The following is a 288,358-nucleotide window of genomic DNA, read 5'->3' on the forward strand; positions in this document are numbered from 1 at the left end:
TGAAGGAGCCTCTTTCATGGTTGTAGTTGACCATAGCACCAGTAATTTGAATATGTTAACTCAAAAAGTGCTCAAAGTTTATGTCTGCTCATTCCTCACATGTCTTCCTCTCTCATGAAAATGTTTCTTTTTATTTGTGCAATCTAAACCAGATCTCACTGGAAAGGGAGGATTAGGAGTATAATTTCCATGTGTTCTGCCTCTCTGGTACAGAGAAAAGGAAAGAAAGGCATAGGAGTTTGCAAGATATCAACAGATAATAGTTGTCACAAAAACAAGAAGATCCCATCAAGTCTTTGCATCCATTTCAAAGTCTAAGGTGTTATGGGGATTGATCATGTATTACTCCTCGTTTGGCATTATATAGACTAAAAAGACAAATTATTTTTATTTTTCAACTCCACGACTATGCACCCAATAAATAATGACTTTAAACTCCAGTTTTAAATGAGGAAAAATGGGAAACACACGAAACTATACTGATCCATAGCAATTCTGGAATCCTGCTGGGCTGGAGTATGAAAGCATTCTAATGTTGATGAAAAACTGCTACTACTGTTTTCTAAGCACTCTGTTCATTATCCTCCATGACCTATGGCTCTGTTTGGCTCTTTTAGAAGTAAACCTCGTGAAGTAAACTTTCCAATGGCACTACATTGCATTGACAAGAGAACTTCTCATTGTAGTAAATTCATGGTCCCTATGATTGCTTTTCAGGTTAAAAAATGCTTTATAGACAGGGTCTGTGGTGTTTTAGATAGTACAATGAACTTGAGAACTTCTTATGTTCTGGAATTGTTTCTGATCAGTTCAATAAGGCTGTCATCAGAACTGAAGTTTTTGTTAGTTTGTTTGCTTTTGTTTTTGTTTTCTGTCCCCCAGACTTAATTTTCAAGACTGAGGTATTACTTTGCTTAGCACCCATCTCACCAATCTTTTGTAACTTAAAGGAAATATCTTGAAGTTATCTGATATATCTGGAGACTATCTGGAGGTCATCTAAGATAGGCTTGAGTGAGAAGGCCACATCCTTAATCTAATCTTTGATCCAAAGTTAAATTTTACCAGCTCCTTGTCATTTAAACCATTATCTGTCTTATCACTTACAGCTTAGAATCTATAAGCAATCAGCTTTTCCAGTCCCTCAAGGCCCTATATTTCTGGTCATTTGCTATTCACTTTATGTTTTCCAACTTGTCCGTTCTTTTTTGAACACATCTCTATTTATACTGCATTATACACACCTAGTAACAATCAACACACATTCTAAGCTTCTACTTTCTACCCTCTTCCCTTAGAGTTTCAATGGACACATGGTCTGACATCTATGTTATTGTAGATGATTTTTACAATGTAGTATATGTTTTTGTTTATTTGTAGGTCTCATTTAGTAGCCTGCTTCTGTATTAGTCAAAATATAAAAAATACAATAAATGATTTCACATTGTCAGTGGTTTAACACAATACTATTTTACTTCCAGCCTAGTGTATATGGGTAGCTCTCCAAGAAAGCTCTTTTGCAGTCAATATCCAGAGATCTAAAAGTTTGAATGCAATGGAACCAAGCATTTGGGCTTTCTTTCCTCTCCGGGTCTTCTTTAGTGTAGAGGAGAAATGAGAACAAATCATTGTGCCAGAGATTGTCACACATGGTAGAACACAATATATATATAAAAATTACCACCATGGGAAGATATACATTCATTTTAATATTCCTGTAATTATGCAGTTAATTTTAGATTTCATTTTAATTTTCACCTCTTGAGTAACTTGCAAAACTACACAAAGCATTATTACTTTATGAGGATAATTCAAAACTGAAATTTTCTCTTTGTTATAGTTTGAAAAGACAGGTTTTTTTAACCTAAACAGATTTTTTACACAAACAGATTTTAACAATAGATTATACATTATCCAAATAAAAAGTTGTGTAACAAAAAAAGTTTCCACTAACAATTCTTCATGTATTTTCTAGTGGTTTTCATTTTCAGTAAAAGCCTGCATGCATTGAAAATAACTTTGTAAAAGAAAGAAAGTTTGAAAAAAAAAACTTTACAAAAAAGTTATTTGAGTTTTTACTATTGTCAGTCTATGCTTTGAAAAAATGAAAGTGCTTTGAAATGACAGGTTCCTCGTCTAGCTTGGCAGGGGGGCCGAATCAGATTGATTTTTTTTTTTTTTTTTTTTTTTTGGCTAAAATGACAAGACATACTTAACAGAAAATTTCAAATTTGGTAGCTAAGACTGACTACATTTTGAATAAAACCTTACCTCAAAATTTTCAAAAGAAAAGTTGGTTGGTATTCAAACTTGTCTGTAGTAGTAAAATATATGCAAGTGACTGTATTTTGGAATTCAAAGAAAGCTTAAAAGATTTTTAGATAGCTTAGCTTTGTCATTTCAGCTAAGAATAAAATCAATGTAAAGAGCCATCATTAGTGGCCCTTAATAACACATACATAAAAGAAATAATAACACATACATAAAAGAAAAAGAAAAATTTTATTTTTTTAGAGGAAAAGGCATGGTATTAATGATAGTTCTACCAGGCTAAGATATAGAGTATAAGAATTTGAATCTAAATCCTGTAGCATATTGTTTGATCATAAACACAGTGTAAGAATTCTGAACCCTGGTTGAATCATCTTAACAATGGGAATATCTCTTTTGCTAATGATATTGTTTAGACTTTAGATCCACAGACACAATAAGGCAATATTTTAAATCAAGCACTTTTTAGATGAATAGTGTTTAGAGATGAATTAAGAAGATTTTTATATCTAGGAACCCATAGTCTTGTGTGAGGAAGAAGAAACTCAATAATTATAATGACTCATGGTATTATGATAGTATTTATAGGAGCAGAGAGAAGGAAAATAGAGATAACCTACATTTGCTGGAAGTGAGCGCATGCTCCAAGGAAGGAATGTTGTTGAAGCTTCTTCTCAGTAGAAGGTCAGTGTTTTCAAAGAGAGGAAAGAGAATATTACAACCAATAGAATAATGTAAACAAAGGCACACAAATATAAAAGGGCTGGATACATTTAGAGAAGGACAAACATCTCCTACTTAATTTAACAGCATTAAAGGGAATTCAGGAATTTAATTACATAAGGCCTTGATTATAAATTTGGGGAGTTTTGTTTTATTCTAAAAGCAATTAGAAGTCAAGAAAGGGTTTTAAGACAGACAAGTGGCAGATTTACAGTTGTGAAAAAAAAAAACACTCAGCATCAGTGAGCAGGTTGGAAAAGGGTAGAATGAATACAGATAGTCCAAATTCAAAGCTATTATATCCAGGTAGGAAGATATATAGGCCAGGAATGGAGACTGGATAAAATAGAAAATAGACAATATGAGCTATGTGTAAAATTATGATTCAGTAGACCTTGAGAAGTCTAAGTACTGGAAACAAGAAATCAAGGATGTGTATATCCTTTGCTTGAGCAACTGTACAAAGAGGAATGCTATTTACCGTGATAGAGAAGACAAGATGAAATTGCAAATTTTAGGGAGAATGTAATGATTTATTTGGGGAAACTGCACTTGAATTATATGATTGTGAACATTGGAATGTAGTTGTGATAGACAATAAGGATGCAGAGTCACCTGCGTCTGTGTTTGGATTCCTGTAAAAATCAAAGACTGTGATTAGGTTGCCTAGGCAATAACTCTATGGAGGAAACAGAGGAGCACCAGATATTGTAATTTATAGGAAATCACTGCCATCATTTAAAAAGTGTAGCAGAAAAAGAGGATAACAAAGAAGCAGAATGAGAAGGTGGAAGAAAAGGATGAGATGATCATGTGGAATTCTAGAGAAGAATGTGATTTAGAAACATTTTCAAGATTAAATTCTGCTGAGAAATTCCTTAACATAACATAAGGGTTGAAAAGGGTCTACTGCAGCTGAAAGAAAGTTTATCGTCAGTCTTTTATTTATATGACTATTTGCATAACTAGCCATAAAAGGTGCTTATTTAATGAGAAAGGAAAATAAAACATTTCATTGCTATTTTACACTTACAAAAAAAAACTTTACTTGAATTTAATTTAATGTGAATTTACAAGATTACATCACTATATATTTTGTTAGTATGCCTATCATCGCATTAATCCTTTAATTGTGGATTATTTATAGACTCTTGGTCTCACATATCAGAGAGAGAGAATGAATATCAGGTACGTTAATTTTTTTAAATAAACCCCCCGGGCATGTATGGGCCACAAATTTATTAGCATCACTTTCTTGTTAAAACATTCACATCACTGTGAGTTTTATTAAATCATCATTTATGTTTAAAACAATTCTCCTGCTAAGGGACTTCTTTGTTTTTGCCTTGGAATACTATAGAAGCTTCAATATATCAAGGTTTCAATTTATGTGGGAAAATATAAAATATTCATTTCTAGTTACTACAATTATAGCAATTCCCAAGTTATAAATAGGTTATAGTCTCCAAATTAATTTGTGTTTAATAACCCACTTTTCACACACAAAAGAAACATGATAAATCCATTTTTTTAGCTTCATAAAGTAGCTCACAGAATGCCTAGGAATGACACTGAGTAAATACAAATAATAGTTAACATTTATTGGCTCATAATGTTTTAACTGCTCTACAGACATGAGCTACTTTAATCTTAATAACAATTATGTAGCATGAATACTATCATTTGTATTCCATTGGAGTATAATAAAAATAGACATGCAATCAACTTGTCCAATGGCTCACAGTTTCTGAGATGTTGACCAGATACTTGGATCTTATTTCAAAGCATATTCTTTATGTCATTTAAAAAAATTTATATGAATAAGGACAAATTTCAGTAAGCATAAGTACCCCCTATGTAGCTGTCATTCAGATTCAATAGTTCTCACATCATGACCACAGTTGTTCATCTGTATTTTCACCAGCCCTGTCCCTCAACCTTTTCTGTGTTATCTTAAAGCATCTACACATGACATAGTTTTATTTTAATATTTCACTATGCCTTTAGCATATATTGGTTTTATTTTAACATAGCTGTAATACTAATATGATACCTAAATGAAAATAATTTTTAAATATCTTTATATGTCTAGTAATTATTTAAATTATCTCATAGAAAATTTATAGATGGTTTACTGAAGTCAAAATCTAAACAAGATCCATTTATTGCATGTGGTTGATATATCTTTCAATTTCTATATCTGTAACTCCCTCTTTTATTCTTACCATGTATTTGTTCACTAAACTGGATGATTTAACTTGTAGAGTTTCAGAATTGCAGATTTTGCTGAATCCATCATAGAATTATTTTAACAAGTTCTTCTATCCCCAGTATTTTTTATAAACTGGTAGTTGGCTCCAGAAGCTTCAAAAAATTATATTTGCATTTTATAGTATATTGACTATAAGTTACCTAAACATGTTTTAATACTTAATAGAGGATTAGAAAAAAAGATAAGGTATTATTTATTAGTTGGGGTGTAGATTCAGCCGCATGTGTAACTGTGATCCAAATAACTGAAATTTATATCAAATTTATATCTCTCATAGATCTCAACCTGGAAATAGAACAGGGGGAATAATGACTCCTCCACAAGGTCATAGTTATAGCAATCTTTATTCTCTACCATCTTTAAATTATTATCCTTCTCTGCATGAACCATTATGACTCAATATTATGTACTGATTCTTATTAGAAGGAAGGATGGATATAGAAAGTTAGGTTTCCTCTAAGAAACCAATCAGAATGTTGCTCGTGGCATCAACACACCCAGAATCAGTCGCATTAAATACATAGCTGCAGTGGAAGCAGGGCATGTAGCATTGGCCATTTTCCCAGATAAGCATTTTCTTACTAGATAGAAGAGGAGAGGACATCTATTAGGGGATAAATAACAGTTTACAGCCTGTAAACTAAAGCTCTAAACACTCGAAGTTAATAACAAAGGAACCGAACTATCATGGTTTTATTAACCATAAGAGCCAACCTTTCATGATCTCATAAGTATAATAGAATATTGGAGCAGAGAATCCATTATATGAGCCTAAGTTTAGAAGCTAAGCAAGGTAGTTGTGTAGATCAGGTGGGAATCAAACTTCTCATCTTTGGAATTTACACAAAAATGACAACACAATGTACTAGAGAATGCAGGAACACAAGAATTGTGTGACAGATACCATTTTTTATATATTTTGTGAGTATATTATAAATTTTATATACTCTATGTATGTGAATCTATCATCTACCTATATCTATCTATCATCTATCTGTCTATCTATCTATCTATCTATTATCTATCTATCATCTATCTGTCATCATCTTTCAATCCTTATCTCTAATTTTGCTATTTTTGTGTCATGTTCTTCTTAAAACGCACGGTTTTCCTGCTTATAAGACACTTCAAATGGGTCAGTGGAACATTCCGCATATTGTAGAGATGAATTAACATTTTTTTATTTAATTTTTCTTTTTATTAATTGGGAAGTATTAAAATAACAAGAGCAAACATTCTTTCAAAATTTATTTGGCTCAAGTCATCTCCCCCCACCTCCGCCACCTTTGATCCTTGTAGTTTTCCATTTTATTTATGTCAAAGGAGTCAGAGGTATGTCAGAGGAGTCATGGAGCAAGTTACTGAGGTAAAGAAGTAGGTGGGTATACTTTTTTAAATGACAAATAAATTAACAAGTTACCAGAGGGATAAATGAACTGACTTTTGTCAACACTGCTACCTGCTGTATATTTGGTGCTGACAGAATAGATTATACAAATTTAATAATCACTATCTTTTCCACTATGTATTGTTAAACCCTTTTTCATATTATGAGCACTGTGGTTAGAGATATAATATTCCTTGTTTTTAATATTGCTCGCAGAAGTGATAGTCTAGAATGTTAATTTAGAAGCTTACTATGCCAAAATGTATTTTAAATCTACTTTAAAATACACATAGTCCTGCTGCACCATAGAACATTTTGCTACTTGAAGATAAATTTCATGACTATATAAAAGAGTTTCACAAATTGTATGTATTCTACCTGAAGTCCTGATACAAATATTCGTCATGTACAATACCTTGGTCAATTAAATTTGAAGGATTCTAGGTCCATCTAAATGAAATATATATATATTTTTAAGTTATCTTGTCATCTTTAATATGTTTCTTTAACAGGCCTTCTAAACCACTAAGTAGGATAAATTATACTTAATACTTCAAAAAGTCATTTATTTGTTAAATTTTTCCTGACAAAAGAGATTTCTTTTTGTGAACTTGAAAGAATATAAGTCCATACATATGTGTGTGTTTGTGTTTGCATAGGTATGTATACGTATACATATAAACACATATTTATTTTATAATCACATGCAGGAAACTTACATTTTGTTATATAATATATTAGTTAATTCAGTGCACTTGAGTAGACTTAAGACAATTACCATGAGGTAAAGAAAAGCTTGCAAGTTAAATAAATATGAAAAACAGAATGGAAGGCAAACTTCGTCACAAAATGACTGTTAGCCTGCCATATGAAAGAAATTCTGGTTATTTCTGTTATGCAATGTGTATATCATATGTATATACATACATTGAGCTGGCCCAAAATAGCATTACAACTTTCAAAGCATTTGAAGACAGCATTTCTGAGTGATTCAAGTTTGTATCATCAACTGCGATTAGCACTGTCTTGAACATAGAGTGCCATTAAAATGGTTCATTTGTGAATGTATTCACTATTATTCACAGATTTCCAAGTGCTTTGGAAGAAAAGATAATGTGAATTTTATCTTCATTAAACTTGATTTCATGAAGAGATTGGTGTATAAAATATTCTATTGCTTAGCCAACTCTTCTGGAAGAGACTTCTTGAGAAATTACCTTTTCTCAAGTATATTAGTGCCTCCCTGTGCCTCAGGAGAGGCAATTTACCTTTCAAGTATGAAGAACTTGCTTCGAGAAAGTATTTTACTCATTCTGACTTCCTGGAAGATTGGGCCAGATTTAAGGAAATTATGTTTTATTTTTAGCAGATGAGGGGCAAATGTGACCAACACTATATAACTCTTGCAAAGATTACCTGTTTTATCTAATTCATCCTATGTTGTGTGCAATTCCTATACCTCTGTCATGACATAAAACCCTTAAACGATTCCAGGAATTTACCCCGTTATTTGAATGAATACATTTTGAAAATGAGTTGGAAATTCATTTCCATTTTGTCCAATTACTGACCAGAAAAGTTCAAAATGTATTCCATTTTTATATGTTCCACAGTTATAAAGTTATTTCATAGACATTATCTAGTTTAAAATATAGGATAGTTCTTTGAAATAATACTAGAGAGAAAATAAGGCATTTCTCAAGGTCTTCTGAAGGTCAGAGTCACATTTTGAAATTTGGATTTTAAACCTGAATTTTAAATACAAGCCATTATTTTCAGATGATAGCTACAGACAGGAATGTGGGCTCCAGAGATATCTAATGTTGGATTTTGCCAAGGTTTTGCAGTGCCTCTTCCTATAAATCATCTACTGTGGTATTGAAGGCAAATAAGATAACCGATGGATACTTTCAGGGGTGTTCCACCCTGAATACATCTAACCTTTGCAGTGGTACTGTATGTGTCTAATTATCTTCCTGTGTGTGCTACCCAGAGTTGGCTTATATTTTCATATGGATTCTGAATGACTTATCTCTCCAGGAAGCATTTTTGTTGTGTCCAATCTGAGCCTCTTATTAGGAGCCCCCATAAGAGTATACCAATGAGAATTAGATTACTAAATTCGAGAAGTTGAAGACTAAGACTAGACATGACAGAAATCTAAAAAAAGTAAATTATAACTGGTAATTTCAAGTGAATTTCAGCTTTTTAAAAAATTAAACTTCAAAATATCAGGGCAGGAAAAGCACCTTGCAAGATATGCAAGAGTTAAATTTAGGGTAATTTGTGTACAGATGTATATGGATGTATACTCTGGTTAAGCTCATTACTAAAAGTACTATCACACTGCAAATAAAACTATGTAAAGGTATATAAAATAATAGGACTTCTTGAGACATGACAGAGACATGACAGACATGATAGAGTGAAGAATAAAAGCTGGAATATTTCTAATCTTCAAAGAAAACCCTAGGTAAGTTGTGGTTACCTGACTTTGCCATAAGGAACCAAGATTTAAACAGTATACAGTCTTTCAATAATTTAAGAGATTGTGTCATTTTCATATTTAATTATATCTACATGCCAACATATTACACATTCGCTTCTTCAGCAGTTTAAAAACAATTGAGTTTAGCAGCTACTTAGTAAGCATGATTAGTTTGAGGAGGAATCCCCTTGATGCTCTTAATTATAATATTTCACAACTGTGAAATACTTCATAAATTAAAAAATTCGTTTTAACATTGCCTCTAGCAATACAATTTAACTTCAGAGATGACAGTCACATCATTCCAATGGCCTATCTGTAAGAAACTGAACACCAGGCTAGATGATGATAAATCGATTTAGAATTTAGTAAATATTTGCAAATATTAAGGCTTTTTATATTTTAAAATTTAATTTTTAGGTAACTCTAGCCATTCTTTTCTTTACTTTCCCCCCTGTATTCTTTCTACTCCTTTGGATTCCATTTTATAACTTTCCTTTTTTTTTGTATTTTTTGTCTCTCCTGCCATTCTTAGTGTCTGTCCTTAGTTTCTCTTTTGCTTACCGTGGTAGTTTGGGGCCTACTGGGGTACTGATTTTGGTCCTTTTCTTTTCCTTCTTTATGAACTTTCTCTTTGTAATTTCTTTCACTAAAGTTTCAGTTATCACTACTACAGACAAGATGCCTATAGTAGGTCAAATAATGGCCACACAAAGACACAAAGGTCTAATCCTTGAAATATATGTTACCTTTTTGGAAAAAGGGACTTTGCAAATGCAATTAAATTATGGATTTTAAGATGAAAAGATTACTTTTAATAATCTGGGTGATCTGAAGTGTCATCATTAGAGTTTTCACAAAAGAGAGGCCAGTGGGGATAACACACACTCTACTGTTTGATGAACTTCTACTTTAAGGTTAAGGTCTAACTCTCAGGACACCTCTTCTGTACAGTCTATCCCTGTACTCTGGGAGAGCTCATTTCTCATAAGCCTGCAAAAGTTCTTATGTTCTTATCTGATATTTGTCTCTAAGGAAGACAATGTTTCTTATTTATTCATTTTGGTATTTTTAATACCTGTGTTTATTACAGCAGGCATCAAAAAGCAGAGTTTCATGTAGGTGTGTGCTAGTACACATTTAACAACTGTAGTAAAAAAAAAAAAAAAAGTGGAGTTTTCTGTCCTCTATGATGTAATTATTCCCACCATAGCTGATTTCTAGCTACCAATATGACATCACTGAAACTGAAAGTGAAGTTGGGAAATTTGCAAGTGGAACATCAATATATATTATTTCAACCACACATGTAAACTAGATGTAAACAACCATGGACATATAACAATAAAGCATGGAAAAACAATTTAGGATTAATGAGTTTTGAGGATCTATTTTTTATTATTATACAGTTAATGTAAATTTATGTAATTAAACTTCAATAATGGCGGTGTTTAACAACCAGCAAGTACAATTCATGAAAAATGAATGATTGGCTCTTGTGAGCCAGGAAGAGCTGGCTTCAGCACATCACTGATTAAAAAAAAAAAAAAAAAAAAAAAAAAACCTTACTTTAAAAAAATTCTGAGAATCACATTCAACCTATTTAATTGGTAAGTAAAATTGCAAACTATATTATATTTTTTATGCAGAAAGATAAGTAGAAGCAATAAAATACACAGCACTTTTGGGGGGAGGGAATGAGAATAAATAAAACATACAATAATGCAACAAACATTTTTTTTTCAGTGAAAATGCCTCTTTTGAAATCTAAAAAGAAATCTTTATATTGGTAATAAAATATAAATAAAAATTCAAAAGTATAATTCAAATCACTCTACTAAACCAACCATAGACTAGAGCATTTTCTCTTTTGATATTACATAATTCTTTATTACAAACCACTTTGTTTATATGATTAATGTCAATTCTTTCTGATACATTCATATTTTTAAAGTAGTTACAAACTAAGAATTATCAATTTTTAAGTTAAACAACTAAGTGCAGGTATTTTATCACTGCCAAACTGCTGTTATAACCTGGAATAGTTGTATGACAGAATTGCAAAATAAAAATAGAATAAAATATTTAAGTGTTAGAAGTGCCGATTCGAACTGAGCAGTCTTCATCAAAGGCTAAGGCTAAATTCGATAATTTTCTTAAACCATGTCTGTGAAAGCTTTTTTTCTTGTAAATGTTTTTAAAATATACATATATTTTTAGTTTTCAATTACAGTTGACATATAGTATTACATTTGTTTCAGGTGTATAATATGGTGATTAGACATTTATGTATCTAACAGTGATAACCCTAATAAATCCAGTGGCCATATGACACCCTACATAGTAGTTACAGTATTATTGACTATGTTCCTTATGCGTCACTTTCCATCCCCTAGACTGTTTTGTAACTGCCAATTTGTGCTTCTTCATCCCTTCTCCCTTTTCCCCCACTCCCCTACCCCTTCCCATCTGCCTGCCATCAAAAAGTTCTCTATGTTCCTGTTTTGTTTGTTTGTTTTGTTTTTTAGATTCCACATATAAGTGAAATCATATGGCATTTTTAATTGTGTCTGATACCCTCTAGGTCCATCCATGTCATCACAGATGGCAAAATTACGTTCTTTTTTCTTTATAGCTGGGGAGTATTCCATTTTATATATGTACCACCTTTTCTTTATTCATTTATCTTTTGATGGACACTCATTGCCATCATATCTTGGCTGTAGGAAATAAGGATGTAATGAACATATAGATTCACATGTCCTTTTGAAATAGTGCTTTTGGTTTCTTCAGATAAATACACAAAAGTTGAATTACTGGGTCCTTCTTTGTCTCTTGTTATAGCCTTTATTTTAAAATTTATTTTGTCTCATATAAGTATTGCTTCCCTAGCCTTTTGTTGTTGGTGTGTGTTTGTTTTTGTTTGTTTTTTATTTCCATTTTTATAAGATATCTTTTTCTGTCCCTTTACTTTCAGTCTATGTGTGTCTTTTGATCTGAAGTGAATTTCCAATAGGCAGCATATGTAGGGGTCTTGTTTTCTTATCCGCTCAGCCACCCTTTCTTTTGATTGGAGCATTTAACCCATTTACATTTTAATTATTTGTTAATAGATATGTTATGATTGCCATTTTATAATTCATATTTTTAATCTTTTTTTCTTCTTGAAGAAGTCCCTGTAACATTTCTTGTAATACTGGTTTGGTGGTGATGAACTCCTTAACCTTTTTATTGTCTGGGAAGCTCTTTATCTGTCCTTCGATTCCACTAAATGATAGCTTTCCTGGGTAGAATAATCTTGGATGTAGATCCTTGTTTTTCATCACTTTGAATATTTCGTGCCAGCCCCTTCTGGCCTTCAAAATTTCTGTTGAGAAATCAGTTGTAAGTCTTATGGGAGCTTCCTTGTAAGTAAATAACTGCTTTTCTCTTGCTGCTTTAACGATTTCCTCTTTGTCTTTAACCTTTGGCATTTTAATTATAGTGTGTCTTGGTGCACACCTGTTTAGGTGCACCTTGTTTGGGATTCTCTGCACTTCCTGGGTTTGTACATCTATTTTCTTCATCATATTAGGGAAGTTTTCCATTATTATTTCTTCAAATTGGTTGTCAATTCTTGCTCTCTCTCTTCTTCTGGAACCCCTATGATTCAAATTTTGTTATGCTTGATATTGTCCCAGAGGCCCCTTAAATTATTCTCATTTTTTTGGATCTTTTTTCTTGTTGCTGTTGTGATTAGGTATTTTCTTCTACCTTATCTTCTAAATTACTGATTTGATCTGCTGCTTCATCTAATCTACTCTTGATAACCTGTAATATATTCTTCATTTCAGGTATTGTCTTCTTCATTTCTAATTCTTTTTTTTTTATGTTTCCTATCTCTATTTTTGTTTTCTATCTCTTTGTTAAAGCCCTCACTGATTTCATATGTTCTTCCTCTAAGTTCACTGAGCATCTGTATAACCATTGTTTTGACTCTGTATCTGGTAGATTGCTTGTCTCCGTTTTATTTATTTTTCTAGAGTTTTGTTCTACTTTTTTCATTTAGGACATGATTCTTTGTCTCACCATTTGGGCTGTCTCCCTGTGTTTGTTTCTATGTATTAGGTAGGGTTGCAGTCTTCTCTGGTCACCTGAGCTGTGTGTTCCAAGTGTGTCCCTTGTATGGGTAGCGTGTGTCCTCCTGTTGTAGTTGAGACTTGGTTGCTGTTCACACATCATTGGAAGGGTTTGACCTGCAGGCTGATTGGTTGTGAGGACTGGCCGGTAAGGGGCTGACCATATGGAGCAGAGTTCACTTTAGCAGGGTTCTGGTGTCTTTTCAGTCTGCCCTTTGGATATTTCATTCCTGGGGTGGTGCTCCATTTCAGGCCACAGGATGCAGGCCCTCAGCCTCCTGGGAGGGGCCCCAACCCAGGTAAAGTTCGGCAAAGCTTATACCCTGCCCAGGACCACCTGATAAGAGTCACCAAGCAATCCACAAATATCTTCCACCCATGCTGGGATCAGAAGTGCCTTGAGAGGCCAGACCACAACCTGAGGCCAGTTGCTTCTAGTGCCAGGCTTGCAGCTGCTCAGCGACAGGTATGGGGCATGCTGAAGCCAGATGCTACTTGTCTGGGTTTTGCAAACCCTTGAGAGATTTTAGGAAAGTCCATAACATGAGCCAAGAAAAGCGATTTTTATGGAGAAACCACGGGAAATGGCTTGGGTGGGCCTGCATCTTGGATGGGGCAGGGTCTCTGGCGAAAGATTTTTTTACATGATTAAATATAAGCTATTTTTTTCTAAAACTGAGGCAATAATTTGTTTAGTTTTGTTTCTGCTTGTAAGGTGAATGGTTTCTGTTTTATTTGTCGATAGTTTATATTTATTGGTGCTATCCTCCCTTTCCTCATTTTGTAGAACATTTAATATTTCCAGGCATACACAGGTATTTTATAGACTTTTTTTTATCTGATTTATGCCCTTGCAATTTTGCCCTTTATAGACTATCAAATAAATTGAACATACAGTGTGTAGGAATTTGTATCTGGCTTTTTTTCATTCAGTACAATGTTTTTGAAACTTATACATATTTGTTATGTTTGTTAGCAGTTTTGTCCTCAATTTCTTGATGGTTCATTCATTCATAGTAGATATTCATATGAATTTGGATTTTTTTTTTTTTTTTTTTTTTTGGCGAATATAGATAAAGCTGTTGTAAACATTTGTGTACCAATCTCTGGGAGAGCAAGAATTTTAATTTCTCTTAGGTAATACCTAGGAGTTGGTTTCCTGGGTGGCACGATAAATATACATGTTGGGTTAATAGATGGTATCAATTTTTTTTCCAAAGTAGTTAATTTTGTATTTCCTTATGAAATACCAAAAAGTGAATGTTGTTCTGCATCCTTGACAGCACATAGCAGTGCCAATGCTAGTGCTAGTTTTGTTTTGATTTGTTGTTGGCCATTCTAGTCCAAAGGTAATGATATTGTCTACATAAGAAACGTCCAAACCCATAGAGAATTTTAATGTTTATTTGAACCAAACTGACAATTGCCAGGAAGCTAAACCTGTTCTGGAGAATGGAAGTTTTGCAGTTTATTTTATACATTAGAATCAAAGGAGAAGATGTAAGGAGGGTTACATGAAATCCATTGGCAGTAGATTAAGGGGGCAGGAGAAAACAAAGCAGGGAAATCTCTAAGATTGGATAAAAAGCGAAATAGAGAAACACATATTACTTTTACATGGGTGGGTACATGTACAGCACATAGAGTTGGTGTGTGGGGGACAGGATAACCATGAGGAGTTCTGTGGTCTCCTGCTCTGGTGCAGTGGGCTGTGCTGCCAGTGGTCTGGATAAAAGGAATTACTCTAACATTCCCAGGGGGCGTTATCTTAGATGCAAAAAGACAATAGGCAGGCTTAATTAATAAAGATAGACCTTTGTCAAGAAAGCTACAGGCCCAGGATGTGACTACCTGCCATGATATGCTTTTAGTTAGAAAATTTTATGTTCAGACCATGTATTGTGGTAAATTTCTGTCTCTGAGTTTGTAGGGCCCTCCTTGCTGGCTTCCCCTGAGCTTGTCAGGTTTCGTATGTGGCCTGTTTTTCATCCACAATATCTCATTATGGATTAATGGATTGTATCATTACATTGGTGTAGACTGTATTGCTTCTGCATGGATTTGCATTAATTAATGTGAAAATTGATTTCTATTTTCCTGATTATTAATCATGACAATCATCTGTTTTTGAAACCATTTGCTCTATATATATCTTTAATAAAGTGTCTACTCAAATCTCTTGTCCTTTAAAAGTTTTATTATTATTATTATTATTATTATTATTATTATTATTATTAAATCTAGAGTGCGCATTTTATATTCTGGACACATTTTTTTTTATCAGATATATGTTTTAGAAATAATTTCTGCCAGTCTGTGTCTCGACTTTTCATTCTCTTAATCATCTCTTTTGGACAACAGATTTTAACTTTGACTTAAGTTCATTTGTTGATTCTTTTTTTTTTTTTTTTGTATTATATTATTAGTACTTTTTTATAGTGCAAGAAACATTTTGCTAGCTCAGGATCACAAAGGTTTTCTCCCTATGATTTTTTCTAGAACTTTTATGGTCTTAGGTCTGTGATCTATTTCAAGTTGTTATTGTTGTTGTTGTTATTTGCATGTGGTCTGATACAAAGACTGCTTCAGCTTTTTTTTTTTTTCATATCGATGCCTGACTATATTACTCCAAATGTTGAAAAGATCATTCTTTCTTCATTAACTGATCATAAATTTGTGGTTCTTTTCTTGACTCTCTATTCCATTCATTTATCTCTGTATCTAGTATCTGTTACCCTATGTCAAATATTGTACTTTGTAGAAAGTCTTGAAATCAGATAGTATGAGTACTCCAAATTTATTTCTCATTTGTGAAATTATGCTTTGGCTATTCTAACTTTTTTGCTTGTTTTGTGATATAAATTTTAGAATCCTTTTGGCATAGTCTACAAACAGCTTGCTAGGATATTTATTGAACCTGCATTGAATCTATAGATCAATTTGGGGTAATTGACAATAAGAGGGGATTAAAGAATCTTAAAAATATTGATTTTGATCATCTACAAAAAGATAGATCTCTCCATTTATTTAGATTTTCTTTAATTTCTCACATCACTATTTTATAATTTGCAAAATATAGAGTTTGCATATATTTTGTAAGGTTTATCCCAGAGCATTTCATTTTGATGCTTTTGCAAATGGTTCAATTTTAAATTTTTTACCCACACTATATAGCTGCTGGTCGCCCATCTCCCAAGGGCTCATCACTTGTTGAATTTACTTCTGTCATGTTTCATTATGTCCTCTGTCCACTTATGATCAAAAAAATAAACTAAAAAAGCAAAAACACTATGAACATATAGCTTATCTGGCTTGCTTTAATTCTTAGGATCAGGATAATAGTCTCTTAGTCCTGTCTTTATCATAACTTGACACAAATATATCATTTACATATTATGAGGACTTAAAACATATTGTATTATTGCTAAAATTCAGTATGATGTTCAAGAAAAGGAGAATTCAGGTTAGCAAGTCAATCTCTTAAGTCTGAAGATAATAGTGGTCTATGTCTTGGGACAATGGATAAGAATTTGGAGGTAATATCCTAAAACAAATAATTCCTATTAATATAGTTAGTGAAAAGAAACATTGAAGGAACTTCTATTTTGAATGTAACTAAGTTGTTGATTATTCATTTGTTTTAATTTTTTGCTGAAATTTATCATTTTGCAATTTTTTAAATGTATCATATTCAGAAATTTATGTTAGTATACCATGATATATTTCAGCAAGATTAATTGTAGAATCCCATAATAGATTATCATAGAATCAGTCCCAGAACTATTAAAGAATTATTAATGGTATTGCTAACTTAGGAAGAAAAATGATAAAATACTAATAATGCTAACTTCAGAGTCTTTCTGGATTGCTGCTGTTTTCTGAGATTCAAGTTAAAACGATCAGAAGAAATCACTAGGACATTTTGCTCCTATAGGGCACAATGCGTATAATATAAAACCTAATTTTCTCTTCTAGCCCTGTGATCTAATAATCATGTACAGGAGAATGTATGCAAGGAGAATTGGGGCGAGACATTTTGTTTCCCATTACTTTAGTTATAATGATACAACTGAAGATTGCTACACGGATGATACTCATTTGGGTATAATTTGTACTCAAAATCCCTTTTAGTCTAGTTTTTCTTATTCTTTTATAGTCCACTTCCAGTTTATCAAGAATTCCTTCCAACTTCATCTTTATTTATCATTTAACTAACTTCCAATTGTTCATAATGACCTTGACCTCAGTGGCTAGTCAAAGCCACAATGGGTTCCTTCTAGTATTTCAGCAAAATTATATAACTTCTTGCTTCTGTCCTTGCCCTTTTCAATTTTATTCTATCAGTTTCATGATTTTTACTCAGTCTTTCCAATCTTTTGAAGATAAGTAAAGATTTAGTTTATTTATTAAAACTTCAGTGTATAGAAAGTACATGTCAAGTCATGTGTATTCAATAAATATTTATTGAAAAGAATAAATAAATTGATTATGGTAAAGGCTGAAAAATTTTTACAAAAAGAACATGTGGAATTGAAAACACCAAACACTGCTTCCCACTTATAGTCTGACAAAAAAGAACAGATCCTCAATTATACCAATGATAAAACTAGCTCAGTTTTAGCAACTGCAGTTTTGGGTAAGAGATTTAATAGCTGTGATATTGAAAGATAAATGATACATATTTAAAATATTTTAGAATGACAGTAGATTTTTCCTGCTCATTGGCCAGTTATATTTCTGCATATCTATAGTATTGACTTTGTCATTCACAATTTTATATCAAAAGGAGAAGGGAACATTAATGGTTATGTCTCTTTAAGAATAGAAATCTCAGTCTTTCTCATCTTGTGTTTCTTGAGAGAATTAAGCCTTCATATCTTAAAGCATCCATTATATATAACAAATAGATTCTATGCTGTACATCTAGTGTGATATTAGTTATGAATCAACCTCAGGAGAATTGAGAAAATAGTCACTCAATTCACTATCTCTTTTCTGTGATTCAAATGAGAGACTTCAGTTGAGAAGGTCAGATGAAAGCGATAAACTATCGGGTTAACTTTTATTGAAGCCTACCTTGTCAGGCACACTGGAAGGCAATATAGAGGTCCAACATAGGGTATCAGTTTCAAAGTTTAATTGGCATTTTACTGTAGAAAACCATTAAAACTTTTATAGCTATCTTTCTACATTTCCCTTTTATAGATTATTTTTTTGAGTCAAACACATTGTTATATTGAAAAGATCCTGAGTATTTAAACTTCCTGTAGTCTTGTAGCAGCCTTGAAATTTATACTCACAATGAAATTATTCTCACGTATGAGAATTGCATCAATATAGGTTTTCTAAAACTATATGAAATTTTTTATCACTGTGAAGAGTATTCCTTAATTCACATTTACAAATTTTCCTTTTTGATGAGCCATCTTTAAAAGAGACTCTAGAGAAGGGAAATACTACATTTAGGTAGCTACCAAGATTTCCCCCTGAAACTTTGGTCATATGGAATAAAAATTTCATAGAATGTTTTGTGACAATTTAAAAATAGATAAACTGACTTCCTGCCATAAATTAAATAAGTCATGGGGATATAATGTATAGCATGGTGACTACAGTTAATGATATTATATTGAATATTTGAAAGTTGCTACCAGAGTAGATCTTAAAAGTTCTCACAAGGAAAAAATGTAATTGTGTATGATGTTGAATGTTAACTAGACTTATTGCAGTGACCGTTTCATGATATATGTATATAAATCAAAATTATGTTGTATATCTAAAGCTAATGTGTTATATGTCAACTACACCTTCATTTTTTTAAAAGCAAAAATAAAAAATAGGTACACCAGTAAAATTCATGCTTTTTTTACTTGTGCCAATAAGCATAGTAGAATAAAAGGTTAAAAACTGCATTTATAGATCCTCTGAAAAAATGTTAGAATTTATTTATTAATTAGCAAAGGAAAAAATCTGCAATGTACTTACTCAATGAAATGCTTCCTCACACAAACATACTTAACATTTTCCATTTCTTCAAAATTATTTGGCTTTCAATAATTACACTATTATTAATAATCATAAAACAAAATTTTTCTTTCTCTTACGAATACATGGACAAAGAATAGATCATAAGATGATTCTTTTAAATTTTAATAGACATGAAACATTTTTAATGAATACAAATGCATGAAAACAGAGATCCTTAATCCAGCATTCGACCTAAAATAATTGAATGAAATTTCTTCAAATTACCACGGTACCAGTAGTCACCTAAAAGTGATGCTATTTCAGAAGTTATTTGGTTTATTTTTGTTTTGGTTTATTGCATTCCAACATGTCTTCCCCAGTATATGATATAAAATTTTTGACCTGGAAGCTACATCTTCTGTTTGTTTTCCTGCTCTGATAAAAAGAAAACTTGCTAGTTCTCTTATCCACTACCCACTTGCAAGTTTTTACTTTCAGATACCTCTTCTGCCTTAGCAGCAATGCCTATAAAATTAAAAGCTCAAGTTCACAGGCCAAAGCAATTAGTTAAAAACATAAAAAGAGGAGAACTCAGAGAAAAGCCAGAATTCTACTCTCTGCCCAGGCCTTTTGACACTGAGAATGTGGTATGGTCTTCTAAGTATGGTCATTCTAAGTAGAAAATGAAACCATCATAGAACTCAACAATGTGAAAGTAGGCTGGACACTACTTTCCTTCTAAAGAGTGGCCTGTACCTGTGGATGGTTTTCCAAAGACAACTGGCAAATGACGTGGCTTTGGAAATAGCTATAAATTGAGATTTTGATGGAAAGAAGTGAGATTGTTGTTATTTTTATTTCTTAAAATTTAAAACCTTTTTTTTTTAATTTGTAAATTTAACTTCTACAGAATCCAAGAGGATAGAGGATAGTTTAAATAGAGAAAAATGAAACAAGGAAAATGTTTATTGGTAAAACATAACAAAGGCCTTATCCAGCATGTTGGAAAGGTATAGATATATTAGAGAGATATTTTGTCACCAGAATTGATATTGGTTGCTTTTGTGAATAGCAATGAGTTATTATCTTAATTCTGTTTTCAATCCTGTGAAGCTTAATAGTGAAATGAAAAATTTTAGTGGATTTGGGAAAATCTTTTATTATGCTTTATTCATTACAAATCACTTTGAAATATATAATAAAAGGCCATAGTACTTACCATATATCATTAATGAAAATATATTTAAAAAATTAAAATTATGAAAATTAGAATTTTCGCTCTTCATTGATTAAAAATACTAAATGATGCACCACACATTTTTTGAATCACATTGTTTACTTAATATCCAGCATAGTTATACTTTGGTTTAAAAATAGAAACTACCTAATTTTTTTACAAAATTTATCTCTTTAAGCATTGATGTGATTGCCTTTTCAGTTGCATAAACTACCTGGTCAAACATCATCGAGAAATTATCTTTACATATATTTTGTATCTTAAAAATATCTACTTGTTTTTACTATATTAAAGATGCATTAGCTATTTGTTTTGATAGCTATCCAGATGCCGAAAGTAGTATTTACATACTTGCTTTTATTCAGATCAACCTGAGATTAAACAATATGCTGTTTTATATGTTTACTACTCAAAAAATTGAGATATTTTTTCATTCAAAATGTTTTTTTTCTTATAACTTTGAAAGCCAGGAAATGGAGAGGAAAATAAAATGTCAAAAATACTCCCATTGTTTAAGTCAGTCATTTTCTTGATATGATGGTTGTGCTTCAGTCACAGAATAATAAAATAGATGTTATGTTCCATATGATCTTTCATAGTTATGTAATATTGACTATTCTTTTCTGGAAGAAAATGGTTACATATGCACTGTTTGCTACATATCCCATTAAATCTTTGAACCAAAATATTTTCAAGATTCTGAGTGCTTTTATAACAATTTTAAGTATTAAATGTAACAGCATTGTGACAAATGAACAGTTCCTTTTCTATGGCTCCCAACTTCTGTTTTCTCCTAGAGAAAATTCTTTTAAGTTTGAGATTCCCTAAAGGGCAGTAATCTCTGGGACTTATTAACTATAGGGAGAGACTGTTGCTCTGTAGTGCTCATCTTATTGAGACAACAGGTATACCACTTTTGCCTGCTGCCATTTCTAATGCCACTGTGGTGCGATGGCAGGTGATTACTTCTAAAGATTGTTAGCAACGTAGTCAGCAGAATTTTTCTCATGGGGGACTAAATAAATTAACAGCAGCAGTACCTGGAATTTCTGTAACTGGAAAACAGTGTAGAGACAGCAATTTATCACATTCCATACCTGAGACACTGTTAAGCAAAATTAACTCATCTAAGCAATCTCAGAGTGACTTCCAGAAGGCATCTAGCAAGGCATTCCAGTCTCAGGGTTTTAAACAAGGTTGAAATTAGAAAAAAAGGGGATATAGGCCCTGTAGAAATGAAAAATATACAATTCTCAAAACTATGATCAAAGTTACAAATTGTCATTTCTTTCAATAAATACTTTTTAAACAAAAGCCAAGAATGATTATAAACCTTACTTAAAAATAGAATAAATTTATAAATTTCAAGAGACACTATACTTTATGATATTATTCAAGGAATTTGTAAATTAATTTTAAAGTGGAACATTGTATTGAACCTCACACTCATCCAAAGACTTCAGACTACTTCTAGAAGATGGAAAGGGCCAAAAAACAATTTGCCCCTAGAATCCTCCAGAAAGACCACAAACCTACTAACACTTTGATTTCAGGCAAGTGAGACTCATCCAAGACTTCTGAACTGCACAAATGTAAGATAATATATTTGTGTTGTTTTAATCCACTGATTTTGTGGTAATTTCTTACAGCATTGACAAAATGGTAGCTTGTTACCCACTTTTTCTGTTTTAAATTAATGGCATCTTAGAACTACAGAAAATAGGCTACATATAATATGACTAAAAACAGGTTAATTAATTCGACATACATAAAAGTCAGTAATTAAACAAATTGTATCACATTGGTCATTTTATTTAAAAAATAAATCAATAATATCCTTTTATTTCTGAGTTTATAAAGTTAATTTCATCAGAACATGTGATAATTTTTCAACTTATTCTAATAATTCTCAAATACATTTTCTTAAGAGAATGAACACAATAGCATCTTATTATTTCAAGGCTTGACACTTTTGAGGCTTAATTTAATAATACTAGCTAATAGTGACATACTTTGCTTCTAGTTCTCATGAGAGTGCCTCAGAGTTTTCAAAATGATGCATGGTGTTCAGGTTTAGTTCTTTTAGTGTTCTCTATTTCTACATAATATTTTAAAGTGCTTTTAGTTATATTTCCATTATCCATTAATATGACAATATGGATATTATATTCGAAAATGCTAAAAAGATGAATTATACTGCTAAAGAAAATAATAGTTCAAAAATTCCCTGAATTCAAGGAACGATTTGTTCGATTATCTCTTTTAAGAACTGCTGAATTCAAATTCCTTGTATTTCATTCAACTTTGTTTATGTTTATTTACAAGGAATAGAGAGAATAATATTAGCCAGTACTTTTGCAGCACTGACCATGCGTCAGCATCTCTTCTAATAGTCTTACATATTTTATCTCATTTGCTCTTCACAAAAGCCCTCTAAAAAGGTGTTCTATTAATGTCTGTTTCATACATGAGAAGGGCGAGTGAAATGGACTGACATGTGTCCCTGCAAAATTCCTATAATGAATTCTTAACTTCCACAGTGATGATATTTGGAGATGGGGTCTTTGGGCGATAATTAGAATTAGATGAGGTCATGAAGTTGGGGCACTTGCAATACAATTAGTGTCATCTCAAGAAGAAGAAGAGACATCAGTTCTCTCTCTGCCATGTAAAGACACAATGAGGAAGTAGCCATATACAAGTGAAGATGGAGGGATCTTACCAGAACCTGCTCATGCTGGCACCCTGATCTCAGACTTCTGGCGTCCACACTGGGAGAAAATAAATCTCTGTTGTTTAAACCACCCAGTCTATGGCCTTTCTTCCTTCCTTCTTCCCTTCCTCCCTACCTCCCTCCCTTCCTCTTCCCCCTTTCCTTCCTTGCCTCTCTTCCTTCCTTTCTTTTCCTTTTTATGGCAACCCGAGATGACTAATACAGTGAGAAGCACAGAAGAAAAATAACTTTCCTGTTGTTAGAAAAGCAAATAAATAGTGAAGTCAGATTGACTCCATCAAGTTAGTTACAAGGCAACTAATATTTAACCACTGCTGATGTCAGGATTATGCTTATTTCAGAAAAGAAACTGAAGGTTTCCACAAATTTTAAGGAAATAATTATATTACATGGAATTTAACTGATCTTATGAAAAATCATGGCCGGGCCTTAGTGATTTTTTTTTTTAATTTTAATTTTTATCAACTTTTTTCTTCTGCTTGTGTGTTTTGGTTCAATTGTTTTTTTCCTCAAAATTCAAGCATTTCACTAAGATCCAGTGTGATTTTGTCTGCTTTATTAGTCATGTAAATCCATGCTCTTTTTCTTTTGTCTGCAGAGTCAGTGATTTCTTCAATTCAGAATATATTTTCTCTCTAACAATTTGGATATTTTATTTTGTCTTTTTGTTCTTGACTCTTCATTTCAGTGATTTATCCTAACCCTTGAACTAACTACACCCAATTCTAATTCTAATCCTAAATTTACCCATCCAAGGATTCATCCTCTTTTCTGCTGATCTTTGTCATTTAAAATTCCCAACTTAAACTTTCAACAGAGAATTTAAGAATTTAGGTTTATTCTCTGAATCACTAGATTGAGTTTTGCATAATTGATTCTGGTACTAACAACTTATAAAACATTTGAAATAATTTTTACTGTATTTTTACCTTTATTAAATTATTTTAATAAATAGTGTGTTTTTTAAATCTCTTTTCCAATATTATAATTTCAGTCAAATCTTTGGTCTTACATCTTATCTATAATCTTTTGCTTCATAGATTTTATGTTTTATTTACTGGGAGGACAAGTTTAAAACTCTAGATTTTACATCTAATTCTTGTAATACATCTTTTTCCAAAAGTTTTTTTTTCTTTCTTTCTTTCAAGTGTTTGATTTTGCATTTTTGACTTCAAGGAATCATTTTATAACCTGAACATTTCTTTAATTTTCTTATTATTTTTTTTGAATGATGACATTCTTATTCAAACTTAGTATTTTTTCCCCAAATATAAAACATCTTGATTCTTTGCCCTCTCTAACTATATTTTATTATCATTTTTTTAATATCTTAGGCTACAGTCTGATTGTCAGATAACCAGAGATTCTGTTGCTTAGAAAGTGCTTAAAAAGAACTTGAACTAAGTTAATTCAATGGATAAACCAGGAAACAAACTTTTATTTTACAGTGATTCTCTTTTCACTCTTTTCATCCTTAATTCTGACCATACTGAATAATTTGCTATTTACGTGAAGAAACAGGCTTTTTAGCAATTCAGTCTCTTTGCACTTACTTTTTCTCTCACTAAAAGTGTTCTTTCCATCTTAAAGCAACCATTTAACTCCCACTCATCATTTAAAGGTAATTTTAAGCATTACCTTTTGCTAGAATTGTTCTGCGATGTCTATGTCTGAACCAGATGATTCAAATCTCAAATTCCATGGCAACCTTTGTGTGCTTTTATCATAAACTGTAGGTAAAGGCATTTATCACTATATGTCTCCCTATAGACTAAATTTGGTTTACTGAATCCTTTGAGCTTCTTATTAAGATAAGAGTATTTTCCTGGAAAAAAAAATTCTCTTACGGAAAATACATGACCAAGTTTCATGAATTTTCCAAAATACCTTTGTGTACTGACATTCCATGCACTTAAATGAACATTCCAGGTGGGCTGCTTATTGTTACAAGGCACCATACAGACATCCCCTGTAAAACTGTGATTTATTTAGCCATGAAAACAAAACAAAACAAAACAGACTTCACAAAGAAGAGAAATGTCTTCTGGACATATAGCTCTAGATGACACTCAGAGAGAGAAATATCCTGTTGAATCTTAGAAACAAACATCTTCTTCGTGACTTCTTCTTTTTACAGACTTTCAGCTCTTTTGATGGCTAAATAGAACTTGGCATTTTTGAGTTACAGCCTCCTAGAGAAAGGAAGTGGAGTCAGCCAGCAGGTCAACTCTGATAGCTTTGTAAGGTCCTGCCATCTAGTGTTCTGGAATGAGGGCCCCATGATAGTGATACCTGTAATAAACTACCCTATTTCCTATTTTCATCTTGCCTATTGTCCGCGGAGTTCATAGTTTTCTATTCAAAGCATGTTTTGTTAGAGAATGTCCTTAAAGTTCACTCTGCCTATTTCCCTCAATTGCAAGTTGGAAAAATTGATTCCTTATTAATATGAATTATTTTACATGTTCATAAGCTCTGTGTCATTCATTTTAATTTTATGTAAAATCGAAATAATATCTAATCATCAAGGATACTGTAAGGTTTAGAGATAAAATATGTGAAATGTATTCACTGAACAAAAAATTGTTAGAGTCATTGCCATTGTTATTATTAGAAGCATCATTCCTTTATCCATTCTATCAATATTTATTTGAGTACCAACTATCCACTGGGCACTATGCTAGAGGGTGATTACATGTCTCTCGACTCAGTACATTTACAAGCAGACCTGTTCTTGATGTGATCACACATATGACCTTCTCTATGAGTACAGTCTGTTAGTGTTATGATGAATTTTTGAAATAAGTTAATCAGCCCAGGGTATCCTATGTTTTTAATGTCAAGTCTTATAAAGAGAATGGTTTGTATTTTGAAGAGAACATTTTCAAATGAATTAGGATTGTACCAAACGCAACTTCTTGCTTGGTAGGAAAGAGTTCAATGGCATATAGCTATCATTAACAACTAATGGAGGGAAGGTTTCTTTTTTTTCTCTCCATTTTATCGATAATACATATCACAATCATTGATCTGTAAGTGATGTTAATTAAATATTTTTTATTAGAGAAATAACTGAATAAATGGCAATAGTAATGTTTAAATTTGTTACTTAAATTGTATGACTTCTGTTATAGGTACATGGTATGATATCAGCTTGGTATCTAGGAAACTGGCACTAGGTCTATGAGAAGCCACACAGAAAATATAGAAATATAGAAAAAGTTAATTACAAACTAAATTCGAATACTACCACAGAATTGGCACTCTTAATATTACCAGAACAGATTAGATATAACACTAGAATATTTATTTAATTCATGTTGTGCCTGTACAATTTTCATTCAATTTTCATTCTTTAAATGCCACTCACACCAAATTTTTTTAAAAAGATATATTTTCCTCTACATGATTGAAAAAAAGCAATATTTTTCTGAATTGCTTTATTTAATGTAAAAATTGAACTAAATGGTAATTTTGATTTTGAGTAAAAATTTGGCTTTTTCACTTAAAGTAATAGTAACATATTTATCAATGTTTTACCATGATCCAGAAATTGTTGTATGTGTTCCAACTTGCTTAATTCTTATCACAATTTTATGAGGCAGACTGTAATTTTCCTCATTTTAAAGATGGTGAAAATGAGTCAGAGAGAGAGAATAATTAATTTGCTTGTAGTTAAACTGCTTGAGGTGTAGAACCTGCATTTGGATCCAGACTCCATAACTTCATGTTCTTAAACAGTATCTACAAACTTTTCTCCATTTTTATAGACTAGCTTACTTTGTGTTTAACAATGTGCTGAGGATTTATAAGGGTATTTATATCATACTAGTAGGCTTTGAGATAGGCTCTGTTTTTACTCTTGTTTTATAGAAAACTAAAACTTAGATTTACTATTACTTGTAAAATCACAAAAATAAAATATCAAGGACTAAATACTAAATATGCTTCACGGGCATCAAATTCTTATACATAAACACTATGGTTTGCAGACTTTTTACATCATGAAGTCATGACAGTCATCTGATTAACAAATTTGTTCACTTATTTGGGGGGCACTCATAGGTGTTGATACTTTTTAGACTCATATATAGTTGTTATAGTCATTTGATTATTTTACCCTTTCTGTATGAGCTCATTAATGTACGTTTGGACAGTCCCTCTTATCAAAGGATTGGAAAAAATGAAAGCTACTTTAATTTTAAAATTTACACTAGGATTTTCCAAAAGGACACTTTGCTTAGTCGCATACATTACTGAGAATTCCTTTTCTACGTGTGTCATGTGTAATTCTAGCCACAGACTCCACTGGAACATTTCAAGAGTGTGCTACCACAGCAGGGTCACTTATTCTAGTGCTGGAACAATTTTAAACACCTGCTTCAGGGGTTGCCTGGAAACGACACTTGTCACACATTAAGCATCGGTGTTAAGGCACTTTAAGTTGGGTTTTTTTTTCTCTCTCAGAATAAAGAATTTTGCACCACTCTTGTACAGAAAAAGCTGGCAATTGTTTTCTCAGATTTTTGTTCTGAGTATTATTTTTGGAATTTTATTTTTAAATGCATTTAAATGATGTAAGTTATAGGGATTTCTAAACAATTGTAATTTGCATTCTTTAAATTAATATTTTATGTGGATATATAGCTTCTAGAAGAAAATAATATGAATATCAAAAAATGAGGACAATAATTTAAAAAGCTACAACAACTTCTTTAGCTTAAGTTGCTGTGCTCAAACAAAAGAAGAATGCTACAAAATGTGAAGAAAGAGGTATGAACCTGGTCTCAGTTCATACATTTAATATCGATCTTCACATGTCACTTCCACTCCTGATCTTGAGATTTTCACATTCAGAATAGGGATAAAAATTCTTCCCTATATGCTTCCCAAGATTTATTCGACTCAACATATGACATGCTAAGAAAGCATTTATAAGTCTTATAAATGGAAAGTATTTTTGTTTCTGTGGTCAAAGTCATCCATTCATTCATGAAAGTAGATGGTTAGGTTTCTTGTAACTCTGAAATTACCTGCTCTGAAAAAGGTTGGTTTTAACAAAGTAAGACAAGATGATTGAACTCAGATGAACCAATGTACACCTACCCCTACAAATGGAGAAAAATTAAAGTACTCAATCACAGAGATTTAGCAGTATAATTTTTCGGTATGATGGATGACCATCTACTGAGTTTTCACACAGTGCCTAGCAACTAGGAATTGCTCCAGAAAAGTTAGTTATTATTGCTGTGTGCCAGGTACTGTGGTAAAAATCAATAGATAATAATCTAACTTTTTTCTTTGCACTAAGTCAGTTAGTGTTCACAACAAACCTACACAATTGTTAAGTCCATTTTACAGCTGAGGAAAGTGAGGAGCGAAGAATTTAAGCAAATTGCACATAAGCACCCCAAAACTATTGGCATAAAACAACTCATTTCACTATATCTCACAACTTTATAGTTATGATTATTAGCAGGAATCATATAGTATATTTTATGTTCCATGTGACATAAACTGGGTCACTCAGTAGCATTTAGTTGGTAGGTGGTCTCTCCTTGAGGGTTCAAGATGATGTTGCTTACAGGACTGGTGCCTGATAGAAGCAACTATAACATGGAGCTCAAATGAGTTACCGTTTTCTTCACATAGGTCTGTTCAGCAGGAAATTCAGACTCTATATATGGTGGCTCAGAGCTCCATGAGGACAAGATAGAAACTACTAAAGACCTGGATCTATAATGGCATCATTTCCACTGTGTGCTATTGGTCCAAGCAGTCATGTTTTCAAAGAGTGAAATGTCATACTTTCCCACTTTTAAAGAGATGGAAGAAAAATACTGACCTTCAATGGGAGAATTTGCAGCCACGTTTAATTCACCAGTGTTCAAGCCATTTTGGTCAGAATATTATTTTTCCCAAATGACTCTTTTATATATTTAGCGAGAATCTTTACTTTATCTGAGGGATTTTGTTGGTTGATCCATTAGAATAATATCTTTTTTCAACATTTTGCATCATTTCCAATGTATACCCATGCATTGACCAAAGAGTATGCCCTGATTTTCTTACAAACAAACCTTCCATGAAAACATGAAGTGATCATTCAAGTTTATTGGCCAAAATTTAGTTGTCTTTAGAATTGATTGGTTGGTAAGAAAGATTTCTAAGTTAAATATTCTATACATTTATTTGTAAATATTCCCCTTAAGGCCACAATTTGATAGAATGGTTTTCTCCATGATGCTTTAAAGTAATATATTAGAAACCTAGCAAATTTTTACTTTAAACATGAAATGTACTATAGGAATTCATACAATTTTCAAAATGCTCTCAAAGCTTTTTATCATTTAACATTTTAGTTTCTTTTTTAGTCTCTGAAAGCAAAACTATAGGAAATTTTTAGATAAATTTCTATCAGATAAAATTAAATAAAATTAACATTATGTTCTTTAGTTTTTGTCTCACAAATTGTTTCCTAAACAAATCCATAACTTCACTGCCAATGGTTAGCTATCTGTTATATACTTCTCTCGATGTTAGGATTCTAAATTGTATTCTCTATTTCATTTAATCTTCAACCTTGATACAACCTTGAATTTTCAGAGGACAAACTTAATAGATTTCTTCTTTTCTTCATCGTTCTCTAATATCTTTCATCTCCAGAAAAATATATGATAAACACAAAATCATATATGATGTTGTATATTACCCCTTGCCCAGTTTGAGTTTACAATTGAAGATAAGTTTTAAGTATGGATTAGCAAATATGTAACATAATGGAACCTGAGGAAACTTTTCGATGTCACTTTCTAGACACTCTCTGTACAATTCCTCCAGTATAAGGATGGCTACTGCTTTCAGAACTGCTTGGTAGTCCTTTGGGACTCTGTTTCTGGAGACTGATATTTTCTCCCCAAGTTATGTATTTCTAAGTACTTGTGTTAGCAAGGGAGGCATTATGCAAACCCATATCCTTAGAGTATTTGGATATTCCATTTCTTTCCCGAAGTAAGCAATCTGTTTACAGCACTGTTGCCCCAGCTATGATGCCTCATTTCTATCAGCAACGATCAATTAACGTGACAGTTTAGTTTCTCTATGACGTGGGGCAAATTACTTTGCCTAACTGATTTGCTTTTTCTTTTTTTTTTTTTTTCTTTTTTTTTTGGAAAATAGGTTGGTGATAATAATATCTAACTCATAGAGCTTACAAAAGAATCAGCTAAGGCCATGAATGCAAAGTTCTTAGCACAATATCTGCTGTATTATAAGTGTTTATTATATTTTAAATAACATGATTGATAACTTGGAGCTCTCCCTCTTTTTAGCATGCTGTATCCCTTATGTCAATAAATTCTACCACTATGCTCTCTCTCACAATTTTCTTTTCCTTTGTTTTCTCATTTGCAGAGAATTTTACTAATTATTGCAAAGGCTATCAATCTTTCCTAACTCTAAACTTCCCTCTAATTAAGCCTTCATGCTTAATTCAATTCTGCTTTATAAAATGAGAATTCGGGCACATTTCTCACTTGAATTACAAATGTTTTAATAATGTCCCTTTTCTTTCTAAAGTGCGTGTGTTACTTTCCTGTTTCTGCTATAACAAATTTTCACAAACTTAGCAGCTCAGAACAACACAAATGTAGACTTTTATAGTTTTGGTAGTCAGAAATCTAAAACCAACATATGCCGGAGCTATGTTCCATCCAAAGACTTCAAGGGAAAAGCCATTGCCTTGCCTTCTTCAGATTCTAGAGGCTTCTCAGATTCCTTAGCTCTCGGTCCCTTCCTGGCATCTCTCTGACCTTTCGCTTCTGTTGTCACATTTCCTACTGCTGACTCTGATTCTCCTGTTTCCCTTTTAGCAGGATCCTTGTGATTGCAGCTATTATAATTAATAACATAGGTTAATGTAGTAATGCTACATAAGATAATCTCCCCAGCTCAAGATATTTAATTTAATCACATCTATAAAGTTATTTTTACTATTCCAAGTAACATTTTTATAAATTTTAGAGATTACAGTCTGAACATCTTTGAGGGACCTACTATAATACATGTTGAAATCCTTAGCATATTTTTCAGGTCCTTCATTATCTGGTTTCAAACTGCCTTTCATTGTTTTCCAGTCAGTTCCTGATATCCTGATTGTATCTTATTATTTTTATATTATATGGTTATACATTGAACTGTAAATACATTATCCACTTTTTTTGAGAATATTTTAGAATTTTTTAATTTAAAAATTTTTTCAATTGTAGCTGACAATATTAAATTAGTTTCAGGAGTAAAACATAATGATTAGATATTTAGATAACTTACCAAGTGATCACCCCAATAAATCTAGAAACTATCTGACACCATACATAGGTATTATAGTATTATTGACTATATTCTCTATGCTATGCTTTACATCTCCATGACTATTTTGTAAATACCAATTTGTACTTCTTAATTCTTTTATCATTTTCACCCTCCCGCCAACCACCCTCACATCTGGCAACCATCATAATGTTCTTTGTATCTATGAATTTGTTTCTGTTTTGTTTATTTTATTTTTTTAGATTCCACATATAAGTGAAATCATATGGTATTTGTCTTTCTCTGTCTGACTTATTTCATCCAGCATAAAACCCTCTGGGTTCATTCATGTTGTTACAAATGGCTGAGTAATATTTTTATAGCTGAGTAATATTCCATTATATGTACATATCACTTCCTAACCATTTGTCTATTGGTAGACACTTCCATATCTCAGCTATTCTGGATAATTCTGTAATGAACATATGAATGGTTATGCCTTTTTGAATTAGTGTTTTGGGTTTCTTTGAATAAATCCCAGAAGTGGAATTACTGAGTTTTTCTTTGTCTCTTGTCATGGCCTTTGTTTTAAAGTTTATTTTGTCTGGTATAAATATTGCTACCCCAGCCCTATTTGTTTATTTGTTTGTTTGTTTGTTTCCATTTTCATGAAATTGCTTTTTTCATTTCTTCACTTTCAGTCTATGTGTGTCTTTCGATCTGAAGTGAGTGTCTTATAAGCAGTATATGGAGGGCTCTTGTTTTCTTAGCCATTCAGCCACCCTATATTTTTTCATTGAAGCATTTAATTCATTTACATTTTAAGTAATTGTCGATAGATATGTAATACTGGTTTGGTGGCAATGAACTCTTTTCATCACTTTGAATATTTCTTGCCAATCTCTTCTGGCCCGAAAAGTTTCTATTGAGAAATCAGCAGACAATCTAATGAGAGTTCCCTTACAGGTAACTAACTGCTTTTCTCTTACTACTTTCAAGATTCTCTCTTTGTCTTTAACCTTTGGTATTTTAATTATGATGTGTCTTGGGATGGGCCTCTTTGGGACTTTCTGACTTCTTGTTTGGGGCTCTCTTCACTTCTTAGGATTGTATTTCTACTTCCTTTGCTAGGGTAGGAAAGTTTTTCATATTTTAGAAAATAATTAGGAATATAAGGGAAAAAATTTCCATTATTACTTTAAATAGATTGTCAATTCCTTCCCCTCTCTCTCTCTTCTCCTTCTGGTACCCCTATGATTCAAATGTTGGCACACTTGATATTGTCCCAGAGACCCCTTAAACTATCCTCATTTAATTTTTTTTTTTTTTTTTTTTTTACTTTTTGCTGTTCCGATTGGATGTTTCCTGCTACCTTATCTTTCAAATAGCTACTCCTATCTTCTGATTCATCTAATCTTTGATTCCCTCCAATGTGTTGCTCGTTTGTAATTGTATTCTTCCTTTTTAATTGTTTTTTGTTTTGTTTCCTATCTTCACTTTTATGTTTCCTATCTTTTTGTTGAAGTTCTGGCTGAGATCATTAAGCATCCTTCTAATCAGTGTTTTGAACTCCTCATCTAGTAGATTGTTTGTCTCTATTTTATTGATATTTTATTTAGTTCTTTTTCTGGAGTTTTGTTCTGTTTTTGGGGGGGTGGGGAGTATTTCTTTGTCTCCCCATTTTGGCTGTTTGTTTCTGTGAATTAGGTAGAGTTTCTATATCTCCTGGTTTTGTTAGGATAGCCTTATGTAGTAGGTATCTGGTGGGGCCCAGTGGCACAGTCTCTCTGGTCACCAGAGCTGGGTGCTTTAGTGTGTCTCTTGTGTGGATTGTGTGTACTCTCCTGTTTTAGTTGAGCCTTGATCATTGTAGCATCTCGATGGGAGGAATTGCCCCTCAGGCTGATTGTTTGTGAGTATCTGGCCATAACTACAGCGGAAGAACTGTTGTGCAGGGCCTGACCCTATGCAGCAAAATTTACTTTAGTGGGGCTCTTGTACCTGAAGAGTTTTCCCTTGAGTGTGTCTTTTATGGAAGTGGTTGGGTAGTACTCTGGTGTGGTCTGAAGCTAGCCACCAGATATGTTGGTTCTGGGCTTGGCAGCGGTTCTGGTGGAGGCCAAGCTCAGCCACTGACTATGTTCTCCCTGGGGCCACTTGGTAAGGTTGCAAAGTGATCTGCAGATGGTTACCACTTGTGCTAGGCTTGAAGATGTCTGGGACAGTCTAAGCTGTGAACTGAGGCTGACTTCCACGAGTGCCAGGCTTGAGGCTGCTTAGCAAGAGGTACAAAGCATGCCAAGGCCAGATGTTGCTTGTTTGGAGTTTATGAACCTTTGAAAGATTAGCATGAACTAAGATAGGCAATTTGTATGGAAAAGGTCACTGGAATTGGTTTGGATGGGACTACAAGCTGGAAGGGTCAGGGCCACAGAGGATCACCAGGACAGGACCAATGGTGTTAGCCAGGTTGATGGAGACTCAGATATGGCAGCTGCCAACATCTGCATGCTGGGTAGGGGGAAGGCTCAACAAAGGAACAATGGCTTCTGCCAGCATTTCTGTCTGGGAGAAGGCTGCCCCTCCAGCCCTCTCCCTGAAGCCTAACAATTCAGTTCCTCCTCATACATCCCTGGTGCCTTTCAAGCTGCTTCCCTAGTGCCGGAACTCATAGCAGTTAAGTCCATCAACAGGTAAATTTATGTATGGGCCCTTTAAGAGAAATTCCTGGAACTCTAGCAGCCCTCTGTCTTACTCAGCCACAATCTCTACTGGTTTTCACAGCCAGAAGTTATGAGACTTCCCTTCCTGGCACTGGAACCATGAACTGGGGAGTCCATTTGAGGATGGGACTCCCTCACTCTTCAGGGAACACCTCTGAAGCTGAGATATTGCTCCCAATTTTTAACTGCAACACATGGCTGTGTGACTAGCCCATTCTGCCTCTGCCCCTCCTACCAGTGTTAACGTGGCTGCTTCTTTATATCCTTGGTCGTAAGACTTCTGTTCAGCTAGACTTCAGGTGATTCTTATGATGGTGATTCTGTAGTTTAGCTGTAATTTCATCATGGTTTTGGGAGGAGGTGAGCAGAGCATTTATCTCCTCTGTCATCTTGACCAGAAGCCACATCATTCACTTTCTGTGAGATTTTCCATATGTTCTCTTCTCTTCATAAAATGTGTTTTCTATGTATTTTGCCTCTGGTGAAATACTACTAATTTTCCAAAATCTAGATAAGATTTTTAGTCTTTTGTGCTTTTAGAATACACTCATAATTGCATTATTTTAGGACAGATTATGCTATACAATAATTAAATATGTATATTTGTTTATTTTTGTAGATTTAACAACTTGAAAACTAAGGCTTTTAAAAATTTTCATTGTTTCACATTAAACACAGAATTGGGCCAAAAAATGTTGTTTATGATATTAACAAACCCACTTGCTGCAGCTTGCTTAAAATCTAGATAGGCAGTAACAGCTCTGAAGTCCACAGTTTATTGTTTGGTTACTATTTGCGTCAGCTGGGAGCCTTAGTTGTAAAAACAGTGGAAATCCCCTACAGATGGTTTGTCGAGAAAGTGACTATAATAAAGGATGTTAGATAGCCCACAGGATCTCCCAAAAGACAGAGAAATAGGCTTGGGGGTCATGCAGCCAGGAATAATGGCCAAGTCATACCATTAGATGGCTCCTGTGGGGCCCAGTGAGATGTTATTGCTACATACAGACATCTAAAATCACACACTGCAAATGTTACCACCAGAACTTTGGCCACTGTTCCCTCTAGAAAATACACATTTTCTGTCTCCTTTGCTAGGAAGGTGGTAGAGGGAAGAATTCTTCCAACGTGAGCCTCCGACAGGCAGAACCAACGGTGCATACCTGTATGCCAGCTATATAGAGGATGGAACAACTCTTTTTGGCTATATTTTTTAGATGAGTGAATTCTTTAGGTGAAAAACACCTCCAGTTTGAAAGTATTCTGAAGTGTTAAGTAGTTAAGAGTTTGGTAATTTTAACTATGCCTTTTAGAGAAAAGATATAGAATGAAGTAAGTCCTTTTATAAATTTGCCTTAGAGAGAGAAATTAAAAAACAAAACTATAGCATATAGAATGAAGCTAATTTTCATTTGCGGGGGCAGCAAATATCCAAAGAAATGTTTATATTTTGTGTGTGTATTGTCTAAATGAAATATTCATTTTTATGTAATGGTCCAGTCAACTGGGTAATGCTGTGAGACATACACTTAGCAAAAGTATTGAACAGTGACTCATTTGCATTAAAAGATGATAAAAGTTGTCTGGTGTAGTAATGGATAGTTCATTAGATTAGTAATAGAACTGTGGTCCATTCTCCCTTAAGTTACCAATCAAAATCCATCACTATGCTTTAGACTTGAAAGCAACTCTCTTTCTGATGAGGTTAATCGTTTAGTCCTGTCTGAGCATAAAGAACTTCCTTTGTGAAAGGACTAAAATGCAGTGGGGGAATAAGATTGAAAACACTAGGCTTGGAGTCAGGAAACCCATCTTCTATTGCTAGTGGGACACTGACTAGCTGGGGGAAAAAAAAAAAAAACAGAGAAATCAAAAATCTCTTGCCTCTATGTTGTCAAATGTAGAATTCAAAGGGTAGATTAAATCTCTTATGCCCCTGTTAGATTTAATATTCTGTGACTAATTGGGAAGATAAATTTCTAAGCATACATGTATAGAATGAAAAATAAAACATCTAATCCACTGTGAATAAAATGTAAATTTTACATGAGATATTTTCTATTTCTGGCGCTTGGTAAAGCTGTTCCCTTTGTATTTCTAGACTATGTAGTTGTAGGGTACAAAAAAAAAGTTTAGTTCTTTGTCCTGATGCTTCTGACCTTATGCAAGAAACTTATTTCTCCCCTGCTCAGTGTCCTCTACTGTAAGGTGGACATCATTGGGTAGTTTTCTCTATGGCACAAGTTTCTGGTGAAAGCCAACTAAGTAATACAAAATGAAAGTTATTTTGTAACCAAAAATTCTCTATTAGCATTAGAATTCTTTCTGTACATAATACTTTCATAGATCAGCTAATGCAGAGCTTCAAAGTCAAAGTCATACTCAAAAGGTTTTTAAGAATTTTTACTGCAAAAGCCAATGTATGAAGGTAGATTGTTACAAATAGTCCTCAAACACTTTTGGTTGACAGGGATGTAGGAAAAGGGATGTGGGGAAATTGCTAATGGAATGATGTGAATGTTTTATAATTTGACATTTTACAACAGAAAAATATAGTGAAATAACAAGACACAAAATTAAAAAAAAATAGCACCTTCGAGTAACATATACACATGTGTATGTATATAAGTGTGTGTGTATAGATATAGATATAGATAATATAGATATAGATGATATAGATATAGAAAAATAGAAAAAGTTTTAGCTATATATGCACACATATAAACAATTGATGTTTTTTCAGATTTGCAAATACTAGAAACAAAACAAATGCTCACCAATATGGAAATAATTGACCACATAATGGTATGTAAGAATTTTGAATATTATGTGGCAATTAAAAAATGATTTAAACTGTATCAATCAGTTATACTCATGTGGGGTGGGGCAAGAGGGAGTCATTCACTAATAATTGAGGTTTTTTGTTAGGAAAAAAGATGCAGAAAGAAACTGTCAAAGAAACAATGATTTTTTTTTTTTAAATGTGTATAGATATGTATGTGCAGGAGGCATACTGGGAAATCCTGAAGAGATAAAGTGGTAAAGTGATAGGGGACCCAATTTTAATGATACATGACTAAACTTTAGGAAAAAAAAATGAAACACAATCAAGTGGGAGGATATAGCCCCATCAATCAGGTAGGGTTATGAGAGGTAAGTCTAAGTATTCTGTCAAGGACCATTCCAGTCCAGGTTGGAGGCAACAAGGTATCTGATTGATAGATGAGTGGTACAGATTATTTTCATGATAGTTATAAAAAAATTCAAAGATGGGTTACAGAGTAGTTTTTAGTTCGTAAGATTCTCACCCTGGAATTATTAAGTGGGTCAGGTTTCCCATTCTGTGAACTGAAGTTTAGGTTTGAGCTTTATATGCTGATATTAAAATATTGCCTTCTAACATAAGGTCAAAATTTTGTATCCACATCACACAAACATATCTTGATGTTTTTAAAAATAATTTCTTCTAGTTTTGTAATTTAATCAGTACAAGCAAATCTACTTTTTCCAGAATGCAAGTGAGCTTCAGATAGTGAATTCATTTATACTTAAGATTAGGTTGGCTCCCTAGTTGATTGCCACTTTTTGTAAATGTTTAAAATTTTTTATTAAGTAGAAAATTCTATTCTTTAAATTCTCCTAGAGAAAAAAAGTTGACGAACAATTACTAAATGTGAGATAGGTAGCAATGCTTCATTTGCAATTATTGTCTAATTTATAAAATAATATTTTCAGGAAACATAATTTTTATGAAATTAAAATTTATAATCTTTATAAAGTTGAATGATATGATCAGTTTATTATAGTAGTTTGAAGATCTTACTTCAGAAATATGGAGACCTATGTTCAAATTCCATCTCTATTATTTACAATTTATGTTAATTTGGATAATCTTGATTTTTTCAAACCTGAGTTTTCTCACTAAAAATGGTGACATTAAAGGACTATTGTATGTATTAAATGAGACAATGTGATTTAGTAAATAAAATAGTAAACATTATTATTACTGTGTCTTCCTGAGGGGCTCATTTCACATATTTAAGGGATATAAAAATAGTTTAATTTAGGGCACATGTGTAAAAAACGTATTAGACCTAAGACACTGTGGTAATATGAGGAAGAGGGATTTGGGAGAAAATTTAGTCAAAGAAATTCTGTGTGCATATTATATGGTGTAGGGCTTTAAGCAGTCACTAATATATGCCTCAGTTTTTCATCTTAAAATTGAAATGGTCTACGGCCATGCTACCCTGAACAAGCCTGATTCCTTCTGATCTTGGAAGCTAAGCAGGGTCAGGCCTGGTTAGTACTTGGATGGGAGACTATTTAGGAAGACCAGGTGCTGTAGGTGTAAAAAAATAAAAAGGGATTGTAAGCTGACAAGGTCCTTGCAATCTGTAAGGTCAACCAAGGGGTTGCCTTGCCTTAAAAAATAAATAAAATAAAATAAAATAAAATAAATTTTAAAATAAATAAAATAAAAATAAAATTGAGATGACTGGGAGAGTCTTCATTATCAGGTTTAACTTGAGAATCAAATTACATAAAATATGTTAAAGGATTTTTTTAAATTGTAAAGTAGTTTCCAAATGTGAGCAATTATGATTATTTTATATTTCAAAATATCTCTATGCTGCTTTTAATAAATGTCAGATTTTTTAGGTCTTCAGGAATTTCATTTATTGGTTTATCATATTTAACAAAAATAAGGGGTATGTAGCACAAGAGAAACATGACTGTAAAATAAAGGCAGTGCAGCAAGCCTTTTATCAGAGCTAACATTTTTCAAGATCGCAAGAGCCCGATTAAAATTAAACCCCAATGAGTCCTTGAGAGAGAAAAAATTAAATATGATGGTCTGCAAGAACTTCTTATCACTTCCAATTATCCATTTCATAAAAATGTTTGCCTTCAATTATTCATGTTATTTTAATATGGTTTTAATGTCTAATTATCTATTATTTTCAGGTAGCTCCAGATATTTTATAATACTTGCTTTGAAATGAATGTTAGGAATAATTGACTCAGTTTTTAAATGCCAAATATCTATGCTTAGCCACAATCAGAAAAGATAATTTAGCTGTTTTGTCAGGGGATTGCCCATTGATATGCCACTTGTGATAGCATTAGCACTAAATTAATCCCTTGAAAAAAAATTTATGAATATAGGTAAACCTTCTGATCTTGGATTGATAGACAAATGATTTTAACAAGATTTTAATTAAAATTGACCGCAGAGCAGTGTATCTTCCAAAGCAATGTGAAATATAAACAAGGAGTACCGAGAGAACACCAAATGAATTTGCTGTGCCATTCTGAAGGTCTTACATTGTAATACAGAGTTTAATCACAAAACTCCAACAAAGACTCTTTGCTTAGTTTTCTAAGATCTGCATTATCATAATGCAAACAAGCAAAAGAAACATTATTTTTCAAAAAATTCTTCACTTCTATCTATTTAAAAGAATGGATCTCAGAATTGACCTCAGCAAGCTGAGTGTTGTGATTTGTTTTTAAATTTGTTTATGGGTTATAGACTATCTTCTGTATGTCAAATATTGTTAAGTGCTGGAGAAATTCTCCAATCACTCACCTCCTCTACCCTTGCTAACTCACCTACCAACCATCTCACGACATCAGTAGGTTGGTATTGTGATGTTGGCTGCCGAACAGGAACTAACCCATTTACTTCCATTCCTAGGCAGAAAAAGAATAGATGAGCAAACCTGGACCAATCATATATAATGCGTAAAATGTCTGGCCATACTACTTTATCTAAGAATTGATTAATCAGTAGACCAGTCAATATTACTGGAGTATTGTCAAATACTTCAGTATTTTCATAATTGAAGGGAGCAAAGTGTCATTTTCTTTCTAGAGACCATCTATGAGGTTTTGAAGCTAATTTTGACAGCTCTAGAAAGATTCTTTGAAGAAGAGCCTTGACAGAAATTTATTCCTGGCTACAATCTTCTTGACTAACCCACTTAACTTTCCTATTTATGAGTTGGTTTACTCTGTATCTACCTCATATTAGTCTGAGATGCATCACTTGAAAAAAAATAAATTAATATAATTGTAAATGTTTTTGGCAGTCATTACTTTGACTTATGCAAAATGAAACATGTTAAAAATTAAAACATTCAACCAAAGGTCTGTTTGCCAATTGTGAAGAGTGAAAATGGTATTTGATTATACAATTTAGTAAATGACTATAATTCTGGTTATATATGGTTTTAGTTAATTAAAATATTCTATTTTGTGTACATAGCTATAGACTGAGAGTATAGACATTGTAGACCGAGCATGTTTGAGGGCCACGGTTTTATGTGCTGTATAAAAAATATCAGAGATGGCCATTAAAGAGAACGTAAGTTCACCGTGGGTAACTGTGGGTGCTCTGTCTGTGTAATCTTCATCCTGGAGTCAGTAATGCCAAGAACAGTGATTGCCATATAATGCTCATTAAGGGATATTTTTAATGGATTAATAGGTCAATTTAATGGAATTAATTAAAAACAGAATGTTAGAAATCGCAGTGATTGCAGCCTCTCTTCGGAGGTCTACCTATTCTGCTTGTTACTCGTATGACTTTGGGAAATAAGGCAATCTCTATGTGTTCTACTTTTTAACTTTAATATATGTATATAAATAAAACCTAAAATATTAAGAGAAGTGTTTGCCATCTAGCAATGCTCAATCTATTAATCATTATGAAAATAAATGAAAATAAATAAGCCATTAGGGGTGGTTCCATAGAGTAGTGGTTAGCATGTCTGCCTTGCACACAGAAGGTCCTGGCTTTGAACCCCAACAGAGCCACAACCCATACCCTGGGTGCGCCAGGCCCCAGGTGTGCCAGGCCCTGGGTGTGCGCTGCAAGCACGTGAGAGGAGACACCCCAACTTCAGAGATCCAGTCTTTAACGGGAGACAGCAACATCTGTAGGTCAGGGGTGGAGGGGGGAGGGGCTTAAAATAAATAAATAAATAAATAAATAAATAAATAAATAATAAATTTGAATAGAACCAAAGATTTTGGATCAGAAGTGGTTTGAGAGATGAGTGAATCCAAGATGTTCGGTTTATGGGTGTGACGTATGAAAGGGAGCATATTAGTGGACTTACAAGTAACTAGACAGGGCCACATGTTAAGTTTTACCCAGTGTGAGTTTCTGTTACTGCACTACCAAGACAGACTACTGGTGTTTCCTAAGACCTTGTGCTCCTTTATGCTTTGGCAGAATGGTTGACCATGTTCTCCAGGCTCTGCTTCTAAGAGAGGACTAATAACTACTGACCACTGAGCATATTGCTATAGCAAGTATTGGAAGTAACTTAGAAATCTAAATGAGTTTATAAACAGAGCCCTCTATTCACATCTAATACCGAACCATGCTGCAATGTGATGTCAAAGAAAATTAGTGTTAATATTATAAGCAACCAAGATTTTGTGGTTATTTCATGTGTCCTGACCAACACACTCACTATCTACTGAATATACGAATCTCTAAAATTTTATTAGACTTAGATTAGTTATGTAAAAATTTAATTTGTATATAAATGTTCTTGTAGATTTTTAAAAATTAAAAATGGAATAATTTATAATTCAAACATTATTAATTATGGAATATGATTTTATTGACTATCATGAAAATATTAGTAAATAAGAGATGATATTTAAATAAAAATGTATGTTTTTTTGTTTGTACTTTTACTGAATGGGGAATAATTTACTATATGTAAAATAACTTCTTGCACTAACATTGTGCCAGGTTAAAGTTTTTAAAAGTCATTGAAATGGAATATTGGAGAAAGGTAAAAACTTATTGAGTTAAGTGAAATATTGTGACAATCGAATATGAAGTAGGGGAAAATGCTCAGAATAATGTAGAAAAAATAGTATTTATATGATTTTTGGCAGATACCTCAGGAATTTAGGGGAAAAATCAAAAGTTGCTATAGTTGAGTTATTCTTGTTACATAATTTTTCAATTATTTCTAGAAACAAATACTTAACCTATTAACATTGAACATAGTTTTAATTCTTACTCTTTGTGCTAATCCTCAATCAATTCAGACATATTTAGATTTTTTTTTTAACTAAAACTGAAACTTAACCGAGAGGTTAAAATTACAGATTTCTGTCATTTTCAGTATGTATTTCTGTGCATTTTCTTCTAATTTGCATATTTATTTCATTAATATTTCAATCAAGAATTTCAGAGTTGAAAAACTGACTGTTGTTGGTGCATAGGAATGAGTAAGAGGGTCTTTCAAAGTTTTATAATGGTGAGGTAAATTACACCTCAGTAGGTATTAGTCTTTCAGAGATTTTTTTCCCCATTAAATTAGAACTCTAGTTTGTTGTCTCCTATTGGTATAACTGTGTTTGAAAAAGGTGTCTAGCAAAATCTCTGATGATAATTTCATGAACAAGATGAAATATGTGGGCAGGTTGATAGATTCAGTTAAATTCGAAGCTATTTGAGTAACTTCACTTTCAAAAACCATGGTCGTATGAGTCAATGTTTCTAGTTCAGAGTTTTCCATACTGTTTTTCATAAATCAAGGCCCCCTTTTTTAAATTTGCATATACGTGAGACACTACTTAAATACTCATTCATTAAAATACACCAGAAAAATTTTTAAATGGGAAATTTTCTTATGGTGACATGAAAGAGTGACAATATTTGGACTCAATAATTATCAATAGTTTAATCAATTTACTTGGATGAAACTTTGGCAAATTTCTAGAAAATATTGATATCACTGAGCAAGAATACATACCTGATTTGGGGTAGAATTGATCCAGAACTTTGCGATACCTCAGCAGACTATTCTAATGGCTTAAAACAGCTCAATTATGTGTATTTTTTTTCATGGCAGAGGTTAAACAGTCTCAAGTCTGTTTATTCTTAGATGCCTACTGCTCCTGCGGCAGTCTAGCATGACCAATTTTTTGCTTGGAGGATAACATTTTGGTATATCTTTCTGTTTCCAATTTTGCCTTATATGTAGTCCTCTCTAAGCTGCTATTAGAAAGCAAATTTTTAAAACTCAAAGTTATTGTCTCTTCTTTCTTAAACTTTTAAATCTATTAAAATCTCATATTTAATTCGTAAAACAATGGATGTATTCATCTCTAAATCCAGGCACTCTCAGGCTTTAGGTTTTGTGTCCTAGCTATTTCTCTTGCCTGGAACACTCTTTCCTATGGTAGCCATACCAATTCCCAATCACATCCATTAACTAACTTCTCCAATGTCACCTTTTCAGTGAGGTCTACTCTGTCCATCATATTAAAAGAACATAATTTCTACTCTTATCATATGACCCAAAATAAAATTTACTTATATACTTTATTATTTATTGCTAGCTTTTTCCTGCAGGAATGGGAATTCTCATCAATATGAGATTCCTCATCTATTTTTTTTTCCTACTGTTATAACTGATATTTAATAACATTGAATAAGTATTATTTCTCAATTGAAGTTGAAAGTTAATTCTTATTTTATCCTAAAGATGTCTTCCTTCTAAAGATATAATTTCAATAGCCAAAAATAGTTGAAGGCCTCCATTTCTCAGCAGAGGAAATATTCACATTAAATTGTAGTTTTAAATTAAATTCAAATGTAAATAGTCAAGATAATAATGCATTATTATTTTCAGTTTCTATAAACACTTTTGTGGTCCCAGTCCTCTAATAGATGTTTAGATATTACATAGAAATGACAGTGTATTCCAGACAAAATAGAAGCATTAGCAATACCATGGAATGATGTTTAAAATTATTTTATATTTTTCCTGCAATAAAATATTCAGCAGAAAAACTTAATTCTCCAATAGTTTTAAGTGCCAGTCCAATAATATGTGTGTGTGTGTATACACATATATGTATATATATATATATACACACACACACACATATATATATACACACACATATATTTTTTTTCTCTCTGAATTATTATTGTTGTTTAATCAGATTATTTCAATATACATCCCATGTACCATATATATACTCTCGCCTTATGTTTATTCAGGCACAGGACACATTTCCTGAGAAACTAGAAATACCCTTAGCTTGGGGATTCCAGTCAAAATTTATTTTTTACTAAAAAAACATTTCTAATAAGTGATCATTGTGTCATGTCCTTTATTTCTATTTTCTTACTTAAATTACCAAAAAAACAAACAAAGAAACAAACAAAAAATTACCTATTTAAGTAAGCACAAAAGGTATACTGATTCTATTACTTTGAAGTCCAGGTGGAGTTGGTCATGGGGAGGCTAGGATTTCTAGCCTCCAAAAATTTGAGAAAATATACTTCTACTGTTTAAGCCATTTAGTCTGTGGTACCTTGTTATAGAAGCCATAGCAAACTAATAAACTAGGTAACCTGTTGGTGGTAACAGCAAAATTCCATTCAATCTCTATTTCTTTCAACAAGTACTACTGTGTCAGAGATGAGAATACTATCCAAGGACAAAAAAAATTAAAAATAAATGTTATCCTGCTTCTCAGGTCACTTATGGTCTAACCTGGATTAAAAAATAGAACTAAACTTGAAGAATATACATTAAGGGAGACAGTGAGAGAAAACATGGTAAGAACAACTAAAATAATTCAAACTGTGCTCGTGACCTTACAGAGTTAGAGGCTGCCAAGGTGCTTTAAAAATATGTGTAATTTTCATCTATTACAGATAATTGTTTTAAACTCCTACATTTTGTATCTGTTTTTTTTTTCTTTTACTTTTTAAAAACATTTTAAAAAGGAAACTCTAAAGGTTTTGAAATTGAAAAGGCTGGAACAAATAACATAAAGATAGAGGTCAATTCTAAATGAACTATAAAGAATTTGCAATTCCAGATAAAACATAACCCTTGTGCAAAAGAAACCTACAGATGTCATTTTTAGGTCGAGCCTGAATAATGATTAAGAATATATAATTGCAAGATAATTGGCCTAGGATTTTCAAAAATACCAATATCATGAAAAACAAACAAACAAAAAAGCCTTTTTTTTGAAGTATTGTAGATTAAATCAACTCAATAAACTTTGCAATTAAGATGAACTTGTGCTCCTTTAATTCTAAAGATAGGAAGTGGCTAGGAAGATAATCTTTGTGGGAGAAAATAGAGATACTAGACATATTACAACAGTATTCTATTATTATTTCAGAGTCATAATTATACTGCAGTTATGCAGAAGAATAACCTGATTCTTGGGCGATTCATAATGAAATGTCAGTGAGCACAACTAAATAAAAACTTACAGCAAAAAAGAAATGCATATATATACATATATATGTATGTATATATATGTATATAGAGAGAGAGAGAGAGAGAGAGGGAGAAAGCAGAGAGACATGGAAAATAAATACAGTATGTTTAAAAAGAAAATTATGTTGATATTTTGTAAATTATAACAAGGAAATTCATTCAACACTTTAAGCTAAAGAAAATATTGTAATTAAGAACTATTAAGAGGTAAATATAAATGTAATTCTTGAAAAAATCTAGAATACATTGTGAAAAATCGAAGTTTTCTAACAATATAATGAGTGTAGTTATCTATTAAACAATCATGGCTTGTCTTAATCGCTAAGAATATGTTGCACTATTTTTTACTATATTTTCTCTTAGTAGGAAAACACCAAAGTCACATGTTAAGTTAAATTCACCAACACCTTTCTTGGTAGACTTGTGGTTAAGTTCGTGAAATATGGAGTGTGCAATAAATGAATTGCTGAAAATTGGTACGAACTCACAAATGCTTGCTCTATATTTTTCTCTTAACTCTGTCAGTAAATAGAATTCCTAAATTTCATATCTTTACTATTTTCTATACAAAAAGGATAATAACATTAGTGGTCTCTATGAGACTACTTATTTCTAGAATTCTGTGACTTATTTTATGTGTGACATTTTTACCAAGAGTAGAAGTACAAATAGAGAGTAATTATGATTTTGCTATTCAGCTTTCTCTGTATTATTTGAATGTTCCAATAATGATGGCTGCATGTGGACAAACTGCAAGAAAGTCACATTTAACATATTCTTTATTGACCAAAAGACAATTAAAAGCCATCAAAATGACAAACATTGGGCATGGCATTATTAACCTGAGCATAAACTGAAAAAAATCCATATTCAAGCAATTTAAAAATAATTTAAATATGAAAAAAACCTCAGGCATTTAAAACCATTTTGCTTCAGTGCCAATAAAATCCACTCACATGGTAAAAAATAAAGAGACTTGGTTATTTATTCTGCAGCTGAATAAATCCTCCTGGATTCTTATGCAAATAATAAACTAAGTTCTAACTTATTTAGGAAGGAAATAAAAAAACAAAGGTTTGTTCTGTAAATATTCGTTTATAGAATGAGGAAATTGAAGCTTAGGGAGATTTAAAAACTGATTAATTTAATTAGGAAAAAACAAGTTTTGGATTTCATCTATTATGACCTCAGTTTCTATGTCCTTTGTCATTGTAGCTTATACCATAGCAAGCTGTTAATGTTTATGTTGTAAAATTTGAATCCTGGTTCAGACATTTACTATCATGAACTAGGAAATGTTTCTTCATCTTTAAAATAAAGATAATAAATTTTATGTTTTGATATATTTTGTTGAATTAAATATGTATTAACATTATTAAGAGTTGAAAATAATACAAAACAAAGCATAGCTAAAATAATTTTAAAACTTAAAATGTTCACATTGATGATTATATCCACCATCTTCATTTTGCATGTAAAATATTCTTAGGGAAATAGTCTTGTGATAATTGTTTTAATTCTTAAATACAGTGAAACAAAAGTTTGTTCTTGCAAATATAGAAAAAGATGAGGAAGAACACATCGAATAGTGTTTCAGGCCAACTCAGGCAATGAGTCATGTCAATAGAAAATGTTTTTAAAGTTATAAAAAGGAGATTTTTTTTCTAGAAGTCATTTTGGATTATTGAATATGATCCTTGAAAATATGAAACACACACAAGATAAAATATATGTAAAATAATTACCAATAATACATAATATAAGCTATATAAACACAATAGAGATAAAATAATATGTAGTATGAGTAAATAATAAAGTAATGTATAAATATGTATAGTATACATAATAATATAGAACTATATATATAAACAAAAATGGCAACAACTTAATAGAAAACTGCTTGTCAAATATGGCCAGACATAAACTACTTCCTTAAGGTTAATCTGGACCTTCTTTTATTAGTCACCTATCCTCTCACTAGACTGCCTCTATCAAAATTTATCAATATTTTGTTTTAATTCTTTTCAATTCTTGTTATTAACATTGAAATTCTTTGCCACTCAAAACCATGCTGGTTGTCTTATAATTTCATAGAACCTTCATTTCAGGCAGGAATGTTAGCTGTCTACAGGAGAATAGAAAATAAAATGTCTGTGTTCAGCATGAAGAAGGAAGCAGAATTACAACATGGCTTCCATATTCAGCATCCTCATCATCCTAACAACTCACGTATAGTCATTGATTGCGTGGGGGTTATGTACAGAAAAAAAAACAAAGAAAGAACTTTTGATATTTGAGTTTTTCTCTTGGAATGACATTCTTCTTGTTCATTCTTACTTACTTATAATGAGATACACTGTAAACTACAGTCATTTTAAAAGACCCCCCCCTCATATAGATCTAGGTATGAGGACACTGTTAAGTGTTTTACTGTTCTTCCTCCACCCCTGAGGTAGTAAAGAGCGTATTGACCATATTTCACATGTGGAAATTGACCAAGCCCATGTTTAATAAGGTAATTATATAATAGTTACCAAAAAGAAAGTATAACATATCCTAGGAAAAAAGTGGTCATAAAATGTATGGAATAGTATAAAAGAAAATATAATTATCTAAGTGCAATGGACTGAATATTTATGTTTCCCTAAAATCCATGTGTTGAAATCCAAACCCAAGTATGATAGTATTAGGAAGTAGGGCCTTAGGGTCATGAGGTCATGAGAGCGAAGCCCAGGTGCTTGGGACTGTCTATGCTTTTATCGAAGAGACTCAGATAATCCACCCTTGCCCTTTCTGCCATGTGAAGACATGGTGAGAGATCAGGACTCCACAATCCAAAAGTTGGCTCTCACTAGAACCTGACTGCACTGGCCTTTGACCTCAGACTTCCAGCCTCAGAACCGTGAGAAATAAATTTATGTTGTTGATAAGCTACCCAGTTTATAATATTTTCTTACAGCAGCCTGAGCTGACTAACATACTAAAGGAACAAAAAAGGGAGCGAGCTATTGAGTAAATAGGGTGTAGGTCTGAAATAAATTTTTATCAGCTTAAGTCTATTTGAGAATAACTTTTAAAATTTTTCCAACACTTCAGGTCTTTCACTGAACTAATATTTAATTAATAGCATCTATCCTAATTGTCAATAGCACTCTGTTCTATATGAAATAAAATTCTTTATATTTTTGATATCAATATTTTATATATTTTTATATATTTTCATAGAATTTCCCACAACAATGTCATCACCAAAGGAATGAAAACAACAGTGAATATAGACTTTTCTGAGCATATGTGTCACTGAGAACATTTTTAAAAACACTGTCAAAAGTGGCTATATTTCTACTATATTGCTATCTTTATAGTTTTGTCTTTTCCGATATTTTATATAGGTTGGAATCAAACAGTATGTACCTTTTCCAGATTGAGTTTTTTCACTTACTAATATGCATTTAAGGTCTCTCATGTCTTTTCATGAGCTGATACCTCATTTTTTCTTAGTGCTGAATAATTTTCCATTGTCTGGACAAACCAATTTATCCACTCGCCTAGTGAAATACATCTCAGTTGCTTCCAGGTTTTGGAAATTGTGAACAAAGCCACTGCTGTAGATATGTGTACAAGTTTTGGTGAAAATGTTTTCAGTTTATTTAGGCAAGTACCAAGGAGCATGACTGCAGGATCATGTGATAAGAATACGTGTAGTTTTGTAAAAAACTGTTTTCCAAAGTGACTGTACCATTTCGCATTCCACAAGCTATGAATGAGAGTTGCTATTGCTCCACATCCTCACAAGCATTTGGTGTTGACAGTGTTCCAGATTTTCTACATTTTGATAGGAGGAAGTGGTATTTTGTTGTTTCAATTTACATTTTTCTAATGATATATGATATCTTTTCATTTGCTTATTTGTCATCTGTATATATATTCTTCGGAGAGGTTTCTATTCAGACATTTCTCCCATTTTTTAACTGAGTTATGTGTTTTTTTTTTTTATCGTTGAGTTTTAAGTATTCTCTGAATATATTTTAGAATATAGTCCTTTATCAGATACGCTTTTTGAAAATATTTTCTTCCAGTCTATGGCTTGTATTCTCATTATCTCAATCATGTATTTCATAGAGTAGAAGTTTTTAATTTTAATGAAATCTAACTTACCAATTGTTTCTTTTATGAATTGTACCTTTCATTTTGTATCTAAAAAGTCATTGCCACATGCAAGGTCATCCAGATTTTTTCAAATTTATCTTCTAATAGTTTCATAATGTTTATTTTACTTTTAGTCTTATGATTAATTTTGAATTAAATTTTGTGAGGAGTATAAGGTCTATATCTTGATTCTTTTTTTCTTTTTTTTTTTGAGTGTACATATCCAGTTGTACTAATACTATTTATTTAAAAGGCTATCCTCCATTTCATTGTCTTTGTCTCTTTGTCAAAGATCAGTTGATTTTATTTAAGTGGGCCTACGCTGTTGTGATTACTGTAGCTTTATAGTAAATTTGGATGAAGTAGTGTCGCATCTAAAACTTTGCATCTTTTCTTTATTATTGTGTTCTCTATACTAGTTTGTTGTCTCTCCTATAAAACTTTAGAATCAATATGTCAATATCTTCAAAACGATTTGCTGGAATTTTTATTGGGATTGTGGTAAATCTAGAGATTAAGCAGAAAAGAACTGGCTTCTTGACAATATTGAGTCTTCTTATCCATGAAAATGGAATGTCTCTTCAGTTATTTAGTTTTTCTTTGATTTTTGCATCAGTTTTGTTATTTCCTTATATAGCTCATATACATATTTTGTTAGATATATACCTATCTTATTTTGAGGAGTGCTAATATTAGGGATATTATATTTTTAATTTAAAATTCCACCTATTCATCGCTGGTATATAGGGAAACAATTGACTTCTGTGTATTACCATGTATCCTGCAACCTTGCTATAATTGCGAATTAGTTTCAGGCCTTTTTTTGTTTGTTTTTGGTCAATGCTTTCAGTTTTTGAGATTTTCTACAAAAACAATCATGTCATGCTAAGAACAAAGAAAATTTTTCCTTTTCACTTTTTATTGATTTATTTTTTTTTGTCTTATTAAATTAGTTAGAACTTTCATTGCAGTGTTGAAAAGGAACAGAAGGAGTGCATAGCCTTATTATGTTCCTGATCTTTGAATGAGAGCTTCTAGTTTCTTACCAGTAAGTATGATGTTAGCTGTAACTTTTTGTTTTTGTTTTTTTGATTGTAGATGCTTTTTATGAAGTTGAGGAACTTTCTCTCTACTACAAGAACTTTCTCTCTACTAGGAGATTTTATCTTGAATAGGTGTTAGATTTTGTCAAATGCTTTTTTGGCATGTATTGAAATACATAATTATATGGTTCTTCTCTAACCTATTGATGCAATGGGTTATACTATTTGATTTTTTTAAAATAATGAATGAGCCTTGCATATCTGCAATAAATTCCTATCAGTTTATAGTGTATAATTTTCTTAAACATTGTTGGATTGGATATACTAATTTTTTGAGGATTTTTGCTTTTATATTCTTGTGAGATATTGGTCTGTAGTTTTTTCTTGTAATGTCTTTGCCTGGTTTTGTAATTAGGGTAATGCTGGCCCCATACATTGAGTTAAGTAAGAAGTATTCTCTTTGTTTCTAGCTTCTGAATGAGCTTATAGAGAATTAGTATAATTTCTTTCTTAAACGTTTGGTAGATTTTACCAATGAACCCATCTGGGCCTGGTACTGTCTGTTTTGAAGGTCATTAATTATTGATTAAATTTCTTTAATAGATATAGACCCATTCAGATGATCTGTTTTTTCTCATGTGAGTTATGGCATCTTGTGTTTTTCAAGGAATTGGTTCATTTTATCTAGATTTTCATTTTTGTGAACATATTTCTTGATTATCCTTTTAATGACCATGGGATCTTTAGTTATGTCCCCTCTTTAATTCCTGATATTAGTGATCATGTTTTCCCTTTTTCTTTTTGTTGGCCAGAATGAAGGATTTTTTATTTCATTGATAATTTCAAAAAAGCAACTATTGTTTTCCTTTAATTTTCTCTGTTGATTTCTTATTTTAATTTCTGCTCTCATTTTTACAATTTCTTTTCTACTGCTTACTTTGTATTTTAATTGTCTTTTCTCTTTCTAGTTGCCTAAGCGGAATTTAGATTATTGATTTTAAGATATTTTTTCTTTTTTTAATGTATACATTCAATGCTGTATAAATTTCTCTCATCACTGCTGTCACTGTAACTCAAATTTTTACAAGAATATTTTTATTTTCATTTATTTCAAAACAATTTTCTTTTATAACTTCTAGAGATTTGTTCTCTGATGCATGCATTACTTAGAAGTGTGTATTTTAAACTTTATTTTGGTATTTTCCACCTATTTTTCTGTTATTTACAGTTTATTAATTGTGGTTTGAAATCATATGTGTTCATGATTTCCATTCTTTAAATTTATTAAAATGTGTTTCATGGCCCAGAATGGGGTCTATCATGGTGAATATTCCACGTGATTTTGGAGAAATGTGTATTCTGCAGAAGTATGAAGTAATAAATAAATGTCGCCTATATCCAGTTGATTGATGGTGTTATTGAGTTCAGCTAGTCCTTAATGATTTTCTGCCTGCTGGATACATCCATTTCTGATAGAAAGATGTTGATGTCTCTACTTGTAGTAGTGGATGCATCTGTTTTTTTTTCTTGCAGTTATATCCTTTTTTTGCCTTATGTATATTGTCATTCTCTTATTTGGCACACTCACATTAAGAATTGTTATGTATTCTTAGATAATTAGCACTTTTATTATTATGTAACGCCTTTCTGTATTCCTAAGATTTTTACTTGCTCTTAAGCCTGATGTGCATGTAATTAATATAGCTAGCCCAGCTTTATTTTTATTAGTGTTAGCATAATATATTTTTTATCATCCTTTTACTTTTATTTCATATGTGCTTTTATGTTTAAACTACATTTCTTATAGTATATAGTTTGGTCTTGATTTTAATCCACATAACAATGTCTGGTTTCCATTTGTGTATTTAGACCTATTGATGTTTAAAGTGATTATTGATATAGTTGAATTACTAGTGATCATATTTGTTACTGTTTTTTACTCCCAGTTTTACTCCCAGTTTTGACTTCCACTCTTTTTCTACTTTCTGCGGTTTTAATTGCACATTTTACGTAAATTATTTTCTCTTCTTTCACAGCCTGTCAATTACACTATTTTTCTCTTTTTATAGTGGTTGCCATAGAGTTTGAGATATACCTTTACAACTAATTCAAATCTACGTTCAAATACCCTTAAATTGCTTCACAGGTAGCGTAAGTACCTTATAATAACGAAAGTCTTAATTCCTCCCTCTCTTCTCTTGTATCATTGCTGTCATTCGTTTCACTTATATATCAGCTACAATTAACAAATACATTGTTGCTATTATTATTTTGAACAAACTCTTATCTTTTAGAACAATTAAAATAAGAAAAAAGTGAAGTATTTTACTATTACTATTCCTTCTCACATGTTCTTACTTTATGTGAATCTGAATTTCTGATATTTATCATTTTCTTTTCTCTAAAGGACTTCTTCTTAACATTTTTTTGCAAGGTAGGTCTACTGGCAAATTCGTCCTCAATTTTGGTTTGTCGAAGAAAGTCTTTATTTCTCTTTCAATTAAGAAGAATATTTTAACAGGATATGGAATTCATGGTTGGTATTTTTTTTCCCTCCCAACACTGTAAATGTCACTCTACTTTCTTCTTGCTTACATGGTTTCTGAAGAGGAGTCAGTTATAATTCTTATATTTGTTCCTCTGCGGGTAAGGTACTCCGCCATCTCCCCGCCTTCCTTCAAAATCTTTCCTCTTTATCTTTGATTTTCTGCAGTTGAAATATGATATACCTAACTCTAGTTTTTTAGGTATTTATCCTGCTTTTTGTTTTCTGAAAGTCTTAGATCTGTAATTTGATATCTGCCTTTAACTGGGAGAAATGCTATGTCACTATTGCCTTAAAATTTTCTTCTATTCTTTTTTGTTGTTGTTGTTTTCCTTCTGACATTACCATTACACATATGCTACACTTTATATTAGTTGTCTCATGGTTCTTGAGTTCTCTGTTCAATATTTCCTTTTTCTTTTTTTTTCTTTTCAGAAGTTTTTAATTATATCTTCAAGCTCAGAGCTTTTTTTCCCTTTGCTCCATCCAGTCTACTAATGAGCTCATCAAAGATAGTCTTCATTTCTATTAGAATGTTTTTGATATCTAGAATTTCTGATTCTCTATTTGCATTCCTACTGTTTTTAATTTCCCATCTGGTCTTACATGTTGTCTACACTTTCCATTAGAATTCTTAAATTATTAAACATAGGTGTTTTAAATTACCAGTGTGATAATTTCAACATTTATGTCACATTTGAAATTGGTACTGCAGATTATTCTGTGCATTGAAACTGCATTTTTGCCTCTTGGTATGACTTATAATATTTTTCAAAAGCCTAAAATGATATAAATGATAATGGTTAGAAGAAACTCTAATAAATAATACTTTAGTGATGTGGTAGTAAAGTGTGGGGAGGAAGAAAATATTCTATAGTCTTATGATTATATCTGTCTTTCAATGAGTTCATGTCCCTGAGCGTGAACTTCACAAATGCTTCTCTCGGTTTGTCTTCCTCTTAGATGGGACAGGACGGTTAGAAGGTGCTGGAGTTGGGGACTTTCTTTCTCCTACGTGAAGGCCTAGAGGAGACTGGTGTTGAATGTTTTCCTTCCCCTGGATCAGCTGAACTATAATCAAATCTCAATAAGTTAATCTCTGGCAAAATAGATTCTCTTGAGGTCTGGTCTTGTTGAGTTAACCAGAATGCTCTGGCATATTTCAAAATAGTTTTCCCTTCCCCATGCCAGACACATTAGGGGATTTTCCTCTGATATGCACTCTGAACCTGGTAGGGCTCCTGGAGGTAAAACTCACTAACGTGTGCTGGCCTCCGTATGACTAGGCCCCCCTAGAGGTTTTAACTCTCGTACTTTTCCACACTTAGCCTCTGACAATTTGTGAATTTCAGTTTAGGTTTTCCTGGTTCAGTACTGCAACATAAAATAAGTAGAAAAGATTACACAGAGGAATATTTATCACCAGATACAACATATGTTTGAGCAGTTAGCCGCAAACTTATTAAGCAGGAGATATGTAGTACAATCCTGGCTAAACTTTTCAGGTTCAAGGCTTAGGAATTTGAATTAATTCTTCCAGCTGTGTGTGTGTATATATATAAATACACAGACACATAGACACACATACACGGACACACATATACACACACACAAACATACTCCTAAGTGAAAATCTAATAATGTTAACATTTAAAACAATATGCCTTATATTAAGTTGAAGGATATGGGTGAGGTTGATTAAAATATCCTAAATAGTTATCTAGTTGTTACTTTGAAAATATAGATAATTTCTCAACTAACTCATTTTCTTTAACTGTGACAGTATATGAACTTAGTAGTTTATGTGCATTTTTTTTTTCTAGCTTGTACCTTAACTTCATTTAATGATCAGAATTGTATTCTTAATATTAATTTTTTAGGGCTACCATAACAAATCACCATAAATTACTTGGCTTAGATCAGCAGAAATGTATTGTCTCACAGTTCTGGAGGCTGCCAGTCAGAAATCAAGGTGCTAGCAGGTCCTTCTCTGTCTGAAATCCGTAGAGAAAGAGTCCTTTTATTTAATCTCTTCTAGCTTCTAGTAGCCCCAAATGTTCCTTGGTTAGTGACAGTCTCCCTCTCCATCATCACATGGTGTTTCCCCTTTGTCTCTTTACATCACTTTCCCTTTCTGTTTGTCTGTGCATCCAAATTTCTTGTTTTTAGAAGGATGTCTGTCACGTTGTATTAGGCTCACCCTGATGGCCTCATTTTAATTCGTTACCTCTGTAATAACCTTTGTTTCCAAATAAGGTCATTTTCTGAGGTCCCAAGGTCCTGGGTGTGGAAGGGGGGTGTGTGTGTTCAGGGGGAGAGTTAGGGCTTCAACATGTCTCTTTTTTGGGCAGGATGCAATTTAACCCATACTACTTAATATTTCTTTTTTGCTTTCTCAAACTTTGTTAATATAGATAAAAAGTATTTTATTCATTTTTTATTTCCCATAACTACATAAAACTTTACATAATTAAATTGTAAGAGATGGACAGCTGGCTGAAAGCTAGGGTTGTTGTGTATAGAAAAAATATGTTAAATTAGCTTAGAAAGAAGTTTTCTATTTTTGTAATGCTGAGTTACATAAAATTTTAGTTGAACTAAAAATCTTCACTATTTCTTGAGGCAGTAAAATCTCAATTTTTTCCTAAAGCAAGTGCATAATGCAAGAGAGTCAGTGCATACTTGATAATGAGCAAGTGCAGGAAAAATGTAGTTCCAAAATATATTTTTTTTCTTTTCATTATCTGTGAAACTTCACTTATTTCACAGTTCAGTTCAGAAGCCTATAGCTTAGATTTCACATTCATGATCATCGATCTGTTTGCAGCCTGGGATGCCAACATCCTCTTTAGAATCATTAATTTCAGAATATCAATATTCTAGAGAAAAAATGCTTCTTATTTCTCTTTTATCTTTATGACCTACATTTTTATAGACTGGAATGTAATCATGAGAAATTGCAAATAATTAAAACTGTGATAGTTCCCATTAAATAAAATACCTGTTGTAGTCATTATAATGATGTTTAATGCATATATAAGATACATGTATGTTACTATAAATAAAATGTAAAAAGGGGGTCCATTTTGTTTGAATTTAACTAGAACATGATATAATTTTTGTATATTAATTTTTTATTCTACTATACTGTTATCATTAAATTTTTTAGCTTCAAATATCACTGAAAGCATAAGTTTAATTTTCTAGGTAAATTCTCAAAATTTGTTTTTTTAAGTATTTGATTTAGTGGTTATCATTTTACAAATTGTATACCATCAATAACTACTACAACATTTGAAATATATATTTATATATAGTACATATATATAATAACTACAAGTTATTATATATATGTACTATATATAAATATATATATAATTTTTCCCAACTATTAAAATATGTCTCTCTTTTTAAGTAGAAGACTATTGACTTATTCTAAACAATTAGGCTAAAATGGGAAAATGCATAGAAATTATCATTGTCTATTAAACAACTTCTGGCAGTTGGAATTAGCATGATTTAAAATTTGTCCGTTATGGTTTAGCTCTTCTTATAGTATCTTTGGTCAACATAATATTCAACTCAGTAAAGAAATTGTATGGTAATGAGAGTCATGAAATAAAATAATAGAAACACTTTAAAATGTTTTCTTAATTTTTTCCCTATATTCTATGAAATCAAAAACATCGACATTTTATGTAGATATTGAGTCTATACTAGATAAAACCTTTCTGTCATAGGTCAATGCCCAAAACTCCTCTTGATGGTCTAAATGGCACAATATATACCCTTCTCATATATTTTAGATAAAGCTTTCACATATGTAACAAGTCTAATTTTTCATACAACTAACAACATGCAAAGAAAGTGAGAGTTTTTAAATATTTCTTTCAAATTAAATAATTTTTCTGATCTCTCCTCACTAAGGTGAGTAAGAAGTCCACTGTCAAAGTTTTGTGGTTTTTTGCAATTATTTTTATCATTATCTACCTTCCCTTTTATCTTAATATCAAAGCATTAACAATTTAGGAAAGTGTATGCCATCACTCCTACTTCTCCATCCTCCTTTGAAAATTATTTTTAATCATCTTCACCAGGCTAGGACTTCAATGACAACGGCTTGTTGACTGTCATCAGTTGTTAAAGAGTAAAATCAGATTGTTCCATTCCCTGTCTTAAATCTTTTTTAAACCTTCCTCTTACATTTAAGATAAATTTTAACTCTCTCATAACCTTCAAAAACTTATGTAATCTACCAACCCCTGCCAACATTTTCACGTCATTTCAGGTCACTCTCTCCTAGCCCACTGGGCTATAATAGAACTTTCCTTTTTATTCTTAGAACAAGTTAAATGTATGTCTTCAAAATATCTAGCTGGAGTATTTTTCTCACTTATATTGATCTAGTGATATAATACATGTTCTTTTTGCCTCACACAGATCTCCCTCAGTAGGTTAGTGCATCTGTTTATCAGCTACTGTAGAGTATGGCTGTTAATTCTGGAAAGTTGCCCTCAGCAAAGGAAATTAGCTTGCCTAGATATGGCCAGGAGGTAATTACACCTTCCAGGAGGGATAGCCTCAGCCAATGACTGATCAATATGGGGGTTTGAAATCCAGCCCTTGTGTCTCAAGATGGTAAAAATTCTGGGGTGCCATCATGCTCCAGAGCTTCCTGTGAAATCAGGCTCCTTATCTTGTTCAATTCTAATTTCTTCTCTCCCTTTCCTGTTTCACCTACAGTACATCCTTGAAAAAAATTTGCACAGCAATCTCATCTGAGACAATGTTTAAAGATTAGGACCGAAGAAAGCCGGTACCAGACATACTTCAAGAAGATTAACTTTACAGATGGGATTCTAGATTTGTATAATTTGTTTCCTGGATGACAGTAACTACCTTATGGCAGGTGCTAGGTAGAACCCCAATAATCCTTGGCATGCTCCAGAAGTGTGACTGTTGAAACATCTCCTTTTCATAAAATAGGACAAGATAAAAGTTGAAGAGGTGTTCTATCTTGTGCAATCTCTCTGATATTTGAGATCTCTAAGAGAAATGATACCTAGGACTGTGGAATTGGGTGGATACTTTTAAGGCCCTGGATTTGTTGTTATCTATTAATTACAAAACAAAAACAAACCAAAATATATATATAAGCATCAAAGGCCTTCTTTGAAAGCTTTCAGAGAGACCTTAATTTCCTGTACCTGGGGGACAGATCTTGCAGCCACTTTACATAAATAGAATGGACCTCTACCCAAAATGCAGTTTGCATTTTGAGGCTGTAGCTGTTATATTTATTCGAAAAGTGTAGACAAGAGTTTCTCAACCTCAGCGCTATTGACATTTTGGCATTCATCATTCTTCATTGTGCTGGTGGAGAACTATTTTGTGCACTGTAGAATATTTAACAGCATCCCTGGCCACCTTCATTATAGTTAAAGATTGAAGGAGAAATACAAACTTTCACACTGGTAAGCACTACACTGTTGTCTGTGTCCACGCGTCTTTGTTTGTCTTTCTCATTTGTTGCTTTCAGTTTTATATCCCACATATGAGTGAAATAATATAGTTCTCAAATTTTTCTGTCTGACTCATTTTGCTTAGCATGATAATTTCAAGGTCCCTCCATGTTATTGTAAATGGCAGTATTTCATCTTTTCTTATAGCTGAGTATTATTTTATTATGCATATGTACTACATCTTTATGCAATCATCTATCAAAGGGCATTCCATTTATTTCCATATCTTTGCCAAAGTGAATAATGCTACAGTAAATATTAGATTGCATATATCTTTATGGATAAATGTTTTCAAATTTTTTGAATAAATACCCAGAAGTGTTGGGGGAGGTAGGGAAAAAGGGGTCAAATATAATATGATTGAAGGAAATTTAATTTGGGTGGTGAACACACAGTACACTATACATATGACATATTATTAAACTGTACACTTGAAACCTATATAATTTTACTAACCAATGTCACTCCAATAAATTTAATTTTTAAAAAACCATTTTCACAAACAAAATCTGTGAGACTTCATCACTAGTAGACCCACCTTGCAAGAAATGTTAAAGAGAGTTCTTCCAGTTAAAATGAAGGACACAAAACATGAAAACATATGAAAGTATAAAACTAACTGTAAAGATAAGAATATAATCAAATTCAGAATAATACTGTAATGGTGGTACATAAATCAAACTCATAGAAGCAAAGAGTAGAATGGTGGTTACTAGGACCAGGGAGGTGGGAAAAATGGGAGTATTTGGTCAAAGAGTATAAAATTATGCAGTTATGTAAGATGAATAGTTCTAGAGACAATGTATAGGTATGATGACTACAAATAATAATACTGTATTAAATACTGAAAGTTTGCTAAGAGAGTAGGATTTCAGGTTCACTCATCACAGACAAAAATGGTAACTATAAAGAATTGATATGTTTGACTCTAGTAATTATTTAACTATGTATATGTATACCAAATCATGCCATACACCTTAAGTGTGTAAAGTTTTTATTAAAAAAAATATCTATATCTATATTCCACCCCCCACCCCCAGATACTATGACCAATTAGAATTCTGTAGAAGTTCAACCTAATGGAATAAACTTTTGTGAGGTATAAGTGTGTCTGAGAAATGCTATTTTTTGACTGTTGTAGGTGCTGCCTGCAAGTCACCCAGATCCTTTCCTTGGCTTAGCACATCATCCTACCTCTCAGATGCTAGTAGTAACTACTAATAGCTCCTAGCTTCACTTCTCTCTTGAGAATTTTGCTGGCCTAGAATCACCTTTCTCAGAAATATTTGTGAGATTTTGCACCCTCAACACAGTTCCAAAGCGGTTTGAGCCAATGACCAACTGAAAAAGAGTTTAGCAGCCTGGTTGCCTTCTCTCAAAAAAGACATAACTCTTTAGTGACATTTATGCTCCAGAGAGTCTTGCCATATGGAGATGTGGGTACATTTAACCTATTCCTACCTCTTTATCCCTGCCCTATCCCGATTTCCTCCTGAAACTATTTCCAATGCTTCTAAAAACCCATTTAAAGACAATGGATTCTTTTTTATCATTGCATGAGAGCGAAAATACTTTCTCTTCAAATGACTAACCACCTATTCTAGAACAGCCTGCTGGTGTAGTGTCAGAATACACTCATTGGCTAAAAATTGCTCTCCTACTGGATCATTAGAAAACTAATTGAAAAAAGCTAAGAGGTGTTGAGTCATGGACTCAAGGGTACAAGTAAGCTTGGTGTTGGTTACTTAAAAAATATTGCTATTCTAGGTATATTTTCATGTGTCAGGACTCAGAAGACTGAATAAGATCAATTTTCTGGCATCCACATTGAAAAGAGAGGCTTTGTTATGCTCAACCAACTATCTTCAGTTCATCGCTTTTACATAATTGTCATCTAAAATGTAGAAATTAGATGGACTTTGAGCAACATAAACGGACCTTATGAAACATATAGTAAAGATTCTAGTAAGTTTGGATTGACAACAGAATTAACTGGCTCTGTGATATAGCAAAAATAACTGTACTTACGAGATATAAATAATCAAAGAATCTAATATGTGTATGCCTGGATACAAATTAGAATCTCTTGGGGAGCTTTGAAAAACTACCTTGACAAAGGAAATAAACATTTCTAGAACGAGATTTAATCTTCACTATTTGTCTTAATCCCTAAGTGATTCTAATGTGGTGATTTTACTAATCTAATGTATGAACTCCATTTTATAAATACAAAAAACAAAGGTGCAATATCAATAATGACCTACCCAAGAACACATAGCTATTTGAATAGGGTACCAGGCTTGCAACTCTACTGTCAAGTGCAATCCAGTGACTACAGGGATACATGATAGAGTGGTGCATGATCCATAGTAATTCAATATATATATATTATATATATAAAACACATATATGATATATATGTGATATATATGTATTTATGTGTATGAGTGTACTGTGTATATCTTTAATAATATATTCTGTATGTCATAATTCATAATGTCCCTTAAGAAATTATTGCATTCAGAGAGACAAGTTAAAGGCTTTCATGATTTAAAGTGACATTTCTTAAAGTATGTACCATGGAACACAAATTTCACAAATTAATGTTAGCAATGATGTCCCCCCAACCCTACCCCTAAGAGATGGGGATATTATCAGTCCATACTTTAAAGAAACAATGAATTTTGTATTTTTTTTTTTTGGATATTCACAATGCCTATTAGCATATTAAAATCTGGTAAATTTTACACTAAAGAAACCTTTAAACATTTTCCTTAACTTTAATTCAGTGTTCTTCAATTTGTAGTATCATAGGCCCAACCCTCTTTCAGACTAAGCATCTGGTAGCTTTTACTGAATTAGTGTTGTGCTTGAGCTATTTTTTTGCAAATATTGATTTATATCTTTGGTTTCTATCCAAGGTACATGTAATTAAGCTAATTTTCTTTGCTCTAAATGTTGTGCTTAAATACCTTTTCTTTTTTACCACTTTATATACAGTGTTAGAATTATTGAAACTAGATTGAGAGCACTACACAGACATCATGTATGCAGCAAAATATCTTAAATCTCAGATTCTAAGGAGGGGGCAGTTGCGCTATTGAAATTGTATTAAGTCAAATTTAGACCTCTGTAAGGTTATAAAAAATAATCCTTTGTATATTTGTTGAATTCAACGAATGCAATGAGATTAATTTATAATTGAATTAACTTTCTCATTGACAAATACTAAGAAGCCCATTCCTTTGTGACCATAAAATTAAATTTATCAACTTTTATCTAATATGACAATCAATCCTAATATGTCATGAAAAAAGAACTTGAAAGTACTTTTGAATATAAAAGTTTACAGTAATATTACTGTTTTATAAGATGTGATATTTTTCAAGAACCCTACAACCTTTTAAGGAATCTGTAGCTGTTCATAAAAAATCACAGTGGAACTGGAAGTACAGAAAAAGAAAAAAACACAATCAGGTCTTAAGAGACATATAAAAATATTTATCTGGCTTCTCTGCTAAACACTCCCAAGCTCTTGCCTTAGCTACTGTTTCTGATGGGTTTATTGACACTCGTTTGAGAACAGTCACCACCTATGGTGCTGAAGTCAGCCTTTAGATAAGGCTGGCAGCTCCTCTTGACTGGCATGTACTTGCAAGAGCAGAATTTGGCCTGCGGTGATTGACATGGATGAGGGTGAACAAATGATCTTCAAAGAACTAAAGTGGCCATGAAGCTAGGGCTCTGGAGAAGAAGCGGTGAAGGGGATTAAGTGGATGAAAAAGGGATTTTATAGAGCAGCATCGTGGGATCTCTTACTTACACTTGTTAAACAGGAAGAACATTGCAACCCCCTGGAGTTCCTAAATAGCATACTTAACTATGAAGTCGGACTTCTCAGTCATTCCTTGGGCATAGCAGTACTGGTTTAAAAGTTGTCAGTCAATAGAAGACACCCTTTAAGTACTGTCAATGACTGATGCTGAGGTTTTTCCATTACGAGAGAAAAATACCATCCTTGTCCACAGTTTTGACTAAAATCTCATCTGGTGTAAAGTGCCATAAGGTAGGAAAGAGAGAAATAAGAAGCCTATCCATGCTGTCATTCTCTCCCTGTCTTTTATATTCTATTAGAAAAAGGACTCAAATGTGCTTGTATTTATCAAAAGTCTTCTAGAGAGAGTAGCTCTTCTGGAACCCTACCTGGCTGAGTATACTTCTAATTTTGCAACATCATTTAGAAAAGTGGTTCTTTTAAATTTGGAGTGCTTTTATTTTTTCTAGGAAAAGAAACTATTCTCTTTGAAATGTTTTTTTTTTTTTAATTTAAACCAGATATTTTATGAGATTTTCTAAAGCCATTTTTAATATGATGTAGTGGGAAGTATATTTTGTAACTTCTAGTTTAAAAATACTTCTTAACCATATCACCCATTATTATCCAAACAATTCTGTGATTATATATTGCTATACTCACCTATGCATGAGGAAACTAAAGCTTTGTGAGGTTAAGTCATTTTTGTAAGATCCACAGCTATTGAACAGCAAACCTCAGACTTAAATCTAAGTCTCTAATATCAAATTCCATGTGATTTCTACTGTTATGCATTGTTATATAGAAAAATGGAGTTAAAATATTAAGTGATTTTACAATGGTGAAAAGATATGCTTACATTCTTTACAGAAAAATTAAAATAATATATTCCTTTGCAAGGATTTTGGAATCAGATCTGGAATTACATCAAAGCTCTTTCCCATTTTAAAGAAACTATGAGAAGTTAATCACTCTTAACCTTGATTGTTTCGTATAATATTACATATAGAATATATAACAGCAGACCCTTTTCCAATAAAGCCCATTAATGTTTTTTTTTTTTAGTTTCCAAGAACTCTGATACTACCCCTCTCTCAATCTCCTTCAATTCTTTTTTTTTTATGTCACAGTAGCCATCTTTTCACAAAGTCAGAACTGTTGTTATTCTTGTGTGATATAAGCAAAGTGTGTGTGTGTGTGTGTGTGTGCATGTGCACATGCTTGTGTGTACTAATATTTGGTCATTGAGAGTCTCAGGATCTGAAGAAAAATATTACTTTAGGGAGCAAAAAGATTTATGAAATTATGAAAATTTAACCATGGGATTCAGAGACTTAGTACTAAGAAAAAAGATATGGCCAGGTGGGGTGGGGGTGGGGGTAGGGGTAGGTGAGCATATAGAAAAAGACTTAATAATGTTTGGGAGGGGAGAGAGCCAATACTGGAGAAAGGAAGGATCTCCCAGTGCATCGATCATTCCCGTTCTATGTCTCTTTTACTGTCCAACTCTATACCTGTAATCTTACCATTGTAGATTCAACTCTGGACTAGCCCTAAAAAGAACTAAGAAGTCTGGATAGATTAGAAGTGAAACAGCATTCTTACCAGAAATTATCTAAGAACAAAAGGGAAAAGGAGGATATTGGTTATATTAAGTAACAATATCAGGGACAAAAGGGAATGTCAATACTTACCACACAATGATTTATATTAAATTATTATTTTTTTTTACAGGTTATATTAATGGTCTATTGAGGTATCCTAAGATTTCAATGGAGGTGTTTCAGTTACAAGATGGGCCTATGGGACAAGGTACAGGACCTTTTACCCCTTTCTTTAATTTTTCCTATTTTATTTATTTGTGTTTGGCATATACAATTTTTAATGACAAATAGTTAATGGCAAAAAAAGGGAAAGAAAGGAAAGAGGGAAAAATTGAAGGTAGCTAGATAGAAAAAGAAGGAAGAAAGAAAAGAAGGTGGATCTCTACTCTACTTGTAGACAGCACATGTTAAAAACCAGCTCGTTGGTAGAAGCAACAATGTCTCCAGGTTTAGAAGGGGAGACCTCGTTATAATGGAGCAGATGACAGTGATGAGGAAAGTTTTATGGAGAAGGTGCAACTTGAGTTCAACTTTGAAATCAGTTTAATATTCAAATAAATAATGAGAAAGGAAAGCAATTTGAAGGTGGGGGGAATGAATTCTGAGAGATGGGGATAAGAATAATTCTCGAATATGCCTGTTCTTAAAATTTTTGAACACTCCTCTGATAGTGACTAATATTTGTCCCTCTCCTTCCTCACTCCATAAAAACCAAGGAGATTTTAGTAAAGTTCTCTATTGGCCACCAACCTTCCCTGAGTCTGATAAACATGTTAACTTTGTGCACTACCGCTGAAACCAACTTTGAAAAATTGAGAATAATTCTGTTGTCATCAACAAAATTGAATTACAATATAAAATATTGAATGGGAATTTTAATTTGATAAATGGTAACATTCTGGGTTCCATATTGAGTCCAGATGGTTGCAGCGTCTTTAATACGTGTATCTATTTGGCATTAGTACATTTGTGTATCACGGTTCCTTTCTCATCTATGTTTAATGATGGATAGTGTCCAAATGGTACAAGATGTTCCACAACATGTTAAACTTCTGGTGAGTCCTTGTACAGATGACAAGCTCTCTTTTTCCTGATGTCCCTCACACTCTCACTGTAACTGGTCAGGGATGATCTGAACTTCAAACTGGTTAATTGATGTTTTTCACTTCTTGGCAAAAATAAAAAAAAAAAAATGCAATAAAATGAATAATTGTTTCCCTCCAAAAGAGAGGAATGGACTTTATCTGGACCATAGAGTTTGCAGTGCATCTACAATTCCAGATTATTTTCTCTAGGCTACTGCCAAATGTTGAGCTTTGGGCAGCTGTCAGCAAGGTCTAGGTTTTGGGGGGAACTGGCTGTTTTCAAGGTGTCTACAGTTAAATTAGGGAAGTAAACAAATGTCACCTTCGACATAGTTCAGATTTGCTTATTACTTTATAACCTCTACTATAAATACGCAGCTACCAGATGTTCCTATCTTCATTTTTTTTTCTCTCTTTAAAGCCAAGAACACTTTCCAATTTATTTTTCTTGAGTATGTCTCAGCTTTTTCAACCTACTCTAAAATTTGATGGTTTATCATTTCCCATAAAATAAGATTATTTGGCCTGGCATGAAAGGTTACTTACATTCTTTATTCATCCTAGCTCTGCAACATTATCTCCTTTGTTTTATTTCATTTTCCTCTTCTTTTCTTTTTCATCGATGCACTTTGTAGTCCATCCAAATCAAAATATTTTTCTTTGTCATACTTCAACAGACCTGAAGACAACTTCTGCTGTGGAGAGTTACACCCAGTTGGGAAAGGTTACCAGAAAATGCCAGAGTATTTAAATAAAATACCTCTTACCTCTTCCTATAAACTGTGTGGAAACAATGTGAGAAACTAAGTAATGAAAAACTTTTAGTATCTCTGAGATTCTTTTGAAAATTCCCAATGTACAGTGAATAAATACTTAAATTCAGTTGTATCTAATTAGACATCTTAGAAATGACCTATGATGAGAATAGCTCACCAATTTGAAGGAAAATGTTGGCTAATTAAATAGGTTGCCAAATAAATTATTGAAAGATTTATAGATGGATGGAGTCGCTAAATTTTTAAAATATGTTACCATACCCCTCTCCAACTAGTTTCATTTCCATACGAAAGGACTTATGAAAGCTTAACGCTGGAAACAAAATTCCAGAATTACTTCTGCTTTTGAGCCCTTCATACCCTAAGGCAGTAGGATATATGAGCGAATGTAGTTTTGAGAACAGCAAAATATTTCTCTATATGTGTTTGAAAAAGAATGAGCATATCTCAAATCTCTCAAATATCTTAAGATTTATGGAGTAGATAGTACACGTGCTTTTATATTTTTTCTCTTTTCCTAGGGAACCTCTCTTGCTTAAGAAAATCAAATCCGAATTTGAAATTTTCTTCCTTCCCTTTTTTTTTTTTTTATCATTCAACTTAGTTTATTTACTTTCTGCTTTCGACAATTAATTTTATTTTGGGTTATCTTTATTTATTTTTGATTTTATTTGTCTTATTTCAGTTTGTTTTTCCTATGTTGCTGCCTTTATTTCATGTTCAGAATTGTTTGTCAGCCTTTTGGTTTTTTTCTACCTTTTATTTTCCCTTTGTTGATTCTCTGGTGCTCTTATTTTGCTGCCAGAGTCAAAATGAATGTGAAACCAGTGTCTCCTGTGAATTTACTCTGTTCTGCACATTTTTCTTTTATGTTTTTGTTTGTTACAAATTATCATGGTTTATAAACCCTTCCAGGCTTTTCAAAGGGTTTTGTATTACTAAAAATGAAAAATAAAAGGATGTAGCAGTTTCAGAGGGACAAATTCCCTTTTAGAAGTCACAAAGGATGTTAAAGTAAAGCAATAGAATGGTGATTGAATACATTTTCCAACATCATGAGGTAATGTGGCTGCTCTTACAATGTCACAGAAGTTAATGAGGCAATTTCCTGTAGAGAGACAGGATGGAATGGAGCAAACCTCATGGCGTGTTCTGGACAGAAAACAAAGGCCTCTTTGCTTAGTGGCCATTGTAGTTTCAAAATAATTCTGATAAATTATACTCATGAAAAATTGAATCGCCGGCCCAGGTTTATGTAGGGCCTCAGATACCTAGTAGGAAGGTGGGTGTATAGTTGGTTGGCTGAGTATATTCTTTTCTAAGTACCTTGTTGGCCCAAAAGTTAAAAGAAAAATCTTAAATAGCCTATGTCCATCTTCAGATCTTGTTAGATTGTATCTCACAGGCTTCTTACTGGTAAGGCCTAGGAATTGCCTCTGGCTTATAAAGGAGAAGACATTTCTGAAACTGTAGTGGTTTACGCAGAAAAGTTCCAGGAGCCTGATGAACTAGTGTGAAAAAACAAAAAACAAAAAACAAAAAAAACAAAACAAAACAAAACAAAGAAACACCTCAAGGTCCAAAGGAGGCTAGCCTGCCTGTATGAGAGCTGAAACCTTGCCGAAGAAAGATACTTGTCAGTGGGCACTCCTGTCACTGAGAACATTGTGTTTTGTAGCTGCATAAATTTTCATTGCCCAATCTTCACTTTAGACTAGAAGTTTGACTGGCTGAGGGTGGACTATATACTCGTGACATAGATGTCAGGATGGTAGTGGAAGTGTTAGCTTCTCATGTATGGGTTGGACATACTGGATTTCTCTTGGTGGAAAATTTCTTAAATAGAAGGAAGCCAAGATTCAAGTCAGCTCCCCAAAATGACATATCTCTTATGCATGTTTTATATATGTATTTCTGAACACTATTGTTTTGCCTGCTTTCGAATTTTATAAAATTGAATCAAAATATATGTCTTTTGGAACAATATTTTTTTTGTTCGATATCATGTTTGTAGGGTGCATATTGATATGTGCAGCCAGATACGTTTATATTCATATTGTATTGCACTTTATGAATCTATTACAATGTATATATTCTATTCAGTATTTTTCCAGTTTTGATTACTACAGACATTTTGAACCTTCTTTTAAGTATATCCTGACATCCTTTACCTTGGGGTAGAATTTATGGGTTTTAGGGGAATATATATACTTATTTATATTTTTATAAATAATAAAAACATATGTCATACAATGTTCTACCAATTCATACTGTTATGACCAATTCGTGAACGTTCCCATTGCCTCTGGATTGGTTGATTACTGCAACAATAATGCTGTTAGACCACCACCTCAACTAAGTTGCTAAACATAGCAATCATTTATTCTCATTATTATAATCTGTAGGTTTTCTCTGATTCACACTGCAGTTGTTTAAATCTGTCTGTTCCATGTGCCCCTCATCCCATTGAGATCAGAATGCTGTCAGGGGCATGTTCTTTCTGTGGTAATAACATAAGCATGAGAGAGCAAGGATAATGGCACACATACTTTTGAAGCTTCTACTAATATTGCATTCATTAATATCTCATTGGCCAAAAGCGAGCCACCTGGTTAATCACAATGTCAGGAGTGGGGAAAGGCGCTCCACTCACAGTGGGAGATGCCACTTGGGTATATGGCAAAAGGTGTGGATGTAGGGAGGGGTGAAGAATTTGGGCCAGGAATTTATTATATCTCTGCATTCTCATCAAAATTAGTATTTTCAAACTTTTCCAAATAACGTATAATGGTATGTTATTGTAGTTGTAATATGTATGTATTTATCTGATTATTAGTGAAGCTGGAAATATTTTTATCTCTTTGTTGGCCATTTTATATTTCTTTTTTCATGAAGTGCCTCGCAGTTTTCTGCTCCCTTTGTTTCTAAATGATTCGTTGCCTATGGCAGTCCCCACCTTATCTGTGGAGATATGTTCCAAGACCCCCTGTGGATGCCTGAAACTGAAGATAATACCAAAACTTATGTCTACTGTGTTTTTTCTATACATAAATACCTATGATAAAATTTAGTTTATAAATTAGGCACAGTAAGAGACTAACAATAATAATTAATAATAAAGTAAAGCAAGTATGACAATATACTATACTAAAAGTTATGTGACTGTGGTCTCTTCATATCTCTCTCTCTCTCTCTCTCTCTCTCTCTCTCTCTCTCTCTCTCCCCCTCTCTTTTTCTCTTTCTCTTTCTCTCTCTCTCTCCAATATTGATTGTACTTCACTGAACATTTCACTTAAAAGAGGCATTTATTTTAAGGCTTCTTTAGCATATCCAAATTGCCGTAATCACTTTTCTTGTATTTCAGGGCCATTATTAAGTAAAATAAAGGTTACCTGAACACAAGCACTGCAATATGGTGACAGTCAATCTGAAAAATGAGAAGGCTACTAAGTTACTGATAGGGAGGTATGGTATATAGTGTGGTGGTTGTACAGGACAAAGGGATGTTTCACATCTTAGGGGTAATGGAGCAGGACGGTGAGAGATTTTATCATGCTATTTCGAATGTCATGCAGTTTAGATATTATGAATTGTTTAATTCTGGAATTTTTTATTTAATATTTTCAGACTAAGTAGAGCAAGTAACTGCAAATAGAGGGGACTACTATATATTTTTTTGAGAGTCATTATGTATTTTGATATTTATCTTTTTTTACTCATATGTATTCTTACCAAGTATTTTTAGTTCCTTTATAATGATTTTTATCAAGATTTCTTACTTGTAACATAATCAAATATAGTTTTCAAATGTGGTTGATAGCTTTTTTGTCTTGTTTAATAAGTTATTTTCAAAGTGAAGTTATAAAATATTCTCTATTATATTTAAAAAACTTTATAACTCTGTCTCACAAATTTAGGTACTCAATGTATCTTGCTGTGACAGGTCTTTATATTTGATCTTTTCTTATAGTGTGTTGGGCTTTCTATCCCTCTGTAATTGGTATAAAACTTAAATGAGCATTCCACATTCCAGAAAATACTGGTATATATTTTTTTTAATTTAGAGTACATTGATTATGACATGGATTATCACAATATGTTTTCAATAATGAATTTAATAAATTTTCAACTCAAAATGATTTTGACCTTTAATTTTGCTACATTAAAATTCTTTTTTTTTTCTTTTTTCTTTTTTCTTTTCCGTTTTCATTTTTTTTTTTTTTTTTTTTTTTTTTAGGCAAGGCAACCCTTGGTCGACCTCACAGATTGCAAGGACCTTGTCAGTTTAAAATTCCTTATTTTTTATGTCTATAGCATCTGGTCTTCCTAGGTGGTTTCCCATCCAAAATCTAACCAGGCCTGACCCTGCTCAGCTTCTGAGATCAGATGGGATTGGGCTTGTTCAGTGTGGTATGACTGTAGACAAATTTATTTTCTAACCATTTTATTTCTAAGCAATTAATGCTGAATGTAGCATTTATTCGTGGGGTTCTATATTTATTTTTTGTCCAGCAATAATGCTGAGTTCATTCATTAATTCTAATAGTATCATCTATTAATTGGAATTCCATGTGTGAAGTTATATTGTCTGTAACTATGAAAGTTTTATTTCTTCATTTCAAATTTTGTAGCATTTTAATTACTTGTCATAATATATTAGTTATGTTCTAAAGTAAAATGTTGAATAGAAATGGTAAGAGCAGACATTTGGGTTTTAAGTTGGATATGAAAGGGAAGGATTCACACGTTTTGCTATTAAATATGGTTAAGTTTACTTTTTATTGCTTACGAAAAGGCCCCTAAGATTGCTATGTTTTAAAATATATAACTAGTTGTCTAATTTTAAAATACTTTTATTGCATCTGATAAAAGGACAATTTTTGACATGTGATATTTTTATATCATTTAGTTCAAAATGCTTGCTAATTTTTACTGCATTTTTTTTTTTTCTCAAATTGATGCGTCATTTAGAAGTATTTTGGAGAGTGGAAGTGGGAAGAGAGTAAGGTTTAGTTATTTACTGACTTGGTTTGCTTTACTGGTTCTCAAGAAGTCAGTGGCCAGATTCCTGTACCCAAGGTTGCAGCCGTCTTCTACAGCAATCCGTTGCTGCTCTTCTTCCCTCCCACTTGTCCTTTCAGGCCTAGGGACAAGAATGGCATTCCCACTCCCGCTCAACTTTGGTGACCTCATCATTCCTTCTCTTTTAACTCTGTTCACAACTTTTTTATATTTCTTTAACACTTTTATTAACCTGTTAGGGACCTACACAACACTGACTAATATAGTATGTTACTCTGTTTTTCAAATGAATATTAAATCAATTCATAACTATAATTCATAATTCAAAGGTACTCATTTATATAACACCTAGATAAATCATTTCCTATATAATATTGAAAATTACTCAGCCTTCCTAAATATAACTAAGATTTGGTTTCTAAAGAGCATGTGGAGGGAACCTCCCTAACAGTATTTATCCTAGGAAAATGACTTAAAATACAGAGAAGAGATATAACCTAATAAGAGCTCTCATTGGGGACAAAAGTATATTACTTCCATGTAATCATGTCTGGTAGAACTGAGGTAGATCAATAAATCTACAAAAATGCTCACTTAAGACTACATATTAAACTTCACCCACAACAAATATTTGGTATATTAAATTCTCAACAAATACTATCAATTACTTTGAAATTTATTATTTTTATCATGTTTATTTCTTTTTGCTTTGGGGAAAAAAGTTATTTTCCATGCATCTTAAAACTATTACTAATATCTTAAAAAACAAATTATAGAAAGTTCATATTATGTTCCAACATAGTATAAATACAACTTGGTATAGGTAGGAAAAACTGTGGGAAAAACTATCAATTACAGATGAGGTCTTTTCCCTACACTTACCCAAAGATAAGACTTTAATTGTTCCAAGTGAGAATGAGTTAATCATAGTAAAACAAAAAGAGAGAAAGCAAGAAAATGGTTCTAGATTCTGGAGATGTTATCCTTGGCACCATGACTGAGACAAATTTACATTTGAAGAATCTAAGAATTTGAGTAGTTGAATTTTCAGATAGAGGATTTTGACTATCTTATTGGCTCTGTATGTACCGGGATCCAGGAGTTCAGAATGATTCTGAATTTAGGAAGAATAGTATTTGATACCAGAGTGATAAAGTAGAGAGTTAGACATTTTTCATAATGTGTCTAGTATAAACACTCGTTTCTGTCTCCCATGGAATTGGCTCGTTTGGAAAGCCCTTTTAGAAAAAAAGACTGGACTGCCAATAGCTTAGCAAGTTTAAATACTAAGAATGTACTCATCGATGAATGACTTCTTAGTGAGGAGCCAATTTAGAACAGAAACAGACAGGCAAACTGCTAACGGCAGGGCAGAGTCTGAGGTATATAAGGATACAAGAAGAGAACAGCATGTTTTTATGTTAATTTGGTCTGTAACCTTGGCACTAAAGTGATAAGAGAAATCTCATAAGGTATAAATGAAGGTCTCCAACCAAGCTACTGAGGATGTTAAATAATACATCAGTTATAAAACTTCTTTGACTACATATATATTGAGTGTTTCATTGCTAATCACACTTAACCTACTGGTATTGTAGAGTATCAGAAAAAGCGTAACTTTTGAAGTTAGATGAGGTGAAGTTAACAGAGTACATTGGGTGAGCCATTTAACCTTTCTTGCTTTTGGTGTCTCATCTATAAAATGAGGACATTCAATCAGATTATCTGAATGGTCTCGTTGGGCTCCATAAAACCTGTGGCTTTACATATGTTTAATGAACACACTCCAAGTAAGGTAGATATGGTATAATAGGAAAAGAAGTGGATTTATTTCAAGATAAAACAGACCTGGTTTTGAGGTTTAGACCTGCTTATATCTTTTCCCTCTGACTTTGTGATCTTCAACTTGAAATGTAAGTGCTATGAGACCGAATTTTCTCTTCAAATTGTATTTATTAAAAAACAGATGGTCTACGGCCATGCCACCTTAAAAGTGCCTGATCTCATCTGATCTCGGAAGCTAAGCAGGGTCGGACCTGGGTAGTACTTGGATGGGAGACCACCTAGGAAGACCAGGTGCTATAGGTGTTTTAAAAAATGGGAGAAACCATAGAGATACCCTTTCCAAATACTACATAAGTGTAACAAATGAACAGTTATATATTGGATATAACTACGTCTCAAAAAAAAAAAAAAAAAACACCTTACACTGCCTAAATTTATACTTATTTTTTTTTTTAAATACATATCCCTAGTTCCAGGCAGTTAAGAACAGGTATAACTTCTTGCCACCTCTTTCCCAGCTGGGCATGCTCTTGTGTGCTAATATATTGATGGTAGATCCTCTGTCTTCTTGGGTCCTGGAATGACTAACAAAGTAAGTCCCTGGCAACCCAGCAACCTGGATTAGACAGAGTGAGAAACATTAAGCCTAGACACTATCTTCGTTGAATATTTATGCCACAGAGAAATCACTATGTTGAAATAACAAGACCAAATATGGATATTAAGCATGCTTGGACTTTAAGGAATACAAGAATTAGATAGTTAAGTAACAAGAAAACATAGTGGAAGCAGCTAATACGACACATTTTAAAGTAGAGTGGTCCCAGCGGGGCATGTTTAGTATTGGAGATCACCAGAAATTGAACCAAGTCCATATCAAAAACCAAGAAAGTTTATTTAAACTAGGAAAAGTATCTATTCAATAAAAAGTGTGATTCTGAGGTATCCCTTTGTGTTCCTGTTCTCCAGAAGCTCATCTATATCTATATCTATATCTATATCTATATCTATATCTATATCTATATCTATCTATATCATCTATATCTATATCTTGGGAACAGAAAATGGCAAGAATAGAGAACATATTCTGACTTCATTGTAGACAGGGATTTAAGGCACTCCTCTCTCTGAAGTGAGACAGTACGATTTATATGTTCACGTGTATGTATTTATAATGATATCATATACTCATATAATTTGTATATCTTCCTATGGTAGTCTCCATAACTAAAATTTTTCATGAAGGCCGGGATTGTCTCTGCCTTGCATGGCTCATGGTAGGAACTCAATGAATATTTGCCTTAGTTAGTCATAAGGTGAGTGAATAATTAAAAGCAGTAGGTATATGAATGAATGAATGACAGGTATAAAGATCAGACACAATGTATTTAAGGCAGAAAGCTATAGTTTGGTGGCATGTGAATACTAATCGCTTGTATTAGAAATATTGGAAACTGGTTTAGGGCAGCAAAATATACACTAAGCCATGTCTTCACTGGAAAACACTGGGCTTTTAATATCTTTCCCGCTTTAGTCTCATGACCTAGTAGGGTAGATGAATAATTTTTACACCCTAGGATTTAGTAAACTTCTAGTCTTAACCCTGACATTCTCTTTCCTGGCTGTCCCCATTTTGTCCTCTCTCCTAAGCAGATCCTTTTATATTCTACTTGGTTTTAACTCTTCACCCCACCACTCCAAGTTCCTTTGTCTGACTATATTCTATTCATCTTTTACCTCTCAAGAAACTTTCTTTTCATTCTGTCAAAACTTTTATTTCTTTCTCTGCTGACATTTCTGTGTGTTTAACAGGTGATCATACTTTTCTATTATTTAAAATCACTTTTCCTTTAACCTCTCTTTATCTGGAAGTTCCTATGACTTGCCTGATTGATATATAACAGTCATTCAATAAAGATATAACGAATGGGTAAATAAAGTAATAAAACTAAAATCTCCTAATACTTGAAACCTGGAAATTCAGGGACTGCAACTGTTTTATTTAAGAGTCATTTTTCACACATTACCCAATTGCCTTTTCAATCCAGAACTTATGGGTTTTATAATACTCCAAAAAGTAAGGAAATGTATCTCTACTTTTGCCATAGAAGTGAATATATACATAAAATACTTCTGCCTTTTAAATAATTTTTTAACTTATATAAATTGTATGATTCTTGGTAAAATTATGTAGATTAAAAATGATTTTTTAGATACTTATACTACTCTACAGTTGTGAGCCTAAACAGCAGGAATCCACAGGAAAGTGAGCTAGGAGAGATGAAAGAGAGTATCAACTCAATCTGAATCTGGTAAGAACAGCGATAGCATATCTGCATGTGAAATCTACATGCAGGGGTCAAACTTTCCTAGGCAGCGCAATGAAAGATGACAGAATCACACCCCTGATTTTAGGTAACAATTATTCAGTGATTCTTGATAAGTATACATATGTTTACAATATAAAGTAGTCACAAGAGTATGATCAATGTGTCAACATTAATCCAGTTAATAGTTAAAGGATAGCAAAAGGAAAACAAAGTGCAAGTAAAAGGAGTAGAAATTATTCAAATAGAATTTCTTAAGAACTTCCTTTCTGTCTTTCTGTAGAAGCCTTTAAAAGAATGACTTGAAAATTCTACCAAAAATATTGTAGACAACAGGTAAGGGCAGAATAAATGAACAATCAATATTTGTGAAAGAGTAAGAGTATCACACGTGGAAAGATGCAATCAATCTTAAATCTTTGTTTTGTAAGGAGATCCATTTTCTTATCTTCCTAGTTCCAGCCAAAGAATCTTAAATATAATTGCACATATAGTAGGTACAAAATAATAGCTAAGTACACTATATGAGTTTGAATCCTTGCTTAGACAAGTTAAATAACTTCTTTATGTCTCAATTTCCTCATTTCCATAAAGGGGAAAACAATAGTAGTTATTTTCTAAATTTCTTATAGAGATTAAATAAGTTAGTACCTGTACATATTAGAATTGTGTGTGTGTATGTGTGTCATTTACCAGATATTACTATATTACTGTGATTGTTCATACAGAACTATCACTATGGAAACCTGTGTTCGACAATCCTTTAAGGTCGTTTTATTCACTGCTAGTGTGCAAGCTCATCTAGGACACTCACCTTTAAGAACTTTGCTCTCTTCTTTCTTGTATTCTACAAGATGTTATCCTGAAGATAATACAGCTAACATTTGTGGTATAGTTGCCATATGCCAGACACTTTATGTATTAATGCTTCTAACTATGAAAAATAAATAAATACATGACTGAAATAAGACAGAGGTACTCATACCGTTCCCATTTTGAGTTTATGAAAACTGAAACATTAGCAAAATCAAGTGCTTGATAGATGAGATTAGATGCAGGATTTGAACTCATACACCTCAAATCCATACCTTAACCTTCGCATCTCTATTTCTGCTTCCTAACAAAGAACCCCTTTCCTTTCTTCCCTGAAATAATCTGCCTCTTCCTCCTTTTCCTCCTCCTTCCTCTTCTGTCTTTTTTTCCTCTCCGCTTTTCTCTTCTATTTAATCCCAAATGCTTTCTCTCTCAAAATTTTTTGTTTAAATTAATTCAAAACTTTTTATCAGGAAAAAAACACTTCTCAAATGATGAAGTCTGAAAAATGATCCTACCTGTCACAGAAATATTTAGCTGTAATTTTTCATTTATTTATAAAATATTAATTTTTCCCTACTATGAATCAGGCTATTTCTACATGCTGGAGACCAAAACAGTGAAGAAAAGATAGGATCTTTTATTCTAGTACCTTAAATGAAAATACTAACTAAAAGTGATTCTAGTCAGATGGTGATAAATGCTGTGGGGAAAGATCAAGGGTAAAAAGATGGTAGGGACTACGAATGTCTGTTTTGATGTGGGGGGTGGAGGAGAGGGAATAAAGGAGAGGGAGAAGGGTGGTAGGGAGATAGGATGCGAGGGGAAGAGAGAGAGAGTGAGATTAAGGAGGTCGTGTTCATTGTAAAGCAGTTGAGCCCTATAGTGAGCCTCACTAAGATGATAGTATTTGAAAACGAACTGAAGAGCAAGCACAGGAACCCAGGGGAATGGAATTCCAGGAAGTGGGGAAGGGAACAGTAAGTGCAAAGCCTCTGAGCAGATGCCTATAAGAAGTGGAAAAATAAACTTCATTTCTTGATGGGAAGAACATCAAAATTACTTTACAAAAAGGGCATGCGCATAGAGAAGGTAAGCATCTGTGGCCACTTTTTGCAACCTAGGCTAGCTGCTGTTGATGTGTAGAATTGAAAACTTTTGATGGCCATTCTTCTGTCTTTCTGCTTTAGTGTTGCACCTCTCAGAGCACATTGGTAATCTTTACAACTTCTATTTAGAGACGAAATGTTCTCCTCCCACACTTTCTTATTTTTATGTCTAATTTTTAAAAATTATTCATCAGGGGAAAAATTCTATTTGGCTTAATGATTCTATGTTACCCTGCTTGTCACAACACATCCCTGCAGTTAAAGACAATAAAAAGGTAATAAATGATATTTATTTTCAAAAAAGTGAAAGCATCTTACGGTATTTGAAAGTAAGTGACTATACGCTAGAATTCCTCCTTATCACTGTGATTTATGGATTGTGCATATGCTTAGACTTCTTTGGAGAATTTCCAGGAATCTACTGAATGATGCCCACCTTAATTTTTCTGATATCCATAAATTTGAAACAGATGGTCAGTGCTTACTAGCAAGCTGGATGACATACAGAGTCTGTACAAAGTTTTTAAATGCTAGGAATTCTTCCAAAGCAATGGGACTAAATGATATCATTTTGTAATATTCTCTCTGGAGATGGGGTGAAAATCAATGACTGTGCATTTTTTAGTTCTTAGTGAACTGATTTCCACTATACTATGATCTTGAAAATTGCACAGATTCACACTAGCAAATCGCTCACCATGATATCAGAGAAGTAAAGAGGAAGGAATAAGGGTGAGAGAGAGAAATGTAGAAAGAGAGAGGTGACTTACTGTGGAAGCTGATGTTTACCTATGGCATGGTTTTCTAAAGTATGTTTCACAGATGATTACCCTTAAAGATAATTGGAGGATAATTTTTGAAAATTAAGAAAAAAAAAACGTGGAGTAACATAAGGAAGTAAATTTGGAAGATAATACATAAAATTTCTCTCCTTTTTAGATATTTATAGTACACATCAGAATAATTAAATAATCAGAGAAAATTTTAAAAAAAAAAACTTACCTGTGTTTACTGCTTCCTTTTTTTAAAAAATGCAGTAGAGCATTTCTGAAATTGATCAGAACAGCTGCTTCCATTCTGAAGAATAGGAGCTAGACTGAGAGCAGGGCAGGTAGTGAATGTTCCTACCTAACCAGGTAGCAGTAATGGTCATATTAGATTTCCTTTCCTAATGGTACTATGAAACCCAACCTCATTCAAGCTCTTTACAAGCAGGAAAGTTAAAAACATGTATAGAATCCCTATTCAGAAGGAGCCTTTAAGAAAGATTTTGGTGATCTGCAGGGAAAGAATATGGAAGAAAGGGATGGTTTAGAATTTCAGGCGATTTTTTGGTCCCACCATCCAATACACTGGTTTTTCCCCCCACTTTTTTATATGTTTGTTATAAAGTGTGCATAGTTCTACAATGCTTTAGATTCTGGGAGGATTTATATAAATATGTATACAAACCATTATCTAATAGTTGCTTACTCATACTGCATAATTAATGAATAATTAGGAAAAAATGCTTATCATAAATTAACGCAGGACTAATTGAGATACAAAAAGTGCGTAATGTATTCATTTGTTTAAAAAAATGCATAAGATTTTGGTATACAAAACTCTTCTGGTTTGTGCATCATGAGTTACTTGAATTAATTTTGTGTTATATAACAGGACTAAATACTAAATATGAAGCTCTAGGCCATCCCTGACCCTCCATTGTCCTCATTCATCTCACATCTAAATCTGTATCCAGGAATTGAATACAGGCATCCCTAACAAGACTGTCCTGACCAAACCTCTACTCCCATCGGATGGCTATGGGCACCTTTGATCCTACACTGGCCTTCTCTCTACACACATATATCAACAATTTATAAGATTAAATTCAGGAAGAATTTTTAATAGTAATGATAATTGTGTTTTGTTTTGTTTTTTTCCAGTCTTCAACTCATTACAAAGTGACTTCTCTACTTTAGCTAGGTCTCCTTTAATCCTTTAGAAGACAGCTTAAGCCAATTTATGGTATAGTAAAACCAGGAAAATATACTTACATATTGCCTATCTTCTTTATCCCTTATTGCTGGTCGCAAGTCATAACATGCTCATGTTTCAGAGCTATCAGTGAACACATGTTAGTGCTTCTTGGATTGTGGTTTGGCATCATCGTCAGCCTGGAAAGCCTGCCCACAGAAAGTTTGAGGTTTTGTTTGGATTTAAGAAAACCTGTGAAATCAATAGGCAAGCCAACACATATTCCTCTTCTCTATTCTGAGATTAGCTTTTTCTAGTTTACTCTTTGACCTCTTCCTATATACTTTGTTCCTATTTATCAAGTCATGATAGACTCCCTCTGGTCTGTTTTCTCAAACGCTTAAATCAGAATGGGAGTTTATTTTTCTTTGGCTTATTTACTCTTAAAAGTTGCTCAAAAAAGGTAAGAGATCTAATCATAATTGTCTTACACGTTTGAAAAATTATAGAGTGACACATTTGGTAATATCTAGGAATTGAATATTTATAGCAAGTAGTGCTGGCCAGTACCAGCTTCATCTCAGTCATTGTACATTTTCATCCAATGCAGATAAAATGTGGTAATTTATTTTAATACTCTTCTATTGCTACATAGAAAAATAATTATAAACTCTATGGGAATTTTTTCATTCACAGGATAATCTATGTTATCTCTTCATATCTAGGTTGATCATATAATATTTGTTCATACTCCACTTTTTAGGCCTTTTCTCAGTTAATCTGTAAAGATGCAAATCTGCTCACAATGAAAACAACTTGTCATGTTTATAAAGCACATTTAATATATCATTAACTACATCATAAAAAAAATATCTTATTTCACATTAGAAAAGTCAAAAGTATCCCTTTTGTATTTTTTCCTATAGGAGAGCTCTCAGGCCCACATAGATGGACTCAAGCCTTTAAGTAATGTAGTCACTGAAGCTGTGGAATTGCACTTCATATTTTTTTTCAAAGTTTCCAAGATTTCTGGTTGATAACCTAAATATAAGTCATGATCATAACACAAGCACTTTTTTCAGAATTTTTTTAAAAAATGGATTTCTAAGTAAACAACCTTATGAAACAGAGGAGCAAGGAAAGCAATAGGTCTAACACTACCTCTTAAACAAATCTAGATGGTCAAATTTTTTTCTGTTATATTTTCTTATTCCATGTACTTTCTTAAGTCAATATAATTTTGCTTACAGTATAAGTGCAACAAAGGAGGAGTTTGTAAGTAATCAAAGTCTTGAGCTGTGATCTTCTTAATTCTTAGTGGCCGAGTAGAGTGAGTGCCACTGTCACTGGAATGTGAGATCTCAGGATCAAATACAAGATTGAAAGGAATTGTGTTTGTAATTTTTTAATGTTATCAGTTTTTTATTCTTTCATATTCATTCAGGATCCACAATAGAGCTAAAGTGACAATTTGTCATGCTAAATATTTTTTTTCTAATTAACAAAAAACATTTTATTAGAAATTTCTGGGTATTTTGGTGGCGTTCATTTGTGTTTTCAGGATCATTTATAAGCTAACATGTCATTATTACCTCTGGTGCATTAGACACATTCTCTTCATAAAGTTTTATATTTTGCATGCAAAATAGATTTATAATAACCACATTTATATTCTTTTTCCCCTGTCCCTCTTATTTCGTTTTCCCTTTTCCTGATCACAATGGGAAAGTAAAGCTATAACTAATATTTTAGAGTATATGGGGGAGAGTGATACCGAATCAAAACATAGAAGTGATACTGAAACTGCGTAATGACCTGTTTGGACACGTGCTGGCCAATCAGAGCACTTGCCAACTCTAAACAGCAGAGCCAGGTGCACAGGTGCACATGTGGTTCACATGACTCCAAGCTTCAGGCCAGTGGGTTATAGTCATTGCTTCCCTTTGGGTAACTTACTTTGTTAAAACAGGAACCGCATGTGGTGGACTTATTGTGGTAATCATTTCACAATATATACATATATCCATATACAATATATCTTTATGTCGTGCTCTTGAAACTGATATAATGTTGTATGTCAATTTCATCTCAATAGTTTAAAAAAAATGGTTTGCTACCTTCACCTATACTTTAGTTAAAAAGGAAATAAGAATAGCACTCTTGTTATCTTTGGTTTCTATAGATCTGTGATGAGCTACCTTTTGTGATTCAAAAAGGACAAAATGATAATGTCTCCTCAATATATATATTTATCCTAGTGAATGATCAGTTGAAATGGAAAGGGTAAATTATTTAGATAGATGTGTCAACTATACCATGAAAAACGCTGTCTTAAAATTACAAATCAAGCATTGACTTACATAACTGCATAGAATAGAAAACATTGTTCATATTACTCTTGAGAATATATATGTGTGTGTGTGTACACATTTTTTGTAGCTACTTTGACACAATGGCATACCTCCTGTTGTAAAAATTTACAGCCAAAATGTTAAAACTGTTCTGAAAAGTTGTCTATCAAGCTTTTGTTTGACTGGCCCTTCTATCATGATTCTTAACGTCCACACACTCCTAAAATGTCTTTGTGGTCACGTTCTTTCCATTGGGTCATCATTCTCTTTGTTCTTAAGTCATCTTGTTTTCTTGCTTTCCTTGTGCTGTCTTCCATTGTTGCACACGACTTTCAAAAGGAGCTTTCAGAGGTGTAGAGCTCAGCTCACCACCTATGTCAAAGACCAAGGTTTCTCACTCTCCAAAGCCTCCCAAACTTTACTGTTTACTTTTTGATCCAAACTCCCTGTCCATCAGCCATGTGTAATGACATATAGTTTCTCAAATATTTTATGCTTTTGTGAACTTCAGCTTTTTCACATTTGCTACCTCTGCTGTTGGAAATCCCCTTGCTGTCCAGGTATCTGGGTTCAGGGATCTTCATCTCTGCCCCCATAAAATTCTTTTCTTCTGAACTTGACCTTACCATATTTCTATTTGCATACATAAGGATATCTATTTGTATCTTTAGCAGAAATAAAACCTCTGTATGGTTAATGCCTATTTCTGATTTCCCAACATAGCTGAGCCTCCAGTGGGTGCTCAATAAATATTTGTTAAGGATATGAATGAATAAATGGACATCCCCAAGATAAATAATGACAGGTGGGAGAGAGAAAAGAAAGGACTATAATTTGGAAATTTGCTAACCTATAAACAGTTATTCTTCAAAGTTCATGATAAAATTATGATAAGATTGTCTGCTACTCTTAAGTGAATTTAGATCTCCATTCTATACTGTTTCGTGAGTTTGTTTTGTGTCCTAGATTGAAAAAGCCCCTAATATAAGCAACTGTGTTCAGACATGACTTTATAAACATATAAAGAGGACAGTAATCTAAACGGGGTGATTTTGGAAATGCTAAAAACTTTCTCTGGAAAAAATATTTCCTTAGACAAATGTAATTATTCCTAAAATTACAGAGTTGGATTTATGATTTATAATTCTAAGATTTAAAACTTTAGCACACATTGAAAGAGTGCTTTGTTTACCTCCAATATCCTTCCCCATTTATGGCAATGAAGTGAAAGTCTGGTTAATGGAGTAGAATGGAGTTGCAATCCAATCACCAGTATACTTGCTTATTATCTTGTGGTACTGAAGTAGTAACTTACTTTTTCAAAACAGTTACTTCACCTGTCAAAGATAGTAGTAATGCTATGATATGAGGAGCACCATAGCACAGTTGATATATAAATAGGTTCTAAAACAAAACTGCCTATATACAAATCTCAAGTAAAGAACCACTCACTGTTCTAAGTCTCAGACTTCCCATCATTCTGTAAAAATATAATAAAATAACAATACTGATAATCATCATCATCATCATCATAAATCATGTATCTTATAGCTTTGTTCTGAGGATTCACAGGGTTAACCTAGGAACAATGAATGTCTCTAATACTCAATGAGAGTTTGCTAATATTTTTATTACCTAAATCTTGTTGTAGAGACTTGTATACAATTATGTCCTTGTACGTCTTTTAAAAACTTAACACAATTCTTTTTGTAGAGTAAAAAGCCTGATAAATTATTGCATTAGGACATTCTTTTCACAAGTCTTTATTAAACACCTTTTTACCTATAAAGTATTTCACCTTAGCTTTGTACAACTTTGAAGTCCAATTTCCTGCTCTTTCAAAAGGGAGATGAAATACTACTTAAAGAGGGAAAAAAATGTTTCTTGGGATTGTTTATAAATTCAGTGATCCAGATCATTAATCAAAGCCACGTCATTTGGAGTACTTTTTTTTTTTTTTTTTGCCATAAAATAATTAAGCTGAGTTTAGTGTAAAATAAATTGAAAATAACCTTTCTTCCTCTCTTCTCCCCCCAAAAGAAATTAAAAAAAGAAAAACTGGGAAGTTTGAAATATGAGGGACCGTTGCAGGCTATGACTCTTTTTTGCATTCATGCATTTGATTTGGACCCTGAGGTAAAGGATATAAATTGTGGAGAAAGACTCTTAAAGGGGGTCATTTCAAAGGCTGTTGAAAGTGTCTTTCAGATTGGCAATCGCTCTCACCTTGGCTTCAGACTTAAGTTTATCCCAAAACAAATGATATCAAACTCATGCATACTCACACAATTTTGAGTTTTACTCATTAGATTTCAGAAAACATATGCAAAGTATTCTCCAAAAATTAATTATACAGCAGAATAATACTGATATTGAAATATTAATAAAGGTCCTGAGAGACTGTTCAGTTATTTTTGCTCCAAATATAGTAAATTTCTCCTCATGTATTATACATTGTTTAAATTTGTGTAACATAAATAATACATAACTAAGTAATTTATTTATAAGAAATACACTTTTTGTTCACCTTTTCTACTTCCACAGCACATTGCTATTCATATTGCTCAGGTAAGCTAATCACCTGTGTCATCTGAGTATTGGTCAATGTGCATAAAATGTGAAAGCATTAAGATGACTGATATATACTTTTGATACAAGCTAAGAGGCATTAAAATGTTTACTCTTATCATCCAATCCATTTTTTTGATATGCTAATGCACTTTATTATTTTGAATTTAGTATAATGGTAATATAGATAAAAGTCTACTGTGAAAAAAATATGTAATAAAGTAGAAATTCTAAGCTCTTCAGAGAGTAAGTGTAAGTCAGGTTCTTCATTTGACAATGAGCTTTTAAAAATAGGGTGCCATGTCTTCACAGACACACTTCTAACAATGATCACTCTCATTACCTTCAAGGCTTGGTTCCAATAAGGGTTCCAGAATTCATGAGGTTAGCCAGTGTTAACCATAGTGTATCTAAGACTTCTTGATGTAGGAACTAATCTGGAAGAGTCTTGGAGATTATCATTCTGGTGAAATTCTTCTATCTCTTTCACTCTCTGAGAGTTAAAAATAAAAGCAAATTGTGTTCTCCTTAGTCTGAATGCGATCAGATGAGTTTGTTTATTTGAGCATGATTTTATTTGCACAAGGCGTGTTAGGGAATAAAATAGAAATAAATTGGCACTGTATTTGTAATTCTATTCCCAGATTTTAACAAGATGTTCATGGAGATTAGTATTTCATTAGATGTCATAAAATGGACAAAATGTAGGTTAATATTTTTTATTTCTTATAAAATTAATTAAACACATAGGCAAGTGTGTGGGCACTAAGATGTTTCTTTTCTTCACTCTTGGTAGATACCAAGTCAAGAAAATGAACATCCACTCTATGTCAAACCTTACTCTTCCAGGTTCCTATTCATATTATTTTTGTTGTTGTGACTTCCCTCAGTCCAGAAACTGATACAGTTCTAGGCATCACCACGTAAAACCATTATGGGATAATACGAGTGATAATATTTTCAATTAATTAGCAACAATTTATATTTATTAATTCTAAGATAAAACTACATACTTAACATAAATTTTTATTAAAAGGATTAAGTTTGTGGGTTAGTTTTCATTTAAACCACATACACAACACTATAAGGAAGTTACACTTATTGTCTACATTTTACAAAAGAAAAACTGATGCTGTTAATGTCAAACCAATGTTTGAAAAAATACCAAAAGATTCTCTTAATTATTACATTATGTTAATCCTTTATCTCACTTTTGCTATAATTTCTAGAGATCAAGGACCAAATCTTACTTAAATTTAACATCCCCACTACCAAACTGCCTTGTAAAACTCATGGTTGATAATATTCTACTGGTGGAAATCTGAAACACACACACACACACACACACACACACATTTTTTTCTCCTCAACAATTGTTCATTATCAACTATGGGCTTTGCAATGACCTTTAAGTAATTCTCAGTGATCAGTTTTGAAGGAAGTTTTGCTACTTCAGCAGAAATCTGTTTGTCTATTTGTTCGTTTTTTAATTGTTTAGTTTCATTACGGGCCCCTTGCCTACATGGCAGCTGACATTTCTTCCCGAAGGCTGCAGATTTCCCAGTGGCTAGTTAGCATTGTCAGCTGGCACCCTGTCTCTTCCTTTTGTTTGATATAAAATTCAGATTCCAAGTTGAGGAAAGATCTCTAGTAGAAACTCATAATGAAGCAGAAGAAACCCAAATAGCTCGAATCCCAGTGAAGGGTCAAAAGATTTGGGGACCAATTTTACCATTTTTCCAATTTTCCTGGATGATTCTTTAATCAGATTATCCCTGTGAAGAGCAATTTTCCAGAATGTACTTTTTGCTTGACATGCAATGTAAAATATTTTCTAGTTTTCTTGAGAAAAATAATGACACTCTGAGTAAAAGAGTATGAAGAGCAGTTATTATGGGGAAGCTGTCGAATCATCTTTATATGACTTTCTCTTCCTTTTTTCCGCTCATCTTCCTTATTTCTCCCTCTAGCCTCCCCTACTGCCCTAGTCCTCTTCCTCTTCATTCTCTTCCTTCTCCTGCTCTTCCTTTCTCCTTTATCCCTTTCTATCTCCATTTGTTTATTTATATACACACACACACTTGCACGTTACCAAATAACCATAAAGATAGATGGATTGATAGATTTATGAATAATGGATACAAAGATACATAAATGTATAAATATATAAATCAGGGTATTCTGTTGTTTCATCACTTCTGTGTAGTCCTACGAAGATCAGAATAATCCAGTAGATGCCAAGTATTCATGCATCCGAAGACTGATTGCTTGAATGATATCTATGAAGAATAGGCTAAAGGTTGTGAAACTGCTTTTGCTAGAAATATTTTTTACTCAAACCTAGGCTACTTAAGTAAAGTTGAAAAATTCACTGGAAGGTTGAAAAAAGCAATAGTAAGAATTTCTTTAGAAATATCCAAGTGCATTGTAACCACTGTATAGATTTTGTGGAAACAGGAGTGGCATTTGGTATATGCCAGGAAAACATCTCGACCATGAACTGGCTGGCTCAGCCTGAATAAACAGAGCAAAGAGAGACAGGATTATATTTGGAAAAAAGCTGAATGTATAGGTTCTGCCAGGATAAGCAGCAAGCATGTAATAGAATTTATTGTATGTTACATTGGAGAGAGAGAGAAAAAAATCCTACCCCAAATATCATATCTGTAATATTTTGTGACCTCATCAGAAAGTAGCTTGAGGTGGAGCCTTTGATACAGAGCTGATAGGTTGTAAGGTACCAGCTAAGGTGGTATTATTCTCAGTGCCAAAGGATCTACAGGTAAGAGAGATATCCCTATTCTGTGTGTGTGTGTGTGCGTGTGTGTGTGTGTGCACGCTCGCGTGCGCGCCCGTGTACATACGTGCAATAATACAAACTGCCTTAAAGAAAGGGATAGATGTTTGCTATCAGTCACACCCAGATCACAACTTCAGCAGTCCAGTAAAAAACATTTCTGTCCCCTTTTTTGTTTCCCATTGCTCAACTCTTGCTCAGGAGTTGCTTCAAACAGCAGCTAAGTGAAAGGGAGAGGAGATGAACTGAGAAATAGAGAGGAGCCATCTTTACTTTCTTCCTAACTGTCAGTTTCTCAGGCTGAGGTTGGCTCAGGACAGATAAGTAGAAGGATGGGATTGTGAAGTTTTTATATTTTGCTAGAGTGAAAATTCATTAGACCTGCCAGAGATTGCAGGTGTAGGAATGGAGCTGAGTAGTTGAGGAGGAAATGAAGAGATGATCAGCAAGGGAAATAAAGCAGCCATAAGAAAGGGCAAAGAATCACTTCCTGTGTGACTACTACAGAGCACACTTCATTCAGTTATATGTATAATCATTATTACTATGTACTGTTCACTGGGCTAAATATTTTTACATTCATTATTTTCTTTAAAGTAATTTAAATTTAAATCTAAATGGCAAACATTGCCGTATGTGATAATCAAAATAGCTGTGTGGAAGAAAATCAACTAGAACACCATTAGCATATTCTTTATTGGCAAATGCTGAGCATGAAAATGCTCTGGAAGACTCTTCAAACTTGAGGACAGAGGAGGGAATTGGGGATTTCAGCCAGAGGAAGTCTACTGATGCTCAGCTAGTTTAAAAAATGAGCATGGAACAACTGTTTTCGAGAACTACCAGTCCTTGTTTGGGCAGTGTGTATCAAGAGTGGTGAAGATGAACAGATGGTAGAGCCACGTGCAGGAGGGTTTGGGGAGAAACCACTGCAGGACACTAATCCTGTGAAAGTAAAGACTTCAGAGGGGAATTTTCAGGCCCTTCAGTATCTTTTACACATGGTTTTCATAGCAAGCGAAACTTTAGCAATTATTTTCTTATTACTGAAAAAAATTACTCTGAATGACTGATTTTGTATTTCAGATATATGGACAATTGAGAAAAATATTTTGTGTGAAGACAAATTTCTTTTTTTCTTGGTATATTTTTCAAAACAAGTTAGTTTTATTTGGAAAACCAAAACTCTAAGGATTCAAAAAAATTCTTCCAGTCTTGGGGAAAAAAAGGTCTGAAATGTTAAGGGTGCAGATTTTGTGTTATTTACCCCCAAAACAAACTCAGAAATTATTTTACTATCTGTGTTATATTTTGAAAATGCTATTATAATCTCTAATTTTTAAACCACATTCTTTAAGCCATTTTGAAAGAGAAAAAAAAAAAGCACTTTAATGCATTTTTTTCAAAACAAGACATATCCACTTAAGCAAAGACAAGGAAAAAAAAAAAAAGGAAAAAGAACAAGTATGCAACACTCCTCTGTTAGGTGGGTAGCCAGATATGAGTGACAGGGGAAGGAACAGAAGGCCCAGCTCAGAGACCACCCAAAAAACACCCTATTGATAGCTAAAGAATCACTCCTGCATCCTGAGAAACAAGGCCTGGAGGGCCTTGCACCTATAGCTGGTTTAATCTGGCCAAGATGCAGGCACGGAAGGTCCTACCCTAACCTGCCCACAATCTCAACCTCATTATACCATCATTATAATATCCTGTCTCTGCCCAGAAGTTCATGAATCTAATTATAACAGACTGAATTCTGGATAAGCACCTGTGCAGTAGGCAAAGTGTTATGTAACAGCCAGATGTCAATCAAAATGATCTCACATGTCAATCACCTAGGTTTACTTTTATAACCACCCATCTTGGTTACAGACCCTCCCACTTCTGGGTTGTTACAGAAACTCTTTTTAAGCCGTCACTCCTCACGGGGAGCATATTTTCATTTCCACATGGTTAGCTAGTTTAGGCGTGACCCGTTTCCACCTCAAAACGTGCCTTTAGTAAATATTACCTTTCATAACTCTCGCTGTGCTGGAATCATCTCTGCGGCAGTGAAAAGAACCAAGAATCTCTAGTGTTACTGGGGCAGTGCCACAGTTCAACTCACCCCCACGGTGACACCTCTACCGTTTTGCAAATGTTTAAAATGTGAATTTATCCCAGAGTGGAGAAAAACAAAGTAGGAGTTTTCTGGCAATTTGTAGGTAGAATAATTTCTATATACATTGTAAGGACAAGTATTACGAAAGATTTGTATCTATTTCTATGCCTTACAAAATAAAAAAAAATGTATGTTTCAAAAAAATATGATAGATATTTTATTGTTCTCTACTTATTCATAGAGTCTGACCGTATCTTATTGTTGATCTGGAAAAAAGATGATAGTTACAAGGTGAAGGCTCAAAGAAACAGCTTTCATCACATAAAAGATTGATTTTGTGATTCACCATTATTCTAGGAAGTGATAGAAAACACCGGCAATTAAAATATGACACAATGTTTTCTTATTATTTAAAATTTTTATTTCCTGTTTGTTGAATGAGCTCTTTTAGACTCATTTTGAAATGTTTTTATCGTACATCAAACTTGAACACAAGTAAAATGGAAATATAAGTGAAATAAAATAGTTGAAGCATTCCAAAAACATCTGTTCATTCAGTTTGATATTTCTGAATCACATTAAATCTCAGAGTGGTCATAGTTTGTCAGTATAGCATCATCCGCCATGCCATCAAAGCATCTTCAAGGTAACTTTTCTTAAATGAGTGTTTCACTTTTTCTTCAGGATGTTATTCCAAGCTGATAAAACCCATGCTGCAAATTTGTATTTGCAAGCACCTGCTTTTCCAGTAGCAAACACCTCGATGCCTGCTGCCCTGATGATGGTGATTGCATAATGTTAAATGTGAAAATGTGTACTTTGGGATTTACAAAATATCGTAGGAGAACTTAATAGCGACTTTGAAAAGTACTCTTAGAAAAAAAAGAATCTTAAATGTCCTCAGGATTTGTTTAGGATGTAAACTGATGGGAACAAAGTAACATTTGCATTTGAAACATTTTCATTTAATTCCTCACTTTTGAGAGCAGGGAAAAGGTACTGAAACCTTATAGGTACTGAAACCTTATGCATTCTGTGCTTATTACACTGTGGCTCTTTTTTTTTTTTTAAACATTATTTTTCTTCTCTTCTTTGCTTAGTTGGCTTTGTTTCCTTTATTTATTTATTTTCTTACCTTTGACACTACCAAGAATCTCAGTGCCTTTAAGATGGCTGGTGCCTTGTGAGAGTATTAAAAATAAGTTTCTGATATGAACTAATTAAAATAATTATTAAACATGAAATACTACCCTCATCATTAATTTTTAAGTTAACCCAATCTTTGTTCTTTTGTTTCCAAAAATAATTCAACATCTCTTTGTTCTGTCTCCTCTATTGCCAATCTTATGAAGTTTAGCCTGATTTGTTTGTTAATTTCTTTGGGAAGGACACACAAGAATGTGTCACATAAACTAAGCAGCTTTTGAAAAGACAGAACTGAAAACATTTTGCCACATGCCATGACGTCGCATGCTATTTATTTAAGAAGTACCATTGTGTTCTGTGTATTTCCACTGTATTTGGAAAATATCTTTAAGAACCTGGAGTCATTGTGAAAGTGATTTGGGTTATTTTTTATATTGTTTGACTGATACATTATGATGAGAAATTGCCATATGGGTTACAAGTTTATAAGTGGTACCAAGAATCCCAAATTTAAATGCATTCAGATAACAACACACAAGAATAACGGGCAAAGTGTTTCGCTTTAGTGAAACATGGTGTGTGCAGCAAACTGGAAAGGACTCATCCCAGCTAAAACTATTCAAATGCAAACATCAACACTTTGGACAAGCATAATTGCAGCCTCAATTCAACTGAGGGCAGGCAGTTTGAAATTTCAACATGGCATATATGATTTTAAAAAGATAACTTTTGATTGCAGTTGCCACAAGCTACAAATTTAAAAAAAAAAAAAAGGAGAGGAGGGGCGAGGGGAGAGATCGGATTTGAAGCTATGGTTTAAGGCGTAAAACCATGATTTTTATGTGTGGCTTGGACATCTGGTAAAAGGAAGGCAGGGGCTCAAATGACCTCACCACCAGCCCTGCCCACTCTGCTCCGGAGCATAAGGCCCCCTCGCCAAACAGCCCTCCTTATCAAGGAGACCAGGTGCAGTTCTAGCTTATCCCTGAGTAGCAGCTTTCACTTCCCTGCCAGCCTGTGGAATTAGTCAAAACGCTAATCATATCCTGTGTGGGAACCCCTTGATTTTACAAAATCTGCCTCGGCCGTTCACTGAATCTGAGTGTCACCCTCACATTGCCCTTTGTGACATATAGTGTCCTCCTCCGTTAGGCTGTGAGTATATGTGACAAACTGCTGTTGATCTCCTCTGAGCTGGGTGCCCTCGGACTGGACATCATAATCCTGTGAGGTGGGATCCCTCCCTCATCAACAGACTGAAGAGGAGTCAATTAAAGCAGGGGAGGTGGCCTCCTGCAAAATAAGTGTTCAAAAAACTGTGTTGAAATTAAGAACAGGTATAAAAGTTCACACACACGACTTGTATGTGGCCAATTTCTCCTGTTTGGAAAGACTTTATATGCTTCCAGACACTGAAAGTTAAGTAACCAAACTTCACAAAAACAGCAAATCTCTATTCCACGAAGGAGAAAATGTTTTGTATCATTTAGAGTGTTGAAATAAGTACTGAATTATTTCGGAAGGTCTGTTTTTGCAACCATTCTTTCCTTGGGGCTTCAGGGGAGTTTGGTTTTTAGCCCCAGTAGTCTGAAACTGCCTCAGGCCAGAAATGTCTTTTTGTGTTTCCTCGTTTTATTATCTTGCCTCTAGGCTGTGTTAAGAGGAAAAGATAGCCTCTCAGTTTGCTATAACTTATAGGAAGTCTGACTGTCTGGTCATATAAAGAAAAGCATTGAGGATTTGTTTAAAACATGTGTTGCTTCATATGTTTTACCTTATTACACTTTTTAAAAACTCAGATAACTCACCCTGTGTATATATCAGTGTGATGTGAGCACAAGAGGGCATAATGCTTCTTGCTTAATCCTTGCATTTGTGAAGCTTTGCATGTTTAAAGTAAAGTAGCTACTCAATAAATATTTACAAATAGAATATAGGTGCTATAATAGCCTAAGAAATATTGCGATAGAGTGCTAGAAGCCATGTGCTAGTTAAATAAATTATGACAATATTATTATTATGTAATTTTACTTAGATTTTTTACTGTTTCCTTTGGATAATCCCTCACAATGTTTGTCACTGTAATTAATACATTTCATAGTTGCCATTCCATTTTTTCCTTTCTTTTTAGTTGTTTTTTTTATTAGATTATACATAGTCTTAAATGCTGAAGCTGTTACAGTCTACTGTTGTCAGTTCATAGTTTATCACCACAGATAACAATAGCAAAAGTACTTTAAATGGCCTTTTCACAAATAATGACCATTTGATTGGTAAATGGCATACTCTCGCTTTGTGCCTTTGTCACAAATAGCTTCTTTTTTCCAGTCTTCTGTCTTGGAATAAAGACCATAGAAAGATAAAACTCTGTAGATGTCCAGCAAATATCGAGTGCATATAAAAAGTATGACATTAGATTATATAGTAAAAAAGCATGCTGATTAAATTCCAATGAAATCAAAATTTATTGAATATTTACAATGTTCAGACAGTATGCTAATGGGACATATAGCTCTGTTTAATTTTCACAATGGTTCTACGAGAAGGTTGAATGAATTCCACTCTATAGGAAATTAAACTGAAGATAACTAAACTAAAATAATTTTTCTTTATGAGGAACATAACTCCTTAGTGACTGCAATGATTAATTTTATGTGTCAACTTGGCTAAGCAACAGTAGGTATTTGGCAAAATATTATTCTAGATGCTTAAGTGAAGTTGTATTTTGGATGGAATCAATATGTAAATCATGTCTATGAGTAAAGCAGATTGTTGTCCATAATTTGGATAAGTCATCCAATAAGTTGAAGGCTTTTGGAAGAAGTTTGACCTTCCCCAAGGAAGAATGAACTCTGCCGGCAGACTCCCTCCAGACTCGATCTGCAGGTTTTCCCTGGGTTTCTATCCTGCCAGCCTACTCTACAGATTTTGAATTTGCCAAGCTCCGCAATTACATAAGCCACTTTTTAATCTCTAGATGAATGGATGGATGGGTAGATATATAGGTGGGGGGGGGGCGCGGAGAGAGAGAGAGAGAGTGAGAGAGAGTGAGGAAGGAGATATATAGATATACATTCTGTTGAAAAACAAAATTCAACTAAGTAAATTGGAAGACCTAATTGGCTTTATTTGGCCGCGTTTTATCAACTAGTGCTGCCAGGTAATTCCAGAATGACTGATGTGGGGCTTAGCATCAGCAACTCCATTTTGGGCCTGTTGTCATTGTTTTTAACAATGCTATTGCTTATTTTATTTTATTTTTTTCTCTTGAGAACCTTGATTAATAAAAGTGGCAGAAGTGAAAGTTGGAACAGATTTTCTGATTCTAACATTTGAGATTCCTAGAGCTCTAGGGATAATGTAAACCCAAATTATGCCCTTCTGTTTTCTCCTTTATTAAGTGCTTCTCTTTCTTTAATGAATGTGGGTATTTGTCTGCTTGACATCACTTTTTTCTACCATCCATCCCCCATGTCCAATGTGTGTGGCCCTGATCAGACTCACTTCATCCCTAAAGTAGGTGAAAGCACATACTTCACATCTGCCAAATTAGAATAGTACATTGTTCTGGTCACTGTAATTTAGTTTAACAATGAGCTCAAATAAATGAGGCCACTGAAAGTCTTCTGAGATCTCTCAGGAAAGAAGAATTTCCTCCTAAAATGTTTTTTCACTGAGGACAATGTAGGCATTCATATATTTTCATAGCTGCCAGAGCATAAAACAAGTAGAAAATAATGCAGAGGAAGAGACTAAATGTTGATGAATCATTGGATCTCTTGAAGCCAACCTTATTTAACTACATTTCGTTTTATAATGGTATATATTTTGATAATGGAAACTAATTTATCGTTTAGTTTAAATTAGTTATATTTCTATCGTTTGACACTATAAGAACTTAGTTAAATTAAAACTTAATGAAAATAACTTAAAAGAATAAATATTTTGTAGCAAATTGTCCTGTTTTTCTTGTGATTCAGAAAGTTTTGTCACACTCAGTATACTGACAAACATCACCATGAGAGAAATTTTTGCATAGACAACTATTATATGCAAATATCTATTTACTTATTGATCAGAGTAATATATTTAATTCATCTTCACAGGGGTGAATCTTTCATGATTACCACAGATACATGTAACCTTCCATTTTTATAGAACCTTTTGCTTCTCCAAAAGGTATTCACTGGTTATCTCATTCAGATATTTATGAAGCCTTATGGCATGGTTTGAATAGGTATGGTGAGCCCAATGTATTGTCAGTTTTTAAAGTGACTTAATATTACACAACTAGTTAATACCAAAAAACTACATAATCCAATGCATACCAGAAGTACAAAGATTGTCACATATCCACCAAACCATAAATATCAAATAAGTGATTGCTATGTGTTATACTTTATATTCATATATTTGACTGTATGGATGTGTAAAAGCTATTGTATCACAGACTTGGGTAGGTTTAGTTCAGACTGAAAGTGTTTACTTTTTCTAATTCAAGCACTTACTGTTTTAAAATTTTCGACCATAGGGAGACCACGAATAGGTTGGATCTGTTATAAAAGACTATCAGGAGATAGTATGAGAGCAAAATAGGATTAGAGAGATAGAGTCTTCCACTTTAAAAAAATATATTTAATCCAATGGCATAGAGATAAAAAGAGAGGAAAGGAGCAGTTCAACATTATTACAAAAGTTTTTCCACTCTTAATATGTACAGAGATCTGAATCATATTGGTTGTTGAAAAATGAGAAATCATATTAGAACAATTTTTAAGTAAGTCCTAACACATATAGCAGAGACAAAAATGGTAATAAATCTTTAATAAGGAACTATTGATTATTATATTATAGAAAACATTCTTTAGGCATTTAAAAACTTTTAACAAAATATCTAATTTGAAAGATCGCTCTATATCCTAAAGTGCTCTTGTGTGCAAAGTGCCAAAACTCATTGGTTGAAAGAAAATAAGGATATCTAATAAACAATTTCTTGGTAGAGTAAGAATATCCAATAAATAATTTCTTGGTGGATAGTTTGAATATTATGAAGATTCTATAAAAGATGATTCTTAAATTAATTCATCTATGCTTTTGATAAGTCCTATATAAAATATATAATAGAATATGATAATGTAATAATGTAATATTATTAGTACCCAAATACATCTAGAGGTAATACTGAATGTTCAGAAAAGTCATCGCCTGCAAAGTGATTTTGTTCTAATCAGTCTAAAAACTAAATCTCATCAAGTCCTGACACTAAGAAAAAAAGTCCTGGCTTTCTTTCACTCACAGGATGTGTGAACTCTTTATTATTTACTTTCTTACAATATTCAGTTCCATACTCTTAGAATGTGCAATCTGGCCATTTAAAATATTATCAATATTTCTTGAATTCAACAGGGCCTTTGAATCTGTGCAATGTTGTGCGCACTATTTTTCTGCATTAAATGCCCTACCTCCTCTCTTTTTGTTTTTCTAACTTCTAATCATCTATCTAGGCTTTGCTAGCCGAAAATTGAGTTATATCATTAAGGCTTCTTTGGCTCCCTCAAAAAGAGAGTAAATAATCTTTATCGTCATTTTATTTTACTTATACTATTAAATTATATTAATTTCCCTGGGCTATAATAATACCTCTGTATTTCCCTTTGTCTAATAAGACATAGGTCTAATAGAGTTCTTAGTATATTTAAGTTTTATATTCCTGGTATCAAGAAGTATGACTCAGATATAGCACATGCTCATTAATTATTTGTTAAATGTTTGAATGAATCTTTGAATGAATAAATGAATAAATTATATGCATATTTTTCTAACTTCCTAATCTATACTTTCAGAAATGTATCCTTTATTTTGATGGTGTATTAGGTCTAATGAAGAAAGAGACAAAAAAAATCTATGAGTAGAGAATTTAGACAATATTATCCCCCTTTGAAGCAAAGAGAATATGTTTAGAGAGATTATTAGACATTTAAACTGAAACTTTCATTCTCTTGACATACAGTTAAGTGCTCCTTTGAAGGCCTTTTGAAGATTTCCATTTTGTCTCTCAAGATAAAAAAAGAATAAAGTGAATTTTATTACGGATTGACAGTTTTGAGAATATCTTTTTCTATCAAAGAACTTGATGGAAGCACAAAAGTATTGATGCTAATTTATCCCTCAATTCACTTTATCTACAGTTACACTAAAATTGTCCTAATAAAATACATAAATATTTAGTCATTAGATTTAAGTAAGTTATAGCACAAAAAGTACCAACTATAATAGAAAAATTGAATAAATTTGACTATTAAAATTAATAACTTCACTTCATCAAAACACACTGCTGAGAAAATTAAAAGGCAACCCACACAGCAGAGAGGATATTTGCAATGCACATATACAATAAAAAAATTTATCTAGAATTTGTAATGAATACTTGCCCATCAAGAAAAAAAAAAAAAACACAATAGGAAAATGGGCAAAATACCTGAACAGACACTTCACAGAGATGACTAAATGCCCATAAAGCATATCGTAAGGTGCTCAACTTTAATAGTCATAAGAAAATGCAAATTATAAACCATAATATGACATCTGTTTACCCACCAAAGGGCAAATGGAAGATGAAAAAGATCAATTGATGATGAGAAAGGAGAGCAAGGAGAATCTTTGTTCCCTGTTGTTGAAAATGTAAATTGATACAACAAAATACGTATACTCTGAGACAAGAGATTCTACTCCTAGTTGTATATTCAATAGTAATATACATGTGTTCACCAAAAAAGCATGGAAAGCAATGTTCATTGATGCACTATTTGCAATATCACAAATTTGTGAAAATCTAAAAGCCCATAAATAGTTAAATGACTAAATTCCTTGGAATACATTCAGATAATGCAATACCATAGCAACTGGAATGAACAGTCCAAAACTTCGCACAAGAAGGATAATTCTCACGAGTATAATGTTGAGTAAAAAGCAACCAGACCAAACCAACATAAACACTCAAATAAAAACATGATTCCATTTTCCTAATATTAAAAAAAAAAAAATGAGCAAAGATAAATCTAACCTATATGTTGCAAAGATTATCTAACCTATGTGTTGCGAGCAAGGAACGTGGCAATGGAAGTAACACCATTGAATGTGTTTCTGTCTTTCCACAATGCCAGGTTTATTAAATGGAGCCTTCTCAGATGAACTGATCAGGTACCCACACTGGTTAACACATAGCACACAGAGAGAGGAAGTGCAGCGTTTTACACAACAGAGCAAAGGGGTGGAAGTCCTTAGTGTCTCCAAAGTATCCAAAGCGAGCACTGTCAACTGGTGTCACAGCTTATGCCAAGCCAGCAGCTGTGAAGAGTCCAAAGGTCAGAGTGTTTGGCTCTAGTGTCCCTGTCCATCCATGATGCTCTTGGGTCAGACCTGAGCATCTTCTGTCAGAGGTGCTTAGCTTACATGGACCTTACAAGGTGGGATCCTTATGCTTATTGGTCCCTACAGATGGGAGTTTATCCAGGACAGTTGTAGCTGAAGTTTCTGTGGTTTAGGGCATTCTGGTCACACCCTAAGGGTGTTGCCATTATGTGCCAGTTGACATTATTATCATGGTTCCCAAGGAATCTCTTTTGTATAGTCCAAAAAGTCTTCATTTCTTTATGCCCTAGATACCATGTTATTAGTTGTGTTATTAATTTCTTCTGTTGTAAGTAGTAACTGGAAGGGAAAAAAAATAGTGGCTTTTAAGTGTGGCAATGCTCTCTGTTCCTTGATCTAATTCTGTTTTGTTGGTAAACATTCTTGAGCTGTTTACTTATGACATTTGTACTTTTCTGTGATTATATTGTATTCGATATAAATTTAAAAATTATACATTATTGCTAACATTTTTATTATTGTATTTTAAAATAAAATAGTTCATAGTCCTGCTTCATACTTTACCGTATAGATCTTAGTCATTCAATATATCTTAGTGTTTGTAGCATCTGTCTCCTATTATAACTCCTCCTAAAATAGTTCTGTCATAATTTGGGATGTTGCCATACTGATAAAATTGTACACAAATTATGGATTCTTAAGCTTTAGAAATATGAACCTATGAGAATGTGGGGGATTATTCTGGGAGGAATGCTGATGATGTATACCTAATTATAGCTGACACTTAAAAAGTATTTAATAGGTTATTACATACTTTTCAAATTAGTCATGACAAGCTTGTCCTGACTATTTTTGTGCAGAGGTATATATTAAAGAAAATGCAATATGATGGATGGGAGACCTAGGTGGTAGGTGACACCCAGTGTCACAGTTATTGCTGGTGTCATTTCAGTAGATTGATTCTTTCAGAATAGAAGTTTGATAAGCAAGATCACATTCCGTAGGGAGAGCATGTTCCTAAAAACCCATTAGGTGAAAAAGGGCCTGGACAAATCAAATATTTTCAGGAAATGACTCCAGTTTATATATAAAAAGATTTTGCTGTACAGACAATAAATGTCAAAGATCGTCACATAATTTCAGCATGGCACAGTAGAAAAAAATGTATTATCTGGCCAGCAAGTCAGTGTCAGGGTAACTGCAAAATATTTCTCACATGGCTAAATTCATTCGGTGGATTCTTTTCTCCTTGGTAACAATAAGAAACAGAAGAAGTATCAAGGAAGACAACTGCAAAAATACTTGCATCCTGGAGAATTCACGAGAATAATATAAATGGTTAATAAGGTTCAAAGATACTGAGTCTTGGGATCACCTTCCCTGCAGGAATGACCATCAGCAGAGCAAGCGAGGCAGTGCTGTGGCAAGCCCTTCGTGTTAGTGGGGAGGCACTAGCTGTCCGACAGTTGATCTACATGTGTTACATACAGCTCAATCACAATGCAAGTTTATGTATCTTTATTTTTTGAAGTAAAAATTAAAAAAGAAAAAAAAAACTAAAACAAAGTTCACTTCCCAAAAAGACCATTCTGATGTTACTCTCTAATGAAAACTTATGCAGTACCTTACTGACATCTACCAAGAGAGCTGCTGTTTGCTGTTTTCTCCTGTTAATCGTCTTATAAGTTTACAGCTTCGATTTTCTTTAAATATCGTTATATATATTTTTTTATTTGTAGAGCCAGTTCTAAAATCTAGACATCCGTGCAAAATTTTGGAAGTAATCATTCTTTTCTTCATGACTTTGAGTCTTCTTTTCACAGAAATAAATAAATGAGAAAACAATCTTGAATTCATAATGCTCTATAAGTAGTAAACATTCTCTGTTACTTAAAGTGAAAGGGCTATAATAATGTGTCTGTAGGGCCATTTGAGTAAAAATAGAGGAGAAAATAACTAGACTTTGGGATTATGAGAGAAGTCTTTATAAGTTATGGGAGAAATATGAAGTGTGTATGAGCGAGAGAAAAACAGACAAAAAGAAATGAAGGAGGGAGGAAAAACAGGAAGGAAGGAAGAAAGAACTACATTTACACAAGCTTTTAAACAAAATGGAAGGGAAACCTCAGGAAGAGGCATGGAGGAGCAAAGGAGTTTGATGTTTTAACTATATTTTCTTTGTAATTATCTAGCAAGAATGGTGGGATACCGTGTTCGTATAAGTTCTACTCTGGAGACAGTAGGTTGTCTTTATCAAGATCATCAGCTAGCATTTGACTGGAATAAGGCAACACTCTAGAGGCATCCACTACAAGCGCTTCACCTATCTTTGTGTCTGATCAAAAGTAGATGCTTCATTAATGATCACAATAGTGGTTAGAAATCAAGTTTCATTGCTAAAATTAGTGGCTTTTTGCTAAATATAATGAATCTTGAAAGTGAGCCCTATGGTGAAATCAGTGCTATTCAAGACATATAGATTATTTAACATTGTTTTGAGACACATCCCATCCCTACAAGTATCCAGTGGGGCCAGTGGCCTGCTCCTTTAGGGAAACTGTTCCAGGCTTGATTCTGTCTGAGCCAAGGGTAGGTCACCCCAAAACATCCCACAGTGGCATGTTGATTATTTGGGATTCAAGTTACTTAAAAAACTGCCGGAGCAAGAAAAACTCTTTGATCTCTCTTTCCCCCTACAAGCAGGTGATAAATCTCCCAGTGAAGGGTATCCTCATTGCACCAGCAAGACACCCCTTATTGCTAGGAGTTAATTAACTCAGAGCCGAAGAATTTGTATAAATAAACTTTGTTGCCTCTTTTCTAATTTACTACTTCATTTAAAGTCCTCATTAATGAACACTCAAACTTTACTTCAATTCCTTTCTAATGAGAACTAATTTTTTTTTGTCCTATCAATTTCTCATAAATTTATTATTTGTCTAAAAATTATAAAAGGTACTTGGTTCAGTCATCTCTTTGAGCCTGCATTTATGATCTACATATGTGTTACAGTTCAATTATAATAGAAGTTTATGTATCTTTCATATATATATATATATTCCCAGATGTTTCCAGGGAGATGGAAGGCATCGGATCCAAAAAGTCATACAGGGTCACAGACTTATGGGATTATTATCTTTAATGCATAACTTTCAAATTCAGTGTTGGCATTCATAATAGCTAAAAATGAAAGAGTACAGAAAATAGCATGTGGAAATGTTTTTTGTTTGTTTGGTTTGGCCAGACCTGGAGTGGTAGCACTGCACAATATTTTTGCTTACATCATATTTATTATAATGCAGTCATGTGGCCACATTTAATTTAGAGAGATGCTAGGACTATATAGGATAATTATTGGATAATTATATAGGATATTTTTTCAGGAAAAAGAAGTAATTTGTGAAAGCTTGCATTAACTGTTACATCCATGTAGTCATTTGTACTTTTCTCTTCCTGATAAACATCAGATAATTATAAAATCCCTGAAATGGGTATAGTATACTTCTTTAGTTTGCACATGAACTCATCCTCTTATGATCCCAGCTATTGTCTACTTCTTGAACACTCCAAACTCTTTTCTGTTCCATCAGTAGTGACAGATGAATCACATAATTTAACTCTGAAAACTCACTGTTTCTTTTGTAAAAAAAAAATTTCACTGTTGTATCATGAACACGATGGTAGGATCCAGTCACCAAATAAATCAAGGTTGGTTCTTCCACAGACTGGTCTTTGAATTATCTTGCCAATTAATAATAGCTATCTCATGATGTTGTCTAATGCACTTAGAACATGAATTCAGTTTCATTGGTCCATGACATTGTCTTTAAAGGCATTGCTTATAAAGTGGATCAGTCTTATTATGGCTTTGGTAATGTAAATATTCTGTGGTCCTCTCTTTTGAGTTTGTCCCTAAAATCTTCCAACCTCTACTAGTTAAACTAAATTCACTAATTCAAGGCATTTTTTTATATTAATTAAAGCTGATGTGTTTATTTTTAATACTTCTCATCACTATTATAAAATATGCACACATAAACTTAAATTAAAACTAAAATAACCATTGACAGTAAAGAAACACTTTTCTAAGCAAAAGATGTGAAGAAGAGATGAAATTATCACGATTTTAGGAGGTCCAGCAACTTGTTTCAGATCACATAACTAACAAATTCAGATCAGAGTTAGTTAACTTCAACACATGTGGACTTAACCACCCATCTTATTTTAGTCAGTAATTTCAGGCTATGTTGACTATTGCACTGCAGCTTCAAATATCCATAGGAGAAGTTGTGCTGAACCACATAGCAGAGTGAAACAGAAGTGGCTGTATCTTGTGAGACCCTCCTCTTATTTTCTGGATTATTTCCCTTAACTATGTGTGGAATGTAGTTTGCCAATATTATCACTCTACATCTAGTGTTCTGGAGAAAAGCTACTGCAGAAAATGCCGGGTTTATTTGCATTAGGAAATAAAGGCATAGACATGATAATGTAAGTCTAGCAACAAACTCATTTATTTAAGCAAAATACCTTTTTACCCGATTTGTCTTCAGTTTCTCTCTGGTACCTGTTCTGCTAACTGTATGAGCTCTGAATAGTACTTAGGTGGTTTGTGGGAGGAAAATTATTCCATGTAAGTGTTACATTCTAAGTTAATTATCCACTAAAGTCTAAATAACCTTCTTCATTTGTTAAATTATATTAAAAATTATCATGTCTCTATTATTTTTCTTCTTCTTAGAATTTTCTTTCAACTAGTATGATACCTTTTCTTTGATGTAAAGCTTGATATGTTAAAGTTAAATATCTTTAAAGATGATTTCACTCACCTTCCATATGTCATTGGAAAACATGTAACCACTAAGGAAGAAGGAAGAATGATCAATTTCACTGGTCTATCGCAGAAATACATAGAAAGTTTCACTTTTAACATTTAGAAAACTTTGCTAAAAATACAGAACAACAAGAGTCCTTTTTATCTCTAGATTCTTTTCATAAGAAATCTCAAGAGAAAGCTCATAACTGCTGTTTCTATATTCATCTGAAGAGGGAGAAGAGGACAAACAATTGAAGGTGATTTTAGCAAGATTTCAAGCAGTAATACTGGAATTAAATGTTGAAAGCAGAAGGGCTATAACGTTAGGCACTTGTAAAGAAATATGAATCTAACTTTGTCTTCATTAAAATTTCAGCTTAAGCTTTCTAAAAGTTGAGTAAAATATTTTCATGTTATCTATCAGAAATCGTGAATTAAATTACAGAAAAATTTTTCTGTAGTCTATTTTTAAAAGATATTTCCAAAATTCTACTTAAATACATTTTGAATGATAGTGCCTCTTCTTGTGACTAACTTTAAGAATAATAAAAGCATCATATTAAATAGTTCTGCTTTGATACTGGTTACTGGGTGTTATTAATTGGAAATTAAAGTAAAATAATGGCTATAAGAAAATATTTAGAAGACTATAAAAAGATAATTTAATTCTTTTAGGAATTTAGGGATTTACTAAAGACCTCGAAACATCAAGCCCAACCTTTTCTTGTGCCTCCTCCTACATTCCCTGTCTTAGAGAGTTTTACCTTCATTCACCTACTCACCAGAAAGCTGGGAGTCATCTCAGACTCCATTGTCTTTTAATATCTGTAATCGGTGAGTTACTCGCCTCTGGGAGATTTAGCTTCCTTCACAACTCTCGAATCCATCTTTTATTTATTTATTTAGAGGTCATTGAGATATAACTCATGTACATTGTAATTCATCTCTTTAAAGTACACAATTCAATGGTATTTAAACTAGGCACAAACTTGTATGGCCATCTCCATAATCAATTTTAGGTCATTCTTTTATCCCCCAAAGAAATCCTGTACCCATTTGTGATCACTCCCTATTCCCTCTACCCCTCCCTTAAAAACACTAATATATTTTCTGTCTTTATACATTTGTATATTCTGGATATTTCATATAAATGGAATTAAATCATACAATTTGTAGTCTTTTGTGAATGACTTCTTTCACTTAGAATGTTTCCGTGTTCTTTCATATTTAAGAATGGATCAATTCTTCATTCCTATTTGTCTCAATCAGTATTCTGTTGTTAGTTATACTACATTTTATCTATCTGTCCACTAGTTGGTAAACATTTTTGTATTTCCACTTTTTGGCTATTATGAATAATGCTGCTATGTACATTCATATATAAGTTTTTGTGTGCACATACATTTTTCATTTTTATTAAATATGTAACTCATAAGTCTATATCTAATATATGAGAAGTAGCTAGATTATTTCCCAAACTGGTTTCACCATTTTACTTTTTCCACCAGAAATATAGAAGAATTCAAATTTTTCCCATATCCTCCCTGACAGTTTTTATTGTCTGTCTTTTTTACTATAGCCATCCTATTTGTGAAGTGTTATGTAATGCTTTTGATTTACATTTTCTTGGTGATTGATGATATTCAGCATCTTTTATGTGTTTATTGGCCATTTATATATTTTCTCTGGTGATACGTCTATGCAGATCCTTTGCCCATTTTTTTTTTCATTTAGCTATTTATCTTTTTGAATTATAAGAGTTCTTTAAATGTTTTAGTTACAGGTCCCTAGTCAGATACATGATTTACAAATATGCTCTCCCATTTTGTGGGTTGTGTTTTCATTTTCCTGATGGTATCCTTTGAAGCATAACATTTCTTAATTTAAATTTTTTTAAATTTTTATGAAGCAAATTTTCTATTGCTAAGTTATTGCAAATTACTGCCTCAGTACATGTCTCCATGTCTCTTCCCAATACCACTGCAGTAATCTCAAAACTAATTTCCTGTTTTTAGTCCCAGGTTCTTCTGGTGTATTCTTCATCCTGTGACCAAGTTGATTCTTTCAAAAATTCAAGTCGATTATTATCCTTACTTCTAAAGCAGAATACCTTAGGGGAAAAACTTATATTCTCTTGTGAGGAAAAAAAAATCCCTGTATGAAATTACTTCCAGTGGCCTCTCTAGCATTTCTTTCTGCTATTGCTCCACCTTGCAAATGACATTCCAGATATCCCACATCTTTCAAAGCACCATAGATGTAACCAATCTCACTGTATCCTCTCTCCCTTTTACTAACAAATATGTAAACATATAGGCCTGTACCTTCTATCTCAGAGGACACAAGCTGGTTCTTCATGGACTGTCTCCAGATCGCAGTTATATTCTCTGGTAGTACTTGAGACACGTTATTTAATTTTAATTAATTTTCTACAATTAAACAAGAAGAATTGATAGAAAAACATGAATTTCTACCTTCTCTTGAAAAACGAGAAGATCTGATATCAGGCATTAGTTCTTGTATGTTTACAATCGACTAGACTTGGACAGCTATTGCCTTTATTAAATAAGGCTTTGGGCTCTTTAATTACTAAGGCCAAACTTTGAAATCTTCCACAGGAGATCTAATGCTGTTGTAATTTATCCATTTGTATCTAGTGCAATTCACTCAGATTTCCTGACTGGCACTTTAATGTATTTTATAGTAATCTCTAGTTTATATACTTCTTACATGGAAATAGTAGTACTTTATTGTGTATACCTATAACTCATAACAGCATGGTATTGTGATTAAGAATGTAGGCAGGCTCTGAAACTCAACTCTCTGGGTTAAATCCTGACTCTACCACTTAAAACTATGTACATATTTTTATATTACTTAAATTTCTATGCTTCAGTTTCTTCAAGTATATAAAAAGTACAACAGTGATGACTATCTCAGAAATATGTCCATCCTTGTATATAAAATTATATGAGTCATCATATGTATGCTCCTTGAGCATTATGGAAGTACCTCATAGGTGTTTATTTTTGTTACACCTCTGCTTCATCCAAATAGGCGACTTTTTTACTTATTTTTGTATGTATTGTACCCAGCATTTTGTTTAGCATATACTAAATAATCAAGGTTTACCAGATCAAATTGATAAATGTAAAATTAGTCACAGCTGAAGGAAACACTTACTCAATGTAAATTAGACACGAAGAAAAAAATACATTAGGTAAAAAGTCTTTTCTAATGTAAATTTTGACAAACTTATCATTAAAAATCAGGGATCTCGTCCTACATCATTCAGGCCAGTCTTCACTGCTTCCAATTATTCATTAATTAATTTACTTGCACAGAACCTGGCTTATGAGCACTTAAGAGTGATTCTTTATTTTTTTCATTTTGTTGTGTGCTCGACAGGGTATATCTATATTTTCAGATGTGGTTTCTGGTTCTTTTTGCAAAATATGCATTCCAAAAATTTGCTTTTGTTCAAATAAATCCTTTTGCCCCCAATGCTTCACAAGAAACTATCTTCTTTTCTAGAAGTCAGGGACTAATCTATTTCTTGATGCAGTTCCTCACTATCCTATCTATATAGTGTGCATTATCTAACATGTTAGCATTCATTCTATATGCATTACCATATATTACTATTTATGGATTCTTAGCTCATCCTACATCTGTACATATTTATCTTATAAGTTCAAATTATAGCACTCAGTCTCCTGAGAGTGTAAGAGGAAAAACGACTTGCAATGCCAAAGCTATGCACAGTCATAGATTATACGAACAGCTCAGCCAGCTTTTCCAAAATGCTTTGACCAGAATAGTCCTTAATATATTTAAAATATAAATATATCCTAGGATGAATTAATAAATTTAATTTGTTATATCAAACATTTGGTGAACTTTTTCTCTGTGCAAAACACACCCTGGAGTTCAAAAGGCATGGCATGGCACTTGAACTCAGCCAGATCAGAGTTACATATGGAAACACAGAAGCAGGTGCTCAATAGTCCCTCCCTTATTTTTTAAAGTTGTACTAAATTATCAACACATTGAGAAGGTGTTGGATAACGCATTGTAAAATGCCTACCTATAAGAATCTTTAGGAAGCATTTATGCCTTTTCTCCAATTCATGAATATTTAGGCTTTCCATGAACTTCAATTTTATCTCATCAATTCTATGAAACTCTGTGAAATATTGAGTTTTCTTCTTCCTAGTGGCTTTTAGAAAACTTAGAGATAAATGTCGGCCCTTAATATATACGTTTAATCATCCATTAAATATAATTTGTAGATAACCTCCAACAAGCACTATTTTATTTCTTATTCTTAGGTTCCTAGTGTCTCATTTTTCTTCATTAGTTTTAACATTTTAAAATTATTTCTATCTTTGTAATTATATTGTTCTTAGAACACAATAAGGCATAAATAAATATTTTATGAGTTATATATGTTACCTTGAGAAACAAAAATTACCTTAATCAATAAGATATTAAAATTCATTTCATTGGAGTAAAAAATTGTGTTCAAAACAAGACCCATGTGTTATCATGGTTGAGAGATAAAAAGAGAACACAAAAGTATTGTTTTAGAAAAGAAACTATTTAAAATGGAAAACAAGACTTGTCCTTCCTTAGAATTCTGTCCTTTGCCAGTTCAATCTATTATCCAAACAATGGAAACACAGCATAATCAACAAAATAAAAATAAAATATCTTTGAGCAGTGGTTCTACTCATATATGTAAAAACACCTGATCGCCTGCTATGAGGTCCATGTTGTTATAGATACTGTTAGAGAACACACAATAACCTGCGATCTACTGTCAGGTAACCACTTTCCCTAAGAACCAACTGAAAAACAGGGTTTTAGCAACTACAGCTGCCAGTGTGCTAGTACAAGCAAGTATGTGAATGTCACCAAGTATTGTGCTTAATAATGAGAACCCTCACAGAGCCCTGCCCATTGAGGTGAGTGTCAAACATGGCACTGAAGCCTTTGACAGGTTGCCAGCTAGTTTGACAAGACACTCCTCAGTTCATGTGGTTCAAGGAAGGGTCGGTCAGTCCTATTTCAGTGACCTAGAACAATGCTGCTAAAATACATATCCTTCTGTAATGGTCTGTTAATGGGTAATCAGAAAGACACAATTTAGACACAAGCTTCGTTGTGATGAATAGATGCTTCAATATTGTTTTGTTTTGTATTTTTTCCAAATGTCATTTCCTTTTTCTTTGTTCATGCTTGACATTAATGTGCCTGTTTTTGAACTACAGAGTTTAAACCTTCTGGGAATTTGTTGCTTTTAACTTTACTTTATCCACATGGAAATTGATTTTTTTAAAAACTATATAAAACAAACAAACAAAAGAATAACAACGATGACAAGTAATCTTCACTTTGGGTTAAGTAATATAAAAATATATAGACTCTGTGGGTATTTTCCATAAAAAGCTAGATTAATTGGAAACTGAAAGTTAAGTCGATGTGCTTGTTCTGCTTGGGCCACTGATCGGGCATTGCCCTTTCAGAGAAGAGAGATAAGCATGAGGGAACCATTTCATATATGGGACACAACTCACTGATCTACTTCTTTCTCCAAGCTTTGGCCGTGGATACTACTAGGATCAAAAATCTCAAGTAGTTATCCATAAAGTAGGTAACAACTAATCACCGAAAAGAGTTTCAAAGAATGAGGGGAAGGTTGTGTTTTTACTAGGCTTGAATTTTATGGATCCAGTTTAATTTCCGGTTCTCGATAACTTCTGGTGAGTGGTAAAGCCAATAGCTCTTGCTCCTGGACTATTCAAAGCACTGGTTCAATCATAATCAGAAAAAAATTCTGTAGAGTTTTTATTTCTGTACTTCAACTTTACACACACAAGCACAATTACAAATTGGCCCTAATTCCAGTGATATACAATCATAGTGAGGTACAATTGATGCATTAGAAATTTTTCAGAGTTTAAATATGATGAATTATATTTACTTGCAAAGGGACTATTGCCATGTTCTGCTTTATGTTCTAGATCACCGCAAGTTTCATTCATGTGTCAGATTTGTCAGACTGAAGGCTAAACTTTCTATTTTATTCTGACATCAAATGTACTACAGATTTGATATTTTAGCAGACACATTTCATTATTAAAATCATTATGTTGACTACATAGCAGAGCTTTACTATTTCTTTTAAAAGAAACAAAATTCATATTCTTCATAATTTGACATATATTCTGTAAGTAGATTGCCATGGTTAACTATTTTTTGAAAGATATAATCACTTCTCAAGGAATAAATTGTCATATAGAGACAAACCAAGTAAGTGACTTTTCTTCAAACCTCAACTTTCAGTATTTTTTTCTCCCATAATTCCATTATTCCCAAAATTATAACTGATACAGTGACTCTTAAATTTATACACACACACATACATGTATATAAACATACACATACATACATGCACATACATGTATATATAATTCAAAGCCATATTGTAGCCTTTTAATTTATCTTCAGCTGACTTCTTTGTGTACTGCCCACTGTGTTTTTAACACTATCATTTATCTAAATACCAACATAAAAACTCTGTTTTCTTAGTTTTCAGTCACAGAGGAGGTTCTCAAGATTCCATGCATAACTGTTGAGGTGACAAAGTGAGGGTCCCAGTTATAATCTCCTTAAACAATGGCTATTTATGATAAAATATGGGATATTAATAAGGCTCTATCTCATGGCTAGTTATGTTATTCTTCCACATGTATTTTAAAAAAGAAAAATGTTGTGACATAAAAAATATTTGGCATTAACTACAGAAAACAAACCAGATCTACCCGAGTGAGGAAGTCACTTCTCGGTAGCAAATTAAGTAAAAAGAGAGATGCATTTGCCTCTACACTACGCAAATGATAAGTTCATGCATTTCTACTACAAACTAGTGCATAGAGAAATTATAGGCTTGGCAGAATTTTTAGATATTTCTCCATTCATATGTAGTCAGTGCAACTCTTGTGGCATATGGCATAACTAGCTACAAGGTCAGTTATAAATAATCTGTATCTGGAAAGCCTAGAATATTAGATTTTGATTACCTTTTAAGTATATTGATAGAAATAATTTAAGATTGTTACTTACAGCTGTTTCTCCTCACTTAGTCACTGATACCTCTATATTTACCTGAATGAGAAAAATGGGATGGAGGTATTGCTAAAATTGTGTGGAATTGTATACAATCCCCAATTGATTTTACTTATAGTAAAGTAATATGAATGACCGATACTATGTTCACTTTCGTAGATAATAAAAATAAGTCTATATAAGAAGAAATATGATCAAGGCAAAGCTGAAACACATACCTCTGATTAGGCATTTTGTGTTTGCTTTTTATCTGCACTGCATGGCACAGTTTTCAAACACAAGACAGAACATCGAGAACTGTAAAGAGTCTGATATATTATTACCTCACTTGAAAGCTGTCAAATTAATCTGCCACAGTTTCATCAAGGTGGCAGAAGAAACAGGTGTATGGAATCTGAGACTACGTATTTTATTACTTATAGCACAGCAGAGTTCATACGTTTCCTGTTTACATTGGATTCTTTTATACCCTCCTCCTAGTCCTACAGAGATGATGTGGAGGTAGATGCCTGTAGCTGCTACTTATACCACATCAGCTACAGCTGAAGATTACTGAGCTTAGAAATCCAACTCTTAAAAAAAAAAAAAAAAAAATGCTAGCAAACCTTTCCAACTGTTGTCCCAGAGGAAGACATTATCTTTATCATCTTTGTGGGGAGCCAATCAAATTTTTTTTTTTTTTTGATAAATAGACAAGTTTAATGATACATTGCTCTTCAACAACATATGGCTACAGAGACAAACTAGAATCTAGGAATATACAACTATGCATCGCAGACCAATTAGCCAGATCTAAGATAAACTGGCTTCTTATAACTACCCTGTAAACATCACAGCACCTTTTCCATCCAAAATGACCCTAATCTCAAATGAAAACAGCTATTGTAGGGGAACAAGAAACCTAGCCTTATGATCGAAAGGAAAAAACAAAGGAAAAAACAGAAATTCAGTGGTTAGTTGCTGAAAGCAGGGAATCTGGTGCACATAGGAATGCTCTATTCATATTTTCCAAGGCGGCTTGCTATATAAACAGTCCTGAAAAGCTAGTTCAAACAAAAGCTGACATAAGACATAGGAAAAGCCACGGTTCATTGTCCCTCAACAGGATTCCATTGCAATGTGATTATCAAGGGAGCTGCAAACTATGAGATTAGATCCTGATGGAAAGGCCCACGTAAAATATCCCTGTCATATAACTGCAATACCATGACAATGGTCAAGTCTCCAGCTAAATAATCACAGAAATATTAATTTTATCATTTTCCTTTCTTCTATATGAGAGGGTTGTGCCTACAGATACTGCCCTGTGCCGAGTTTACCCTGAGAACTTGCCTAACATTGGCACCAAGAGAGAAGCTGGCAGTAGGCTCTTCCTGGCACACAAGAGAGAACATGCTCACTGGTCTTGTTATCTCTGCCTACATGCAAGTCTGTGCTGCCTGCAGTAAGATTAGACAGGTCAGTTTGTCACAGAATGTCATTTGTCAGAATGAATTATCCATCATCAACTAAATTTCTTTCTTAGGTGTACTGGTAAATGTCCCTAGGTAGAAACTTTCAACCCCCAATTATGATAGTGCCATGAGATTAACTCTTTCTTTTAAATATAAAATCAGTCCATTTTAATTGGTTCAGACACAAAATGCTGGAAGAGAAGGAAGAACATATAGGATAGTGCTCAAAATTACACCCGCATGGCATGGCTTCAATGATCCTTTCTCCTCTGCCACTATTTTCTAGGATACATAAGATTCTTTCTGAAGATTCTCATTAGGATAGTGGAATTTTTATATTCATTTTGCTACACAATGATATCTTTCTAACTAGGAGAACTTCCTTCTTCAGAAGAGCATCTAACAATATTAAAGGACACAGGAGCTAATAATTAAATCTGTTTTCTGTATTATTTATTCATTAAATATTTAATGTGTACCTATAATGTGCCAGAGGAAAGAGTAGTAAATACAATCCACATGGTTTCTGATTTCATGAAGCTTATCTTTGTTGGAAAAGGGAGACCTGCCCAGAAAGGCCAATAAGTAAAGACTAAATAAACAAGATGTTTTCAGAGATTAGTAAGAATAATAAAAAGAGAATGAGTAGTGGCTAGGAAATGAGAATTGGGCCATTTTTGATTACATGATGAAAGAAGATATTTTTGAGATATTTAAACAAGACAGGAATAGTAAGCGTAAGCATACAACTTGAGGATCACGGGTGGAGATGATGAAAAATCCTAAGGTGTGAAGTTTCTGGGCATTGTAGTGGGACAGAAAACGAGTCAGCATGGCCTCCCTAGAATGCACGTCTGGGTACCAATGCTTCACAGAACGAAGAGTAGTCCACGCTTTATCTTCATTTAGATAGTGGTTTATACTTTCATTTGATTTTATACCCAGGTTCCAGAAAAAGTGGTTGGCCTTATTTTATAAAAGGCTCATAAGTTGATGTGATTATAGCTGCAGAGAGAAGAGGTATCCCTGACATCTAGGAGCTGACTTGGTACCGTCATGTAGACCATGATGTTGCTTTGAACTGGGCTGGCTCTTATCTAGATCTCCTTATCCACTTTTTGAACACAAACAACTTCACACATTGAGATTAGTCTCAGACACTCTGTCAGCATGGTGGATCAAGACAAACAAGACTCCACCATCGTCATGTGCAAACACAGAAAAGATGACTAAACATCCCCCATCCTGGGCTAATTTAAGTGATAGCTCCTTCTTTTCCAGGTACAGCTTTAGCTTTTCTTTCTTCTAGGTTTGATTCATTAAGATACCAAATTGCACAATTATCCCTGCTTCTGAACACAATCAAATCTAGAGCAAGTCTCTAATTCCTTATATTTTCCCTCAAATTGTCTAACACAAGACAAAAATCTAAGTCCTTTTAACATTCTCTTACTGAGATGCCCTACAATTTGTCATGCACATTACACCTTTGTAGTCACACTGCAAGCATCATTTAGTCCAGGGTCAAGTCCCATGCCTTTCAAGACTGCAAGTCTATCCCTCTTGAAGACCCATGCCCAGAGCCAGACTGAATACAAAGACAGAACAAGCCCAGAGTGAAGTCAGCTCCAGGCTTCAGCATGTTTCATGTTTACCCAATATCCTTTAAACTCTTTTCCTTTAGAAGTGGGACTTGGGGGTCTAGGAAGAAGTTCTCATCTGGGCCCTGGGAGTTGGTGGAGATGGGATCCTGGTTTCATTGAGAAGCAGACACTTCCTGTAATAGTGATGGATACCTTTTTACTGAACACTTTAAACTATGGGTCTTTCACTGCATAAGAGACTTTAGATCCATTTTATAGGAAATTGAGGCTCTGAGAGAGTGAAGGCTCAAGGTCTCACAGCGGATAAGAATCTCATTACATTACCCCCTCCAGAAGATTGCCAGTTAGGGGAGAATTGGGGATAGTTAAGTGGGGAGGGAAGATGCTTTTTGATTGGCAGCACTTGGGAGCTAAGGAACTCTAGCGTGAGTCTTTCATCCATATATGCCATGGATAATAAACTCAATATGTTGAAGCACAGGTAACTTCCTAGTGGTCTTTGAGACCATTATATCACAGTAGCCATTTCTTACATCGGAGAAAAACACAAGAGTAACATAATGATTTTGTTTTTTGTGTTCCTCCTTGGTAAGACATGTTTTACATTACCTTTGTGACTTGGATCTGGGCATTGAGAGGAAAGGAAAATCATTTCTACACTGGTGACTTTTTATTATATTAACTTAATAGTAATATTACTAGAACTTTAATGTATTGTATACCAAGCACATTATTACAGAGGTTGAACTGGTCTTGCATTTAATGTAAATAAATTATAAAATACCTAAATGGAAAAAATAAGGTTATTGAGTCAAATTCAAGATAATTTTTTTTTCAAGAGTAAGTAACATTTTCTAGAATCCCAATTTAGGTATAATTATCAATTAGCCTATGAGAACATAATAACAGTATAACATGGAAATTGCCTCAAAATTACAGAGAATTGGCAGCTCATACTTATTATATAGGGTGTTTGGTGAAAAGTATTCATGCAAAATGACTTCAATTAAAATTTTGAGAGCAAACAATGTTTAAAATATATTTACTCATTAAAAAATGAGGGATAAAAGTTACTCAAAGATTAAATGCTTGGAAAAAATTGACTTAGCTTCAAAAAAAAGTTCAGCATGACTCTATTAATATTGAGAATCATTGAACATAAGGAAGAGTCTTAGTTGGAAAAGGAAAATTAATTCAATGTAGTTGAATCCAAAATGAATGAGTTACAGAAATGGGGTGTACTTTCACCTTAGATCTATTTCTCCATGGACAGAGAGGGTTCCATGCTCAGACTAGTGACTACTCAAGAAATGAGAGCATAAAATTAAAAACACAAAGACTGTTTAGAGCAATTTCATAAATGACCATAACCTAGAGTTTAAACTAGATACCTATAACTGTCAATATTTATGTTCTATTTGACATAATTATAGTCTCATATACTTAACTTCAGATGACAGAATGATATCTGTCTCTTAGATACTATGAGTCAAGAAAATTGTATAATTTGCATGAAAATATCATGGTAGAAAATTGTATTTTATGAGAAAGTGTTAGGTTAAAAAAATAGTATGTCCATTTTTTTTTTTAAGAAGTATCCAATTCTGGAAGTTCTCAGAAATGAGTTAGGAGGCAGCCTGTAGCCATTTATTCTCATTTCTGAATGAAGGACCTAATAAAAAAAATTATCTCCTGCCACATCATTTTTCTTCCTAAAAATTGAATAGAAGAGAAAATGTACCAAAAAAGTCAATTTTCCTGATTAAAAATGAGGCTCAAATTTGAAAATGTACCCTCAAATGACCCAGTCAGCAATACAAGGCTTTTATTATTAAATATGATCCAAAAGCCCATATAAAATTTGCAAAACTATAATCCCAACAAGTTCTCCTTTTAAATATGAGACTTTTCAGATACTTTTTGAGTCAATACCTTACATTCCTCCAAATTGAATTATTTTGAAACCCTTTGTCCTATTATCCATTTTGTGAAAGAAAAATAAGTTACATATCTAGAAGCATATCTAGATTTGACCAAATGTATAAATATAAAAAGAGAATCAGTTTAGCAGATTATCATGGTAACCAAACATGGGAAAAAATACAGTAAGATGTGCGTCAATGTATGTGCACATGTGCTGATGTACTTTGTGTGTGTGTGTGTGTGTGTGTGTGTGTGTGTGTGTATGTGTGTGTTTCAGCCATGAGATCTGGAGCTATACAGGCAGGATTTCAAGTAAAAAGTTGGAGATTTCAGTGCTCTCAGATCAGCTTTTAAAATACAATGTTATTGGTCATCAGAATGAATATAGAACTTTAATTTTATATCAGAAATGTAATCAGGGAATTTCTTAAGGACCTGGTCATACTTCAGCTATCCAGCACAAAGAGTATGTGTGTGTGTAATTTTATTTACCAAGCAATAAATAATTATCGAACATCTATTATGTGCTAGACATTATTCTATATCTGCGGTCCCAAACCTTTTGGCACAAGGGACTGGTGCTCCTATAAGAATCTAATACCAAATGATCTGAGGTAGAGATGAGATGATGTTAGTGCTGGGGAGCGGCTACAAATACAGATGAAGCTTTGCTCCTTCGCCTACTGCTCACCTTCTACTGTGGCCTGGTTCGTAACATGCCAGAGACCAGTACAGGTCCACGGCCTGGGGTTGGGGACCCCTGCTCCATTATATTTCAGGATATAACAGTAAATGCACAGAAATGTTGTATAGTAGGAAGTAATGAAATAGATGTATACAACAGCATGGATAGATCATAAAGAATGTATTTTGAAATAAAAATGGTGATAACAGAACCTTGTATCTATAAGGATTGTGTGTGTGTGTGTGTGTGTGTGTGTGTGTGGAGAGGGAGAGAGTTGGGAGAGAGACAGCGAAAGAGTATATTGGGGAAGTAGGAATACAAAAATGCATGTATAAGATGAGGTGGATCATAAGAAATAACACCATATATATCACAATATTATTTATGAAGACTAAAATTGCATACCCTCAGATAAAAATATACGTTTTTTCCAAGAAAATATACATATGAATAGAATGTGAAACAATATAATATTAGCTCTAATATAGCTTTAAATAGTCTCCACTTCCTTAGAGTCATGCTCTTGGGTAACCCATTCTCCTTGTGTGGGATGAATCTAGGACTTGTAACAAATAGAATATGGCAAAAAGTAATGAAGCGTGTCACTTCTGTAACTAGATTATAAAGGACTGGGGCTTCTGTCCTTCTGGTTATCTCAGTTTGCACACATTGATAAAGCCAGCTGCTTTGTTAAGGTGTCTGCCTAGAAAGGAACTTGGGATGGCCTTCAGCCAACAGCTAATGAGGAACTGAGGCCTTTAGTCCAACAATTCTTGAGGAATTGAATCCTGCCAACAATGATGTAAATAAGCTTAGAAGTCGATCTTCCCCCAGTCAGAACTTCAGATGATATTATAAATATGGGAGTCCAGGACAAGTCACCCCAAGATGTGCCTCTGAGGTATGCAGGTTGTTTTGAGCTAAAGGCAACTTTAGCAGCAGACTCAAGAGAAACTTCTGCCCTCTCTCCTTCCTTTAACTAATTAGAAGAATTTGAATTAGAGGCCTTGCCCATAAGAGATTATCAGAGATAACTTCTATTGCTCTATCTGCAGGCAGGGCAAACTTCTATTTACTAAAGGTCTGCTCTTTTTATCCTGCAATGACCTTCTGAAGCTCCCAAGGTACCTTACCTCATCTCTATCTCAATCTCCCTTTCTATCTCTGAACCTCTTAATATGCGGGGTCTCTGACTCTCCCATACATATGTGTGTATTAAATTTGCTTATTTTCCCTTACTAATCTGTCTCATGCCTATCAGATCATTAGACTAGCCAGAAAGACTTTGAGAGTAGAGACAAGTTTGTTCCTTCCCAACATAAACATTTAAGAAACAGAGAAACCAAGTAAGCAGTGTGCTTGGAGTTGTAACCCACATAAATTCGGAGCTAAAAAGTATTGGTTTCTAGAACCCACTAAGTTTTAGCATAATGTGTTACCCAGTGTGAAGGCTAAATAAAATAATAATTTTCTAAATTCTTCTATCTAGATTAATAATCAAATTAACAGAGACAGATTAACAGGAGAAAATCAAATTTTAATATCTATACCTCTAGAATTTACATAAGCATGAAGATTTAAAAAACAGAGAGAAAAGGTATCATTTTGGACAAAAGAGAAAAAGTGAGAATGAGCAATTTACTTGTAATTGAAGAATTGCAGAATTCAGGGCCGGTAAAGTTTTGCTAGGCAACCCAGAAAACAATGGGACACAACAGACAAACAAGCTATTGGGCCGCTGCCTGGAGCCCTGCCATCCACCATACAATTCAAGCCGGCTGCAGTGAACATCTTAAGGTTTCATTCCTGAAGCAAGCCTTTTGTCTGAACCTCTTAGGCAAGAAATAGGGGGAAGGTCAAAGGTTCTTTCTGAGGCTTTGTTTCTTAATAACCAGCTTAAACTCAATATCCCAAAAGGCAGCTTTAGGGTGGCAAAACTTTGGTCCCCTGCAACAGCAAGAGTTAACATGGCAGGAGGATGAAGGGGAAATGATTTTTTAAAGATAGGAGAGAATAAACTCAAGACCAACAAACAGCTGGCAATAAAGTGAGATGTATGATTAACTTAATATGTTTGCATCTTCCCCAGCCGCTAGCATCATCTCATCTCTGAAACAGTAACAAACTGGGGAGAGAATGGGTGTGGTCTGTATGGTCTGCTCAGGCTGCCATAACAAAATACCGTAGGCCTAGTGGCTTAAACAACAGAAATTTATTTTCTCATGGTTTGTGAGGCTGGATTTCAAGATTGAGGTGCCATCAACGTTGGTTTTCTTAGTGAAGACTTTCTTCCTGTCTTGCAGATGCTACCTTCTCACTGTGTCCTCATAAGGCCTTTCCTCTGTGAGGTCTCTGATGCCTCTCTTCTTACAAAGTCCTATAGGATTGGGGACCTCCCTCCCCCATCTTGAATTCATGTAACTTTAGTAACCGCCTTAAAACGCCGTCTCCAAATATAGTCACATTGGGGCTTAGAGCTTCAACATGTGAATTTTAGGGAAACATAATTCAGTCAATAATAGTGGGTCATTTTGTTTTCCCTTTGAAAGGTGTCCCGTAGTATGGAGATTTAATATTGAGTGCTCCTCAGGGAACAACGATCTGTGTGTTTATGAACACATAGGAACAAAACATTCAGATATCATGTCAAGTGTAGCAACCAGAGTTTGCAGCAGCTGAGAAAATATTACCTTATATGGAATTTTCTGGATTTTGGACTAAATTAGGCCTTTCATATCTGGCATTTACTCTTAACAACTTGCAAATCTTTTATTGTGTGATTTTCCATTTTGGACAAACTCTATAGCTCTATAACCATTTTATTGAGTTTTCTTTTCTTCTCTTTCTTTTTTTTTTTCTTTTTCTTTTTTTTTTAAACAAAAGAGGAAATGATCTAAAACACAGTTGCCTGTTCTTGTTTTCTAATTAGACTTTAGCTAAATTTCTAAAGTCTTAAGAGCTTCTTTATATCGTAGACCTTCTAATTATAGAACAAATTGTTTCTATTTCAGACTTCCAACCATCTAAAATAAAGTATGATTTTTATTATTATTATTATTATTTACAGATCTCTATGAGTTTGGAATATGTGGGTCTATAAATCATCCTGTGATTATTAAAGTAAAACTAATCTGCTCAGCATAGATTGTGTGAAAAACTCTTAGTGACTCCACCTTATCGCTTGTTAACTATTAGAGATTATTTTGTAGTTTTCTCACAAAACGTCATTGAATTTATTTATTTTTCTTCCTTGTGTGAGAATGGGACAGTCTTGCTTTCTGTGCTGAAAAATGTCCAGCAATCTGTGTATTAGTATGCAGTTGACATTAATTTTCTTAATATTTAATAAAGTTTCATGCTATAATTTGTCATATTTGGACACTCAGGAAAGATTTCCAAGCCTCACCTGTTAGTTTAACTATGTTATGACAAGGGTCACTGATACAATTCCCTATGTTAACAGAAGCAATTATATTCACTTCTACTTCTTCACTTTATAGCCAGGATATTTCTCAATACAACAGACTTAACATCCTGAAAGATAACAGTGACTTTAGACCTGAAAGGGAGCAACATTAAAAAAAAACAAAAAACAAAAAACAAAGAAAAAAGAAAATTCTAATTCTGATTGCAAAATTAAATTACCTAGTCCTTCAAAAATAATGAGGAAATGTTATTTTAAGGGGAAAAAAAATCCTGTGCTGGAGTTTACACTGAAATGTGCCTCTCCACATTATTCAGTGAGAAAGAGTACATACTCAGTACCTTCAGAATATTAAACTGAAGGTCATATATAGAGAGAAAGATTTAGGTAGATATTATTATGAAAAAAGGTGCAGTTGAAAACCATTGCTTTGTTTAAGTAATAATCTATGAATTGAGTATAATGAAAATATATGAATATTAATTCGAAATATAATTTAACACAAGCACTATTATTTAGAATTTAGCACTGAATAAAATCACCAATAGGTGGTGCTGCTGCGATTGAATTTGATTAAACTTCATGCAAATCTAACCCTAGATTCTCCTGTTTTCAGTTTTCTGTGTACCTCTATCTCACAGTCTACTTAGCAACTGTTCAATAGTGAACTGATTATAAAATGTCACTGAGGATAAAATGTCTTTAAGTATTTGGGAGTCTTTTCCTATCATGATCATTTAAAAAGATGAGAAATAGGTCAAAGATCATAGCTGTAAAAAATAGACTGTTCAAGGTGGTACTTATCTGATAAATGAATATACAAGTGCTTGATTCAAATGGAGGTTATGAATTTTGTATAAAACCTTTTATCAAGGTTGAATTACATAATGTCTCATTTAATGACATATCTGTGACCTTCCTTGTCAAGTGTTATTTTTCTTTGTCAGACTAAACATTTGATATGTAAGATATAAAGAGAATTTCAGTGACAGTAAAAAAAAAAAGCATGTTTTCAATTTGCAATTAAACATGAGTGCTATGTCTAGTGAATGCATAATGTATAACCAAAAAAAAAAAATCTATGGCTTTGAACATGTAATATTTATAGTAAAACACCATAACTATTAGTTTCTTTGATTTTATTTTAAAGTTATTTAATTATAAACATTTAAAAATGAATTCAGATAGCTGATATTAGAAGCATTATGATAAAATTTGATACAGACAATGATTTAAATTAAATGTTATTTACTTCTTAAAATTAAATAACAAACCTTTGGCTTGACATTTATATGATAGGTTGAAAGTGCATTAATTGAAAACTATGCTAGACTTTTAAAAAAATAACTACCAAACCAAACTGAGATGAATATTTTATAAATGAATTATTTTAATTATAATTTTTTTAAATAAATTCACATACAGAAATTAAAATTTTGAACCAGTAAAAATGAGACTTAAGGTATAAATAATAATTTTTCTCAGCAGTATTTTATCTCCTAGATTTTCCAATTTTGCCTAGTCTATCTTTTTCTTAATCACATTTTAGCCACTCTGCCATATAACATCATAGAGTATGATATATTTGTGCTGCTAAAAATAAAATTTGTTTAAAAGAAAGGATGTCTTATATAACATATATAACATTCTTTTAGTTACATAAAATGTTAAATATTGTGAATATTAAATATGAATTGTGCCCCTCCCAATTCATATGTTGATGTTCTAACCCCCAGTGCCTCAAAAATGTGACCATATTTAGAGATTAGGTCTTTATAGAGGTAATCAAGTTAAGTCATTAGGGTGAGTCCCAATCCAATATGACAAATTTCCTTATGAAAAGGGAACATTTGTATAGGGAAGACTAATCTGAAGAGTCTGGAGAATACAGCCATCTAGAAACCCAGGAATAAGGCCAAGAACAGACCTTTCTCTCATGGCCTCAGGAGGAACCAACCCTGCTTCCTCCTTAATCTGGGATTCCTAGTCCAGAACTGTGAGACGATAATTTTTTTGTTATTTAAGCCTCTCAATTTGTGGTACATTGTTTGCAGCTCCAGCAAACTCACACATTAAATTAGTTATCATCTATAATGTTGGCGGAAACGTTGACACCGTAACTTGACTCAAACAACTTTATCATGTTAGAAAAAATGCTGTTTGAAAAAGTAAAACTTCTGACCCAATTACTTATATTACAATATATAGTTCCCTTCTCTTGAATACTTCTAACTTTTTCTAATTTCAGTCCACTGATAAAATAAATTATGTGAACATTAAAAAATTACTTACATGTTAATATTAAATAGATGATCACTTTCTAAGAAAATGAAGTATTCTTGATCCTTAAATTTTTATATAAATAATACTTATTCCAGGAAATGTCATAAACAAGTTGCTATTGAACATTTTATAAAATATAATATGTATTGAAATCCCTATTGGCCATAATGTATCTTTTTTTGATGATATAGGTTGATGGTAATTAATAAATATTTTATGGAAAAGGAAAGCAGATATTGAGGGCAACTACTGAAGTATGTGAATCTCTGTTATTCCATTAAAAAAAATGACAGTCTTCTAAATTTGTATCTTCCTATTATTCTTTCTATATCAACGTGTCAACCTAAAGAAAATACCCTGGTTCTTCCACTTCGCTCTGGAACATATGTTTCCTGTTGAAACTTTTCATGTATTTGCTTCTACAGTAAATCTGAAAGCAGACAATTACATTAATTCCCATTAAGATGACAATAACTTTTTTAGTTGCTCTCATTTATACAAGCAAGATTTCAGACATGTGCAGAAGCAGTGACCTGAGAGAAAATTTACATGCTTGGAAAGGAAGAGACAGAAAAACATTTTTTTTCCAGAGTTTTACCTAATTTCAATTCTAATTTATTGGTTTGTTTGTTTTATAATAAAGGTGGTATCCAAAGTTACTCTACATATTTTCTATTTAATTTTTTAAAAATCTATGCTTTGAACTAGGTTAGACCAACTTTTTTTCCTACTACTAAGACACTTAACAACAAAATAACCATAATCACAGCCTTACCATGGACAGACAAAAGTTCATGCACACACACATTCTATGTATTTGAGTAGAAACACTTATGCTTGTCTCAGAGATGGTTGCTACACAATGTTCAAGATAATTTAAATACACACAAGTTATGTACTTCAAATAATTATTGATAGAAATAGCAGAAGTAGTCAGGTATGTTAAATGAGTCATCAGAAAAATGTAAATATGATCTTTCATTTTATAAAGATAAGTTGAAAGAGTCCTATTGCTCAGAAAAAATCTAAGGTTGATGGATATTAGTCTCATAGTTTCTTTAGGGTTAAATATAAAGCAATCCTGTGTAAAGGTCTCAGCTATTAAGATTTATCTCTTGGGGACTTTTAAATCTCACTCAGGGGAGCTGATTACAAGTCTGAAACTTAGAGTCCCTAATGCAAAATCAATGTAAAAAATACTAAGCATATATTTTAAAGATTAGAAAGACAAATATAATTCTGTTAGAAAGACTCTATTAAGATCATTTATTTCTTTAATTTTTGCTCCAATATTTTTTAGAATATACAGTTGGTTTCATATAAAAACTACTTTATTGCATTCTCTTAATGACGTGTTATGATTGAAAGCACTCTGTATATTTGCAAAACTCATCCATTTACTATTTATTGTTTAGTGTGCAGTATGTGAGATCGGAGAGATGGGGGATACTGTTTAAAAATTTAAAAACAATGAAAACTTAAGCAAAAAGTCCTCTTCCTCAAAGACAGAGTATGATATATATGGGGATAGGATGAGGCATGGAATGAACAAATCCTATTAAATAAGAAATAGAAATGTTGAAAACAAGAGTTTTAACGATATTGCCAATGGCAGTTTCAGGGCAAGGTTGTTTCTGAATTAGAATGTCAATATTTCTGGAAACTCTCTAACCAGAGCAGAAAGGAGCAACCAAGATAGCATTCTAATTTAAAATTTTAATCATGCCAATAAGAACTTGAACAATTTCTAAGTTCTGGTCCACTTCGGTTCACGAGCTTTTCCTTGACTTCCATTTTGCGTTGTCCCTTTCCCCTACTTTCTGCCATGTTATTTCCAGATCCATTCCACTTACTGCTTTTCCCAAAATGTAAATGTAATTTTTTTGCTGCCTCTATAACTTTAAAAATATTATTTCTTTTAGGTCATATCTTCTATATCGGTGAATGAAGTCCTGAGTCAAATATCTGTAGAGACTTTATATTAAAAAAAAAATAAAAAAAAAAACCCACAAACAAGCAAAAGCTAACAACATCTCCAATTTTGTGTGCTCTTGTGTCACTTTGAACTTTACCTGTCTATATTGTTTGATGTTCAAGTCAGTTTGCTGTTCTCTACAAGAATCACAAGCGGAGGCTTTTGCATTCTATATTATAAATTAGAAACTTGAGACCCAAGGACTTTAAGTCACTTTTTAGAGGACTATGTTCATTAAATATCATCGCTAAATTTAAATCTACATATGTCTGACTTGTAGATTCAACTTCTTTCTGCTAGACCATTCAACCAAACTGAGATGAGTACACTAGTATATGTCATGCTAAACATGCTAATATTTTTCATGTAGGATTTATGGAGTCACTTAAATAATATGAAAATGATTAAAATTATAACCATGTTTAAAAGAACATAAAATAATGATCCTGGAAAGGAATAACAAAATTCTAATGGTGTAACTGTATGTCTACAAAAAGCTACTTTAAAACATTCTTATAGTGACTTACAGGTATTTCTATTATTAAGTTATGGTAATTCCCAAGAAATTTACCCATTCATATTTATGTTCAATAACTTATCATTTTTTTGTGTGGGGGTAGAAAGTCCATTGATCTTTGGAAGCTAAAGTTAACAAAGTGTGTAATGGATAAATTCACCATCTGTAAGTTTTTTTTTTTATTATTCTACTTGTTTAACATTGTTTTTCTTTCTTGTGTGTGCAATGTGCACACACATGCACCACTAGCATTACACAAAGTGTTTTAACACTGAGAACTGAGACGAGACTGCAAAGAACGTCACGGCAATTTATTTAATCATTCTCTGGGAATACATAATAATTTACAGAGTGTAGAGTGTCTGTGGTGCAATACTAAAAAATAAAGTGTCCGAAATCAATCAGACTCGCCAGATCTTTCTCCATCAGTTGTTTTTAATCCTGTCAGGAAACTGCTTCAGTGTGTAGTGGGTTTGAAGCATGCTGTGAGAGGTAAAGTTTCTTGGCAGAATTGGTTTCTCTCCCTTCTCATTGCAAGTCTGATCAGTTTGGATAAATCCTTATCGTTGTTAAAATCATAAACAGGAAATAGGATGATTGACATCAGAGAAACTTTATTCCTTTTACAAGGGCAAGCATGGTGCTGCCTTGTACAAAGACTCAAATTTCCTCATTCTGATTGATAATATGTTGACCCAGACATTTATATTTAAAAACGAGGAAACCATTGGCAATTTTAATTTCCTTTTAGACTTTGACCCTGTTACGTTATAGGGACAAATAACTCCAAAAAAGATCATAAGGATAGATAAGAGGCAAACCTGAGTCACAGATGAAGACTTCTTTTATTTTTCCAGGTTGTTATCTGAAATAATAAATCGACCTTTTCTATGTGCCATTTGCAGTGTTTATGTCTACAGAAGAATATAGCAGCACTAGGAATTTGAATCAGAAAATCTACCTTGGAAAGGAACCACATTCAGGATAATCAAAAACTTCTGAAATGCATCCTGTTCATTTTCAGGCTATTTGCTGCTGCACCTGTTCAGACACTGTTCCAACTGGCATGTGGTTTAACCACTCCCTCAACACCCTTGATTAAGAACATGGCTTCATCAAATAGGTCGTGAAGCTTTCACACCTGTATTCAAGTGTAGGCTTTCTTCTTTCAGAGGATGATCTTAAATTTTGTACAGAAAATTTTATGCTCAATTATTTCTCTGCATCTGTATCAGAGGTGCTTCTGTCTTGGGAGATAATATATGCTACTACCACATCCTACAACAGAAAGGGGAACATTGCTTTCTTCGGATTTTTATTTTTATTTTTTCCCCAAAAACTGAGCACAGTCAATGAATAGGGGTATTTTCTGTGAGCCTAAGTTTTCTTGTCAGGATAACCTGAAACTCAAATTCCAAATCTGTCCCCAATTGGCTGTGAAGCCTTACTTAAGCTACTTTAGCTCTTTAACCCTCTGCTATTTGCAACAACATGGATGGACCTCAAGATAAGCATGCTAAATGAAATAAGCCATACAGAAAAAGTTGAAAATCACATGATATCACTTATACGTGGGATATAAACCTAAAAGTGACAAACGAACAGGACAGACAGAGACTCATGGACACAGACTATAGACTAGTGGTTACCAGAGAGTAAAGGGGAGGAGGAAGGGAGGAAGTAGATGGGGTAAAAGAGGTCAAATATGTGGTGACAGAAGGAAATCTAACTGTGGGAGGTGAACACACAATGTAAATATATGTATATGCCTTACTGTTAAAATGTACAGCTGAAATTTATTGGATTTCATCAACCAATGTCACCATAAAAATACATTAATTAATTGGGAAAAAACTCATTATACTTGTACGTAAAATGGGTATAATCCATTGTTCATATGGTTTTAAGGATTAACTGAGATTATGTATTAAACATTCTGATAGAATTCCTGAGGTATAGGAAGCTCTCAGTAAATTAAGGTATAAAGCGTTCTTTAATTTTAATACAGGGAAATTTAATTATTCCTATATCCTTAACTATTATAGTGCTATCCTGAATTTGTTCCCAAGGCATCTCTTTTTCTTATCAAGTTGGGACTTTTTAACAGCAAATATGTGTCTTTCTCGCTCCCTCCCTAGATCCTGGCAAGTAGCATGTTTTCTAAAATTTTTTCATGAATGATAATTTTATAAATATGCTATATAGTAATGTTTTAGATGATCACATAATCACATTATATAAAGAGGGAAATTAGGATTTCTGTGTTCCAGAATGCAAATCTAAAAGCATAGAGAATGGTTTATAGAACCACATAATAATATAAAAGTGAATGAATAATTGAATGTTTATTATTATAGCTAATTAAGTAAATGAGTAATTTAGTCTTGGATCTAAAGCTCTCTAACTTCAACTTTTATCCACATAAACACACACACACACGCACACACACACACACACACACACCCCAAAAGTTTATAGGCAATTAGTTAATATAACTTTTATATTCCTGTTTATGACTTGCAGCAGACATGAAATTCTGCATTACCACAATATCATGCTCTTTCTATCCACTCAACCACACAAATCTTTTCATGTATGTAAAGTTTCTATTACACTATATCTTTAAAAATAATTCAGTATAAATACGTAGAAAATTTGAAGGAGAAATATAATTCTGTAACTATATTCAAAGATTAATTTTATAAATCGAGAGATCTTATTTTATTTTACACTAAATCCCCATATACCCTAATTAGACCTAATAACAGAACAGTGGAAACTGGATTAAGTCAGTGCCTTTGAATGTATGATATCTATGCCAGTCTACACAACATATACAGTTAGCCCATAAATAATGACAGATATAAAAGACTCCCATTTCATACACAATTTCTCTGAAGTAACTCAATGTTTCTACTATAGCTCTATTTCCAGATTTACTTCCATAAGATATCTATGACATTTTGAGGTCCCAAGCCAGCATAAAAACTCCTACTTAAATAAACAAGAAAAACTAAAGCAAAGGAATTAGTCATTTTGAGGACCCATGTATTTTTAGTTCTTCAGTGTCTGTACTGTCCTGAGGATGAGAGAGAAGAATTTGGGATACCTAGTTCACATATATTTTATTCTTTAATGAAATAATTTTGCATGTCTCATATCATTTCTTCTTCTCAAAAAATTTGTCAGAATACTACATCTTTGTGACAATGACAGTGGAATAAAACATACACAGATACAATGCCTTGTTTTTCAGAAATTTCTGTATATTGTTTTTTTAAAGATCCTTTCAGCTGGAAAGCATACTTTATAACAATAATAATAAAACACAATAGCTTAGCAAAGTTTTGACCACTAATTTTCTTCTACATATATATTTGTGCCACAAAAACATAACATTTTACTCTGAAAAACATGAGTTTATTCCTTTCAACCTGCTTTTCATGGTGGGTTTTATTCATTTTTCAGTTCATTCAATTTTAAATTTTTTCCATAATGATACCATTCCTGTTGTTGAAGGCGACACTTGTTTCATCTGTTTTTATGTGAAGTCAGCTACATCATGTTTTTCCTTTCAAAATAATACGTTTCTTTCTAACATGAACTGAATTCTTTTTTTCCCCCTTAGGATAGCACTTTTAAGATCTGTAAAATAATAAATGCAGGTGATATTTCTATTGCAAAAAGAAAGAAAAGGAATATACTGCAAGGCCCTTGGATATCATCATAATCTAATAATAATTTGAGTTTAGAATATCACTCATGGTTATGCCCTTCACTTGATGTTGAGTTTCTTGAAGGACCTAACGGGCACCAAAAAATGTTGGCTGACTTAGTCAATGAGAGACTTGGGTCCTGAAGATTTATTGAATCTTCACGAGATTCCATAGGAAAAAGAAAGAGAGATGGGAAGAAGACGTTTTTTATGATTCACAATGCAGTACTCTTTTCACTGTGGCATGTCACTTCCTGAATACGATTTGATACAACATGGGGTTTTAAGAGGAGAAATGATTATACTATTTCTGTGGGAAATAATCTTATCCATGACTTCAAGATTCATGATAGGTTATCGCGGAAGAATTCTGTCTGACCTGATATGAATCTTTATTTAATCATCACTAAATAAAAGCAAAACTTACCAGGCAAGAGCTTTTTACTGTCTCTTGAAATAAGAGGTAGCATGGGCACTCAAGAAGACATATATTAATAGTGCTCTTTCCTGAATCGCATATATTTTGCCATTAATCAAAAACCTAACTCCTTTAACAATTTATTCTTTTTGGAGAATAGTGACTTCCCATCTCAGATTAATGCATAATAACCGAATGACAAGGAAAGATTTAGAACTCTACATGTTAAGCTAATTATTTACTGTTATTCCCTATTCAACCTCTCTCAACTTAATTGACCTTTCCTGGTAGTAGCAATTGACAGGACAAGGTAACAAGCTTTCACTATTGCTAGTATCTCAATAAGCTAATTTTTAAACTTAGGGAATGACTATCATGTAATAGTGTTACCATGTTGAACAGCTGAGGCAAAGTGTATGCATTGATACCTGGTTCAAACTGGCCATATGAGGACCATTTCAATAGGGGACCTGGCAGGTCTGCCACTGATGTCCATAAACTCACATGCTAAATTCAATGTATTTTTTAAAAACTTGTCATATTTTTTGTAATATACTTTTCCCACTTCAATAACCCTTGAAACAAATTCACAAAGCTTTCCCAGGTAGAATTTGTCAGTCCATGCATTTCTCTGTCTTTAATTAATATTTCATTTGTCTGAAGCTTTTCTCACTGTAATAGCATAAACATATGTAAAAGACTTTGTAATCATGACAAACAGGATTGAGGCTGAAACAAAGTATTCTCATCTGGACTCTATGCTTCATCTCATAAGATGTCATTTGTGTGATTTGATCACCTCACTCTTCTGGTCTCTTCATTTCTTTCCTATTTGTCAGAAAATCTTGTGAACAATAATGTTTTCTTTCAACTACTGATACAAAAAAAAAACCTTTTCTTGCACCAATTAAACTTAATGTATTTGAACCTTAGAATCAGAGATATTTTGCCAGCACAAATTGTACCCAACAATGATCATTTTATAATGTTAAAAACAAATTATCTAGAGCAGGAATTGGCAAGTTGTGGCCATGAACCAAATGCAACTTACTGCCTGTTTTTATAAATAAAGGTTCATTTAAACACAGCCAAATCTGTCCATTTATATATATGGATACCTTTGCACTATAATGACATGGCTAAGTAGTTGTGACAGAGGCACTATGATCTATGAAGTCTAAAGTATTTTCTGTCTGTACTTTACAGAAAAGGTTTTCTGACCCCTGTTCTGAAGTGGTCCACTAAGATTTTATTTTTTGTATGTGCAAGCCACCTACGTGATATATTATAAATATTACTTATCAAGACCCTGTAAAAAAGTTGTCTTACCCTGATTAAAAAAACATAGCAGCATATTGTTAGAATATTGTAGTTGAGTACTCTTTAGAAGTTTTACCAGCTGAGAGACAGTGATAGTGCTTAGGATTTACTCTACATAACTGAAAGTAAGCAGACGCAATAGTTATGTTTATTTTTGGCAAGTTCAAAAGTCAGTGAACACTAGTACCTCTTCAATCTATGCTGTAAGCTGAATTTACTCGACTATCTATACCACTAAGAAAAAATAGGTTCTTCTTATTACCTTATAAGAGTGTTAGAAGCAGGAAGATTCTTAGATAGAAAAGAGCCATGAAAATCATCAAAGTAAATAATGAATACTTGGATCTCCTTAAATATTTCACATTTTGAGGCGTGCCACTCTGCTGCCAATGCGAAGAACAGTGTTAGCAACCATTCTGGAATATCTCTACAATGCTCAGGGTGCAGAAAATGTCAAGAAACAAAGATAAATGGGAGCAAATAGAAAGGTATCTAAAGTAGATTCATAATTTATTCCTTCATTTATCCACAATTCATTTTTAATCAAAATATTTATTAAGCTTCTGGGGACCAGATACTATGTTAGCCATTGAAGATAAAGAGGAGAAATAAAGTTTTCTATTCTGAAATATTTCTAATTCTCTCAGTTAGCAAGATGCATAGCAGAGGAATGGGAGGGTGGATGATAACAAGAGGAAGATAAAAGCAAGTGAGAAAGGGTGACTTGTTCTCATTCCAAGATATATTAAAGATTTCTGCAGGATTTAAACTTGAACTCTTCACAAAAATTGTTGATTTGGGCAAGTCGAAGTAGAATATATTGCATCACACACACACACACACACACACACACACACATTTATTTATTTATATTCAGGATATACTATTCATGTATATATTCATAAACAAGTGGAATTACTTGACAATTTATCTTGACCTTAATCTTAATAACCAGTAGGTTTTATTAATTTCTGAGATGCAATGCATTAAACTTCTCCACACTCTCACTCAGAAACTCCAGGGGACATTGTCTCTGTCATCTAAAAACTGTGACTTCTAAGGAAATCATCAACATTAACATTTAGTCAACAGCAGGGAAGAGCGAGGTAGTGGAGTGTCATACAGGGGTTTTACAAATTATGCTTTGATACATCAATTCTGCCCATGTTCCATTGGCTAAAACTCAGAAACATGGCCCCACGTGGTACAAGGAGGTTTGCAAATGCAATCTCTGGCTAGGCAGCCACTTCTCCGCAATTCCCTTACACCAGAGAACAATGGGTCTGTTTGATAGAGCCTTCTCTATAGCACAAGTGTTAACAAGTTGTTGTATGTCAAGTAGCTAAAGAATAATCTCAAGGGCTGTCAGAGTTATTTTATTTTCTGTTTTTGTCTACAGCTATTGGAACTCTCTTAGAACATCTAAAAGCATCTGTCTGATATTATGACTATTTACAAATACATTGTATTCCATAATAGAATGTATAATCTTGAGTATAAGAATTCTGTGTTTTTTTTAAAAAACTCTTCAGAGCTATACCCAAATCATGATTGTTCAAAGTTATAGGATGACAACTATTTGAATTATAACTGACTATTTCAATGGAAAAACCTCATGGATATATATTTATTATGAGTTAAGCTTATTGGACTTATTCTATAAAATAGTTCCTCCACACTCTTATATTTATAGAAACTAAAGACTGTCACTAATGATTAGCATCAGCTAACCTTTGTGAGCCTAAGAACAATTTTAGGAAGTCACTTTTGAAGGCCATGACCATAACACTATATCATGGGAAATGATCAAGAACATCTTCCATAATGCAGAGATACCATTGTCACATGATCCCTGCCTTATTTTTTCATGAGAATATAATTTATTGTCGCTCAGCTTTTGACATTCAGAAGCAGTTTTTTTTTTTTTTTCCTGAGCACTTACTGATTCTTGACAGGAATTTTACCAGTGTACTAATTTCGTTTTTCATAAAGTATTTTCAAGTTAAGCAGTCATGAGCTTAAATCTATCCCAGACTGACGTCCAGTTAGCACCAGGATTCCAACAGGACATGTATTGCTGAAAACATGAGTATTATTTTCAATGGGATCAGTTATATCAAATAAAATATTATTAAATTAAAAAGTAGTAATTATGACTCATCTGTTGCTTATTTATAAAGGAAAATATGAAATGCCAATGACTGTGTAAAGCTTGCCCTACCTTGGTAGAGTAATGGTAAGTCAACATAAACAGAACAGTCAGAATAATGTATTTCACTGCAGCTTCTTTCCTGGAGGGTGATCTGGGCATTGCATCTCATAGCTATCACAAAACAGCAGTCAAAGCAAAGTTTTGAAATACTAAACATTTTATATTTTTGCCAGCAGAGAACTCTTCATTAGCTTCTTCTGTAGTTAGTATAAATGTATCAAGAACTACAACAGATGGTATTAACTAACACCTTTTCAGTTTTATCTCATTTCTCCGTTCCCTTTTACTCAGTTACTAATTAATTTATAGTCTTAGAATTCTTAAAAGAATATCTGCTTCTCCCAACTTAATGACTTATTATTTCCTATGTGCATAATGGTCCTTCACCTGACTTCACTTGTATGTTCTTTAGCTAATAGATCTCAGTTTAAATGTAAACATTTAAGGCCTTCCCAAATCATCTACTATATCAGCCATTCTCATGACAGCAACTATTGTTTGTCTCCATATTATGCAATATATTCTATCCAAGCAGTGATTGTAGAAATATTTTTGAGTACCGTTAAGGCAATAAAATTAGAGATTAATGGCAGAAGAACTTTAAAGGCCATATGGTTGTTAATAAAAGAATGTATTATGAAAGTATACTAGGGTTAAAAATGAAATGTAAAAATATTTATAACTGAATAATAATAAAAGTACTGTCAAAATATGTGGATCGTGGTTAGTATAATACTTAACGAAAGCATGAAAAATATAAATAAATAAATGTTAAAGAAAATACAATAGATACCTAAGAATGCCATTCAAAATTTGAGAATATAACTCTTAAAACTCTCAACTTTTGAGAGTTTTAAGAGTTATATTTATCAAACCTTCAAAGAACAATTAGTTTTTTAAGTTTTACCAAAATTTTTATAAAATTATCTCACTTATTAATTAATTTAATAAGGCCTTTATAATTATATTTCCAATACCAGATCAGAACAAAACAAACAAATAAAAAAAAAAATACAGGCCCATTTCACTGAGAAATATAGATGTTGAAATTCAATGCAAATTATTAAGTAACCAATTTTAATAGTGCATTAAATAAATATGGTTAAAGAGACAATCCTAGGAACGTAAAAATATTTTAGTAACAGGAAAAAAATAACAATATGTTACTATATTTGTTAACCTTAACAGATTAAGAGAGAAAATCTATATTGTTTTATGAGTCGTTTCAGAAAAATACAACACAAATAGGTTTGTCATCTATTTGTGATTTTAAAAACGCTTAATAGAAGAATAGAGACTTAAGTATGTAAAAGTTAACTTTATTTCCCAAGATCTACAACAAATAGTACACTTAAAAAAGATGCTTTATATACATTCCCTTTAATACCAAGACTAAGAAAAGAATGTCCAACATTATTTTTTCTTGCTGCATTGCAATTCAAGCCCTATCCAATCATATTTATAAACAAAATAGATATTTAGTTTATTTTAATATGATAGAATAATTTACCTGGAAAAGCCAATAAAATCAATGCACTATTAGAACTAATTAAAATTTTAGCAAGACTGAAATAAAATAAAAGCTTACCATGCACGACTCAGTATCATTTCTACACAGCAGCAATAATATGCTGGAAAATACATAAGAAAGTAAGGTCAGCTATATAAGAGCCTGTAAAAATATTTTAATCTCAGAATTATGTTACTGAATACATGAACGCCCCATGGGAAAAATGTTAGACCTCTAATAAAGGAGAGAGAAATGATCTAAATCAGAGTTTCCCTACCTCAACATTATTGACATTTTGGAACAGATGATAATAAATCAACTTGTGTGCTACAGAATGTTTTTCATATTTACCTGGATGTCAGTAACATCTCCCCAGTTGTAATAACCAAAATATTAAATAACTAATATCTTCGGAGATTGCCAAATGTCCCCCAGGGGACAAAATTGCCACCGATCTAAATAAATGGCGAGATAATCTGTACTTTTACAGGAGATAATGTAATAATATAAAAAAGATGATTTATTTCTGCAAAGGAATACGTGATTTCAATGTAATCACAATAACAATTTCATTTTTAAGACCCTTTATAAACTTACTCTTATATACATAGACATACAGGAAAATGTGTAGCTGAGTAAACTTCGTTAAATAAAACTAATAAAGTGGGAGTTTTCCCTAGAGAGACAAAAAACATACTTTTATACTTAAAATTCATAATCATGATAATATTAAAAAATAACAATAGCAATAATAAAATGTTTTAACTAAAAAAAAAGAGAGACTATTAAAAAAATAAAAAGCTAACAGTTGACAAAAGCACAAGTGAAAATTTATAATATTCTAAAGTGGGCACCAATACTATATATTGGGGATATTTCAGAAAGTTTAATATATGGTATTAGAAAAATTAATTAGCATACAGAGAAAAGTAATATTTGGTCCATTTCTAAAAGTACATGTCAAAATGAATTGGAGTTGGATTAGACTTAAAATATAATTAATAAACATGCAAAATACTATTCTGGGATAGAGAAGAGGCTCTTAAACAAAAATTCAAAAACACAAAAATAAAGCCAAACATTATTAACAGGTTACATTAGAATTTTGTTTTTCTGTTTGTTGAGTGGGAACATGATGGAAGTTAAAATACATATTATAGGATATGAATATATATTCTGTATAGCTAGTGATGACTGGGGCTTCACATCTAGACCAAATGGAGAACTCCTAGAAATTAACAAAGAGAAGACAAAGTAAAAAATAGAAAATAATTGCATGGAAATAAAAACTCACTTTACAGAAGAAGAAGCTTCCAGAGCTAATAAATGTATAAAAAATGTTTTTAATCATTAGTAGGTAAAGAAAATTAGAGTAACAATAAGATGTGGCTTTGTCTATTGGACTGGCAATAATCAAAATCTGGAAATGCCAAGTGTTAATGGGGATGTGATTCTCCCTGCTGGTAAGATTGTGGGGATTGGCAGTCATTCTAGAAGCTCCATATGGGGATGTGTGCAAGGTTGTTCACTGCAGCAGTGTTGTTAGCCAGGGAAAGGAGTTGGAAGCATATTGAATGTCCGTCATCTGGAGAGTGGATAGATAAAATGTAGCAGATGATATCATGGAGTGTTATAAAGAAGTTAGAAGTTATGACTTAGATATATTTACAACATAATGGATAGATCATAGACATATACTACTTTATAAGAAAAAAAAAAGCATGAGAGAGATAACATGATAACATTTAATCGTTAGGCAGAAACTTGCATCCCACAATTTACTTTAAATCCCACAAAATACTTTACATGCCTTTTTGGTAGGGAAGTTTTGTTCCATGCCTTCTATAAATGTCATGTCCTTCTATAAATGTTATGTCCGTCTGTCTGCATCCCTCCATCGGAATCAATCTAGGAGCGGCCTACTCTTCTTGTCTCATTTTTATTATTATTATTATTATTAGTTTCAAGTATACAGTATATTAGTTAGACATTTATATAGGTTATAAAAACGATCCCCCTAATTGCTCTTTCTCCTCTCTGGCTCTCCACCTAGCCATTACATTAATGCTAACTGTATTCCCTATGCTCTGTGACCATCTATCGACTACTAATTTGTACGCCTTTAACCCTTCACCCCTTTCTCCCAGCTCCCCAACTCTCTTCTCCTCTGGCTATCACCAGATTGTCCTCTATATTTATGAGTCTGTTTTTGATTAGTTTGTTCTTTTTGTTCCTTAGATTCCACATGTAAGTGAAATCATATGGTATTTATCTTTCTCTGTCTGACTCATTACACTCAGCATTATAACCTCTAGGTCCATCTATGCCATTGTGGATAGTAGGATTTCATTTATTTTTTTAATGGCTGAGTAATATTCCATTGTATATGTGAACCATAACTTCTTTATCCAGTCATCTATTGTTGGGCATTTAGGTTGCTTCCATATCTTGGTTATTGTAAATAGAGCTGCAGTGAACATAGGAGTACATAGATCTTAACAAATTATTGTTTTGGTTTTCTTTGGATAAATATGCAGAAATGCAATTGTGGTTCAAAAGGTATATCCATTTTTAACTTTTTGAGAAACTTCCAGACTGTTTTCCATAATCAATTTTCAATCCCACTAACAGTGTATAAGGATTCCCTTTTCTCTACATCCTTGCCAACACTTGTTCTTTGATTTTTCCATTCTGACAAGTGTGAGGTAACATCTCATTGTGGTTTTAATTTGCATTTCTCTGATGATTAATGACCTTGAACATCTTTTCATATATCTATTGGCTATCTGTATTTCCTTTTTGGAGAAATATCTATTCAGGTTTTCTGCCCTTTTTAAAAAATTTGATTGTTTTTGTTGTTGTTGAGTTGTATGAGTTCTTTATATATTTTGGGTACTAACCTCTTATCAGATATATCATAAGCAAATATCTTCTCTCATTCAGTCTATTGTCTTTTTGTTTTGTTGATGGTTTCCTTTGCTGCAAAAACTTTTCACTTTGATATAGTCCCATTTGTTTATTTTTTCTTTCATTTCCCTTACTCAAAGAGATATGTCCAAAAATAAATTACTAGTAGCATTATCATAGAGATTACTGCATATTTTTTTTTCTAGAAGTTTTATGGTTTCAGGTCTTACAATTAAGTCTTAAATCCATTTTGAATCTCTTCTTGTATACAGTATAACAAGGTGGTCCAGTTACTTTTTTTTTTCATGTATCTGTGCAATTTTCCCAGCACTGTTTACTGAAGACACTGTATCATTTTCTAATTACATTTTCATAATGATAGCTAGAATAAACTGGTGTTAACACTGCTTACATTCGAATTGTGTACTATCATTTTGTTTTCCTTATATCTCTAATTCCTTATTTACTAGTGCTATAAAGAAATGTGATAAACAGAGACTACAATATCCAGTATGCTGTGCTTCAAATCCCTTCCTGTTGGCAGCTTCCCTTACACCATGGTCACATGTCCCCAAAAGCCCTACACAAGTAAAGATACACTTCTCACAAAATATACATACTTTTTATTATTTTCTCACAAAATGTAAAAAACTAGGGGATCTGTGACTAAGTTCTTAATCACATGAGAACAGTCCTCTGACTTATTGAAAAATAATATGGATGAAGTTAAAAAAAAAAGAAAAAAGAAGAAGTCATATTCCAAATCTGCCTGATACGAATGATATTTTGAGTCAGGGACAGATGGAAGGAGAAAAATAAGGCATCTTCCCATATTTTCAAGTTTTCTATTTCATTTAATGATCAGAGGTACAATGTTAACATTCTGTAATGCCAGAATATGTTTTCCCACAATCCGCTACATCTGTCTTCTTTACACTTCAAATGTTTCTCTCTCACCTTGTAAATTAAAAATTTCTATATTAGATATATATTTAAGCTATATTCATAATATAATAAATAATACATAAAATATATTATAAAGTATAGTATGCAAACTAAGCAATAAATAACACATAATTATATAATAAATATACTTAAATTATATATAGAAATTAAAATATATATACATATATATTTGGAAAAAATCACACATATATTTATTTAATTGCTCAATGAATGGCAATTTCAGCCTTAAAGCTTTAAGCATAAAGTCAATAGATCTCTTTTCCTGTTTCTGGCCATCTTGTTATTTTCAGTCCCTCACTGTACCATTTCAAAGCTATTTGGACTAATAATTCCAATGGTTGGCGTTACTCTCAGCTTAGTTTTAACCAATGATATGAATGAGGTGAGGATTATGTCTTAATATACATAATTGAAAGAAACATTCTGCAGCCAAGAGTAAAGGACTTTAGGATTTTAGAACTCTCTTTTAAATCTGTCATTATAATCTAAATCTGTGTGGTTAAACAAAGTCAATGGAATCATTCCAATTCACTATCAGGTCAACTTCTGTTTCTTCATCAAAACATACTGATAGTTCTGTCATTCAACAAAATCATTCTGTCAAGACGAGGCATGGTTCCATGAACTGAAAATACAGAAGAAAAAAGAACAGACAAGGTCTCTGCTCTCATGGATCTTTCATTTTAATAAAAATGGTCAACCAATACAATAATTTCATAAATTGAAAGGGTTACAAAGAAAATGACACAGAGTGATGTGGTAGCAAGAAAACTGCCAGGCTGTGTCTGCATGTAGAGCTAGGAGGAGAGCACTTGGGACCAGGTTTTGAGGAAAGGCTCTGTAAGAATGTAATATCTAAGTGGAAACAAATGGGAAAGAAGAAACCAGCCACAGGAAGACTTGGGGACGGAGACGTGATCTCTTAAATAACAGTGTGCTTTCCATTACACTGCACGGTTTCCAATAAGATGGACTGTTTCTGCTCTAAAAAGGACCCATATATTTAATTTTTTCATTTAACTTAATGTATTTGGAGTTTATTAATTTTGTGTTTTGTATTTTTTCCTTAAATGGTTGTAAAAGATAAAAGGAAGATCGTTGAAACAAAAACATTGAATTATTATATTTATTATTTTAGTTACTAAACTTTTAATAAATACTATAGGGTACAAACTCTGTAGAAGAAGTAAAAGGTTTTACTGTGTTAACTAAAAAAAGTATCATATACGTATATGTTGGGCATTATGTAGATAGGAAAACTTTTGTTAGCTCTTTTTTTTTTTTTAACTGAATTGTTCAGTTTCTATTTGTTTGTTTGGTTAAAATGGTAAAGCTAGAAATGTACTGTCAAGATGACCTAATGGAGGAACGATGTCTTAAAATATTTGAAACAAAAACGAGAAATCTAATTTATTTTCTTCACTTAGAATCATGCTAATCCTAGGAGAATTGCATAGAGTATCACAATGCTTTTGTCACTTGTGAATTCTTTCTTCAAAAGAGAAGGAACAATAGAATATTTATACCTTTAGAAATCATTGGCCACCCACTTCCTTTTTTTCTCGTTCTTTATTAATGGGCAATGTAGGCACCTGCCAAAATTTAAGTGGGGGATTTTTAAAGGCAAAATTTCTAAACATTCTAGGAAATGGTTTTGGGATGAGTTGATGATGAGACTGGAAAAATTAAAAAACGCAAAAACATACTAGAAAAATGTGTTAGGAATCCAAATGCAAAACATTTAAATTAAGGTAGCAATGTTCAAATTTCTTAAATGCACAATAAGCTAGAAGCAAAATATGTGAAAGCAGAGAACAGTCATATGTTAACCTAGTCTAAAGCTCACAGAATCATCTCAGGTTCACTTCAAAATTTGCAACTGTTTTTAAGTGTTTGAGACTGCTTTCATGCTTAGTTCATCAGTTTGAAAAAAAGTTATGCACATATTGTAAAATTCTTGTGCATATGTTACCAGCTCTTCTTTTGCTGTTTATACCACCACTAATTAACATTTTTAATTAAGACAAAAAGCACTGCTAGCATAATACATGAAAAATTGGAGCAGGTGCTTAGGGTAATTTGTATAAATAGCTATTGCCCTACACTATCATCTAAATTATAATCATTAACTAGCTTTTTAGTGGATCAAAGTGAAATTCTACGTTTTATTTAATTTAAGGAGAAAACAGGAAAGAAAACTACACTACAAAAATAAATGCGAACACTACAAATTCTGTTATCCTCATTATAATTTTTATATATGCTACCTTTAAAGCAGTCTTCTTGAAGCCTGTCTAGTTTGCTTCCCTCCACCACCTCTGATCTTGTACTCTCCAACTTATTCTTGAAGGCATAGTTCTAAAAAGAAATTTTCGTCCTGACTCTCTCCAATTTTCTTCTTTTAAAAGCAGGATTTTTTTTAGCACTTTATACTATATTCCATTAAAATAAGTACTCATTGAATTAAAATGTGTTAATAAATATGTCCATTTTGTCTAGTAAAAGAGCAAACCACTTGAGCACTTATATTGACAGCACATCACTAAATTAAGATAATTTTGCATGGAAATAAATTAGCTGTTTGAAGAGAGCTACTTACAATAAAGGTATCATATGTGATATGTCAATATGTGTCTTCAAAATTATTTAAAACTCAATAGCCTCACTTCTTATTTCTCTTGCAAAGGCTTCTCTTCTGTCTATCTTTAGGATCTAGGTTAATGACATCACTTGCCTCCTAGATGTCCAGGAAGAAACTGCAGATGTATCTGCAAACATTTTTCTCTTTCATCTCTGATAGTCAGTGCTCACAACCCATCATGACACCTAAAATTTAGTCATTAAGTATTATGCACTCTGCTGTAGGATGAGAATGCAAGAAAGTGTAAAATACGATGCCTAGCTGTGCTTTCTTGAAATGCCTCTGCTATCACCCTTTTCATCACTTCTGTCCTTGTTTCTGTTCATGTTCTCACCATTTCTCCAGAAGATTCTAATGGCCTTGTTTTGATTTGCTCTCCCTCAGTCTTTTAGCCTTCACATGGTGGCCATATTAGCTTTTTCCTAATTTTTTAAATAAAAATTGTTAATTCCTCTTCTTCTCTATAGGTAAGTAGTAGCTGTAGATGTCCTTTCCATGTAGTAACTTATTGTGGAACATTATCACATATTCAATTGTTAATATTTAACTTTTAAGTACTCTAACCAATTTTGATCTGTCTCTGGCCTATTTTCTCTGACCTGTTCCTCACTCTAACATTCTTTAGTACACACAGAACTCTGTATCATCACCATCACGAAGTGTTATGTATCATTCCCCTTGGGAGTTTGATCAGATACTCAATATAAATTAAAGAATAATAATCACTATATTAGGTTCTCCAGAGAAACATAACAAACAAGATGTACATAGATATATAAAAGGAGACTTATTATAGGAATTGGCTCATGTGATTATGAAAGCTGATAGTTTCCACAATGTGCTGTCGACCAGCCATAAGCTCAGGAAAGCCAGTGGTGTAGTTTGGTCTGAGTCTGAAGGTCTGAGAACCATGGGAGCCAGTGGTGTAACTCCCGGTCCAAGGTGGGAGACCTGAGAAGGGGCTGGGAGAGGGTAGACAAAGTCAGTGGCTGATGTAAGTCTTGGAGTCTTAATGCAAGAATGGATGCATATCCCAACTCAAGAAGAGAGAGAGCTTGCCATTTCTCAACCTTTTTCTATTTTGGCTGACATTGGTGAGAGTGGATCTTCTTTATTCAGTTCATTGATTTAAGTACTGATTTCTTCCAGAAACATCCTCAGAGACACACCCAGAAATATTTTTTTACTAGCTGTCTTGGCCTCTCTTAGCCCATTCAAGTTAACACACAAAATTAACCATCACTATCATTAAGATTTATGTAGCATTGAATATATACCATATGCTATCCTAAATTTAAAATGTTAACTCTTTCAATTCCTCGTGAGGTAGGTATTAACATTTTATTCATAGTATACATGAGAAAACTGAAGCACAAAGAATTTACTCAAGCTTACTCAAGAATTAGATGGAAGGGTCAGGATTCAAGTTCAGGAAGTTTGCTTTCAAAATTCATACTCAGAACCACCAAACGAGACTAGGTGTTTCAGTGAATTCCTTTATGGAATTATGTAACTACCATTTTAGTACATACCTTACTTTAAAGTAATAATGAAAATTCAACTACAACATATGACTCAATATGTCTGACTTACACAAGTATGAGGTAGTGCTATACATAAAACCTGTTAAGATAGGATATATTTTGTGTTTATTAAAATGGGTATTTCTAATACATATCTTTACTGATATCAAATGAGTGATGTAGTACTTCACAATAGATTCAAAGACAGGGTTAGATATAAGACTATTATAAGCTAATATGAAACTATTTGACTAATGAAAACAGGGGATATTTTAAAATATCAAACTAAAATGAGTGATTCAACTAATGTCCATGCCAAATTATGATATACACATTGATGATTCACAGTGTTCTGTAGTAATATTTTAAGATATTTTCGAGTTACTGATACATCAAACAATTTTAAGAATTTTTTTGCTATATTCATTCCACAGACATTTTTAAGTTTATAAACTTCAAATATATCTGCAGGGTTTTTTTTATGTATCCAGTTGTCAATTTTGCTACAAACAGAGGTAGGACATAATTGATGGAGGTCGTACATAATTTTCTACAAGTTAAAAAGAAAGATATTTTGAACCCCTAGAATACTCTGACTATAATACCACTATTTAATGTAAAAGCATTATTTTAGTTATTTTAACCTATTCTAAGACCAATAGCGAAACAATTTCATAATTTTAACATTTTACATTTTTTATAGCACTTATACTCTTTTAAGTTATTGTGCATTTCTCTATTATCTGTCCCATAAACAGAATGTAAGCTTCATAAGGCAAGTTTTTATCTTATTTACCATTGAATAACCAGAATCTGAAATCATTTTTGGTCTACAGCAGACATCCAAGGAATATTTGCATGATGCCATGCCCTTCAGTTTCTATACCCAGGGAAGATGAACTTGACTTGGGGTCTGTTATAAACTGAATATGTTCCCCCCAAACTTCATATGTTGACATTCTAGCCCCAAGGTGTTGTTTTAGAAGATGGTGTCTTTGGGAGGCAATTAAGTCATAAGGTGGAGCCCTCAAAATAATATTCATGCTTTTGAAAAAGAGACCCCAGAGAGTTCCCTTGCCCCTTCTATCATGTAAAGATAGTCTTTAAAAAAAAAAAAAAAAAAAAAAGGCCATCTATGAACCAGGAAGCAGGCCCTCCTCAGACACCAAATCTACCCATGACTTAATCTTTGACTCCTCAGCCTTCAGAATTGAGAGAAATTGTTGTTTCAACTGCCCAGTCTATCCTATTTGTGTTATAGCAACCTGACTAAGATAGGGTTTGTGGAGGCTGATGAAAATTCATGGAGAAAATCAAGATACATTAGCAAGTTCCATATGTAAAACTGTATACTACTCCATTTTCTTTTCTTGTGAATATGTTATTTTTTTCAAAAGAGTACATGGAAAAAAGATTTAGGAATTCCACTGTGGTATTTATTTTACTACCAAATTTACATACACTTGTTCTGTTACTTCAAAATTTGGAAACAAAAACAAAACAAAAACCAAAAAATAATTTTGAATTTAGTTGGTTCAAATGAGAAATATGATGGTTAAAAAAACAACATGAACTCCTTAAGAATATGTACTATGAATGAATTACTACAGATTCTGGTTTTGTAATGAATATATTTCATGTCCAAATGAAATGATTAAGATTTACTTGGCTATGCTGTAGTTTGTGACTATTTTGTAAATATGTCTTAGATGATAAAGTTTATAGTAATTGTTTAACTGTGCACACTATATGTTAAAACTATTTTAATAATTTTTTCTCTAAAGTGATGCATCTCAATTGTATCCATTAATTGTTCTATTTAATATGCAAAATGACAATATACTGAAAAAGAATTGAAATTTTAAAAGATTGATCACAATTGTATTCTCTTTCTTCAATATTCCATTATAGAATTCACTATTCATATATATATTTTTGTGTCTGCATACATAATTTTATGGTTTTATGTGGAAGTATACCATAAATATTTTTGTATAGTTGCATTGTCTTCATAGATACTTAAATAAACACATCAAATGCATTTAATTAATGTAACACAGTTTTCATAACCATATTATATTGTTCGATGACAAGTTGCTTCCAGATTTTTACCATGGGGGATAAAATTGCATTGAATATATTTAGGTATTGTGCTTTTCTAATTTAAATGATTGTCTTGGGCTAATTTACTAATAGTCAACATACATGAAAATTTTAAGACTTCATATCTCTTTTCAAAAAGGTTTTACCCTTTGCCTTTTATGTTGCATCATTGTTGATATTAATGTTGGAAATTGATCACACTACTTCTTGGGCAAAAACAATTAATAAAGAATACTACTCCCTGGAGAGGAACATATTTATAAATCAAGAACTGTTCTGAGAAGTCAACTCTACTATGAGTAGACACTGATATCCCAAGGAGAGGAGAAAATGCCCAATTATAATCTGAATAACATAGATGGACCTTGAGATAATCATGCTAAATGAAATAAGCCAGACAGTAAAAGTTGGAAACCACATGATATCACTTATATATGGGATATAAACCTAAAAGTAACAAGTGAATAGGACAATCAAACAGAGGCTCATGGACATGGACTATAGACTAGTGGTTAACAGAGGGTAGAGGGAAGGGGGAAGGGAGAAGTAGATGGGGTAAAAGAGGTCAAATATGTGGTGACAGAAAGAAATCTAATTATGGGCAGTGAACACACAATGCAATATATATGGCTTACTTACTATTGATTTGTACACCTGAATATTGCTGGATTTCATTAACCAATGTCACCATAATAAGAAAAAAAATCTGAATACATAGGACAGGAGATTGATTTCATCAATATATCAAGGGTGTAAACATCAATAAAAGCAGAGATAAATAAAATTCAGAGATGAAGAAGGAAAGCAGGGAGAGAATCATTACTCAGACAGTGTGGTTTACAGGAATGCATTAATAGGGACGCCTGTGATAGCTTAGAAAGAACTCCAAGAATAATCATCTTTTCCCATGAAATGAGAAAACTTATGAGTCCAATCCAGATGAACAGGGAAGCAAACATTTAATAGTCTGTTCTTTCCTTGGATATATTAATGATTTGTTATTTTTGGTTGATGTACAAGTAAATGACTACTGTTTTATCGTAAAAGGTGAAGATATTTGATATGTTCTCTGGCAGAAGTCTCACTGATTCCTGAGAGGTTGTAGGTCATTTCTACAATAGATACTTTGCAGAATGAATGCAAATGACTGAGCTGGAGCTAGGAGGAGGAAAGGGTAAGATCAGGATCATCTACAAAAAGTATAATGGCTTTTTAAAGATCAATTTTAATAAATGAATGATAGTGTCCTGTTATCTTACTTGGTGATTACTTTATAATTATTCTTAATGTCTTATTTAAAATGCAGTATATATAATTTTCTTGTTAATGTGAATGGCAGCTATTAGTACTCTTGATATCTCCCCAAAGGTACTTTCATTCACCATATAAAATATTAATTGTCAGCAAAATCATTGTGTGTACATGAGAAAAAGGACACAGGGAAAAAGAGAGGGAGAACTAATCTTTTTGAAAAACAGGCAAAATCTATAAGATTTCTTGAGGCAGGTATTCACTATTCCCCCAAACTCTATTTATAACTGCTATAAAATAATAATCCCCTTTTCTTGTTCTCTTTTATGGGCCTGTCTGCAACCCTTAGAAATACTGTGTTTGGATGAAAAGGAAGAAATCTTAAAAACAATAAAATCAAGATTCTAGCTTTTTAGCCTGAGCAGAGGAACTTGCAGTATCTTTGCATTTAACCCCCAAAGAAAAGATTCATTATCAAATATTTGTGTTTTGAACAAAGTTAGATAAAATCTAGCCTGCCACACACAAATATAAGAATTCCAAAAAAGATTTTGTAATCTATTTTCTTTTGTGCTTTAAACTTATTTATCAATTAAATACAACTGAATTTTCCAGGTCACTTTGAGTCTTAATTGGCTCCAGTTTGTGATCTAAGTCAATTTAACTTGTCTAATCTCTAGCCTTCCTATTAAAAAATAATGTTGGGGAAGAGCATTGGTTGAGAATTAAAACTAGGCAATAAATAGAAAGTACAGTCCCCTCAGAAAAATAATACATTGTTTTACTTTTTCATCCCCTTCCTCAAATTCAGTTACTTCACATGAATTAATTAGCTTTAAAATCAGTGAAAACTTGTTTTTCATAGTTTATTGGTTAAATAAGAATAAAGAATAGTTTTACTTGAATTTGTCTGAATATAGAGACCTTTCATAAACTAAAAAGTTTCACTGTCTTAGATACCTAATCTTGACATTGTAACAATTTAACTTAAATAGGTGCTATGAGATTACTTTATCTCCTGAAAACAATAAATTTATATGCCTATACTTAATATAGCCCAGATTATGAAAAGGTACATCTTTAAATAATAGCCAGCTCCTTTGGCATGATCTTTTACTTGGGTATCTGAAGTATATACTTAAAATTTTTTGCGAGCTGTTAGAACTATGGATTAGTTCATGTTTGAAAAAAAAGTTTCAATAGTGTTTCAGAAACAAGGATGTAAGAGTTGATAAAACAGTTCCCCAGTTAGTATACACTAGGCAGTCTGGAGAAAACCCATGATGGCAAGGTTACCAAGTCAAATTTCTGGGAACAGCAGTCTATCTACATGTGTTCCAAGTAGTTTCAGATGAAGTTTAGTTTAACAGAAAATCAAGTCAATTTACAATTGTTATGAAAACAATAGGATCTTTGGGCCTACGTATCTGTATAATGAAAATAAATAGCAGTGAAGTGTAGGTTGGTGCTTATTATTCTGAGATTTGGAGTTAGACACATTTGGAGTGGGTCCTGGCTCTGCCTTTAGAGAACATTTGATTTTTAATCCAGCTGAGCATCCATAATTTATCTTCTCTAGAGTGAAGAAAACATCTATTTAATAAAGCTGACATGAGGCATAAACAAACACTGTAGAGAATGTGGTGTGATGCCTGTGGTAGTTGCTAAATATATCATGGTGATACAGCGATTCAGAGAATGCAGATTATTTATTTGGCTTTTCACATTTAAAGAAATAGATGCTATATAATATTAAAATATGATATATTATAGTATATTATATATATTTTCACATAATAACTTGATTTGAGAGATTTTTACTTGATTTTCCACTCATGCTTAATTTGTAAACTCCTTTAATACCTCAGTTATGTATTGGCTTATTCCTCACATTCTGTATGATTCTGTCCCTCATCTGCCCTACTCTAAATTATTAATGAGTACACAAGGCTCCCAGAATTCTGTGTGCTCCTTTTATTGTGTCAACTTTTCACATTTCATTGAAATACTGGCTTAATTTTATTAATTAAAAAAAAAAGCTCCGAGAAGACATAAATTGTGTAGGTATGTGTGTATGTGTATGTTTGTGTGTGTGTTATTCTTCCAGTTTAGCAGTGTCTGATCCAGAGAAGGAACTCAGTAAAACACAGTCATTGTCTGAACTGAGACACGTTATGCTTTTTAACCCCATCTGTAATGATGGCACCAAAAACTGTCGACTCACTAAAAGTGCAGGTGAGTTAGAAACCTTTTTTTTTAATGAATAAAATACTTTATATTGAGAAGTTCGACCCTGCTGAAATATAGTTTATATCTTAAACTGTTGAAACAACAGTTTCTTTCTTCAGAAAGAAAAAAAAATCAACTGTTAAACAGACACTCAACTTTTTTTTCATTGGTTTTCCAGTACTTTCCCCTGTATACTAAAGGGTTAAAATAAGTACGTTACAATTTTAGAGGAAATTTAATAAAGTTTTTAATAGAGACCCATAACATCTTGATGTACACAATGTTATATATGAAGTATATCTCAATAAAGCTGAATAGAAAAATAAATTCATTTTGTATATCTTCCAGGAAAATATTTTATTTAGTTTGTTATATAAAAAAATACCAAATGGAAGAGGTTTTATATGTTACAAAATATTTTTGTGACTTTTTCCTTAGGTATTTTATAAATAATATTCCTCTGTAAATTCTTAGTAATGCAGAGAAGTCAAAGGCAACCCCCTCCCTCCCAAATCCACCCACCCGATGAGATAAAACTTTTCAGACAATTTGAAAAAAATCCCTTGCTTATTTGTTTTTATATTTAAAAGTTGTCATCAGATGGATATCTACTAGACAGTTGGGTTTGCTTCAAATCATAAATCTGTCATGGCCAGCGTTATCATTTGCTGTCTGACATTTTTCAGTACTAATAATTTCTGTGAAGAATAAGAAGTTGGAGTGGAAAGCTCTTTGTAAACCTCCTCTGTAGTACAATTGTCAGTTTCATGTTTTTAACTCCTGGCTGCTACTGTGGGGACATTTCTAATTCATTCTCATTTGAGAGTCCTCATTTTATCTACTTTTCAGAGTTCAGTGTTATCTGATGTTATTTCATGCTGAGATGAAACACTGACTTTATCAGTAGGGATAACTGCTGAGAAGAAAGAACAAAGGCACTGCATATATCTAACAGTCCAGAATGTTCACTGGGGTTGTGCTGAGCTAGAGGATTTACTTATATCCCAAAAGAATTGTTTCATAATATATCAGTTCCTATAAACTTTGAGACATGCAAAGATAGTCAGAACTCCACCACGAGTTTCACATGTGAGTGAAATTTTCAAAGTGATCTTATTTTTGTCACTTTCTTTTTTATTTCCTGTAAAGGTATAGTTTTGCATATGCAACAAAATTGTCCTTGGGAACTTTGATCTAAAGAATAAAACTTAAGGGTTTAATCTCTGAAAATAGGCAAAACTTTACATTTATTGATCTGATCACTTTACAAATGTGCTTACAAAAATGCAGATGGGAGTATGCATTTCAAAAAAACTGCAACACAATAAAAATGATTAAGGAGTCTTATATAATAGCCAGTTTTTAAAAATTGATTTCAATTTAGCTTTCTCTCGTATAGTCATGATCCCATGTCTGGAATACGTTATAAAATCAATTTCAATTCATGGGATCTGATTATAAGACCATTAAAGAATCTAAACAATATGGACCTATCTTGAAATTTTTTTTTTAATTGCATGATTAAACTCCTAGCAGATTTTCATTTTAGCCCTAGCCAAGACTATATGCAACCATATTCAGACATGGACGTATCATTATTCCAGTTTGAAGGTATATTAGACGATATTTGTAAAACTTTACATCAATCTTAGAATATGTTATAATATAGCATTTAGTGAAAAATAGAAGTCAGGGTTGCCGTAGAGATAGTGGCAGTAATAATAATAGTTTTGGTAATTTTCCTTTTGAAAAGAAAAGATACTGATAATATTTAACATCAGTGATTATCAGTCAGTAATGAATAGATTAGATTTGTAGTTACCATTTTATAATTCATGTTTGTATGCAAATTATGTTATTATAATTATACCCCATTGCTTATTAAGATAAAGCTATTATGTGTTAGGTTAATGTTTAATTGACATGCATAAAATTATAACCCAGTGCAAAATAAGTACAATGTAACAGAGCACTTCATCTTAATTACATTCATATTTGTAAGGATTTCCTCTTCTTTTTCCTCTCAAAGAAAAAAGAAAATAATGCGCAAAAATCTTCATAGTAGGAAACATCATATGGTTCATTATTCATATGGTGTTGAGAAATTAAAAAGAACAGGTTGTTCTTTTGTAATGCAGAAATCCTCATTTCACCTTCCATTATAGTAAAATTCTAACCTCAGAATAACAGGGTGGTCCCAGATCTTTGATCCTGGTTACTGATTTGTTACCCTCAACAATGCATTTATTGTGCTTCTAGGTTTGATTGTTTATATAAGAAAGATAGCACTCCTGTCTGTCCAAATAATAATTAAATGTTTAATATTAATCATATTATTTTATTATATAAAATTGAAAAAATAGAAAAGATAGTATAGTCCTAGATTACATATAAAATTAACTTACTCATCTATCTTTGAAGACAATAACATATATAACTATAACTATAACATAAAACTGTGACATTATCTTTCATATATCATAGAAACTCTCACTGATAAGGCAGGTGCTTGGGGTGGGAAAAATGTGAAGAGAGATTAAAATATTTTATCAAAATCATGTATATCTGTGCTCAGGCAATTATAGAACATAAAAGATTCTACACTGAACTATTGCAAGGCATAGATAAGTATAAGATAGTATAAACAAAAATTGAAAGATTAAGTAGCATGGTATAAAAATCACTTAGTTTAAGTGAAGAAAGTGTCAATTGATATACCAACTGGAAGAAGGGAAATACAAATGTAGTTAGTATGTGGTACACGATTGTTTCCCTATTTTAAGGGTTGCAAATTTAATTGGCTACAGATGTCATATAGTTTTCTTTACGGAATCAAGTAAACTTAATAGCATCTGATGTTTGTCCTCAGTGTCTAGGATAATGGATAATGGTGGAATGTGGTGAACTGAAGAGCAAGGTTTTTGTCTGAAAGGCATAGATACTTCCACTCCTCCGATGAGGTTATGATATTCCACTATTGTCATGGTTTTCACAAAGAAAAGCCCAAATGTGAAATCTATGCATTTTAAAATTGAAAAATAGTTATTTTTTATATTTAGTTTTAATTTTTAATAGACTATTTTTTAAAGGAGCAAAAATTGAGCAAAGGTACATTAATTTCCCACACACCCTCTGTCCCCACACAGCCACAGCTTCCCCCACTATCAACATCCCACACTGGAGCGGTATACTTTTGACCACTGATGAACCTACATTGACACCTCATTAATGCCAAGAGTTCATAGTTTCCACTAGGGTTTACTCTTGGTGTTGTATATTTTATGGGTTTGAACAGAGGTATAATGGCATATATCCATTATTATAGCTTGTACCAAATGCTTTAGCTGCCCTAAAAATCCTCTGTGTTCTGCCTCTTTAGCCCTTCTTTCTACTTAACCTTGGCAACCACTAATCTTTTTTGTCTCCATAGTTTGGCCTTTTTAAGAATGTCATTCATGTAGGTGGAGTGACACAGTAGGTAGCCTTTCAGATTGTCTTCTTTCACACAGTTATATACATTAAAGTTTACTTCATATGTTATCATGACTTGATAGTTTATTTCTTTTTTAGCACTGAATAATGTCCTGTTATCTGGGTGTACCATAGTTTATTTATCCATTCACCTACGAAAATACATCTTAGTTGCTTCCAAGTTTTGAAAAGTATGTAGAAAGCTGCTATAAATGTCTGTGTGCAGGTTTTTGTATGAACATACATTTTTAACTTTTTTGTGTGTTACTATCAAGGAGTATGTTTGCTGTATTAAATAGTAAAAGTATATTTAGTTTTGTAAGAAACCACCAAATTGTCTTCCAGAATGGCTGTATCATTTTGCATTCCAACCAGCAATGAATGAATGAGAGCTCCTGTTGCTTACCTCCTCACCTACATTGGTGTTGTGAGTGTTTTGGATTTTGTCATTTGCCAGAGCCAGCCGGCTTAAGTCGATCAGTACCTGAAAGAGGGGGGTGAAGCCTAAGGGAAAAAAGAGAAGACAGGAAAGATCTTTCCGGAAGGGCATACAGTCAGAGCTGCAACCCTGAGTTTATTTAGCATAGCCTTTTTATGTGATTTTTGAATACCATAATCAATCACCATGTTATCATAGCAAAGCACACTATACATATCTAAATCAATGCTTGTCAATTACATAAGATCCTACGTGTTCTTGTATCCATGGTAGTATAACATTCCATTACCTTAAAATGTGACTTTATGAGGCTTACCAAGGTGACCATTGTTTTAAACTCATCAGCCATACCATGGCTTTTAGCTACGTGACTTCTTCAGTGCCTCATAATGGCGTCTCAAAATGGCTCCAGACAGTCATAGCTTGCTGTTTTAATTTGCAATTTCCTAATGACATATGATGTTGAGCATCATTTCATGTGCTTATTTGCCATCTGTAGATCATCTTTGGTGAAATATCTATTCAGATCTTTTACCCATTTTTTAAATTTGATTGTTTTCTCATTGTTGAGTTTCAAGAGTTCCTTGTATATTTGGATAACAGTCTTTTTTCTGTTATGTCTTCTGCAAACATTTTCTCCCAACCTGTGATTTGTGTTCTAATTCTCTTGATATCGTCATTTGCAGAGCAGAAGGTTTTAATTTTATTAAAGTCCAGCTTATTAACTTTTTTCTTTCACGAGTCATGCCTTTGGTATTGTATACCAATAGTCATAGCCACACCCAAGGTCATTTTATATTTCTCCTATATTATCTTCTAGGAGATTTCTAGTTTTGTGGTTTGCATTAGTTCTATAATTCAAGTTAGTTATTGTGAAAGTGTAAGGCCTATGTCTAGATTCTTTTTTTTTTTTTTTTTTTTTTTAATTTGTGGGTGTTCAGATCCTGGTATTGTTTGCTGAAATTTTGCTGAAAGGACTGTCCTTACTCCTTTGTATTGCCACTGCACTTTTATCAAATCAGCTGGCTGTTCTGGTGGATTTATTTCTGGGCTGTGCCTTCTGTTCCTTTGATTTGTCTGTTCTTTTGCAAATACCACATTGCCTTGATTACCATAGCTTTCTGGCAAATCTCAAAGTGTGTAGTGTCAGTCCTTCAACTCTGTTCTCTTTCAATATTATGTTATTTATTCTAGGTCTCTTGCCGAATCTATCCATTCTAATGTTAAAAAATATTTTTTTTAATATCGTATGTGCCAAAATTGTATAGGCCAAATTCAATATCTTTGCAAGCTCTTTTTAGCCCACAGATTGCCAATGCGTGAAGCCTACATAAATATATCAACAGTGTTTTGAAAAGATTATAGAGAATTTCTGTTTAGTATTTGGTAGGAGAGTGAGAGGAAAATTTGGATTCTTTTCAAAACTACCATTTAGAAGGGATAGAACAGAACTGTTCACTTAAGAGTTGTCCTAGCAAGGCAGACACCAATGGTAAGAGCTTTTATTTACTCAAAACAGAAGCAGAGATTTTATCCACATAAAATTATAGTAGACCAGCCACCATGAAAACTACATCTAATGAAACAGATATCAAGAGAGACACTTAAGTTAGAAATTACTGCTAAAACCACACAGGAGATATATTGAAATATGCTAATTTGACAGAAACACTCTTTCTTTATCATTTTAATGTGGCCCTCTTATGTCATTTTCTAGATGGAAGCAATAACTCCTCGAATTGGCCATATCTCTACCTGCTCAGGCCCTTTAAAAAAATTTTACTTTTGCCCCACCCAGAATGCTTCCTCTGATCTTACACACGCTCTCTCTCTCTCTCCCACCCTGCTTCCTCCTTCCCTCCCTTTTTCTCTCACAACACGCACAAAATTAAACTTTATTTTCTTAAGTAATTGTTTGCTGATTCTCAAGATACCTTGTACTCATTACAGTTATGATCATCTTAATTGAACAGTTAATATTGTATTTATGTGTTTAATTCCAAGTCACCTATCAGACTAGAACATCCGCAATAACCAGAGCCATGAAAGATTTCTTCTCCAGTGTATCCCTTGTTTCTAATGACAGTATTTGCATGCAGTCAGAATGAGTTAATATTTGTTGACAGAAAACAAGTATGAAAGAATATATTGTTTGCCTTTGTGAACATATTACTTTTTGGAACAATAATAAGAAAACATTACATTTAAAGACGTGGTGGAAATGAAAACTGAGGAACTCTGGGAGTGGACTCAAGAAATCACTAATATTTTTACTGTTTTACTCTTAACAATGGCAAAAACAGCCCTTCAACTTCTAATTGTACTACCTTAACTTGAAGATAATTGCAAAATACAAACTAAGCAACAAGAAGTCATAACTAATTGGTCACTGTGGCGTGGAGCTGAGATTACTTCATTTTTTTAATACACCTCTACTTCTGTTAACATTAATGCAAGAATCACTTATTGAAAGCTTTCTTTGTTTATTTAGAATTAGTCACTCACTTTAAGTGTGTAGGTCCAGAATCGTGACGTGATGTTTTTTATACTATTAAAAAGCCCTAGATTATTATGTTGAAATTTTATTTTCTTGGAACTTCTAATAATATAACAAAATTGCAGTTTCACAGCTGTGATGGTTCCTCGGTTTCCATAGAACAGTTTTTTGTTGTTGTTTTTTGTTTTGTGTTTTTTGCTTTTTTTTAATAAAGCAAGGACTGAGAATACATCCATATTCAAACGTTCCCCTTGCATGATGGCTCAATTATTATTGTTGGTACTAATCATTTCAGTACTTGGCAAGACTCATTCATGCTGCAGGAAAGCAAACTTTCCCAGAAATCAAAACACCAAATGTTCTGAACAAAATAATTGGAAGATAGGGTCTCCTTAGAATCTAAAATTTTTACTTGACAGAACCTTGACAAATGTGAGTGGGTGTTTAATCAAAAGGATATTTGTCATGGAGCATAGCTCACAATTTTCAACACAGCAAAGGAAATATTTGGTTCCTATGGTGCAACTGGAGCTTAAATCCAGGCAGACCATTCCAAGTCTCTGATCCAGATTGATTTTTAATTCAGAAGTCAATGGCTTGAAGATCCAATTTCTGGTGTTCGTACTGATATGAAAGCAATGTCTTACTTTTCTACCACAGGCAGTGATGGTAGAACTGTCCATGACTACACATGTAATAAGAGGCAAGGCCAAGGGCCCGAATTGAAGAAATATGCAGTGTTCCTTTATGTATGTTTATGAAATGGAAATTATATCATCAGAGCCATAAACTTTATATTTAAATACACTCACCTTTTGAAAATAATGGCGAGAGAGAGAGAGAGAGAGAATGAATATGTGTATAATTTACTTTTTCTTGACAAACTTAAGTTTGTCAAACTTAACAGTTTTAGATAACTGGCACATCTTTGAAAATGCCCTTCATTAAGGGTGATATAGAAGACAACTTAAGGAATGTTTAAAGCTACTTATATCTTCTATTATAATCTGTCTGATTATTAGAGTAATGCTTTCTTTCTAACTTGTTTTTCTCCCTGTAAGTGTTTATATATCAGAGAAATCAAAAGCTATAAAAAAGAATAAATTAGGAAAACCCTATTTTTGAAAAACAATTATGCGTACATATATAATACAATGCAGATTTTTTTTAAACAAGAGCTTATAACTTATATTCTTATTATTTACATCTATCTGTTTGTCTATCTGTATTAATCATCTACCTATTCATCTTATTTTGGGAAAAACAAAAAAGTTTATAATCATTGAGCCCTTACTAGTAAATATCATGCACAATACTTAAAGCCTTATTTAAAATAATCCCAGCAGGTACTTTGTCTTATTTTAAATTGAGCATATATTAAAACACATAGTGGTCAGTTATTGTACACAGCAAGATAATGAAAGAATCTCAACTTGAATCCAGGATTTCTGAATCCTGAACCCATTTTCTTGATTGCTATATATTAGAGATAAAAAATGTACCTCATATGTATATTATTTTTTCTTTAATGTTACCTTCATATAACTCTTATTCCCATGAATGTAATATTGTTTTGTCTGGTTGATATATCAACTGAGTATCTCAAATAGGTTTTTCAAATTTTTCGATTTTTCACCCTAAGATGTATTATTATTGTCTCTAATCAATTCACTTAAGATCTGTCAGTGTGTTTATTGTCATACATAGAACCAACCAAGTTCATTGCTCTAATCTTATGATCTCCTATTCCTGATATGCTATCTTTTTCACCTTTGAACCCACTTTTTATTCCGCCTCCATCATTTTGTGACTTAATGCTACCCTTCTTTTCTAATGCTTCCTCGATAACCTAAACCTTAAGCAACTTCACTCTCTTCTGAAATTTTATATGCCATCTGCCCCAGAGACTGGAAATCATCACATCGTGCTTCCTATGTTAATATTTTTCTACAACTATATGCATGCCTAAATGTGTATATCACTGTGCTAGAAACTGAAATCTGAAAATGAATAAGATGCATTTCCTTCCCTTGATTTATTCCCAGATTGATGTCTATATGGTTTTTTCACTATACTTGGAAAATATGATTCCTACATTATACTGAGTTTTAAGGTTTACAAATTACTTGAATAGTACATTCTGTAAATTTTATTAGCCACCCTTTTATTACACCTACTCATCAGAAAATGATGAGTATATCTCACAATTAGACTAACTATATATTCAGTACCTGATACTCTTGTTGCCCAGCAAAATACCTCATACCATTTACTAGTGCCGGGACTTCAACCATGTGGAAGATAGAAAAGATCATCACCATACCAGTCCACACACTTCCTGCCCACTGCAGTTAGTATCAGACTCTCCAAGGAAAACATAACACAGTTGAGCTCTAGATGGAACCCCTTTACTCACATGAAGAAGAGAAAGAGTGAGATTGTTTCCAATATTGTACATTGGCCCCTCATGACTAGCAGCTGCTATCCACTATCCCTGCCCATTCCCTGCCCCCACAGATAATGCAGGGCAATTGGCCTCTGTTCAATCTCTAGTGCTACAGCAGAAGTACCCTTTCCCTTGCCCTATAGAGTCTGAAATGCTGAAAGCTGGGGGCTGCCTGAGAGCCCCTAGGTACATGATTGAGCAAAACAAAGGAACACTCACTGTGTATAAAACAGGGAAGGGATATTCTCACACAAGGCAATAAGCCTGCCACAGGCTATGTGGGCTTTTTATCATTTGGTGAGGAAGTGTTCTAGGTTCAAGCTCATTCTTTCATGACTGAGTGAGAGGGTCAAAAGACCGAATGCATGCCTTTCCTAACACTTGTACTATATGGAAAATATATTTTTAAAAAAATACAGATAGATTAACCCAAGTGGAAATGGTAAATAATTTGTTTTAATTATGTATGAACAAGCTACAAGTGGCATACTTAGATGGATCAACCATTCCCTCATATCTACTGCACACTATTAGGGATTCCTGTTATGTTGAACTTAGATTCTCTTCTTTAAAAAGAAAAAAAAAAGACACAAAACATAAACTGGATTTTGTTAGCATGCTGCATTTTTATTGGAATTCATGACTATGAGATAATCACTTATAGAATAAATATCCTGTTGAATATCTATGAAATTTTGCAAGCAATGGTGGCCAACTAATATTATATGTGTTTAAATGACAGTCCAACTTCAATCATGCTTTGTCATTTGTCTAAATTTTCTCTTTGGTATAGCAACTTTTCTTCTATAATTGAAAGTCTGTCCATCTTTGAGACAATAAAGAAATATCTTCTACTTGAACATATCATATCACATGCTAATATCTGCAGTGGAATTAAGAAGAAAGCAATAAAATTACTTGGATGAATAAAACAGTTTTAGATGCAGGTACAAATAACTCATCAGCATTACATTTGTTTCTGCGCAATCTCTTTATCATATATTCTTCCAATGTACTATATACACTGACCATTGAACAACATGAGGGGTAGGGATGCCAACTCCCCATGCTGCTGAAAATCCACATATAACTTTTAGATCCCTAAAAACTTAACTACTAGTAGCCTATCATTGACTGGAAGCCTTACCAATAACATAAACATTCGATCAGCCGTGGTGTTTATACTATATGTATTATGTATGTAGTCTTAAAGTAAACTAGAAAAAAAAAATGTTACTTAGAAAATCATAAGGAAGAGAAAAATTACAATATTTATTGAAAACAAAAGTTCACATATAAGTAGACCTGTGCAGTTTAAACTCATGTTGTCCAAGAGTCGACTGTATTTAAAATAGCACTTAGTGTAGTGGATATATTATTTTTCTATTGGTGCATAACAAATTAAAAACAAACTTAGTGATTAAATGCTATACACTTTTTGAGTTTCTGTGGGTGAGAAGCCTAAGCATGACTTTGCTCTGTTCCAGATCTCAGTCAGCTGCAGTCAAGACATTGGCCAAGTGGCATAATAATCTGGATGCCTGACTGGGGAAGCAACAGTTCAGTCACACTGAACATCCATCTCCTTGTGGTTATGGAATTGAGAATCCACTTTCTTGCTCACTGTTAGCTGAGGGTCATTCTCAACTACTACAGGTCACTCAAAGTTCCTTGCCACATGGTCTTCTCATGCCATGGCAGCTTACTTCCTGATGGCCAGGAAGAGAATCTCTCTCTCTAGTCTCCGAAAATGGATGCATTTATAACAATATGATCATGAGGATAAAACCCTAACACCTTTGCAATATGGCATAACCTAAACAAGAGAAAGACATCCCTTCACTTTTGCCATATTTTTTTGGTCCTTTTCACTGAAGGAAAGAGGATTATACATGGGGTATCCATCAAAATTGATTTTCTTTTGTCACAGAGGAAAAGTTAAAAAAAATTGGTCTATGAAGTTTACTACTCTTCTTAGTGAATCTTTGTAGTCTAATTTACTTAATTTTTCTATATATCTCAAACTGGACATTAGTCTGTTTAACCATCAGAGAAAAGGACTATTAATTAGTGAATATTTTTTAAAAAGCCAAGCGCCTATTTTTCCCCCTAATATTGACCTTTTAAAATGAAGACTGTAATTTGACAGATTTTAACTGGATCAGACAAATAGTCTTTTTCAAGACTATATTTTAACTCACTCTCACACATTCTGTTTATGCACATCTTAATTAGCCAGGGGATGAGTGGCTAGAAAAATATATGGTTTTAAGATTTTAGAACACAAAATATTAGTATGTCTGACTGGGAAATCTGTTTTTCATGAGAGATTACCTGCTCACCAAATAAATTCCTTACTATATATCTATCATGGCCTTCAATTTTCCAACAGAATAGCCTGATTCATCACTGTTACGCCAGTGACACCCTCCTCTATCTGTTGTTGCCTACCGATTCCCCCGGGGAAAGTCTGATACTTCAGGCTTATATGGAAGATATTAAGTTTGGTATTACAGAATTTCTTGCGCCTAGTAAATACTAAAAGAGGGGATATGCATTGATTGCCTATTCATACAGGAATTTTAGACACTTAAAATATAAAAGGATCTCAGAAAATTTATTGTCAAACTTTATTTTATTCATGATGAAAATGATGCCCAAAGAAGAAACATGATATGGCTCTGTCACCCAAACAACCAAACCAATTAATTAAAAGGGTCAAACATAAGTTTTCTAACTTCAAAGCAGTGTTTTTACCCTATATTAAGCATTCTATACATATATTTCAAGCCAGGCCATACAACACAAATTATAGTTCCGATGTTTTAATGACAAAATGATCCTGTTACGTGATGGTTTTTCTTTCCTTTAAATTTTAGTTACTCTAGCACTTCATTTCCTTCTGGATCAGTTTATCCCTTTCAGTTTAATCCTTTTCCTTCCCCTTCTATTTGTTCTTTCAATCGTGTATTAAATAGAAATGATTTAAATTATTGTATTGATCATCAAATAGTTTTACCAAAAGAGAGACCAATTCATCTTCTACCATCGCCTCCATCTCTATTTTCACCCCTCCTTACCTATTTTCACTCACACACCATTAACCCCTATTGTCTGCTCTGGTTTTGAAAACCAGCCTCCTGAGGATCTGGGCATGGAAATCATAAGCACTCGATATTCTGTCATCTGACTCTTGGTGAGGCCATGTGTGATGAAGAATGGTTCTGGTAAAGACAGAGGTATGAACAATTCGGAGTTACACCAGTATGTTTTCATTTAGTCATTTGGACATGGGTTCAATGGTTGGAGAAAGTATCTATGGGAAGGAGATACAACAGGAAAATTTCAGAAATTCTCTTGTCCTCATGAAATATATATGCTAGTTTGGGAGGTAGTTAACCAACAAATAAAAATAAATGAATATATAATGCAGTGTTAAATAAAGACAATACTATGAAGAAAAGTACGCAGAAAAATGAAATACTGAGTAAAATAAATTGACAGAATGTTTTAGATACTATGTTCTGAGAAAGTTTGCTAAGAAATGAGTTTGGGCAGGGACCTGAACAAAGAGACCATTTAATAATTTTGAATGGGACATTTTCTAAGTAAGAGCAGCAATGTGAAGGTCTCAATAAAAGAATGAGCTATTTGATTTGAGATAAAATAACTAAGGCTTAGTGATGGGACATGCAACAACATGGTACATATGGACCAATGTATAAAATAGGGATGAATTACATAAACATAATGATCAGCAAAAAAAAATTACTATGAGTTTATTTATATGAAGTTCAAAAACAGGCCAAGTTATGGTGTTAGAATAATGCTCGCAGGGAGAAATGAACAAGTAGGAGGGGTCCTTCCTGAGGGATTTTTAGTTTTTCATTTTTTGAACATGGAATATTCTCTTTGTGAAAACTTATTGAGCTGTACACTCATAATTAATGCTTTTTTTCTTTAGCAATTTTACTACAATAAACATATTTTTAAAAATCAAAATGCCAGTGGATGGAGATAAGCCACATTCTGGGGAAAACAAATGAAAATAACCGAGTTAGAGAAGCCCATCAATCTAGATTCTACAATAGGAAGACTATACTGTAGTAGTTCAACAGATATTCATTAACACATATTAAGTGATAGATGTTCTTCCAAAAACCAACACTGTTCAGACTCTCACTGGGAGAAGCATACGATGGAGATTGGGAAACAGACCAGACAATTGGAATAAATTTTATAAACAGCAAAATTTTCTAAAATAGTGACATTTATATTGTTCTGTGGAGCATACTATAAAGCTCTTATTTAATAGAAAACTCAGAGTACTTATAAGGTGAGTGAACGTTTGTTTCATTACGAACTTCATGGATACAGTTATTCATAGGTTACTATGTTATTCCACTACTTAAGGTCCCTGTTTTATTACTGAGTGATTCAAAAAGGAGTTGGAGGACCGCGATGAACGTAAATGTGGCACAGCATGTCTTCAGTGACAACACACATTTGTCATATGAGAATGCCAATAACTAATGTGATCAGATTTATACTTTTAAAGATAGTATGTAGAAGTAGATTTTGAAATGGTGGCTAGTAATTCTAGCACCACTTAATTATCTTTATTTATCAGTAAATGCTGTGTTTTCAACAGTGTACGATCTCTCTGCCTCTAGTTTTCAAACTCTGATATTTGCTAATCTACCTCAGTGCATTCTAGACATTTCATTTTCAGAATGATAGTTGTCTTCAATTTTTCTTAAAACACTTGCTTAAACTTCTGAGGTTTTATTTGAAGTATTCTCAATATGACAGAAACTATGTTTCTTTTTTAATTTGTAAATATATTTTTAAATTAAAGTTGACATGCAATATTAAGTTAGTTTCAGGTGTACAACATAGTGATTAGACATTTATATAACTTACGAAGTGATCACTTCAATAAATCTAGTACCCATCTGACACCATACCTAGTTATTATAATATTATTGACTACATTCCTTATGCTATTCTTTATATTCCCATGACTGTAACTACCAATTTGACTTCTTAATCCCTTTCCCATTTTCATCCATACCCCCCAATGCCCTCCCATCTGGCAACCATCGAAATGTTCTCTGTATCTGTGAGTTTGTTTCTGTTTTGTTTGTTTATTTTTTTGTTCTTAAGATTTTGCATACAAGTGAAATCATATGCATTTGTCTTTCTCTGTTTGACCTACTCCACTCAGCACAATACCTTCTAGGTCCGAATGGAAAGATTTCATTATTTTTTTTATGGCCAAGTAATATTCTATTATATATATGTACCACCTCTTCTTTATCTATTCATCCGTCAGTGGAAACTCAGTTTGCCTCCATATCTTGTCTATTGTAAATAATGCTGCAATGAACATATGGATGCACGTGTCCTTTCAAAATAGTGTTGTGGGTTTCTTTGGATAAATACCCAGAAGTGAGATTACCGGGTCCCTCTTTATCTCTTGTTATGGCCTTTGTTTTAAAGTCTATTTTGTCTGGTGTAATATTTTTATTCTAGATTTTTTTTAATTTCTATTTTTATGAAGTATCTCTATGCATTCCTTTACTTTCAGTCTTTGTCTCTTTTGATCTGAAGTGAATTTCTTGTAGGCAGTATATGTAAGAGCCTTATCTTCTTATCCATTTAGCCACTCTATGTCTTTTGATTAGAGCATTTATCCATTTACATTTTAAGTAATTTTTGATAGATATGAAGTGATTGTCATTTTATTACTCATAATTTTGATCTTTTTTTTTTTTTCATTCTTTTTCTTAAAGAAGTCCCTTTAGTATTTCTCGTAATGGTGGTTTAGTGGTGACAAACTCCTTTAGCTTTTTGTCTGGGAAGCTCTTTATCTATTCTTAAATTCTAAATGATAACTTTGCTGAGTAGAGAAATCTGGGTTGTAGTCCCTTGCTTTTTACCACTTTGAATTTTCATGCCAACCTCCTTTGGCCTGCAAATTCTCTGTTGAGAAATCAGCTGACAATCTTATGGGAGGTCACTTATTTTTTTGGATTGATTATTTTTTCTTGTTGCTGTAGTGATTGAGTGCTTTCTGCTACCTTATCTTCCAGATTGCTGATTTGATCCTCAGCTTCATCTAACTTGTTTGTGTATTCTTCATTTCTGTTGTAGTCTTTATTTCTGACTGGTTCTTTTTTTGTGGTTTCTTTGTCCTTTTTAATGCTTGCTATTTATTTCTTGACATTCTCACTAAGTTCTTTAAGCATCCTTATAATCGGTGTTTTGAACTCTATGTCTGGTGGACTGCTTGGCTCCATTTCATTTAGTTCTTTTTCTGGAGTTTTCTCCTGTCCTTTCATTTGGGACATGTTTCTTTGTCTTCTCATTTTGCCTGCCTCTCTGCGTCAATGTCTATGTATTAAGTAGATCTGCTATGTCTCCCCATCTTGGCAAGGTAGCCTCATGTAATGCATGTCTAGTGGGGCCCAGTGGCACAGTCTTTCTTTTTTTTTTCTTACTTTTATTATTATTATTATTGTTATTATTATTATTATTATTATTTTTGCATTCAACATTTTAAGGCACAGTCTTTCTTATCACCTGAGTTGGTTGCTCTAGGTGTGTCCCTTGTGTGTGTTGTGTTTACCCTCCTGTTGTAGTTGAGCCTTAATCGCTGGTGGTGTGTCCACGGGAGGGATGGACCCTCGGGCTGACTGGATCAAAGGACTGGCCATGACGAAATCATTCAAGATGTTGTGTTGGGGTTGACTTCATGAAGCAGTGAGCTATGGTGCCTGCTGAGACCACCTTTTGGGTTTGCTACTTGTGGGGCTAATGGGGTGGTGCTCTGTTGCGATCTGAAGCTGGCCATTAGGTGCGTTGGCTCTGTGGCCTGTTGGGAGTGGTTCTAGTACAGGCCAAGAGCAGCCACTGCCTGTGACCAGCCCCAGGCCACATGGTAGAAGCTATAAAGCAATCTGTGTTTGGTAGCTGCCTATACTGGACCTGGAAGCATGTGGGAGAGGCCACAGTGCAAACTGAGGTTAGCTGCCAAAAGTGCTGGGCCTGGGACAGCTCAGCAAAAGGCCCATGGCACTTCAAGGCCTGCCAGCACCTGCTGGCTCTCTGTAAGGCTCAGCTGCTGAAAGAGCTTCTGGCAGTACTCAAATTGGGTGGAGCGGTGTCTTAGGGAGTCACCAGGTTGGGGTGAGTGGACTTCACCAGGTTAATGCAGATTCAGATTTGGTGCCAGAGCTGAGTGTGGGGCCACTCAGCAAAAGGCATAGAGCATACTTAAACCAACTACCATCTGCCCGAGGCCCTTGGACCCCTGGGAATTTGCTAAGAAAGACTGCAGCACAGACCAAATCTGGCTGCCTGCCACCAAAAGAGCCTCCAGCTCCGTGCGAGCTGGTTGGGGTGAGGTTTCAGGGAGTCACCAGGGTAGAGTTCACTGGGCCAATTCAGATTCAAATTTGGCCTGTGGAGGAAGGGCTCAAGACAGCAGAGATGGCGCCTATCTGCTGGCTACACAGGAGGAGGGCTTAGTTATAGGACTTCCATTCAGGCAGTCTTTGGATGCTTCTCTAGATTGATTGTTCCACAATTTAGTTGTTATTTTGATGTGGTCATGGAGAAGGTAATCACAGCATTTACCTACTCGGCCATCTTGTCTGGAACTCCTCCCTATTATAATCTGAAAACAGTGATGTATACTGTCTTGTCTTCCAATAATTTATTGTGTTTAATTATTATTTTAATATATTATTTAAAAATTTGTGAGTTGGATTTGAGTTCACATTTTGTATTAAATTCACATTTCTATCATTTATGTTTCAGCACTTTTTTGTACTCAATTTTGAATAAAACCAACTAGAAGATTACATGCATCTACAGATATAATGGCAGAAATTCATTAGGGATAAACTTAAACAACTTAAGCAAACAATCTCTTTAATTTTTTATCTATTAGTTCATAGATTTCTATCTTCATTTGAAGTTAGATTACAGTTAAAACTTGTTTATAATAATAGATTGTCTAAAAAATATCCTTTTGGCTTCTTCTAACTCTGGTTTTATTATTCTGAACATTTAGCAGAATATTCACAGTTATAATTAGGCTAACAAAAGAAGTTCTTTTTTAAAGAACTTGAAGTTCATAACTTTAAAATCTTACATCAGCTTGAAAGCTTGGGATAAAGACATATTTCCAAGATAAGTAATAAAACAGTAATACAATGGGCATATTTCCAGGGTAGAGTAACAGACATTAGAAGAGAAACTTTTAGACTTAGATAATACAAGAAATATACTTTAAAGCCATTATTATCTCCAACATATTATAAGTAATATTTTATATTTTCTCAGAATTTTTTATAAGCCCAATTCACCTGTGCTAATGTACTCTTGGACATGCTTCTAACTTATGTGGTGTATAAAATATAGTTTTAAATTTCTCCCTATCTTTATTCTCAGTCCCCATACATTTGTTACTATTGAGGCTAATAAGGAAAGCTGGACATACAGAGGAGAATGTCTTTGCTATGAAGATCTCCCAAATATTAGCCTTAATAACCCTTTTAAATGTATGTTTACAATTGAGTCTCAATGCATTCATTTATCTAGAGTAATCCAAAACAAAAGACATAAATGAGCTAAAATCATTGATTTTCATTTCCTTTCCATTATAGTAAGCAAAGGACTAGCTTCTGTCTTTGGATGGAAAGCCAAGAGCTACACTTTCATAAAACATTTTTGTTTTTTTCTGAAATAATTTTGCAATTCATTCAGTGACATTTTATTGATCACCTTCTATTTCTAATTTACTGTCCTAAACTGATACTTGAAAAGCAAATGAGAAAAAAGTAGCCTAATGGGGGCGTAAGCCAGCTATGCAGATGAGGGACTTGAATCTTTTCAAGTGACCTATGGATTTTGCTAAACTGACTGTTACTATGGTTACCTTCAGAGAAACATTCAAAATTAAAAAGAAAAACAGAAAATAGGCTATTTGCCTTTTCTGTTGCCATTAATTATATTAATTACTTGTCTCCTTGTTATGATTGACAAAAAAAAAGAGATACTCAAGAAGAGAATATTTGCTTTTTTAAATGAAGAGTAAAAGAAGAGAATTAATACCTCTTAATGAACATTTGAAAATTTATTATGTGTAGGAGGATGTAGTTCTACATCAAAGCTATAGTTCTGATCTAGCTAATTCAACAGCAGACCCTACAGCAAATGCAATCATAAGATTTCTACCCTGTGTATCAGTTAGATTTTGCTTTATAATAAAAGGTCAACACAGTTTAGCTATTTATAACAACTGAATTAATTTCCATTGTTGCATAACAAACTACCAGAAATATAGCAACTTAAAACAACACAATATTATTATGTTAAAATTTTCATATGTCAAGAGTCCAGCATATTCTGTAGATCACATAAAGCTGAATCAAGGTATTGGGTGATGGTGTCCTCAATTGTAGACTTGAGTTAGAAATTATCCACTTTCAAGATCTCTCAGGTTCTGGGCAGGATTTATTTCCTAGTGGATGCAAAATCAAGGTCCCCATTGTCCTAACTATTGGCTGCTTACTGCTTTCAGCAGCTAGAAGTTGCTCTCAGGTCTTTGTCGTGCAGTCTCCTCTGTCTTAGCCATAAAGAATCTTCCCTGAGTTGAAATCCTTGCATGTTTTTATTCTGTCTAGCATTCTTTTCTGATAGAGTCCAGAGACAACCTCTAAAGGGCTCATATGATTAGGTTCAGCTTATCAGGTAATCTCCCTGTTTTAAGTCAACTGTGCCATATAACGTAACCTAATCATGGAAGAAAAGCCCATCAGATTCACAGTCCCAGTGATAATGGAGTGTATATATATCAGACAGGTGAGAAATCCTGTCCACCACAACAATTTATAAATCTCATGAACCTGCTGTGCTGGGCTCAGCCAGGTGATTATTCTGGGATGGGATATTATTGACTGCTCTCAATAATGTCAGTTATGCAGCTTCAGTTATGCAGAGGACATTAGGCTGGGGCTGGGAGTTTTATGATGGTCTTGTATGGAAGAGTTGCATGGACAGAGCAGTAGGGGCTCCTCTTCATCGTCCATTGAGGCAGTCTACTGCTTGTTATCATGGTAATGGTCAGAGTTCTGAGTGGGAGCTTAAGCGTGTGAAGCCTCTTGAGGCTTAGACTCTGAATTTGCACATTTTCCCTTCTACCACTCTACGGCCAAAGCAAATATTAGGCCCTGTCCAGATTATAGAGGTGAGATAGTAGACTACATCATTGAGAGATGGAAAGAATCTATAAATCTATTTGATATATACTACACTTGAGTCTTTCTAGATGAGATTAATAGGACAAAGAAAAAAAAATAATGTAAGAGAGAATATATATTCATAAATACACAATTAGTTAACATTTATGTCATTTATTTCAAGAATCTAGACTAAAATTATACAGTCAAGATTTTTGGATTGGAGGATCTAGGGAAAAAAAATTAAATTTTAGAAGAGTTTGATAAAATTGCAAAAGTTATCTTTTGCAGCTTTCTTGGTATAAGAGGATAGGTAAAAGGAAGGCTGGAAGTAAAAATGAGGTAAATTTTTAGCTGAAACTAAATTTATTTATTCTATATTAACTTTGCTTTGACCAAAATCTTCATGTATTAAAAGGTGGAATAAAAATCGTTGACTTATCTTTCATATTTTGTTCTCTAGTGAGCTATTCATATACAATAAAGATAAAACCCACTAACTATGCATTCCCAAAAACCACTGTTTTAGCTTTTATAAATATTTCTATTTCTATTTATTAAAGAAGTTTGAAGGAAATTTGAAAAACCTAAATCGACTTTTTTTCATCTATTCAGGATTTGTTACTTGTCAACTTTCCTTGCTTTTCACAAGCTCACAGGAAGATAACAGATAAAAGAACTGAATGAGACATCTGTTAATTCATAGGACCCCTGTTGTCTATCTTAGACAATGACATTCAATGTATAGTATGTTCTCAAGGGGAAACGGAACATCTATTCTCTGTAATCAATATTGGCCTAATTATACTATGATAAACATGGATATGTTGGTTGCTTTAAAGAAAACAATGGTTGACTAGTTTTCCAGTGACAGCAGGAGATTTTCTTAGAAGACAGGCTGGAGGAATGGCTTCAACCCTAGCATGAATCAGGTCTTATTAAAATTGAGGTTTAGAGAGGTTAGGCTTTCTAAATTCCAGGATTATAATCAGACCCTGATTAAAGTTTGACTCCCCTTTCATGATGCTTCTCAAATAGGCTGCACAGCTCTCTTAAATTCATTTCACTAACTCTACTTCTATAGCTTTCAGAGGAGTAGAGAGGGCATGTGCTTTGTTCAAACATGCAGATGTTCAGAGAATATCTAAATTTCTCATAATTTTAAATAAATGTCTATTACTAAATATGCTTTGAGAGAGATGGTATTGAAATTCTACTTTTTTGATTCTGAATAAGATTTAGCAAAACAAAATCAAGAGATCAAAAAATTCTGTTACTGAATGAAATAAATCTTGCAGGAATCTTTCTGTACTCTCGTTATCTAAACCATGTAATTTGATGCCTCCTAGCTCCTGAAAATGTCCAGCATAATACATTTTCATTAAGAAGAGATCAGGTTTGAGAATTTAGAGATACAGATTCTTATTTTGGTATTATTCATTCAACTGACAAGTAGTTTTTGCGAACCTAAGTACCTGACATTGTTCTAGAGATTGGGAATATAGTAGTAACCAAAATAACATTTTTTGTCCAAAGGTGTTCATATTTTATTTGAGGAAGGAGAATGATAAATAATTAACAATTCAGTATTAATCAATATTAACTAACATTAATATCAAATGGTGATAAAATAAAGGAGGATACAATATACATTATCAGAATCCCATTCATGTGTCAGTACTCACTGTTTCCATTTACATGGATCTAAAGGCTTCCTAGTGTGAAACTATATGACTGAGATCTTTTTCTGGCTGCCCAAGTATGTAGGACTTACAAAGGAGAGAGACAGAAAGCTAAGGATATAATGCTGTAGGAGAAATTCTTTTTCCATGGTGTAAAGAAAAGTAACTAAATACCCCTGCCTCGTCTTCTCTCAGGTAGGTTAACTCTGATGCTTACTCCATGAAGTCTCCTGAGTTCAGCAGGAGTTTCTCATGGCAGTAGCCTGCTTATTAATACACGTCGTGTTGACTACTTTCTCTCCTCTGCTTGACTTCCAAACTCCCAATCGTGTTCTCCCTGGGATCACCTCTCAATAACAACTTACGTTCAAATCCTTGTCTCAGGGCCTGCTTTTGGAGGAATCTAATATGTGACAAAGATTAAGAGAAAACAAATGGTAGTAATATTCACCATAATGTGGCCAAAGGATACCTTTTTTATGAGATATTATTTGTTTAGACATTTGAATTAAGAGGAGAGAGGCATTTGGACATAGGACAAAAGAAATGTTCAGACTGAAGAAACACCGGTCCAAAATCCCCTGAGTTGGAGGAAGAGCAAAGGCTGTAGTTTAGTGTGTGAGCAAGGAAAGTATGGGTAGAAGAAGACATCTTAGTTTATTTAGGCCGCTATAACAAAAATACCATAAACTGGTTGACTTATAAACAACAAATATTTATTTCTCAGAGTTCTGGAGGCTGGGAAGTCCAAGGTTCCGGTGTTGGCAAATTTGATGTCTGGTAAGAGCCCACATCCTTGTTTACAGCGAGCCATCTTCTCACTGTGTCCTCACATCACAGAAGACGGGACGCTCTCTTGGGTCACTTCTACAAGGGCTTCACCCTTATGACAATCACCTCCCAAAGCTTCTGCTTCCTAATACCATCTCCCTGGGGGTTAGGATTTCAACATATGTATTTTGGTGGGATGCAAATATTCAGGCTATAGAAGAAAATGTTAGGGGAGAATAAAAAAGCCATTTTAGGCATTTGAAGAAACTGGAGTTTTCTCTGAGTAAAATGGGAAACTGCTGGGAAATTTAGAGCAAAGAAGTCACATGATTTGACTTGTAAATTTTCTTAAAAATTACTCTGGCTGCTTAGTGGTGAATAGGATATGAAAGACAAAGGTAAAGCAGGGAGACCAGATAAGAAGTGAGAAATGATGCTGATAAAGATGATGTATGGCGGAGGTGACAGATAATGCTGGCTTGGACCAGGAGGGTAGTGCCAAGGTAGTGAGAAGGAACCATGTTCCGAGAATATTTCAGACAGAGAGTTGACAGGGTATGATGATTGATTAGACCTGATATATAAAAGAAAGTGAAAACTTAAGATAGTTTCAAGAGTTTTGTGTTGAATGACTGAAAGAATGGAGGTTTCTTTAATTGAAATAAGGAAAACTAGGAGAAGAACCATTTGGCAGGAAGGGTCAAGAGTCTGGTTTAGAGATAATTTTGAAATGCCTATTAGACGTCTAAGGCTTTGCTACCACTTCACTGCACAATAATAAACTAGATATGTAACCAGCAAAAATCTGCTTTAGCATATGTCAAATGGGAGGAGTTCGGCTCCTGGTCTAAAAGAGCAATGTGTGATTTTTCAGGCCAAACCGTAGGCAACTACAAAGGCTTTCCATGGCAAGCCCGATGGGAGAAAGCTGCCCTCCACACACCAGACTAAGTGCACAGCCGTTGCACTGCAGGCTCTGGTAGGGGCTGCCGTCAAGGACTCAGGCACCTCTGGCTGGCCATGCTCTTCTCATAGTCCTGTGTGTACATAGGAGCTCAGGTGCCTTCATTCAGAGATCTCTTCATTTAAGACCTCCTCCTCAGGCACCTCTGCCAAATCTGCTATGGGGGAAGGGAGAGGAAGTCCTTGACTCCTAGTTCTGTCCCATCAAGGGTCCATAAAACTGCAGGAGCCGTTTATTTGGTGTCCCTCGATAGTGAGACAACCTTCACCTCTGTGCTGATCCGCCTGACCCTGAACCACTGCGCTCCTTCTTCCATAGGGGGAATGAAACAAGGGGTAGCTGGCACTTTTTCACTTTAGCCTCTTGTTTATACTCTGCCAGGAAGTGATTAAAAGCTGAACTGTTTTTAACCAGCCACTCCGACACCTAGCCACTCAGTTTTCTCTAGCTCAGCTGAGCCCCTGGCATTCCAACAGTAGCTTCAGGATTGCCATAAACATGTTGGTATGCATGTTAACTTTGCAAGGAAGAAAGCAGGAGGATGATCTGTGAAGCATGTCTTAAAATGACACTGACTTAGGAAAGACAATGTTTCCATTTATACACTTATGATTTATGTTACAACTCAATCCAAATTATAAATTATCTTAAAGATACTTTTTAAAGAGTCCTTCACCTCTACTTCTATACTACACCCCAGCAGTGCCAATTAATTATACATCCATTCTACAAATATTTATCCAAAAACTATTAGATGTCAAGAATGCAGTGGTAAGTTAAAGAGCCAGACTTCCTGTGAGAGAGCACTCTGTCTTGGTGAGGCAGACATTAAACAAATAATAACAAAAATCAAAACATAATTTAAAGGAAATTGTATGGAGTATGATAAAAGAATAAAACAGAAAAAATATTTCGATTTGTGGTGAGGGTGTGGAAGCCACATTTGTGGAAACATTTAACTTGAGACTGAGAGAGATTATGGGAAGGGGTCAGCCCAGTAAAGGGTACAAGTGTTGATTCGGTCTTGGGTGCACGGATCTGGGGTGGGGCATAGTTCAGAGAAAGGTACAGTATGAAAAATTAATTTGAAAATGTTTGAAAAGCTAAAGTGGCATATAAGCATAATTATTATTATTAATCATTACCATGATGTCTAAATGTCAGGAAAATTAATCTCTGGCTGAAAGCATAAGTAACAGAGAAGCTCCAAACACAACCACATAACTATAATAAGTAGTTCAGCGTTGTTTCTCAGAATACATTGGTTCACTGCAAGCGGCCGGAGAAAATAGTAAAGGTGCTGAGACCTAGAAGAAGCAGGTAATGTGTGGGCAGATGCAGTTGCTGATGCTCAAGAGGTCATTCCAGTGGCCAATACTTCTATTCAGGGATCCTAGTGGCAAGTAACAGTGTCATCTACACAGCATAGCACGGTTGCATTAGCCCTGGGAATAGATCCATAAAGCAGTCAGGTAGCATCAGAACTATCTATCAACTTGTGGCAGGGGTGGGGATTCACTCGTAGAACATGTCTTCTGCTCAGGTCTTGATGTCACCTATTCAAACTATAGCAGGTCCTTGGATAACGTCATTTATTATAACATTGATGAGAAAAAAATAATCAAATCCCAGCCTGGCCCACTGTCCCTGTGGAGTCTGCACATTCTTCCCAAGTCTGCATGACTTCTCCCACGACTTCTGTTTCCTCCCACATTCCAAAGATGTTCATGTGAGGTGAATGGGTGAGTTCAGGGTTCCCAACCTTTAGACCGTGGACTGGCACTGGGCCATGGCCTGTTAGGAACCAGGCCGCATAGCAGGAGGTACATGGCGGGCAAGCGAGTAAAGCTTCATCTGTATTTGCAACTGCTCCCCAGCGCTAGCATCACCACCTCAGCTCCACCTCAGACCATCAGGCATTAGATACTCAGGAGCACCAGTCTCTGGTGCCAAAAAGGTTGGGGACTGCTGGTCTACATCGCCCTAGTCTGAGTGAGGGTGGAAGTTTGTGTAAGTGGCCCTAAGATGGAATGGTATCCTGTCCAGAGTGGGTGCATGCCCACCTTGTGCCCTGAGCTGCCAGGATAGGCTCCCACTACCCATGACCCTGAATTAGAATCATTAGGGTGGAAAATCATTACCTGACTTGTTCTTATTTATTTTTCTTAAATGTATGTATAGTTCACATTTATTTCAATGGTTAATATTAGAAGTGTTTCTAGTTTTTATTCAAGTTTGATGATATTTTTGTGACCAGAAATATGCCATAGGAACTGAACTCTTGCTTTTATCAATTAGCCTATGGTAGAATTGGTTTCACTATATGTTGTTTCACTAAAGTCAGTTTCCAAGAACCTTTTGATGATATTAAGTGAGGACTTACTGTACTAGGAATTGACTCCCAAATCCTCTTCTGGTTCTACCTGTCACCTGTTGGAATGGGCATTCCATAACACTTCCTTTCATCAATTCCTCATTATTTTCTTTATTTGTCTTACAGTCCTTTAGGGATTGGTTTATGCCAACATCTTCAATTTTATTTCTGACTACTCCTGTACTTCTAAGGTAGCATTTTTGTCATGCACAACTCCTTTTCATTCTCAACCATGCTGTGTTTGGTCTGAAGCCTGGAACATTACACATCCTCCTCTCTGCCAACAATATTTTCCCCTTGCATCTCAAATTTCCACTTGACTTTGATTTATCAATTTAGATAAATGAAGTGGACTTCAGGAAATCCATTCGGATCCCAAGTCTAGATGAGATATACTTGTTCTGTGTGCCCACAGGAGTCTATGCATCTTCTCTAGATTGTAATTACATTGATCAGGAATTGGAATTATAGACAAATAGCATCCACTCCAGCTCATTTTGATAAAATGTAGTTTTAAAACATGTCTTCAAATACTTTGACACTCCCATAGAGGTGGGTTTATTGTTCTTTCTCCTTGAGCACTGCAGGCTGACTATGGTGGCTCCCTTCAGTAAAAGGAAAGTGCCAGGTGTGACACCACACGACCGCTGACACGGTGTCAGAAAAGGTGACGCAGGTTCCACCTTGTGCATTGAGGTTGGCAGAGTTCTGAACTGGTCCCCCAAGATTCCCTGACCTAACCCTGAGGACACCTTCCTCAGGGTTATGCTATGTTTCATAGAAAAGGAAATTTTTCATATATAATTAAGGGTACGTATCATTTGACTTTTTGTTAAGCAGAAGGGAGGTTACCCGGGTAGGCCTGACCTGATCACATGAGGCCTTTAGAAGCGTAAAGATTTCTCTGGCTAGTGGCAGTGTATTAGAGGTTTGAGGCACAGTGAAGATTTGCAGTGAAGGGATGTGATCCTACCTGAGAGGTTGTGAGGGCCTGTCCGGGGCCTGTGAGAGGACCCAGAGCAAGGAACTGTGGCACTTCCGGGAGGTGAGCACAGGCCCCAGTAACAACCAGGAAATGCGGTTCTGAGTCCTTCAACTGCAGGGGACATAATCTTGCCAACAGAACAGGGTTGGAAGCAGATTCACCCTCAAAGTCTCAAATGAGAATGCAGCTGGCCAACAAGATGAGTGTGAGACCCAGACAGAGAACCTAGCTGAGCCTCCCCAGACATAGTGAGATATTAATATCAGAGTAGTAATATGTATAATCATACAGTGGATATATATTTTACAGAATAATAAGAATAAATGGGTGTTATGTTGAGCCAGTAAACTTGGAGTAATTTGTTACACAGCAATAGAATGCTAATACTATTGTTTCCATTTAAAAACTCTGAGGATCCCAAAATAACCATGTTGGGAAGAAGCTCGGGACACATTGAGGGAACATATGTAGGAGCCCTAGATGAAAGTCACAGCTGAGGTCCCAGGTGACAGCCAGAATCAAAGCCAGACTTGTGAGTAAAGACATCTCCTCATGATTCCATCCCCCTGACAGAGAATGACGAGCCATTAAATCTCAGTTGAGTATCAAGATGTCATAGAACAGAATCAAGCAATCCCTGCTGTTTTCTGTGTGACTTCCAGACCCACAGAATCTATGAGCAACATGTTAGTCATTTTAAACTAACTCTAGATTGTAATTACATTGATCAGATTATAATTACATTGATTAGTCATTTAAACTACTAAGTTTTAGGGTAATTTGATATGTAGTGTTAGTGGCTAAATTCTGCCACCAAATGGATATTAAGTAACTTAAAGGAGCTCTGCTAGAATGGACAAGAAAAATGATTTCATTCAAATAGCCAGGAGTGCACACATAGGAAAGAGATGCAGTTGTACAATAGGACTGTTCTGGTGGAAACCCAACAGTTATATACCTACAGATCTGCAAAATAAGATACTTCACTACAACTATTCTAGGAGATGCAAAAGGCCCTTCCCCTGTACAATCCTACCTGGAAAACTTGGTCTCTAACACGTGTCGCTCATACATACCTCCAAGTCCTCCAAAGCAGAACTTCAATCATCTGGATCATTTGAGGCCAGAACATCTGCTAATTGTATATAGTTTTAGCTTTCTGTATCTATATATTATAGGAAGAGAAAGTAAAAAATGAGTTCAAGTGAATGTGGAATGAGTCATAATATCTATAATATCTGCCATAATATTAGCCATTTATTTATTATTCCTTTATTAAAGCTAAATACCTAGAGATCCTAATCATTGTTGTCTCTTTAATATCTAGTAGAATGGCTGACACTGAGCTAGTGCTCAATAAATATGTACTCATAAATAAAGGCTTTTTTCTTCTTTTTTAACAATCATTTCCTGCCTATTTTGGCAAAGCTCACTCAAATCATTTTGAGTATGCCATTCTCTCTGAAACTTTTTCTAAACTTTTAAGTTACATTTGTTTTGTTTAACATTTTGCTTCCTCTAATATTCACATGACAGTCTTGTATTTGTCATTCATTCCTCAGCTTAAATATCATGTCCACAAAAAAATCTTACTGGACTACCTTATCTAAATTGATATCCACTTAATATTATATCATGTTCCTCTATTTTAGTTCTATTTTAATTCACATGACACATATTCATATAGGATAGTTCCTTGGTAATTGATCTTGATTTATTTGTGTTTTTATATGATCATCCTGAGAACAGCTACCTATCTAAGGCTAAAGCAGAGTCTGACCTACAGAATGGACTCATCAAATATGTACAGAATGGACATATTTTAGTCCTCCAACTGCCATTTCAATTATCTTCCACCAGCTCTGCCTTCAGGAGTTTGGCCTTTTAATTAAACTCTTTCGAATTGACTTTTTTGCCTTATTATTTTGTATGTTATGTTATTTTTTCCTTCTGGAACAAAGTATATTTGAATTGCTATAAAAGATTGACTTCTCTTGGGGACAGCTCCGAAAACTACCTTCTCACTGCCCACTCGGGTGGCTATTAACTCGACTTGCCTTAGTCTCTGGTGTTCTGCAAACAGGAAGAAAAGTATTGGTAACAAATGATCTCAGCACAAGACAAGCTAGAAACAGGTATGTGAATATTCAGGCAGAATATGGGAAAGTATGCCCCATGGCTAAGGAGAAGAGAAATTATTAACTAAAAGACAAATTCGGAAACAAACCAAAAGCCAAAGTGACCGGAAGGTGAAACCCAGAGTGCTGGATTAAATAAAGGCCCACAGACCATCCTGGTGAAATTCAAGCCCATTCAAGTGGACTGGTCAGACTTGATGGATGGGTCTCCACTAGAGGAGTAGAAGCTGTCCATATCTCTTGAGTCTTAAGTTTGTGGGTGATAAAAACAGATGTCCAAATTCTAATCCAGCCTTTGTTCCTTAAGAAAGAAAGACTTTCTTAGGGCATAATGTGACTTTGAATATGGAGAGAGGAAAAAATAATAAAGAATGCAAAAGCCGGTGACAGGCAGAGTCTTAAAAGGAAAGAGAAAAAGAGAGTAGGAAGAATCTTTCAGTAGTTATTTTAGACATAGCGCTATGCCCATGACAGTTGAGAAGGGAGAACAGTGTTTTAAAATATTTAATTCCCCAATATCTAAATCATTTCACAGATGATTTTTGAAGGAGCTCTATTTAATGTCTATTTTTAAATTTTAAAATTTATTTTACTTTTATTTGTATGAAACCCCACATTTCATGTATTTATGTGTACACACACACAAAAACACTTCCATTCTGTTGACAATGCCATTAGTCCAAAATACAACTTTAGATATAAAATTATTAAGTAAAATTGATTCTTTTTTTTCACTGCTACTATACAAGGACATTAGTGAATTAAATGGTTCTTAGAAAATAAATTTCTGAGGAAAAAAATGTTTTTTAAAAATTTACAATCCTATACATAAGAATGGCATACAGCTATTAGTATAAATATAACTTTGTTTAACCATAGTGTTATAGCATATCTGGTTGTTTAACATCACACGTCCATAAGATAAAATATTTTTTACATATTAAAAATGTATGTGTTTACATATCCAATGTTATTCAATGCAATACAAAATGATTTTTCTAAGCAATTTGACTTTGTGCCTGACTAAAGAACATTTGTAATTAAGTGACTATATTTAAATATTAGTTTGTAAAGTGCTTCAAATATTCATACTGATGAAAAATTTATATAAACTGTAGAATAGATAACAACAGTACCTACTTACAACCATACTATAAGGATGAAAAAAATTAATATATTTAAAGAGCTTTGAAGCTGCTTAGTGTTTAATATACATTAAGTGGTAGCTATTATTATCATCATTATTACTGCCATTATTTATATTAATATTATTATTAACAGTATAATAATAGAATAGTCTATAGGAGATTATAAATAAGTTTGAGTGACTACTCTCTACTAAGGCTTAGAGCAAGCACTACATAGCATAGTGTTGGAAATTATTCTATTACTGTAATCATTACAATGGAATTTATGTAGAAAGTGATCAACCATATCTATGTGCTTGCTGAAAAATAAGTCACTGACACACTCTATTGTATGATTAGAAGTAAATCTAATCATACAAATCCTGAAAATTCTAGAGATCAAATGCATAAAGTTAGGCAAAATATGTTTTATTTGGAAAGTAGAGAATAGTCTATAAAGCTCAAGATCAGAAATTAAAAACAAAGCTGAAATGATAAGTGTTAGAATAAACAGGTAAAGAGTTAGGCATCTGACGTCATATATTGACAGTAGGTTGTTGATTAATATTTGCAATTGTGGATTATTATAATCTGAGTCGTGCTTTTGGAAATAATTCTGCAGTTTGTATGTGTGATAAATTGAAGAGGAATACTACTTAAGTGGCAATGCCATAGGAGAATATGGCAAACTTAATTCAAAATCATGAAGAACTAAACTGATCTCAGAGTAGGAAGATTAAAATGAAATTGAGGAGTTGGATTGGTAGCCATTGTGTAGCGTTAAAGACTTTTCATTCAGAGAGAAAATAGTCATTTCTCTATCTTCTCCATCCATCAAACCCACGTCTAATAGTGATCATGCTCTTATTTAGTAAGTACTTCTGTGGCATCTCCAACTCTACATGATGGCTTTATTAGTAGAATTTATTCCTATATTTCCTGCAGGTTTCTATAATGAGTACATGCTTACGAATTGAATGAAACAATGTAGTGACATATTAATAATAAAAAATAATTAGCTCTCTTATACAGACCAGTAAATTGTTTAATATTTATATTAGCTTTAATATTTTACTTAGTATTTAGTTAATAATAATTTATATTTAAATAAATATTGTTTGCATTAGCTTAGCTCCCCCTTAATGTCATAGAAACTTAAAGAAATAATGGATTATTGCCAGATTTAACAACAAAAGAACTTGGAAACTTTAAAAAGTTTTATATTATCTCTAATATAACTAGAACTTTTTTTTTTCAACATTCATATAGACTTTGCTGTAAATAGGTTAGATCTTATTATGATTTAGAAATCTTATGAAATTGGAATCTAAAGGGTGCATAAATTGAGACTAATTAAGGTATATATCCTGTTCATTAAAATGATAGCCATATTGTCTCTACTCTCTCTTCCTGAAGTCGAAGAATTCAGCCAGCTGGAAAACCAAAGAACATATTTATGTTAGATGAACTTATTCAAAGTAATCACAAGCTTAACCCAAATGCAACTGTGTAATTGTCCTGCCTTAAACCAAATGCAACTGTGTAATTGTCCAGAGAAAGACATTGCTTTAAGAGTTAAAGTTGTATCCAATATTAAATATCATTTCTGTAATAAACAGAATATCTACTGAATATCAGTGGGTGTAGGTAGTGAATCTCTAAATCTATATCTGTGAAGTTAAATACAAAAAGCAACTTCTAGCGATAGATTATAAAATACTCCAAAATTCCCTTTGTTATTGAGATGCATATGCATCCTGTCATTGAAAGGGGCAACTAGACCTTAGACTACATTATTTAAAATAATACTTGCAGCATGTCATGTGATTTGTTCTCTATAATGAGGGAAAATTATAAAATGATGGTATTGAATTGGCTTCAGGTACAGCCAGCGGCCTCTGGGAGTTACCTGGAATATGAAGTTTAGAAGATTAAGCATACTTCTCTCAAGGACGTTAGAAAACTAAATGTATGGCTTGAAATTCACACAAGGCATTTCAAGACACCTCATGCCACCCACCGTAGCACCTTAGATCCCAGCCCACAGTTGTTGGCTCAGGAATGAACTCAAAACTCAGGAAAGAGACAATCTGAATGTTTGAACTGGATGTAGTGAAAAAAGATAATGAGTCACTTCTGGTGGCTAAGCTGACCGGAAGTTTTCTTCCTTGATCATTTTTCAAATTTCTGCTATTTTGAGGAGAATAAAGCTGGCACAGAACGTTTTTCAAAAATGAGTTATAGAGGGGAAAATGTTGGCCCACATTTAAGTCCTTGGTTTTAGTTTTCTGTTATCCAACCACAGCCCTGTTTTTGCTCTACTTATTTCTGATAAACCAAGATTTTCTTCAATAAACTTCCTTTGGGCCACAGCTTATACAGATTAGTGTCCTTCAAAGATGTTCAAATCATACATCCTTCTTCGTTTAAGTAGCTAAAATGTTATTTTGTATTTAACAATATTTAATAAATATAAGCTATGTAGAGTAGCTTATGAGATACTTAAAAAAGCACTGTAGATAGCTTCATAAAATTGTATTTTCTAGAGAAGAATAAGACATTTAAAAATGATGAATTGATTATTGCATCACTATTTGGTTGAGTGCTGTGGAAGAGAAGACACTGGCTTCCAAGAGTACATGTGAACTCTGTCTGGAGAGCTAGGGAGGCTTCCTGGAGGAAGGGCTATGTAAGCAGAGTTTGGAAGTCTGACTTTATTTCCTAGAACAATTCTGCCATTTCCAACCCACTCCAAAATACATCTAGTTTAGAAAGCTACTCTTATATTCTTCCTCATTTTTCCAATTCTTTTGCTTCTCTTGATTAAGAAATAAATTTTTCATCCAAGTAATAATGTCAAGCTTTGAAATCACAAGTTCTTTTGTTGTTTAAAAATGGATGACGCTTGTTATTGAAAAATCACGTGACTGTCAAGATCTATCTTCTATTATGAGTAGCAAGAGACTAATATAAAACTAAAAGTAAAAAAAAAATTAACTCTCCTTTTTAAGTTATAACAAGCTTTAACACTGAGGACATAGCAAATAGAAAATTATCTGTTGATAGGAAGATGAGGCTAGGGTGACATCGTAGGGAAACAGGGTATAGGAAACACCTGCTACAATTCTATCTGATAAGACTGTGAATGACAGCTGTAATGCACCATTGACTGCCTAAGAGAGTAATGAGTTCGCTGCTTCTCTAAAAACAAGACATTTGTGCTTCAGCCTGAATAATGAGCAGGAGTTATCTAGGATAAGCAAAATGGTAGAGTTTGGGGAAGGCAAAACATTCGCAAAATATCAGATCAGATAGAGTAAGGAAGAAACACATTTTGTTTTTTCAAAGTGCTGGGAAACAATGGTCAGAGCACAAAAAGTGAGCTGTCAACCGCCACAGATGAGACAACTGAGATGTACCAGCCTTGGAAGCAGCAAAAATACTAAATAATTTACTTTTAATCCTAAAGACAATGGGAACCTATGGAAGGATTTTTAACGGGTACTAATAATGTAATTTATTTTGTGAGATCACGTGACCGCCGTGAGTAGGAGCCTGCACTCCTAGAATCATAGTAAGGTGGGCTCCCTCTTCATGTAAATGCCCCATTAGGGGACATGCTTCAATTTCATGCTCTACTTTTAGGACAGTTATTTCTTCATAATGTTGGGGCAGATATAGAGTTTCACAAATTTGTGAAAGGTCTGTAATTGTCCCAGTATCAGCTGATTGCTTTAAAATTAACAATATTTGAGATATTGTATTTCATTGTGCAGGAGTGATGAAAAAAATCAGGCCTTCCTCTGGACACTTTGTATATGGGTATACCTTCCTGAGATGCCCAGCTTTATATAATTCATGCTTTGACTACTGCCACCTGTGGCTTTATCTTGTCTTTGCTGCCATTACTAAAACGGAACACCCTCACTTAATTGTACAGGTGTGTGTTTGTGTGCATGCGGATGTTTTCTCTAGAAAGATTTCTAGAAGCTTAGAAGAGAAATACTTATATTATAGATAAGAGTAAAGGATGAAACATTGTTATGTCACCTCTTCTGATCGTCAATATAGAAAAATAAAAGTAAGTCTGGATAATTTTTTTTAAAAAAATACAGAACTGAGACTGTACTTCAAGAAAAAAGAAATAAAGTTGTTAAAGCATAGGAATGTAGGCGTATTTTATTTTTTCATGGGCTAAATTTTAGAGAAATGCTATTATGTCTATCTGAATTAATCTTTATGATCATAAAACACTCTAACATATTGAAAAAGACTACTTCCCATTGGCATTAATAAGTTATAAACTAAAATGAAGTGTCCATTGGGGAGACATTTAGAATTAGGATGCTAAACTTTAACTTATGATATGGAAAAAGTCAAATGATACATTAATTAAATTAATATCCAGCCCCACACTAGGAGAAAGGAACAGAGGAGAAATTAGAAATATTAACATAAATGTTAGAGTTGAAGCTCTGAATGAATATATGTGATTTTGCCTAATTAAAAAAATTATTCAGTTAAGGGAACGATAATAGCATAACAAAAGATATGATCAAAGTCTAACTTTAAAGGTAGAGTTTTTCAATTTATTCTCATTTCTGTAATGTAATATAAACTTTAAATTAAATAGTTTAATAAAGATAATATCTTTTTAAATAATTCTATTCTCAAATATGAAATTTTAGATTCTGCAAAATTTCAAGAGAATTAAATAGAAGTGTTTGTTTCAATGCTTTGGTATATCATATGTACACTTAGGTAAAATTTAGTTTTATTATTTATGTAAACTTATCTGATTTTTTTACTACTTTATAAAAAGACTAGTGTAGATGTATATGATATCACTGTAGAGACAAAAATGAATCCTCTGTTTGCCTGCTCCAATCATGTCTACACTTTAGATAATGATATTCCATATTAACACATATTTATTCTTTAATGGTAAAGCAACGGTGTGAAATTAACATTTTAATAGTGAAGTAATATCAACATGCAATGCAGTGGGAGAAATTCCCAAAGGAAAAAAATTGGAAAATCTCACAATGTGCTTGAGATGGCTTTCATACAAAAAGTAAAGAATCTCGCTCTCAAATTCAATTCCCCAACTTTGGACCAAAGTGTCAAAGGTTTTAGAAACTGACTGGCACTATTTAAAAACTTGATTAACTGAATCTTTCACAAGGCTGCCATCAAAGTTTTGGCCAATGTTACAGTCATCTCAAGGCTCCCATTGGGAGAATTCCCTTCCAAATTCACTCACATGGCTGTTGGCACGATTTAGTTCCTCCTGGGCTGTTGGATGATAGGACTCAGTTGTTGGCTAGTCTGTATGTTGGCTGGAGGCTACCCTAAATTTTTTCCATAAGTCACCCAATAACATGACAGCTGGCTTCATTAAATTGATCATGAGACCGAGAGGAAGAGAAAACCAATAAGATGGCAGTGGCACCCTATCACTGCTGTTGTATTTTCTTTGTTAAAAGTGAATCATTAGGTTTAGCTCACACTCAAAGGGAAGGGATTACACAAAAGCATGAAAATAAGGAAGCAGAAATCTTTGAGGGCTAACTTTGGAGCATGCCGGTCTTAAGGGGTGTGTAAATATCGTCCTGCTGAAAAACACATCTTGATTTCCATGAGACATCTGTACAATGCTTACAGTAGCAAACCTTAGGAAGCTGCATTTACCCAACCAAATTTCACATACCATTCTTCTTCAAAGGATACGTTAATACATATATGAAATGGGGAGCTCATGTATATGACCTGTCGGAAAAAAAAAAAAAAAGTAACACTACAATGGTCGTTATTTCCTAAATGGATCCCATTCAATATTATGGAGTGCTATAAATCAAGAAGTTTTGTCCATTTAATTAAATACAAATTTCATTCATCAGCTGCATTTGTCTTGACTCCCAGAGATTTTACCCTGCTTCCTTTAAGCTGGCTTTATACATAGCACAGTTGAAAAGGCAAAAAATAAAATAGATCACTGTTCATTGTCCACATTAAAAGAAAACACTATAATGAGCATCCATATTCAGATGGAGAAGCTATCTTAAAAATCCAAATAAATTAATTTTAAAAATAATAATAAAATGAAATAATTTTTTTTTAAATCCTGTGCATTTAGTGGTAACTCACACACTATTGCATATAGGCAAGCTAGGTCAAAAATAAGAATGACTATTCAAGGAAGATATTTTTATACTTACCCAACTGCTGTTAGATAAATTTCTAGAAAATGCGGAAAGATATGGAACATTATTCTTCTTATGCTGAGTGATTCATTAATGTTCAACTACCTCGGATGATAATGTAACTATCCATGCACGTTATTGGAAAAATGTAGCCCTGGAGAGTTAAACAAATGTGATGCAGGAAATAATGTGTCCCAGGAGGGAATGTGTGATATACTCACTATATTAACTTTGTATTGTCTTTGCTTCTGTGATTGGTTAAGAAAACCCATAAAAATAGTTATTAATATTTTAGAGAAGTGTTGGAAAGGCTATTACTCTGTATTTATAAAGGAAATCAAGCATACTACAAAGACTTTACATTCAAGGATCATTTACACTAGGATATTTTCACAATATACATTCTTTCAATCTGAAATATGATCACATTTGAATATAAACTATTTTTTAAGAGTTTACTTTCATCGTGATGGTAAATCAATAGATAAGTAAGTTATTATCGACTATCTACTATGTTCCAGGTACAATTAGGGGGCACAAAGAAAACTGACTTTCTTCAGAGGTTGGAGTTACAGTAATACAAATCCATACATATTTTTAGCATATACAAATCAACTTCACATATGAAAGGGAAGTATTATTCTTTGGATACCTCTTTTAAGTTATCAGTTCAAGACTATGCAGCTTATAGCATCATAACATAACTAGTAAATTCTGAGTTTGTTGTTTAATCCCTCTGAGCAAGTTTTTTTTTTTTTTTTTTTTTTTTCCCCATCAATGTTCCTATCCCATTTGAATATAGGACAGTGCACCTCTGCACATCATCCAGGCATTACCTGATTGGATCACCTGGACAATATGTTACACACGCATATTTTGACCACAGACATAACCATTCTGTATGAAAGTCTCCAAGGAGCAGCCAGAAAATATTCATTTTAACTAAGTCTCTATGTAATTATTACGCACAGCAAAGCATGAGAACCACTTACCTTAGCTGTGCTGATGGATGCATCTAGCTACAGAGATGAACTTTCATGTGTGAAACTAATAGTGAGGCTGAAAGAAATGAGAGATAAATAATAGAAAATGGAAAAGTGATAAATTGTCTTTTATTGCACTGCATTTTTTGTTAATAAAAATTATTGAAAGTTTACTACATGCCAGGCATTGTACCTAGCACTTTACATATGGTATTTAAATCTCCTATGAAAGAGAAACTTTGAATCCCCAATTTACATATAAAGAAACCAAGCCTGGATTAATGTATTGACCTAACTAAGATTAGACAGACAATCATCAGAGGAGAGATTCAAAGCTAGGTCAGTCTCATTTAAATTCTCAACTGCTATGCTACCCTGAAGACAATACTGCGGATTACAGTGGTTAGAGAAAGTCTCACTGGGAAAGGCTACTCATTTAGAGATTTGATGTACAGAGAAGTATATACCAAGACTATGTCACAATCGTCACTGAAGAATGACTGGAGTTTAAATAAGTATAATAAAGCATTCCAGCTCTGACCGACAATGTAAGTAAATCTTAAAGTTGGACCTGAGATTTATGTGACACCAAATACTGAAGTGTAGAGCAGCAGGTTGAGCATCCTTCCTGGAAGACTGAATGTTTCTTTGGTCATCCAGAGGTGAAAATTCTTACTTCCATCAATGTGAGGAAAGGAACATTTATTTAGGCGACAGTGTTTGAGTTGAATCTCTTCTGCACATATTTATTGTTTTCTCTGAAACATTTAAAGCGATTGACCACTCTTTTCTTGAAACTCTGGAATTCACAGATCTTGTTTTATGCGATTTCCTTTCATCAATCTACTTTTTACCAACCCTCTTGTCTCATTTTTCCTTCTGTGCTTTATCCCTTAAATGTGGGTTGTGTTCTGCCTGCTGTCCAAATGAAGGATTCCAGTGGTTTTAACTGCAGGTCCGGGTGAGGATTTCTTAAACTAGTATCCAAAATATTTAGTCATAATATGGCTTAACAGTAACTGTTGGGTGTCAGTTCAATCTTGCTTGTGGCTGGCCGCATCTTACTTTTGTTTAAATTTTAGCTCAGTTCTATATGGATCCTCCTAACTCCCTAATGAAAAGTTAATTTCTCTTCTAATACACTGATTTAAAAATGGAGATATTAATTAATCCTAGCAATTAAACATGAGACAAAGTAATCTGGAGGAGAAAGAGGATGATTCCAGAAAAGATTTTTTTTTCCCTGGTAAAAGAGACCCACGTAGAAAAATCATCATTGTTCTTTAGCTGGACATTTTCATCTCTGGATGCTGTTCTGGGAACCGATGCATCCATTTTGTGCCCATGAAGAGGACCAGTCCAAGTGCAAACTGACATGCTAAGGATGGCAGAGAAGAAAGATGAAAAGTGTTAATATCCATAGTGATGTTTCGAGTAACTACATTATCAACCTTGGAAGTTAATGTTAAGTATGATAATGAATTTTTTATTATTTAAATTATGTAAATTTGGTCTTTCCTCTTATTTGCAACCAAAGGAATCCTCACTGATTCTAATGGGAAAAGAGACTGATACAACCTTGAAATTGTGAAATTTTATAAATGTTCCTGGGAATAAGTTTGTGGTTTTCATGAAATATTTTAAAAATATATATGAGTAATAAATTCTTAAAATGTACAGATAGACATATTAATGATTTGTAAATAAGCATCTTATATATTATTTTCATAAACTTTACTCTTATACTTCTGTAATACGATTATTTCTGTTACCAAAGTTCTGTTTCCTAAATGAAATTCGATCATGTTATTCCACGGCTTAAACCTCTATTCCAAGCTCTTCAGGTATTTGACTTTAGGAGAGTAAAAGTAGTCACATTGCCTACAATTTTAATTTTTCTATTTCTTTATGACAAACTTATGAAATTAATCATTCAAAAAATCAATGGGAAATTCACACAAAGCTTCTTGAATGATGAACTTGTGGATAAAAAAAATAAGAAATAAGAGTGACCTGTCTGTATCACATCAGCTTTTCATCTGCAGATGGAGCAGTATGTCATTTACTCCATTAAGGGAATGTGTCTAGGAATACCAGGTGATGGCCACAGCAGGAACTTGCAAAACTGGAAGAGTCAAGGAGAAGCAGGAGATTCTGAACAGTAACTAAAAAAAGGAAAACTCAAAAAAGAGTATCTTTCAATTATGGAATATAGAAAGCTGACATTAGAATGGGAACAAAAAAGGACAGGCAAAGCTAACATGTTCTCTTTTGAAACTCAGATGATGAATTGATTTAAATCTCATTTTCTCACAAAAATCCTTCAGCGCAGGGGCTGATTAAATGGAGGGGAACAGGGAGATAACTCTATCTTTGATCTGCCTAAGAGACCACCTGTCTTCTCTTTCTTCATTGCAGTAGAAAGGAGAGGATCCTTTTCAAGATTCAGCATCTTCAGTGTATTTCTGTGGGGAGGAAAGAAAAGGGACAAGTGTGTTGCCACTTTACAGGCAAGGCTTATGGTTCTCCTTTTGCTGGCTGACACTGCTTCTCTAGATGAGGCTATTCGGACACCAATACTCTGTGGAAGTTGAAGCACTGGGTACCTTTTAAGATGCTTGCTATCTCTCCTCATCTCCACCAAAGGTTGTATAGATTCTCCTTGTACAACAGCCATGGTCCCATTACCACTCTCAGAGCCCAAAGTTCCTTACAATTGGAGCCCTTAGTGCTAGTTGATAGTGCTAGGTGATAGGCAGGTGCCCTGAGACCAGCCACAATCCATGCAGGAGAAGTCCCATTTCTCTGTTTTCTGGTCCCCACTGTGTTGAAAATGTGTGACACTGGGCACCTTTTTTTATTATTAAGTCCATGGTATAGCTCTTTATTCTGAAAAACAGAACAATAATCCCCGGATGTTTTTAAAAACTGTTGAGCAAAAATGATAAAAAAACAAATATTAACTTTTCCAAGTTGTGGTTCATGCACTGTCTTCTGAAAACTAACCTTTATGTTTTTTTCTTTGTTATTCTTTCATTGTTTTTATTGTTGATTATCATAGAAAACTATAATGTAATGAGAGGTAAAGCATAAAAATATAGTTATATATTTTAAAAGTGTATTCTATGAGAGAAATACCTGAGACTGGCTATAAGCCAAGCTATTCTACTATAAACTCTCAGTAAACAAAGAATTTACCCAGTTTCATTTTTCACAGTCACACATTTCTTGATTCCTTTTGCCTCTTCTTTCTCTCCTTTAATTTTCATCCAGGATTTTTCCTGAGTACTTCACATTTTAAAATAATTTATATATATATATATAATATATATATATAATATATATTATATATATTATATATATATTTTTTTTTTCTTTACCCAGAGAAATTCAGCTTCCTTCTGGCTCTTGTGTACAGGAAAATTAACAAAAGACTCTTTCAGACAGTAGTGACCCTACATTGGAAGGCCATCTATGTGTTTGTACAGGAGGTGTTATGTGAATTCTTCATCCCCAGTCATGACTTTGTATTTGAATCATGAGAAGTGAAGAGATAAAAGTTTGTTGGGGAGGTACAAAACTGGCCGAAAGCTAAATAAATGACAATTCGAATAATAAGTTATGTGATGTCAGTGGCGTACATAGCATGGTTCCCACATGATAAAGCATAGCACAAAACATTGATAGAAACTTCTTCCCACAGCCTATCTTCAGAAGATGCCACAGAGGCCACTCATGGGCTGCACTGGTGGGTTATACAAAGAGTTAAATTTTAGCATCACATCTCTTTACAGAGAGCCTGAGAATGGGAAGGAGAAACTAATACCTTCTAGTTATGGCAAAGGACTTGTCTGATTATGTGGGAGAGAAACCCAGCAAACACGCAGATAACTGAGGAGCATATTGGAGGGGCAGCATGTGGGTTTACCTGTTATAAATACTGTCCTGGTGTAACCCCTGAGAAAGAAGATTTGAATAAACACAAGCTACCCGACTGTATACATAGCATTTGAGATTTGAGGAGCTGGGAAACACCTCCAACATTTGTCTTTCCTGATGTCTTACCTGCTGCTTCTGCCACTCTGTTCCACAAGCTTCCAAACTCTGATACAACTCAGTTTTATCACGAAAATATTTTACATTCTTTCTAAATAATCTTGTTAGTTATGATACACATGCTACACAAATTATCTAGTTAATGGCATATTCATCTATTCTCTGTAAGATAAAGGGGTTGTTTCTTTTTTTTTTTTAGGAAAATTACTTTTCGCTATGTATAAAGATTTTGTTGTCCTTTAAACATCTTTATGCTTTCTGCTATGTTTTCTTTATTTTTTTATAGACATAACATAATTAGATTTTTAAAAGGGAAAGAATTTAGTAAATGATAAGAATGCAAGCCCTACAAGCTATTCTGTAATACAAAACACAGAACTATGAAGATGATTAAAAATATTAGAATTTCTGAAGCAAATCTATGGAGCTGAGAGTTGATTTCATCAGATAGGAATCTAGTTTAATAATAAAAAAAAAATTGATTCTTTCTCCTTGGGCTATATTAGCAGTTATGAATTTAAAAAAAGGCTTTTATTAAAAAGATATTCTAAATGCCAGTCATGGTTCTATCTGTTCTTAGTTTTCATTTAACCTAATTACCTTGAACCCATAAATAATGAAAATTGCCAGTGAAAGAAACTTGCTGTAGTATACATGGATTTGGGAGTTAAGCAGGTCAAATTAAACATTGAGTTCTTTTCCCTGATGTTATCCTAATTTGCATAAGTTACTCTTTACACCACTGTTTCCTAATGCATATAATGGGGACATACCAATTTATAAGTTTGTGAAAAAGATTAAGTGGGAATTTATTTAGCATAACACTTGGCACTTAGTAGTTGCTCAATGTCTATTAATTCCCACTCTTTAAGAGAAAATGGAAAATTACATGTTTATGGTAGACCCATATTAGATGCCAAATAATTATATTAGTAGCTAACCATTGAACAACTGCTTTTCATGTGCCAATACTAAGCATTTGCCATTTATATCTCAGAATAATATAGCGATGTAAGAGATAACGGGTAATGAGCCCGGGGCTTAGAGGAGTGTCTTGCTAATGAGCACATTGATGCTGTGAGAAACTGAGATCCTAGTCTGCTGAGTCGGATGTCAGAGCTTCTTCTGCTCTTTACTCTAATGTTATATTGATGAACTCTGTGGATATGTATATGTGTCTACATGTGTGTTGTCCTCTTATCTCTTCTAATAGTTCATCAGTTTTCCCATGTGTTTCATGACCTTGAGAATTTTGAGGAACACTGATTATTTGAAGAATGTCCTTTAGTTTTTCATTATTTGTCTGATATTATAGACTTGGAAGCAGAAAATTAGTGGTCTAGTGCCCTCTCACCACATTTTACCAGGGATATATAATATCAATATAACTTAATCTAGAAAGGATAACCTTGATTATTTGGTTCTAGTAGTGTCTTCTAGGTTTTCCACTATAAAGTTATTATGTTTTTCCTTTGTATAGTATATTCTTTGAAAGCAAGTCCTGAAGTTCAGCTCATACTCAAGAAGGAGGGAATTTAATGCCACCTCCCAGGAGGGGAAAAATACCTGTGTATATTATTTTAAAATACTTTACAAAGAAGATTTATCCCCTCTCCCTGTTTATTTATTTATTCATTCAATTATTTATTTATACCAATATGAACTCATGTATATTTGTTTTATGCTTTGAGCTAGAATTCAATGTACATTATTTATTCATTCCTTAAATTTTGCCATATATGGGCACTAGGAGCTTTTTCAAATGGATGACTTTTTAAAAATGTACTTCTCAAGTGGAAAAATCACATGATATCACTTATATGTGGGATATAAAACTAAAAACAACAAATGAAAAGAACAAATAGAGACTCAGGGACATGGATAATGGACTACTGGTTACCAGAGGGTAGGGGATGGGAGAGGAGGGGAGAGATAGACAGGGTAAAGGGGGAGGGGGTCAAATATATGGTAGCTTAAGGGAACTGGACTTTGGGTAGTAATCACACAATAGAATATATAGATGTCAAATTATAATGTACACCTGAAAATTATATAATTGTATTAACCAATGTTACCCCAATAAACTTAATTTAGAAAAATAAAAAATAAAAAATAGAAAACAAAACCAAAAAATAAATAAAAATGTACTTCTCTCTGGTTTATAGGTATCTGTACACCACTACAAACTCTCTTTTTTAATACTTTAACCTGTAGAGATTTTCTACCTTCTCTTATCAAATTTGTATTTCATTCCATAATTAACAATTTATATACTATTTTATTTACTAATTATTTTGAGTAATGAAATTTGCTTTGTTAAATATCATCTTATTCAGTGATCTCCCCCCAAAACAAATCTCTAAGAAACCCTTCCCATTCCTTAATGATAATGTTGAATTCTGTGGAAACTAGGGAGGAAACAAATAATAAATTACATTTGCCTTCAAAGAACAGATAATCAATTTGAGAGAAAAAAGCATCACTCTTGAAGCAATTGCAGATAATATGAGATCTTAATAATAGAAGAGTTAATATTGTAGAAGTTAGGAAAGAGGCAACGAGACAAAGTTTTACAAAAATTAAAACACAATTTATCAAATAAATACAGTATGCTAAAGTTTAAGAATAAAGTGATGAACAGATGAGTAAGAAGTCATGTCAAACGAGCAGGAAGATTTAGCTCTAAGAGTAGACGCTCAAAACATTGTGATATAACTTCACAGGGTCTGGGTCTAATAAGAGATTTTAGAAGAACCTCTGGAAGTGACTTTTATATAAAACCTAATTTATTAATAGGAAAAACCACCTTGCCACTTGTATCCAGTTTTGGAAAGTACTTTTAGAGCAGGATATCTGAAAAACAATTGTTCTACCCACTGTATTATTTTGTTATGTCCTCAAATTAATTGTAAAATATCTGTGGATAAGAGTTTATATGCAATATTATGTAGTGAAAGGTTGCTTTTTAGTCATTATTTTAATGACATTCTATGTGTATGTGTGTATGTGCTTATGTGTGTTTGTTGTGTGTGTATGTGTGTCTGCGTGTGTGTGTTCCCTCTTTGATTTATCTGTACATGGTTATACCTATTCTCTCATTATTCATTCATTTATTCATCCAACAAAACATCTCCAAGGGCTTCGTGGTAGGCAAGATTCTAAGATGACCCCCAAAGACCCTCTCTCTCATGTAATCTCATTGTTCTCTTGAGTGCGATGGAGCCTATGAGTATGATGAGATATAACTCCTATGGTTATATTATATTTTATGGCAAAAGGATTATTTTAGATGCAATTAAATGTACTAATTAGTTCAGTTTGAATTAATTAAAAAAGATTATACAAGTGGGCCTGATCTGATCACATGGGCCCTTTAAATATGCATCTAAAACCAGAGAAAATAATAGTTCAGAGATCCAAATCATAAGATATATTTGATGCACTCCTGCTGACTTGTAGAAAGGGTCACATCATAATAATGGAGTAAACTTTTGGAGCTGAGAGTGACTCTGACTAACAGTCAACAAAGAAATAAGCACCATAGTATTGTAACCACAAGGCACCAAATTCTTTCAATAAGAAGCAGTTTTCAGATGTTTTCTCCTAGAGCTTCCAGATGAGCACTCAGCCTGATCAATGCCTTCATTTCACCCTTGTAATATACTAAGCAGAGAACCTTATAAGTCAGAACTTCTGACTCATCGGCTGTGAGCTAATAAGTTAGTGCTGCTTTAAATCACCAAGCGTATGTCAATTTGTTATGCAGCAGTGAAAAAGTGACACATGCTTATGTATCAAGCACTATTTTAGACCCTTGTAATGACTGGATATGCTATATTATCTTGTAAAACCACCACCACCGCCACCACCAACAACAAGAAATCTCTAAATCTTTGTGGCTGCTTAACACTACAAAAGTTCAGTTCTCACTTTGCAAATTTCCCAGGCACCTGTCTAGTGTGTAATGATGCATCAGCTCAGGCTTTGCTAATCTTATAACTTCACCATCTCAACACCAGCCTCCCTCCATGATTGCTGAAGCAAAGTAAAGAATACTGGTCTTCTACAACCAGTAAATATTTTCTCCTAGAAGAGACACAGGTCACTTTTGTCTTCATCGATTGGCTTAAGTTAGTCATGTGACTGTGTCTGGGTGGGGAATGGGGAACAAATGAGTATGCCCAGTAAGAGAACAGGGTGTATGTACTATACTTGGGTGACCAAGAAGACTTAAATCATTGAACAAGACAAAGCCCTTGTCTTCATGAAGATTATGTTCTAGTATATCAGGAGAATATCTGGCTCTGGGGACAGTGGTTTTATTAGGACCTTTTAATAGGAATAAAACAGAAGGTGAATGTTTAAATTTGACTCCCAAATTAACAAAAGTAACATTGTCAAGATGCCAGCCAGTCTGTCTTAGGTCCTATTAACTTACCCAGGGCAAGATAGAAACAGGGTGAAGACAACCTTTTTTCCTTTTTATGGATTTGGAAGGAGTTAAAGATGCAAATGAAATCAGGAGCCCATGCTCTAATATCTATTCCATTCTTGTTTTGGACCTTGAGAAGATTGCAAGCATATCTGCACACCCACACCCAGGATGAAAAATGAAGGAAGTACACTGGGGCCAGGTCCTTCCAAAAAAGAACATGCCTTAAGACACATCTTTTCTCCTTATTCACAGACATTTTTAACTCTGCCTCAAATAAATTCATGGGCAGATAATGGCATGGTATTAGGCAAATTGCCTCCAGCAAACTAAAAATAATAAACAAACTAAATGTATAAATAAAATAATAATAAACTAACTAAATACATAAATATAATGTTAAGAGAAGATGATTTTTATGATAATAAGCTGATTTAAAAAGTATAATGGCCAGACGATTCTAAAAATGTACTTCAATGCTCTGCTTTTACTACTTAGCTTTCACGTTTTCAGAGATGACCTTAGACCACTTTAAGGAGCTATTTTTACCTGCACCTTCTGGGTTTTTCTGTGACTGTCAACACCTTTAAAAAGTCAATAGATGTATCTAATAGTACAATATAAGACACTATAATTGTTAAAAATCTTGTTTCCCTTGGTATTGTTAGGCTGCTTGTCAAAAAACAGATTCCTACTTATATGAGTTACTGTGGTGCAGACATTTTGAATCATTGGTAATACATTCTATATAGTTAAGTCTGACTCTAATTTGTTTTCATTTTATAAGTCTCCAACAAATTATTCTTGATTTTTTCATTGTTCTGTCATTTTCTAAGTCAAAGGACATATTATTTTATGTCATAATAAAATGCAAAACAAATTATACTACATTAACAGGATAGTTGTTCGCATTTTATCTTAAATAAAAATTTGAAGTTGAGATGCTTTTATTTTGAATAATTATATTTTACATATAAATTGAATTATATTTCCTTATTGAACTTACATAAAATATATAGGCAGTAAATTATTTTAAAAAAACTTACTTGCATTAAAGTTTTACAAATTGTATTGTGAAACTACAACCCGATATTATACCTGATTCCATAAACTACAACCAGATATTATACCTGATTCCATGAGGAAATATACACAAAATTTAGTATCTTTGAAGAAGCTGGAATAAAGGAAGGCAAAACAAATAAAACATAATCATAATGAAGATCAAGATAAACTAATTGATAAGTGCTATGTGAAAAGAACATATGATGTGTTAACAGAAAATAATTCATTTCTTTAAGTGTTTGTTGCTGTTTATTACATGCCAGACTCATGCTGTTTATTACATGATAGGGTATAGGTGTGCAATAATAAATGCAGACATAAGTCTGACTTAATGAAATTTGTAGCTTCCTGGATGTTGCATACATTCATCCAATAGTCATGCAAACTGGTGTAAAGTGGCCACTTGGTTAAGTTGTGTAAATGAAGACATGGCCTAATTAGGTAAGGCATAGAAGATTCCTTCAGGAAGTAATACTTGGATCAAGATGAATCAGAACGAGAAATGGAAATTAAATAGTCAATGAAGGAAGTAAATAATCAAGTTTGTGAGTTCTGTAGTAAGAGTAGTTTAGTAGTTTCAAGAAATAAAAGAAAGCCTTTGTTACGGAATACAGTAAAGAGAGTAAGAATACTTAAAATGAGTTGGTATCTGTGGAAACTCATATGATACTATCAAAAGCAACTCTTTGATCCAAAGTCAAATGCCTATTAGGAATGAAAGATTAGGGTATTATGTATGTAGATATTGAGTATTTACTTCCTATAGTTTTGTAGAATTGGAGAAAGCCCAAATGTACCTTGTAGCATATGTAAAACTAATATAATATTGTAGGTCAACTGTAATTGAAAAATAACAATTTAAAAATGTCAACTATATAAGATATAATACAAAATAATAAGTAAAACATGGGTGACTTATATTAAAGATCATATTAAATTATTATTTTTCACCCATGACTCTCCCATGTCCCTTCTATCCAGTCAGCAGAGAGCAAACATAAGCTTTCTTGCACTGGAGACAATTTAGTTTCAAAAATCTGAATTCATGTTTGATATCATGCTAGATATTTTTAGGTAAATTTGTGGAATATATCAGAGAATTATTTTAAAAAGGAGGATACAAACTTTTCTGCAGGCTTAAAGATTCTGCTAGATGAGGGAGAAGAACATATAAAATTCTTGCATGGCGCTCTGAATACCAGGGACACATGACTTATTTCCTAGATCTCAGGTATTCTGTAAGATATGAGAAAGTAAACAACTGTGGCATGAAGCTTTGGGACCAGGGTAGCTTGACAAAAGAGAGACATGCAAATCTCAAAGTTCCCAGAAATAAAGCATTGCACAACTAAGGATTATGGATGTAGACAGACACCCTATAAAGAAGCCAGTGCCCTCATCACCTCTACCTACCTAGGCTTTGGCGCTAAGATTTCATAATCGTGGCATAACCCCAACCTTAGAGTATAATGGGATAGGCTGAGATCAAGCATTCTTCCAGAAAAAAAAAAAAAAAAAAAAAGAAGAAAGCATGGGATGAGAAGTTAACCTACATACTTGAGATTGAGTATCATGATTCATCCCTACTATTACACATAAAAATAGCATTTGAAAAGCTAAAATTGAGTATGGATCGAGGACTGTGAATTTGCTGCAAATAAGAAAAAATCACTTTTACTTGTGTGCAAAGCCTGAAAGATAAAACTAAAGGGATGTTGACTCTATAGTGGAAAGAATACAGTACATTCATTTCCATGTAGCTGTGGACTATGTAATCTTGAGCATTTGTTAGCACGTAGAAATACAAAAGTATGAAGAAAGGGTACTATTCTCTTCCCTCCAGAAATATTCTGTTATAAACAGAAATAAGAGGAAGTAGACAGTTATAGATTCTGTCTGCTGGGGATGTAGCATAGAAAGACATATGTTTGCCTTAAGGAATCTCAGAAAATAAACGCTCCCCACCCCCTTATTTTACAAAAGGTTGCATTTCTTATGAAAATAAATTAGGCAATTTAATATTTTCTGGTTTTGTGATATTGTACCAGGAATATGTATCCCTTCTTATTTATACTTCCACATTATCTCATAGCTATAGTATAATTTCCAAGTTCCTTTAGCTGAACTACTCCACTGGAAGCTCAGGCACACTAACCTTTAGCATTGCTTAAATGTCACTATTTTCTCAGCCTCTTTGAATTCAAAACCTCATATGTGAAATACTTGGAGACTTGCAGATGTGGATAAAGTGTCTGCTCTTTAAAGGTTAGCTATGGACCTCTTTTCTTGACTTATAATAGCTCAAAAGACTAAGTTATTAGGTAAACACATCAATATTTAAGAAAATCAATATTAAAGAAAAAAACAGATTTAATTATTATTGGATTTTTCATCTACCTTAAAAATCAATTCGTGCTCAAAAGACCCACTTACCCACATTTTTTAGTCACAAGATGTCAAATATGTGAAAAGTAGTCATAATCTCTTCTAAATAATTCAATTCATTAAGTTTTTAAATTTATACATATAAATATCCATTTTGATTAAATATGAGTTTAAAATACTAATAATTTTAAACTTGTTATAGAGTCTCTTAACATTTATACTTAAAACTTATTGTCAATCACTTTCGAACTAAAGTTTCATTATCACCAACAAAACATTTCCATCTTTTTCTGAATGAATCACATACATAACAACAGAATACTCTGAAATTTAATTCTACCTCTTCTTTTTTTCTGCTTTTGAATTTAGAATCCTGGAATACTCTCTGTCCTTTTTCTCATTTGCTGAGCTTTCCAGTCTTTAAGAAAGTTCCGTGTAGTAGGGGACTGATCACGATGCCCACAGAGAGGGAACTATGACTAGTAGAAATCAGCTGACATCTTTGCCTGCCAAAACTTAATTGATAGGAAGCTGAATGTCACGCATAGAGCCCCAACATTTGAAGACTTACCTGAGCAACAACTAGCAGCATCCTTCTCCCCGTCATTGATTGCCTTAATGTCTGGAAGTTTTCAATAAGTAACAGGGCATTTATCCATGCAAAATCCAAATTATAACTCTAACTAAAAGTGACACAGGTTTTTGAAAGACAACAAAGCGGTCTTTAATTGACTTGAATATTCTGACATAATTCTCTTTATTGTTTTCTGTGACTTTGATAAATCTGCATCTGCAATAGTTTTAAAGCATGCTGCTCAGTATGAAGTCTGAAGACCAACACCGGCATCACTTGGATTTGATAATGGTGCAGAATCTCAAGTACCACCCATGACCTGTCGAATAAGAATCTTCATTTTTAAGAAGATATCTAGATGAGTTGTAAGCACATGAAAATTGCAAAACACTTTTTTATAAAATATTGTTGGTATAATGTAATCCATGGCTTCCAGGACCTCAAGCCAACCTTCAATTTATGAAATGCTGTGGTTCTTGGTTGTCAATTTTTATTCCTTAGATAAATATCATTGAGTAATTGTCATATGCGAGCATCCTTCTAGGTCCTGCAAATACATCAGTGCTAGATATAAGAAAAATCATTGGCTCTTATAAACTTACATTCTAAGTAGAAAAGAATTACTAAATACACAACAAAGTAAAATATTTAGAATGTTAGGTAGTAACAAAAATATGAATAAAATAACAAAAAAGAGAGAAGGAGGTGGTGGGTGCAGATTTAGGATGGCTAAAGAAGTTCATACTTAAAGGCTAACATTTTAATAAATTCCTATAGAAAGTGAGGGAGCAAGCTAAATGGATATTTGGTAGGGAAAAAGTAAACAATTTAATTTTGTGATGAGATCGTTTTTATATGAAGCCTGGAATGCATGATTAGTTCTACTTCCAAGGGTAGAGAAAAACATAAAGTAAACATAAGGGGAAATTACTATTTGTTGAGTGACTGTTGCAGTTATTGTGTTAGCTAGTGTGTATATATGTGTGTGTGTATGTATACATACATATATATATAATCATCATATAATATATATGTATAATCTACTTTAGTTATCATAACAACTTTACCCAATAAACATTATTATCTTGAAGAAAATTAGTCTCAGAAAAGTTGAATAATTTGCAAAGGTTTGTGCAGCTTGAAATAGATGAATAAAGATTTAAATGCCAAGTTCATCTGTCTCAAAAGCCTGTGTTATTTCCTCTACTTCTCTCTCTGTGGCCCCCTCATAACCAGGATCAGACCGAACTTTGGGGCAAACAGAAAGCCAGTTTATAATAAATTGAAAAGTCTGATTATAAAACTGAGTCAAAAAAAATTCTTACTGGCTTTGATTTTTTTCAGAGCATATGAAGGAAGATGAATGAATGTCCTAAACATAATACTGTTTATATTATTTTTAATGAACGAATGTTAGCATTTTGGTGAAAGAAGAATCAACAGTGAGATAATTTTTTTCCTCAAAACCTTATGTTGCTTCTCCAACCCCAGTTGTTTTAGATTCATTAATTTGCTTTTGGGGCTCAGGTATCCATTGTATAATCAAAAGTTCCATAAGCAATTCTGATGCATGATAATATCTAACAATCACTGGAGTAAACTTTTAAAGGACCTGATCAAAATCGCCCAAAAGCAATTTCACCTTAGGGGAAATTAACTTACAGAAGATTAGTTGGGATTCTAGCTCACAATCTTTTCTTTTAAGGACAATACATCTACCAATAAATAAGCTAAATTACCTTTGTAAACTCTTTATCAGCTCTGACCTAGGTAGTGTGCAATTTCCTTTGCAGTGTGTTTTCAGATAGTCGGTGCTGATTTGATAGTATCAATCTTACAAATTGTATTCACCACATGTTATTTATAAGGATATGTGATGTGACCAAGGAATAAGAAGAATTAGTCTGCCCATTGGAAACAGAATATTACAAACTCTATTTGGTAAAGTTTAAATGTATCAGGTATATATTTGTTCTGTTCAATTTCCTGAAGTGTTTACCCATCTTAATTTTAAAAAATCTGCATGACACGATTTGGATTTTATAGATACCTCTATCATTTTAGATTGTTTTTGAACTTTTAACTCCCAGTTCTCAGAGAAAAATCTACTTTAATGTAAATTCTTTTTGTAACTGACAACTTGACAAGAAATATCAGAATTGTGAAAATTTGAGGATATTGTCACAAGACTATCTTTGAAACCAGACAAACAATTGTGATATTATAAAGAAGGTCACTTACTGTGATTTTAGGAATTAAAACTTATCCAAGAGTATACAGTCCCACCATGTATAGTGAAAGCAATTTATTGCTGCTTTTCAGTATTGGAAAAGAAAAAGTTCATGCTGTCATTGATTGACCTTTAAAAAGAAAAATGTAGCTGGCTTATGGGTAATAAGAAAGCAAGATTTTTTTGTTGTTGTTACCTTTACAAGTAGACTTTCTGCATTTGGGTCCATTGTATGGGTTTTCCACACTTTTATTATACTGTGATTGGATAAACTAATCATTGTCAAGTCATATTACCATAATGAATATGCAGCTCTTTTGTTGCAATATTTTTAGGCTGAAAATCTTGCAAATACAAAATTAAAAAATAGTAAGACATTTTTTAAAATTTTTGTCTTTATAATTTCCTCATTTGATAAATATAAAAGATATAATAATTTTTATTTGTTTTGGTAAAAAACTAAAACCTCATTTTAAAAGAGTAGTACTGTTGACTGTCTTTGTGGCTTTTAGTCAATCTCTCCACTTCAGTAGAAAATATGATTATGTAGCATGAAGACAGTGATTAATACAAAAGTTTACATGATAAACGATCACAGTCATGGTCATTTTCTGCAATTGAATAAGGAATGATTGTCTTGGAACTATGACATTCTTTCTATTCAAAATTATCATCGTATGTCTTCCCTCTTTTATCTTCATTTTCAGATTCACATCTTTTTGTCATATCATATATTTTATGTAATGCTAAATAATAAAAAGTAGTTCATTGTGCCATGTTACCTTACATTGTTTTTTTAAGTCAAATTTAACTTGAATTTTACCTGGTTAGATGAAATTAACATATTTTTATATCCATATATTCCATAAATTACCTGATTTCAGTAACAGAATTTATTTATTGAACATCAATTTTACTTATTAAATTGGTTTTCTTTCCTTTGGCTCTGTTAGTTCAATTTGATTTTCTAAATTTAGGGTGCTTGGGTTTTACTGAGCTCGTAACACAAAGAAGATGGCATTTAAAAATATATGCCTCGTAAAAATAAAAACCTGGTTTCTAACACATTTGCATAAAACAATAAAATAAATGTTTCAATTTGTTAAAACACATCGAATTTTGTTTCATTTTTTAAATTAAGATTTAGTAATTATACTTTTAATTTATGTCAGTTGTTACAGAATATAATGCTAGACTCTTTCTCAAAAGGTCTCTTAGCTTTAAGTTTTAAGAATTGAAGAAAGCTTGAGTTAATTCTCCTGAAATCAATGTCATTTCTTATTTTGAAAACTGAAGGTAGCATCTTCCTCTAAGGCCTCAAGGATTTTGCATTCTGTAGTATGATGTGATTTTAGTTTTTATTTCTCTTTTTAAGTTGTGAAAATCTATGTTATTTGCCAGCTATAGAGCCAGCTTCTGTTATTAACCAACATTCAATGACCTGAACCTCCAAAAAACAGAGGCCCCAAAATTTTATCTCAGCCAAAATAGTCTTCTATAACAGGGAACTCTTCTTGCTCATTTTAATCAAACATCCTTATAGAGATCAAATGCAACCTTTTAGCATTCAAGAGGCCAAGACCTAATCATAGGAAGCATCTGTGTTGTGCAAACCTTAATTTAAAAAGCCACATAAAAGAACATCTTTTGTCTTGCCTAAGTGATTATGTATGGCATTCTGCCCTTAGCACCCCCAGGCAAGGAATCACTTGGGCATGCTTTTTTCTTATTTGCCTTTGGTTTACCTTCCATATTATTAAAAGAGAGCTGGTAGAAATGAATTTGTACAGGCACGGCTGTCCTGATATCCTCCTTGTTTTCCAATCTTTCTACAGGTTATCTGTGAGAGATGGATAAAAAGAGCCTATTTGAGGCCAGAGGAATTTGAAATTTGAGACTTTAGGAAAATTTTCAAAGATACATGCTCTCCACACACGAATTTCAAAAGACTGACATCTAAGCACATCTTGATCAGAGAAGTCCAAATTATACTATTTGCAGTAACAAATCTTTTCTGATATTTCACTGTCTTATCATAATAAAAACACATCTCTTCTTTAATACATCATAACACAGGAGGAAGGGTTACCAAGAGGGTTAGGGCTCTGTCCTATACAGGACTAAATCTTTTCCATCTTGTGCCCTTCCCTATAAAATGTCTTTTAGTGTCCTCCCCATTCAGTCAACAGATGGAAAAAGAAAACCAGAATTCTGGAACGAAAGTTTTTATGGGACAGTCCTGGAAGGACTCCTATCAGGTTCACTTATACATTGTATTGCCCGCTGACAAAAACTTAGTCACATGATCATACCTAGAGAGCGCTAGAGACCATGCATTTTTGTCCAGCAGCCAGGTCGGGTGTAAGGACCGTTACTGATGGGCACCGGCAACCTCTACCGCGGGGTTTATAGATGAGTTTTCTCCTTGTCAGATACACTTATATATTAGTGTCAATCTTTCCTCTCTGACTCACTTCGGTTTTAATAGGGCTCTTGTGTACTACCAAAAACAAGTTTAAGGACTTTAATCTTTTCTATTGTTTTTACTAAGCCATTGCTATTATTTGGAAAGTTGTAAACTAGTTTCTTAATTTTAACCTAAAATTCAACTCTTTAAGCTAGAAAATTCATTAGAATTTTCACCTTCCATTCCCTACCCCCCTATATTTTTCTATGAGATAAATTATAAGAGAAAAGGAAGAAGCAAAATAGGGGTTTCTACTTAAAACATTTCAAAATTTTTTTTTATTATTCTTTTTTTTTTTAGGCGAGTCAACTCTTGGTTGACCTCATAGATTGCAAGGACGTTGTCAGCTTACAATCCTTTACTTTTTTATTTTTTAGTTTTTAGTTTTTATGCCTACAGCACCTGATCTTCCTACGTAAAATGTTTCTTAATGAAGATTGCCCTAATGGGGTACAGTCTCCTAATATGAAACTTGGAGATTTATTAGGAAGACATGAAGAGGAATTATTTTTTCCTTATTGTTCTGTACTAATTTCAGTTAATAATCTTACTTAGGTATATTTAGAAACAAGGTCTGGTGAGGGGATCACATCAGTTATAAAAATAAAGTACAAGTGAAAAGTTAATTACTATGCAATAATTCAATAACCACAACAACCAAGATGTTTTAAAGGTTTCCTGTGTTGTTAAATGTTTAATATTAGTGTTTATATCTTTATGAAATTATTGGTTTAACAGGGCAGAGAAACTTGATGAAAAAAATAATAACCTGATTACTTGTATCAACATACTGAGTACAGTTTACTAGATGAGATATGTTACCTAGCGGCTATATCTATTAACTCAATATTTGAGTGGCTGTAGATACTCGACAATATTTATTAAACTAAATTGAGCTTCATATCTCTTACTTTGGTTATGTCAAGCATTCTTGGAATACTCAAAGGCACTTAATTTATCAAGAAAATCTCTTTGTGAGGATTATAGCAGTTTAAACTGCTATAAGTACCATTTTTATTAAATCTACACAATTATTAATAGTAAAATTTCATAAAGACTTATTCATAAAGACTTATTTGCAGAAGGAAATAAAAATAAATGAAGCCAACGGGCTGTGCAGCATTAAAATGAAGACAATTAGATTAGCTTTAATAGTTACCTAGATAAATGGTTCGTTATTGAGGGAAAAAAATTTTGGACCAAATTACTTAAAGTTTTTTTTTTTAAATAAAAATAAAAATGATTTAACTTTATAAAACTATGTGTTTTTCAGCAGTGTTTCTAGAAAGCTACTCAAGTTCGTCAGGTTGGTCACGGTGATTATTTGAGAATTTTAAAGGTCTCTTAGCCTCTTAAGTACAAGAAATCCAAAGAAAAATAAGATGAATGTTGCAATGTTTATAGGTAGGGCATTCTCAGCCTTTTTACAAATATCTTCATTCCCTTTTCAGGTAAAAATATGAAATTTAAATCATGTGTTGCATTTTAAAAAATTAATCAGATGCTAAACTATATCAAGTACATGCAATTTACCTAATAAAGATGTAGTAGAGAACAACACATCATCTGATCTCGTATATATGGGTTTTACAATCCAATGTTTGTGCAAAAAGAAACTAATTTCAAGGTGTCATGGAGAAAAAAATATATCTGAAATATGTTCAAAATATCCAAATATAAAATTCAGGCAACATGAAGAGGAAACCTAACAGTTGCAAGGGAGCGTATCTCAATTATTGCTTATGTAGTACACTGAATACTCACAGCCTTACCCTGTATTTCCGTCATTGGTACTATAACAGAATTCATCTGGGTACATCTTGAAATACCTCACTTCAATCTAAAACACAGTTTACTTCCTTCAGTCGTAGGACTTTTCGTGTGCTACAGGGGTGGTCCTCAATGGAAAATGACTTAGATGTCAGCATAGGTAACGTGAAAGTGTAGCTCCGTGGGGAGTAACTGTGATTAAGGAGACATGAGGAACAAAAGATCGATGTTTTTTTCTTTCTCTCCCTAGATGGTTTGTCCTAAATCACATCTCTTAGGCTTCTCAGAGCTTCCCAAGGGATTATATACCCAGAGGTGAAAGCAATTGACCAACCAGGTAGGTACCATCTATACATCCTGGTTCCTGAAAAAGGGTGAATCCAATTAATATTTGCTTTCATTAATGGGGAAAAAACACACATTTATGAAAATGGGAAATTGGAGGTAGCAATTATACTTTCATTTGTCTGATAGACACCAAATCATTAATTTACATTCAAGGGCTAGATAGTTGACCTGTATAATGTGATTTGCCAAATACCTTATAAAGAAAAAACTGCCAATTTCCTAAACCATTCATCTTTCTAACATCTTTCTTCACTAAAAGGGCAAAGAGAAACGTTTATCCCAAACTGTTTTACTGCAGTTATTAGAGTATGCATCTTATGCAACTTGTTTTTTATGTGAATTTGAAGGTCCCAACTTTGACAAGAACTGTACATTCCAAAAATGAAGGGGATCATATGTAATTGAAATAACTGACTTACCACCCTTGTTTTAAAAACAAAGCCTTTACTAAGTATATGTAGTTGTATAGCTTTAGTTCAGCCCTTCCCCCAAGACTTGGGTGAAGTCTTTTATTTGGAAGGCTATTCCATGTGCTTTGCTGATAGAGTGTTTCATTCAGAAATATACTGAGTGCCTTCCGGAAGCATCCAATTGAAAGGTGAAAGTCTGGAAAATTATCCAACAGTTTTCATCTGTTAACATTGTAGAGCTGTCCCCGCATTTCTGGGCTGAAATTTCACCAGGGTCCCGAGCTCCCAGAGCCTTGGGGAAGGTCCTGGGGCGCATGGGAAAAAACTCACAGATATACTTCGGTTTGATACTGATAGCCAAAGTGAATCAGTACATTTTGGCACAGCTTAGTTAAAAGTAGAGATTGATCAAAGGGATGTGACATCGGTACCTGAAACACCTGTGACAGCAATTTTCTGTAGAACAGACATAACTCTAGGTGCTTGAGATGCTTCGGTGACTAATGCAAACAAAAATCGTGGCCCCTGTTGAACTTCTAGTCTGATAATACTAAAATGTTCAAGTTGAGTTAGGTGAAGACTTAGTTAAACACAGCCTTTTATTATTTGATTGAGATTTCGAATTGTGAATAATTTGCAACATTTTATAATAAACCTTTCACTGAAAAGCATTTACCTCTGTTATGACAGTGTTTTCCTTCTGGGAAACACAGGAAATTACGCTTATATTCAGTGATAAGAAATAACAGTGCTAAGATATTACTGTTAAGTTATTTTAAAATATCTTCATAATCAAGACACATGTTTATGCTGATATGTGTATTTATTGAAAACAGTCAAAATTTTTCCATATATAATATTAATAGTACCTTTCCTGAACTAAAAAATAGAATAGTACATTTAGAATTATTTCCTTTGAAGGCACTTTTGTTTTATTGTTTCATGAGAAATGCTGTAATTGGCAGCACTTATGATTTGCCAAATAACTGAAAAAGAGAAAACTGTAAAATAATGCTACATTTATCATCTTAATTTGTCCCCATTTTTTACATATTTTAAACTTCATAAAATGATTATCATGTTGAAGTATTTTTCATGATTGAAAAATAATAGTGCTGTTTCAGATACTCAAGGCAATTATAAGATCCACCATGAAAGTAGAATGTTTTTAAAATTAATTGAAATGTGGACTTTTAAAATTTTTTTCGATAAAGGTATTTCAATAAGCAATCTATGGTCTACCTTGTATCTAGTTTTCTTATTCCAATATGTTTAAAGGCATTTTTTGACCAGCTTGGTAATTTGCTAGTGCAAGTATCTAGAAAGTATTATAATACTGAAATAAGATTTAGGTTAGTTACTGTCCACTGAGAGCCTCTCAAAGTAGCCATAAAATTAAAATTAAAAAAAAATACATATTTATTTGAAAAGAGTACATGAGATCTTGAACTATTGATAATATTCAATTTACTCTTGGAAGAAGCATTTCCTACTTCAGTTGTACAGAAAGAAAGAGATCTCTACTTATAATATTAGGATTAATTTCACTGTTTACTGTGGTGGCAATATTTTACAGGAAAAGCCACAACAGTAACTTCCATGCATATGTTTTTCTACATTGTGACTGTGCTATTTCTGCCTAGAAAATAACTCTTTGCCCATAAAATCTGAGTGAGTTCAGAGGCTGGAAACTGAGTAGCAATGGAGTTTTTCCTTTCTTTGATTAGACACAGATTTTGGAGTCCTGAGCTACTATATAAGAAGCCCTACTACCTACCCTACGACCACCATGAGGAGAGAACACATGGAGAAGAACTATATATTTATACCTAAAATCCCTTAGAATACTTTAATCCAGAAAAGCATAGTTTCTGTGTACACAAAACTAAGGAAAAAAAATATTTACATATATATGTAAAATAGATATTTAAAAGATAGTATAAGCTACAGATGAGTAATGTATCTTCCTTCCTCATTAGCCAGAAAGATGTGCAAATTGTCTATCAGTACATTGGCCTCAATAATAGAAAAGTTTTATATAGATAAATCCATGTTTGAGTCTGTAAATCAATACATAAAAACTATAAATGTTTCCATGATTCATTCTGTGGTAATGTCTCAAGCCATTGCTGGATGGTTTAATTTTACTTTTTCAACTACCACGGGAATATTTAAAAGTGTAGTTACCAAAATTACCATAAAAAAGAAATATAACAAAACATTAAGAAAGGAGATTCACGATATATAAAGTAAGTTCATTGGGCAAAATCTATTTATCTTATATGAAGATGACAATGTTTGAGTCTTTCTCTTGATTGTTCACAAGGACCTTGATAATACACTAACTTCTACATTCTCCCTTTTAAATTGTCCAGAGCTCCATTTTCCGTGTAATTTGGTGCTGGGCTAGAGATTTTCTGAGATGTAAATCTTAAGTAAAAAACAAAAGTTTTAAAATCCCTGTTCATTAGAGCCCAGTCTTTTATTTCCCAATTTTAAGAAGTTCATAAGCTACCTATTAGCTTTATTGGTTATTCTTTGCTTTGTACAAAACTCAGTAGTTTAAAACAAAACCATATATTTTGCTCATGATTCTATGCGTCAGCTGATGGTTTTGCTGATATCAGTAAATCTCTGCTGTCGTCACCTGGGTTTGCTCACGTATTTCCAGTCAGTTGAGGGCTGGGGCGGTCTCTCTTGTCTGGAACTATGGAGAGATTACATGTCTATCATTCTTCTTTAGGCTAACCTGGACTTATTCATAAGGAGATCACAGCATTCTAAGGCCTAGTTTACAACTGGCAAGTGTCTTTTGCTACTTTATACAAATCAAAGCAAGTCGCAAAACCAGTCCATATTCAATAAATGGAACAATGAACTTTATCAGTCAATGGGAGGGGCTTCAAAGTTATGTCACAAGTGAGCACAAATACAGGTTGGGAAATACTTGTTTCATTTTGCAAGTATTTATTATAGGAATCTAGTAACCACCCAGTCACATATTACCAAGATAGAGAAAGAAAATAATCACTTTCTTAGTCATCTCTTTGCCTCCAGACCCAATGTATATTTATTATTCTCACCAGATTTACTTTCATACATACTGTGATATTAGTAATGATACCAAACAACACCAAAAATAACATCAGTTAGTATTTATTGAATATTTACTATCTACTAGTTGTACTAAATTATTTACTGATATTATTTAATTTATTCCCCTAAGCAATTGTATGAAACAAATACAATTATAACATAAAGTTATGAATGAATAATGGTGCATAATTATTATTATATACATAGTTATAAATGAGAGCTCCCTATTTATTTCAAAGTAAAATTAAGCCGTTGCATGTTAGCATATAAAGAACCTCACAGTCTTGGCATATTAAAATCCATTGGCTGCATCTTCTGTTCACCTCATTACAAAAACTCTGGCCTCCTGGCTCATCCCCAAGCAAACCAGGTATACTCCTGGGCACTGGGCATTCCACATACCTGAACAGTTCTACCAGATGGATGCATGGCTTCCTCCCTCGTCTTCCTAATTTTTTTTCACGTATAGTACATTCTTAATGAGGTCTACCCTGACTATCTCATTTACTATTTTGATTGATTCTTCTCCCTTCGTTCCTCTAACCTGTTCTGTTTTGTTCTCTTTATGACGTCACCTTCTAGCATATTATAAAATGTACTGCTAGAAGGGAATTTGGCAAACTGCATCCTATAGGCCATGTCCGGCCCAACTTCTGATTTTGTAAATAAAATTATATTGGAACACAATCATGCTCATAAAACTATGTATTTTCTAGGGCTGTTTTTGTGATAAAATGATAGAGTTGAGTATTTGCAACAGAAATGTAATACGCGAAAAGCTACTATGTGGCTCATTACAGAAAAATTTTTCCAACCCTTGTCATAATATAAGCTCCAATAGGTCAGGAAGGCATTCTTTGTTTATTGATGTATTCCCATGTCTAGAAAAACAAGTTAAGAATTTTTGAATAGCTGAATTCTCCAGCTTGTTTCTCTCTATTATATGTCCATACAGGAATCTGTTATAAATACACTGGGCCAAAATCAACATAATGTAGGAGGGAGAATTTTGAGGTAAACAACATATCACAGTTTGAAAATATTTTCTAGTATAGATTATATGACCATATAGAGACATTTGTGTATCCTTTCCACATTGGAGTTTACCATTGAGAGATTTTTTCTTATGCATATATTTTGATGTTTTTCCTCCTCAAAGTTATTATTCTTTAAAATTCAAATAAACACATCTCTTGTATTCAGTCTTTTCCAAATACTTTAGTCTAAAACATGTAATATTAATTTTTTTCTGTATCTCCTGGTAATTCCATTAAAAATATGACCATTTTGTTATATGCTAACTTATATTTTCCCCAATATAGACAATGCTTTGCCAAATTACTTAAAAAAAAAAAAAAAAACGGCTTTTTTAGTGAAGAGATTTTTATACTTTACTCTGTCTACAATGACTAATATTGAACTTTGAATTTACTAGTCATGCTACCAATGTTTGTTTTATCCCAGTATAAATTTAGTTCTGCTAAAAATAATTTTGGACCTGCTTAGTATCCATCTTCATATATAGAATAGTATGAGTATTATTTTCCTAAAAGTAGCCAAAAATATATTTTTTAATTATTAAAAATCCCTCAACAAAAGAAAATCTCAAGTTTGTGCCCCTATCTTCTTTTTTTATCCAAGATGCAAATATCACATCCCAGCCTTTGTCGTTCTACTTTATTTCAGACAACAGTAGAAAGCATTGACATGTGAGAGCTGGATGAAAGTTTTCATTTGAAAACCTCTCAACCTCAGAGAGATATTATTTCACATAATTAAAGGAATGAATTAAAGTAAGGATTTATCATATGAAATCAAGATTAGTTTTTAGCTTCACTGTAAGATTTATTATATTCATTCATTTTTTCAATAAGCATCTTAAAGGCCCATTTGTGCAGACTTTGTGGTGAGACCATGTAGATACAAAAGTAACTATTATCTGGTTCTTCCCATAAAGGAGCCCACAGATGTGGAGAGGTGGGCAGACACAGAAAGCTACCCATGAATTTACACTGACTTCTGGATTCAGATGTGTATTTTCAAGGTTTACATGAACTTGATTTAATCTATATAGGCAAATATTCTACAATTAAGCTTGTTCATTGTTTTCTTTGTTTGTTTACTCTTTATAACCATATGTGGGGATTAAATTTATATGGTTTTTAAATAAGTTTCCTGTAGTTTCATTAATTCCTAAACAAAAAATTCTAAAAGTTTATGAAAATTTCTATAAAAAATTCATAAATATCTCTTACTTTTAAGGCAATTCCTGACACTGCACAAATAGATTTAATGAATGAATGTATTTATATTGTCTTTTCCTTTTGTAATTGATTGGTTCAAGAAAATCCTTAAATAGCCTACGTTCTCCTGATAATATTCGACATTATCATTTGTCCCTGATATACTGTGTCATGACTAACTTTGCTTCATGTGATCTCATTATAGTCTTAGCAAAATTGTTATATATATATATATATATATATAGAGAGAGAGAGAGAGAGAGAGAGAGAGAGAGAGAGAGAGAGAGAGAGAGAGAGAGAGAGAGAGAGACTATGTGGCACCCATATAGTTTTGTTTTGAGTTACATACCATCTGTATATATTTTATCTTCTCAATTATATTTTAGACCCCATTATAACAAGGAACATGTATTACTTGTTTACTATCACCCATTAAAAAACTGTACTTTATTAAATTTTCAAAAACATTTTAAATAATTGATATTTTTAAAATTTTAGACTATAAAATGAGATTTAATTGTTTTGTTTTGGTTTGGTTTGGTTTTAATCTTCATATTAACAAGCCTTTTGTGCCCAATTCCCATTACAGAGAATTTAGAAATTTCTTCAGAATTATATACCTTAAGAGAAAAACTCTTTATCCTTCTTCTTAACACCTATATTGAGATCTCATTATTTCTGGTCTTCTACTAAAATTTTTAATACATAGTGATTGAATCTTTGTTGAACCGTTTTCTCTGCCTGGAAGTCACCTCTGTCAGATATCTTTGTCCTTCATGCTTTAATTTTTTGCAAATTCTGTTCAACAATCTTATCAAAGAAATTTCCTTGGATTATTCTATATAAAAAAGCAAACTAAGTACTGTCTATTCATTTATCATATCCTGTTACATTATTTTTTCAATATCCTTAATGCTCTCTGGAGATAATGTCTGCCTATTTATATCTATCTATCTATCATCATCTATCATTTATCATCAATCAATCAATCTATCGTCTATCTATCTGTCATCAGCTACTTGCCACTTCCATCCCAAGAATAATGGTTTCATGTAAAGATTTTTGTTTGTTTTTATCTCTGCTGTTTCTTTAGTTCATTGAATTGTACCTAACACATAGTAAGTATTCAATAAATGTGTCTTATTTATACCTTCAGTTGCATCTTTTTTTAAATAATGTTGAAAATATCTTAAATAGTGAAATGACTAATTGATGTATTAGTATTTTTTAAATATTCATGTGTTTGCTAGTTATTTCATCAATCCTAAGTGCAAGAATATGTGAATAAAGTGTTATTTTAATTCTATTAATTTTAAATTATAATTGTTATTTTTTATTTACAATCAATACTGAAAGTACAAGTATTCTAAATTTTTGCCCTACACATTCGTAGGTGACTTTAGCCAAATAATTAATCTAAATAACTATTAATTATGTTAGTATTTTATTTTCATAAGTTTCTATTAGATACCTGGAAGAAGTAATCTCATTTTATTCAAAGGATTATCAAGTCAAAATGTTGTTCTTTTCCTTTTTGTCCTAAACTGTCTAATTGCTGGCAGATTTAATTAATTGTAGAAAATTAATGAATTTATTGAAGATATCCATCATTAAATTAATTCTTAGAGTTTCAATATTTTTAAGGGTTCTGCAAGGACCCTCATTTTGGATTAAGAAAGATAAGTGCACCTGAGTACATGGTTGTCACCAACCCTTAAGATGATACTAGCCCTCCTCGGCCTTTTTTTTTTTTTTAAATAACAGTTTGGGGCTGTTTCAACATAGAGTAGAATGGAACAGACATATTTAATTGCCAACTAGTATTTTTTAAGTGTGTGTGTGTGTGTGTGTGTGTGTGTGTGTGTGTGTGTGTGTAGAGTTTTTTGGGGGTTTTTTTGTTTTGTTTTGTTTTTACCTGATGACAGAATATTCTTGAAAACTATCTACCTAACTATCTGGAAATTAGTTACATTCTAGGCGCTATGTAGACCATTGCTTTAATTATGACCATAAACTGATCGGCTCAGAATAGGCACTTGAGTATCATGGATGAGAACTAAGCTACGAGATGAGCATCTGACTCAAAGAATTATCTTGGGATAATCAGTTCTTTCTCTTGAAGATTTAAAACAGAAAGCACTGGGACTTTCGGAGAACGGTAGTAGATATTAAAACTGTAAGTTTCATTTATTAAGTGAATATTTTTGAATTACTACTATACGCCAAACTTTACATACTGAAAATATAGCAGTGAACAAAAATAAAACATAAATTCTTTGCATCATAAACTTTATATTATAATGAAGAAATAATGATTAACAGCTAGATAAGTACTACATATGTCAGATGGTGATAAGAAACACAGACATAAACTGAGCAGGAAGGGATTTTGATGTGGGGTATGAGGTATATGACCTAGGAGTTCTGGATTTCTCTTAAGTGTCGTATTTGCCTATAAAAAGAATCACTGTTTAGAAGTAGAAATGATCAGATATGCAATTGTATGCTGATTCATGGGCTGTGGCCAATAGTTTCACTACATGGTCAGAGGTATAGAAGAAACATGATTGAAAAATTAATTAAAAGGAAATTTTGCAAGTGGCATTTTGATACATCTCTCTGAGCAAAAGAGTGAAGATATTTGTGTCCCATGTGAATGATCACCAACGGGTAACCTCAGCAGAAGAGTATTTAATAATCAAGTAGATAGGACATTCCATTCCGTGGATGCCAGTTAACCCCTTTCCTAGCCACCTCTGTCATTGCTCATGGGCTCATGAACAAAGTAGCAGTGGTGGTAGGTTTGCTTACACATAGCAACGTGGACTTCTACTCACCAAGGGCAGCATGGCTATGGTCACTGCTAACTATTCAATTTGCCAGCTGCAGATGCCAAAACTAAGTCCCTGGCATGGCACTATTTCGTAGGGTTATCAGTCCGCTGTCTGGTAGTAGAATTACATTAGACCACTTCCATCATGGGAAAGACAGTGTTTTGTTCTTACTGAAACAGATGCTTTTTCTGAATGTGGATTTATCTTCTCTGCATGCAATGCTTTTGCCAACTCTGCAAATCTGTGGACTTACAGTATGACTTATTCACTGTGGCGGTATTCCATAGCTTTACTTCTGATAAAGGAACTCCTTTCACAGCAAATGAAATGCCGTGATAGGCCCATACTCATGGGCTTCACTATTCTTACCATGTTCCTCACCATCCTAAACTTGACAGAATGTTAGAATGGCTTTTTGAAGACTTCATTGTAGCACCACCGGTGACACTAACTGCAGTGCTGGGGCAAAGTTTTTTGGAAGACTTTGAAAGACTGTATATGACCATGTATGCTCTGATTCTGCCATTATTTCTCTCATAGCTAGGATTCACAGGGCTAGGAAGCAAAAGGTGGAAATGAAAGTGGTACTGCCCACTGTCACCCCTAGTGACTCACCAATCAAAATGTTTGCTTTCTATTTCCATGACTGTATGCTCTGCTGACCTAGAGGTCTTAGCTGCAAAAGGAAGAATGCTTCCTCTAGAGGGCATAATAATGATTCCATTCAACTGGAATCTAAGATGCTACCAGGACAATTTGGGTTCCTCATGTGTCTAAATCAACAGGCAAAGAAGGGAGTGACAGTGTTTGCTGTAGTGATTGACTGACTACTGAGGAAGAATTGGACTACCAGTAAACAGTGGAGGTAAGGAAGAATATGTCTGTGGTCCATTAGGGCATCTCAGTATTACCATGCCTCTTGACTAGGGTCAGTGAAAAATTCAGCCACCCAATCTAAGCAGGACTGCTAATGGCCTTGACCCTTTAGGAGTGAAAGTTTGGGTCACCTATCCAAGTAAAGATTCCATGAGTAGCTGAAGTGCTCACTGAAGGCAAAGGGAATACAGCATGTGTAGTAGAAATGAGCAAGTATGAATGCCAGCTATGATCATAGGACCAGTTACAGATATAAGGACTGTAATTATTTCCTCATTTTGTTATGAATATGTGCTTATATATGTGTATAGGAAATATCTTTGTTTTTTCCTCTTTTATTCTCTTATCATGCAATATAAGATGTATTGACTGTATATAATAGTATTTAAGTATTGTTAATTTTATAACATATTATTTAAGTTAAGAATAAATATCACTCAATATCACTCAAGGACTTTACCTTCTGTTCTGAGGAAGTGGGTAGTGATTTTCAGTTGTACTCAGGATAGTTGTATCATGTTAGGTAGAATTATGATCTTGTTATTTTCTTTATTTAGAGATGAAATGTGGTTCAAAGAGATGCATATGGATGCCAAGGTTACAAAGTATGCACTTATGATAGTTAATTTTATGTATTAATTTGACTAGACCATAGAGTTCCCATATATTTGGTCAAACATTATTCTGAGTATGTAAGGAAGTTTCTAGATGAAGTAGACATTTGAATTGATAGCCTGAGTGAAGCAGACTAGCCTTCCTAATGAGGGCATCCCTTAGCCAGACAGATGAACACCAAGGTAGAATGTAAAGGCTGCCTCTCCCTTGAATAAAGGGGAACTCTTCCCGTCTGACTGACCTGGAACTTTGATTTTTTTCCAGCCTTTTGGTTCAGAATGAAACGTTTACTATTCTTGGGTATCAATCCTGCCGGCCTTTGGACTGGAGTTTGCACAGTTGGTTCTCTTTGTTCTCATGTCTTTGGACTCAGATTGGAACTGCACATCACGCCTCCTGCATCTCTAGCTGACTGATTACAGATTCTGAGACTTCTCAGCCTTCATAATTACGTAAGCCATTTCCTCACTATAGAGCGTATTTATTCTGTTTCTCTAGAGAGTACTGACTAATACAACAGATATTGGAGATGAGGGTGGAAGCATTAGAGGGGAAGTGGGGGTGGTGGACTTACCAGAAGCACAAAGAGTTCTGAGATATTCACCTAATTTTTCAAGTGAAAATGTCGAGCCATGGAAGGGCAGGTTTACCCACAGCATGTGGAGTTACTGAGCACCTTCTGGGTTGTTGCCAGTGCAGGTGTGGGCACCTGGGCTGAGGGGAATCTTATCTGAAGCACATGTTGCTCTGAGGCATCCTTAAAATACCTTGATTGTCATGATCAACAGTGGGTTGGAAAGTTAAATAAGACATGTAAAAGGCAATTAAGCAAATGTGAGAAATTGTTATCATTAGGGACTATAAAGCAGGAACATATATTTTGTAGATTTTCTTGCCAGAGAGATTGCACCATTGTGGAAGAAAGTGAATAAGATTTGGAAAGTAAAGTGGAATGAAAACTATTACTGTTCCAGAAAAGGTTAAGCAGGGATGAGAGCTCTGGGAACACCAAACGCAACATTTTATCAGTAGTTTCCATCATCCTCAATTAATCACACCACTTTGTTGCCAAAAAGAGCTGAGATAAATAGCATCTGAAAATACCTGATTTTCAGAACATTGAATATTTTGTCACCTTTGTTCTAGCTCCTCCATATGTTTTGTAAGCATGTAATTCCCTATATTAAATCCTTTCCTGCCAGAAATTCACATAATTGATTCTAGTGTTTTGGCTGAACTTTGAGTAATATGTCAATGGATTCTAATTTAATGAATACAGAAAATCAAGCAGACATGAATAGTAAAACAGAAGAAATACCATGCTGACCCTAAGGAAAATAAAAACATTAACACCATTAACACTCTCTGTGTGTGTGTGTATAGCTTATAATAGCTTCTTTATAGTAGCTTTATAGTTTAAGTTGTTTTCTTTTATTATTCTACTGGTTGGCCAGGGCTGCCATAATAAACTACCACAGACTGGATAGCGTAATGGAAATAAATTTATTTTCTCATAGTTATGGAGACTAGAAGTCCAAAATGAAGGTGTAAGCAGGATCAGGTTCCGCTGAGGCCTCTTCCTTGACTTGTAGATGGCCATCTTCTTCCATGTTCTTTGAGCCTGTGTCCTAACCTCTTTTTTCTATAAGGATACCAGTCATATTGGATTGGAGACCACCCAAATGATCTTATTTTCACTTAATAACTTTTAAAGATTTAATCTCCAAATGCAGTCACATTCTGAGATACTGGGTGTTAGGACTTCAACATATACATTTTGGAAGGAAACAATTCATCCATAACAATTACTAAAACAATATTAACCTGGAATCTTAGAAATTACTCTAAAGACATGAAATATTAATTCTAATTGTGATATTTATAAAATTCTCACTAGATTCCATAACATGTGCACAAGATTTTATATTTTCTTGATCCATAAAACAACCTTAGAAGATCATCATGTTTTTTATCTTCATTTTAGGACTTAGTATCTACCTAAGGGTTTGAGTTATTAAGTAACTTGCCAGTGTCACATAACTGATTGCCTGTTAAGAGTGAGCTATTTGGGACAATTGTAAGGGGGCAGCAAGATATGGAACATATATTATCAGAGATGAGCTAAAGTAAGAATGATCTCACTAAATTCAAAGATTTCTATGAACTCCACCTTTGGAATCTAAAAATAGTTTGGTGTCATACTTGAAAATCATGATGCTGTTGATAATTATTCCTTCTTCTTCTGCTGCTGCTGCTGCTGCTGCTTCTGCTGCTGCTGCTTCTGCTGCTGCTGCTGCTGCTTCTTCTTCTTCTTCTTCTTCTTCTTCTTCTTCTTCTTCTTCTTCTTCTTCTTCTTCTTCTTCTTCTCCTCCTCCTCCTCCTCCTCCTCCTCCTCCTACTCCTGCTACTCCTCCTCATTCTTTTTCTTTCTTTCTTTCTTTCTTTCTTTCTTTCTTTCTTTCTTTCTTTCTTTCTTTCTTTCTTCGTTCTTTCTTTCTTCCTTTTTTTTGGTCTTTCTGCCTATATAAGGAGTTATTTTCAGAATTGTCCAGGCCTCAATCTGTGTCTTTTATATGTGGGAGTTTATAATGTAAAATGAAAATAGAGAATTGACAAAAAGCATCTGAAATTCATCTTTTATAGTGTGAATATTAAAATACACTGTTATAAGAAATATACTAGTATTTGATATAGGTCAGAGAACAATAAATTGTGGAGAGAGAGAGAGAGAGCGAGAGAGAGAGAGAGGCCCCATATTTCAATATGCCAAGGCAAATAGCAGATGTTTGTATCCAGAATGATTTATTTTATATCCTAATCAGTGAAACTGCTAAAGGAGCCTCAGATTTACTAAACAAATGTCATGCTGTCTAATGAGCTTCATGACTTGGAAAAGGCATGGATCTAACAAAGGCTGTCTTTAATCAAAATTTGCTTTCCTGACCACGAAGTTTGTGAAGTTAGTTATTCCACACACAAACTATTTGAATCATTCTAAAGAATGTTGGACCATATTTAAATTCTTAGTCGCAAAGTTTGCTAATAAATTGGTCTTTAGTGAATTATTAGTTTGGTCAATTGAGCCAATAAAAATATATGACATACCAATTTTGTGCCTAGTACTTGGTTAAGTACTATGGGTAACACAAAGTACTTACTATTTTCTTCTAAAGGTAAGGCTTACATAAACAAAGAGATTAAATGATATTAGTCTAATAAAGTACTGTTAACTTGGGTGATGAATCCTAGGAGTCACATAAGTAAAAAAAAAAAAATGTTTTCTATCTTTTCAACGAAAAGACTTCATAGAGTGTTTTTTTTTCCCCACAAAATCTAGGTTTTAAAATATTTTTGAAAATTTGAATAATTAAGACTTCTACCACCAATTAAAATAAATAAATTGTGTAAATGTCAGGCATGATAGTTCTATCATTTAGTGTTTTAAGTACTTTTTTATTTGTTAGAATAATGCGAAGTATGGAAATTAGCTCTAAGTCTTTGATTAGAATATATTTAGATGAGCTCTAGGGGCTGAGAGATCATCCTCATGTTGAAAACAAATGTTTTAAGTAGAAATGTAAAATGTGATATACAGATATAAGTGAGTAAATGTTGATAAATGACATGAAACATGAACCTTGAAAGAGAAGTAGGTTTTCAATAAGAGTTGAGAAAATAATTATGAAAAGTGAGAGTAATAATATTGTTCATTTTTTCAAGTCATTTTTATATGATTTTCTAAGCATTAAAATTCATGATATTTTTTTCTTCCCATATCTGAAGGAAATGCTAAAGACATGAATGGTGATGGAGAGTCTTTGCTTTATATACTACATCTCTGTGTTGCCAACTGCTTGGCCAGTTCAAAGAGTTAAAAAAATGTTAGCCTCAGAGTGGGCCATATAAAGGGACAACCTGATGAAATAGAAGAGATATAAAAATCCCATTGCAAGATAATTATGGAATCATGTATAAACCTTTAAAGGTTAATGAGCTCTCTAGAGAAGATAAATGACAGTTTTGGAATCAGGTGTCTGCCTATAATCCATTTTCAACATAATCCTAGTTGTGAAAATTTGACATATTACAGGTAATTTAGGGTGAATGTTAACTGTGAAAATGGTAATTTAAGTAATGCTAGCCTAACTCATATTGAAAAAAACATCATTTGGTCAAGAGATGAAATAGGAGAAGTTAAAACGGTGGCTAGAAAAACCAAACCACACTTTAATGGTGAAAAGCAAAATGTATTACTGAAGAAAGTTCTTCAATTTATTGATCCAGGTATTAGGCCAAATAACACCTATCTTTTGATTCCTCTTTTATGTCAGTTTTCAAGGATATAATCAGGCAAAACTGTTTCAATTTAAATAACATTATGATAGGAAAGAAAAGCGATATAAAGAGAAAACTGTTTAGCAAAACACATCTGAGGCATTAGGTTACTTTTATAATAGAGGAATGTAGCATGATGCTTTTCTTTATTATACTTACTATAAGAAAATATGAACTTTGGTCTATACATTTACAAGGTAGTTGATTCATTAATTGGGAATAAGTTAAAGTAAGAATAATTTGTAACAATTAATTAGGTGAACTTAATAAAATTAAATTTTGTTTTACATAAAAGCGGGTCTCAAACATTTTTAAATTTAAAAAATGTGTATTAGTATCCCATATAAATTATTTCTTATATTTATGCTTGTGCTCATTTCACCTTATATATAGCGAATCTCATCATTATTATTAATGATAATTAAATAATAGAAGTATATATATATATACTGACAACTATTCAGTTGGTTTGATTGTTCCAGTAACTGTATTAATCACTTTATGTAAATTATTTCATTTAAAAGTCTTAGCTACACAAAGTTTGTATTATTATTATTATTATTATTTCTATTGCATAATAAAATTTCTGAGATTTTTATGGTTACATAATTTATTCAAAATGACACAATCAGTAAATAGAAAAATTAAAAATTTAATTCGAGATTTTTTAGAAATTAAATTTTACATATTATTGTTTTGATACTTTCACCTTAATAATATTAAAAATGAGACAGTATTTTTTATTTAAATTTTAATGTTTGATTAACATGGTCAGAAATAGCTTAATATTGCTATCTGGTGTTAGATGTATTTAGATTTTCCAGAGAAGAAGTCTGATAGGATATATATATATATATATATATATATATGCACATATGTATATATAAAATTATGATAGCATATATATGCACATATGTATATATAATAATTATGATATTATATATAATCATAATTTTTTATTATGATTTTTTTCCAGCAGGCTGGAAACTTAGGCAGCGTTTCTATGTTGCAGCCTCAAGGAGACTTTCATTTACTTTAGGGATCCACAGTCTTTGCTCTTAAGATCTTCAACTGATTGTATGAGGCCCATCCATATTCTGGAGGATATGTTAAACTCAGTGTCTTTTAATTTAAATTTCGATCACATCTAACATATACCTTTATAGCAACATCTAAACAGGTGTTTGACTAAACAACTGGGGACCACAGCCTAGACAAATAGACATAAAATTAACCATCAGAAATGTCTAATCTATAAGCATTACTAACCTTTATCATTTTGAGGAATCTAAAATAAGTAAACTGACAGTGATTCAGCTGGCTTTATGTGAGGGGTATTAGAATAAATAAAGGGAGAGAGAGAGACAGAGAGACAGAGGCAGAAAGACTACTTCATTTCTACTGGTCAGATGTCTTCCTTGGCCAAAAAAATATTTACGGTAAATTTTTTCTTAAGGTAGGTAGACTTTTCTTGATTAGTTTGTTTATTCTTACTTGCCACCAAAGAAGCCTGTTACAGATTATATTCAGTTTGACAAAAAGTAAACAGACAAGTTATTAAGATCTACAAAACACTATTCTAAGCCAATCAATTTCTTAAGAGGGCTATCTCAGGGGAAAAAATGTAAGAACAACAACAACAACAACAAAAACACACTTTTCTTTAAGATTCTACAGTTGATTCCAAAACTAAAATATGAATTAGAAATCGTTCCCATGCATCATAGTACAAAAACTCAGAGCTATTATGTTGATTAACATTCGTATGCTAAATTTGACTTAAAGCTATCAAGATATGTCTAGAGATGTCAAGGCATGAAAGAGTTCCTTTCATTTCATAATTATAGTGATTTAAACATTCATGAATTAATTCCATACCCATTCTTACATTTTAAAAAGTGGCAAACTTAATTCGTACCTGAACTATCTAAAATTATTAAAATATAAGAAATCCACATTTAACCCAAACAGTACATTTGTAATTTGACATTTGTGCTGCTGTTGTATAAAGGACGATCACTCACTGATTTGGATGGGAGAAGTAAGGCAAAACACTTTCTCTTTACAATCAGGTTTCCTATAGGCACAATATAAAATTGCATGAAATAGGCCATAAAATACATGACACTTGTAAAATTACATTTCCATTAATATCGTGTGCTATATTATAATATGTATGAATATGTATATAAGCATTGAAAAACAGGTGAGGTGAAAAGACTCACCATTTTAGTGAGTATAACTAAAAGGACCACCAAAACCTTTACAATAAATTTGTTTACATTTGATTGAATGAAAAAACTATATGCCTTATGGATATTATTTCTGTATAACAAAGAAGAGACTCTAAGTTTAAACACACGGAAGTATGTGGTTCTGTCTATGCTCATGATTGGAAAGAGCAAATATTGTGCACTTTGCTAAAGATGTTTGACAATCAATGGCTAAAAAGCTATTATCTTGAAAGACACTGAGTTTGCAATTGATCTCAGAGTCAGGAGAGCAGTTCTAAGCACAGGGAAGGAAGTACATACTAGAAACATGATCAGAACCCCCAAAATCCCAGAGACAAATCTGTCTGTATTTTCATGTGCTTCCATAATGGGATATCACATTTTCATTTGGGTGCTGAACTTTCCTGCTGCTGTCAGGCATTTAGTGTCTTTCCAGTTATGGGTTTAAAATATCAGCATTTCTACTTTAACTTTGGCAAATCCCTCTGAAATGGGAAAATTAAATGAAGCACTTACTCTGAATACTAAGGCAAGTAGTTTTTCCAAACATTTCATGTTAAAATGGAATACGTAGCAGACAATGGATTGATGGTTAATTTTTTTCTTCATATGCACTTTTCTCTTTTGTATATGCCAATTTTATATATATATATATATTTTTTTTTTCATGTATATGGTCTTGCTTAAAATACTCAGAATAGTAGATAACAGTTCACCTTCAGAGTTTTGAGTGTGAGATTTGACAACTTGATTGAAGTCTCCATAAAAATGGAAGAAGCAGTTATTTAAAAGAAGATTAGAGGGGCAAAAAGGAAACAATGCTTTGGTTTCTTGTTTGTTTTTCCTTCTGGTAGGAAATAATTAAGCGAGCACTGGTTTGTAGTGGGAGCTTAAAATATCCATCCAAATAATTTCATGGCATACATTAGCCATTCCTCCCAGACATAACCATTATGATTTTCACTAATTACCAATAGAATGGAATTGATGAATGAGAACAAATTAAGATTGGCAGAGGTAATTTGGGGCATATTAAGGATACATTTCCCTACAGGTTATGAAACTTGTAACCATTAAATGTATATTTGTAGTGGGGCAGACTGCTCCTTCTCAGTTTATTCCGAACATTCTTCAGTGTTTCTAGGTGTCATCTTTCTTTTCCCCCACTGATTTATTTTTTCTAAAGAAAGCTTAAGGGCACTGGTTTGCTGTGAGCTGTTGGCGATGCTGTGTGTTACAAGCTTGCCTGAAAAAAAAAGTGAGATAATAATTTATCTGAATAAGGGACAAAATAAACTCTTTAACTCCACTTGATTATCTAAACATTTAAGTTTTAATGTTTACAAAGATAAAATGTTATATATTATAAATATTTTTTAAAAAACTTTCATAAAATAGGATAGAATGCCACCCAAGAATATGCAAGAAGAATCATCTGTCTCTCAGTCACAATGGGGAATGTTTGAATGAGCAATCATAATTTTTTTAATTAATAGTCAGTGTTCATGCATTTGTTTACTTATTTAACTATGTTAAAATTGCTCTCTTTGAGTTGATAATAGTTTTTTTTTTTTTTTGTAGCTTAAAAGAAACTGCCTTTATTGTAGACAAATCACCATTAATATAAATTAACTGGCAAAAGATCATATTTTCCAAATGGCTGAATGTATTGCTCTTGGTACTTCTCTGTCTTTCTTGAACAAAAATATCTGCCCTATAATCAAATAATTCCAGCTCTACCTTTATGATATATCCAGAATTTATCATTTCTTGCCACCTTCATTGCTACCACCTGTATGCAAGATATCAAACTATGCAGTATTTCTTGCAATAGTCTTGAAAATGATTTCCCAACAGTCTAGTTCTAACACAGTAGCCAGTGTGGTCCTTTCAGAATATTTCAGACCATATTATTCCTCTGTTCCAAGGCCACAATGTTTCTTTTCTGACCATTCTAAAGGAAATGATATTGCCAACCCCACTCTCAATTTCAAAACCTTTTTTAGATGCTTTTCATCTTTTCAGAAACTTTATATCCATGTGACATCCTATATTTCTTTATATTTTGTTTGTTTACTGTTTGTCTTCTCAAATATCATTAATGAAAATGTGAGGTCAAGGACTTTATTTTCTTCACTACCATATCTCCAGTGCCTAGAACCTCTGAATAACAATCAGTTGAATAAGCGAATGAAATTAAGACTATACAAAGATTAATGATTCTGACTGAAATGTAACTAGCCCAATAATTGTAAATTAATTAGAAAGGTAATCTCCTTTAATCTAGATCAATTTTATCATTCTTAAATGAAAACTATCCCAATAACTACATTTATTTCTGCTTTTTATGTTATAAGGCACTATAATAAGTTATTTACATACATTGTCATATTTAATCTTTTAAAAATGCTGTGAGGTAGGTACAGTTATGACCAATTTTATAAGTAAGAAATCAGAGACTTAGCAAAATTAAATTACCTTTTAGGGGTCAGAGAATGTTTACATATCAGATCTGAACAACATAAAATTGAGTCCAGAACCTGTTTTATGCTAAGTTGCCCCAATTCACAATTTAGATATTTTCAGTTAAATGATGTTTAATAGATCTGCCAGGCATCATAACCTGCACCAAATAATATGTGGCAAATTTGGTGAACTATTTTCCCAAATCCCTAAACTGTCACTCATCAGATCTTTTGCCACTCTCAAGCAAATTAAAACTCTGGGCATTTCCCAAATGGGGCTACCGTTTAAGTTAGATGTGTCTGTGACTCTAGAAGGTATCGATTGGGCACTGTGGCAGAGACAACAGGAGAAAGTACCTCCAGGATTTGGGTGTCAGCTGTGGAAGGGGACAGAAACCCCACATACCCCCAGGAATGAGAGCTCCTAGTAGTGTACACAGTGCTCTTCCAGGTGTAGCTTCCGATGAAGGAGCAGCATATCATGGTAAGAACTTCCCTTCCTATCATGGGGTGGGTTGAAGATATGTTCCATCAACGCAGCTCTGCCATGGTTCAAACTTCTACTTTGACGAAGTGCCATGCCTATTTGCAGCAGAGGAACACTCTGTCCTCTAGCCCACTGTCTCTAAAAATGTGGTCGCTACTAGACCCTGTAGAATGTGTAGACCCTCCAGCACCCTTACCCCTATTCCTATTGTGGTGAACAGAAAAATCGCTCTAAACATAACCGACTCTCCTGCCCCAGGAATATAAGATGGATCTTACTAGAACTGTGTATTCCTTCTGCCACATTAGAGGATAGTGACTGATTGACAGTGACTGGTCGTACCACCCAGGTATTTATTGGGTAGCCCTGAATGTGACCCAATGGTTGTGTGGCACAAATCTTTGATGATGAGCTGCTGTATTGTGGGTTTTTCATGGCACAGGGGAGAATCCATCCCACAGTAACAAAAAATGCGAACCTCCCTTTCCTTGAGGCCAGATGGATATGTTCTTCTATCTTTTACTGGTATGATCATTGGGCTACCATTTTTGTCTTCTCAGCTGGCCCAGAGAACCTTATAGCATGCTTAGAAGCCCTTACCAAATTCCCCAGCAAACCTTAAATGATAGCAGGCAAAGCCTGTCTTACTGAACATTAAAATGTTCCTAAGAAAAGTTGTCCTCCCGAATAAAATGGCCTTGGATGATATTTCTGCTTTGCAAGGAGGCACCTGTGCCATAAAGCAAACAGAATTGTGTTTATACTTGATGAGTTTGAGAATGTGTCATCTCTTTTTAAATCATGAGTGAATGTCCTGAGTGATTTGACCTACCTTCCCCCAGCCTAGGGGACTTAATAAATCAGTAGCGTGGGTCTTAGAGCTTTTGATGACAAAAACTGTTACTTATTTTGAGAATCATTATTTTAATCTGTGTTTGCTCATGCACATGCCCATATTGTTGCTGTGGTATCTGCCTCCAAGGCAGCCAGATGGTCGCCAAATGAGCTGCCTTTATGCTAGTGGAACTCTTTGCCCACCGCTCAGGGCACGTTGCAGAGGGTGGGGTTATTTAAGGTTACCAGGTGTGAGGTGTTGGAGGAGGTCAGCGAGAAGATGTGCTTCCGGTTCCGGTTGACCCGAGAGCTGAATCCTGGAAATCTGAGGCTCCTCACCTCCTCCCCATCCCTGGCGTGTATCTTCACCCACCTTTCCCACAGCTGGAGCCGGTTTCAAGGATGTAACCTTGAGAGAGCGATGTGTTGCTGAGAGCATCTGGACAGTGTACATGACTGAACCCAGGTATGGCCTCCATTAAACTTTGGAGATTATGGAGGGTGGGTGCGAAGATTTATCTGTCTTGCTGGCACCTAAGACAAGCCTTGTAAATTCCCTTGCTATTAAACCACCACCTGCCAATCTGGAGAGGGCTGCTTCTCTTCAGTATCTTTGTCCTCTGTGTACAGGGCCCGTTTGCAAACTGATATACATACACATACATAAATTTATATATATACATAAACACACACTGTCAAGTAAATTGTGTTTTTATTAATTGTTACCAAGGCCACTAGAAATTATGTGTATTTTTTTAAATCTTAATTTGTAAATTATCCTAATTTGTACTAATTTAAAGGTATATCAACTATTATTTTTTCCTGACTGACCTCATTTCTAGCAAGTTTTGTTACTTTTTCACCAGGCAAAGCTGAATCTTTCGTATCATATATCATTTCTTGTGGCAGGGTTTTCTGCAGAGGAAATAATACATCCAACATACGGAGTGCGCATCTTTGTCAGGGAGGGGTTGAGGAGGAATGCGAGATGTGAATTCTGTTCTGCCCACAGCCTTTGTCAGCCACAAGCAAGGAAAAAAAAAAAAAAACTGATATAAAAATCTATTGCTCTGGTGGAAAGGGAATAGGCATCAGGTACCATTACTTAAAAAAAGAAAAAGAAACAGTAATAGCAATTTTTTGTTACTGTTTGCAGCTGTGTTTTCTGCCAAAATAAACATGACTGTGTTGTGTTGCACTATTTCTTTTTTTGTCTCTTTTAGTGAGAGGAAAGTAAAATTCACACTTTACTGATGAGTTAAATCATCATTTTCTGAGGCAAAGATGGGAAGGCATTCTTAATTGTTTTCACAGATGTTAGTACTTTATTTTGCTATGAGGAGAGTTGATAGGATTGGTTTTTTTCTTTACTAGCCATGTTATTTCCAATCTGCTAGTTTCCAAATTGCAAATCAGCAACTTCATTGGCCGTAATTTACTACATGTATAACCTTTTTCCTAGTGTATAAGTATGTATCTGACATCAAGATCTCATATTTGGCAAAGTCGTGCATGTGTGTGTATGCACACACATGTGTGTGCTATTATAAACTATAGGTAACAGTTTAACTCTGACCAATAATTCAGAACAAAGGATCTTCAGTGTAAGACTGCTTATCCATTTAAAGATATATCAGTCACTTAAAGTTTATTGAGTATTGACAGGAATTTGGCAAAGCAAAATGCAGAAAATTCTACATTTAATAAGTACTCTCTGAAAAACGTATAATGAAAAAAATTCACAAGAAAGCGAAAATTCAAATGGGAATGATATTTAATGACTATTGTTTAAGCAGTGTATGTTTCCTATTGTTGCTATAACAAATTACCCCAAACTCAGGGCTTAAAACAACAAATTTATTATGTTACTTTCCAGACATGAGAAATATGGACTGGATTTCACTAGGCTGAAATTGAGGTGTCTGCAGTGTGCTGAGTTCCTTTCTGGAAGTACTAGGAGAAGTCTGTTTTATTGCTTTTCTAGCTTCTAAAAGTCTACCAGAATTCAACGACTCATGCTTCATTTCCGTCTTCAAAGTCAGCAATAGGGCAGAGGGTGGATGAGTCTTTTCAACATCTAAAGTACAGCAGAATAGACCACCCTAGAATGTGCCTTTTTGATACAGGGTTATTTTGAGAAAATGCTGGCACAGGGAAAGCTATGAAACAGAAGCTACCCTTTCGTAAGGGACATTTATATTTATAAAGTAAGTCTCTATTTGTAAGGGTCTACCTTTCTGTACCAGGGAGAGAAGGATTATTCTAAAAGATAAGATTAGAAATTCTTTTGTCCTTAGCCAAAGATGCTATTTAAAATGGTGACTTGGGCCATCTTGAGAGTTACTTAGTTTTCCTGAGTATTTCCCATGGATACATGAGAAACATATTTGTTTTCTCTTGTTAATCTTTTATTACAGGGAGTCTCAGCCAAAAACTCAGAAGGGCAGGGGGAAATTATTTTTCTTCCCTGTGCATCACACGACTCTGACATTGACTCTTGTTCCTCTGTCTTCTTTTTTTTTTAAAGACCTCCATGATTTTCTTTGAGCCCACTGAATCATCCAGAATAGACCTCTCTATTTTAAGGTCTACTGATTAGCAACCTTAATTACATCTGCTACCTTAATTCCCCTATGCACGTAACTTGATTTGGTTCTTAGAAAAGGACAAAGATGAATTTAAAACCAAAACATATGCTATGTTACATGTATAGGGGAATTAAGGTAGCAGATGTAACATAGCATATGGGTTCAAGAGATTAAGGTGTATACATCTTTGGGGGCCATTATTATTTCTACTGTAAGCACATAATGTGTACTTTATACTGTACCAAGTATAATATGAAGTTGAGGGAGTGCAGATCAAGTCAGATGTGGATCTACATTTAAAATGAAGCATATTCTTTAAATTCATAAAATGGATTCATTAGAATTATTAGATGCCCCAAGACTGTCCTCCAGTAACTCAGAGATGCTTGTGAGATGGAACCGCTCTCATTTTTGACCCTCACTTTATAGGTTTTCTCAGAGTAGAAGTGCCCTGAGTACCACATACCACTGAATGAGAGAGAAATTAGCTTTAGCCTGAAATAACCTAATTCTCATTAGGCCTTGGTTATGGTCTGATCCCACTAACTAAAATAAATAAATAAATAAGGAAGTAATTTTCTAGAAAGCATCTGTGCCTTGTGAAACTCTGGAGACTTTCTATTTTATTTTTGACAATTCATCATGAGTACATGAAATATCAAATTGTTCTCTCATGGTATGGATCAGCCTAACTTCATTTTGGAGGATGTATTTATTGAAAGTCTAGGACAGTTACTGTGTGTTAGTTATTGCATATGCAAAGATGAACAAGACTCGACACCATTTCTATGAATGCAGGATTGTGCTAGGAACACACTTAGAATACTGGAGAGTATAAATAAGGGCATTAGGCTGCTTCAGAGTCACATCTTTTAGGAGGTACAACTTGATTTGGTTCTTAGAAAAGGAAAAAGATGAATTTAAAACCAAAATGTTGGCTGGGATAATAGTCTGTGAGAAGAGGGAAAGCATGAGGAGAAATACCGCAAACAGAAAAACATCAGTGTGCTGTGGTGATTAGATTCTTAAAAGCTGCAGTTTCCAGTGGCATATCTATAAATTGACTACAAATAGAATAATAATAAAACTTTACTAAATCATTACTTTGTAATTAGATTAATGAGTAAGATTTGAAGCAAATCCTCCATTTCTTTTTTCCCCCCATAGATAATGACACCTTGAAGAGAAGCCGCTGAGTTCTATTCCAGGTACTATTTATTTATTCCAGTGACATTGCATGGAATTATTCTGAAGAAAATTTTTGCCCTGCTCTCATGCCATGGAAGAAAAACAATACACACACACACAAAAAAAAATAATTATAATAAAATAACTTGAGATAGGAAGACTGGCAATAAAAAAATATATATCTAATAAGACATTGTGACTAATGAAAGAAAAGAAGACATTGAGTGAAGTTTCTAATAATGAGACAGATCCAACAATAAAAATACCTAAAGAAAGATGTTTGCAAGGAGAGCTATAAAGAACTGTAGCTGTATTAAAATGATGAAAGCTAATGCTTATGTATAAGCAAATATATATCTTATTGTTCAAACCAGGGCATTCTAGGGGTGAGACATTTTATTAAAGCATTTATTCATTGACTGAATTATTTTACTGGCAGCCAACAACCATTCGAAAATTATTTTTAAAATAAAATTATTTCTAAACAACATATCCATGTTAATTTCATATATTTGCTGCAAAATTATATCAATTAAAACAAAAAGTATCATTTATATTAAAAGTGAAACAAGCAGAATATTTTTCCTTGTTATAGTCATATACCTCGGTTAATTAGCAGTATTTTTCTGCTACGCCTTGCAACTGGCATTTTTTTGTAAAATTTTTGTTAATATAAATGTTCTCTCTTATTTTACAAAATCACCCACAATATTCCTCAACCTTGAGTTTTTTATTTAGTTAATATTTTGAAAATAGTGATATAATTTCCACTTCTCTGTAGACTGTAACATTTTTAACAGAAAATCCCCCTATCCTAATAAAAACAAAGCAAATTTGAAAAAACGGTGTATAGTTTTAATTTTTTTTTTTTTGCTATGAAATGTTAACTCATTGAACTACCTTGATAACTACTTAGTAAATCTAAAATAATTTCAAAATCATTTTTAAAAATTTACAACTTTTAGGTACAGAGGAGAAAAAACAATTTTTACCCTATCCACATAGGTTTTTGGCTGAGATCCTCCTCTAAGAAAAAGGCAGATCAACAGGAGAGAAAAAAACAAACAAACAAAAACACAGACATGGGAGATACTTAGGAAAACTGAATAACTCCCTGAAATGGCCCAAGCCACTTTAAAATACCATCTTCAGTTAAAGACAAAAGACAGTGTGGGGAAGCGAGGTAACCAGTTACCAGTTACCGGAGGTTGTCAGAAAAAAAACAGTAAACAAGGGTGAGGTTGCTAGGCAGATTTAGGTCTCTTGCTTTCTCAAAGGTTCCAGAAATTCAGTAATTATTCTCTTCCTGGTACAGAGAGACACCCTTGCAAATGGAGATTTTTGTCATAGGAATAAATTTCTCTTACAAAAGGATCATTTTTACTGTTTTCAGAGCATTCTCCATGTCTGCTGTTTCTTAAAAATAATCATTCTATAACAATCATTATGTCAAAGACACATATTTTGGGGTGGTAAGTTATGTTCCCCTTTACAGGATAGTTAATAGAAAAAAAACCTAAAAACCATGTTTTCATTTTAGCTCTTCAAACAAGTTGCGTTTCTTCTCTGGTTCTCAGCTTTCTAATCTGTAAAATACAGAGCTAAGACAAGATCTTAGGTGTTTTCTTCAGTATTCTATAAATTCATGTGTAAAACAAGTTATGTTGTGCCACGATCTTGAATTTTTGTCAAGGAGATTGTTTTGATGCAGGATGAGGCAAATGCCCCCTGAGTGGGACTTAAGTCCAGCTGTTATCAGTACAAAAAAGGAGTCCGTCTGCCTGCACACGTCTATGCCAAAGAAAAAAAAAGATACATGCAGGTTTTACAGCAAAGAAAGTAGTATTTATTAGAGTTGCAAGTTCCAAAGACACAGGCAAGCTATCGCTCAAAGGCCTGGCTCCCCAGGTGTCTCGGGAGGACAGATTACATAGGGAAAAATCAGTAGTCATGGAAACTAAGTGAGTTGGGGCCGTGGGTGCTACTGATTGGACAATTAGGGGGCGGGGATGAGGTAACTGATCATTGTGTCTGGTTCTGGAATCAGCCATGGCACTATGCCATCTAGTCCCATGGGTGCTGAGGCTGTTGTTCTGCCTGGATAAGCCTGGAGCTAAAACACATCTAAATCCAGATGTTGTCCTTGGTCCAAAGTCCAATGGAAACCTATTGTCCTTATGATTATAGACCTGAGGCTCCATTAATCTTATGTCCTAAGGCTTAATGATTAAGGGAGTTGCAGCCAGAGGAAGGAAGAGTAGGGGAATAGGATGTCACAATACCATCATCTGGGCAAAACCAGCAGAAGAAAACTGCATTAAAGAAATGAAGTTTGTGTGCGGTTATACTACACTGAGAAAGGGAGGGTCATTGGCCCCGAATGAAAGAATTCAACAGGGAGACAGAGTTAAAGACAAAGAAAAGTTTGTTAGAGAAGGAATACTGTTCCATGAACAGAGTGTGTTCTCTCAGAGTCAGAGAACGAGCCTCTGAGTGTTTGGAGAATTGAGTTTATATCTGTTTCTTAGGTTCTATGAAAATGAAAATTTTTTCTAATGAAAAATTACTGATTACAGGGAGTAAAGAATGGAATAAATGGTTGGGTTTATTTTGTGCAAGGTACAGTTTTATTTTGTTTTTATGGTATGGTAGATAACAATGGTGTGAGTAAAGAGTTGTTAGTAATCTCTGCAGGAATCTGCCTTCGTTCTGTAGGTTTCCTATGGTCTGGGCATATGGCTGATCAATTAGGTTCAGTGTCTAACAGAACATAGCAGACTCTGAGTTCTACTTGGTTTAATAATTAGGCAATCTGCATAGTTCTCGTGCCTTTTTCCTATATTAGTTAGAAGCTGATACAGAGATTTGTATGGCACGCACCCTGTAAAATGGACCCCAGTGATGTCCATCTTCTGGTGTCCATGCCTGAGTGTGGGCTGGATTTGGTGACTGATGACTAATAAATGGAACATGAATGAAGTGATAAGGTGTTACTGTGATTAGCTTATAAAATACTGCATTTTTCATCTTGGGCTTTCTCTCTTCTTCTCTTACTGAATCTGGGAGAATCCAGATGTCATGTTGCGTGGTAGCCATGTGGAGAGTTCTGGATGATGAGAAAGTGAAGAGCCATCTAGAATATTGATTTTCATTTCAGTGAGGGTTTATCTGCTGAGTCAATTCTTTCTATTGACATTGTAGATGTAAGAAATGTCCAAACCCGTAGAGAATTTTTGTTGAGAGTTTATATGAGACAAAACTGACAATTGCTAGGAAGCAAGATCTCAAATGCTTCAGAGAGTAATAGTTTTGCAGTTTCTTTTATGCATTTGAGATTAAGGAGGGAATGTAAGGAAGATTATATGAGGGTGGGAGAAAGCAAGGAAGGGGTTGGATTACAAGATTGTATTATCTCTGGAAGATAGTTAAGCTTTTGAGGGCAATTTCTTCTAGCCTTTCAAAGGTGTATTAACCTAGATAAATAAGAACAATGAAGGAAGCTGGTTTAAGAACCTTTCCACTAAAGAAGTTATAGTCCTGGCATATGACTATCCACCATGACCTGCCTGGTTAAGAATTTATAATTTATTATAGCACCCTTTTGCATCCACAATATAATTAGTGTAAAAAGATAGTCAAATATTATACAATAGGACATTCTGTTCAGAATATGTGGGGATTTTTAGGGACTGCGACTTGCCTTTCGCTCCCGATTACAATATTTATTGGATTAGAGAAAGGCTCTGGTCATGTGCATGGTCGCCATCAGCTTCATTTCTGCAAGCAGACTCATTCTCATTTTTCCTAGACTTGTCAATAGAAAGAATTCTTTTAGGGGCTATTCTAATTATTCTTAAATGAGAAGTTTTATTTTACATAATTTCACTTTATTCTTGCTTTAATCTTACAGCAATTTTTTTCTTCTTCCTACCCACAAATGTTCATTGGCACAACTTTTAGAGATTTAAATTTAGCTAAATGAAACATTAGTATAATCTAATGTGATATTTTCTAGTTTTTCTAAGATCATATATGTCTATTTAATTATACCGAACCAGTATAACTGTTTTTCTTTAGATGTTCTACTGAAATAGAATATAATGCCATTAATACTGAATGGGAAAAAAAATAGTAAGAATGTTTTATTTTGTATGATATTAAAACATTAAAGTGATTTTCAATATTCTATTAGCTTGAATATATCTAATTCTTGTCAAAAATACATTCTATATCTTCTTAGAAACAGTTAATATTTTTTAGGTCAAGTGTGGAAAGTTAACTTTTTAAATTTTTTCTACTTCAAATGTTGAGGTTGATTATTTGAAGATATTAATCTTAATATCTTCAAGAAAATTGCTGGTTGGGCTAAAATAAACTATCATGTCATTTTTGGAATTAGCTACTTAATTAAAATTTTCATTCATGTTCTTGAAAATAGAGATAACTGACAGCCAAATTTTAACCTTCAAGAAATTACTGTTTCTAATGAAATTATTAAACCTACATTTAAAAAATTTAATATTTGGTTTGTGTATTTTTCAGGAATTTTCATCTTCACAGATAGTTGAGATTTACTTGTGTGAGAGAAAACTCATATAAATGCGCATGTAAGACAAGGTTGCCTCAAAGTTTATTTATTTTTTTAACTAGTAAACTCGGAACTAATCTTTGAATTTATTCTAAGCATTAATCAAGATATGCCTCCATTTAAAAAAATCCCCTTTACACTTTCCTATAAACATAAAGCATGGTTCTTATTTTGTCTGCACAATAACTCGGTGTTATTTTAATGCCATTCAATTTTAGTTAATTAAACATCTGATAAAAATGTTATTTGTTTTTTAATTCGTAGCCTTATATTTCATGAATTAACTTACAGCTCCCAAACCAAGTTTCGTATTTACCTAGTTCTTATTAACATCAACAACAATAAAATATTAAGTAACTTTGCAAAGCCAAAGGCTTATGCATGATTCATTAGCAGCTTTGCTCTTTTAATCATATAGGCTGTATTAAATGACCTGCCAAGGGATGATATAGTCTAAACTGAAAATTCAAAATCCACCTAAACATATAAACTAAGATCTGCAGTTTTATTCAAATATATAAAATACCCTTTACTTTGAAGGGAAAAAAAAAACTTGAGAAATGAGAATATATCCAATCACTAATTCCTCCTCGTCCTGCTGTTACAATTATTCTAACAGTAGAGAATATTAAATAATATTCTTAAGTAATGAAAAGGACTGAGATACCAGTCGACCGAGACTCCTGATGTTCTTAACCCTTCCTCTTGGCAGTGCCACTGTGATGCGATAAGAGATTGCAGAGTTCAGCAAGAAGGAAGAAAATGTAATGATGATTCTGATTTTCATGTAGATTTCTTTGTACTTGGAGAATATCCTGCATCGCATTGCTTCGAAAACTAGGAACTACCTTATTGTACTCTGCCACTTGCAAGCATGAGAGAAACATTTTAAAGACACGTATTCAAGACTTAACTCCAGAAAACCAGAGTGGTAACAAACGTTGATAATGTTTATGCTGGCAGATAGTGGATTAGCCAAAAATCTAAAACTGTTTCCATCATTCGAATTCTCGCTCTACTACTTTTTAGCTGAAATTTAAGCAAGTAATTTAACCTCTGTGCTTTAGTTTGTCAACTGTAAAATGGTAATAATAGAAATAAGAGTATTTTTTTCATTAAGTTATTATGAAACAGAAGAATTAATAGAAGAGCAAAGCATTTAAAGCAGTACCTGGAACATAGTAGTCACAAAGCTCTTATATTTATACCCTCAAAATATTCACATATCTGTTTATATACAATAATAAATGAAATTGTTTTTCTTGTTAGAAAAGATATACAAGTCAACTGTAGAAAATTTGAAAAATAAAGAAAATGATAAAGAATAAAATCTTATTCATAATGCCAGAACTCACAAATAATGATTTATTTAATCTAATTATTTGATTAACACATTAAGAATATTTTTTATATATAAACATACTTTTACAATACCATTTTTAGTGACTACATTGTATTTATTAGTTATTTCATAATTTATCTATAATTTAATAACTGAGTAGACCTCAGTTTTCTCTAAAGTACAGAGTAGGAAGTATCTGCCTCTTAGGGTAATAGAGAAAATTAAGTTACGCAATGTCTGTAGAGTTAAAACTTGAGCACTAAACAAATGAATGCTAGCTATTGTTATTATTTACTAATTGTATTTAAACATAATTCCATTCTAATTCCTTTTATATTTTCAATTATGTATTAGGGAATTCACATAGTTGGATTATTGTAGCACGCATTACACATTAGTAAGATTTTAAATTTAGGGATCGTTTTTAAATTGCAGTTAAGTATAACTTTTAACTAAATTTTCCCTCCAAGCAAATTAAGTTCACAGAATCTCATCTCATTTTTCTTCTCCTTTTTAAGGTTTTGATTCAAAGGTTCTCCAAACAAAGACTTGAGTGTACTTTCAATTCATGATTACAATACTCACACGGCCTCATTTATCACCCTTTATAGAGCTAATAAGTTTCTTTTGCCATGAACCATCTTTTAAGAAATTTAAAGGTGACTTTATAATGCAAATAACTTCAATTTTATGTCTATGACTGTAGGGAAATTATTCTGACTTGCAATGATATTAAATGCACACTAAGTGAAAACTTCCAGTGAGCAGCTCTGCAGAATTATTGATTTAGATTTTTCTCCATAAACATCTCTTCTTAGTTCTTCATTGAATAAAAATTATATAAAAAATAATAAGTATATACCTGCAATTTAAATGATTAATTTATTTTCTAAGTATAAGCTCATATTTTTAACCGATATGTCACATTTTCAAGTAAAGCTAGGTTAAAAGAATTTAGGAATTTTTGTCATGTGCTGCTAGTATAAGATCCTGATAATCAAAGCAAAGACTGATCTATTTCTTAGATTATGGCCCTTTGACACCTGAAGAACTATGAACATATTCTTTTGAGTGATGGAAACTATTAGAATTTACTTTCATCTTATAAATTTTACTGAGTAGAATAGTTTAACTTATAGCATATACATATTTTGACATTGTAGATATAATGTATCTTTAACAATTTACGCTATTACTATGGCTGTGTCTCTAAGTGTAAAGTGATTTATTTTTATTCGTTATGTTTTAATTTCTTTATATCGTATCATTTGGAAGGATTATAGAATGTAAGTATATTACCTGTTAACATAAGACTAGTTTTCTGTCTACATTTTTACCCTCAGGCAACAAGTTGACAAATGGACAGGAATTTCCCCTCTGAGTGTTTCATAAGCCGGTATTGTCCTGACATTGCAAAGTGTTTACCGCAAAAATGCTCTACATCTATCACCCAGGACCAGCCTTTGCTTGATTCTAATTCCACTGACACTGGAATCTGAAGCTCTCTGAGTCATTTATCACACTTATTAAAATGTTCCATTGTGGATTAGAATAGTAATTCACTATTATTTCAGAGCGCTGCCCACAGGGCATTCTATACAGCAAATCTTAATGCTTTACTGAAATAGTGCTTTAGTTTTAATAAATGGTTCTTCACAAAGGTATCTTGCTTTCAATTGTGAAAAGTGATGTTGGCTTTTTAAATCTGGCATTGGTGCCCAATATTATGTAAATCCTTTAGTTTAATATTGCATTTTTCTGCTCTAAATATTTCATCTTTGATATTTTAACATGGATATGTCAATTGGATTAATTAGACTATTGTATAAGGAATATCTTTCTAAATTCCCCTTTTGAAAGGGGGTCAAATGATCAACATATAATGAAAACTTCAGAATAACAAATATATTTCATATGAACAAAAAGAAAATACATTTTTCCCTTTAGGAACTGATGAATTTGCAGAATAGATCATTTCTGAATAAAAGCTGTTATTTTGTATAACAGCCTTCTCCCAAAATAAGATTTGTTGTGGTTTTTTCCCCCCAGAAATCTTTGTGTATATAGTAGCCCAATCTTCCCTCCTTCCCTTTCATTCTCTCACTATCAATAATATTAACTCCTTGACATCTGATTATGAAAAAGATAAAAAAAATTTTCTACAAGTTCTAATTTTCTTCTACTTGAAGATTCAGTCACTGTGACACTGACAAATATAGTCTTTTCTTTTTGAAAGAAAAAAATAGTTTAAAAAATTTTAATAACATATAAAATTACAGATGGTATAAATTGATGTTATGTTTCTTTTCATAGTTGAAACATACTAGAACTGTATATATTTCCTTCTTCAGTATATTTCCTCTTTAGCCAATAGAGTGATTGAGATACAAGCTAAATTATTTGACCAAGGTTACATCAGAGCTAAGAGGAAGAGACAGAAATATAGCTTTTAATTGAGAAATCTTTGTCTTTCCTTGATGCTAAATTGTGTTTACTTTACATTTTCATGCCCCTTTAAATACTTGCTTATTTTTTTAACTGAAAAAAATTGAGTTGGTGATCTTATATATATATTTTTTTTTCTAAATTCAAATCTGACCCTTTATAGCAATTTATCATACTGAATCAAAGAAGATTTAAGTTTGAAGGTGACCTTAATTCTTTTGCTCTGCAATCTGATAATTTTTAAAACTCTTGATGGAAAATTTGCAGGTGAATATGATCCCCATCAATAGAAATAAGTAAGAAAAATGGCATACAATTAGATTTTCTATGCTAGACAGTGAGGAGAATGCCAGATAGCAAAACTTCAAAGAAAAAAAGCAGATATTAAGACAACAAAATAAATATGAAGAGGTAAATCTAAGGGAACCAGGCAGAAAAAAAGAAAAGGTAAATCTGAATGAGAGTGACTCAGACTTCTAAAACCACTAAAGTATAACTGTTTTTATCCTGTCTTTGAAGTGGAGAATCACTGGATTTTTGTTTCAAAAAGTTGTTACCCCTGAAGTGCCCTTCCCGTGCTTAGTTCTTTCTATAAATGGGAAAGGTGGGCATTGGATTGGTGAGTGGTGATGGTACAGTCTCTTCCTACTAAAGTTGGTAATTCTTAGAGAAGGGCATATGGCCCTGATATTGGCAACTCTGAGTCGGCAAAATTTAGAACTTTTTTTTAATGTCAGTTACAATTACTGTGCAACCTCCCTTCTATAGGCTGTTATAATGTTTAAGCTAGTGTGAGAATACTTGCAATTATAATGCAGATTATCTTAAGGGTGAATGTGGCTTATATAATCAGTTAATGTATCATTTCACACTATATATATATATAGTGTTGGTGGTGATGATTATGGGTTTATAGATTTTTTTCTAAATTATATATATATATATATATATATATATATATATATATATATATATATAATGAGTGAGGGGCAGCTTCTGAAAAAGTGTTGCTTCAGAGGAAGAATAAAAATCTTTTAAAAATGAATATTACAAATGGCAAAACACAAAACACTAAATAACAATTCAATAGATCAGAAGATGTAGTACAGCCTAAGAGATAGATAAGCCACCCATGAGTAAGGTCTTACAAGTTCTCCCAAAGTCTAAAATACAGACTCTGAAGTGGACAGTGCTGCTTTCCGGAAGCTCTTTTTTTTCTAAATATATGTGACTCTAGGTCACAGTTCTGGGCTTTACAGAAGTATTAAAGAATTAATACTTGTATTATTTTGTATAATCTAATTCTGTACACAGAAGAAATCAACTTTGACAAGTTTATGTTTGTCTCATTTGATGCATTTATGCGGTTCGTTAATCAGTTAACATTTCTGGAGTCATGTAGATTATTATTATTAATTATTATTATTATTATTATCATTACTACTATTATATAATGACTTAGACTCTGAAAGGATCTTCCACTTTAAGAAAAAATTATTTTATTTCCCACTCAGAAAGCAATTTCCTATTTTTAAAACTTTATGTCTAGCTTTGACATTAAACTAATATGTATTGATTTCTATCTCTCTGGTTGGACTAGAGAATATTGATTCTTGTGTTTAAAAAATTATTGACACCCTTATCACAGTGTTTCTGAAATTAATATTTTAACATTTTCAAGAAAGCACTAATCTATTCAATCAGTATATTATGATTCTGACCTCACACACCACATTCACGGTGAAAGAGTAAAGAGAGAAGACCTCCAGAATGTTATTGAATTTTATCTGCTCCTTAACTTTTTCTCTACTATGCAATCATTTGTCCTTTGGACTCTTATCACTGTGAATCTTCAAAGCTATGTGGAAAAATTGATAGATATTTGACATGCATGCTCAGAAATTAAAATCTTTCTCTACCTGTATGATACAGGTGTAGCAAAGCGTTCTTTGTTAAGTATGATGTACTAGGCTGTGGTTGTCTACTGTCTCTTTCTGACTCCTCAGAACAACCCTGTGGTATCATTGTTATTTTAGAGTTGGCATACTGAGGTATAGAGTTACATACTAGGAGACTTCTCGAAAGTAACAACGAACAAGTGATAGAGGCAGGTTCAGAATCCAGGCATCTGGCTTTTTACTTACAAGAAAAGAGAGTCTGTTTTAACAAATAAATGCTGAAGTATTAAATAAACACCTTTGTTATGGTGGTGATGATTATGAGTTCATAGATTTTTTCCTAAATTAAAATAGTAATTGTTTAAAAGAATTTATTTTGGCCAAGATTTAGTGAAATAATTATTGAGGAGGAGAAAGAGGAGGGCTTACTCCTGTTAACTAGAGCTGAACCAATGTTTGTGATAGCTCACATTTTATATCAAGATCCAAAACCTATTTTTCCTGCCCTCTGTGATTTATGAGGAAACTGATAACCTTATACACTGTTACAGAAGCATACAGAGACCAGTGTATGGAGTAAGTCTCAGAATTAGACATCCTCAGAATCTTATGTAACCATTGCATTTCTCCTGGCAAGATCACTGATGGCGTAAATATTACACTCATCCTCTTTTTTTTTTTCTTTCACATGATAATAGAGGGAGGTTAATAAAACAACTTGCTCTGATTAACTCAATTCTAGCAGTGGGCATCTGTAATAGCTACTAGATAATTTAGGTGAGTTACAGTTTTGCTGATGAAGGCAAACTCAGTTCAATCCTGATGGGTTAGTTAGCACTGAGCATAAGAAATCCTGTTCTCTGTATAAAAATTTAGTCTCAAACAGTCATGTTATATGCAATAGAGTGTTCCTGGTGTGGGTGGAATTATGAATAGCTCAGTAAAAATCATAATCTGATGAAAAGAAGAATGTGAAAAAATTTGTTAAGGTCATTTTGAGAGTTGAAATATAATACCTCAAAAAAAAACCCCATACATTCAGGACATGAAAACATATACGTAGGTAGATACATGCTATGCTATCATTTGGCATCTCACTTTTTATATGCAGCTCCACCACAGAGGACCTAAGTTGATCTGGTAAAGTCGTCTTAAAGAAACATGTGATTATGAGCCCATGCTGTTTACTTGGTTGAATGAACTAGATCATTGCATAAGCGACTCTTGAGTTGAGTATCCCTTCTTCATCTGGCACGGTGTGCTTTAATTTTTCTTATCACCATGTACTATGTATCTGTCTAAAAGTTTCTCTCTCCTGCTAGACTGTGATGTCCTCAGGATCAGGAACAATGTCTACTTATTTCTGTGTCCTTAAAGTACAGGGGGCTTCAATACCACAAAAAGTGAGTGCTGATTAAATATTTGTTTAGTCTATGAATTATTTGAAACCGTTTTCTGTAAAAATATTTTAACGAGAAATGTCAAAAATACAGGTTAAAATATCCTTTACTAGAACAATATTCACTGATTATTTATTATCCGTTTGCCATATATTTATTAAGAACTTACTCTCTGTCAGATATTGTTTGGCTTAAGAGATACATTAGTGTATAAAACCTCCACAGGTTATGTATGACCCCAAGTAACTTATTGGTCGTTAGAGAAGCATGTAAAAAGTTAAGTGACATAGTAACCACAAGTGTGATTTTTGTAATTATAGAAAAAATATAGAAAGCTATAGAACAGTAATTAGAAGGTTGGACATTAAACCTTCACGGTGTTGCGCTTCTGCCCAGGGATGCCCTCTCCCACTCATCTTTGCACTCATCGTTTTTGGGAGGCACCCCTTCTATTTCAGGAGAATTTCATTGGAAAATGTTGCTTTCATACAATATAACCCAGCTTATAACTACAGTAGATACCATCGGAGATAAAAACTTGATCCAACCCGAGACACCCAGAACTTTCCCTAAAGAATTGGAGTCGGGAAGAATAACAATTATATAAATCATGTTTCTCGAATGCGCTTGGCAATACTCGGCACCCAATACATTAAAAATAAAAATAAAATTAAGTGTATCGCCAGGCATGTAACTTCAACTCAAGAAAAAATGTTTCCCAATAATTTTAGAAGAGTTATACATGTGATTGCTTGGCTAGAGCTTCTGACATATAATTCTCAACAGGAAATTGAAATTGTAAATGACCTAGAACTTAGTTGGCACATTTAAAAATATATCTATGATAAGAAAGTTTATTTAAAGATTTTGATTGGAAATTTTCATACAATACTCCAGTGCTGGCTAACTCAGTGCTTTAGAGAGGAATGAACACGTGGTCAATACTTAATATATAGCTGTTAAATTGAATTAAATCCAATTCCTGACATATAATAAACTGTTGCTGAATTTACTTAAATTTCACAATATATACATGATACAAAGTTAAAACATGTTTCTACCTGGAAAATATGAAGTGCCCAATTTCTCATATAATTGATATTAAAGTTAAGAATTTTTTTAAATGACTTAAAAATAATGAAAAGAATGCTCATAGTGCTGGTATAAATTAGTATGTTTACTGTAATTTGGCTAAAGCATTAATATTTTATACCATTCATGTTAGAAATTTTATTTCTGTGTATTTATCTTATCCAAATAATTATGGATATACTTAAAATATAGCTATAACATTGTTCACTGCAATATAGTTTGCAGTGGAAGAAATTTCTAAACAATCTAATTGTCTAAGAATAGAAAATTGATTGAATAAATGTTCATAGACTATTACTGTATAATACTATGTAGCCATTAACCATTGTACTGTGGGATAATATTCAATGACTTGAAAAATGATCATAAAGCAATGTTAACTAAAGAATCAGATTACGAAATAGTGTGTAAAGAAAAATGCCATTTTATTCATACGTAACACTTGCCTGGGTTGATTTTTCTTTTCTTCTGTCTTACTGCTTTTAAATTTTTTCTTTAATTTCTGCACTTTACTAGTTGTGATGGACTAGGCTATACACAGTAGCAGGCTGGCCCCTCATCATGACAACCTAATACAACAAAAGATTTGGTTTCCACTTATGCAAATTGCATGGTTTGTCCCAAGGAGTCCCAAGGGGTCTCAGGAGCAGTGTCCCGCCAGTGATCCAGAAGACTTCAGTTTCTTGGCTCTAAAATTTCAGCACAAGTTTCTTAACCATAGTGGCAAAGGAAGAGAACCTGGAGCATATCATAGTAATTGATTTGTATATGTCTATTGTTTACATTTTCTCGCCTCTTTATTCTATCCTTTATATGACTATAATTAATGACAATATCTGTTTTTCTTTATGTTATAGCATAATATGAACACTTATGCTGTTTTGATACAAAACTCCTTTTCCTCTGCTTCATTTAAAAGAGTAATTTTGTCTATTTTAAAATATAAATGACTTTCAAGGGCAAAATGAATCCAAGTTGAATAGTCAGCAGTGGTATATGAAGACTGAATACATCTAGTGATGCAAGATGGGAAATTATGGTTTGTTTTTGCTGTTGCTCTTAATGACTCAGTGCATTAAAATATTCTGATTAATGGATCATTAAGGTTCTTTTTGACTGATCATAAAGGGCTTTTGTGATAAATGTATATGATGGGCATCATACATATTCAGGGCATAATGAAAAAAGAGAATAAAGAACCCCAACATTAGGAGATCTGAGCCTGGGATGCCATGCAGTACCTGGCAAGAAGAATAACCGCTGTTTGAACCTTGCTGGCTGAGGGTCCACTCCAGCTGACCACCTTATCCTCAGATACATTGAAAATTAACCTTGCCTTGATATGAATAGAGTGGTAGCTAAATGCTTATTCTTCTTATGAGCAGAACATTCATTCTTTCTGTCAAAATGTTCTTCCCAGCCATCTGATTAGTGGAAGTGATGCCCAGCCTCAGTCATAAACATTCACAGTATTACCTCTGAAATACTTTATGAAAAGGCCTCCCAACAACTCCCTGCAGGAAAACTTAAGCATCCCTGGGAACTGGGGAGTAGCACTGTAATTTAAATATTCTAAAGTGCCATGAACTAGGACGTTATGAAGGGGCACTACTGTTATGGTTATTGCACATTACCTCATGTGATAGTGCATGTTTTGCATCAAGCTTCTTTATAATATTATTTTGGGGGATAAAGTAATGTACAAGGCAGTGTTTTGCAATGTAGTATCTGTCAGAATCATCTGGAGAGGTTGTAAAACCCAGATCATTGGGCCCCGGCCTTAGAGTTTCTGATTCACTAGGACTAACGGATCCTGATTTTCGTATGTCTAACAATCTCGTAAGTGATGCTGATATGTTGCTGGTGGGGATATAATTGGAGAAAGACTGATGTAATGAAGAAAATAGAAAAGATTAACTTTGTTATAGCAGTGCTCTGTGGGATAACAGTTGAATTTTCACTTTTGGGTACCATAATCTTTGCTGCAATTGCCTCAATGTAGTCAGTTCAAATACTCATTTAGTGTACTTTGCAGACACTTTAAAATTTAAAGTGGATTTATTGAATTTAATTAAATCCTTATAATCAAGTGAGAATATACAACTGACCTGTTTAACTTAAGAATTTATATATGTATATAGGTAGTTGTGTACGTATGTACATTTATATGTATGTTACATATACTTATATGTAATCATTGTGTTTATTAAAAGATATCAAATCTAAAGTTAGTACACATTTTTTCATTGTAAGCTATGGTCAGTTGTGACTTAAGGATGTGTTTCTAAGTTGGTTAGTCTTCATTTTTCCATTTGACTCTGGATGATTCATTGACTCCATGCTCTTTTGTAAGTCACATAATTTAATACAGAATAGCTATTTCACTCATCTTTGCACTCATCGTTTTCAAAAATATAATCACCTTTTTATCCTTCTTTCTGCTATTTCAAAAATATAATCACCTTTTTATCCTTCTTTCTGCCTCATTCCCTCTTTATTTTTATAAAACATCTTTTCTAAAAAATTGATTGCAGAGAAATCTCTCTTTCTGCAATTGCTTTCCTTCCATCTTTCAAATGTATGTTTTGTCTTGATATTTTTAATTCTCTTTTTCATTAACACAGTTACTGGCTATGCTAAAATTTTCAGTTTGTATTCTTCAAAGTGCCAGCTTCAGAATGTTGGTTTATCTATTTATTTATCTTTTTATGGTCTGAATTAAGATATAAGGTATTGATCTTAGTACTGCTGGACCAATGGCAGGAGGTTATAGCCCCTGAAATTTTGGTGGGAAGAAAGCACTTTAGAGTTTTATGCTGGTTGAAATAAATCTTTCCTTATAGTCACAAATGATTGACTTTGATTCTTTTTGTTCTAAGATGAACAACTATCCCCAATGATGTAATCTCCTGTGATTAGTTATAGGTTAATTAGCACAGCACATAGCACATATTAGACACTTTTCTTATCTGTTGACTGATTGTTCAAGTCATAAGAACTTTGAATTATGTCACTTGTTTCAGCAAAAGACATATAGAGTTAAAAAAAAATAAAAGGCTGAACCAGAAAAGAGCATACTTAGGATCTCACCGTGGCATATGGTTTACGTAAAAGAAATCATAAGTCAGTACATGGAATCTAAGCTCTTAGAAAAGAATCTTTCTGTATTTTCCCCAGCCTCGTTGAATCTTTACAGTTAAGGAAACATTATCATATAGTCATTCTGTTGAAAATAGTTTCTTTGCTGGTGAATTATCGCATATGAAACAAGCAATTCCATTTTTCCTTGGTACTTTGCTCTGCAATGCTAAAACCGAGCTAAAAAAAAAAAAACATTTTTTTGTTAGTTCATGGACTCATAAACAAGAGTTTTATTTTTTTTAAAGAAAACTTTTTTTTTTTAAGAGAAGAGTGCATATTTGATATATAGCTGAAGCTAACAGTAACTTCAATCTCTGTTGGGCTGAATTGGTTATTTCGTTTGTTGGGAATGAATGAAAACCCTCTAAAACTTTGGGTTAAATAAACTGCAGTGTCTTTTTCACCATGTGGTGTCAGAATTAGACTTCTCTAGAAATATAAATAGCAAAACAAATAATGAATTTAAAATTAATAGCAAGCTGAGCTGTCCACAGACATGAAATCTCTGGTCATACAATTTCTTAATGATTAAAATGTCCAAAGTCTACATTTATAAATAAGCTCTACTTCATGCGTTTCATGTCATAGAATAATTATTGTTTAACCACTGCCCTCTTTATAAAGTAGAAAATAAATGGTTTGAAACAAAACTCATCACTCAATTTGTGGTTAATTGATATAATTAGAGTATATTTTGTCATTTTATCTTTCTAAACTGATGATAATATGAAAAATGTGTAAGTACTTTGCATTCTCTTTCTTGAATTATTTGTCAAGCTAGTTCATAGACAGGAGAAAGCATTTCCCTCGCTTTTTAAAGTTTATTTACAAATTTTTTTTCAGTATTTCATATATACTAGGGAACTTTCAGATAAATTTTGATTTTTTTATTGTGATATCTTTTTCAGAGATTTATGGTAGTTTTTGATCTGTGTATTATTTGTCTCAATAAATAATGTTTTCTGCAAATCTCAACACATTAATTTCATGAATATTCTATATCTACGTGGTTCAATTTTTGAGGTTGATTTTAGAAATTAATCTAAAGCAATGGTTCTAAACTCAATTGATTTTGCTCCCTATGGTAAATTCAGCAACATCTATAGGCATTTTTTTAGTTGTTACAACCGGCAATGGGGCAATTTGCTATTGACATCTAGTGAGTAGTGACCAATATTCTGGAATATTCTAGAATAAGCAAGCAATTCTTCATAATAAATATCCATTTATTTGTGTCAATAGTCCTGAGGTTGATAAGCCTTATCAAAAGTATTCACTCTCTGCAGCCTATAATCATAACAAAATTTGAAATCATTTTTGAAATTGTTCTTTCTCTAAGTTCTTGCATCAGCTTATTGTGAACCAGTTAGTCATTTCTACTTACTTTATTCTCTTCTAATTTTCCTGACAATTATGCATGCATAATATCATAGTTGTGAAGGTAAGTTGAGGAATGAAAATATGATCTCACTTTTTCTGTAATGGGTGCTCATTTTTTTGTGTGTGAGAAGGTAGTGAATCATTGTTCTGTTCACTATCACCCTCTTAACTTTGGAAACAATCAATGTTATTCACTTCAATTCTACCATTTGTTTGAGTGAGATGAAAAAAAATAAAGATGAGCTGAAAATTCAAAATAAAACAAGCATAATTGTGCTCACATGATTTTTTTTATCATTTATTGCTCCCCGAACCTGTGTGATGGAAGTCTTTCCAATTTTGACAATTAGTTGACTTCTTGTATTAAATCTGTCATTAAAGAGGAGAAGTAAAATGTACCTCTAAAGATTGATGTTTTATACTGATTTATTACTTTTGCATAGGACAGAGATAAAGGAATGTTAATATTTATAGTTGTAATACTCAAAAGTTATTCAAGAGGTTTGCATGAAATGAAAAGTCATGAGGACATTATCAGTAGCTTTTAGTATGCTATAAATAGTCACATTGTAGTACTATATGTTTAAATTTGTCAGAGTCTAAACATACAAACATACTTATTCAGCCTCTCCCCTTAATCATCTCTATCACTAAAAACTACTATGTTATCTATATAATAAATACTTACATATTTTATATATATTTATTTTATATATATAATGAAAATTGGGGCTTTCGAAATACTTTAAAATTAAAATGAAGGCAGTTTCTTAAAAAGCAGAGCCTTTTTTATCTCCTGCCTTTTTTTTTTAACAAATATCCCATGATTTAAATCATTATTTAGAAGAAATTGTCCATAATGAAGGATACAACATAATTTTAAAATGGCTCTTGTTTCCCTAAAATTGAAAAGTGTCACATTTATGTCTCAGTTTGCATTTGAAAGACCAAAGAAAGTTGTTTTTGAAAAAGAATTCAAATTGATGCTATTGCACATCTTTAATACATTTAAAAATAAATAAAAAATTAATGCCATAACAACATTGTGGAACAGTGTACACAAATGATTCAGAATTCGGGTAGGCCAAAAGACCTTCATCTAATATGCCCTGAGCATCTATTCTGAGATAAGGCTGTGCTTGAGTTAAAACTAAGAAGGAGAAAAAGGCCTGGTCTTCATAAGGCTCACAGTCTGTCCTCTGGAAATAAAGAGTTAAAGCAGGGAAGACTGGCTACAATGAGTCAGTTAATCCAAGTGTGAGAAGGTAGAATCTAGGAATCAAATCTGTAAGAATCAAGCCCCTGACTTATTGTAGATGACGGTGGAAACTTTTTTTAATTCATTAGTTATCCTGAGGCTCACAAACAGATCTGAGTGGAAATAGCTGACTTAAAAAATGAATATGTTATAAGACATACCGTCTGCATCAAGCTGAATAAACCAGGAAAGACTATTTTGAGTCTTAAGTCTTTTAATTCTATGATGGTTAATTTAATGTGTCAACTTAGTTAGGATATAGTGCACAGTTGTTTGGTTCTACCGTAGTCTGAATGTTGCTCTAAAGTTAATTTTCAGATGGAATTATTTCAGTCAATAGACTGAGTAGATCAGATTACGATCCATCATATGTGTAGGCCTCATCCAGTAGGTCAAAGGTCTTAAGAACAAAGGCTAAGGCTTTCCAAAGAAGGAATTCCCTCTAGACTGCAATGTAGGAACCCATCCTGAGTTTCTAGACTGCTGCCTGGGGAATTAACACTCAACACAACATTAAGGACACCTGCCTGGGTTTCCTGCCTGTCTGCCTGCCTTAATGTACCTATGCGTTTCTGACTTGCCAGATCTTATAATTGCTGAGCCAACACCTTAAAATAAGTTCTCTCTCTCTCTCCCCCTCCCTCCCTCCCTGCCTCTCTCCCTCCTTCTCCCTCCCTCTCTCTCTCTCTCCCCCCCTCACTCCCTGCCTCCCTCCCTCCCTCTCCCCCTTCCTCTCTCTCTCTCTCTCTCTCTCTCTCTCTCTCTCTCTCTCTCTCTTTCTTTTACTCCTATAGCTTCTATTTCTCTGGAAAGCCCTGACTAATGCAATTGTATACTTTGCTGTATCTGTTTATGTCTGTGATGAAAATCATCGTATCAGTGTGCAGCATCCATTTTTCTTTTCCCTATGCCTTTCAGCAAGGTGAGATGTGATGCTACTTTTGTTTGTGCCTTTAGCAAAGGACCTTACACTATTCTCCCCCTTCCCCTGGGTTTTGATTAAGCTGATTCTCTTGCACATGATTTTGTGCCTATAAAACTGTATCCCCAGTTGCTTTTAAAATATATTTTTTTAATAACTTGCAGAACCATTTTTTGAGTTGAGTTGACTTGTGTTGTGTAAGTTTCTATTCCTATCCCCAGTGGCTACCTTCCAGCAACTGCTATCACTTTTATACTGAAAACTTTGTTACAAGAGCTCAACAAAATCTTCTTCAACTCAACAATTTTAAAAAGGTAAAACTATTTGATCTAAAATATACTGAGCATTTAAACTGACTGAAAAAGTTAAGGAATAGGTTGATATTACCTTTCACTACTTTTAAAAGTCCTTGTGCTGTCAATATGACAATAGGACTAGACTTGCAGGTGAGAGTATTAAAAATAAATGGTCTTTAACCTGTAATATCTATTTTAAAATGGAAATACCGTTTCAAGTTAGTATGTTCTTTTCTCAGTATTTCTTCCCCATGATAAGTTTTTATAATAAGCAGAAAAATGTCCCAAACATTCATATGTTGACATTTATTGATACTTGTGTGGCATGTCTATTGATGTTTAGACAATATGACAATTTGCATAATAAGTAGAAACTCATTGTAGGATATGGTTTATTTTCTTAATTCAAGATAGTTGCTTCTGGATTTGAATCTGCAATTCTAAAGAAATATAATTTTATATGAAACATCATCACTCAAACTTATCCTTATTTTTTGTTGACAGAAAACAGAAAGTGAAAATGTGCTGCTCAGTTGACAGTTGCCAGCAATTATTTTGTTTTTGTTCAGAGAAATAATTATATGTTTACTTAGAAAAAGAAGATTTATAATTAAGAGGTACTCAAAATTCTACCTTTAGTGTTATTTCTAAAACTATTAGAAAAAAAAATAAAGTTTATAGTGTCTTGTCGCAGATTTATTTCACAATTAGGTAATTCTGACCAAAATTTTCTTTCTCATCTCACTATGCCAAAACATATCTACCAGCTGCATTCCATCTTTAAGCCATATTGAACTTCTCACCATTTAGTGATTGTTAAAACACTGATTTTTGCTTTTCCTAGAATATATTTAGTCCTCTCTAGAAGCAATCTAAGATTCAGTTACAGTGACTTTTCTTATGTGTAGGCTGATCTCAAATCTCTACATAGAACATATTCTGTCACTTTCCATATTGCAATAGAATATATATCTAGTATAAGCTCTCAGACTTTATGAGAGGTTTCTCTTCAAAGCATCTCCTTCCATCAAACTATGAATTTTTTGAAGGAAGTGAACCAATCTCATTTCTCATTTTTTAAATATAAAAAAGATATATGCCTTTCTTACTCATATCACTCTGGATATGTAAACTATAGTAATTTAAAGGAGGAATCAGCTCAGAATCTTTACATTCAACAGAAGAAGTGATTAATTTGAGTTTACTACAGAATCACTTATGTAGTTAAAAAAAAAATACTTCTTTTTTTCCTGAGTGCTACTCCTGGATAGTTTGATTCATTTGGAGATTTATATCAAAGAAAGGAAGGTTCAAATGCAAGGAGCTACAACTGTGAATTAAAAAGTAAGAATTTTTTAAAATAAGACACAAAATGTGCTGATATGTCATTGTGGGTCAGGTTGTAGCACTGTACATGTACCAAATGCCCACTCTGTACCAAGCAATGTTCTAGGTTTGGGAGATGTATTGGTAAACAGAATTGATCCTTTCCTTTGTGAAAGTTCTATTCTGTCAGGGGGACAGGTGGTAAATAATAAAAACAACAAAGATGTCAATTTATTGTTGTTAGAAAGTGAAAAGAACTAAGGAGAAAAGGTGAAAAATATAGTTAAGTGAATCAGATGTGCTCTGCTGGGAGGAGATTTCAGACGTAAATAAGATATTATAGGTAGGCCCCATCACTAATGTGATATTTGAGCAAGGGCTTTTGTAGGTGAGGGTAGATTCTCTCCTAGAGCCTCCAGAGGGTATGTTTCTCTGCCAATATCTTGATTTTGGCTCAGTGATATTGATTTTTGACTTCTGGCCCACAGATCTGTGAGATAAATTTATTTTGTTGTAAGCCACTTAGTTTGTGAATATTTGTTGCAGCAGCCACAGAAATCTAACATAGATACTAATTAATACACTATGGTCCAAATTGGCTATAAAAATTGCAACTCATAGCAGTGTACCGAGGCCTGTATTGTCCTATTCCGTTGTCAACATTTGACATCACAATCATATTTTTTAATGTTTTCGAATATGACTGATGAAAAGTTCCAACCATTTTCTTGTTTTAATTAGACTTTTTCTATTAATATTTACATTAACATATTTTATATGTTTGTTGGCCATTTATATTTTCCCTTGTGACATGTGCTTTTCAAACATTTTCCCATTTTATATTTTTCTTTTTTTTTAATAAGAATTGTTTATGATTTTCATTTTTTGTCTCTCTGGTCTATATATTACACAATTACCAGAATCACATTATATAATTTTATATAGATGCCTGATAAATTTTTATTTATGGTAGGGCAAGTACCCACTCCTGGCTCTCACCTTTTAGAAAATTGTATTTAAGCAAATGTTTATACTTTATAAAAAATAATCATAGCATTTTTATTATGATTTTATATATTTTATTAACTCTACTGTATAATGAATTTTAATGGCCAATCCTATTTTCTATACAACTGATAAAAAAAAAATCTGATCTTGCCATCCACACTATCAGTCTCCTTTATCACATTTTATTTTCTGAAAGAGCTATTTTCAATTTAATTAGATAGATAGTTGGCATACATAACTCTTTCATCCAACTTAAAATGACAATATAAGCAACTTAAATTGGTTAAGGTTTTCCTAAGTCTCTTTTACTTTTAAAGTACAGATTCGTGACTATCTTTTTAACTCATGAGCTTTCTGTTCCTGCTTTTAAACACAATATCATTCTGAATGCCACCAAGACCACTATGGTGCAGTGTTTCTTGAAAGAATCTATAAAAGGCCTAAAGTCATTGGTTCTGTGTCCTTAAGCAAGCTTTACCTTTATGTAGATCTCATCTTTTTTGACTCCAGCTCTGACATGTTGCTAAATACATTTGATTCATCACCTTCTCATAACAAGTGGTATCTATATGTTAAAAACAACTTCATTATTATATATATGTTTTTTTTAAATCATTGGAATCTAATTTGAATATTTGGATGCAGAGGGTTTGATGTTTATACATTCACAGACACAACTGTATCTCGACAGGCCAAAGCAGTTGTATTATACCATAAATTATAAGATGTATTCCAATTTCAAATATATTAAAATGTGGGAAATGTGCAACTTAGAATCAGTGAAAGGTACAATTAATTTTATTTGGATTGTTTTCTGAACTCTAATGTATCACACTAACAGTGGACATTCCTCAGAAATATTTTACAGGAAAGCATCATAGCGATTAAAATGATCTATAATCGTTCAATGTGAATTCAAAGAGATTCAGAGATAGAAACAGTACAATGGAAATTCAAGGAACGCATAGTAGCAAAATTAAATCATCAGTAGAGGCAGAAAAAAATAGTATTTTCCCACTGCAGATATTTGAATCAGCAACATACAGAACAAACTTGAGAATATCCTAAATATGAAAACTACGTCTGTGAATCGAGACTTGACTGTGAATGAGCCTTTTTTGGTACTGATTCTTGTTTGTTTGTTTGTTTTTCTTTCTGAAAATGAGCTTCTACCTTTTATACTATAGACCAGCTTTTTCAACACATGGGGAGCGAAGAGGCCCTACCACTGGTAGTTCTAGGCTCATTTCATCCACTTGCAAGACATTTGCTGTATCAGCTTCATCACTTAAACTTTAAAAATTTCTCTCTATGGAGTGATGCCTATGAATTTGAATTGCATTGTTTTCCTAACTGTGGGTAACATAACTCTGATTCTGCAATATATTAATCTTTGAGAGCAATAGATATTGTGGTTAAATAAATTAAGATACTTTGCATCTTAAATCTCTCTCCCTTGGAGATTCAAAGTGTGTGTTAAATGTACAGAGAAATCCTACAACGAATAAGAAACCTGTTAAAGATTGTTCACTTAAAGAAAAAGACATTTTAGCAAGAGAAGGCTTATTTCTCTGTACAACATTGATACATCTCCCTTAATTCTTGTCTGGTTCTTACTTCTCCAGCAAAGAAAGAATTCTTTTGTTTTTTTTTTTTTTTTTTTAAAGAAAAAAATAGAATAATAGAATTCTTTAAATTTGGGAGGAAGGTCAATTGTCTGGTTTGCTCATACAAGTACCATTAATAGATAGAGACAAGTAATAACTACCTAAGAAGATAAAACCTAAAAGTAGCTGGAAACTTGTGACTACATTTAAAAAAAAAAAAAAAAATGGCCTTGCTGAAAATGACTCAACTTACATAATAAAATACAAGAACATAGAACTGTGATTTATTGTATGATCCAGGTCTCTCTAGCTCATGACTTTGGAATAACCCTTTTCTTTTTAAACACAAGATATTAGCACATCCCAGGTCTGCTCGAATTGTTGGTAATTCTGTTTTCCTTATTCCCAGAAGTACCCAAACAGTGTTTTACCATAGGCCCATAAACTTGTCTGTCAACTCGAAGTCCCACAGGATAGTCACACTATTGTTTATTTCCCAGCCTGGCTTCATTTTGTGAGCGGCCATTACTGATGAAGCTACTAGCAGAGTGAGGGAATGCGGCACACATCAAGGATCCTGACCAAGACTTCCTGAACCTCCCCCTGTGTGTGAGGAAAGTTGAGACAAGCTTCTTCCTGACTCTGGATCCTGACCTTTTTCTTAGAGCATTGACTTTAGAAAGTTGTCATCGTAAATTTCCTGTCTGCCCCTTTAAGGTGTACATCTTTTTAAAGACCTCTTTCCAGGTTTATAACCCAGCAATACCTTTCTCAGAGATCTGAAATCCGTCTCTGAAATGTAAACATTAAGGGAATAGCAACCCTACCATTCTGTTTATGTGGAAGAGGGGGACCTAACTTTGGTGGGCACCTTACTCCAAGTTGTAAAACAAATTACCTTCTGCCATAAAAACACAAGAAAATTTACTTTTCCTTTGAGTAATGTCAGCTAGCAAACATAGACATATTGCCTGTGTTCCCTCCCACTCCAGCACTTAAAAATCCTCCCAGTCTTTGTTTCAGTTGAATTCAGCTTGTGTTCTGGTCTGTCTCCCCCATTTCAGTAACATATTTAACTTTGTCCAGTACAATTTGCACTTTGAAAATACTACTTCTGGACATGGTTTCATAGTGTACTGGTTAGCACATCCGCTTTACACACAGAAGGTCCTGGGTTCACGCCCAGTGGAGCCACAGTCCATGGTCTATGGCCATGCCACCTTGAACGAAGTCTGATCTCGGAAGCTAAGCGGGTCGGGCCTGGTTAGTACTTGGATGGGAGACCGCTTAGGAAGACCAGGTGCTGTAGGCATAAATAATAAAGAAGAAGCAGCAGCAGAAGAAGAAAATACTACCTCTAGATCCTCCAAAATATTAATGTTATCCTTGTGCCAGAGCTTCTATGTAAGTAAGGTTAAGATAAACTGCCTCCTAACTCAGTCGGCTGGGCTCTGGAGTGGTTTTGCTTGGGCCACAAGTATACAGAGACTTCTCCAGGACACTGCCTATGCCTTCAGTCTTACCAAGGCCGTCTCAAAGCATGGTTTCTCCAGTTTCTGGCATTCGCTTATTCAACTGTCGGGCTGAAATTAAGTGCTAAAGGGGTTTATAAGGAATAGATACCATGTGGTCTTCACTGTTCTTTTCTACTTTCCTTTGAACACTCCACCTTCAACTGAAAATAAAGATGTATGTGGACAAGAAGGTGTATTGCTAGGATAAGTAGCATATCAGAGCCCTGACTTAGTTAGCAAAAATATTGTATGTCACCTATTTCTGTATGGTGAAGTAAATAACCCATAAAGTGAGTTATAGTTGCTGTTTAGAAACACTTATTAGACTTCCCGTGCCTACACTTTTTGCTTTAGAAAAGCAGTTATTCTGTATTTTAAAGTCAAATACAGACATAAAATACATTCATTTTTTTTGGACAAGAATTGGTGTCTGACCTACTTTTGCCTTTACTTCAGCTAACTTCTTACAGCTGCAATTCCCATTCAAACCCAGAACAAACATACAGTTTCTGAAAAATACAGCCTTTTATATTATTAACCGTACATAAAATTCCATTCTATATATCTTGACTTACAATCCTTTTTCAAAATATGATTTTTATTTTTATGGCCAGTACTTACCGTATTGGTGGTACTTCCAAATTTTAAATAGGCTTTCAAAAGTGTTTTTCCTATTACTAAAATTGCAAATAAAAACAATAACAAAAATTGGTTGGAAAATAAAATGACAGAAGTGTTGTCATCAATTGTGACATAGGCCCATTAAGGAAGCCACTTTTTAAAATACCAAAATATATTTGAATTTGTTCTTGATTCCAGATATTCTGACCTTTACTTTAAAGCTCTTTTTATTCCTTTATTTCATGAGCACTTATTCTAAAAGCTAAAGACACTTTTGCACAACATTGCGTACACATGCAAATAAACCTATTTCATATAATCAAATTTATCACTTACAACAGAATTCTTTAAGTCCTTTAACATATGCTATAGCTGGAAATTTGGCATATATATGTATATATAACATATACAATGAGTCTAATATATATAAATATATAACATATATATAATATTTACAAGCAACCTTTATATATTTGCATTTTTTCTATATAATATATTCACTGTGTCTGAGATGTTGAAACATATCCATTAAACAAAGTCAGTTCTTTAATTCAAATCTTTCTATTATTCATCAATTCTGCGTCTCTGAATTATGAAGTAAAGATTTTGTTTGTTTGTTTCTCACAAATGAGTCTCATTCATAATGCATTTAACTGCTCTAGATCTTATTAGAACCCACTTTCTATTGCTTGGCTAGGTGTGATAGCAATAGGTACTAAGGAAATTACTGAAGAAATGGCGCAGTTTGAGTTTAAAAGAGAAAACACATTTTGGTATAATGTTATTTAAGATAACTGGACATCAGATACAAAGATATTTATCCATACCAGGTTATTTTTCTCTTACTCCAGTTTCACCTTTGAATTGCTAAAATCAACTTTATAAGCAGCATAGAAACCAGACACTCTCATATAATTTTGGAAGAAAAAAGAAGAAAAAGAATTCCAGTGAATGCTTGAATCCCATTAACACTTATTAGTATTTTACCTTTGTCCCATCATGTCTTTGTGACATTTTCTAAGCCTCAAGCTCCTATACACAGTAAGAGCATTGCTTGCTGTGACTTACTCTACTCTACTGCCTACTTCCAATAAAGCCAGTAAACCTTTTAGCCAATGGTCTCTAAGACTGGTATAGGCACATGTGGAGTAAGAGAATGAAACTATTTGTTCTTTCCAACTGGCAAGAGTTCAAGTAATCAGTACATAAAATTTTTCTTTGGTTCTATTTTTAATTATGTATTAATAGTTTACATGAGACAATCTAGTATCTGAGTAGAATTTTTGCATCATTTTGTCCTTTATAATCATGTGTCCTTCTGGAAGTCACTTCTACTCACTCACCACTATCAAACTCAACTGCAGTTTCCATCCTTCTAACATCCCATATGAATGTTCCCATTTTATAGTTAAGAAGACTAAGGCTGAGAGAGGAAATCCCAGAATTTCCAACTCCTAAAAATCCAAGGCTTAATTAAAACGTTCCCCTACAAGGGTTCTGTATATACTTAGTGAGTGATACTGTATGTTAGTGAATGGACTTGGAAGTAAAGGACATGGCCTCTTAGCTCAGAACGAAAGAATTTCTTTTTCTTTTTTAGTTAAGCAGGAATAAGAGTACTAGATTTTCTAATCTTATGCCTCTGTAGGGAAGACACACCTTCTTACTATTATGTATTTCTCTTAGAAGTAAAATACACACCACAATGTTATATTTTAATAGTAGTAGTAGTAGTAGTAGTAGTAGTAGTAATAGTAGTAGTAATAATAATAATAATAATAATAATATATAACCTATGTCAACTCCAGAAATGTTAACCGATTAACAGACTGCATAAAGGCATCAGATGAGACAAACATAAATCATCAAAGCTGATTTCTTCTGTGCGCGGAATTAGATTTTACAAAATAATATATTTATTAACTTTTTCACACTTCTCTAAAGCCCAGAATTGTGACCTAGAGTCACAGATAGTTAGAAAAGAAGAGCTTCTGAACAGCTGCTCTGTCCACCTTGGAGTCTGCACATTTTAGATTTTGGGAGAACTTGTAAGGCTTTACTCAAAGGTGATTTATCCGTTTTTCACAGAATTATAACAAATTGGATTAGTTTGTTTTTCTAATTATAAGAAAATTATACATGGAAGAAGAAGGAAGTTTGAAAAATTATCTGATCTGTATTAATAGTGCTAATGTGAAATAAAAGCAGACAACAGCTGAGCAGACTGTTGAAAGAACAGAGAAGCACTCCAGCAATCTGATAGTATTTAACCTAAATTCAAGGAAATTTATGTATTTTAATATCTTAGCATAAAAGTCTGTCCTATCACATTTTAAAATAAATTATAGCCATAATGGAGAACTCGTATAATTAGTTTATTTTTAATATGTCTCCTTTAAGTTGAAGGTGTCTAGCAATATGGACAATAGGTTCATCAAAACTCTAACTTAAGTATCTCTTAAATTAGCTTACATAAAATTGTTGATTCCTTAAGATAGCAGAATTTATTTAAAAAGAAATTATGAGAAAGAGCAAATAGATTGATTTTTGGTCATTTAGACATTTTCAAGTAGGGAAATTATTTTTCTTTAATATTTAAATTTATGAAATAGCCCTGGAAAAGAAAAGGTCAGTTTCTTCACTTCCATGTGATATTTAATGGCATAAACTATTGAAGTAGATATAAATTTTAAAATAAACCAAATTCTATCTAAATTAAAGGGACTAGAAAACAATAAGATTGAACACTTATTTTTAGTAGTGGAATTAATATATATTTTATTCAGACAAATTGACACATTCGCATTAATTCCACTATTTTATTGTTTTTTTCATATTCTTTTGTTCAATTCAATCTATTGACCATCTACCATGTGTCAGAAACTTCTCAAATTTTGATGCAGTGCTGAAAGGACAGATTGACCTATACTCTACGTAGCCTACATTCTAATTACGACCACAAAATAGCAAGTTCGGATATGAAAATGAAGCAAATGAGAAGATAGAGGAGAGACTAGGAAGCGTTTCAGATTTGGGTATAAAAGTCTTTTTGAGCCTCTGATGTTTCAGTTGAGGTCAAAAGGAAAAGAAAACACAACTAGTCTCATGTAAAGTTAGAGGTAAAGCATTCCAGGAAGCAGTTACATTTTCTTTCTAAACCGGATGTTTTTTCCTTCTCTTAATCCCCGAGCTAGAACTTCTTAGGTGAAGTTAAATAAAAGCAGTTTGAGTAAACATCCTTGTCTTCTTTCTGTTCTTAGGGGAAGAATCCTCAGTACTTCACCTTTATGTATGAATTTAGCTATGAAGTTTTTTGCAAGTGCTCTAAATCAGCATTTGTTAAGTTTTTTTTTTCTTTTTTAAATTTTACTTTGCATTCCTGAAATAAACCCAAGTTGGTCAAGATGTATTAATTTTTAATCTATATGTTGTTGGATTTAATTAGCTTAAATTTGTGTTAACAATATCTGTGTGTTTGTGAAGAATATTGGACTGTATCTTTTTTTCTTGTAATGTCTTTGCTTTTAATATCAAAGTATTGCTGGATTCATAGAATTAGTTGGATATTATCTTTTGATATTGAGTTTCATTGAAGAATTGTTGTGTCATTGATACTATTTCTTCTTTACATACTAGTAGAATTCACCAGTTATGCTATCTGGGCCTGGGAGTTTCTCGAGTGAAATTTAGCAGCTTATGGCATTCCAAGTATTTTTCCATTTCATCCAAATTTGTTAATTTACTGGAATAAAATCACTCATGCTATTGTTCTTATTTTCCTTTGCTATATGTAGTGGGTATTTGAAAAAGATGACCCCTCTTTTATTTCTGACATTCGTATTTTATTTTCCCTTTTTTCTTTTGCAGGCATACCTCGTTTTATTGTGCTTCACTGTATTGCACTTCACAAACGTTGTGTTTTTTAAAAATCGAAGGCAAGACCCTCAACCAGTAAAACGATTACGACTTGCTTTATTGTGATACTCACTTTATTGCAGTGGCCTGGAACTGAATGTGCAGCATCTCTGAGGTAGGCCCGCACTTGCCAGTCTCTGGAGAGAATGTCTATTTTCTCTTTTTTTCTCAATGGAACTGCATTATGTTTTATTGATTCAATTTTTTTTTTTAATTTTCTCTTTCATCAAGTTTTGCTCTGATCCTTATTATGCTAATCTTATCTTTACTTTGAGTTGAATTTGGCCTTCTTTTTCTGGTTTCTTAAAGCAGAAGGTGAGAGCACTGAGACCTTATAATTTTTTTTTTTTTTTATAACCAGCATTTAGTGCTACAAATTTCTCTTGACAGCTGTTTTAGATGCATCTATCAGATTTTGATAGTTTGTGTTTTTATTTAGTTTGAATACTTTAAAATTTCCTTTTGATATATTTTTTTATGACCCATAGAAGTATATTACTTCTATGTAGTTTCCAAGTATTTGAGAGTTTTCCAGATAGCTTTCTGTTGTTAAATTTTGATTTAATATTATTATGTTCAGAGAACATACTTTGTAGTATTTGATTCCTTTTAAATCTGAGGTTTGTTTTATGGGCCAGATTATAATATATCTTAGTAAACATTGTTTGCATGCTTGAAAAGAATACATATTCTGCTCTCGGTTGAGTATTTTATAAAAACAAATTAAATAAAGTTGATTGATAGGGTTGTTCAGGTATTCTATGTCCTTGGTGAATTTTACCTAGTTCTTCTATCAGTTATTGAAATAAACCTGTTATAATGTCTGTCTATGTGGATTTATATATGTTTTCTTTTAGTTTCAAAAGAAATTTTTTCTCTAATTTTAAAATTATTAGTTATATAAATATTAGGCATGTTATGACCTTTAGGTAAAATTATCTCTTATTATTACAAAATATTCATTCGGCCCCTTATTATACTTTGTTCTGAAATTTACTTCTTTTGATATTAATATAGCATTCCAGTTTCCTTTTGATTAGTGTTAGCATGGTATATAATTCATTATCCTTTTACCCTTCACCTATTTATGTCTTTATATTTAAAGCGGGTTTCTTGTACAATAGCCTAAAGCTGGGTCTTGCTTTTGCATCGTTTGACAATGTCTGCATTATAATTGGGTAGTTTAGACCATTTACATTATATGTTATTTTTTTATTTGCATGAGCTTAATCTACCATTTTGCTATTTGTTTTCTATATACTTCATATGATCTTTGTTTGTCTTTAAAATACTATATTGTTAATTGGGTATGTTATGATTATAATTAATTTCATCTGTTAGTGTGCTGTGAGGGTTCATTCTAGCAGGCCTAGAATTAGTGTAATCTATTTTTTGTTAAAGTAAAAGATATACCTGTATGGCCCTGACCTCTGGTCAAGGCGTGAAATACAATGATGAACAGTGGTTTTTGTAATCCTGTTTCTTAGGCTGGTTTCCTAGGTGTTGTGTACTACTTTGTCAATAGAGTATTGCAACTAGTGAGTTCGATGATTTTTAGCTGTTTACAGTGAGACCCCCCCAAAGACCTCCACCATTGTGGCTGGTCCTATAGCAGGAATATACCTTTGTGACTAGGTCTTTTAGTTCTTGTTTCATAGGATATCAAGGAATTCTATCCAAATGCAGATAACACTGACCAATAATCTGAATGAATATTGTGCAGTCATTATTTCTGATGATGAAGGCATAAGAAGGGTACTGGGATACAGTGGTAGAAGGTTATCTGCTTCATGAGCCACCATAAAAATACCATTTGTAAAATCAGCTCTTTAGCTGACAAGAGTCGGAGGTGCAGTTGGTACATTTAAATTACTATCAACGAATAGGAATTAGGTATAACTTGATGGTCCTACGTTTCTGAGAATAAAAAGCCAGACATTTCATGTGACTGGTTATGGGGAGTACTATGTTATATGCAAACCAAAGCCCATTTTGAATTGACTAATTCTCATCATCCATATCTCCTGATCCCTGGGAACTCAAAACTGCGGGGTTCCATATTGAGTTACTGATTGCAGTATAGCAGCAGTTAGTACCCAGTGACTGTTATATGTCTGTTGGATCAAATGGAATTGGCTCATTTGAAATAACACAGCTTCTGATGTAAAATACATACAAAAAGATAAAAAGTTACCCTAGCTCCGACAGGACATTTTGAAAGCATCCTACTCCAGGTAGATAGAAAGGGTCGCAAGCTACTTGGAATGATAACATAGCCCAAATAAACTGACATCTGAAATTAGAGCATACATTAAGATGTCCAAATCCAGAGCTAGAAGCAACTCTAAATACTGAAATGAACTAGGATATCAGATATGATGATTTTACAAGAATCTGAGCTATCCTAGACAAAATGGCTGGGGCTTCTCACAAAAGCCCAAGGTATGCACTTACAGGTATATGAGCTGTGTAGTTTGTGGAAATTTTCAAGTGGGAAATATAATCTATGAAGATTCTCCTGGACAATTCTGGTGCCGTAGCTGAATGCTGACCTGTAATGCATCTGTGGATATTTTAAGATATCTTAAAAGGACTAGAGTACTTCCTCTAGGAGAGAGAAGGACCCTGGCATGGGAAATAGGTTATAAACACCTGCTAAATCATATAACCTTAGAAATGGAATTTAGTTTGTATGTTAAAGACTTTAGAATCCTGAAATAACAGATTTGTGGCCTCTAAACTACATTCCTATGAGAAATAGTGTCTTATAGATGCAACAAGGTAGATTTTGTTGAATGGTGCAAAAGTAACTGTAATTAATGTGAAGTTTATATTATAGCAATGTATTGAAGTACTATGTAACAGTATTGTATAGTGAAATATAGAAATTACAAGTAAAATTAATAGTAGAAAAGCCAAAAAAATAATTCTGATAAATACTGATATCGGTGATCAAATATATTGGAAGATTAAATCAAAGCTCTTTCAAAATATTATTCATGTGGAGGAGAATTGACCTAAGGCAGATTCAAATGGGATTAATGATAGATGATTATAGTTCTTAATTATACAGCAAATGTCTACTAAAAAGTGCAAATAACTTTAGATTTGGGAGGAAAATATTATAAAGTTATTATAAAAACATATTTCATGAAGTTTGTGTTGGTATTATATGCTTAAGTTGTGTGTTTAACTCTATATCATCGGAGTTGCAAATATTGGGTACCTATATGTCTGGTTTTGATTGTATGATTGATTACATGACGTTGTAAAGCTAATTAGAAACAACTGTTTAGTCATAAAAAAAGCCTCTGTCCATGGAGCGGACTATGATGTAAGGTAAGCGTTCATTCCAGCAGGCCTGGAATCGGCCTGAGGTTCTGGCTGAAGTGGAGATGTACCTGCATCATTCTGACCTGATTGTGCACAGATGAGCCAATTAACAGTAAGTATATTGGCTTTGAAACAAGTTTGGGAGCATTTTGTGCCAACTTGTCAATATTGTTGGTAACAACAGGATTGATGCTTTGCACTTGTTTTTGATGAGACCCTCACAGTCTTCTGCAATTATGGCTGATCACAATAAGGTGCCTTTGTGACAGCAGGGTATAAGAAACCTATGGCAAAGACTTAATGTTGAGCTCCCTGGTTCTGAGGTGTTCTGGTTCAAAGGTCAGGGGTTCTTGATCTAAGAGAAAAGTGAATCAGGTGTACCCTGCAAAGGACAGTTGAGTCTGTGCTCACTGTCTCCATTTGCTCACTGTAAGGCAGCCATTGGCAAAAGAACACATTTTTACTTTATTGCTTTTTCTATATTATTTTCATGAAATAAATTGTAGTTTTATAAAAAATGACATTTTAGGTCCTGTTTTTCTTTTTAATAAACCAACTCTATTTGGCTCACACCATTAGTGCAGATGACTAATCCGTCAGATCTAGAGTATACAAATTTAACTTATCAGTCAACCTTTAAGTGATATCACTTCATATATAACACAAGAACAGTATAAAAGTATGTTTTCATTATCTCTCAGCCTTTGTGCTATTGTTCTTATAAACTCATAATAAGTATATGTTATAAATCTCATAATATGTTTGCATTATATTTGCTTTATTTCAATTATCAGCTTAAAATAGTTTAAAATGTAGGGAGTAAGTCTAATGTTTATATATATTCTTACCTTTTTCGGTGTTTTTAATTCCTTTGTAAAACGCAGGTTTTCATGTTATTTCCCTTTTGAGTGAAGTAATTCCTCTAAATTGTTGTATAAGTTGGCTTACAACAAATTTTTTCAGATTTTCTAAGATGGAAAAATTATTCTGTCTTAATCTTTAAAAGATATCATTTCTAGGCACAGAAGTCTAGGTTGATAACATTTTGTTTTGCTTCGATTGTTTACCCTTTTTTTCAGTGATTTAAAAGATAATTGCTCCATTGTTTTCTGGCTTGCATTTTATCTGATGAAAAGTCTGTTGTCCTTCTAATCTTTATTCTTCTGTATATAATCTTTTTTCTATGGTTGCTCTAAAATTTATCTTTATTATTGGTTTTAACCTATTTTGTTACAATTTATTTTACACAATTTTCTTTTTATTCTCTATGCATGTAGTTTGCTGAGATTATTAGGTCTGTAGGTATATATTTTAAAACAAATTTGGAAGACTTTAAGCCTCTAATTTTCATTTTTTTTTTTTTTTGTCATGCTCTTATTTTTCTCCTTTGGGATTCAAATTACACATGTATAATATCACTTAAAATTATCCCATTCCTGTGATGCTTAGATGCTTCATTTATTTTGTTGGTCTTTTTTCCTCTTTATGTTTCATTTAAAATAGTTTCTATTGGTATGTCATTTGGTTCACTAATCTTTTCTGCAATTTATTATTATCTGCTATGAACACTATCCAGTGCATTTCTTCATTTTAAATATTGTAGTATTTGTTTTATTTTTAGAAACCCAATTTAGGTCTCTTGTATATCTTTCATGCCTCTACTTCACATGTTCGATATTTTCTCTAGCTTTTTGAATATGTAGAATGTAGTATGATGGCTGGTTTTAATAGCCCCATCTAATAACTTTAATACCTGTGTTCTGCATCATTTTTGAGTAATCATTTTGTCTTTATTTTGGGTTATATTTTTATGTTTCTTGACATATATGGTAATTGTTGATTGGATACCAGAAATTACAAATTTTACCTTGTTGAGCAGTTTATATTTTGTATTTCTATAAATATTGTTGAGTTTGTTCTGGGATTCAGATAATTTACTCAGAAGCAGTTTAATCATTTCAAGGCTATATTTGAAGCTTTGTTACTTGGAACCAGAGAAGCTATAGTCTAGATCTGAATTTTCCCTGATCACAAGACAAATCCCTTCTGACAACCCAATGCCTCATTAATTTTGAGTTTTTCAACAGTTCATGTTGAGAACACAAATTATTCCCTACACTGTATGAACTATTGAGTTTGTTCTGCCTGTTCCTTTCCAATGATTTATTCCATTGGATTTGTGCAGTATTTTTTTTAGACATATGAACTGATCAGTACTCACAAAATAACACAGGAGAAAACATAAATAATCTTGGGGCAGGGTGATGACTTTTCAGATACAACACCAAACAAATGATCCATGAAAGAAATGACCAAGAAGGTAAACTTTATTAAAACATAAAACCCTACACTCTGCAAAAGACAATGTCAAGAGAATAAGACAGGTCACAGAGAAAAAATGTTTTAAAAGGCATATTAATAAAAGACTGTTATCCAAAATATACAAAGAAGTCTTAAAACTCAAAAATAAGAAAGCAGCCTGATCTAAGAAATAGGCCAAAGTCCTTAACAGACACCCCACAAAAGAAGATATATAGATGACAAATAAGCGTATGAAAGTATGTTACATATAATATGTGACCAGGCAAATGCAAATTAAAACAATAATGAGATACTACTATACACCTATTAGAATTGCTACAAACTATAATTCCAACTATATGACATTCTGAAAAAGGCACAATAATGGAGACAATAAAAAGATTAGTGGTTTCCAGGGTAGGCGTCACGAATAGGCAGAGCACAGAAAATTTTTAGGGAAGTGAAGATACTATGTCTGATATTACATTGGTGGATTATTATGGTGAGTGATGTTGATAATGGGGGAGATGCATCTGTGAGGGCAGAGTGTAAATGGGAAAGCTCTGTAACTTCCTCTAATTTTATTGTAAATTTAAAACTGCTCTAAAAAGTAATAAAATCTCAATTTAAAAAAGAAATACAGCTGATATCTGGAAGATCTGAAAGAATACATTGGCCAGTTTGTTTTGTTATAAACAACTTTTTATTCCTTTGTTCTGTCTTTGAACTAAATGGTATCAAATACATCTCACTGGCTTTTCTACCCACTTCAAACAAACATTTTGGCTCAGATCATCTCTGGGAAGTATCAGGTAATAGAATAAGTAGACCTATCATCAAATACTCTTTATCTGTGTTATGATAGACATAAGTAATGGCCACCTAAAGATGTCCATGGCTGAATCCCTGGAACCTGTGAGTATGTTACCTTACATGGCAAAGGGGCATTAAATTTGCAGATTGAATTAAATTTGGTAAGCAACTCATCTAAAAACAGGGAGATTATCCTGGGTTATTCAGGGGTGCCCAGTAAGATCAGAGCAATGTAATATGAAAGGACTCAATCTGCTGTTGCTGGCCTTAAAGAAAGGGGGCCATGAGTCAAGGATGCAGGTGGCTTCTAGAAGCAGGAAAGGACAATGAAACAGATTCTCCTGGAACTCCAGTGGATGCAGGAAGGTGCGATGCACTGGGCGAGAGCAGAGAAACCCCATGTCCCTTTGCATATACCTTGTCTTTACGCATCTTTTTCATCTGGATGTTCCTAAATTATATCATTTTGTAATAAACTGGTCATCTAATGAGTTTCCTTGAGTTCCATGAGCTGCTCTAGAAAATTAATCAAACCCAAGGAAAGGTTCATGGGAACCTCCGATTTATATTCAGTTGGTCAGAAGTACAGGTAAGAACCTAGACCTGCAATTGGTATATGAAATAGGGGCAGTCTTGTGGGACTGACCATTAACCTGTGGAATCTGATGATAGTGTCATGTAGATAGTGTCAGAATTGAGCTAATTGTTTGCTGGTTTTGAGGAAAAAAGTGTCAAAGCAGGAAAATATAAGGGAGCACACAATTTGAAGCTAAAGCACTATTGGGAGATCAGATGAAGATCAATTTGAAACAATGCTGTTAGAAGAAATAATAGAAATCATTAAAGAAACATAAATTGATATATAGCTATTTGATATAGGCATATTTTAACCAATGTTTGCTAAGAGAGCTTTGCTTCTTTAAATTTTGTTGAATGTTACCTAATATATTGGTCTGCTACCCAGCATACTGCAGCCAGAAAGGAATCTGAAGCCCTGCTGCAAATAGTGCTAACACACTTTGAAAGTACACTGAATTCTCTATAGTTTAAAAGTAATTGGATTATTTTTTTCCCATTTAGAAAAGTAATCAAGGTTTGAGCAAACTAGAAAATATTTTTAAAATTTTAACAGACCGTTCTACTGCCTTCAGCCAGAACTCATACCAAAAACATTTATTTATACACACACACACACACACACACACACACACACGTGTGTCTGTGTGTGTGTGTGTGTGTGTACATTCATTCTTCTTTGTATCTTTGTGATCTCACCATGTAATTTTTATGACTTACACATTTATATTGATGACAATCCAGATGTTGAGGTAAAACCCACTACACCCTTCTAAATCTTTATTGCAATAATTTTTTTTTAAAGCTGCAGCGATGACAGTGGTTGCTTATAACCAAGCCAGTGTCATGCTGCTCAAATTTTTATTGATTTTTAACTCTTAATTTACTTTCTATGTAATATACTGACATTGCATATTCTTATTTTTTATTATTTATTAGTTTAGTTTTCCTAGTATTGCCTTTCACAGTTGTGAAATACTGGCAGAAAGTTGTTTGTTTGTTTGTTTGTTTGTTTGTTTGGTATGCATCACTTTATTTGACAAAACATAGTAAAATTTTAATAACTAAAAATATTCATTAACTTTATGTTTTATTCTAGAGTAATTATACTCCTTTAAGACTAAATCTTCTTACCAACATATATTTTGTTTGCTGTTGGCATTTTTCAGAGTCAAAATGGTCTGTCATCTCTCCTTTCACTTCCCCAGTAGTTTATCACTTCGGGCTGGGCATCATTTATTTATAAACTCAAAAATTATATCCTGAGGCACTATACCATAAGAACTTTTAAAGTTTAAATGACAGAAATGATAAGAACAAGAGGAGATATAAAAATAAAACCATCGAATGAGAATTTCCATTATATGACTATATGAAACTGTCACATTTTCAAATCTCTTTGATGTTCACTGCCATTTATCCACCACATTATTAATATGAAATTTTTTATTCAGAGTGACTGACTCTACTAAATGACTATTTTTTAACATGTGTCTTACATGAAATTTTAAAGAAATGTTCTCACTATACTATTTTTTGCAATTCAGTAGGTTTATTATATTTGCTAAATTCTACAACCATTATAATAGTCTAATTGCAGAATATTTTATTACTCTCCAAAAATTGTGTATCACAATTTTCAATATTTATCCATGTTGAAGCATACACCAGCCTTTATTTCTTTTTAGCACTAAATAATATTTTATTACATAGGTATACCACATTTCAATGTATTTTTTGTAATCAAACAAAAATTTTCTACCAAAGAGAAACCCAGAATCTTCTCTATATCGTATGTGTGTCTGTGAGTGTGTGTGTATGTGTTTATTACACTAGATGACTCAATGTGGAAAACATCCCTTCCTATATCTATAGCAAATTGCTTTGAGTTAAATATAAAGTGAATATGCTTTAGCTAAAATAAGTCAAAAGCAATCTTTTAGGAAGTCAAGTAAATAACAAATGAGGATGAATTTGATGTCATATAGGATTAAATAACTTTTACAATAGTTATTCATGCTGTGAAATTCTGAGCTTTATTGCAACCTCTGTTTTTTTTTTTTTTGTCTGTACACTTTTTCTCTGTTTAAAAATATGTTCTAGATGCTTGGGATAAAAATGAAAGAAATACAGGCTTTCCCTTAGAATGGAATATATTCTAGTTGTGAGAAGAATCGGATAGGAAAATAAGTTGGTAGTTAAATTGACAGGTGATTAAATTGATATATACTTAATAGATACTTTTTCCCGTAAGGTAACTAAAACATGAAAAGAGGAAAGAGATGTGGCCAGAGGAGTCAGGTAAAATCTCTTCAAAGAGAAATTGACTAAGACTGAAAAAAGATATACCAGGTAGGCACATAGAACTCTGGGAAATGAGCCTACAGGATGAAGGAAGCTAGGTATACGAACTTTGAGGCAAGAATGTACTTGTTATGGCAGAAGGGCAAAAAAAGAAAAGGAAAACACCAATGGGCTAGTATGTACTCAGGGTTTATATTTAATCTTAAGTGTGATTAAAGAGTCATTAATAGGCATCCTCATTTTGAGGATTCTTTGAGAATATTAAATTATAAATGTATACAAGTATCTAAAAATATTGGTCTTCAATAAACGTTAAACTTTCATTCTTAAAGAACCAATGTTTAAAGATTTTAGATAAGCAGTTTAGAATAAGAAGAAGAACAGCATATGCATTAAAGACAAACAAATTTGGGTTTGCTTCTGTGCTGTGATACCTACTATGTATTTTAATAGGATTAAAAATCACTTTGAGCAGCTTTCATTTCTCTTTAAAAACACTTTCACAGTCTCTCTTGCTTCTGTGCATGGTACATCTCCCTGTTTACCTTATAAAAAGAAGGTGAAGTAAAAAATTTAACAGGTATGTTAAATATATAAATGTAAACATTGAACATTATCAAAATATTAATATAGCAATATAATTGTATACAAATATTCTAAATGTTACAAGATTTCTAAAGCAAGAGACATGTTGGAAAAACTTAATATCTACACCAAATTGAATAAAACTGATTTCCCATGTTCCCTTCATTCAGAAGAGACATATTAAAGGCCAGAATTAGGCTACTCTTTTTTTATTATTACTATTTTTTAATGTCTTAGGGGAGGCAGCCCTTGGTTGATCTCATAGATTGCAAGGACCTTGTCAGCTTATAATCCTTATTTTTTAATTTAATTTAAATTTTTACGCCACAGCACCTGGTCTTCCTAGGTGGTCTCCCATCCCAGTACTAACCAGGCCCAAACCTGCTTAGCTTCCTAGATCTGATGGGATAGGGCTTATTCAGGGTAGCATGGCCGTAGACCAGGCTACTCTTTTTTTAAAATTTCTAATCTTTGAATTTCATAAGATATTTAGTTAGCTTAATTTGCTTCACCGTAGCCATCCGCACTAATTTCATACACTACTGATAATATTATCAAGTTTTACATATAGATATTTGTGTGACATAAACATTATTGATCTTATACTATCATCCTATAGTACTAGTTAAAATGAATTAATAGAAGAAAAAAATTGATTTTTTTCTATGCTCAAATGGAAATGTTTAAAGTTCTATAACAATGTTTATCTTTATGATAGCTGTGATATTTAAGATAATCTTGTAGATTAATATTTTTAAATCTGGTGTTATAGCTATAATTTTCTCAAAAAAAAAACTGTCAAAGATTTTAAATAATCGACAATAGATAGATATAATTGTTTTCCTTTTTTTTTCTATTTGAATGTGAATGTTGATTGCAGTCATTCTGTACCTTTTCCACTATTTAGGAAGAAGATAGGGTAGATAAATTTTGTTTTGTACTTTAAAACATTTGAGTTATCTGCAGTAAATGCAGAGATTTGGAGTTTTCCCACTTGGGAAGAATGTGTGTATGTTCCAGGTGTGAGAAGAGAGAATCCAGCCCACAAGGGAAGACTGTAGCTGATACCAGCAACATGCTCCCCAGTCCCATCGATCTATAGAATGACTGTTTTTCCTAGACAGCCTTGCAGTTAGTTGTGGTCACATTACTGTGCTTATGCCAATGGAATGTGCCCAGAATGAAATGTGTCACTTCTAGCCCTGGCTCTGAAAATCAATTATGAAATGCTGCATGCTTTCTTTCTCTTGCATTCCCAACGGCTAAACTGAAAACTCACTAATGATAGGGCCACAGAATGGAAGGGGCCTGGAGCACTGGACAACAGATTGGAGGGAAATAAACAGGAGAGCCATCTTCCCTTCATTCAATTTGTAGGCATATGAACTTTAATTTTTTTAAAGTCTGTGAGATTTTGGGGCATGTTTACGATAGCACTTTTATTAATAGTTGAAAGATAGACAAAATTCTAACATTCAAAAAGGTAGGTGTAGTGCATTTATTTTTAATTTTTGTATCCAGTGCCTTCCATGATTCCTGGCGTACAGTGGTTGTCAGTGATTTTATAACTGATGGATTGACTGATTGGTAGAATAAATAGATAGATGTCTTTTTAAAAAGGTATATTTCTTAAATAAATGTTACTCCTTATGCCCTGGGATTATTTCTGATTTAGGTTATTTATACAACTAATTTATCCTTTCTGAACAAATGTGACCATAAAATCAAACACATATAGGTTCCTTGTTCATTATTAGTTTTCTTTTGCTATAACAAATTACCCTAAACTTAGTAGCCTAAAGTAACACATATTTATTGTTTTAGAGTGTTGTAGGTCAGAAGTCTCACTGGGTAAAGATCAAGGTGTCAGCAGGGCTGAGTTCTTTCTGGAAGCTCTTGAGAATTTATTTGCCTTTTCCAGTTTCTAGAGGCCACCTAATGCCTTCCTCCGTCTTAGAATTCAGCAAAGCAGATTGAATCGTTCTCACATCATATCATTCTGACCTCCTCTTCTACCTCCCTTTTCCACCTTTAAAGATCCTTGGACTACATCGGGCTCATTCACATAATCCAAGATGAACTCCCTATTTTAAGATTAGCTAATTAGCAAATAAATTCCATCTGCAAATTTAATTCCTCTTGACTATGTAAGGTAAATTAATAATAGTTCCCAGCAATTAGGATCTAGAGATCTTTTGGATGCCATTATTCTACCTACCATATTTCTTTTATATATAAATAATAGTTTATTATATTTAAAGAAATTGATAAAATACCATAATCAAGATTCCTCATAGGAAGCCACAGATTTCTACAGGTTACATCAAACTAATTTTATTAGTTTCCATTCTTGTGTAGGTCATAAAATGAAGGTACTGAAAAGTTTCGGAACTGAAAAAACAAAAATTCTGCTTTATATTTATTTCAAACATTCTTGGACTCACCTTGTATTATGCAAGATCAACCTAGTTAACACATTTTTTCCATCTGTTCTTGTTTGTTATTTTACCTTCTACTATATATTCATGGCTTTAAAATAGCTGAAATAGTCTCTTGCTGGAGGCTGCAATGTACCTTTGTAATGCAGAAGTTGATTTTGAGATATTTTCTGTTCTTATTATAATGGTTTCGGAGAATCTGGAGTGGCGTCAGATTCCACATTTATTCTCCTTCACTCCGAAACCCATTTAGCTTGGGGCAAATGGGACAGATTCTCTTTCACAATGCTGACACTAGCGAATAGCCTAATGATGAAAGATCCTATAGCTGTTCTTCAATTCCACAAACCCCCGTGTTTATACCATGGCTTTTTTCGTTGGAGGAAGACTGGTCTCATATAACAAAAGTACCTCAGATTTCATAGTCACCAGCATTTCCTGATACAGGACATTAGAGTTTGCGAGCTGGAATCTATTACATTTTCTGCTTTTCCTTTTTGTATTTTTTTCAATTGCTCTACTAAATAAAACAAAACTAAAAACAGCTAATATTTGATTATTTCCCTACTGATAAATTAAAACTTTCAATAACAGGAAAATTAGTATTTCTGAGAACTCTTGTTTTCTCTCAAATGGGTATCACTAATTTGTTTAAGTCCCAAATGCCTAATATTTGTAATATTTGGCATCATGTTCCTTTTGATCATGACTGAGGTCATCTGACCATCTCTTTAAATATTATTGCTAGAACCACTGAATTTAAGGTTATTTCAATAATTTCAGCTGGAGAGTGAGATTTTAATCTTATTCTCATAAAGTATTCAGTGTTATCCTGATTGATGCTCAAGGTGTAAAGGGAGTAACAGAAAGTAAACCAGTCAGAAGTAGAATGAAAGTTGAAAATTAACTGGGCACAGTTTCCAGAGAGAGCTGTAAGACAGAAATTTGTCAAAGAAGTGCAACTTCCAAATGAGTGCGCACCAAAATAACAGGAATGGAAAAGTGTCATCTGACTTCTAGTTGAAGTCTCCTAGTCAAATGAAGCAGATTCCTGAGGTCAAGTCTTGAGTAAAACAACATTTGAGCTCACCAGTAATATTGTCCATTGACAAGCAGAGGGTCAAGCCTATTGTGGCAGAAAAGTGAGGGGGCATAGAAGACTCAGTGAGGAGCTCGAAAATGAGCATCTTACCCAAAATAAGAAAATAGAGGCTGAAGGAAAGGTAGTACAGAATTCTCGAGAGAGATTTTATTTTGCTGGTGATATTTTGAGCACTACCATGTTTTGCAACACCAGGCCGGACTTTCTTGTGTTTTTTTTTAAGTTGATGGTCTCAGGCTATTTTTGTATCCATTTGTTTTCTTCATGCTCTCCTGTTCAGGAAACTAAACTGATGTTCAATCCCCTGTTTTACAAAGCAAATTTATCTCAGAATATAGCACTTAGACTCACAAAGACTTACTTGGTTAGTCGCCTGGCGGCTATTTGCATTTCTTTGGACACCTGACACTCTCAAATTCAGGCGCTTTAGTCAGTTTTTAGAAATATACTTTTTAGAAGGGTTACTCTGGGAGATGTCAGGAAGAAAAAAAGGATTATTTTTTTTCTTTCAAATATTTTCTTGCATTATTATGTAGAGACATGCTGAGCTTGGCTATTTACTCACACCAAAATTGAACCTCCTACTGGCAAAGTGTTCATAACAGACCAGAACCTTAGAAGGGAAATGACACACATAGAAAATTTATTTTCAAATCTCTGAAAAATAAGTAATCTTTGCTATCTCTCTCAGCGACTGCTGGTCTCTGGAACATCCTATTATAAAGCCTCTATGACAATCTCCTTGAGTCACTTTTCATGAGCTATAGTTCCAAATTGAGGTGGAAATACCACTCTTTACTTTTGTTGTTATTGTTGTTGTCACAGACTATGGAGCAAGGAGGTAGAAATAACATTCTTTGAGACTCAACCTAAAAAGCATGATGGTAATTATTACAATTAACCCTCACAATAACTCTGTGATACAATGTATTGTTATACCTCTTTTAAAGATGAAGAAACATATTGAGAAATGAAGTGATGTGTTCCAGTATGCGCCAGGATGGAAATTCAGATCAGCATGATTTTAAATCCATGCTCTAATACACTGCACTGTCTCTGTGTAGAAAACAAGTACTCCCTCATCAAGACTTTGCCTGTCTCTTCATTGTTCTGCCTTGTACCTAATCCCTCAGAAAGGAAAAGGGTACCCAATAATATACTGATTTACCTGTATCCAGCAGTGTATAAGAATTTCCATAGTTTCTTCTACTTGTCAAAACTTGATATAGCCATATTTTCCAATTTGGAAATTTGTAAAATGGCAAGTCCTTGTATTTTTAATTTACATTTCCATGATGACTAATGAATTGATCATATATCTCCCTTTTGACCAGCTTGTTTCTATGAATTTCCTGATTCTGCCTTTTATCCTTTTTTTTATTGAGTTCTTTATATGTTTAAACTTTATAGTGATTATTTTTGGACTATGGATATCAGTATTCTTTTTTATTATGTGTTTTGAAAATATCTTTTTTCAGTATCTTTTGGTGAATAGACGTTCTTCCTTTTAATGAAAGTGGGAGATGGGGAGGTAGACAGAGTCAAGAGAGTCAAATATATGATGGTGGAAGGAAATTTAACTCTGAGTGGTGAACACACAATGCAGTGTACATATGACATGTTATGAATTGTACACTTGAAACCTATATAATTTTATTAACCAATGTCACTCCAATAACTTTAATAAAAAAATAAAAACAAACGAAATCTAATATATTATTTCCTTTAGGTTTTTCATCTTTTTTGGTATTCATTAAGAAATTCTTATATATCCAAAGATATGATATAATATAATATATGCTGTGATATGATAGATGTATGCTATGATAGTTGCTTAGAACATTTAATGATTTGCCTTCACAATGAATTTTTTTATCCATCTCGATTTAATTTTTTTGTTTATAATGTAAAGTAGGGTCTAATTTTATTTTTGTTTTTCTATACATAATCAATATTATCAGCACTTATTACACTACCCCACACATATACAGTGCTATCTTTGGCATTATTAATTTCCAAAAATGAACTTCTGTTTTTAAGTTATCTCTTCAAACAATTCTGAACCATGGCCTGGAATATTGACTTATACTTGTCAGTGACATGTTTCAATTATTATAACTTTTTAATAAATGTGGCCTTTTATTTTAATGAAAGATCTGTAATTCTTCTCTCTCACTTTTGCTTTGGCCAGTTTTGACATTTTTGAATGTACATTTTAGCATCTACCTGAAAATTTCCAGAAATTTTAGAAATTATAGAAAATATTGAGATTTTTAATTAAAATTTTCCTCAAGCTGTAGTTAAGTTGGAGCAAAAATAATATTTTTATGTTAAATATTTCTGTCTATGAGCATTATATATCTCTACCTTTACACACAACTTTGTCTTTTAAAGTTTATAATTTTTTCACAATTGTCTTAAACATGCGTTTTCAGATTTCAGTACATATTTGTATTTGCAATTTTAAGTAGCATCTTGGTTTAAATTATGCTAACCTTGTTGCTGATATTTTTTGAATAGTTACCATACCATGAACAAATACTGACAGTTTTGTTTCTTCTTTCTAATCTATATACTTTCTATTTGTTTTCTTGGCCTACTGTGTTGGGTTAGGTCATCCAGGATGATATTGAGAAAGTAAAAAATTTTGGGTTAAAGAAAAAACAAAGAAAAAACAAAGACTGTAAAGTGTATAGATATACATAACAAATTTTAATGTAATTTCAAATCTGGAAATTAAAATTTAAATATAAACTTAAACATTATTTTCAAGAATGTTGAAAGTCTGGAAATAAACTTTTTAGATCATTTTTTAAAAAATAAGATGGAGAGAAGGAGATTTAGTTGAATTACAATAAAGTATTTTTTTGAAAAGGAAATTAATGCTACTTATTTCTTAAGAACAATGAAATATAAGTACGAACATTTATATCGGTTTAACGTGAGAGAATATAAAACTCTTGATTTCAAGATTTATCTTGAATGTATGGCACGCACTTCATGAACCTTGATTACGTATTTGTTTATTTTCTCTTTTTGAGTGACAAAGTGTTCTACATAATTAATGTATACAACTTCATGAAGTTAGAGATAAGATACAACCATGAAACTATCACCATGGGTCTATGTCATAAACCAATCCATCACCTCCAAAAGATTCCTCCTATCCTCTTATTTATTTATATATTATTTATTGTTATTATTTTGTGATAAAACTACTTAACATAAAAGCTACCCTTTTACTCAATTTTTAAGTATACAGTAGTCTTATTAACTGAAGGCATTATGTTATACAGTAGGGCTTTTCCATCCTATATAATGAAAACCTTGTGCTCTTTGACTAATACTTTTTTGTTTTCTCTTCCCTCCAGCCTTTGGCAACCACCATTCTGCTCTCTGCTTCTATGAGTTTGATTGTTTTAGATTCATCATATAAGCGATATCGTGTAATAATTGTCCTGGCTCATTCCACATAGCATGATATCCTCCAAGTTCATTCATGTTGTCACGAATAGTAGGGTTTTATTTTATGTTTAACACTGAATAATTTCCATTGTATGCATATGTCTCATTTTTTATTAATTCATCTATAACGAAACATTTATGTTGCTCTCATATCTTAGCCATTATACATATAATGTTGCAATAAACATGGGAGTGCAAATATCTCTTCTAAAACCTCATTTTAATTCTTTTGGCTATATACCCAGAAGTAGGATTGTTAGATCATATGGCAGTTCTGTATTAATTTTTTGAGGAACCTCCGTACTGTTTTCAATAGTGACTACACCAATCTATATTCTCAACATTAGTGTACAAAAGTTTCTTTCCTTTTCTTCACATCCTCACCAACATTTATCTTTTTTCTTCATTTATTTATTTATTTGATAAAAGCCATCCTAACAGGTGCAAGGTGATATTTCACTGTGATTTTTGATTCACATTTCCCTAATGTTAGTGATGTTAAGCACCTTGTTATATATCTTTCAGTCTTTTGTATGTCTTCTTTGGAGGAACGTCCATTCAGTCCATTTTTTATTAGGGTATTTTTTTTTCCTGTTGAGTTGTCCTGACTATCTAGATATAATAAGAGTGCGTATACACTCCACGAACCTCAATACTGATTTCAATTTCTTATAGCAAAGTCATTCTGCAATTTCCTTCTCTAAAAAAGAATAAATACAGAATTTCTTCCAAGCTTGTGTTGCCATGGGTTTGGTCATACTGAATACTTTCTTTGGAAGCATCCTTTATTTAAGCTAATTTGTATCAGAGTTAGTGCATGCATCTACAACTGGTGAAGTTAAAAGGAACATTAAAATTTTATATTTATCCTCTATTTTTATCCAAGTAAAAAATAAAATTGGTGGATGGTTTCCTTTCCAATTATTTAAGACTGAGCTTGTGCACCATAAATGTTTTAAACTATTATAAAGAAAGTGAAATACTCAGAAAAAAATGTTAAAATCACAAAGCTATCTTTTTAAAAAATTAACTTAGAAGAAACTGTTGAAGGGAATGGAGAACATAGTAAATGCATCAAAAGATATCGGAGCAATTTGAATATATAAAGGGACATTATTTTGATGAGTATTTAAAATTTAAAATATTTTGATTCATAAATAAGCAAGTATTTATTACATAAACTAAGAAATAGTGGCGATTGTGTCAAGTGCAATACATTATAGATCTATATCTGTTTTGTCTATGAGGCTTCCCTGGGTAAGAACTAAAATGTAACAAAATGTTTTAACTTGAGTAGTTTCCCCTTCAAATTATCTTCTTCCATGTGTTTTGTTTGTTTGTTTGTTTGTTTGTTGAAAATTGTCTTAATCTACTAGCTTCTTGGCTTAAAATAGATGAGTATTTACTTTTTGTCCATACAAACCTGGCTAATTCTGCCACTACCCAAGCTTCAAAGAATTATAGGGTACCCACTTAAGGACACTATATGGTAATGTTTTGAGAAAATAATATAGAGTTTATAAAGATAATTGTTGCCACACCTCTTTCTTATGTCCTTGCAAATATTAGCATAAATACACTTTTTTTCCTGCTGAATTTGGACTAAGCCACAATTTACACGATACCACATCATACGCATTGACACTGGGCTTGGTATCTATAGCCGTTACAAACAAGGCTCATCATCTTAGGGTGTTTGCAGGTGATTCTCCATATTATCTGGAGAGATTGAAATGTGAAATTGAAGACTAAGATGTCAGTGATAAATTTTAGGAGACAGAACCAGAGGAGGAGTTAAATTAGATCTTTTGTGAAGATTAGGGAATGAAGAATCATGGTGATTTGTTGCAAGGAAAGAAGGAGTTGTCCAGCTGATGTCAAGTTGACTGAATGCCTAAGGCAGTGTGTAATGATTCCTCCTTCAGTACATTGAATAAAGGAAAAAGAAACACACAATTTATAAAGATTATTTTTGATAAATATTTTTGATAAATATATTGATCTATGTGAAGAATTTATTTTATGCATACAGATAAGTTTATTTCATGTTACATGAACAACTCATTAATGTTTAATATTATTAAGAGCATTCCTTTCTAATACAGTAATCAGAATATTATGGTGGAAATAAAATGAGCTTGAGATTTAGAATGTACACATATTCATTTGTTTAACAAATATTTTTAATATTTATTATTTAACAGGCATTTTTAAAAATCTTCAATCACAAATAACAATCAAACAGACAAAAACCCCAATGGATAAAAACAGAAAATAAAATCGATTACTATTATATGAAATGTGTAAGATATATCAGTGCTTTTGAAAATCATAGAGAAAAAAGATAATTGACAGTGGTATTAGTGGGTCATGAAATTTTTTAAAGTGTGGTGTGCTGTTAGATCTTTTAGCATGAGCATATTGTCATCTCCTTTAGCACCTCTCCGTATAAGCATCTACAAAGATAAAAACTAAATTTTTTCAACCTCTTTGTAACTAAGATTTTGAATACAAAAAATAATTTACCAATTTGATGCATTCGAGTGAGCTTTATAAAAGGGAAGTGAGGTAAAAGCTAACTTTCTGTAGTTTGTGCTCTTTTCTGAGGAAAAGTATAAAGTTCTAGAGTTAGTCATCAGTCTAACCCATTTCTATAGATCACTGACTTCTAGGAGTCATTTCTGGTAATACAGCCTACAGCATTATCTCCTCAGTCTCTCAAAACTTTTTCTCTAAACTTTTCTTCGTGTATTAAATTCCATTCTGTTTAAATATTTAAATGTTGGTGTTTTCTGCATTAAACACTGAGTACTGCAGAATATTTTTTAAAAACCTTACTGAGAAAATGACTTGTGATCGAAGACTTGAAGAGGGCAAAGTAGCTATCTGTGTGGATATGCGAAAAAGTTTCCCGAGAAGGTGAAACAGCAAGGACCCAGATCCTAAGGTAGGAGCACGTCTGACTTATGTAATGACCAGGATAGTCTTTGGGGCCAGAATGGAACGAACGAAAGAGAATGCATAAAAGGAGATGGATGTCCTTGTTTATGGAGAGGAAGACGCATTATTGACAAGATGCAAGTTATCCATTTGATCTATAGATTCAGTGCCATCCCTATCAAAATCTCAGAGAGTTTTCTTTTGAATATTGACAAATTAGTTCTGAAGTTTTATGGGGAGGCAAAAGACTCAGAATAGCAAACACAGTATATCGAAGAAGAATAAAGTTGGAGAAATGATGCTACTTGATTTTGAGACTCAACTACAAATTTGCAGTAATCAAGGCAGTATGAGATTTGTGAAAGAACAGATAGATCAATAGAACAGAATAGCGAGGCCAGAAATTGAGTCACATAAATATAGTCAACTGATTTTTGATAAAAGAGCAGAAGCAATAAAATGGAGCCAAGATAGTCTCTCAAACGTGGTGCTAGAACATGCCTATGCAAAAAATAAAATAAAAATCTAGACATAGACATTATACCTTTCATAAAAATTCACTCCAAATGTATCATAGACTAAATATAAAATGCAAAACTTTAAACCTCCTAGAGGATAACATAGGAGAAGACCTAAATGACCTTGGATATGGCAATGCCTTTTTGAGTACGACACCACAGGCATAATCTATGAAAGAAGTAATTGATAACACAAACCTCATTAAAATCAAAAACTGCGCTGAGAGAGATGTCAGGAAAATTAGAGAATAAGCTTCAGACTGGAAGAAAATATTTGCAAAGACATATCTGATAATGAACTGTCATCCAAAATATACAAAGAACTCTTAAAACCTAACAGTAAAAAAAATACAGAACCCAATTAAAAAAGGGCCAAAGACCTTAACAGATGCCTCACCAATGAGATATACAGGTGGCAAACTAGCATGTGAATAGATCCTCTACATCATATGTCATCAGGGAAATGCAAATTAGAACAATGATGAGAGGCCACTCCATGCTTATTAGAGTGTCCAAAATCTGGAACGCTAACACCACCAGATGCTGGCGAGGATCAGAAGCAACAAAACCCTCATTTCTTGGTAGTGAGAATGGAAAATGAAACAGCCTCTCTGGAAGACAGTTTGGAAGACCAGAGAAGGTAAAGTGGATGGTTTAGTTTCTGACACGAGATTAAAAGTCGTGGGCATAAAAGGAAAATGAAAGGATAGTTTAAAAGTGATAAAGAGATTTAAGGCATCCACGTACTTCATCTGCAGGCCTAGTGTCCTAGCAGACCTGATGTGACACAGCGTCTCCAAGGGACACGATTTCATTTAGTAATGGAAGATAAAGAGAATTCTCAGAGAAGATATTGAAGCCATAGTGAATGTTACTGGTGGCTAAGATCCACAGGGCGCAGGTAGTTTGTAAAAGAAGTGACACTTGCATCAAAATATTCCAACTCTTACTCCAATGTTATAAGAGTTTTCAGTTGTTACTTTATCATCATAATGAGTTCTCCTCACCCCTGTAAGTAATTCTTAAAAAGAAAAAAAAATATCTTTCAGTAGGAATTGTTATATAATTGTAATCATAATTTAATTATAGTACTGCAGCCTTGGCCTAAGTTTCAACTATAGCCATAAAATAAATAAAATGACATAGGTTTAGCAAATCAATTTAAGGAATTGAAACTCCGGGGTCATGCATGGCAAGGAAAGAAGGAGAATAAAATATGAAACCTTTGTGTCAAATAATGTGCAAGCTTCCTCCTTTATGCTTACCTCAAGCTCTGGCAGTGTAAAATATGCTACCTTTTTAGAGCAGGGGACCTGGTACTGATGCCATCATTTTTGCTATAACTGACACATCCTGCCTCACTTACAGTAATTGAGATATCAGGATGAATTTTCCCTATGAGCCTAGTAGAACTGCCTGGGAACCTGCACATCGTGGAAATCCTGATGACAGTTAATTGGTGTTTCTATCTCAGGAAGCATCACAGGCACCGGTTTCCCAAGATAGAAAATTCAGAACCAACATTGACCCCTGATGCCTCCCTCATCTCACTCATCTAATCGTTCACTTGTTAATCCTTACTCATGAATATCTCTTGAATCTGAATTTTCCTCTCCATTTTTACTGCCAGCACCCTAGTTCAGGCCTTCATTATGTCTTCTCTGGCACTTTCAACAGACTCCTTTACAGGTAGGCATCTCTTCAACTAACCATTTCCTCAGTGTATACTCTACAGTGTCAGAAACCTACTTTGATGCATGCTGATTTCTGTTTTCTTGGAACTCCTGTTGAACTACTCAAGATTGTACAACTGAGGTTAATTATTGAATATATATCTTGTATCCTGAATTTAATTTTAGGCATCTCAATGAAAGACTTACTTTCTCTTTCTCTCTTTCTCTCTCTCTCTCTCTCTCTCTCTCTCTCTACTTATTTTTTATTTTCCTGTTTTGCTAACACTCCCCAGTGCAATGGTGAATGGAATTAAGTAGGTGCTTAATGCAGAGCCATATGATTAATTGCTTTATCACAGGCAAGGTTCCAGGGTTTTGAGGGAATATCAGAGTTCACCTCTGGCTGATGGGCTTCTCCTAAATCTTCTCTGGCAAAGCCCTTGAGCTTCCATTATTGTGGAAGATGCCAAGGACATTCTCTACTTCTTGCCAATATTTTTTACTATATGGTTTATAAGATAAAAATGTACTACATTGAATACCCCTTAAGGGAGAAAGTAGACATACAAACTATAGATAACTGAATAGGCCATCCCAGTGCTACAGTCAGTATTCAGATATACTTACAATAATGAAGAGGAGTGGTTCCAATGGCACATTTTATTTTCTGAAACTTGGATAAGTATTAGCAGCCTGCCCAGCATCTAGTCTATAACCCAATACTAAACAGTTATTAGGGCTTGAATATACTGATTCAGGAGTCAGGATTCTGAACAGGAAGGGTCAAAGTACAACATTTTTGCCTTTGCATGAAATAACAGATTTTTTTCTATTTTATAGAAAACAGTTATGATAAAATATATTTTGGACACATTTAATGGTATTTTCATATTAGAACATAATTGTTGATCTAGCCCTTTATACTGGTAAGAAATACAGACCGATGAAGTGAGGTTACATTACAGTAGCAGATATCCTATTTGGATACCAAGTTCTTTTAAAAAACACTTATTTTCCTCCTGAGCTGCTTGACTTTTGGAGTTTGAATAATAATTTATGTAATATAAAGTAAGATGATCAAAACAAGCTTCAATTAAATGTACTAAAAGAAAGCAAAAATGTCAGGCTAAGATTAAATCTGATATTTTGTCCTGCTATTTTTCATGATATTAAACACCAACAGGAATCAATTTCATATCATCGTCTGTATGTAAGCCCCATGGGGCAAACATCTCACAATGACTGGAGGCAGACCTTCTTGAACCTGCAGCCTTGATACATCTTACCTTTGACATTCACAGAGACTCTGAAGAAGGAAAGAAAAAACTTTATCACATTGATAAAGGGGACTAAAACACAGGCGTAGGATTGGACCCAAGCTGGCGAGCCTCTAGCTCAGACATTTGCTCGTGTGGCAGCCATGGATGGACGAGGCGGCCTAGCAATCCGGTAATGTTTGAGTGGTTGGCGGACTTGTCTAGCTTGGTGTAGATGTAAGAGAAGATATGATGGAGACTGAGGCAGTGTGGGAGCAACTCAGAGCCAAGCTGTTCATGCTTCTCCACCTGTGTAGCCAGCACCCATGGAGGTGTGGAAGGTGCTCATGTGACAACTGGATTCTGCTCCCATATGAAGACAATGTATGGCAATGGTCCTGGCTCCAGCAGACACACAAGCAGCTGTAACTACTGCTTCCATTCTAGGTGCTCAGTCATCCACACCAACTGCTTCATTGCTCTAAATTTGCTGGAGCAAGGCTTGGGGCACATGATTCAGAAAATCTCTTAACGGTATGGCTGGCAGTGCCAGGTTGGGCACTGGGAAGTCCAGAATGCTGGACTCGGCAGTGCTTATGGACTTTTCACTCAAGCCTCCCTGAATTCTAGACATCAGTCTGAAAGCACAGGCCAGCATCTCCAAGTCAGGGGTGAACTTCTCTGTGGTGGATGAGTTGTGCTATTCTACCTCTGTATGGATTACAGGTGCCAAATAAGTCATCTGGTATTTGGGATGCTTCTTGAGCCATCCACCAGACTTTGCCTGAAAGACCTGAAGCTACTGAAGGAGAGACATAGCCCTGAGTTGTGGAAGCACAACTCTGTCAACCTCCTGGTCCAACAGCAGCTATGTAGAATGAGTGCTGCCAGCCCTACTTCTTAATGTCTATGAACTTATAAATGTTTTGCTCCAGGCATAATGTTGCAATTTATCTATCTATCTATCTATCTATCTATCTATCTATCTATCTCTATCTATCTATCTATCTATCTATCTATCTATCATCTATCATCTATCTATATTCTATTTTCTTTCTATCATCTATCTATATCAAGATAATATCTATATATATGTATCAAGTTATATATATGTGTATATATTTTTTGATATATATATATATATATATATATATATATATATATATATATCAAGAAGGAAGACTTTCTTGAAGCCTATTCTATAAAGGGAAGAGGCAAGAACTCTGAGCTAAACACAGCTGAAACAATGAATGGTTGGGAGAGTCTTATTAAGATGGTAGGGGTGGGTGGGTAGATCTGAGACCATCCATATTTTCTAATGGGCCTTACCCAAAGGTAAAGAAAATTTTCTCTTATCATCATGACAAAAAGCAGTCTTACAATTTGGAGTAGGATTACCACCAAGTTACAAATGACTATACCATAGAAATTAGAGATAGAGGCTCTATCTTTCTTTATAATTACATTTCAAAGGGATGGCTCTCAGGCATTTGACAAAGAAATCCCTGTAAAACTGGCAAGAGACTTTTAGAAAGATATATATCTTAAAGAAGCAAATGAAGAATTTATAATTATAACTCTTCTAATGTAAATGCCCTAAGAAAAAAGGAAGTCATGACCTAGAGTCAGAAAAAAAGTTTGTCTAAAACTTAGTAGAATTGAAGAAAACTTTAAGACCAAGGCTAATTTAAAGTACAGCAGGGTTATTTGTAAGATTCAATCTTATACATAAGTTCCGTTTATTTTGTGGATTTCCTTGCTTCTGGAAGCTTTCTTAATTAATGCATATGGGGAAAAATGTTTGATGGAAAACCCAAAGAAACATTACTAGGATTTATGTTAGGGATCCATTGAGAAGGATGTGATGTTATAGTTAAAGAAGCAAAATGAAAATTAGTTTGCATACAGATGGACCTTAATCCTCTCTACAAAATGGCTATTCGGGTAACATTAAGCAAGCTGAGTTAATTTTCCATTAAAATTGGTTATTACTAATGCAAGTTTTTTGTTTATTTTTTGAATATCCAATTTTGTTTAAAGGAAGGAAAACTTGTAGAGTAGATGAAATTAAGAAAGGTAAGCATAGGTGGTAAGTAAACTAGTAGCTGATAATATGCCAAACTCATAGGATGTGTTAAAAAATATATAGATAATAAATACTTAAGGAGCTTGTGAGAAAGGTAAATAATAAATGGGTTAGTAATTGGTAAGACAGGCTTAAGAGAATAAACTTAAGTTGAAATAAACAAATATGTAATGTTTAGATACAAAGTGACAGAATGAGTAAGGTGCTATTGTGCCAGTTCTAAGATTTTAGCTACATTATTCTTAAACCAGTAACCTACTGATGACACCCAGTATAGTTTTATTGTGGTTCCATATACACTCTAAAATCCTGGGGGAAAAAAAAATTCTTTAGTAGCTAATTGGTGAACTGTGTCTGTGGCCATGTGTCTTTCTCATTTTATCTGTGAGCCCCCTTGCTCAAATCTCAACCATAAGTGTATTAACCATGTCATCAGCAGGGAAGGTTGGAATATGGCAGAGAGAAAGACAATACATAAGAACTTTGCCTAGCATTACCTTCAGATCTACACATTTGGACCTTATATTACATCTGTTAGCATATCCCATCCATTTTATCTGTTCCTTTACCAGCTGTTTTACATTGCATTAATTAACCATATAATTTGAGCATTTTAACTTGGTGCATGAATCTGTTCTGTTTCTCTGGGAGAGTTTGTGTGGAAGCTGCCGCTGCATCAAGAGTCATGTTCCACATGACAGTTATCGTACATAAAACGCCTAGCACATGGACGCCCCACGGTGGATACTCAATGAATGATTACTATCCCTTATGATAATTTTCAGGCTTGCCATCATACTTTAGTTCTTAAAAAGGGGCAACATTACCCTCCAAGGAATATCTGACAATATCTGGAGACTCTTTTGGTTGTTACTACAAAGGGGCTGCTGTTGTCATCCAGTGAATAAAGATCAAGATGATGTTAAACATCTTACGAGGCACAGTATAGTCTCCCAGCATAAAGAATTATCAAGTCCAAATGCCAGTATTGGTGTGGTCGAGAAATCCCATCTAGAAATATGCCCCTCCATTTTTATTGAAAATTTTTATATCCGTCTAGATCTAGAAATGTATACTTTAATTAATAAATTCTACTTCAAGAAATATATTTACTTCTAAATAATTTTGCAATAGTGTGTCTCATGCGATTACTCCAGGCACTATTTAGCATGTTAAGGTACCAAATGATCATTGTAGTGAAATCACATCGCAGAGATTTAAATTCAATACTGAATATTTATGAAAAAACAAGAAAACTGATTAGTCCTTTGCTCTTAACCTTTTCTCAAATATCATCTATGACTCAGAAAACAATATTCCTTATCAATTATACTTTGAAAATATTATCATAAAGAAATATTTTCTGAGACTTAGAGGCTTCAGGGCTCTGGTTAAGCCGGGGACCTTCCCTTGTTAAGAAGATGGATATCAGCACTTTAGCTGGGTCACACTAACTGACTAAAGGTAGTAGAAGGCAAGATTTAGTAGGGACTAAAAAGTAATTGCTAAATTTAATTCAACCTCAGATAAGATAAAGCAAGTTTATCTTCCCAATAGTTAAAGTGTAGCATAAGGAAGTAAGGCTAATTTCTCCCCTGATTTCATATTAGCATTAGACAATTTTAAATGGCTAGTGCCTCAGTGTTTTTTTCATTTAACATTTCACACTTTACTTTCCAACTTCTTTTATTACCTTTATATTTTTTATTTAGAAAAGCACAACATCCTTTGTCAGTAGTGTTTTTTTTAAAAAAAAAAAAAAAAAAAAAAGGTTGATTTCTCAGAGAAGAGGAATAAATAATAGAAGGCATAGAGTAAAATTGATGGCCTGTTTTTCACTTCTTTTCTGTGGAAACCTGCCCTGGTCAGCACACAGAACAGATTGATCCATACATCTGTATATCATCTGGACAGACAGAAGTTGTATGCGATGTGAGAGAGGCCAAAGAGAAGATGACTTTTACATTGGTGAGCAAGTAGGTGGAGTGATTGGCATGCTGTCTCCCCTCACGGTAAATACTTCACATAATGTGCCAGACTGTCTCACCATTCTCTGTCCTCATCTAACAATGTTCACAGATGTTATCCATCCTCCCCCCAAAAAAATTAATAGACAATGTTTTTTAATATTCTAAAATAATGACTAGAGCCTGTGATAATAATGCTCCCCAAAATGTGTTAGAAAATTAATATTCATAAAATTGTCTACACTTCAGAGAGAAAGGAGGGAAGGATCAGATCGATAAATACTCTAAGTCCCTACTCTGTCAAACAGCACCATCAACATTTAATTCTTGCTCTGTCTGCTATGAAGGCTTGAGACTATTCCATTATGCTAATCCTTGTGGGGTCTTCATTCCCAACACAATGCCACATCTCACTTCATTTCAATGCCCTCTTCTTTTTGTTTATCATATCTTACCAGTTCTCCAAGACTTAACTGAAGCTGTATTGAAGGCTAGAGTACAGCTCAGCTCAGACTGATTTCTCCTTGTCTTAACTATCTAAGAACATTGGTTTGAACCATTCACATCTTTAAAAATTTAAACGAACTATACATTTTTATTTTTTTACTTGATTGCATATTCCTTAACATGAACTACACTTTACACCATGTAATGTTTAAATGCTTTATTTCTAACATTAAAGATACTCTGCAGGATAGTCCTATATATGTTCCACCAAGGTTGTTGTGTGGACTAATTGAGACTGATATATGTGAATGTACCTCAATCGATGTTTGTCAGAGCAATGCGTAAGAACGCAATAAATATGTATAAATATGTGAGACAGATGGAAGAGCGAGAGCAAGCGGAAAACGGAATGGGGCAGGATGGAGAGCTGAAGAGGTAGAGATAGAGATGATGGGAGAGGGAGGGTCAAGGAGAGGGGAAGCATAGATTCCAGCGATTACTCCTGTATGTGTTCGGCAAAATTTCAGAAGGACACATCTCATGAACTGTCTGTACCCAGACTGGTTGCCAAGAAAATACTTGTACTATTTGTAAGTTAGAGTTATACAATACTAATTATATCTAATTTTTATACTCACATTTTAATTTCTTGAAAGTTTCTAAGGTATTCCTGCTGCCTACCCATATCTTTTATCCATCTTTTTTTGAACCTCCATATTAATATTTAAGATGACTGTGTTTGTAAGAGAGGGAGATTCACGACAGTCTTTGTACATTTTCTTCAACCATGAATATTAGTTAACATCAATAAGTGTGCTCATTTTGTTTTCTGCAATGGTGGCACTTGGTAAAATTTATTGTGTAAAAGTAGTTATAAGGACATGTGAACACATCAAGGATATTTTTTCACCACGTGTTCAAGATTAGAAGGATACTCTGGAAATCTGGAATGCTGAGGATCTGTGGAAAAGTCACATGATGATGGCTCACTGCTTTAGGAAATATTAGGTTATATTTTTAAAGGTATATATGGTGCCATATTCACTTTTGAGTCTTCTTTTGAAACCAGATCTGGGACCAACATATATAAGTTCTCAATAAACATTTGCTAAATTGAAAAGAAGTTGAGCATTAATTCTTACTATAACTAGAAAATATTACCCTAAGAAATTGTTCCCACCAGGTGACTGATCCAAGTCAGAAATGTCGAGTCTGGTTTGATCTGGATGTATCGCTGGGCATAAACCAAATTATGATTTTTGTCTGTGTATGGTTGTAGGAGGAAGGGTGTGGAAAAGTAAAGATGGACATATCAAAGTCTCCAATGAACTTCTACCTCCCTTCTACCCTTCACTTCAGAGAGTATTTAAATTGCACATACTTGGTATTTAGGCCAAAAACACCATTAAAAAATAAAACACTGTTACAGAGACAAAGAACCTGAGCAGATCACTAAGTACCCCTCTTACACATTGGCTAGTGTAGCCTCGTTGCATTAATGCAGATAGGTTTGTAATTTGTGTAATAGAATTCTGAAATACTATTACATTTAAATAGTATGGTTATATTTGTTATAGAATAAGTGGGAAAATATTAAGATCCTATTTTAATTAATTCTCTGTTAAGAAGGCAAACATGATTTTTGGATTTATGTCAGTTATCTATTGTTACATAACTAACCACCTCAAAAGTTAGTGATTGACTGAGCTCAGAAGGATATCGTTTAATGCTCTTATTACAGTTTCAGGCAGGTGGCAGCTGAGACAGAAGTCATCTTGACGCTCCACTGGGTCACTTGGACATTGGGCAGTTCGGTCTCTCTCCCTTTATATGTAGCATTATAGTCTCTCCACATCATTCTTTTATGGTAGCTGAACTATTTACATGACGCCTTAGAAACCCCAAGAATACAAAATTGAAACTTCTAGCCTTCTTAAGATTTAGAAGCAAAACAGGCAGTGTCCCATCACAACCTTCTATTTAAGTCACAGGGTCATCTAACAATCCTTGTGGGGGAGGACTACACAGCGGGACAAATGCCAGCAATGATGGTTCATCGGAGGCCTTGTTTGGGAACTAGCTACCACAAGAGTCATTCAAGATTCCTTTAATTGAGTAGCTCCAAGAGGCAATAGGCAATATGTTGAAAGGAGGAAAAGAAGCAGCATATGGTTTAAACAGTGAGAAAATTAGCTACACATATGTGACTACATTCCCCATACAAAATCTATTCCCCTTACAGTTCACTGTATTCAAATTTTTATGAAACATCATATGTTCTATGTCAAAGCAATTTTTTCCATTGACTTCTCCCTGGTAATTGTTTTCATGGAGATAATGCTGTCTAATATATTCCCTTTTTCTGAGTCCTGAAACAAATGTGAAAAGATAACACTGAAACTACCTGCTCTGTATGGTGTAACTACTGACCCTAAAACACATGAAAGTTATGTTGAGGGCATTTATTCCTATAAGGACTCCACCAAAGAAAAGTCACATTTGTAGCCTGAATTCAAAAAGTAGCACCCAGATAGTGTAGATTTTCATAGATATGCAAAGAACATGATTAGGTTTTTCTTTTATGACAGATAGACAGCATTTTCAAAAGGGAATTGAAATATCGAGAAGCAAAATGAAGCCATGAATGAAACCTCATGATACATGAGGTGCAAAGGGAATGGTGGACTTGAAAAGGGTTAAGGGAAACCACTCAAAACTACAGAAAGTCAATATCCCACTTCCTGTCTGTCTGCTGGGAATTTACTATTTTAAAAATTATTTTAAGAGCATAGTTTCTACATATGTGTGCAGGAGGGAGAGCAGTAGAGCTGGCAATTAAATAAATATTGACACTGACGATGGAAACTTGCAGTTTCTTTTTTAAGTTCTACGTCCTGCTTTGAGTGAGTGAGTGAGTGAGTGAGTGTGTGTGTATTTTGAAGAGTTGGAGCATTTAGCTGTTCTGAAAGCACACTAAGGTGGAAGGAGGCTGTGAGTTCTCCATTTTGATGGATATCCTCTCTGAAGCTTCTACTTTTCAGTACTGTGCCTCTCCTTAACCTCTACTGAAACAGGTCAGCTGTGCCTCTCTGATTTATTTTCTCTGGAAACTTTGTCTCTGGTCTTTTGGCTGAGGAGTGGGGAATGCGTTGGTGGGTGGAGAGAGGTAATGATAGTTGCATAGTTGCTTAAGGTAGAAGAGCAGCAGACTGGAGATTCCCACAGCCAACTGGACTTTTCCACTGTTCAGAATAAAAAGCTTCAACTAATTTTTCAACTCTCAAACCCTTGTCCTACCTCAGCCCTCAGTGAGGCTGGGTGTGTTTAAAAGCCGAACTTCTAAAGAGGTTTTATGGCACAAATTGACTTAATTCACAATGTTTTTCCCACTGCAGTCAATTAGAGTATAGTTTCTTTGCCTTCTTAAGTTAGTTATCACTCTTCTATCTAAATAACTACTTCCAAAAAAAAATATATATATATACACACAAATATACATGCACACATATACATGTGTGTACACACATGATGTGACTGTTGCTGTTGATGCCTAATGCTTTTTTAATTTATAAGTACCATTTCAGTGAGATTTTGTAAAGGGTAAAATACAAATACTCATGCTCAAGTCAAATTTTCATTTTTATTTATTTTTATTTTTATTTATTTATATTTATTTTTATTTATTTTTGTTTATTTTTATTTACTTTTGCTATATGATCTTATTTTTATTTATTTATTTTATTTTTATTTATTTATTTTTGCTATATGATCTTAAAATTGTTTTGTAAAGTTGAACATTTAACTCTAGTAAACAAAAAAAATTACAAGTTCTTTCCTGGTTGAACATTGATTCAAATTCTTTGGTAGATTTCTTCTAAAAGTGTTTCTAGTTATTTTTTTTTTCTCTATCCAGTCTTTTATAAGGAACAAGTAAGTTATTAGAAAGCATAATCCAATATTGATTACTCCTCAGTATTTTTGATTTAAGAGGAAAAACTACCAAGAGCAATGTAAGAATTTTCTCATAATATTTTTATCACTCACTATCTTTTAATTAAATGTAAAAGTGAGATGCTGACCCAGAAATCATGTTAGTAATGCTCTAAAGACCAATGCTCTAAACATACTACCAAATAGTTGGTTCTGGGAGATTGTCTGATAATCCTTAGCCTCTGTCCTCTTAATTTGTTTCGAGTCTCAGTTTACATTGGTATTATTTGCTATGTTATATGACTTTAAATTATGCTATTTTTACTGATGATGGAAAATTTTGCTGTAGAAGTCATCATATGAACAACTAAAATAATTATTTCACTATTGTGACAAAAATTGCTTAATAGCATTTATGAAAAACAAAATTATTAGGGTAAATACTTCCTTATGTTAAAAATGAACATCACTAAATATTTTTATATAGAAGTTCAGTTTATTAATTCAATATACTAACAATACAATATTGACAACGGAACTATTATAAGATCCGTTCTTGGGTTTTTATGACAAAATAAGTGAAAATGCCATGGATACAGGTAATTAAGCTATTTCAGAACTTCCTTTTCATCCTGAGGAATTGTGAACTTGGCTCGCATGTTCTCAGATTGCTCAGACAATTTAATTGCTTTTGTGCTAAGCAAGAAATTATAAATTTTTATAGCAAAAAATCATTTTTGTTGTCTCTTCTCTAGGCTTTTAAATTAAAATCTGGGTGGAGTTAATTCCTTGGAAATAAATTATAAAGTATAAAATAGGAAGTCATCAACATTAGAACCAGAAATGATAATCATATTAGAATTTAAGAGATAGTATAGAGATAAGTGGCAAAAAAATTAATCACACAAGAGTTACACCCTGGTAAGAAAGGAAATAGAAGGATATAATTCACATACCATGCAATTCAGAACTTAAAGTGTACAACGCAATATTTTTA

At 33.3% G+C, this 288,358-nt stretch overlaps 1 long non-coding RNA gene and 3 pseudogenes across 1 annotated transcript; 3 read left to right on the forward strand and 1 right to left on the reverse strand.

Annotated features, from left to right (window-relative positions):
- Positions 1-38,459: 38,459 nt before the first annotated feature.
- On the forward strand, positions 38,460-38,578 carry LOC118608895 (annotated as a pseudogene).
- A 25,741-nt stretch (positions 38,579-64,319) lies between these two features.
- Positions 64,320-212,146, forward strand: LOC107504003. Its single transcript, XR_001595345.2, has 3 exons — positions 64,320-64,400; positions 201,572-201,658; positions 212,008-212,146. It is a non-coding gene; the product is annotated as an uncharacterized LOC107504003 (long non-coding RNA).
- On the forward strand, positions 73,045-73,163 carry LOC118609273 (annotated as a pseudogene).
- A 53,714-nt stretch (positions 212,147-265,860) lies between the features above and the next one.
- Positions 265,861-265,979, reverse strand: LOC118608755 (annotated as a pseudogene).
- Positions 265,980-288,358: the final 22,379 nt, after the last annotated feature.

This window comes from Rousettus aegyptiacus, unplaced genomic scaffold, assembly GCF_014176215.1.
Source record: "Rousettus aegyptiacus isolate mRouAeg1 unplaced genomic scaffold, mRouAeg1.p scaffold_m13_p_10, whole genome shotgun sequence".
NCBI classification, from domain to species: Eukaryota; Metazoa; Chordata; class Mammalia; order Chiroptera; family Pteropodidae; genus Rousettus; species Rousettus aegyptiacus.